The sequence below is a fragment of the Odontesthes bonariensis genome, chromosome 16 (assembly GCF_027942865.1).
Source record: "Odontesthes bonariensis isolate fOdoBon6 chromosome 16, fOdoBon6.hap1, whole genome shotgun sequence".
NCBI classification, from domain to species: Eukaryota; Metazoa; Chordata; class Actinopteri; order Atheriniformes; family Atherinopsidae; genus Odontesthes; species Odontesthes bonariensis.
The window spans coordinates 14,786,947-15,075,304 of record NC_134521.1 but is presented as its reverse complement, the minus strand read 5'-3'; the positions used below and the strand labels follow the sequence as shown (position 1 = coordinate 15,075,304).

The 288,358-nt window shown below is 40.7% G+C and overlaps 10 protein-coding genes across 13 annotated transcripts in view; 6 read left to right on the top strand and 4 right to left on the bottom strand.

Moving 5' to 3' along the window:
* Nucleotides 1–28,292, bottom strand: part of abr (ABR activator of RhoGEF and GTPase) — a 131,034-nt gene extending 102,742 nt beyond the window's left edge. The window contains exon 1 of the mRNA XM_075486355.1: nucleotides 27,241–28,292. Coding sequence (XP_075342470.1) covers nucleotides 27,241–28,057 — 817 coding nt within the window. The 5' untranslated portion in view covers nucleotides 28,058–28,292. The remainder of the gene's footprint in view (nucleotides 1–27,240) is intronic.
* Nucleotides 28,293–32,169: 3,877 nt separating this feature from the next.
* aspa (aspartoacylase) lies at nucleotides 32,170–41,660 on the bottom strand. The gene is made up of 6 exons (XM_075487196.1): nucleotides 41,309–41,660; nucleotides 38,941–39,136; nucleotides 36,010–36,103; nucleotides 34,646–34,753; nucleotides 33,476–33,585; nucleotides 32,170–33,277 (listed from the first exon to the last, which is right to left on the bottom strand). The coding sequence occupies exons 1-6, from the start codon at nucleotides 41,548–41,550 to the stop codon at nucleotides 33,086–33,088; spliced, it is 942 nt and encodes a 313-aa protein (XP_075343311.1). The 5' UTR covers nucleotides 41,551–41,660; the 3' UTR covers nucleotides 32,170–33,085.
* A 5,942-nt stretch (nucleotides 41,661–47,602) lies between these two features.
* LOC142401100 (uncharacterized) lies at nucleotides 47,603–52,380 on the bottom strand. Of its 2 annotated transcripts, XM_075486351.1 has the most exons (5): nucleotides 52,003–52,380; nucleotides 51,646–51,925; nucleotides 51,427–51,554; nucleotides 50,095–50,137; nucleotides 47,603–50,006 (listed from the first exon to the last, which is right to left on the bottom strand). In XM_075486351.1, exons 1-5 carry the CDS (start codon nucleotides 52,194–52,196, stop codon nucleotides 47,772–47,774), a joined length of 2,880 nt encoding a protein of 959 aa, XP_075342466.1. In that variant the 5' UTR covers nucleotides 52,197–52,380; the 3' UTR covers nucleotides 47,603–47,771. The 2 variants fall into 2 exon arrangements, with proteins under 2 accessions (XP_075342466.1, XP_075342467.1); XM_075486352.1 differs by lacking the exons at nucleotides 51,646–51,925; nucleotides 52,003–52,380 and adding an exon at nucleotides 50,730–50,800 and having other exon boundaries at nucleotides 51,427–51,516.
* On the top strand, nucleotides 52,208–55,280 carry c16h11orf54 (chromosome 16 C11orf54 homolog). Of its 2 annotated transcripts, XM_075486354.1 has the most exons (9): nucleotides 52,208–52,225; nucleotides 52,925–53,067; nucleotides 53,143–53,241; nucleotides 53,438–53,511; nucleotides 53,584–53,685; nucleotides 54,031–54,207; nucleotides 54,468–54,617; nucleotides 54,708–54,824; nucleotides 54,954–55,280. In XM_075486354.1, exons 2-9 carry the CDS (start codon nucleotides 53,001–53,003, stop codon nucleotides 55,125–55,127), a joined length of 960 nt encoding a protein of 319 aa, XP_075342469.1. In that variant the 5' UTR covers nucleotides 52,208–52,225; nucleotides 52,925–53,000; the 3' UTR covers nucleotides 55,128–55,280. The 2 variants fall into 2 exon arrangements, with proteins under 2 accessions (XP_075342469.1, XP_075342468.1); XM_075486353.1 differs by lacking the exon at nucleotides 52,208–52,225 and having other exon boundaries at nucleotides 52,892–53,067.
* A 2,540-nt stretch (nucleotides 55,281–57,820) lies between these two features.
* Nucleotides 57,821–76,169, top strand: akap10 (A kinase (PRKA) anchor protein 10). 2 transcript variants are annotated; one of them, XM_075486349.1, is made up of 15 exons: nucleotides 57,821–58,049; nucleotides 61,579–61,626; nucleotides 61,951–62,136; nucleotides 64,183–64,659; nucleotides 66,643–66,741; nucleotides 66,835–66,919; nucleotides 67,034–67,157; nucleotides 67,445–67,581; nucleotides 68,831–68,975; nucleotides 69,371–69,538; nucleotides 69,735–69,844; nucleotides 74,246–74,328; nucleotides 74,520–74,572; nucleotides 74,670–74,762; nucleotides 74,851–76,169. In XM_075486349.1, the coding sequence occupies exons 1-15, from the start codon at nucleotides 58,028–58,030 to the stop codon at nucleotides 74,854–74,856; spliced, it is 1,836 nt and encodes a 611-aa protein (XP_075342464.1). In that variant the 5' UTR covers nucleotides 57,821–58,027; the 3' UTR covers nucleotides 74,857–76,169. The 2 variants fall into 2 exon arrangements, with proteins under 2 accessions (XP_075342464.1, XP_075342465.1); XM_075486350.1 differs by lacking the exons at nucleotides 57,821–58,049; nucleotides 61,579–61,626; nucleotides 61,951–62,136 and adding an exon at nucleotides 62,915–63,164.
* A 2,317-nt stretch (nucleotides 76,170–78,486) lies between these two features.
* lhfpl7 (LHFPL tetraspan subfamily member 7) lies at nucleotides 78,487–185,925 on the top strand. Its single transcript, XM_075487195.1, has 3 exons — nucleotides 78,487–79,217; nucleotides 110,650–110,788; nucleotides 183,477–185,925. The coding sequence occupies exons 1-3, from the start codon at nucleotides 78,858–78,860 to the stop codon at nucleotides 183,701–183,703; spliced, it is 726 nt and encodes a 241-aa protein (XP_075343310.1). The 5' UTR covers nucleotides 78,487–78,857; the 3' UTR covers nucleotides 183,704–185,925.
* Nucleotides 185,926–186,211: 286 nt separating this feature from the next.
* Nucleotides 186,212–191,644, bottom strand: spata22 (spermatogenesis associated 22). Its single transcript, XM_075487402.1, has 7 exons — nucleotides 191,601–191,644; nucleotides 191,226–191,359; nucleotides 190,773–190,962; nucleotides 190,168–190,537; nucleotides 189,938–190,058; nucleotides 189,748–189,845; nucleotides 186,212–186,403 (listed from the first exon to the last, which is right to left on the bottom strand). Exons 1-7 carry the CDS (start codon nucleotides 191,642–191,644, stop codon nucleotides 186,212–186,214), a joined length of 1,149 nt encoding a protein of 382 aa, XP_075343517.1.
* A 1,970-nt stretch (nucleotides 191,645–193,614) lies between these two features.
* Nucleotides 193,615–204,827, top strand: stip1 (stress-induced phosphoprotein 1). The gene is made up of 14 exons (XM_075486348.1): nucleotides 193,615–193,715; nucleotides 196,451–196,660; nucleotides 196,748–196,889; nucleotides 197,192–197,333; nucleotides 198,672–198,837; nucleotides 198,927–199,053; nucleotides 199,416–199,518; nucleotides 200,715–200,835; nucleotides 200,926–201,022; nucleotides 201,111–201,235; nucleotides 201,355–201,391; nucleotides 201,477–201,580; nucleotides 202,866–203,038; nucleotides 203,135–204,827. The coding sequence occupies exons 1-14, from the start codon at nucleotides 193,707–193,709 to the stop codon at nucleotides 203,205–203,207; spliced, it is 1,629 nt and encodes a 542-aa protein (XP_075342463.1). The 5' UTR covers nucleotides 193,615–193,706; the 3' UTR covers nucleotides 203,208–204,827.
* A 378-nt stretch (nucleotides 204,828–205,205) lies between these two features.
* rps6ka4 (ribosomal protein S6 kinase, polypeptide 4) lies at nucleotides 205,206–218,650 on the top strand. The gene is made up of 18 exons (XM_075486347.1): nucleotides 205,206–206,196; nucleotides 207,358–207,429; nucleotides 208,234–208,301; nucleotides 208,605–208,755; nucleotides 208,955–209,070; nucleotides 210,681–210,788; nucleotides 210,883–210,963; nucleotides 211,785–211,888; nucleotides 212,097–212,247; nucleotides 212,345–212,506; nucleotides 212,737–212,862; nucleotides 213,102–213,235; nucleotides 213,380–213,473; nucleotides 213,632–213,802; nucleotides 215,604–215,795; nucleotides 215,878–216,037; nucleotides 216,205–216,368; nucleotides 216,473–218,650. The coding sequence occupies exons 1-18, from the start codon at nucleotides 206,109–206,111 to the stop codon at nucleotides 216,692–216,694; spliced, it is 2,364 nt and encodes a 787-aa protein (XP_075342462.1). The 5' UTR covers nucleotides 205,206–206,108; the 3' UTR covers nucleotides 216,695–218,650.
* A 25,073-nt stretch (nucleotides 218,651–243,723) lies between these two features.
* flrt1a (fibronectin leucine rich transmembrane protein 1a) lies at nucleotides 243,724–288,065 on the top strand. The gene is made up of 3 exons (XM_075487194.1): nucleotides 243,724–243,978; nucleotides 273,906–274,163; nucleotides 283,852–288,065. Exon 3 carries the CDS (start codon nucleotides 283,940–283,942, stop codon nucleotides 285,980–285,982), a length of 2,043 nt encoding a protein of 680 aa, XP_075343309.1. The 5' UTR covers nucleotides 243,724–243,978; nucleotides 273,906–274,163; nucleotides 283,852–283,939; the 3' UTR covers nucleotides 285,983–288,065.
* The last annotated feature ends 293 nt before the right edge of the window (nucleotides 288,066–288,358 follow it).

The window sequence follows — 288,358 nt, the reverse complement described above, 5'->3', positions numbered from 1 at the left end:
AGAATATTAAATAGGCTGTTTAGGAAAAATAACTAAATCTGTAGCTCTCTCTGAAGCCTGTAATCATGCTTGCAAAAACCGAGCGCTCCTGGCTGTTTTTAACCAATCAAGTTAGGGTGGAGGAATCCTACCTGTCAATCACAGCTTGTGCACACGCTGCTGAGCGTGAGCACAACCCTTTTACAGACAGCCGTACCACTTCCTATTCGCCCCATTATAAAAAATTTGGCTGCAGTTCAGTTGATCTTGTCTGGGGGCGCTGGCGAGCGAGTGCAGAATGACCATTTTCCATAGGGCTGGCGCTAATAACTCAAAAATGTCTCATAATAGAGACTCTCTGGCGTGAGTCTGCCCCAGCTTGTGTGCGCTCACACTGGTGTGAACTCACGTGCACAACCTCGTCCACAGAGGGGGAGGGGTTTGGGGGGCGATTCGGAGCTTGTTAGAGGTTGGGGGAGGGACCTGCGAGTTGTATCAGTTCGAATTTTCCGACTTTAGACTCGGAATTTTGAAAACCTGCCGACTGCAGCTTTAAAGGCCTGAACACCCACTCAGTTTCAGAGGAACTTTTAAAAACTTATAACTTCAACACGGATAAAATGCTGTGACTGCCACACTGAGTCTCTCTTTCCCTCAGACTCAGACTTTAAAAAAAAATAAGAGCCATCACTAACCAGATGGACAGTTTTCCAGATTCTTTGAGACCAAAACGAATCAATCAACTTCAAGTCCTTTTGTTTATGTTCCAGCTTCAACATCCGTCCTTGAGAAAAAAAATAACCTTCTTTAAACCTGCTAACTATTGAGCTATATCTGTTCTGTAAAATATATTGCCAAAGTACATAGAAGGCAGAGAATTTAACATCAAGTTCAGTGTGAGCGTCTTTTATAGTATCCAATTCTTGGCATTAAGTAAACCCCTAAAGACTCATCACTGTCTATCAAAATGACATTTTCTTTTCCTTCATAACAACCCTCTTCCCCTCTGAGTGCTCTGGGGGGTATTTAATCACCTCAGAACTAAGTCCTATGACTGAGTCTGCTAAGTTGCTCAACTCCACATAAGCTAATAGAGCACTAATCACACAGTGTTTTTAAAAGAGGGCTTTCTGTATTTTCAATTCTGCTCCTAGTTCCCATGCAGCTCCTTTCATCCCATGCCTTCACCGCGCTTAGTATAACACGGTTGCTCTTGCCTGGCCGCAGATGACCACCATCGACCCGACACAACTCCCCAGTTCGACCTCGTAATCAAATAGCTGCTGTTTCGCAAAAGACAGATGAAACCTCACCTTTCGCATCACCAAAAGTTCCACCTCTGAAGTTGAGGTGATTGGTTTTTAGGTCATTATGTATGAAGTCCTGGCTGTCTAAATCAAATGGGAATTTGTGCTTATTTTTCCTCACGATTTTCATTGTCGAAGTGCTTTAATTGAGTTGTACACTACACAGAGTAATCAAAATAGTTACTCAAGAATCAGTTTTCCATACAAACAAAACGTAATAAAGCAGCAATGATCATGAGAATTGTCTTTCAAAAGGTTTTGGATGCATAATTGCAGTAGCTGCTCAACACAATGAACTCAAGATCACCGTCACTTGACCGCCACACACGACAATGAGGTGCTTCGTGTAAAACAGAGCCAGTCATTCAGTTCAGTGAGTAGCAGAGAGAGCAAGTGACTGTGTGGTTGGCATGTCATGTTTTAAGCTAGTCCCATCTTCTGTTCCCGTGGCAACTCATCACGCCCCCCCTCATCTGCACAGACACACAAACTGGAAGAACATGAAAGGATGCACAAGCCAACTTGTGTGAGGAAAAGTGGCTGAACACTGAAGTTTCATTTCAGCTGATATTTTTTTTTTAAAAAATGGTACAAAATGTTTGATTTTTGTAATGTTTTCTAGAAATAAACTGAATATCATTATTTTTTCCAGACTTACATGTACACCACCAGGAATTATGGCCTAGAGTTTCATCTATAGAAAAAGGATATCAAACATAATAAAACCATATCCACAGCAATTAAATGTTTCAGTGTACAAAACAAAATTCACAATTTCTGTATCATCCTAAACAGGTACCCGAGCACCTGGTTAGGATGCCTCCTGGACGCCTCCCCGGTGAGGTGTTCCGGGCCCGTCCCACTGGGAGGAGGCCCCAGGGAAGACCCAGGACACGTTGGAGAGACTATGTCTCGCGGCTGGCCTGGGAACACCTCGGGGTCCCCCCAGAAGAGTTGGAGGAAGTGGCCGGGGACAGGGACGTCTGGCTCTCTCTGCTCAAGCTGCTGCCTGATCCCCGGAGCAGCGGAAGATAATGGATGGATGGATGGACAAACACAATAATTAGCACATTAGTTGTCCTGTTGCATCTTGTTCCTGAGGCTGAAAACCCATCTCTTCAGGAAACACTACCCAGATCCGCCCTCTTAGGACATTCTTTTGTCCTAGCTCCTTACGCACTTATTTGTTTCCTAAATGGTCTTTGTTTTCTAAATTGTCTACCCATTTGCCTAGGTACCCAACTTACCGCACTTACTCTAGCACTAGTTATGCTCTTAGCTGTTTGGTTTTGGAAGGAAATGCACTTATGATTTCTTGTGACCTGAAGTTCTTTTGCCTACCGATGTGGAACACACTTATTGTAAGTTGCTTTGGATAAAAGCGTCTGCAAAATGACCGTAATGTAATGTAATGTTCCCAGATACAGAGCTGACATCATCGCGACACAGCACCCTTCCTCTTCATCAGGCCTGACGCTCTTAAATTTTTATGAACACGTGCTACAGAGGAGGGCAATTAGAGACCAGCATTGTGCCAGTGCCAACAAAGCTTGATATCAAACCCTCCCCTAAAACCTCTGTTGGGCCCACTCCTCCCCCTTCATCCTCTTCTAACCAGCAGGGGGGAAGGAAAGACGAGAGGGTTGAGAGGCAGAAAAACTTCAATTAGGACACAAAGGCTGACAGGAGGATCCCCACCACCGGGCCTCGAGTTTTGCCCTTTGTCTGGCCACAGAGCTCCGACATGCCAGCTGAGGATACACAGGCATTCAATGCAAAGGTACCCAAAGAGTTCATATAGCTGGAAGTTATATCTGTGTCTATGTGTGCGTCAAAGCATTTAATGCAGGCTGGCTTCAGCTAATGTATGTCAGAGTTATTAATGTATGTAATGTAATGTAATAATGTATTAATGTGTTATAATGATTTAAAAAATAAATAAAATCAATCAATCACACAGGCGTTACAAGAAAAGCACCAAAGCTCAATCACAGACAAACAAGGTCAGAGAGTGGCACCTCATCAAAAATAGAGTGATGCACTGAACAGCCTTATTCCTTTGTCCTAATTCTGGGACAATAGCATGTTTCACACACACACACACATATACACACACAAAAGTAAACCTGATTTAAGCTTTTAAAATAAAAGCTACCCACCTCCTAAACAACATCATCATTCAAGGGCGACAGCCAAACAAAGAGCACACAATTACCATACCAAAACACACATCCACCCCTACGCAAACATATCAAGCTGCACATTAATGTTAGTCTTCCTGGAGCGTCGCAAACATACATCTATCAAAAATTGATAAGCAGTCAAGCTGCGTAGTAAAAAGGGCCATTATCAACCGTCTCTACTCAACTGTTTACCTCCCCGAACTCACACAGCCAACACAACTGGCTCAGATACTGTAGAGAGCAGCTGAGGCATCTGCCTGGTAGCAGATGTGAGAGGAACAGTCTGCCTTTCTGTGACACGACAACATAGTTCAGCACATCAGAGATTTTTCTAGAGTTTCACATTCAGAAACAGTGCAGAGGATTATATCTCAATTTCAGGATGTCATATTTTCTTAATGTCTCCTCGAGGATGTTGATTTTTTTTTTTTTTTTTTTTCCTCAGGAAAGAAGGTTAACAAGAAGCAACTTCAAACCAGTCCACTTGTAGTTTCGTGCACATTTGTAAAGAGTGTGTGTTAGCAATGTGGGTGCAGCACACACAAAAAGAACAATAAGTCACCACAACCTGAAGAATAGAATAAAACACAAAAAGTAGTAAAAAAAAAAAAAAAAAACATATACATACAAACGCTTCACTTTTGATACAGATTATCATACTATGAGTTAATACTGTGTGTACAGATCAATCAGAGAAGGGAAAAAATTATTTGAGGCTCCTGACTTGGATATTTTCAAAAGAAAAAAAAAAAGGAATTTTGCATCATGAGACCTGAAGGATGTTTGGGTTATGGTTGGCAGCCATGTACGTAATTAGGCACAGCAGCACTCCACTAGCCAATCAAACTTCCACCCACAAACCTCCCACCCTTCCTTCCACCCTGATCTACCCAGATACCCCTGCCCCACCTCACTACACCAACCCCACACACATTTACCCCTTTCAGTCCTCTCCAACATGTCAGCCCCAACCAAAAGGCCTGGGGGATGATTGGGTGATGGGTGGATTGGATGGGGGAGTTCATTTCTCAGGAGGTATGGCAATGTGTCAGTGTGTATTATGCCACTCTGCCCCCATCCCCACCTCCCCAACTGGCTTGTCACTGGAAAATTAACTGGTGGAGGAGAATAAAGCAAACTGGGAATAAAACAAAGGGCTGCTCTGCACCCTTTATTAACCCAAACCTGTTTAACTCCCTGTGACACCCACGCTTTAAAGTGTTTTGATGCATTAGTGGCTTTGTGTGTTTATCAGAGTGAGTGGTGCTGCACACATACAGGAAGTAGACAGCTGCGTTTCCATATGAGCGGCTTCCAAAAAGCGCAATGAAGCGCTGGAGTGGAACGCAATTTAACAAAAAAGGCAAAGGGAAAAGATGGAAATGTCATCACTCGACAGAAAATATTCACAAAATCAAACTAGACTTGCAAAAATGCGTGGCAGTTTAAATGAAGACAGTGAAACAAGGTTGTAGGAGAATAGATCATTTACATTTCCTTGTTTTTAACCCTTCCTTTATCAATATAGTTTGTTTGAGACAGTTTATTTTCAATGGCACCAGAATGTTTTGATATTGATATTTATCATTGAATGTGGTACAATGGATTCCATTTGTACTCAGCAAGGATGTGTGATACTGATGACTATGTACGTTTTTCCCACACATCCTTTTGTTTCAGAGGTTGGGGGAGATGGCAGCAGGGACCATCCATTATTAAAAAGCCTGGAGAGCACCTGTCATGAACATGTTATATACTGCCTGAAATCATCTGGTGTCATATTATTGTTTCCGATGGTCTGCTTGTTGTTTCATTCTTAAGTGACATGTTGTGATGAGGCCCTTGGGTTTTCCTTCTTATTTCTCTTGTTATAAATCACTTTATTTTTCATTTAATCACTTTTAGATATAGCTACTCACCCAGTGGCTACTTCCCTGATCCTCCACCTAAATCCTCAACAGCGTTTCTCTCCAGTTCCTTTAGTCATTGCAAAAAAAAAAACACGAGCGCCTGTGTGCATGTGTGGGTGTGCACCAAAGCATGTGTTCTGGCAGGCGAGATGCCCCCTCACCTTACATGAACTGGATCTCCCCCTTAAAACCCATCACCATCCAATTATGTGGAACAGGCATGTCTAGCAGACCACTGTGACATATCTGTGTGTGTGTGTGTGTGTGTGTGTGTGTGTGTCTGCAGCTTCTATATTAATCCAACCTCTGAGAAGATAAAGCTTCCTTCAATACAACCCTTAGCCTGTTTGTGTTAAGGAGCGAGACAGAAGATGGGACAAAGCAATTGAACAAAATATGTGTGTGTGTGTGTGTGTGTGTGTGTGTGTGTGTGTGTGTGTGTGTGTGCGTGTGTGTGTGTGAGCAAGATTGGGAGTTCCAGTGAAAGATTATTCATCCCGTGCCAGCTGAATTCACTTTGATCTATTGAGGTCAATGTGGAAATCTTCTGAATCATGCTGTGATTGGACAGACACCAGATAAGAAGCAAAGCCCCGTCTCACACACACACACACACACACACACACACCGTCTCATACGGTATTTATGCTGTTGGCTCAGTTTTATTTTTCTCTATTTCACAGTTGCACAGGCAGCATGAAATCATCCCAGAGAGGGCATAAGACCACTCCCCAACAAAAACAGCACTCATCTCTTTGTTTACATTCTGCTTGACTGAGTCTTTTCAATGACCTGAAAGGCCACCAGCAGGTTATGTGTTAGAAAGCCAAAAAAAAAAAAAAAAGAAAGCCAAAAGACAACTTCATTCTCCATTAGATCTATATCGAATGGAAATTTCATCTCAAGTAAATCACATAAACTATGCAAACAAATGCATGTGCATGAACAGGTTAATATGAGCCTGTTCATGAGTGGCGTTGATTTTTTCCAAGAATTTTGAAGTGAGCACCCATCTCTCTCGCAGCATTGAACAATGAATGTATCATAATAAATTCTACCTACAAGACTGTGCCCATGTGGCCTTTGTTAATGCAGATACGGTTAATAAAAATGTTCAAAGAATGTGCAACCTCAAGTGGTTGTGACAGCAACTGCCTGTGAGGGATAAAAATGGCATCCGGTCTGTATGGTCAAGTAAAAAGAATGTTTTTCAGCCCTGACCATGACTGTTTTCCAACTCTGCCAGAGTAATTTGGATTTTCAAAAGCCAACCAGTAGGTGACAATGTTACATGATAACATATTGTGTCTACATGTAACCAAGGCAACAAGCAGATCCATCATCATTTTCAAATCCGAACCAAGTAATGTCAAGGCCTAAATCAAGCCAGGAAGTGACAAGAGAACGTATCTTGGTCTCACGTCACACAAAGGCTGACGGTTTAAAGAACAACCTTCTTCCTCCTTAATAGGACCTGGTGGCTTCTTAAACAAAAGACTTGAGAATACATGAAAACAACAGTCAAAGAACAACAGTTCCCAGTGGTGTTAATGAAAATGAGATTATATCCACATTTCCCTGTTGAAAAAGGCTACAGCAGAAGGAACAAAGAGAAACTTTGAGCCTCATGCCAGTTGGCAACAACTGAAAAGATCAGTGAGAGACTGAAAAAGGTCTCACCGGCATGGTTAACTTGTTTGCTTGGGTCGGTTTGTTTCAGTGATTGAGAGTTTTCCCATCACAAGATGCAATGTTAAAGGTAAGAACACTTTCAGGAAATAACTAATAAAGAAGGGTCAGGGTCTGTTTACAGGCATCACAGCTTCCTCAAGACAAAGACAAGACCCTCCTTTATAGACACAGTCTGCGTGAGATGGAAAGGTGAGCCTTTTGGCTATGAATATTTCCTTCATATTCAATACAGAGTAATAAAGTGGATAGAGCAAATGTATAGATTTTAAATAAGGAACCACTGCACTCTAGTGTTTGGCTTCTGTTAATGCAAGATCAGAGGTGCAAGCAAAGATTTTCAGTGTGCAGTGGACAGAAATATTATGGAGCAGGAGCAGAAGTATCATTACTGTAAATCTACTCAAATAATTCTGAACTGTTACTAGAACTGTGTCCGAGGGTGGCACTCACATGATCATGAGTCCCATTTCAGGCTTCCAGAACGGTAAATAAATCAAATGTCAAACGTTCTAACGCACCTCAGGACCCCGTCTACAGAAAGACGTCCACAAGAACCTCCTCAAACAGAAGACCCTCAATATCAAATGGATGTGTGCTGGGTTATAATGGGATTTAAACCGAGCTACAGATTATATTACAGAAATTAACATACCATTTACAAAACAAGGACAACTGCTTTTCTTTTTCTTTTTTTTTTTTTCTTTTTAAAAAAAAAACAAAAAAAACAAAAACAAAGAAACACTACAGAAAGAAAACCAACACACCACAGCAACAGCAAAATTGCTATTTTATCTAATAACCACACGAGGAGGCTGCACCCATCTCATTGGGTGTCATTATTTTACATCATAAAGCTGCACGCAGGAGCTCATCTGCCCGCTTTACAAACCAGCAGCACCTTTAGAATGTTTCAGGAGTCATCGGTAGTGCTCATTCAGTCCCTTCATTTAACCAAAGTTATATCAAAACATGACATTGTGTTGCACAGATTTAAGTGAGCTTGGTGCCACAGAGGGACTGGCTGTGCACCGAATACAGCCCATAATTCTGGTTATGTGCATCACCAGGAGAGAATACAGCACACACGATGATACATGAGAGGGCCACTCACTGCAAAGGGCAACTGGAATGCTGCTTTGTCAAAGCATCTGCAGTAGATCCCTGTCTATTCATTCAAATCAGTCTGTTTTCAGTTTGGTGATAAATAGGCTGTTTCAGAACAAGACTGCCCTTTAAAAAAAAAAAGTTCTTAGTCATTTAGCACACAATGTTCTACCTTTAAAGATAGAAAAAATTGAATTGTATGCTGAGGGGACGCTAACAATAAGGCTTTTAATAAAGTCTTTCAAGAACTCGACATGCTCTAGTTTGTTCTTCCTCTCCACAGCTGAGAGGAAGAACAAAGCTGAGCACGTGACTGATATAAATGGCTGGTCACAACCAACACTCAATTACATGATATCTCGAAATTCATAATAAATGACAGCAAAATAAAAAAGACACCACTACAATGGATTAAATTAAACGTAGGCAGTGAAAGTTACACCATTAGTGCAGCCTCCGATTAAACCCTCCGATCCACCAGCTCTCTGTTACTCTCACTTCATTTGCCAAGACTTTGCGGCTAGAAAGCAATTATGATATCGCCCAAGCAAACAGTGTCTTAGTCTACAGTAAGACTTTAAAAGTGAGCACAAGCATGGAGAGTGAGTGGAAGGAAATTGAGATCCTCCAAATGGTACTCCTCTACTTTTTGTTGTTGACCTGTATGCTCCGAGCAGCTCGTGTTTCCGACTGGACCCGAGCACAATGACACGCGACACCCCACGGCTGATACTCCCCCGACCTAAAATGCAAACAATCTTTTTCCTTTCTCTGCCCCAGACATTAGTAAGACAATCGATAAGCTAGTCTCTCCATCACAGAGGTCTTGCACATTAAAACAATGCATCACAAGGATTTATATGATAATATAGCACAAGGATTTAGTACAAACATAGCACCAATTGTTTGGTAAAACTTGTATCTCTGTTTATTTGTCCATTTGTTTCCATTTCCTCCTAACACAAGGAGGAAGTGAAAGTGATGAGCATGGCAAAGGATGTCCTCAGAATAGAAAAGAAAAAAAAACGGCAGACGGAGAACTAAAGAAAACTGTGAATGCTTTCACGTTCTTAGTGCAGGTGTTGTAGGGCCGATGTTTAGTTATTCCCAGGTGGCTGACGACAAAATTGGCTTGAAACGGGTACTGAAAGGAGTGAGTGACAAAGGGGGGGACGTGTAATTCTGAGAAGTCCTACCTCTGGCTTCAGGAGAAAAAGAAAGTCAAGTCGTGAGAACATCTCCTGCTGTTTCAGCTATGAAGCTAAAGGTCACAGAGCCCGAGTCATTTCCATGGAGGTCCAAAACCGCAGCTTAAACTGTGGCAGAATGTAGTATTTCAGACAAGTCTTTTACCATGCGTTCACTGGCACAGTAACTACATGAACCCAGTCTTTGTTTACTCTGACACAGACTTGGAAATCCTGCTTTGATTCTGCAAATTAACCTTATTCAATCAGATTTTAATGGTAGAATCAGGTCATCAACCCGCTTAGGACGCATTTCATTCAATCCAGGTTTCTGATTCTGGTTTGTATCGGATGATCTTTACACACCTAATAAACAAGCTTCACATGAATTAAGTGGGTTTTTTTTTTTTTTTTTAATTATTATTCTTGAAGAACTTTGAAATATTTCGCCCGAAAAAGAAAAATTATGTAGAATTTTATTTAGAAATGCAATCAAATTTACATGCATTGGTAATTTGGGAATTTCATGGTTTCATTCACACATTTTACATTTAAATAAAGTATTTAATTTTTTATTGAGTGTGTTGCTCATTTGGACTTCCATACATGCAGTAATACTGACACTGACTGCAACTTCAACAGATTTGGGTGAGCAGTTGCATCACCTGCAGATGCATTTGGAAGCAGTGAACTGATACATAAAGCCATGCACAACAATTGACAGTGTTTAAGGGAAGTATGCAGTGTGGGCCCACATACAGCCTGCATGCTCCGTGTACACACACACGCACAGGTCGCTCACCACACATCCACCACACTGGGGTCTCCATGGCAGCCATAGCAGTCAGTCAGTCACAGGTGGCCTGGTGTTACCTCTGATTGCAGACTCAGGGGAAGTTTATCGTCTTAATGTCAATATATGAAAAAAAGTATGTCTGCGTATGTCTCCATGCAAGCTTTGTAGAACTTAGATCAAATAAAAGATACAAAATCATTTTTTGATGAGAGATTTTACTGCTTCACACACAAGATAATTATGCTTTTACTCATAAAGTCATGTACTCAAATACCTTTTCAGAGCTTTATAATGAGTGGAATGTGAAAAAAAAATCCAATGTAAGCATCTTAATAATCTTTAGTTGCATCACTTATATTTGGTAGAAACACAAAGTGTTCATTCACCAGGCATGTGTGAGAGGTGTATTATTCAGTTAACTGACAGGAAAACCACCACTATCTGGAGCTCCCAGAACTCGCAGCTGCTCACATTTCTTGATTCAAACTGAGAGAATGAGTTTGTACTTCCTGTCGGTACACTCCCCTGTTTAAAACTCCTAGCTGTGAATCATAAACTGAGTCTCAGTATTTCTTTAGAAAATGCAGTGATTCAGGGCCACCGGGGCCAAGACTGAGGAGTAATCCAGCTCTGCCCTGTCTCAAGGGAGATTGAACAAAACATCGATCAGCCAAGGGAGTAACTTTGATTTTGACATTGGTGGGGACATAAAAGTGCAGTTTTTTTTTTTTGTTTTTTTTTGCATTACCAATCATAAGTTAATGGCATGCAGATGCTATATGTTAACGAGCCATCCTAATTTTTAGGGAGTTGGTCTTTAAATCACAGGGTTGCAAGCTCAAATCCCACGATTAGGCTACCTCTGTTTACACCTGGAGTGACCTTGAGCAAAACAACTAACCCAACAATTCTCCAGAGACTGTAACCAATAATGTTTTCTTATAAGTCGCTTTGGATAAAAAAAAAGTCAGCTAAGTGTTATGCAATGTAACTCATATAAGGGGCTGAATATTGGTAGGGACGTGACCCTAGCGTCCCTACCCAAAATTACGCCCTTGCGATCAGCACCAGGGTCTTTAATCTGTAACTGAAGAGCACAGCTTTGTCTAGATGACCATTCCCCTCAGTAGCCTGTAGCCTCTTCCTGTTTCTTAGCATGAAAACCTTTCTAGCATGGCTGTGTCCTCATTATGAACCCATGGGAGGTCGACGCCTTTGTTGATTCTGGGAATGGACGGACGCGCGCACACACACACACACACACATATATAAAGGGCAATGTGCCAGTGTCCCATAAATAGTAAGATGGTGAGAAATCAGGTACTGTTAGCAAAGATCTGCTTTTATGAGCCTAAAGTCACACTGACAAGGGTTGGTCAACTGCACTGTAGTGATTCCATAAATCTTACAAGCCATCATTTTTAAAGCAAACTTTATTCCCAGTTCAGGGCTCTAGAGTGCGACCAATTTGGTTGCACGTGCGACCTATTTTCTCAATGGTGCAACTAAAAAAAATCTGAGGTCGCACAAGTGCAACCACACATTAGAGGGAAAAAAAAAAAAAAAAAAGACTACGCAACTCTGAAAGTCTCCCTGTGCTTCAACAACAGACACACATTAGACCCATATCGTGGTCTAAACTAATCAGAGATAGTGAAGGGCGGGACCCCCCTCTGATTGGCCCGTGTACGTTTGAACACTGCTTGCTAGTCAGACAAGAGAGGTGATGAACCTCGGCTCGTCAGTTAAACAGTGGATGTAGCCGCGGGTGTTAAGATGAAAAGAACGATTGACAACTTTTTCCTTAAGTTAAGGCCTGATTCGTCCGAAAATAACCACAACCAATGCTCTTACACGGCGTCATCAACCTCCCACGTTATGTCATGCCCAGGTCCAGAGCTAGCATCAGATAATAGCCGCTTTCGGACAGACGTTCTAAGAAAGTAGTTATCAGAACTACCCTCCTCGAATTTCGTTCTGATAACTATCCTTCCCCAGCGGAACTGTTTCAGTCTGCATTCGCACATGAGTCGGGACCTGATAGGGACTGATGCGCCGCGCGCAGCCGTCTGCTTCAGTGACGTGTTAGCCGTTAGCGCTACATTCAAACACAAAACAAAACGGTAAAAGTAAGGAGAGTAGAAAAAACACCACCAAGAAGCTAAAATGGAGAGCGGGGAGGCCACTGTGTTTATGGTCTGCATGATGGTGATATTAATCATGGACAATCACATCAGGCGTCTAATATCGAGGCTGGAAAAGCTCACAGAGAGAGTCAGGAGATGATACTTTTTCATTTCATGAAGGAAGAAAGGAGAGCAGAGCGCCGCAGACAAATGAGACCAGTTTAAGTTTAACTTATTAAACACCCGCCGGTTGTGTCTGTGTCTATGAGGAAACATTTCAGCCGTGATAGCATGACATGGGGCGTAGCTACCGACCACCACACACCTCCGTTAGATTCGTTCTATAAGAACTATGAAAAGACCCGACCTCGGAGAAGGAGCTAAATAGTTATAGGAACTGAGGGAGAAAGCCCCGAGTTCCTGTATGTCCGAACACGGGAGGAAACGGCCCCGTGGATAAAAAGGTTATTAGAACTGCCAAAGGTTCCTACAGTCCGAAAGCGGCTAATGAGCCACATATTATCGACTCCGAGCCAGAACCAACTGAAATTAATAGGGGTAAAGTGTATACATTTCTAAGAGAGTGGCTTGACCAGTTTCCCTGGCTAAGATGCAGTAAAGCCGATAATATAATGCACTGCGTTTACTGTAAAGTGTGGCAATAGTGCATTTGTGACAGGTTCTAATACATTTCGAATTGAAACGCAGAAAAAGCACAATGCATCTATGAAACACATTACCTGCTCAGTGTCCTCTCTCTCCGCTGCCTTTCAGCGGCAGGCAGCAGCAAACACATCATCGGACAAGACCCAGATGATAATCAAGTTTAACGTTGCCTACCATATTAATATATAAGCGACCTTGGGTTACTTGAAAGGCGCTATATAAAACCAAGTCATTATTATTATTATTATTATTATAATATTGCAAAAGTTCCCTTCACTAAGTTCAAGTCCGAAATAATTCTGCAGAAGAAAATTGGCTTGAACATAAACCCGACGTAAAGCAATGTCGCGTGCGCGCATTTTATAGGAGTCATCGCAGATACATTTAAAAAAAGACGTCTGTGCTAGTTGAACAGTGAGTACATGGCATTCCTGATCGTTCAGGAATGCGTCAGTGTGTACGGCCGTATCTTGAGGAGAGGAAGACCGGTGAATATACTGATATATATATATTTAACCCAACTTCAGGAGTTGGCCATCCGAGGGGCATGTGACCGCAATGGAGCATAGTCCATAAGACATGTTCAGTTTGAAGCCCTTGAAACCCTTGCAATTTTAATTTAGATTTTCTTTTTATTTAATTTATCTTGAGATGTTTTAAGTTTAAATTTCAGGCCAGTGAAGCATTTTAAGCACCAACACTTTTTCAGTGAGTTTCAGTAAGTAATTAGTAAGTTAAGTTCAGTAAGTTTGTAGAATTGTGCTTCAAATAAAGAACTTCATTTTGACCAGATTGCTAGTTAATCGTTTACAAGTCAATATTGCCTATATTAAAAATTTTAAAAAATTTTAAAAAGTGAACCTGAAAAACTGCGGTGTTAAATGCAATGCGTTTGAAAATTTGGGTGCACCCAACTTTTGTGCTGGTGCACCTAAGAAAAAAAGTTAGGTGCACCAGTGCAAAAAGTTAGTATAGAGCCCTGCAGTTAAAAATGACACAAAGAGAAACGACACTGAACAACAAAATTGTGTCCCGACACAATCTATTGAAACACAGGAGTATTAAAACTGTCATCATACATTGAGCTGCTCCTCAAACAGTTTCAGTCCTAGTCACAGTTTCAGTAGTCGATTGTGGCTACGGACGTCAGCAGGAGCGGATTGCATCACAGGACTTTCTGTGATGTGACAGCAACTACACTGAACCTGGGTTTGCATTGAGGGAAATCCTGCTATGATGAAAGAAAAAAGAAAAAAAAGGCCCGCCCCCCTTTCAAAGGAGAGCAGGTCACCAGGTTAAGTTAAGTCTGTCACTCTAGAAAGTGACAAATAAAAGAGTCACCTGGGAAAAAAAATTTCCTTCAATGACATCAGGGCACGTCTGAGCCACAGCATGACATCAACCCCAGTTATTACTAATTAACTCCAACAAGAATTACATGGAACCCAGTAACAGATCAGGTCCTCATCAAGTACAGAAACTGTACTTGAGTGTGCCTACAGACCTTTTTTTTTTTTTTTTTAAAAACACAGAGACTCCTCTATCAAACTTCAAAGAAGAGGCCTTGGTCATGTGACCACTGTGCGCCTTTGCTGATTCACAGTGGCTTAACAGAAGCAGCACAATGCAGCCTCCCCACATATAGCATCGTGGCGGTGCAGAATCTGAGATGTTGCAGCGTTGCTATAATGGTGTGTTCTACCATGTCAGCTCTCCCGACCACACATGCACACACTAGTTCGGCTCTGTGACTACCTTCGTCTCAGGCTCAGTGGGGCATCTCTTTGGACCCCCTTACAAACAGAATGCCAATAAATTATGAAAGTGCCACAATCCCACCTTAAAGGTGGTGTGAAAAGGGTCATTTTATGTGTACTGAACTTTGAAGCTAATTACTCAAAAACAGTAAGAAGACTCACTGGCATCACAGTGCAAAGCAACATGACCAGTGTCTGAACTTTTTGCCAAATGTTGTTAATGTAACCAATTTCACATGAGCATAACCTGACCTTCACTTTTGTTCCCGTATATATATATATATATATATATGCTATTTATATATGCTAATGTAATCCCCACTAAGATGTATCACACCCAGCAATATTCAACTGTCTGATCAGCTGGTCCTGGCATTACATTTCACACCTTTTGCATAGATGTACATGTATAAATATTCAGTCCTTAATCCATCCATCTCATGAGCATGTCATGATGCTGATACACCTACTCACTCTCCTCCATCTCAGAGACATCCTGCATGCTTCCATGCTCAACCATGACAACGCATTCATTACCAAGGCAACAGAGGCTCAGCTATAAAACACTCTGTCTGTAAATTTTGTGGTTTGAAAGATGTTGTTTTAAAAAAAGGTGATAAACTAAATCCATTGGATACAAAAGAAAAAGATGAAGATACATTTGTGTAAAATAATCTGTGCTTATACAAAGATGGTACGTTGAAGATCTAAAATACTTTAAAGCTATTCAGTTAGTTTTGTATGAAGCATATTTAATAATTTCCCTGGCTTTAAAGGGCAAAAACAGATTTCAGCTTTTGGAAAAAGTATCATCGCCAACATCAGTATTGTTCCAGAATTTGGTTAAGACAAACTAATTAGTTGAGTTTTTCATAAGCTGAGCGACATAGTTCCAAAACCAAAATCATATTCTAATTTCCTATGTCTTGTGTTGTTCATCCAATTACGTGCATACATTTCAGGTCAGCTCAGAGTGAGAGTGACTGCTGCCATTTAAGACTCTTAACCCTAATCCCTGATAGGGGACATTTTTGTCCACTTGGGGTGAACTTTCTCCTCTAATTTCACACTGTAGATAGTGATACTCATCATATTTGGTCCAGTTGTGTATTTTTGACTATTTTTTCGAATTTCAAACACACATCATATACAATGCAATTTTTCATTGTGTAAAAAAAAAACTCCTTAATTTCTGAAAAGGGACATTTTTGTCCCCTTTTAAAACTACCTAAAAACATCATATATTAATATTTTTTTCCACTTTTTTTTTCATAAATCTTTTATTCCACTTCAGTTCTGATCATAACTACCAAGTTTTCAATTATTTTCAAAAAAATTAACCCTTTAAATGCCAATTTGAACTTTTTAGCCCAATTTTGAAGGCTTTAGGTGCCAGTATTTTCAAAATATGGAATGCAGAGTGGAATTATTGAGTAGGGATAATTAGGGTCTGGGATATGTCAATGATTAGCAACAACTTTGATTTTTAGGGATTTTTAATTTTTTTGTTATGCCTGATTTAAACAAAAAAATCCTTAATTTCTGAAAAGGGCCATTTTCTAAAATGATCCCCAAAATACCATATGTTAATATTTTTTTCCACTTTTTTTTTCAGAAATCTTTTCTTCCACTTCAGTTCTTATCATAACCATCAAGTTTTCAATTATTTTCAAAAAATTAACCCTTTAAATACCAGTGTATATGAGGTAAACACCAATTTTCGTTAAAAAACAGACACAAAAACTGCTGTATTTTCAATATATGCAATGCAAAGTGAAATATTCTATGGGGGATTATTAGGTCTGGGATATGTCATTGATGAGCTACAACATCAGTTTTATCAGCTTTTTAGTTTTTCTGCAATGGCAGATTACAGAAACGGCTCCCATAGACATCCATTATAATGAATACAGCATTAGACTATGGCACGCACGCACGCACGCACGCACGCACGCACACACACACATACGCACGCACACGCACACACACGCACACACACGCACACACACACACACACACACACACGGACACCTGTGTGACCCCAGTGATGTTATGAGGTCGTCAGACTGAGAAATAGTTTGGGTTTCTTTGAGGTAACATAATAAAATAATTTAGGTGTCTTTGAGGTAACATGATGAAAGCACCCTCGTTTGTCAACGACAGATCCACCAGCATGAGAATACGAGAGCTGTGCACATTTCTCATTCTCCTGAAGGTTGGAAGGCATGGCACAAAAATTCAGCGTTGCCCAAGCCGTGGAGGAAGTCCTCAGACCAGGGCACAGCGACTCTCTCTATTCATCCTCCTCTGATGACTCCTCAGATGAAGAATGGGAACTCACCCTCCCTCCAGCAGCTCTGATTATAACAGCACGGAGGATGAAACTGATGAGACTGCTGGCCTGGATATTCTGTTGGTGTCAAAAAATGGCAAGATCTCCTGGTCTGACAACCACGCCAACACCCTCCGATACCTGCCTGCGCCCTGTGCTCGCCCTGGACCGACCACCTACGCATGCGCCCGCATAACCGATGTGAAGCCCACCTGGGATCTTTTTCTGACTGATGAGCTGATGGAGCTGATCATTCAATTCACCAACCTGGAAGGCAGACGCACCACAGAGGCCTGGAGGGACACCGACAAAGGAGAGCTGCAGGCCTTCCTCGGGCCGCTCACCCTCGCCGCGGTGCATCACTCACGAGGTGAGAGCACCCTCAGTCTGTGGGATGCACTGGATGGGCCATGTTCAGGCAAACCATGGCACACACAAGATTTGAATCCCTTGTTTGATGACCAGCTGACACGACCCCATCGACAGCGAGAGGGCAAACTGGCTCCGATTGCAGCTCTCTGGGAGAAGTGGGAGAGCCGACTCGCCCGCCTCTTCACCCCGGGCAGAGAAGTCTGCATCGATGAGCAGCTGAAGGCCTTTCAGGGTCGCTGCGCGTTTCAGCAGTATATCCCCAGCAAACCCCCAAAATATGGCATCAAAGTGTGGTTTGCCTGTGACGTGCGCAGCTCATAGCCTTCCAAAGACATCTAATGATATGAATATTTCAGTACGGTCGTACATCGGCCGTTTTACCGATGAAGGGTTTGGGAGTGGCGAGCTTTAGACGCTGTGTTAAAATGTATCAGCCTACGTCGTGGGCTAAAAAGCTAAATAATAATATATAAATAATAAGCTAAATTGCTATCTGCAAGTATTGGAATGAAGATCTGCTCAAATGAAAACTCGCCATGGTTGGGACCATTAGAAGGAATAAGCCTGAGTTTCCCCCAGTCCATCTGCAGGCGAGCCACAGACCTGTGCGCTCCTCAACATTGGCCTTCACTGCAACACACACTTTCTGTAATCTGCATATCGCATGTCATATGTGCCGAAGAGGTGGAAAATGTTCTCCTCCTCAGCACAGCGCACAGGGACCCAGTGGTCAGCGAGGATGAGCACCGAAAACCCCAACTAATCCTGGACTGCGCGTGCGTGTGTGCCATAGACTAATGCTGTATTCATTATAATGGATGTCTATGGGAGCCGTTTCTGTAATCTGCCACTGCAGAAAAACTAAAAAGCTGATAAAACTGATGTTGTAGCTCATCAATGACATATGCCAGACCTAATAATCCCCCATAGAATATTTCACTTTGCATTGCATATATTGAAAATACAGCAGTTTTTGTGTCTGTTTTTTAACGAAAATTGGTGTTTACCTCATATACACTGGTATTTAAAGGGTTAATTTTTTGAAAATAATTGAAAACTTGATGGTTATGATCAGAACTGAAGTGGAAGAAAAGATTTCTGAAAAAAAAAAGTGGAAAAACATATTAACATATGGTATTTTGGGGATCATTTTAGAAGGGGACAAAAATGGCCCTTTTCAGAAATTAAGGAGTTTTTTTAAAAATCAGGCATAACAAAAAAATGAAAAATCCCTAAAAATCAATGTTGTTGCTAATCATTGACATATCCCAGACCCTAATTATCCCTACTCAATAATTCCACTCTGCATTCCATATTTTGAAAATACTGGCACCAAAAGGCTTCAAAATTGGGCTAAAAAGTTCAAATTGGCATTTAAAGGGTTAATTTTTTTGAAAATAATTGAAAACTTGGTAGTTATGATCAGAACTGAAGTGGAATAAAAGATTTATGAAAAAAAAAGTGGAAAAAAATATTAATATATGATGTTTTTAGGTAGTTTTAAAAGGGGACAAAAATGTCCCTTTTCAGAAATTAAGGAGTTTTTTTTTAAATCAGGCATAACAAAAAAATTAAAAATCCCTAAAAATCAATGTTGTTGCTGATCATTGACTTATCCCAGACCATAAGTATCCCCCCTCAACAATTCCACTTTGCATTCTATACATTGAAAATATAGCAGTTTTTGTGAGTTTTTTTTACAGAAATTGGCGTTTACGTCATATAAACCAGTATTTAAAGGGTTAAATTTTTGAAAATAATTGAAAACTTGGTAGTTATGATCAGAACTGAAGTGGAATAAAAGATTTATGAAAAAAAAAGCGGAAAAAAATATTAACATATGATGTTTTTAGGTCGTTTTAAAAGGGGACAAAAATGTCCCTTTTCAGAAATTAAGTTGTGTTTTAAATCAGGTATGAGGGTTAAAGCCCTTGTATACTATAAAATAAGGAGAGATTTACTTGGCACTGATGGCAATCTGTACTGTTTGAACTAACTGGTTAAGTGCTTGAATGCAACAGTCCAGGTTTAAAAGCAGGTCTGTTTCTGTTTCTTAAATTTATAATTTGTCCATTACGTCAGACAAAAGTGAGAAATGCCGGTCAGGATATCAAAGACACCATAGTGGTGACGCATTAAAAAAATGCTTTAGCTAATCGCTGTATTTCAACACACAACTAGAGGAGCGTCAATCAACAACAGGAGCAGCTACTGTGTATCCATTTGGCCTTTGTAATAACTGATACAAAATACAAACAAGAAGTCAGGGCAAGCTTAATGACAAAAGCTCAAACAAAGCAAATGCTCTAAGCTTTCATTTACTCCTCAGAGTGCTAAACGGGAGACAATATGACATGCTCATAGTTCCCCTGCTGCACATGCTATTCAGGACGGGCCTGGACAAGTCCTGCTTATCTGAGGGAAGAAACAGCCAACCCAAAGGAAAGGGGAATGTGTGTCAGTCACTCAACATAGGAAGGACAAAAACATGTTCTTGTGTTTCCTCTGACAAAATGTCTTTATTTCCATATCTAGTTATCAACTAGTTATCAGTGACTTACAAATGAATCTGTAACTTTTTTTATCATGTCAACAGTACGCATCAAGATGAAAACTGTTCCTCTGACAGAGCGTGTGATGCCATGTCTGTCTAATGATACAGTTTGTTCATTACATCACAGCAGCAGCTCTTCATGTTAGCAGAACCCTGTCAAGTTTGGGGGTAACTAAATTCTGTTAATAATTCCCACAAATCAATTTAGACATGTCCACGACAGTAACGGAGAGAGCCAAGAGCCACAGTTAAAGTGTGACATCTGCCAATTACTGAAGATTAGGAGGCATATCAACTAAGGTATTATATCAAATTGCCTATTGAGCCACAATTTTCTTCTAGGGATGTAAAAAAAAAAAAAGGGACTTGTTGCTGTATGTTGTAAGTGAAACATACCAGCGGTGGATGGGAGCAATTGGACATCTATTTTCTACATGTCTAGGCTTGATGAACAAGTGGTGACATAAAAGACTTTCTTGATTCTACCTCTTTATGGTTTCATTGCGCTATCAGTAAAGATTAAAGTGGTGTTCATATTTGGCAAAAGATCATAAAAGGTTGGGACACTGTGTAAAAAAAATAAAAACACAATAGGACACAGAAAATATCAAATGAGACATTTTACCATTTCAAAACACTGGAAAAGTAACCAGCACTAGAAGAAACAGCTGGAGCAACATCTAACATTATTGGGTAGAAGAAGAGTACCTATGAGAGGCTGAGCCTCTGAGAAGCAACAATGGGCAAACCTGCAAAAGATCCATAAAATGTCCATAAAATTGTTAAGAACTTTCAGAATATTGTTCTCATAAAATCATGATTTAAAATCTAGACATGTCTCTGTATTCAAGGGACATGGCCAAAAAACAATTTTGGGTGCTCGTAATCTTCAGGCCTTCAGGCAGCACTGCATTAAAAACATGCATGATTCTGTCCTGGAGATCACTGCAGTGGCTCAGGATCACTTACAGAAATCATCGTCTGTGAACACAGTTCACCGTGCCATCCACAAATCCAGGTTAAAGCTCGATCATGCAAAGAAGAAGCCATATGTGAACATGTTCCAGAAACGCTCCAGTCTTCACTGAGCCAAAGCTCATTTAAAATGGACTGAGACAAAGTGGAATAGCTGCTCTGTGGTCAGACTTCTTATCAACACTCAAAAGCCTACATCTCTGATGGTTTAGGGGTGCATTAGTGCCTATAGAACAGGAAACTAGTATAACTGGAACGGCACCATCAATGCTGAAAGGTATATAAAGGTTTTAGAGGAACATCTGCTCCCATCCAGATGACAACTTCTTCATGGAAAGCCTTGCATATTTCAGCAAGACAGTTTTAAACCACATACTGCATTTATGACAGTAGCATGGCTACATAGTACAAGAGTTCGGGTGCTAGACTCCTGTCCTGTTGCTTGACAATCTGCTGCTGTGACTGCAGGTAGATCAGAGTTATCATACATCAGTGTTACTAGTCTGACATATCGCAGTAAGATTGCCCTAAGAGGAGTTTTCTACACAAAAGCAGCAGGTTGCTCAGACAAGACACCAACATGCTTAGCTGCTGTAAGATTATTAGAAGGTCATAGATGTTCTACAGAAACTTGGGACTATTCAAATATTACCTACACAGTGCAGTCCGAACATGAAAAATGTAAGATTGTTTTGACATATCTGGACAAGACAGGTTGAAAACTTGCAAAATTCTTTCAGCTGCAAAATGTTTGAGGGTTATCTCGCATGCACAGGCCGTCAAACTCCCCACCATATTCCAAAAGGATTAAAAAATGTTTAACATGTGCTTCATATTTGTGTCGTTTCTTCTATATTTGCTGAGGCAGAACGTCAAATGTGGTTTTCATTACAAAAGGAATTACTCGTTTCAAATCTTCTTTAAAACCCTGCCAGACTCAACAACTTTTACTGCTTGCACCTCCAGCTCCCAGGAAGGTTAGAAAAACTGGCACCTGGGATTCTTGTCTCATGGAGGTTTGAATTGAAATCCTTATGCAACTGATCAGTCATAATTACAATAAAATGTCAATGTTATCTGGCATGCGTTTGTGTATATAACCCTTATTAACAGGCACTCAAATATTTTTAAAGTATTGTAGAAAAGAGAAAAAAAGCCAGCAGCTTTTATGGGATGTACTTTTAAATAATACAGTTAAACACATCATTTTCTAATTGTATGTTACTGGATCTAGATATTTATAAGTACAAAGTATTGCCTATTAGCTTTAGTAGTTATGTAATGATTCATCCAACCATGTTGCCCACAAGGTTTTTAAAGTAACTGGCATGTCAGGCTTTTCTTTACAAACTGAATTCCTTATTAAGATGCTTCCCATTTGAGTACAACTGAGTTCGCCGTCTGTGTGTAGAGAGGAGCAGGAGGAGGAGGGTGGTTTTTCGGGCCTACCAGATGCCAAACAGAGAAATAGGTTATAGGTGAAAGGAACAGGAAACGGATCTCTTAGCAGAGCCATTGTATAGGTTAAGTGGTTTGAAAGCTCAAGTAAGAAGCAAGTCATTCACCTTTACTCTAAGAAATTTCTCTATGAGAATTAGAATTACCAAGGCATCCCATTTCTCCTGAGACACTACTTTGACTGTCTCAAAAAAAATATTTCAGACTAAAATAAAAAGCATAGAATATCTAGGATAGTTCAAAACTAGTAACTGGAAGGACGACTTATCTGAATTCACCCTTTTATTCATCAAGAAAAAAAAAAAATCCTACTGCAGCCAGCATGCAGCAACAGTGAATAACTTCACGTTTAGACCAACAGTGCTGTGAATCAGAGAAGAATCAGTAAGAGGCCAGAGCAACAACCTCAGACTCACATGCTGTGATGGGTGACCTCTTCCCAGCAAACACACATTTCACAAAAGGCATCAGCATGAGTAAGACCCCTGCTGTCAGCACATTGCTTGTGTGTGTGCAAACAGAAATAGGTGAAAGCTACATCTATGAACACCATGTGACAGCAAAGCCAGAGAACTGCTGTTATTCCAATCAAAGAACTTGACCTCACAGTCAATGGAAATGCCTCGAGTTCTTCTCACAGTTCCTCACACCCTCCATTGTTTGTAGACACAATTAAAGTCTTTCCACTGATTATCCCAGCTGTCAAAGACAAACATCAATATCCTGTGGGATAACAATGATGGAATAGATGAAGAGACTTACAGTAAGAGCTTTTCTGTACTAATCCACGTGTTTACAGTACAAGCACATCCCCCAGTCTGAAGAGCAAGCAGCACATCAGGCTTAGAAATCTTTGCCTTTTCCTTTCTTTTTCTTGGTTTGTTATGTTTTCCACCTGATATCCATGATATGATATCCTCTTGACAGCTCAGACGCTGCTTAATGACCTTCCATTAGATCAGCTCCTCACCCATCCATGCATCTTTGATAAGCAGCTTTTCAGACAACAAAAGTTTCCACTTTTACATGTTAACATTTTGCCACCTCATGAAAAAGCGAGCGAGTCCCTTAGTGTTTACACGCATAGCACAGGTCCCCGATTGTTCATAATACTTCTGTATTTTGGGCCCCTCTGGATCAAAATAGTAACACCCGTTAGTTCCCCCTCTTTTTCATAAGTCTGATGTTTTAATACCCACCAAATAATTTAAACTGTTATTAAATACCATCAGGAAAAACAATAAAAATGAGTTAACAACGATATCCAACCACACCCCTCCATCATTGAAATATAGAACAGCAAATGTATCAGAGGAAGTAGTTTTGTCTGCTCAAAAAGGCTTCCTCAATCTTCTCTAATGTTAATATTAGTCATTCACTCCTGACTCATGAAATGGCAGACAATCTCAGTCAATATTGCCACACAGTTTTGGGGGAAATCTCAAAATACTACTGCAGCATTTGTGCGAATCGTGCTGCCTGGATTACTCTTCACATTATTACTTTGATTCTATCCATGGCTGTGACGTTATTTGATTTTTTTTTTAAGCACCACAGTACTAGCCCTAAAGCATGATTATTGTAGAAAAGAAACTATGATGAGTAAGAAATCATTGATTTCTTCTACACATCACAGTGAGCATTTATGTTAAACTGATACTGTAATTCGGGTCATTTAAGGCTCTGTGTGAGAGCAGCAACATCCACCTGCTAACACTTCTAAGGGAGATCAACTGTGAGCACCACAGAACTGAAGATGTTCTTACTTTAGTGTCCGCTTCGAGGACCATACTTAGGTAGACTAACATCTACAGAGAGAGGCACTCAATGCATGCTGGTAAAAAGATGTGGAACAGCACTTCACAAGGATCAGTGGCATGAGGAGCTCAGAAGTTTCCAACTACTCCAAATGTCAAACTTGGCCCCAGCTCTTTCAGTATACAAAATTTATTGCACATCAATCCACCATAAAGGTACGGCCACCCTCCTGATCCTAACCTACACAACAGGTCCTCCTTATGCCGTCTTTTTCGACTGGCTTGCTTCCCACAGATGCAGAGACTGGTCTCTGGTGAGTTTAGAGTCTGGGTGTACGCCTTAAGGCCCTTAAGGCTCTAGCATGGTTGCCGCGTCTGCTCGCGCGAGCAGTGTTGATGATGTCACGAGTTCGTGCCCGCAATATATAGAGGCGCAATTCGTTGCGCCAGTAGTTGCAATTTTCTCCGTCACAGAGGTGGCGCTGCTACGTGAAGGTTACCGCTACTCTACAACCACAGAAGTGGAGAAGAAAACAATGAAGAGCAGGAATAATGTCATTAATGATACTGCTGCAGTATTCGGATAATTTTAATTTTTTAATTCAGTTAAAAGAGGTGATGGTCTGAAGCCCCGGCATCACCACTTTTTGAGTCTCTGCCCTCTTCTTTGCCTTCACGTATCTGTCCCGTAGCTTCCTCCACACATTCTTACAGAACTCTCCCTCTTTCCCCAAAGTTCTGCCAATCTCTGTGCACCAGTTTTGGGAGTTTACGTGCTCCCTGTGCTGTTTCACTGCAGTTTCGTACAGCTGCCTGTACAAACGCACCTCCTGACTGAGCCTGGTCTCACAACGGTCCATTCGGTTTTTCGTTGGTGGCGCCGCCAAGTTACCAAAAAAAAAAAATAAAAAATAAAAAAAAATAAAAAAAAAAATAAAAAAAAAATCGACTGGTGCACGACAACGCGCTGCGCTGTCTTTTCAAGGGAAGCGCCAGGCCTGATACGTCATTTTGACGTCACTGTCCGCCACCGCCGTGACAGACGTGTCAACCATGCTAGCGCCTTAACGCTACTTCTGCAGATTGTCTTTACCGTGTACGTCTGGCTTTACAGGCAGACCTTCTCGTGTTAAAGCATTTTGCTGCCACTTGCGGGCAGTCTGTGAAATTTGTAGCACAACCTGAGCTGTGGGCTCCAGTTGGATGCGTTGGTGACGTTGTTGGTGCTTTACCTTTGCTCTGCTTTGAAAAAGACAAATTAAAGTAGACAAAGGTCTGCTTAGTGATGCAGTGAAACAAGTGTTAAGATAATGAAGACTGTGCTTTTCACCTGTGCTTCTTTGCCATTGTTAGTTTTTCGCAATTTGTCTTCTTTGATATGAAATTAGCTCATTTTGGGCCTCCTGGCTCCAGCTGACTTTCAGCCAATCAGTTTTTAATTAATCATCTCCAAAGTTTATGAACTATTCGCTTTTTGTTGGTCTATGTTGAAAAATATCATGCTAGTATGTGGGAGCTGAGAGCAACCGAGACAGATACCTCTCGCAGAGTCAGTATAAATGGACCCTCACACTCTTTGCTGTGTTCTTTGGGCTACGGCAGGGACCATTGCTGTCTGCTGGGAGACTTCTCTGCAAAAATGTTTGCGTGGGTGGCAAGTGTCAAAATAATATGCAAACTACCTCCTGTGGAGGATGATGTATTATCGTCATGTGAAAGTTCAAACCAGCATCTTCAAATAACCCGTGAAAAGAATCTACACATTTCAACCATTTCTAACATCTGGCCACCAATGATCGCTGTGTTTTAAAAAAATAAATAAATAAATCTTTTCAACTGAAATAAATGCTTCGTCATATGATTAAAGTTGCAGTGGCCTGTACAACATGATAAATGGGTTCTCATTCACCTACAACAGATTACCAGACTTGGGTTGTAGCTGTGAAACGCCAAAATGTACAAACGCTAGGCTACATGTTGGCTCCAGGCTTAATGATGTAGGAACCCTTACACAGAAATCATACACACACACACACAGTGATGTTAAGATAGCAAGAAAGTGGCAACCTGTTTTTAAATAACTGATCAGTCGTGATTATTTTTTCCCATCCTGCATGTCGACATGAGTTTAATCTGTCGACTTCAATATGTTTTTTCCTTTCGGCTGGGTGAAATGTGTCCAATCGTGCTTATGAATCTTGCTTTTTTTTTACAACCGAGGAGCATCCTCCATGTCTTTTTCTGCGTTCACAGTCACACTGTCGGTGGCAGTTTGTGTGGTGCTTAACCTACCACTGAACTCACAGGACATTGCATCAAACAGCACGAGCCTGACAGCAGGGCGAAGACTTTCGATCCACGTATGATAAATGTCGAGAGTAAAGTGGCACCAAAAGCTTTTCAAACTTTATTTTGAAACGCACCAAAGTTGCTATATCCAGAATATATCAGGCTGCATCTGGGTTTGTTAGGCAACCATACCCTAGCTCCTCTAAGCCCATGTAACAGACCTCACAGCTACAGTTGAGACTTCTGGTTCCAAATTTCAGACAGTTCCTAAAGGCCAATACAAACCAAAGTTCCTAATGTAGAGTAACTCACATAAGGAAAAAAATTCTGCTCACACCAGGGGGACAGCAAGTAAGTCTAAGTCTAATCACTGCACCATGATCCTCGAGCAGGCGTTTACAGGGGAAGTTATTTTATTAATAGTACTACAGGTGCTTGCTGTTCCTGTTTACCTCAAACCATACGAATGTTAAGCTCTCAAGTTAAGTCTTTCAAGTACAACACTTTAACTGACTTTGAGTCTATTTTCTTTTCTATGATGGTGTCTTCTCCAAAAGAAGAAGCCGGATGTTCGTGCCAAAAACAAATCAAATTACCTACATTTCTTCTGTGAAAACAGTTGTGAGGAACTGTGCACTGGAGGGCAAGAAACGTGATCTTCCAATTCCAAGCCTATTGTCCCATTTGAAAAGCCTCACCCGTGGCTTTTCGGAGTTTTCCAATGAAAAGATGTAGCAGATGTTATTATGTATATGTCTCTTATCTGACCTGGTGATGTAAGCAGTGGTAGAATTACCTGCAGAAGAGGAGTCGTCGTGGTCGGAGCTCAGGTACCCGTCACTCCTCCTGTCAGGGGTGCTGCACCCGGAGCCGCGCGAGGCTCTGCGGTAAACCTGCGGAAAGGACGGGGACAGCCTCCCGTCGTCGCCCGAGTCAAAATCCCTGCTGTGACGGAAAGGCCGCAGACTGTCCCGGCAGAAACTGGGCGTCCTCTGGCCGTCCCGACACGCAGTCTTCGGTGTCAACAAGTTATTCCTGACGAAGTTCTCATTCAGCTCCGCGTCCTCGTATTCTCGGTCGCTGCTCTCATCTTTGTCATTCACTTGAGGGGCGGCGGCGGGGGCCTTGTCCTCCCTGTGGAAGCTGGGTTTCAGCGGCGGAACAGGGATGGGGACAGGCTTACCCGTCTTGCCGATGAACCTGCTCCGCTCTCGGCCGAAGGAGCTGGTGAGTCCCGCTGTGTTACCTGCGGTGTGCAGCTTCACGCCCCCGGTGTCGGACGCCCTGGTCGTCCCCCCGCCGCCTTCATCGTTCCTCAGCGGCACTTTCCTAATATTCCCCGTTTTAGAAAATGTGGACGTTTCAGCGTTAGAGTTTTCATCTTTGCCTTCAAACCTTTCCGGGTCGTTTCTCTTCTGTCGGGACATGGTGGTCTGCAGGTAAATCACCTTGAATTTCTCCTCCGTCATAGTCTTCTGGAGCCTCTTCAGGTTGGCTTTACATGCCTCCAGCTCAGACTCGATGTCCTCTACAGAGTTAAAGTCCATTTGGGGTACCTCTCCGTCGGGAAACTCATTCCTCCAGTGTTTTGCAAATTCCTCCTGTTCCCACATATTTAACGTTTACGCAGGGCAGTCCGAAAGAAATGTTGGGGCTGTTCTGCCTACACCGACAATTTGCGCCGTGTCTGTCGCATATACCCACCTTCCTCTTTCCTCCTCTGTTTTCTCAGAAAACAAAAATTACCGTCGATATTAACTTGGGCACCCTCAGACCATCCTAGTGCTCCCACACACAACCAGCAACGTGCGTGTGCACGGTGAGATGCGCGTTACAAGTTTCCTACCACGCTGAAAAGTTTCAAGACTTCCTGTATCCAGGCGCGCTGCGTTTAAGTACTGCTGGGATAACTGTCATGCCTCGGATTCACGGGCTCTTCGCTCATACTGCTGCCTGACAGCACTAAGACATAATATATACAGTATATATAATATATATATAATATATATTATGTCTATGCCTGACAGCACTAAGACAATACAGCAGCTGCCAGTGGCTGTGACAGGAGGAAAAACAGCAACAACACTGATCCAGATCCAGAAATCAACCCCAAACAAAGCCTTTTTCAAGATAAATACGGTGGTAAAATGTGTTTCAGACTAAAATTGTCACTAATATTAGAATTTAAGATAAAAAGACGTTCAAATACAAAGAAAAAAAGAAGAAAAAAGAAAGAAAACAAACCCAACCGGTGGTGGGATATTACTGAGAATATTTGTTAAAGCAGTGTATTTAGGCACACTTTTGAGGTACTTAACAACCAGAACTTTATAAAATGAAGACTTTACTTTGTAGGTAATATTTCAAGCCTTTAAAGTACATGTTGATAATTTTCCATCATAACCACTCATATGATGACATTTTAGTAAATCTTTAGATAATTCAATAACTGAGAAATCAAATCAAATGAAATATCCGAGATTAAATCAAATAACTAAAATACAATTCTTTATGAGAACTTTTTTTGTCATAGGTTAGAAATATTTTCAAATAATTTTGAATTGAGACTGAAAAGTTTAGATTTGCTGTCTTCAGTATAAAATCTGTATTTGGTTGTTGCTTTTTGGAATCTCTTTTTGATCATTTTTTGCTAAAATACAAATGAGTAATGTATGTCTCAGGTAACCCACTGGTTTCCTATTGGTTGGGTTCATTGAATAGATTTAATCATACATTCCAAACAAAGTCAACAGAGAAAAAAACAATTTGTTGCACAATGGCCATTTTCTTTCTTATCAAGACATGTCTTGATGACATACGCGATACACGAAAAGCTGGTTCTGGGTATACACAGATCTGTTTCTCCTCTGTCTCCACTGTCACCAAAAAATACAGGTCAAAATCTGCCAGCTTGCATTACTTTAGAGCAGATCCATGAAAGGAAGGTGCTGACAGGCTCTGACATCGAGTCTCCTTCCCCCCAGCTGGTGCTTTCAGTAATTTGATGTTGAGGGGGAGAAGAGTTCTGAATTTGCCTGTGCTTATTCGGCTACTTGCTGTCCTAAGAGGAAACGCATACTACTGGCATTGCACAAACATGTGGGCTTTTAACATGATGATTCCTTCCTCTTTCTTCTGTTTGTTTTGACGTCTATTTACCGCAGCAAAAGAATCCGTGCTGAGAAATGGTCAGCATGCTCCACCCTGTCAGTTCATGGCAAACCAGACAGACTCTTAAGATTAAGACTTTATTGTCATGTAGATACACAAAATACCATCCAGGTTGGCACCTGTTGAACACGCACATGCACAGGGTCACACACTCAAGGAGACAGATGCCATACTTGCCATACATCCAGTCATTCAACATTTTTAGATTCAGTAAAAATGGTTGTCATGTCTTACCTTGAAAACTTTTGATCATTGAGATTTTCATATTGATATACATTGTCTCTAGAATGCAGAAGGGGGTAAACCTAGAACATGACCAATCTAATCTATGCAGAATCCATGCACCCGTGTCCAGATTAAAACTATACGGTAAACTGTCAAGCAGCAGACTTCCAGTAAAACAGATGTAACGCTATACAACGAGGAAGACGGTTATCACAGGGAGGGGAGGGTGATGGAGGAGATGGACACTTAGAATTTTTGAGTGCCCATTTGGATTGCTGCCCAGAAATGAAAGATAATTCTGCTAAAAGCTCTCAGTAATCATTGTTTAGTATTCGCTTCAGGCCTGAGAGCCTCGATTATGTTACAGTAATGAATAGACTAGAAAGGCTATGACCAGGCCGCTGTCATGAAACCGAATCACTAATTACAAACTTGATGGCAGGAAATGGATGGACTTTTTAGTCAAATCCACAAGTGTTCAATAGAGTCAGCTTGTGGAATGTACTACAATAACTGTCCAACTAAGGCGGTCACATTCCTGATAGTTATCCGATATGGTTGTTTCATATCAGTCAAACAGAAACCTAACAAGTTTACTCGATCTGGTGTTCAGTCCACAGCTATTGGCTTGACTGAAGAATGGTACACACACACGAGTCTAGATACAGACATCTCACACCGATTTGATCAAACACCACAGATTTAATCCAAACCCGCATGTGCTTCATTAATCAAAGGTGTATAGTCAAACCACGCAATGCACAGCAAAGATGCTTCCAGATATACAACATATACCTGCGCTATTTTATTTTCTTTGTGATGTATTAAAATATTAAATAACACCTCAATGGTGGAAAACTGTATGTTATCCAACCCTTCCTGCACCACACCCCTCAGCCTCTTTCACCTCCACTCAAATCCAGATGCCCTGGATTCCTGCGACGTCAGATGATGACGCATCTCCAGCTATGCTGTAATTATTGCATGTACTGTCAGTGTAAATCTGTGTATCTATAGATAGATAGATAATAATGTTGTGCTGTAACGTAGGCTAGTCACTAACATTTGCAGTTTCTGTGGCCTCTTTACCAGAAATAACCAACATCAGAGTCAGTTTAGACAAGGCAAGAATAGAGCACAAGACTTTTATTCTTCCAAATAGATAAAGCATGAGATTTGTGCAAGGACAGTTCAGATTTTAAAACAGCTGAGCCAGAATAAAATGATTTCCATATCTTATCATGTACAGATGCTGTAGCCTCGCTGTAGCAGGTTGTAGTTTGAGTACTGGCCTGGGGCCCTTTTGCTGCATGTTTATCCCTACTCTGTCTGTCTCCTTTCCTGTCTACTTACTCTCAAATAAAGGCCACTTGTGGCAAAAAGAAAAAAGCCATTTTACAATTTTGTGAAAAATATTAGCTCGTTTTTAATTGGATGGTAGCAACACTTTTAAAAAATGTTGTGACATGGCCATGTTCACCACTGCGTAGCATCCCCTCTTCTTTAAACAATCGTCTGTAAACCTCTGGGAAGTGAGGAGTTGCCGGACCTTTGGGAAAGGAATGTCGTCCCACTCTTATCTGATGTAGGATTCTAGCCGTGAGGTCAACAAGTTTGTAGACAGTGGGTTTGCGCAGATTGCTGCTCGTCTTTACTTCTGAGAGACTCTGCCCATCTGGGTGCTCTTTTTATTTATTTATACCCAATTATGTTACTGAACAGTTGTCAATTAACCTAGATAGTTGCTGAAAATGTTCCTCCAGCTGTTTCTTTTTGGAACCAATTACTTTTCCAGCCTTTTGTTGCCTTGTACCAACTTTTTGAGACCTGTTGCCGCCATTGAATTCAATATGAGCTGATATTTGTCATTAAATAGTAACATGACTCACATTTAGCACCTGGTATGTTTTCTATAGTTTATCTTGACTAAAGTTTCAGTTTATGAGATTTATAAATCATTTCATTCGGTTTTAATTGACAGTCGACTGAGCATCCTGACTTTTTTTTGTAGAATTGGATTTGTTCATCTGAAAAATTAGAACAGCAGGATGAAATCTTTATAGGTGAGAGGATCTGATAAGCTACTGGAGTCGCTAAAAAAAAATGTACAAGAGGTTGGTTATTAGGTCTTGGCATGCGCTACACAGCCAGAATTCAGCTCTCACTCTCCTTCTGTTTAGTGTATGCTGCCACAGAGTGCAGACTTCAAGCTGTGGTTGTGTGAGGCCCTCTTGTGGCCGTCATGGCTACCTCACATGAGAAAAAGGAGCTCAAAACAACTGGAGTCAAAGCAGCAGAGTGGAATGCACCTACATAGAAAAACAAAGCCTTATACAGAAGAGTATCACATTTATTGAACGGATGATTTCCACAGTACTTAATTAAATGTAGAAATGGTGCTCACAGAAATATTGCTGATTGAAAAATTACATACTGCAAGACAACAGCATGACACTTTGAGACGAGGGATGTAAAAACATTAGAAAGTACAATAGATTTATGATATAGTAAGTCCTATATATGACATAAAATCACACATAAAGTACAAGTATATGAAACAGACACACATATAACTACAAAAAGGTCTCACACTGTAACCAATTTGTATAGAGGAGAACATATACCATTTCTTCACAAAATAATATCTTGTGTTTAAACAAATATAATTTCCAAATTTGTTGTGCAATTTTCTCCAAAAACTCCTAATAAGGCAACAATAAGACAGCACCACAGAGTTACAGGTAGGTAGTATCAAAGGCCACACAACACACCCCAATAGATGTCACATATATAGTTTCAGAAGAAGACAACAGTTTTGGGTAAAATTAAGAAGAATGCAGGTTACGATTCTCTATGGCCTTCCTGAGCAGTAGTAGGAAACTTGAAAAGAGGGTTTAGAGTGATTTATAAGCCATCAATGATTAGGCCTGACCTTTAATATTATAAAAACTCAGCTTACTTAATGTAAATACACCTTTTAAATAACAGTTTCATAAATACTTACCACAACAACATACCAGTCTTCAGTTGAAAGACTGTCACAGTGGCTCTTTGCAAAGCTTCCACAATCATTCTTTGCATAGTTAATTTTCTAAAATAAAAAAATACTAAATCAGAGTGTGAAAGATGATATCTAGTCATCATGTTCAGAGGGTCTGTCATTCGCTAACAAAGTGCAAAATACACTCAGATTTCTGCTGTGGCTAACAGATTATTCACAATAGGTGTTAGCCTTACGGAACACTTCATGCTTTTCTGATGGCACTTGCAGCCAAGGTTTCTCGCCTAGTGGTTACAAATGCCTGTTGTTTCTCATAATACGCTGCCTCATTAATAAAAGTGGGGTAGACTGTGCCGGAGCCCTGGTAGTGGATGGTCTTTCCGTCAAATGTTTGGAACATTGGGTCACCAGGGTTCAGCGGTTCCCAGTCACAGTCCTGAAAAAGACAGCAAGCAATGACTGCAGGGAAAGTAACCCGAGCCTGTTGCTCAAGCTAAAACAATATACTCTCACGTCAACCAAAGAAGGCTCGTTTCCTTTTTCAGAATAACTTATTTTTTATAGGTTCAGCAGTCCCAACAGTCTTTCATGCTAGAAAGTGAAGGCGGTCGTAATTCTTTCTTCCAGTGTTTACCTGCAGGTTGGGGTGAACCATGGCGATGATGTTTCTGTTGGAATCTCTGGGGTAGTCGATCCTCTCCAAGGCCCGGAAGACTTCAACAGTACAGGGAGGGAACTCCATGCCTAAACAGCACCCAGAAAACAACAGGGACACCATCTGTAGACTCAAGATGTTCCTGCACAGTGCAGTTCTGATTCCACGTTAAAAAAATCCAATGCATTCAAATATGAAGGAGCATATGTTTCTGATCCGCTTTCATGTTTTTGGAAATCTAAACTGTAGCCACTAATTATTAAAAAAAATAACTCTGTTATTCTGAAAATGGCTCTGGTCAAACTTCAAAACCATACAGGATGAAGGGTGGTGTTTGGCAGAGTTTAAACATTAAGTAAGTAGATTCTCAAGTTAACCATTTTAACTTGGAACACTTCCGCCCCGCCCTGACATGCAGAAGGAAACAAACAACATAAAGGACAAACGCTTAAGTCACATGATTGTTCTGTGGAGTAAGTCATTTTCAGCTGTAGCAAAAAGGTCTTTCATAGCTAAAGGAGTTGTTTGGCCATGCTGCTCAGCTTCAAAGCACAGGAACATCGATTCATCACCATGTCAGAACATTCATTAGCACCAGTGTGATCCCACGACAGAAGATTACCACACCATTGGCAGCCGGACTGTAACAACATGGAAACAGACCAACTCCCAACAAGAAGGCCATTCAACAGCAGGACAGTCAGGGGAAACCAACAGACTGCAACTCACAGTTGGCACTGACCGCTTGCTTATGTAAGAAAAGGAAGAAAGTTCATCCTTGCATTTTAAACACTGTTCTGTGCCTTCAGGAGGAGAAGGGGCAGAGCAGCAGCATAATGAAGCAGATGTAGATAAATTTAGAGATCTGAATTTAGGTACATCTGGATGAGTCAAACAGTCAGTCACCCATGGGCATTTAGTCATAAAAGGTTTCTCATCCCAGAGCAAATGATGACTCATGAGTAGTTGTCTCCATGCCCAAACTCAAGAGAATTCCAGACAGTTCCATTGCTTTTATCATTTCTTTATGAAACATGAGCATATGAAGTGATTACACATACTTCAGTTTCAGCTGTAATGGGGTTAACTTTTAAAATCTTAAAGCACAGGCAAATGCAGGGTGCTGTCGCTTAACATTTTCAGCTTTACCTTCATTAAACAGTTCAATGAAGTCCAGGGCATGTTTCAGTATTACTCTCATAGCTTCAAAAATGTTACTCCTCAAGACCCCTTGAGGCTGGGGGCCCACTTCCAGACCTGCAAGGAAAAAAACAGAATTAAAAAAAGTTTTAAAAAAACGGCAGATACATCTGAACATAATTTCTGCCAACTGAATGGATTATAGATTTTTAAGTTATACACAGGACCCTAATTGGTCCAATAGTAAGCTTGGTCATCTGTTTGACTGATAGAGATTTCTGAACAATTGTTAGAAAGCTGACAAGGCGTTGTCTAGTAAGCAAAAATTAAATAAAAATATAATTAAAAAATGTTATGTCCAAGGAAAGGGACTGATGGACTGGTCACTACTGGAACAGGTAACCCCTGAGACCCAACATAGAAAAAGTGAGTAAAAACAGTGAAAATGACTGATCACAAAGAGATGCAAAGTGACGACAACAAGACAAAGAAACAAAACACAGAGTCAATCAGTGTACTGATTGACTCTGTGTTTTGTTCTTTGATTAATTTGGGTTACATGGTGACAGAACTTCTGCAAAGAAACAAAAGAGAATTATAAGAGGACTAGAGGCATGCACAGAAAAATAAAATAAAATAACCCAAAAAAACACAAAAATAAAAACACATTTGGAAAAATAACCATAAAAAGAGCAAAAAAACAAAAAAAACAGTCATGAAGAAATACAAACTGACCACGAAGAGATAAAGAAGAATAAACACAAGAATAAACACAAATAAATAAATAAAAAGAAAATAAATAAATAAAAAGAAAATAAAGATAAAACGTAAAAAGAAAAAAAAAGGCCACAGAGTTTGGAAGAATGGACATAAACAGACTAAAAGAAAAATCACTATAATGGAAGACCGAATGACCATAAATAAAAAAAAGGAAAGTATGAAGAGATAAAATGACGACATGAAGACTATGGATAACCATTAAAATAGTGCAGAGAGGTGAAAATTTACTTAAAAATTAAATAAAAATGCAGAAATAAGAAATAATTTCAACATTTAAAACTGGAAACCTAATTTCTGGAACAAAGATTGTGGCAGCTAGTTTGACTGAGTCTCCTTGCAAATTAAAATCCAGTTTGCCTTCTTATTGCTGTATATGAGGTCATTCACAAAGACTTGCAGTTCATAAACCCTTTAATGAACAGGCGTAACATTTTTAATTCAGATGGTTTCATGGATGTTGTTCTGGCAAATACAACGTAGTTTTTTTTATTCGTTGTAGTGAGTCTCTGCCCTCTATAATACTGCACCACAAAGACTCTAAACCCACCCCCTGCGACTCTCCTCAGAGAGAGCTGCCCAGACCGGGGACTCACCAACGGGGTGCTTGGCTACAGAGCGAGAAGTGGAATACCTCAGATGAGGGTGCTCATTCAGCAGAACGAGACAACCGGCAGGAGCAGTGGCTTTCTGTAACACAAAACCAACAAGAACAAGATATCAGCTGTGGATAAAGAAGATGCAAAAAGAGACACAATACAACACATCAGCCAAGTGTTTGAAGATTCTGCTCGACAGAATTGAAAATGGCGTTGTCACTAACTCACACTGGATCACATGCGACACCAAATAAAATAAAAAAAGATGCACGGTGGCCATGTTCATGAAACAAGTTTAAATTGGCACTCGGTCTTTGATGTCAATAAAAGCAATACAGTAAATAAAGTATATTTCCACTAAATCTAGTGTGGTTTAAGGAAAAGTTTTGCATATCCCGACTTCTATACCAGAGGGACTTATTAAACAATAACAGAGGGTGAATGATTAGAAATGACTCTGTGAGTCATTTAGTAACTAAAATGTAACCAAACATTAACCTGTTTGGTGATGGTAACCCAGCCGTGTAAGCAGGTCGTTTCTTTCTGCATCTCTGTGTAGTAGCTCTTATTTCTAGAAGTTTTGGGCAATTTTCTCACGAGTTGGGTTCTCCAATCACAAGTGTGTTACATTTGGCTTCGTTTTCCCTCCCTGCTGCTGCTCCCCGTCCTTTTGTTTTGAGCTGAAGAACTAGAAAAGCAGAAGAGCCAGTAATAGACCTGGCAAAATAAACTATTCGGAGTTTCTAAGTAAGGTTTCCGTTTGCAACTAAGCAACATACATGTTTGTGGCCGCATTTAGGAACAAAAGAAATGTGCAAAAAGTACAGTTACACTGATTTACAGTTAAGTGATATGCAAACCATAGACACAAGTATACACCATCTGCTCCAACAGACAGAATCCACTGAGTGTATGAGATTGTGTTGGCCATGTCATTAATCTGTCCAGTGGATGAAGGGAAAGTTCAAACTCACTCCTTAACAGATAAGGCAAAAAAGTTATCATAAGGCCAATCTCAGTCTTGTGTGTGTTGAAATACTAGTGAGAGACTCAGATGAATACATGTGAGAATAAGCCACGTCACTCAAAGCTGCAGTTTGCTTTTAAATTACAACATCGGGAAGGAAGAAAATATAGGAATAATTTACAGTATGGCCCTGCATAATCTCCAAAAAGCCTTTAACACCAAAGACAGCTGTTAATGATTTAGGCTGCATTTAAGATAATCCGTTCTCATGGCACTAAAGCCACTTTGCATATAACTAATCAGGAAAGCAGCTGTATGTCAGAGTTTTAACATTAAAAATGATGGCTGGAACGCAACATAAATGTCACTTTACGACTACGCCGTCAACTTTTTCTCAGAATCTACCAAACTGTTGATTCAGCCACTGCCAACGTTCCTTCTGTCTCCGTCTATCTCGGCCCATCCTCGGGCGCTTTTCCACAGCGTCAGAATGGCCCGTTTCACTTGGATTGTTTTGGGTTCATATCAACAGCTTCCAAATGCAAAAGCTCACTTGGAATCAACTCCAAAGTTTTAACATGATTATTTGATTGAACGATGAAGGAATGTTTTGTAAAAAATGTAACAATATCCAAATATTTCTTCTCGACTAAAGACAGTTCTGAGTTGATTTTTTTAATAAGTCAAATCAGCTCTTGCAAAATTAAAAAAGGCATCTCTCCAGAGATAAACAAAATGAAGTAAAAGAAGGGCCTTGACAAATGTTATTCCTTTTAAAAGAGATTTAGGACTCTTTTGTCATATGGATGTTGATTTCTGGTTTGCTTATCTTTTGTCACTACATCTGACAACATGTCACTACACTACCTGGCCAAAGTTAAAATGTTTGTAAGTCGTCATGACCTTGAGAAAGCCATCCATGCCCTAATAAGTTCAAGGTTAGGCTATTGCAATGCACTTTATGTTGGCGTCTCCCAGTCTTCTCTCAGTCGCCCTTTAACTTGTGCAAAACGCTGCTGCCCGTCGTTTAACCAACACTAACAGACGTGTGCACATCACTCCTGTTCTTAACTCCCTCCATTGGCTTCCTGTCCTTTATAGAATTCATTTTAAACTTTTTTAACTTTGAAAGCTCTTAACGGCCTCGCCCCATCGTGTTTATCTGAGCTTTTAACAGTCTGCAATCCTGGTAGAGCTCTGAGGTCAACAAATCAATTTTTGCTGGAAGTGCCCAGGTCAGAATACAAACCCTGGGGTGACCGAGCCTTTTCCGTCGCTGCCCCCAGGCTCTGGAATAAGCTCCCTGTCGAGCTGCATCTTATTTCTGACCTGGTCCTCTTCAGATCCAGGCTAAAAACCTACTTATTTAGGATTGCTTTTAATACCCAGTAGTATGATGACACTTTTATCTTATTTGATTTTGTTGTATTTTATTGCTTTCACTGTTCTTTTATTGTTTTTATGTGTTTTTACTTATTCTTCTCTTTATTTATTACCTGCTGTAAAGCACTTTGATACATCGTAAGGATTGTCTGTAAAGGGCTGCATAAATAAAGTAAATTTACATTACATTTACATGTGTTTGTATCTAAATTTATCTTTTCTCTCTTGAACATCTGCCATCTTACCCCCTTTTTCTCCATCAAAACAGCACAATACAAACAAAACGTTAGCTTTACTGTGTCTTTTTGTTTTTTAGAATCCTTGGCAACTTTACTGTATGGCAATTGTCCTCTCCTTTAACACTATCAGATCAAATTGGTTTAAGAAGCCCAAAAGCATCTCTGACAGATATACAGGTCTCTTTGATGTCTCGACTTAAATTTCCAAAAGTAATTTGGACTTATTCAACGACATGACAGCCTATGCTGCCGATTCACTGCTTCCGACCACAGTACACAGGTTTTTATTGTAGTGGGATTTCTACAGTCAGACATGAAATGACACATGAAGGCTGTCACCTTTATGTAGTTCATCATCTGCAGGTTAAAGTGGTCTTTGGAGCTTTCCAAAATCAGAGTGCAGCCCATGTTGGATGTGGTGTTGTGGAGGTCAAAGATCACATCATAGGCCTCCGGGCTTCCTTTGGGTCCAAATATCCTGTTGATCTCCTGGGCTCGCCGCACCTCGTAGGGCAGCCCATCACCTCCCGAGGCACTAAAAGAGACATGGAAACATATTGTCAGCAGAAAGTCAGATGCCAAAACAGTCACATCTTATCAGGCAATTCAGCTGAAAGAACAATGAGGCATAAAGATGGTTAATTATTAACAAAAGAGTGTCCTAAAATGTTGGGAAAGTTCAAGTCAGCAAAGCTACTGAACAGTTAAATTGGATCATATGCAGCACAACACAGTTGAAAAGATGAAAACAAGTCGTTTCTGCCTCTGTGGTGAAGAGTTAGAGTTCAGAGGAAATTTTATGACTCGTAAATCCGTACTAAAAGATCCTTCAGAAGTGTTTGGTCCCCAGGCTAAACTTTTCTATTCACAACGTGCTCTGACCACAGAATGAGACCCCCCCCCCCTCACCCTTTTTCCTCTACAAGCTCTTTTGTAGCACTGTCAAAATAACCACTGGTCTAGGACTTTCTCCAAGCTACAGCGCAATAAAAAAAACAAAAAAACAAGCACCTCTGCTGTCCATATTGTTTGACCTCCCTCACTTCTGCTCTTTAGACCTTGTTCTCTGCAACTATCTGGTATTGTCTAGACTCACAGGACATTAATACACAAACGTGTGAGCAGCTGTGAGCTCTGGGACGCTGTCATCAGCTGAGACAGACGCAGGTGCTTAATTTGACGAACAGCAGAGCCGTCGGCCTATCCGAGCTGAAAAAAGGACACCACAAACTGTTTTTTTAGAAAGAGCCTGGAATTGCTTAATCTTCTTACATGTCGTCTTTAGAGAGGCCAAACAGTCTGTAAGCTGAAGAGCATCACTAAGGTCTTGCAAGGTCAACAAACATCTGCAGAATGAGGCTGGAACACTTCACTCCAACACAGTTTTCAGCGTCTCTTAATTTTTACCTCTACAGATAAAAAGGCAGCCTGCATCACAAGATATCAGGCAATTAAGAAGAACAAATCCCTCCACTGTGGGGGCAGTGATATTGGACATGTTCAATTAATCTATTTGAATAAAAGTAGGAACGCTGTAAATATCCTGTAGATTAAACAGAGTTCCTCCCGTTGGCCCTACTACTTAGACCTACACTGCTATTTTGCAGGAATAAGATGCTTGTTTTCTTTTGGGGATCAAGTAATAGTGGTCAGAGCAGTTCAAATGACTTTTAATGCCCCAGTTGAAGGGCTTGATGAATATTCCTTGATCCAAAAAGCAAAAAAAGGCACCTCCTGCAAAACAGAGGACTATGTAGTGGTGGTAGGTGCAAGGGATGGGACTGGGTGTAAAACTATGACTAAAAAATGCCCTTTTATGTTTGCACATTATAGAATATATATATATATATATATATATATATATATATATAAATTTCTTAACTGGTGCCTATTTTGTTAATTTAGTAAAGTTTGCCACTTTACTCTTTAAAAAGGTCTCCTATGTTTTTATTTTTTAAAACAACTTAAAAAATAGACAAGCACAAAGAATAAAAACATCCATTATAAGGAATAATGTTGCACAAAATTGACCGTGCACATTACAGCGTCATTTAAGTGGGATGTCAGTATGGGACTCGTGAGAAGTTGAGAGAGACGTGTATCCAACCACAAAAGCGGACCTCCCGTCTTTGTTCCTGCGCACTAACTACATGTGCCAGCATTTGAGTGAGACATCGTGTTCCGCTGTGGACCACACAAAGATGAACAAAGAAAAAAAATCGTCTTAAAGCACCCGGAGCTTTGTCACGTTCCGCTCACGTTTTTTCCTGCAGGCTGGCAGTCAGCTGACGCTGAGGAGGCGGGGAAACGCTGCTCAGCTGTTATTGGGTGCTGGAGCAGACACGGCTCGTGGTAAACACTCACAGTACCTGAGACACAATCACTCAGATGGAAATCCACGTGACCTAAGAATAGTGTAAATCTAGGGGATATAGTATGTTACGTTTACCGTATTGATCCTGTAGCACCAGGCGCTATTTTCCACATTTGCCTGACAGAGCACACGCATGCACTCTGTGATGCAAATGTTGCATAATTGCGCGCTCGGTATATCATCACACTAACTGCGATTGCAATATTCAAGGGTCTAACACTGGGCAACACTATGGAAAACGCTGGATCTGTGCCATACAAAAAAAAGTTGTCACTGCCTTTAATGCCAGCAGACAGGAACACCATCACAGCGACGCTGTACAGGTGTGTTTACCTGAGGTTTTCCGGGGTGAAGGCTCGGTTCAGATCCGTGTCCACGTATCTGCTGCACTTCTCCACTGCCTTTGGGTTGGTGATGAAAGGTTTGGTCTCAACTCCCTTCCTCTGTATCTCGGCGCTGTTCTTTATCCACAGATTTACAAGCGTCACGCCTGACATCTCGTTTCCGTGCGTCCCACCGAAAATAGCGACTTTTCTCGCCTCGTTAAAGCGCGCGCTGTTGTTGTAAGAAGACATGTCTGGACGTGGTGTGCGGCGCAGAGTGTGGATGCTCCCACGCTGCGCTCAAGCGTAGAGGTGGAGGGAAAGTTTCCAGCTGGAGCACCACAGCCTCACTGTTTGAATGCCTGCTGAGGCTGCGTCTTTACGCAACGTGCTCGTATCAGTCACCTTACGTAACCAGCGCTGAGATAAGCACGTACATCTAAACTTGTTACCACTGTTTACCTGTGACTGACAGACCTACTGACGTTATAAACTAAACGTTTTTGTCTTCCAAAGTCTTCCAACTTAGTTGAGTTTCTAGAAAAGTCCCCCATGTGAACAACAGTCATTTACATTAGCCTCTAAAGAAAGCCTTCACAGAGGGCCCCAAGAACTCTTTGTTCTGAATCCACCCATAACAAGCTATAATCTACGCTGACAATCCTTTGTTCTGAGTATGGCATTTTAACACCACCCTCCATTCTGTAATTACTTGCACATCAATATCTGCCAATATCTATATCATCAAAAGCCATTACAGTTCTCTGTTTTCCCCCTCAACACCAACGATGATGTCAACAACTGCCTCCACTCATCTGCCAATCAGTGCTTGTATAGAGAGACCCTGTAAATACAGCAAACACATTCCCATCTGGATGAGATGCATGAACGCAGATCTTTTCATGGTTTCGTCACCTACTTTTGCAAAGCAGGCTGCTTTGTAACGTCCACCTGGTTGCTGTGTGTCCAGAAGCTGGACCTGTGTATGCAGCGCACCCACTGCTTCAGCCACCATGGAGAAGGTGGCCTACGACTACATAGACCCTACCCCTGACAGTGTGGAGTACCTGGGCTACTTCATGCCTGCAGAGTTTGTTTATGGCCTCTACGGCCCAAAGAGACGCACGCAGTTGGACGAGACTGAAAAACTTGATGAATCATGTTGGCAGTGGAGGTTCTGTAAATCAAACCAATGGTGTGATTTAAATAAGTTTATATAATTTTTATTCATTTTAAATCAGGTCTATCAAGTAATAAAGATATACTATATACTTTAAACAGGCTGCAAAGGTATGGCTCCGAAGATCCGGATATAGGTGTAGCAGTGTAAATCCCAGCCAATAATTGATATAATAAGAAAAGGGTTTCAGATCATTTTTCAGTTTTGGGTGATGTTTGTGGCCCTCCTGTGTAAATGTAAACCTAAATGTAAATGTACTTCATTTATACAGCCCTTTACAGACAATCCTTACGGTGTAGTGCTTTACAGCAGGTAATAAATAAAGAGAAGAATAAGTAAAAACAATAAAAGAACAGTGAAAGCATTAAAATACAACAAAATCGAATAAGATAAAAGAAGATAAAAGAAGATAGAAAGTATCATCATACTACTGGGTATTAAAAGCAATCCTAAATAAGTAGGTTTTTAGCCTAGATCTGAAGAGGCCCAGGTCAGAAATAAGATGCAGCTCGACAGGGAGCTTATTCCAGAGTCTGGGGGCAGCGACAGAAAAGGCTCGGTCACCCCAATGTTTGTATTCTGACCTGGGCACTTCCAGCAAAAATTGATTTGTTGACCTCAGAGCTCTACCAGGACTGCGGACTGTTAAAAGCTCAGATAAATATGATGGGGTGAGGCTGTTAAGAGCTTTAAAAACAATGAATTCCATAAAGGACAGGAAGCCAATGGAGGGAGTTAAGAACAGGAGTGATGTGCACACGTCTGTTAGTGTTGGTTAAACGACGGGCAGCAGCGTTTTGCACAAGTTGAAGTGGATAGAAGAAAAGAAAACAAGTCACACAATTTCAGCATTGGACAGGTTTTCATCACTTTTAAATTTGAAATAGGGCAGACCATCTCTTTCTTTGGGTTCCTGCTCAAGCTGGTGTGGAAGAAAATGAGCAGGTGAGTAGTTTGGCAGATGTAAGACAACAGACCTACATCTGTCCTTATAAGCAAATCTGAAGCTTAAACATCATCACAACATGTTCACAGTCCAGCAGGGGAGAAACACTGGGATCTTCAAGAAAGTTTTAGTTTTTAACCTGATTTTCCCCCAAAGTAACATAGTTTGTGCTATAATACTGGCTCTGAAAAACAAAATCTGTTTTGAAGGAAGGTTAAATATAAAAGGGTTTGCACCAGTAGTGATGAAAACCTTCCAGATCGTACAAACATGGATCGAAAAATGGCCCAGATGGTCTATACAATCGTTTCATCTTTCTCTATGTTTTGCTCCTGCTCTGCACCCTAGATGTCTCCTCTTGAACTCATTTTGACTCGGGGGTCCATTTCCAGGCATTACTTGGGCTTTGGAAAGCTCAGCTAGCTGCTCCCACGGGTTAACAGCTTTACTGTTGCCATGGTTATGCATCATAACAGGTTTTAAAAATTGCCAGAGTTACCTGCAGAGAAAAATGTTTCAGAAATCCGTGTTTTCACAGAAAAAAGCTCAGTAGAAATTCTGAAGAAGATGCAAAGACAGACAGAGTATGTCGGGAGCTGCTGCCACAGGCTACCTGCCTCTAAGCCGACGCCGGTCTTAAAAGCCTTTATACCCTTATACCCTCATACTGCATGGCAGGCATTGATATTCAGTACGGAATCCTTTCTGTGTTGTGCTACAGCATTGTGCCACATCAGCTTTCCCAGCTTACAAAGATTTATCTTCTCTTCTACTTCTATTTCTTCTCTGAATATTTTAATAATCGAATGTATAATAGGTAATCAAATTTACAAAGGAATAATAATGTCATATATACCATACTTAATGGTGAGTTGAACCTTTCCTCACCTTTGCTTGTTTACCTGCCTGTCCAGGATGCACTTTTTATACCAAATCATGTTACTAAAGAAATAAAATTATTAACTAATAGTAACGAATCAATCTAATCGGTAATGAGCTCTTCTACTATTTATTTAAAGTTGAACATGTCCCAGCTTTAACATTAGATATATTGGCTTTGTAAAATTTTTCATCAAAAATATGTTTTCACTGTATTTTCTTTTTCTGTTGTCGTATTGCATTACCATCCCAACTTTTTTTTTAAGTTGCTTGTAAAAAGCGATAATTTGACCTAAAGGCCCTACTTTTCAGTAGATGGTTCCAGTGTGCAAATCATCCATCCATCCATCCATTTTCTATACTGTACCGCTGAATCCGTCGGTCGGGTCGCAGGGGGGCTGGAGCCTATCCCAGCAGTCGTGTGCAAATCAATGATATCAAAAACTTTTTTTTTTGAATGGACTGTCCAGGTGAAGTCTATCACACAACGATGTTAAGTGTAGATTAGTTCTCCTTTTAAATTCCTCTTATCATCCACTGTGCTAACTTCTCAGCCACTGAATAAGAAGAAAAGTCATTTTTCCAACTTGTAGCTTGGGATGTTTAAATTGTTTATATAGCTCGCCACTGGATGCTGTATGGTTGTGTTTTAAACCAATTCTGGAATTGTAGCCTTTTGAACTGGTTCCCACTTTGGTTACCATGGATACTTCCAACCGATGTAAGGAGGCTGTTAACTTGGATAATTGAACACACCATTCACACATAAAGGGAACGGAAAAAAGTTGAATTCACTTGTAAATGATGGTCTAAAGTTAAGTTAGTGTAACGTATAACTATGTGAAATACTCACAAACTGAAGCCAAACTAGGAGGAGTTAAAGTCCTTAAGTCCTTTTTTTCCTTTTTTTGGTGTAACTGGACATTTTATTCATGTTCTTCATAAATCCTCTTGTAACTGCTGTTATTATTGCACACTGGGGCTTTTCTCAGACTTACTGTCTGTATTTGATCATGTCAGTGGGGATTCATGGATGGAAGAGAAGAAAATTAATATAAAAAACAAAATGACATCATGCGCCGAGGGAAGTCACTTTGGCACACTGTTGAAGTAATGTGTAAAGTGAGTAAGAGGAGATACGTGGGATCATGTCCAACCAAAAGCATTAAAAAAATATGAGCTGTATTCAAAGCTGCCATATATCACACTACAGGAGAATGCTGCATGCTACATGAAACTGTGACATCAACTCGTTCACCAGTTTGCCAGAATGGGCTGAACCTGGGATGTGCAATATCTACTTACACTCTGAAAAATGTGGATTTTCATGAACATTTACCAGGCCAATGGTTAAAGCTTTCTGGAAGTAATCACATTACCCAGTTACTTACACTGGCCACTGTCTGCCATTTCCGCAATTGTCATATTGTGGCTCTAAGCATTGTGGGACACAGTACAAAAGGTAAACCTGTCAGATACTGAACATTTTTATTTTACAATACAACCACCCTGAACTACTGAATATTACTACCACATTATGCAGTGTAGCAAACAACATGTTCATCGTTTTAGAAGAAACTTTCTGACTTGTAGAGAAACATCTTAGTGATAGCTGTGTTTAAAATCTTGTGAGTTTTGAGGAAAATTTAGATTTTTACATTTTTGTTTGACTGTTTCTAATACTGTGTGCAACATTAACTGTTCATGATACTGTAGCCTAAAATATGTTATCATTTGGAATCACTGAGCTGCGGTGTTTGTTACTTACATCAGGCCTCTAGGTGTGAAACTCAGAATAAATGCAGGAAGGTCAAGTAGGGAGATCGTACTCTATAAAAAACTTCTGAACCCTGTAAGAATTATAATTTCAGGAGGAGAGGAGGTTTTTTGTTTGTTTGTTTTTTTACAAAATTGATGTGTGTTTAAAATAGAATTGTGTTTTCTAGAATAAACCGCCCTAGAGGAAGAGAAGTCTGTTGTGTTGCTTCGCATTTTCTTGAGATTTTCTACTGAGCTTTTTTTCTCTGTTCCTTTGGATGCTGTGCTGCTGGAGGAACCTCTGTTGTTAACCCTGGCAACTTTTATACACCTGTTATGATACATAACTATGGGAACAGGAAATTTGTTTTCAGGTTGGAGCAGCCAACTGAGCCTTCCCAAGCCCAAGTAAGGCCTGTGATCAAGATGATCTGAAGAGCAGACGTCAAGGATGCAGAAAAGTAACAAAATGGAGAAAAAGGTGAAAGAAGTTCAAACCATTTCTTCCCTTGATCAACATGGAAAGCATGACATCATGAAAATGCAGATTCTGTCAGATGCAGACTTGTGTTAAATGCTTTTTGTACCAAATAGAGAAAACAAGAGCAGCTTAAACCAGAAGCAAAGTCACTTACAAGTGTGTGAGAAAGTTAATTTTCTTCTTCATCTGAGTTGGAAAAGGAAAAGAAGGTTTTTATAATTGGCAACGATTTTCCATTGTAGATTTGTTTTTTTGAAGTTAAACTAAAAAGTGTTGTTTCTTCTGAACCTATAAAGTCATCAAGAACAAGCTTTATATAGACTAATCTGTTTTAGAGATCTCTTTTGAGGATGCTTGTCACTGAAAGCCAACACGTTTAGATTGTCTCTTCAGAGGCAGTAGAGAGAAGTCAGTCAGTCTTCAGGCACCAATTTTGATGTAAACTGAATGTTTGGGACTCAGTCCTTTAACTCAGTGGATCTCTTATTTCAAACATAACCAGCTCCAGTGGAGGTAAGGTTTCCGGTCTTAGGTACATCTTTGTGAGAAGTGGATCACCTTTGAATTAAACCTGCTCCCTCACAAAGCCTCATCCCAGCTGTCATTGGGCGAGAGGCGGGGTACACCCTGGGCAGTTTGCCAGTCCATCACAGCGCCACATACAGACAAACTGGGCAAACAATCACTCACACTCACTCCTAGGAACACTTTAGAGACACCAATTAACCTAACATGCATGCTTTTGGATGGTGGGAGAAAGCCGGTGTACAGAGAGACACACACACGAGGGGAGAACATAAAAACTGCACAGAAGAAGGCCTCACCGGGATTCGAACCGTAAAACCAAAAAAAAAAAAAAAAAAAAAGAAGTATTCTAAGATTTTCTTCTGCTAAAGCGAGTTAATGAATGGAAAATATTGTAACGTCTTTAATTTATGAGGTTGGGACATTTTTTTTTATCTAAATGATGTAACTTTTGTTTTCATTAACTTTTACGTGGAATCCCAACAGTTTGTTATTTAAAAGAAAAAAAAACAAAAAAAACAATCCAGAGCCATGCTAGTAAAAACTTTTTTTATACGAAACAAATCACATTAAAAAGGTAATTATTTCATCACATTTTTAGATCCACATTCGCTATCAGTATAAAAACGTTGACATTTTATAACTAATGATAAAACTCTGATCACATTATCTGTGCATCTAATCATCCAATCAGCAGCTTCATACTAACAGTCTGCAAGGAAGTCGTCACTCGGACTATGAAGCCTCCTTTTCCTTTTGGCTTTATTGTTTTTCCTGATGCTGTCGGAAGAGGACGTTTCAAGCTGTGAATCAGAAGTCTTTGATGGTGCTGATTTGAAGCTGCAATCAGCTGTTTGCTTTTTTCTTTCCTTCTTTTTGGTTTTAAGGGCCTCCATTTCAGCCATCTTCTTTTTATAGTCTCTCACATCACTGACTGGAGTTTCTCTGGTGGCTTGGTCATTAGATAAACTGCTACCATGAGATATTTCAGCGCTGCGACCCTGTTTGCCCTTTTTCTTGGTCGAAAATGAGCCACAGGTATTCAGTGTAGATTTTTCTGGTTCAGCATCTTCAGTGGCTGCTGGTGGAGTGCCTTGTGTATCCTTCTTCTTCTTCTTCTTCTTCTTCTTCTTCCCTTTTGTCAGTACCACAATTTTATCAGCTGCACTTTCTAACCTTTCTGTGGGGCTAACTGACTCACTTCCATCTCTCTTACGCTTCTTTTTTTTCCTGACCACTGCTTCAGACGTTTCCTCTGGTTCCTCAAAATCTGGCTCTCCTTCCAGAGTCTCCTGAGCAGCTGACCTCTTCTTTCTCTTTACCCCATCTGTAGAGTCCTCCAAATTGCCAGTGATTTCCGCTGGTTCTGTTGCAAAATCGCTGACTCTGGGCTTTTCTGCACACCAGTCATGAGCAGCAGTAGACCGTGAAGGAGTGCATTTTTTCCTGTGCATCTGTCCGCCATTTTCCTCTTCATCAGCAGCAAGGAAGGAAGAGGTCCTCTTCGTTTCCTTTTTCCATGCAGACACAGAATACTCACTTGGTGCCATAGTGTCCTCCGACACATCCGCGCTTGGTTTTGCACTCTTTTCCTTCTTTTTTTTCTTCTTTACTGTGATTTCAGCAGCTTGCTCTTCGAGAGCTTCTGTCGTTTTCTGTGCATTATTGACATTTTCATCTTCCTCAGGAGTGAAGGAGATACACACAGACTTTTGCATTTTCTTTTTAAGCGACAGGGCCGTACTTCCTGCCAGGGTTATACTAGAAAAGTCCACATCTTTACGAGCATCTTCTCCAACCTGAGTATCACAATGAGACCGTTTCTTCTCCTTTTTGTCCTTCTTTCTTTTAACATGACTGGATTCTAATGTTTTCTCATAGGCCTCGGCATTTTCGAAACAATCCCCCGTTTCCTCTGAGTGTTCCGATGGCATCTGAGGGAGATCTGAAGTCTTTTTCAATTCTTTTATCCTTTTCTTCTTTTTCTTTGGTATCTCGCCATCATCAGCTAGATGTTCGGCAGCTGCGTTGGTCTGAAAACACTCCACATCCACATCTGTTTTCCTCTTTTTCTTCTTCTTCTTGTCACCATTCTCTGTGCTACAGCTCACTACAGAATCCTCCACCCCCCTTCCCTCTGATTGTTCATCCGCATCTTGTCTGACATCTTTCGCAGCAGATTTCTTTTTCTTCAAATCAGTAGCATTTGGCTCATCGATGACCTGTGACCTGTGACATGTAGCCTTGCCTACTTCAGTGGTTCCCACACCTAGAGATTCTCCCTCGAGCTCTTCTTGACTTTGGTCCTCTTTTTCTTCCACAGTTTCAAGATCTTTGCCTTTTTTTTTCTTCTTCTTCTTCTTCTTCTTCTTTACTCCAGTCTCACTGCACAGCATTTCATTATTATAGTCACTCTGAAGGGGATGCTGGCTTTCTGGTTCACATTCTCTTTGGAAAACATTAGTTTGAAGCTCTGTTACAGCTGTGGACGCTTCTCTGCTCTTTTGTTTGCATTTCTCTCGTCTTGACTCACAAACTACAGCTTCGCTGTCATTAACCAGTTGGTTTTCATTTTCTGTTCCATTAAAAACAATATTTTTCTTTCCTTGTTTAAGAGTCCTCTCAACCTTTGATCTTTCACCTTGGGCCACGACATTTCCACTGCTTGTCACGTCTTTATCGCTTTTCTCTTCACCTTGCAAGAGTGTACAAGAAGAATCTTGATCATCAGAGCAGTCTGTATCTGGAGACAGTGCAACGCGAGTAGAAGGCGACGACGTTGGTACTTTGCTTATCGTCTTCCATTGTCCTCCTCGTGAGTCAGTTCCAGCATTACTTGGCCTCCTTTTCTGTTGTTCTATCTTGTTGTTTCCCTTCCGTGTAATGTACCATGATTGTGAGCTCTTTGCTTTCGACGGCACCACAAAGCGTTTCCTTTCCTGTCAGACGACATGCAGGTTGGAGGCATAATCACTCTCACAAAGTGCTCAGTCATGCATTTTTCTCTGGATTCAACAGCCTGCTTACCACCACTTTGAATTCCTCGTCCTTTGGTGGGTCTTCTTCCTCTCTACAAAAGAATAAAAGGCATTGTATTAAACAACCGAACAAACGCTACAGTTTCAGAGCACTTTGTACAGGTTAATGCAACTCAAAGTACCTCACAGGTGACAGACAAATTCATTCCAAGGCAGCCCATACAGTATCAATCAAAAATTCAGATTCAACCTTTCAATGGATCTTCTTCACGTTGATGCACTTTGAGAACAGATTATCATGTTCTTTGAGCATCACACAGACACACGATTGAATAACCCTAACCCAAATATACCAGATAATGAACATCATACCTAAATCACATTTTCCACAGGTCAAATGTCCATTCCTTGCGTTTTCTGGTAAAAGCAGAATTCTTATAATTCATCTCCATCAGTACAGGTTTGTTTGCAGCAGCTCGAGCATGAAGGCCTAATTCTCACAGTCTCCTCCCAATAGTAGGGAATCACTGGTTCCTGCTCTCATCTGAAAGGCTGCTAACTTGTATAAATGAGAAATTTGCTTTAAGGACGTCCTTTTGTGAGGCAGTCTTTGTGAGACCGGTTTCATCCTAATGATTTTTCTTTACTGCCCTTGACATAATAGTCCAAGATAGGAGGGCCTACATTTTCTGTGTTGGCCCTGCAATGGACTGGGGACCCATCCACGATGTACTCCGCCTTTCGCCCAATGGCAGCTGGGATAGAAACACGCAACAGCATTAATAGAGATGTTATTTGACAGAATAGGTGCTATTGGACCACGGGATTCTTTTCAATATTTCACGACTAAGAAGTTCCCCCTCTATTTTTGTTTATACCAAAGGAAATGTGGCCAATTGTAGTTCACAGAAATCATTTAAGAGGGTTTAGAAATACAGTAGACACTTAGTAAAAAACTTTTAAATGTCACCCACATGAACAATAGTTATTTCAATTTGCCTCGAAACACCTAAACAAAAGACAAATGAATGGACAATGAAGCCTAAATATCTAAACATAAACTGCTCCAGAACAGGTTTCTAGTTCAGCCTAAGTTACCATCTGCCAATTTAAAAGAAAGCCACCTTCATGACACTGAAAACTCTGACTTTCATGTCAAAAGAGCTCACTAAAGTACTGCTCTCACCTCATAGATCACCCTCAAAACTACAGAAAAACACATTTTCAAATACTGTTCTAGTTAAGATCACAGCTGAATTTTAATGTAGACCAGTCCCCACCCAAAAAGAATGGGCTTAAAAAAATCAATATGATATTAATCTGACGTTTCTGGGTGTTGATGGTTACGGGTTGCTTTTTATAAACACACCTTTAAACTTACTCTGATATTGGGGATATGTGGTCCCCATCCAAGTCAACTGTAGGTAAAGATGCCAACAGATCTCCTCCTCTCTTATAGCTCTCCCACAGCTCTTGAACACATTTAAAGTAGCCCGCCATCAGTGAATTCTGTTATTGTGGAACATTTGCACCGTTAGTAAAGTTAAAACAGCAAAAGAAAGAGGAAAAAATGACTGTATCACACTGTAAGTTTTCTTACATGAAGTATTTTGTTCTGCTGGGCAGGTAGCACAGTGCTTGTCTGTTTCTTCTTCCCCTCAGTGAGGAAAGGAAAGCTGAACCTTGGCAGTTTGCATGCCTTACTCTGGTTCTCTTTCCCAGTCTCTCCAGCAGAAGAAGATGCTGATGTGTCGTCTTCATTTTCAGTTTCACCTTCTTGGAACCTGATGTCTGATATCAAGGTGGAGCGCCTCCGTCTACCTGATCGCACTGCCTCTGGTACAGGCTTCTGAGTGATGAACAGGCTGTCCCCTGAATCACTGCAAACAAACACAGTGACAAGGAGGTCAGACCGGAGCAGAAGTTTCAACACATTTGAGGGATCTACGTTTCTCACCTGTTGAGATCACATGGGCCTTCAGATGCCTCATCCCGTCCGCTGTGTCCCACAGAGGACTCAAGGTACCGCGATATTTTCTCCACATAATCCGGAGGGTGTTGATCCAGCACCATATAGTAGGACTTCGCCGAGAGAGCCCCATCAAAGCCATCTGATTGAGTCAATGTCGGAGAATGACGCGCCTCTGACATCCTGTTAGCAGAAGTTTACCATCAAAGTGGTGCGTATGATAAGAAACAGGAAGACGCTGATACTTCCGACTGATTATTTATTAGATTATATACAATAAAAATATAAAATATCATTATATATGGTTGTATTATAATGTGTAGCGGTATCAAAACAACTCCAGCAGACGATACACATGTGTTAAGGATCAACCAGGAAGTATTTAAACGTCATCATCGTGACGAGTGATCATCTGACCAATCAGGAAAGAGAAGGGGCAAAAATTTAAAGAAACAAGACTGTTTCTGTTTGTACTTCCGTTTTCGACTCTAACGACAGTGAGATGAAGTCAAAAGCTTCACAATAAGCTTAAACTAAGTTTTTTTTAAATTATTATTATTGTATTATGTTATGTTATTTCTATATATATATATATATATATATATATATATATATATATATATATATTTTTTTTTTTAATGTAGCTAAATGACCTGCGACATAAATTTCACAATAAAACTGTGTATACAACCTTTAATGCTTAGTTGACGTTTTTGTATTTTTGTAACGTACAAAAGGAGAGTTGTTTGAATTGTTAAAGTCTATTCGTGTGAATGTAAAACAGTACACATGTCCGTAAACTGGACGTTAACACATAAATGATGAGGCTTTTAACGTTTTGGTTACTGAACTTTCTGTAAGAGTTATTATCTCGTCTATATTTACTCTTTGGTTGGACTTTAACCATTAGTGCACCCGCCGTGTTCAGTGAACTTTTCCTGCACAGCCAACGATCTCAAAGCACATTATCCACCTCAGACTGAGTTATGGCAGATATCAGCAAAACGGAAAAAGTGCAGCTGCACGCCCCGGATCTGGAGGAGCTGCGTGGTGGTAAGAACTTCAGCTCTGATGTGAAGACAAAGCACCATAGGCATGTTTATGAAATGAAGGCTTCCTGATTTGCAGTATTACAGAAAGGGTTGGAAAGCAACTTTGCAGAAGTTCAGGTGAGTGTCGTGGAGTGTCCAGATCTCACCAAGGAACCCTTCAAGTTCCCTGTCAAAGGTAAGACCTCATTGAGTACATTTTATTTTTTAATTATACTTTAGTGTACATGTAGCTGCAGAATTGCATATTGAACTTCCTCTGCAGAGCAAAACTCACTTAAGCACAATTTTTGAAGTGCATGATGCCTGTCAGCAAAATTACATCCTTGTCAGGTTTGTGTCATCTTAATGTCACCTCTCTTGTTGTCCTTTAGGCCTTTGTGGAAGTCCTCGCATTACTGATGTTGGAGGTGTACCGTATCTGGTCCCTTTGGCTCAAAAGCACAAGGTATTTAAAGTGAACATGTTGAGCAATGACCTGAAGGGAAATGGTTTACCACATCGTCTTAATTTCTTCCAGGAGTACAACATGAACACTATATCCAAGGAGCTGGGCTTGCCGGGAGCTTTCATCCTTGGTGCAGCAGCTGCCCCCTCCAGAATTGTCGGAATGAATGCAGAGGTGAATTAGTGTTACTTAAATGATATCAATTACACCTAATCACTGTTTAAATATATTAGATACCAGCTTTTGTGTACAACTGCTGCAGGCCTGTACAGGATAACAGTTACAGAAAGCCTACAGTAGGTGCTTTTCAGATAGATTTACAAGTTGAACAAGTGTTTACTTTTAGGCCAGTGCAGTTTCTGGTAAAATTCCAGTATGTTATAAATAAACCAAATCAAAGACATGACTCTTCCGTTTGAGGCAACAAGTTAGTGGATCATCCAAGAGTGAACCGGTGATATAAACTTGAGGACAATTTTGTAATTCAGAAGATGATGGAATAAATATTCTCGTCCATAGCTGATGCCGCTGGTTCTGACTGAGGCTGAGGGAAGGTCAGCAGTTAACAGCAGCTACTTTTCCTCCATCAATCCAGCTGATGGCAAGTGTCTGCAAGAAAAATACGGTGACAAATTCTCAGACTGCAACTTCGGACTGCTGGGGAATCTGTATGCCTGTGAAGGGAAGCCTGGAAAGGTAACAACTCCTCTGATCAAACTGGATCTCCAGCTTTATGAGTCAGAGAATGAATTACGGTGTGTGTCTTCAAATGTGCATTGTAATTCCTGCTTATATTGCTGTTAGACATAACGAACACGTAGGAACGATTCATTTGATTAGTTTGAATTTTTGCCTCATCACATGTGTGCTTCCAGCATTTGAAAGAATAAACATTGACAAAGGGTCAGCGGCTGATCAAGCTGAGTTGTCCTCTCGCCCTGTGGGCATCTGAGCAGGTCATAGAGGTACGAGCCAAGAAGAGAACAGGAAGCCACAGTCTGGTGACGGCCTTAAGGACGACTCTTGAAGCACGTTATCCTGATAAAAGCCTCGCTCTGGGCGGTAGCTTCATCATCCAGAAAGGGAAGGCTAAAATCCACATTATGGTAAATACTGGATGTGACACAAAACCCATTACTGATGGCTACTGAAAGTTCCATGCATTGATTCATCATCTTATTTTGGATCATCAATAGCCAAGAGAGTTCTCAGCCTGCCCCCTCAACACAAACGATGACGTCAACAATTGGCTCAAGCACTTTGAGGTCAGCAGTCCACTCATCTGCCAGTCAGTGCTCGTATCCAGAGACCCTGTAAGTAAAGCAAACACATTCCCATCTGCATGAGTTACATGAAAGCAATTTTTTTTTTGTTATGTTTTCATCACCTCCTTTTGCAAAGTAGGCTGCTGTGTAATGTTCACCTCGTTGCTGTGTGTTCAGGGCCTGGACCTGCGTGTGGAGCACACCCATTGCTTCAGCCACCATGGAGAAGGTGGCCACTACTACATAGACACTACCCCTGACAGTGTGGAGTACCTGGGCTACTTCATGCCTGCAGAGTTTGTTTATCGCATCGACAGGCCCAAAGAGACGCACGCAGTTGGACGAGACTGAAAAACCTAATGAATCATGTCGGCAGTATAAGATCTGTGCTAAATAAAACAGATTTATTTTGAATCAAGTCTTGTATCCAAGAGATTTCTGACAAATAAAGTCATTGCAGTTTAAATAATAGAATTAATAAATGCCACTGAATTGATTGATAAATGTGTTGTCTAGTTATTGTGTGATTTTGGAAATGAATTTTAATCTCTGATAAAAAATAGTGCATTCAGGGCTTAAACATGCACAAAATGAGGCCGAGCTGCTAACTCTGTTGTGTGAAAGTTATGCAAAATGAGGCAGAGCTGGTTGCTGCAGTTAAGTTTGTGTACTTTACCCACTGACAGACCTTTTTATGATTTCTAATACTACAAAGATGTTTACACTTAATAGTCTGATTAGGCCTCCTGAGGGTTTGCACAATGTCATCACAACATATTCCCAGTCCACAAGGGGGAAAACACGGATCCGAAAGACACTGCAACCCATCTGTACAATATTAAGACATGGTGGTGATAAGAGAGTGGGCTGGATGAAAAGGCAATATTATTACTCTTCTGAGGATAGGTCATATCAATCTTAATTAAACACTTTAACACAGGTAAACATCCTACTTAAGGAAGGAAGTCAGCTTTTTCGATCACTAAGGAAGGGAAGCCATCGTGACTTTATAACAGCAGGTTTTCTTAGGAAAACAGGAGGCCAAACATGCTTGTTATTTATTCAGTTTTGAAAAGACACAGGTAAAGGAACTTTTTTTTCTTTGCCTGCCTCATCCCTTGTTCCACGCTCCACCATTAAGCTGGTTTACCAACCACTAATAATCCTGAAAGAAGAAGAAGAAGGTACTGCTTTGTTCCACCATCCAAGTTTGATGTAAAAAATTTACTCGGTTTCTGTTTCTAAATCAACATTTGGTTGTCAGCAGTGGATACTCTGCACTTGTTATGACGCGGGTCATTGGACAGCAACATCAAATGGAGACTGAGTACAAGGGTTGAGAAAACGTTGGGTTGGTTATTAAAAGAAAAGGACAAAAAGAACAGCCAGTGTTAAAACTCTGAGGAACACGAAGCAGAAGAGGGGACCTGCCTGAATTCTTTATGCACACCTTCACAGCTGCTGCCAGTGAAGCCAACTAGAACAATGTTGAACTGGCAAAAAACAGTTGCCCTTTCGCTGCAAAGACTGTGAGGAGACACAACATTTAGAAGGACAGAACAGCACTATACTAAAGTGTTGATGTCAGTGGTGATGAAATCCTTCGAAAGACAATTGTTGATCCACCTGAAAGACATCGCAGGCCCTCTTGAACCCCTGCAGTTCGTCCCAAAGGAGAATATTTTAGTATATGATACAGTCAACACGAGATCTGCCTTGACCACCTGGAAAACCTGAAAGGATCCTGTTTGTGGGCTTCAGATAAGCATCCAGCACATCATCCCAGAAGTCCTCCACTTTTGCAACTGCTCAGAAAGCTCAGTCTGTCCATGGAGCTGTTCATCCATTCTAGACTGATGTTTACTGTCAGATATCCAGTCAAAACTGGTACGTGCTCAGAGTCAGTAACTGAGCAGCTGATCACACCCCGAAAACAACCAGTTCCACCTTCTCTCGTCTAAGAGCTGCTACAGAACACTTTACACCATAAAACAACTTGACACAAGACGGTTTCTACTGATTGAACTCATCAGTCAAACTCTGTCAGAAAATGTCCCCGAACTTCAATCAAAGAGTATTTTTCTGCTAATTATAGTTTTACAGTTAAAAAAAACAAACATTTTCTTTTCTGTAGAGATCACAGAATCTGTCAATATATAATAAACTAAAGTATATAGATGTACATACATGGAATTTCTGCACTTCTTACACATGCCTGCAATATAAATTTTCTTTTATGTTTTTTTTATGTTCTCATGTTTTTACTAACAATAACTGTGTTTGATATATTGTATTGTATCTATACACTAACTTTTTTATACACTAACTGTACTTGTGTGTCTAACAGTTCTGTTTACTCTTAACCTGTATTTAGTCAGTTTTGTTGTATATGTGGCACTTGCCAGACTCTGTAGATGTTCTTTTTTTTATTTTTTTAGTGTTGTCACTTCCTCTTTTGCCCTCATCTGTCCATTTTGGACACCATGCTGAGATATGCCAAATTTTGAGCTAATAACTTTAGGAATTACCTTATTGGTGCAAAAACACTTTTCAATGTCTGTAAAACTGTGTTATGTTAGGCATTTTTCATAGATGCAACTAAGAAATTGAAACAAATAATGCATCTTTGTGCCTCAAGATATATATATTTTTCTTTGCTAACTTGTCTGTCAAGTGTAGACACAACATTTGCTTATCCCTTAAGTTAGGTGCCATTTTTAAGCATGAATCAGTCATAAGTCGGTACTAAATGGTGATAGAAAGACAATGCGTGAAAAATGTCATAGAATATATAGACATGGAGTGGGACTAGACGATTATATAGTACTATAAATACACACACACACACACACACACACACACACACACACACACACACACACGTATATATTTAAATATTTTAAAAATAACTATATATTTTTGTAAACTGTTATGAACACGTTGTTTTAAGAAATTACTTTAATTCCTCGTGGGCAAATAGCGCCTTCTTCTGACCACAGTCTGTCACACATGATTTCCCACAATGCTGCTGCCGCACCAGTCCGGAAGTAAGTCATTTATTGACAATATGGCCGCCGAACGGGGTCTGGATTTGGAGAAATTTTCAATTTGACAGCACTGGTCGGGAGATGCGAATATAACAAATTTCCACCTCAGGAGTGAAAAGAACATATGCATTTGAATGAAGGGACCCGCGAATCCATGGGTCGGTGATAGTGAGCCGTGGAAACGTCCAGAGCGTAAAACCCGTCATGTCGTTTTTTAAGAGGAAAGGTGAGGAAGAAGCTCCCAATTCAGGCAACGTCAACTGTAGTTGGCAGTAGAGCTAGAGTCCTGCTTAGGAGGAGGAGGTCCTCGATAAGATGACACAAATGTGGTGATTATTGTGGGTGTACATCAGTCAAAGACACCGCGTGTTTGCGCTTTTTTCTGCTGCTGCAGTAACACGGCTAGCTTAGCGATGGCCTCTCTATCCTCCCTGCCTTACCTAACCGGTGTTAGCCAGGGTGGCATTAAGTCAGCAACAGTTAGCCTTCAGCATTACACCAGTCAGCGAGGTACATTACAATGTTAAGTGTGCATAAGATGGTGCTTCCACACTATTAAGTTAGCATTGTTGTCACCCAAGTGTCGAAACGTATAGCATTGTGCTGTCTTTACATTTTAACGCAGCCTTATCGAGTATGACGTGTTGAATCAGACTGTATTAGTAAAGCATAAAAAAAATGCTCGTGGTATTTTTCTACTAATGAAACGTAATATTTTACAGCTGTGAGTGAGCTGTGTTAAATATGAGTAATATTGCGGCCTGGTGCTTTAAATCCCTATATTTTAATATACATGCAGTGTGTTTGGTCATTTAGTAGACAAAAGTGATATTTGTCCTTATAACAGTTCAGCATCACCACACCCGACAGCGGGTTATCCTCAGTCCTGGTTCACGTGCCCTGCATGTTTAAAATATTTCCCTGCTCCAACACATCAAATTCAGCTTTGCAGAAGCCTGCAGGAGGAAGAAGGCTTTGTTGGAGGAGGGAAACCCGTAAAGCATGCAGAGTAGGGCGGTTAATGTCATAAACATGCATGTTTTATTACAGACCCTTCTGCATTATACAACATTATTTTTTTACACTACACCAAGAGGTAATGAGATAGTTTTTGCATTTGCCTGCTTTCTGAAAAGCAGTATGACCCATGCTTTGTTAGAAGGAAAACAAAATTAATGGGTCAGAGTGGAGGAGCAGTGATTGTGAAATAGATTAACCAAACTCTACATGTGTTTCCTCAGGAAACCGGCTCAGTAACTTCACTATTTAAGCAACTGTTCCTCTTAAAGGATGAGTTTGTTGGTTCTTGCCTATTGGCTGTGGAGCTGCTGATACAGCAGCTTTCCAAAAGGGGGGAAATATCAGTCTTCACATTAAATGGTCTGAACCTTAATGATATTCACAAGGTTTGAATGGGCAGAAAAAATTATTACTGAAGAGAAAGTTTTGCATTTGTTGAGTCAAATCCAGTTAGGCTACCACTTGTAAACATATTTTCTCTTGTGGCAGTGTCAATATCTTCAGTCAAAGGCCATTGGTATTTACTACCCCCCTTGAGAAAAAGTGGGGAATAAACATAATTTGATGATTTAAAGCAATACTATGTAACTTCTCAAAAAGCCCATTATGGAGCTCCCCCTACAGGCTTGGAGGTAATTCTTTGCAGCATGCCAGATGTCCAGAGACATCGTCGGCCTCTCTCTTTCTCTTCCTTGCTTCATCAGTCAACGTCTTCTTCTGTTTCTTCGGTGCCTCTGCCATGATGATCGTACTGACAATGTTGCGCTAGCTTAGCCTTATACCTGGGAGCGTGAGAGGGGTCTATTTGTTTTTGCGGTAGGTGTGCCAGAAAGCAAGTCGAAGTACTTCCGCTCAGCTCCCGGGCCGGTCCAGCAAAGTTACATAGCGCAGTTATTCCAACTCAGACTCCCGAAGGGCATAGGAGACAGGCCAATCGTAATATTAAAACTCATTCTAGCCGCACAATTTTTTTCAAGCTGTTATTTTAAGGTAGAAATGTTACATAGTATTGCTTTAATATGTTATTCACAACAGAACATAGAAAACATAACAAAGCAATGAGTCTTAGTAAGATGAGTCATTCCACAATTCCATAAAAATACCAGCTCATCTTGAATTTGATGTCAGCAACACACGGGACAGGACCATGTTTACCGCTGTGTGGCATCACTTCTTCTTTTAATAACAGTCCGTAGATGTCTGGGAACCGACGAGGCAGGTGGGAGGAATGTTGTCCCATTCTTGTCTGATGAAGGATTCTAGCTGCTCAACAGTCCTCAGAACAGTTTCCACTTTGTCTCAGTCCATGAGAAGGAGCTTTGGTGCAGAGAAGACGGCAGTGTTTCTGGATCATGTTCGCATGTGGCTTCTTCTTTGCATGATAGAGCTTTAACCTGCTTCTGTGGATGGCACGGTGAACAAAGGGTTCCTTAGCCCCTGCAGTGATGGAACAGTTAAAGTTTTATGTTGAGGAACATTATTCTAAAAAAGCTTCACAATCTGTCTGCACTTTATTGCAGTTTGCTGAACATCTTTTAACATTTTAACTTCAGAGAGACTTTGCCTGTCTAAGGTGCTCTTCTTATAGCCAGGCATGCTACTGATCTGTTGCAAATGAACCAACATGTTCCTCCAGCTGTTTCCTGAAGTGAAACGTACTTGTTTGACACGTGTTGCTGCCATCAAATTGAAGATGAGCTAAAATTTGTATTGAAATAATATAATTTCTCACTTTCAAGATTTTACATATTTTCTATGTTCTATTGTGAATGTAATATTTGTTTAGTAGATTTGCAAATCATTGCATTCTGTTTTCATGTACAGTCAACAGGGTTGTGGTTATGAGGATTTTCCTTCCCTCATAATTTCATCAAAAATACTCTCAGTTCTTCATAACCAGACCAAAGTCCTCTGGTGTCATTTGCAACACATTTTTTGATCAGTACCATAAAGGTTGTTGGAGGTCAGACTCTGCTTTTCTGTGGTGTACAGACAGTCATTGTCAGCCAGCTCGCAGTCCTGGCTGACACATGCATTCACAAACAGCTGGATCCCATATTCTTTACACAAAGAGCATCTCCTGCACCACTCGCTTCGCCTCTCAGTCCATTCTGTAAAGTCAGTGCTTGAAATCGATATTTGGCCCAGCTGCACTGCCAAGTTTGAGGGAACGTTGAGGCAAGTCACTCTGATGAGGGGATGCCACCGTGTCTGCCGCTCGGCGCTCAATACTTTGCAGGGTTTATGTTGAACTTTTATGACGGGTTGAAAAAGAGCTGAGGAGAGATATTTGTTCTTTTAAATATTCCTGCCGCAGGCCTTGCATTTTAGCCCAGCTACTAAGTTCTGACTGTGTAATGTTTTTAAGATGATAAGTGTGAGGGCTGCACGTGGAGCTGGCTGCAGTCAGCTGCTATCAGATGATGAAAAAACTAATGTGATCGACCAAGGTCACAAATCTAAGGACAGATTAATGCTTTGTTTGTTCTGCTTGCCTTCCAGAGAGGAAAACTGAATTGGTTTTCTCTATTCCAATACTCAACTTCTATACTTAACTGAACATTTGCCAGCAGCAGAAGCAAGTCGGCAGTAAATTTGTTTGCTTGTTGTGCCAGTGCAGCCGCACCATTCATTTTCCTTCCACCCTTTATTTGCCAGCGGGTCTCGCCCTTTATTGGGATTTAAAATGTTTTCTGCTCCTTTGGTTACACTCACTCTCATTTTTCTCTGCACAGCCAAAAGCAAGGAACCCGAGAGAGTGACGGATGCTAAAGTCAACAGAGGTGAGCTCATCTTTAATTCTATGAGGTTTTGAAAAAAAATGTCTCATACTGGAGTTGAGAAATGATACACATCTATGTTAATATTGTCACAACGTCCAAAACTATGAACTCTGCCTAGTAAAGAAACACACAGCTCACAGTCAAACACTGAGCTAGCTGAGAGGCCTCTGCACACTGTGAGCTCTTTCAAACACACTCACTAAAAAGACCTTTTCATCTAAGTCACACTGAGGTCACACACACCTAGGCCACCGAGAACTCTGATACCATTGTATGCTTTTATTATTTTTTTTAAACCAAATTCCCTCCACCCACCACTCCCAGTTCCAGTCAGCCCTCACTCTCCATCGCTTGGACTGAGGAACCACAATGCGATCCAGGAAGCTGCCGGGCCCAGCCATGTGGCCATCAACGCCATCTCTGCCAACATGGACTCTTTCGCCCGCGGCCGCACCGCGATCCTCAAGAAACAGCCGAGCCACATGGAGGCGGCACACTTTGGAGACCTTGGTACGCAGCCTGCATTCATGTGTTTTTATTTTGCTTTCGTTGACAACAGATACAGAGCCAAGAGTCAGAAACACGAGGGAGGAGCTGATTTTTATCAGATTTTTAATATTAAAAATAAGAACACTGCTCTGTTTTACCATATGGACAAAAAGATTTAGCACAAACCATAGTTTTTCCTTCACACTTGAAAGGAGAGGGTGAGGTAGCATATTACAAACTGTAATATGCTACAAAGAAGCAACAAATGATTATAATTAACAAGCTAAAAATAGAAATGCTTGATTTTTTTTTAAGGTTGAAAAAGGATCAAACAGCTCATCAATTTAAGAAAAAAAGCTTAGAAATATCATCTTGGATGCACTGAAACCAACAATTTAAAGGAAATGGCTAAAAACATGCAGTTTTGTTGCAGGTTTGCAGTGTCTACCAGTTGATATGATAGAAAACATGTAAAAGACAAAAGCACAATCCTACGCAATGTGTAAGAAATTATCGATGCTAGAAAGTCTGAATACCAGTGTCCTGTTTATTGTCATGGTGTAAGTAGGTCTTGGATGCTGTAGCTACTTTATGCCTGATTGTATCACTAAAGCATCTTAAACATCCCACTATCCTGTGCAAATGTCAACACTCATGTACGGTATAATCCTGCGTGGGGCACTCCCATCTTAAATCATGTCAAGGTGACGTTAGTCCTGTAGTTGATCTTCTCGTGCCGAAACCTCTCCCCCTCCTTTAAAAAAAAAAAAAAAAAAAAAAAAAAAAGAAAAGAAAAAAAAACAGCAGATGGGCTCTATAGTTAGGTTGATGGGTGCCGTCGTGTGGGGATGTGACAGAGCTCGATATCATGCCTAACCTGTTGAAAGACGTCAGGCAGGAGCCGTACTCGCAAGTTGGCCAGACAATAGTGGGGGAACCTGTGCTGCAGCCCGGACAACAAAATCCGAAACTCCCAGTGATGCCTGGGTCGGGGTTTTAGAGAGAGAGAAGAAACGTTGGAAGCAGAAGAGGAGGAGGGGTTTCCAGAGGTAGACGAGGTTCATTTCATTCTTCACGGACATTGGGAGCCAAAATGTCGAACAGTATTTTATGAAGCGCCCTGGTCTCTTTTCACAGTGGTTTACATGGTATAAAGCACATGTTGGAGAGCATTGTGGAAGACTTTTTCTTTGAAGGAAGAGGCTTATTCAGACAGATATGCTGCTCTGGTTGCTGTGATCTTTAACAGCTTTTGTTATCGAGGTGGAGTTGACTGCGTGTGTACCTGAAAAGGTTGAATGAAAAGCAGCTCACATTACATAAGCCCTCCTGTGGCAACATGTTTTCAAAAGGCAAAGATGGCGTCACAAAGCCTCAGCCTTACTACAGCAGGTGTGCTCTGATAGGTCGTCTGGCAAGTGTCCCGTTTCCAGTCAATGATCACAGAATGGTTTGTTTTTAGAGATGGAGGTTGTTATTCAAGCAGACCGTCTCTGTGGGAGATATCGCACAGTCAAAATAATGTGGGATGAATTCAGGAATCAGAGTTTTCTTTATTCCCATATGTAGCTGGATTTTGGTGAACGTGATTGGACTGTCAAATGTAGCCGGGAATGCTACAGTTGTTGCTGATCACTTCATGCACGCATGAGTGACCGAGCTCACATACCTCTGACGCACTGTTGAGAAAGGTTTGTCTGAGTCAAATCTTCTGTGAAATTGTGTAGTCTAAAGCTCCCTCCTGATGGACTGAGAGCTGGAAATTCACAAGACTTCAAAAGAAATATACAGGAGCTTAAACTTGACTCACAAGAGCCTTCAGCTTTGATCAGATGCTCAGCTGGACTCAGAAAATCCACTTTTTATCTACCATCAATAAACTATTTATCTTGCTGCTGCTTTGAAAGATGAAAGCTGAAAATAATGGCGTAGTATTTAGTCTGCTTAGTCTCAACTAACATCTGCCTTGATACAGTCTACATATTTTTGCCGATGTTAACATTTTAAATGCAGATTAGATGATAGTATATTCTTTACTGTTGACATTTTTGTGCTTGTTCATTCCAGGTCATTCCAGTGTGAACTATCAGCCGCAGGAGTCTTGCTCTCGCCTGTCCAAGACAGTTGACCAGGTCCTTCAAGACAGTGTGGCAATGCCCCACTATTTGCATTTCATGGAGCAACGGGGCACAGACCACCTGGTTCGGTTCTGGCAGGAGGCCGAGAGTTTCCGCTCTGCCAGCTGGTCTCGTGTACGGGCGCACAGTCTGAACTCCGTCAAACACAGCTCGTTGGCCGAGCCGGTCCCCGTCTCTCCAGATGGCTCGGAGCTCGCCCAGAACTCACCCAGCGCGCTCGCTCAGATCAGCGAAGGTCCTACGGCGCTGTCAGAGCGGCGAGGCTCCTCCAGCACAGTGGCGGGCCTGAGACCCGGCACACCCCGAGCCGAGACCCCCAGCAAGCAGGCTCCTTCCAGGACGGGAACTCCCTCCAAGGGGCAGTCAAACAGCAGTCTGAAGGAGCTGTCTGACAAACTCATGAAAAGTGAGTCGGCCTTACACAACTTTTTGTTCTTTCTTCTTGTCTAATTGTTGATATTCAGTGTACTACCATTTTCATTTCTGTTGTTTGAAGTTGACAAAGTGAAATTTGGTTTAATTTCTCTTTGTCAACTTGAAGTGAAAGACTCAACATGTCATAATTTGGAATATATTGAAAAATAATGATGGAAATTCCATCATTATGGAATGCAACTTTTCTACTTTTGACTAAACAAAGACGCTTTGGACTTTGGTCGTGTCAGCTAGAACTGTATAGTTTTAAACATTTGAAACTTTATGTATGTAAATTAAGTGGATTTTTATCCATCTGCGTCTGAGCTTTTTTTTTTCTTTTTGAAATGACACACCATGTTGAATTTAGGGTAATTGGGTTTGTTTAAATGCCAAATTGTAAGGATCCTGCTAGCACCGAGGCTAACTTTTGTATGAAGAGAACCTCCCTGCTTACCATCAGGATCATGTTTTTATGTAGACATAAACTGGATCAAAAAAGATGATGAGCATATCTGTCCATTGCAAGTTTAAAAATGTATGTTTTTAACAGGCCCTGAGATGAAAGCAAGTCTTTATTAGTAAAATAGCGTCTGTAAATCTGAACCATCTGACCATGCATACATAAAATAAACTAAAAAGCTGAATACATTTGCCATAACTGGTTGATTAAATGAGCCGACATTTGCAGGAGCTAGATGCACCGAGATGTTTAACAGTAACACACGATGTGTGTCTGCTCAGTCCGAAAGTGTAGTGTTTGTACATCAGGGTCAGTTATCCCGTTCAGTTGATGGATCTGTGTTGTTTTTCTTATTCCTTCGCAGCGCAGTTTAATTTCTACCAGGTAAAGGTCCGAACACATCGATGCCAAACGACACGCATCAAAAAAACCAGACGCTCCCGTTATTTTATGTTATAACTCCCGTTATAACTCCCACACTGGCAGCAGACGTGCCGCCATCTTATTTTCAAGCGTCTTCACTCCTGACATATTTTTCACCGGCTCCATGCAAATGAATCCTGGCTCATGTTCCCTAGCAGGTCTGTTTTTAATGGGGCTTTAGCAGTTTAAAAAAAACAAAAAAACCCCAACATTTCTTTGCTTTGGAAACAGTGCTGACATGTATCAACTGTTTTTGTAAAATAAATGAGGACGGAGGAATTATTGAAGTTAAAATATAACTAAATGAATACTTGCTCTACATGCAAGTCGCCAAGTTGAAATCGTATGTATCCGCACAGTGTGACTGAAAACCTTTTTTTGGGTGCACATTTTATTGTATTATACAAGTCATCTCTATAGTGTAAAGGTAATTATGCGTTTTATAGTTGAAATTCATGTTAAACTATGCCGCCTGCCTCACCTGTGGCCTTCCAACTGTGTAGGTTGATCTGCTGCTTTGAAGACATTATCATTCATCAAAACATACATTTTCCAACTAATTAATTCATTAATTACTGACAGCTACGATCGGGAACTCAACCACAACTCACAACACTCCCTATTGGTGCTAGCGGTGGCATTGGTGCACTTCAGCACTGCTCTGTCTGTGTGTTCTGGCCTTAAAGTCAAATTTCTGTCTTTTCCCATCAACATCTCTTCCGTTTTCCACCAAATATGTTAATTTAGATGCAGTTTAGCCAAACTAAGCCTAAGCTGCCAGGCAGCAATAATGGCAGGCACAGCTAGGACAAGAGCATTCCTCACAAGATGGTGCTCCCATCCCAACGTGCAACCTGATGTAACATACATACACGTTCTTTGTAAAGATAAAATGCCACAAAGTGTAATTGAAACAGACTTGAAGCACACAGCAGGCTTATACAAGGCATCCCCCCAGGTAGGGAAAAAATGGCGACACGCATAAGACAAACGTCCTTTAAATTTGGACCTTCACTCTGAATATAACCCTTTTTTTTCCAGTGTCTCGTAGCATCACTGGATGGTGAACTTTTGATTTCTGTTTCGCAGGTATAGAAAAAGATGCCATTACTATCTTCACCAAGTACATCTCTCCTGATGCTGTGAGGCCCATCCCCATCACAGAACCGATCAGAAATGACATAGTTGGTAAGACTCGGATGTTGTTCCATTGTCGATAAAACTGGTCAAGACTCATGAAAAGTGAGTCTAAAAATGTTTTCTCATCTTCCCTCCGTTTAGCTAAGATATGTGGAGAAGATGGCATGGTGGACCCCAACTGCTTCGTCTTTGCACAGTCTGTAGTCTTCAACATCCTGGAACAGCAGTGAGTTTTTCTGTGTCTTTGATATTCACAGTGTGGAGTTTCCGTTATCATTTTAACACCTCGACATCTTTGTTAGCAGCCGTCTTCACCTCCCACATGCTCTTTGACTTCCAGGCACTTTAGTGAATTTTTTCGGAGCCATCATTTCTGTAAATACCAGATTGAAGTGTTGACTAGTGGCTCCGTGTTCCTGGCTGACATCTTGTTCTGTGAGTCGGCTCTCTTCTACTTCTCGGAGGTGAGTTGGCCCAATTTCCACATTTTTTTTTTTTTTTTCCCTTTCACATACCAGTTTATTTTCCTTATTTTACGTTCGTCCACTGAAGCACTGAAGTCAGGACACAGTAAACATGAAACGCACACAAATAAAAACAGTTATTTAAGCTGTGTTGCAGTGAGAGTAAACATTTAGCGGTAGGTTTTGTGACATCAGTAAACTGATGCTGTAGAGCCATGATACTGCAAAAAAATGCCTTGTGATTTTCATTAGCCCCGTTCCTGGTTTCTTTGTCTCCTTATCCACAGTACATGGAGAAGGAAGAGGCAATGAATATTTTGCAGTTCTGGTTGGCGGCAGACAACTTCCAGAACCAGCTTGCAGCTAAAAAGGGCCAATATGATGGCCAAGAGGCTCAAAATGATGCCATGATCCTCTACGACAAGTAGGTGTTTTCAGGTTTTATCGTGCTCCAAGACACCAAAACATTTATTTTATTTTGTTTGTTTTCAAACCGTTTCTTTCTCCTTTTTCTTTTTTTAAAAGAAGCAACTTGTGTCAAATCATTCATTTCAGTCCAGTGTTTCAGTTAGTTTCACCAACAGGTCATTGGATAACCCAACGTGTACAAATTGAGGAGTTTTCTTTGTTTGGTCCCAAAGCTGTTTCTGTACGAAGGCTTTTAGTCATCAGTCATAATCTGCAACATCTCCATAACTGGCTGGAATGACCTCCTGTACCGGGGAGCTGAAGAAGCCTCCGTTTGTAGGCACTCTTTTGTTTAATTAGGATATCATATGGAGGGTAGTTCTTACAAAACCCTTCTTACAATCAGCTGCAGGGGCTCCACAGCTGTCCCCAGCATTGAGCCGGCTTTCTTTATTAGTTTGTTCAGATTCTTTGAGTCACTGGCTCTGATGCTGCTGCCTCGACAGGCGGCTGTAAAGCAGATTGGATTCTTTTAAGCAACGACTTTTAGAAAATATGTAACATCTTGCTGCAAACATTGAAGCTTCCTCAAGAGGTAGAGTCTCTTCTGGTAGGTAGCCCCAGTGTTGCTGAGTTTTCCCTCATTCCTTCTCCTAAAATACGCAATCATCTCTTTAGTGTCTGTATTACATTCATGATGCTTTCCTGCCACAGAGCTGTTCAACTGCTTTCTTGTACTCAGCCTCCAGCCCACCCCTGACAGAGCCCACAACTGTCAACAGAGGAGTTATAAAACTGTTCTCTGGGAGATTACTTTCTGTTCAAATCGATGCATTCATAATTCTGCTTGAAAAAGGGCCAACCAGTCACTCTTTCTGCCCTTTTTCTCGACTTGGAGACATTGCAGCCCTAAAGATAGAATCGGGTTCTTTCTTATAGTTAATTTCATGTGGTCCTTTTGCCATTTAATTTCTTGTTTAGATTCCTGAAGGCAAACTGCACTGTTTTTCCAGTTGGGTAAGATTGAGTGGGTAAAAAGGCCAGTGGATGGTAGCTTTTACAATCTTTCTTTTCTTTAATGTCAGTTACATTTTTGTGGGTCAATGGTTTTAATATTCTCGGTATTAGATGCCACCATTATTTACACACACTTACCCTCTATCTACCCCCCGGATTAAGATATAAAATGTTTTTTTTTTTTTTAAGTTTAGTCCGAGCTTATCTGTCTGGGAATTGATAAAAACTTTCCTTTATTCTCTCTCCAGGTATTTCTCACTCCAGGCTACCAACCCTCTCGGCTTTGGCGACTCTGTGCGGATGGAGATAGAGTCGAATATCTGCCGAGAGGGAGGGCCTCTCCCCGACTGTTTCACCACTCCACTCAGACAGGCCTGGACAACAATGGAGAAGGTCAGATTCTCTGATAGCTGCACACTCTGTAATGTTCAATTCGGATTTACTCCTGCATTGTGTGGATAGAGGAATGTTTGTCGACAGTATGTGAAAAATGTCCACAATAACGAAGTGTGAGGCCTTCTTTTAAATTGAATTACCCTTTAAAAGATTAATTAGAGAAGAATATATCTGTAAAAACATGTGGCTAAAGTTTTTTTTTTTTCTGGAGTTTAATTTATAGGATTTTCTCTGAAGGTTTTTCATTTGGTCACTGACAAATAGTTCAATTACACCACCTGACAAAAACTGTTATTAGCACATAAAGGTCAGAAACAAGCCTTCGTAACTGGAAATATATCAGGGAGCTCATTATTTTCTAACGCAGTTCGTCTTGTTTTGCGTTTGTTCAGGTCTACATGCCAGGCTTCCTGTCGAGCAACCTTTACTACAAATACCTGAGTGACCTCATCAATTCAGTGCGGGCTGATGAGTTTGTGAATGTCAGTACTCAAAATCAGGGCGGGCCCGTGGACAACGACCGCTCGAGTTCAAATGTCAGCGAGGGCTCGCAGACACAGGTGAGCTCCCAACTCTCACTCACATCTTCATGCCTTGTGGGGATGTTCTGTGTCTGCTGACATTTAGACCTGTCCTGCCTTATTATGTGAATAATAACGATATCAGGGTTATGGTCACTGTTTCCATTCAGTTGTACTCATAGAAAAAGGGTCTCTGTAATGCTGTTGAACATTAAGTCCATGGTGTCTTCTACAGCAAGGGGCCAAAAAAGCAGCGATCAAGATCCTGAAGAACTTTGACGAGACGATCACGGTGGATGTCGCCAGTCTGGACCCTGAGTCCTTGTACCAGCGGCCGTATGCTGGGTGAGCAATGGGGATTTTAAGGGGCTTTTATCCCATTGGCTGTGGGATGTGCAGCACTCAGTGCTGAGGTGGGCTGCAGAGCAGGGGAGAAGGTGTGCACACACACACACACACACACACACATCCACGCTCAGTTCCAGTTAAGAGAAGACCAAAGGAGCTAGTTTTTCCAGCTGTTGACATGCATGTGGGATGCATCTCTCAAGCTGTGAGAGGAAAGCCCTGGCATTAGCGTTACTGAGGAGAAGGAAGCGAGCAGTGGCCAAGAGGGTGTTGGTTCTTCATATCCTCAGGGTGAGAAGGAGCTGAGAGTTCAGGTTAATTCAGAAACTCCACCTGTAGTGTGACGACTTCCAGGTCTACATCAAGTTGAGTTTAAGGAACGACTTGACAGCCTGTTGGGGAGAGTCATGTTGGAACATTGAACAATGAGATCCAATTTCAGGGAGTTGGACCACTTTATAGAAGGCCTGGCAGTGTATCTGAAGCCCCTTTCACACTGCGACCCGCTATCTTAGTGGGTCCAAATTGCACCTTCGACCCGCGTCGAGCAATGTGAACGCTTGGCGTGTCAGGGTGACCCGTGTCGCCTGAAGCCGAGTTCAGGGGGAGTTGCCTAGTGGCAGAGCGTCACACGAAACACATAAAATGCTGGGCGTGTACAATGACGTAGGCACAAGCCATGCGTCGGAGGTAGGGTGAAATACACCTGTCTGCATCAAATTTTTCAAACAAACGATGGCGGGACACCTTGAGAACTCATTTTTGCAATGCAGTTCATGGAGATGTTACTTTACGGTGCGTCTTGCTGCGTGGGAAACCGCGCTCTCCCATCTTTCTCGCCAGCCCTTCCAGCAGAGCTCCATCTTTCACCGTCCCCGAAATGTGGCGGAAAATAACGTCCTCTGTTCGGGGGCTGAGGAGCTCGCGGACCTCCTTGTCTCCCCAGTTGGCCATATTAAAAAATGTCTCCAACTTGATGTAGGCTAAAACAGAGTAAAACTTGTCCTCACCTGTCGCTGTTGTTCTGAATCAGCTGTCCATTCTGTCTTTTAAACTCCTCACGTCACGCCCACGTCCGACCCGCGTCGATTGTGTTCACATCAAACTCGGCTCGGCAAAAAGACTAGGGTCCGACGCGGGTCGAAAGGCGAGTCGAGTTGACGCGGCACCCCGGGTCGGCAGTGTGAACACAACAGCGGACACGCTAAATTCGCGAATTAAACGCGGGTTATTCGGCAGTGTGAAAGGGGCTTGAGATTGGTGATTAGTTACACTCTGCCAGATTACCCCGATGTGCTTATGTGTCGTCAGAGAGCGCTGCACCCAAGTTGAATTTGTTTTAAACTTCTGCGCTGAGCGCTTTGGACTGCGAGCCTGACCTTTCACGGCACCAACCAGCGGAGTGGAGATCCATTCTCACATCGCACAATACAGAGACATGGCTCGGTTCGGAGCAGCCCCCACCGCATGCTATAAGAAAGCCCTTTGTGTAAATCCTGCCATAAGCCCCTTTCACACTGAGGAATAACCCGCGTTTAATCCGCGAATTTAGCGTGTCCGCTGTAGCATTCACACTGCCGACCCGGGCTGCCGCGTCAACTCGACTCGCCTTTCGACCCGCGTCGGACCCTAGTCTTTTTGCCGAGCCGAGTTTGATGTGAACGCAATCGACGCGGGTCGGACGTGGGCGTGGCGTGACGTAAGGAGTTTAAAATACAGAATGGACAGCTGATTCAGAACAACAGCGACAGGTGAGGACAAGTTTTACTGTTTTAGCCTACATTAAGTTGGAGACATTTTTTAATTTGGCCAACTGGGGAGACAAGGAGGTCCGCGAGCTCCTCAGCCTCCGAGCAGAGGACGTTATTTACCGCCACATTTCGGGGACTATGGTGCTCTTGTATTCTCCGCATATGTTCTTCGGCGGCATCCCACGTTGTAACCATCCACACCCCGTAAAATAACATCTCCATGAACTGCATTGCAAAAACGAGTCCTCAAGGTGTATTTAACCCTACCTCCGACGCATTGGCTTGTGCTACATCATTGTACACGCCCAGCATTTTCTGTGTTTCGTGTGACGCTCTGCCACTAGGCAACGCCCCCTGAACTCGGCTTCAGGCGACACGGGTCACCAACACGCAGGCGCGTCATTTCCGCCGGGGACGGTGGGGACGCGTCCCCTGCACTTTGTCTGATGAGCAGATTTTTTCCCCACCACTTTAAAAAAGTAGAGAAAGTGCAAACGCGGCTTTTGCTAAAAACTATAATTTTATATCATGGCATTCTCCTAACCAAAGACTATATGATCCACTCTGCTTTCACTGTCCTTGAATGAATGCGCTTGCGATCAGCCCCCATTGCTGAATAGCAACTATGTTGAATCCGCTCCGCTCCCACACACTGCGCTGCGGTCTGCAGTCTGTTACAGTGTAACGAGCGATGAAAGACGTCGCTGGTGTTGCAGGTGAAGATTCGTCAGTGTTTATGATGCATATCAGACGAGAGACAATGAATGAAAACTTATTTCACAGAGGGGTTGCTGCTCGTTCATTCTTGCCCGTCGTTTCATAGCCTGGCAATGTTTGAAAACTTTGTCAGGGCAAGGGCTGTTTGTAGCCAGGCTACGTCTCCTGATGCGCTCTTGCTTGGTCGAGGTTTGTCTGAGATTTGTTGGTGTGTCAAGGGCTGTGCAATAACCGAAATCGTGTCTTGTACTAAAAATGCGGATTTTGAAATAAGAATAGGGCCTACACTTAAGTTTGTCCCAACCCAGGATGTTTCACTGCGGTCACTCCATCTGCGCTTCGGAGAGGCACGGTCGCGCTAGCTACACTTGAAAATCGAGTTCCCGTTTACATCGCGTCGTACGGTAAAGCGTGTGAGCGGTTTTATGGTGCATTCAAGTGCACCCCGTAAACTCAGAAATCTATATCGAGGTTGACAGTTCAGTGTAGGCATTAGGATGGAAAATAAATTATAGTTTAAGTTGTGTAACGGTATCATATATAGTTCTGTTAAATCATTTTTAAATATGTTGAGTTTTAAATATATTAAATTTGATTGCTACATCAGATTTATCAATATTAAGTTTCTTTGGGAATCTGAGAAGACATTTTATTAAAATTCTCAACAAAATCTTCCATGCAAGTGGCCACTATGATAGGGTGTATTTTTTAAACTGCTCACTGTGAGGTGTTGTGGTGATAATTTAAGTTTGGTTCTGTCTCTTCCCTGTTTGGCTGTAGTGCACTGATGAGAGGTGCAAACAAGGTAGAGATGACAAGTTGATTTGGGCTGGTGCAGGTAGGGCTGGATGTCCAATAAGGAATATGGTCACACACACACACACACATACAAGGACATCAAGCAAGTAAAAGGCAAAAATTGTGAAATGGAACCACATTATGCAAAAGGAAAGAAGAAGAGTGATATAAAGAGATGGGGGGATGTCACCGATGATTTCAGCATCAAATAATCACAAAATGATGCAGTGAAATAACTTGAAAATCACCACAGAGGTAGCTGGGGACATGTAGAACAAGAATCTGGAGGAGTTTGCTGAAAAGAATTTAATTTTTTTTATGAATATTTTAATCTGGCCATATACATCGTGCATCGACGCGATGTAGACGCGCACTCGATTTTCAAGTGTAGATCGCGCGACCGTGCCTCTCTGAAGCGCAGATGGCGTGACCGCAATGATGTTTCCGACGGCCTAAACAAGACCGCGCAGATGGCTTTTAACTTTTAATATGGGGACAATATCGCGTCAATACGCATCATCTAATGCAATGCCTATTATTTATCATGAAACCTCAATTCGGAAGTAATGGGCCTAGCTTGTACCCAGCACTTTTCAAACCTTACTCAGGTTTATGGTAATTGTCCCCAGCACTTCTGAAATCAAACTGACGCCCATGCCAACACGCCAAGCGTTCACACTGCTCGACGCGGGTCGAAGGTGCAATTTGGACCCGCTAAGGTAGCGGGTCGCAGTGTGAAAGGGGCTAAAGATTGTGATCATGCTAACCCACCAGTAAAGTGTATCTATTGACAGATTTGCTGTCATCGAATTGATATTTTTTATAATTTCCCCTGTTGTTTATCCCCTCTATAGTCTCCTCTTTTTATGTTCCTTTGATTGCCCAACTGTTGATTTTAATACCTCTATTTAGTTTTTATCGACCCCTTCAAAGTGTTTTATGAGCATTCTTTGAAAAACCTTTTTCAAAAGCTTGAAAGCTTTCAGAAGCTTGATCCCATTGTCAGATTAGTTGTTTTTTTTTGTCCTGTTACATAAATTGCACTTGTTGAATGGATACAGACATCAGTGCTTTGATTTAGTGAAGCTTGAGGCTCAGTTTTCTCTCTGTGCTCCTTTCTTCTTCCTCTCAGAAGGATGACTTTTGGGAAGGTGAATGAGCTGGGCCAGTTTATCAGGGAGGCAGAGCCAGAGCCAGATGTGAAGAAATCCAAAGGTAAAACAGGCTCACATTTTTCTTTGTCTCCCGGCTGCTCTCTTTATCGGCACTTCTTTTTATGTTCGTCTTTCTTGCAATGACATGCATATTCTCTGTGGCCATGGGTATAAACGGCTGTCTGCAGCTCAGACTTGTGAAATATTTAAGAGTGTTCTCCTCCTTCAAGCCGTTTCCCTTTTCTTATTAAGGTTCCATGTTTTCTCAAGCCATGAAGAAATGGGTCCAAGGAAACTCGGATGAGGTGAGATGGAAATATGATACTCTACCATCAATGATTCAGTGGTGTGAGCCACGTGTGTTTTCACATTTCTTTGTTGTTTGTGTTATGCGCCATGAAGGCTCAGGAGGAGATGGCATGGCAGATTGCCAAGATGATTGTCAACGATGTTGTGCACCAGTCAAACCATGACAGCCCTGGCAAATCCACCAAGGTACAAAACCCTCCCTCAGTTGTCCCTGTAGTGGTGTGAGGGATGACCACAGAGCTTCTGTTAAGAGTCTTCTTTTGTCTGTCTGCAGTTATGACCCCACTGAGGAACCAAATGACCACCACTCCCTGCAGACTCCGGCCAAGCCAGTGATAAACTGTACACAGGGTTCACATTGCTATTACCTGCATTACTTTAAGAAAGATCAAGGCGTTGTATCACTTCTCCAGCTACTGTGTGTGTGTGTGTGTGTGTGTGTGTATGTATGTGTGTGTGTGTGTACCTGTGAGCTTGAGTGACGGATTGTTCCCGCATGGACGAATGGAAAACTTGAAGTACATGTTCCAACTCCATAACACTATGAAGGTACACGTGTTGTCACCTAAAGTAAATCAGTGCTCGCACCAAACTGGAGGAAGTCGCTCGTGTGGACAGAAACATTCAGCGTGCTTCCACAAGAAATCAGCACAGAAGAAGAAGAAGAAGAAAGAGAAACGGCGGCAGCAGCATGTCAGGACTATCACAGCTTTTCTCTGTCTTATCCCAGATCTGTGGAGGATGTCACAAAGACTGAATTAAGCTCACTCCCTCATGACACGCCTCGTCACGCTTTTTATAACCATTCCTTGTTTTTACATGAAATTCCCTCCTGAGGGTCAGCCACTCAGATTCTATCGGTTCGGACCGTTGTACAATTTTTTGCCTACTTGTCCCCCAAATCCACCTGGAGTTGGTTTTGTCAGCCCTTCACTGGTGTTAGCTGTCCTGCCTTGGCCGTTTATGAACTGTAGAGCATCTTTTAAAATGACAACGAACTGTAGAACTTCGGGTAAAATGATGGTGAAACAGATGAGCTGATTCAGTTCTTGGACCGGCTGACCTTCTTTGTGAATATAAAGGCACCTTTACAGAGCGTAGAATAAATACTCCCAAAAGAACTTAAAGTGCTCCACTTGTGTTGGAAAAACAAACTCCATGTCCTAGAGGCTGTCACCCTCTCTCCCTAGATACATATATATATATATATATATATATATATATTACACACACACACACACATATATATACATACAGTATATATAGATATTCTGGTTTATCTCATATATTAATGTTGGTCTTTTTTTAATGGTGATCTTAGGATTTTTTTTTAATATATATTGCTGAAACAAACTTCAGTGATGAATGGACTGTTAAACTGGAACGTGTGCACAGTCGAGTTACCTTTTTTCTTTTTCTTTTTTTAAAACATTTTTTTCCCCCTAAATTTCTTTTGAGCCTTACACCATGATGTGGGAAGGAACCAGAAAAGACTCTTGGTACTATGTACCACTAATGTTTTCTGACATGTATGTGTACTTAATCTATAATATATTTAAGCTGTGTTTTGATTTGAATACAAATATCATGAAATGTTTTTGTCTCTGCTTATTGTTTTTTTTTCTTTGAAAAATTGTTCTGTTTGGTATGCTATTTGCACTTTTAGTCTAATTCAGGCTGTGGTATTATTTTATATTAAAGATCTCCTACGTTTAGAGGCAGAATAGTTTAAATAATTTCCAATGTTATGTAAAAGAAAAAGTGGAGAAAATGCACAGCCCTTTGATTATTGTGGAAGCGTGGACTGTTACCACAGCTGACCGCGTGGGGGCAGTGTTGGCTCTGTTGCTACTTTGGGGTAAACCTGTAGAAAAAGCACCGATGACAAAGTATAATTATCTCAAAACAGAGTTAATGTCCCCGTTTTTTCCATTAATACTCTGGATTATGTCATAAACAATCCACAGGTAAAGAAAATCATATTGTAAACTGAAATAAAAAGGAAGCTTTCATTCCAGTATAAAAGTATTTAAAACCATCTCTGTAGTTGCCTTTCTATGCTCTGTCACAACGTCATGTTTAGTCAATAACTTAACCGCTGTTGGTTTGTTTTTAAACATTTTTCCAAGTTTTATTTGCGGTCAAATACAGTTGTTTATTTCCTTTAGCTTCTTATTAGCTTAAATGGCTAATTGCGGTGCCTTATCGTGGGAGTTGCTGTTATAACAGCCAGTTTTGACAGCCAGGTGTTTCTGAAAGCAGCGCGAGCTTGTTGAAGTCAGTAGTTTGCTGCGCGTGCAACGCTCATCTACAAATACAAAACTTCCCGTTTTGTGATAGCTGCTTTTGCAGCTGACCTGCAATTAAGAGAACAATTATCAGTTTTAATGAATATTTAGAAGAGCAGGACTGTTTTGTCACCTGAAAATATAATTGAATCTAAATGAAAGCGTTTAAAAAATCGTCCAATTAACGTTTTTATCACAATGACGTGCCATAATGTCTTCATGAAAGCCAAATCTGAATTTGCAAAGTGAAAGGTGAACGACAGGCACCTGCAGCTATGTGAAGTTAAATGGAAGCTGTGCGAAGCACCGGAAATGAGGGGCTTTGCATTCAGAATAAAAGCACATTTTAAAACCGCATTAACAGGCACAGTTCTCCAATTTACAAACTCCACTTCACCTGGCTTGTAAAACAGTTTGTTTGCTCACTCTGCTTCACTTTCCGTGCTTACCTGGATCACACTGAGTCAGATTAATGGTCCAACCAGAATAATAAAAAAAAAAACTCATAGAAACAGGCATGACTGATTTTTAATCACTTTTAATCTGATTGGGAGGATTGGTCTAAAACTTTTAATAATCTGATGAATAGAAGAACCCCCCCCCCCCCCGAATACTGTTAATCTGATTGTTTCTTTACAGTTGGAATAAATGTCCAAACGTCTAATTTCTGTGCAAGCTTGGACCATATGACGTTATTGTGGAATGATGAGCTGAGGGGCAGAAATATAGAGCCAATAAAGCAAAATTGGTCCGTTGAGGGCTTCAGAAGAGTTAAACAACTTTTCCTTTAGTCTTTGCCATGGACTTTCATCTGCAGACAGCAGTAACATTCGGTCTGTGCGGTAGAGTTGGCTGCTTTATAGGAAGAAGCAGCAGAAACTCAAAAGTCATTTGCACGGTACAATATATCTCCTTTTAATGACTCGATAGAATTTAATTCTTTTTTATATTGTATTCACTTCCTTAAAGTTTGAAAAAAAATGTTTTTCTTCATTTTTATATTTCCCTCCTTTGACGATGCTTTCATTCTGAATAACTGCTTTGCTTCATGTAAACACAAATGATCAGATCTCTTTATTTAGCACCCATGTAAACACTCGAGTTTGACTCTAATTCAAATGATTTGAATCAGACTGAAGAACTATTTTCCCATGCTAACATAGAGGCTGTACATTTCATCCCGAAAAGATGTGTGTTTAGGATCCTTTCTTTCACCTCCCCTCACCAATACTTCCAATGCTGTGTCTTTTCAATAGAGCTGCTGGTTATGTGTCAATAACAATGTCAATGAAAGGGTCCCAGTTTGGGGACACAACAAAGACTGATTGAGCAACCCCACCTTTCTCACAATACAAATACTAAAACTTAGTTAATGGCATCCACAAGGTCTTTTTTTTTTTTTTTAGATATAATTCCTTCAAATTTTCTCAATGACTGAGACTGAAAAGTCCTCAACTTTTAGGTGTCGCTTTATTTGTAGATGTTTTAAAAGACTATGAGACCCGACAGAGCCTTATCCGTGCTGATTTTATTTTGAAAATCACATCCGGATATTTCCTCCCTGGCTTGAAATTAACTTGACTTTGTTACGCGCGCAAGATACTGGCAAAGCTGAGAGTAGACACGCAAAGTGGAGTATCCCGGGGGGGGAGCAGAGGAAAGAAGCAGCTTCAGGACATGCTAGTATTTCTGCTTCTGGTTCTAAGTTCATCTGCTCATTCTCACTTTTATGACAACAATCTAGTTTTGGGTGTGAAAAACATCTTGAGCGTCACATTTGGCTTTGTACCAGCCTGAGTGCGCGGGCGCGGATGACTTGACTTTATCACCATCACTTACCACATTTTTCTCAGTGGTTTTATTTATCCAGACCAGATGTTCTGGGGACGCACACTCACACTGCTGCAGCTGCGGATGCCCTGTGACTCTTTCCTTTATTTTGCTCATGTAGTGGCTGAAGTTAAAGTCTCGCTCTTGAAGGCGTGAGCTCCAAATGCATTCGCTGCTGGGCCGGGAGAAGAAAGAAGAAGAAGCCAGGTTCGGGATCGATCTGGGTCTGTCTCCGGGCTTTCTGCCCCAAGCTGCCACCATGTTCAGCTGTGTGGGCTGCTTCTGGGTGCTCCTGTCCTCTGCTCTGGTCGCCGTCTGCAGTTTCAGCTTCATATCTCCTGCGTGGATTGTTAAGGACCAGCTGAGGACCAGCCACCAGCATCACCACCATCACGCCAACAACAAGGAATCCGTCAGCTTCGGCTTGCTGTGGCACTGCTCGGAGTCTCTGGATCACATGTACCGGTGCTACACCTTCGGGGGATTGGGCAAATTTGCAGAGATCCCCTCCAGCTCCTGGCAGGTAACGCCAACACACCCATGTCCGTCACACGTTGGTGCATGAAAGCAAGTGGGGCATCAAGTGGGTAGGGCATGGCATTCCGTGCGACACTCAGTAGGCCTACACTTAATTCAAGGAAATGCTGCTTGATGGAGACAATTCATTGAGACATTGAAGTCTTTCATCTGGCAGAAAATCATGCTTTAACTCAAAGTGACAATGGCACAAGGTGTGGTGGCTCCTGACAACACCCACAGCACGTGTCACATTGACTGTTGCCACAAACCTGCCGCGCAAAGAAAATAACAAAACAAAACACACACACTGATGATGTGGTGCCTTTCAGTCGGGAGAGATGATTCATTAAGCAGGAGGAGGGTGCATCACACAGAGCAGCATCTGCAGCGCGGCACGGCAGACACGCCGCAAAGCTGCGAAAGTGGCACCAGGTTGGGGCGCGCCTCTCCGATCAAGGCACCCCCACGCGCTAGAATTTCAATTTAATTTCCCTTGAATATAGGAGTGGGTGCAAAAGGGAAGCAAACATCTGTGCAATTATATCAAACGACAACAAGCCCCTCGCAGGTGTATTTGAGGCGGCACGTCGGTATAATTGTGCAAGTGTAGGTCTTCTTTGTGGAAATTTGGGCTTTGGCTTTTGAGAAAAGTTTGAAAAATGTTTGCTTTGTTGAATGGAGTCTGAAAGTGAGTCAGTGCAAAAACAAAGGGCCTTGCTAGTAGTCTTTTTAATGGGATGCAAGTTTTGGGATAATGTCATTACTTACTTGAGGGTGTTTATACCAGCACCCAACCCCCCTCCAGCCCACCCACTAAAAATCAGCTGTATGCCAGCCACCTCTGGAGTTATGATTTATGTATGAAGGGGAATTAGCATTTGAAAGAGTGTTATTAATAAGTGCTGTTTGTGAGATTGGAGCACAAGCATCTGCAGAGAGGCTAGGAAGAACGTAACTCCTGGCTTTATTTTTTACAGGGAAGCACACGGGCTGCAACTGCAGAGTCAAAGAGGGATCTTTGTGTGTACGTTTCAAATCATGTACACCGACTGGCCATAACATTAAAACCACCTCTATGAAGCTGTGTGTGGCAGAATAATTCTGACCTGTAGGGGAATGTCCTCTGGTATCCGCAAGGAGCAAATTCTTTGCAAAGTGGGGCCCCTCTGGATCGGGCCACTTTTCCATCACATCCCATAGATGCTTGATAAAAAGATGCTTCGCTTCCCATCAGCGAACACTTGGCATTCATGTTATTCTTCTCACTGCGCAGTGGTTTTATTATTGTGGCTGATTGTTGGTACAGTGCTGTGCAAAAGTCTTGAGCCACCCCTCCTTTTTGTGTATTGGCAAGGAGACGGGGAATAGGTGCACGCACTGATTTCTCTCAGTGCTCTGGGGAGGATTCATCCCTCCATAATACCTGTTGCCCCTGATGGTCAGTCCCATTCTTGGGTCATTTGGCACAGCTCAGCCTTTTCTCCCTGTTTCCCTTCCTTAAGAGTGGCTTCTTGCCAGCCACTCTTCCCTTGAGTCCATTTCTGATGAGGCTTCAGTGAGCAGTAGATGCATCTACTGAAGGTCCAGATGCATCTCTCAGGTCATGTGTCAGGTCTTTGCTGGATTATTTTTCACGGTCCGATACTGAACATCTGCTGTAGATTTTTTTTGGACCTGCCACTTCTTTTGTCTTCCACTTGTTCAGTTTCCTCACATTTTTAACAGCACCTATCAGCACCCACTAGCTCTTTTGGAATCACCTTGTTGATGCAAAAATGCAGTTTTTATGTCTGTCAAAGTCTTTTGGCATTGTTCATAGATTTAACCGAAGAAATGGGAACAAACAACGTGTCTTTGTGACTGCTAGAAACTAGGCTGCTCGTAACAAAGTGCCTCAAGATAGAATTTGAAATTGGTTCATTCACAACACTTGTTCATTTCTTGAGTTTGTTGAGTTTGTGCCTTTTTTATGCTTGAATGATTCTGGGTCAGCTTTAGGTGGTTTTATAAACAAATGCACTCCTTTGAAAAATGGTCAGGTACAAGGACCTGACTGAAAATGAGTGAAAAAGCTGCCAGTGTCAACTAAAGAACTTTGAAAGTCCTTCAGTAAACCTGGAGAACTGTAAGCTCAAGAACACTACAAAAGATTACAAGGAATCTTTTGCACTGTACTGTATATTCTTCAACTACTACACGTCCTCCGCTGGATTTCAGTGTGTTACACTGTTCAAGGCTCGTTTGGCTAGAATCAGGGGACAGTTAGTTAGTTGTAAATGTGTTAATTAGTGTCTTTCCTGTTATGAGCTCCTCTCTCAGTGGATTAGTGAGTACGAGGTTGATGGAGCTGCGTTCCTGCACAGAGCGATTCGTGTTATTATGGCAGTGAACCCGAGCGCACGCTCCCGATCCCTCAGCCATTAATAAAGGTGAAGGGGCCATTAAGTTTTCATCAGGGCCACTTTATCACCCCACCACTCCTTCACTGATGTGCGAAAGGTTGTTGTTGATGCCTTCCATCTCCATCCTATCAACAACCGTTGCACACAAAAACACATGTAGGGTGTGCAGTGTGTGCTTGGAGCAACAACACTGGACCCGGTGCTGTGTGTGATACAGTGCAGCTATTGTTTCCACTCAGTGTTTGTATTTGTGGAAGTAGGCGACGATCACTGCACACTGAGCTCTGGATTCTCTGTCAGAGTGGTCGGCTGTTGTCTTTGCATACTCCGAAAAGTCCCGAGTGAGCCCCGCAGATGCAGTGAACCAGAGCAGGATGAGGATAGGACTGGATGGGGGGGGGGGCTCCCCGTGACGCTGGCCTGCTTGTGCTGTAGTTTCCCGCTGTTGTCGCTCCATGTTGCCAGTGCTGCTGGCGCTCTGGAGCACAGGACCGCTGGTCCTTGCCACGCCGGCAGGGCAACAGCCTCCATTTAGGCACAGAGACACACACAGACACAGATGGACTAACCCCTGTGAGTTCTAAAAGTAGGTGGCCAACAAACGGGAGTGTCTGTAGCATTCATGTCATATGCGAGAGAGGGTGATGATGGGAAAGATTTCGGAAGACATCTTCCTCACACTGGCAGGTGAAGGGTGGTGGGATCTGGGTTATGTGTTCATGTTTGTGAATGGACTGTGTTGCAGCACAGCACAGCACACATCAAACACACGGTATTTCCTAATTTAAGGTATTAACACGGTCTCGTCCACATTGCAGTTTTCCACAAAATGAATGACTTCTGCTTGTCCTGCATCGTTGTGAGATATTCCAACAGAGCACACGTAGTGCAGGGCTTTCTTGTGAGTGCTTGATTTTATTTATATGTTGCCTGGGATAAGTCATTCGAAGTGTAAAAGCGTGTGTGGTGCAGGGGCAGGTGCCAGGTTGGATGTATCAGTTGGAGATGTGCTGTGAGCTGCTGCTTAGTAAAGTGTGAGGGGGAGTGCACCTGCCAGCGAACATTTTCACCTTAACTTGTTAACAGCTTATGTGCCTCCAGCTGCTTTACGGCACTAAACGCTAGAGCTGGATTAGCTTGGCCTCTGTCATTGCCAGCCAGCAGTCTGGCTTCTGCACACACAACTGTGTAGATGTGTGTCTATGCAGGGATGTGCCGGTGTGGGTGCTCCCAGACTGCATGGGCTCTGCTGTCTCTGTGGTGGCATGCACGCTCGGGTTTCTCTTATACCACATGCCCACTGAATGTGAGGGTTGTCTTGTAGCTTAAACGAGTGGTGGCTGAGCTCCAGGAGCGCTGACTGGAAAATGAGTTTGTCCTCATCTTTTGTCTGTCAGTGCAGGAAGTGGCAGTGTCTCAAAGCAGAGATTCTGGGCTGTGGAGGAAGACACGTGACTTGCTTCTGCTGGAATCCTTTAACACATGAGACAAAATCGTCGGCCCATGTTGGCTTCCCCACATGCCAAGAAGATAAATTGTAGACGTTACTGGAGATGTTTCACCATGCCTAATTGCCAGCTACCTATGGAGAGCACTTACTGGTGCATAAACCATGCTAGACGCCCATTTCATCACTCAGTGAGCCAGAACTACTTTTAAGTGGGTAGATAACTCATTTAATGAAATTCACTTATGAATCCTATGTTTGGCTGTGGCGCAACTTTTGTGTCTGGCCTACTTTATTCATGTCAATATGTACATGATTACACTGTTAAAAATATTTGAAAGTTGCATTTAGGTCCAATCCAGCGGGCTGGAGCCTGTACCAGCAGACACTGCGAGAGACAGGATGCACCCGGGAAAGGTTTCCAGTCAACACAGAAACAGAAAACCATGCACACTCACACCTACAGTCGGTTTACTGTTTAGTGCCATTTAACCTAACATGCACGTCTTTGGACAGTGGAAATAAAACAGAGAACCTGGGAAAAAAAACACAAAGGCATAGGATGAACATTTAAAGTAACACCAAAGAATTAAGCAATTTTTTTGCCCTTTGAACACCGTCACCTCACAGCAAGAGGGTTCCGGGTTCGAGTCCCGGCAGGGGCCTTTCTGTGTGGAGTTTGCATGTTCTCTCCGTGTACTCCGGCCTCCTCCCACTGTCCAAAAACACTCATGTCAGGTTAATTGGTGCCTCTAAATTGACCCCAGGAGTGAGTGTGAACGTGCATGGTTGTGTGTCTGTTGCTTGTTTGCTCTTCGACTCTTTACTGGTAGTTTAGCCTACCAGTAAAAATGCAATTTATTGCTCAATCGTGGATGGACAGGTTTTGTTTCACACTGCTACTTTAAACTGTGGTTAAACTTAAGTTTACCCTAAGTCCTCCAATCGAAATGATTGCAAACCTTAAATACGACCCCTAATGATGTCCTCTAAAGTTACCTCTTCTACAAGAGGCAGGAGGAAAATACGACTCAAATGAGCAGATTTGATTCTCAAGTGTTTCCTTTAAAAAGCATCAAAGTCTTTTCGAGGAGCCAGGAGGCGGGGTTGGATTGCATAGTTATGTGCAGCGCCTTCAATCATTTATTCACTTTCAACTGTGGGATGCATGTTTGAGACAACATATAGCAAGATTTTTCACTTCTGGCTATAGGTGAAAACATCACGTGCTTAGCGTTAGAAAGCAAATCTATGGGGATAGGTTGAGAAAACGATCATAGTTAGGGCTAAAAGGAATTATTCTTACAACGTGATTATCATCCTCATGGACACCATTTTGTACTTCAAATGCAGTTGCTCTCACAATAACAAGATGTTACATATTCTTTGCACACAATTATAGGTTATTTTGGCCTGAAGTGAGCAAACGACAGTCTGTGCTTTAATATTTTTGGACATTTAAAGAAGGGTTTTAGAAACCGCTAATAAGCATACGTCTGATTAACCTTTACTCTGAGTATGTTTTGCAGAAGCTACCTTGTGTTTTGAAACTTGATTACATTTTTATGACAAATTTGAAATAATTTGATATTTATCCACTACGGAGTTATTTGATTCTAGCACATTTCTATTAAAATTGACATCTGTGTGTTATACTGTTTGAACCTCCTACATGAGAGCAGGTTCAGAGACCGACTCAACTGCTTCATGTGCTGTCTCATAACAGAATGATGGACAAGGTCTGTCCTTTATTTCTCTGAACAACATGAGAGAGAGAGAGATGAAGGGTCTGTGCTGGGAGTTGGCCTCTACCAGGGGGGGCATTAGGATCTAATGGCACACACGTTACACTCTCATATACCCCAGGGAGTGAGCGTAACCCCGGCTGCTTTCTGACAAACTCATGGGCTCAACAGACTAGCAGAGGTCTTTGAAATCCCTGCTGAACAGAAAGCTGTCGTTTGGTGCCTGAGTTGCTCCTCAGAGTTACGGCAGCAGTAAAGCCTCTCTCCTCTCCACCACACATAGCCTTTCTCCTTTAATTCTTATGGGGTACCTTTGTGGTGAAATCCATTTCTGTGGAAGCGTGTCTCCCTGTTATAAATGATGTTATGGAGTCTAATGCACATGTTCCTGTTTCTCCACCCCTTGGGGAGTTCATTGCCCCGTTTGCGGGAGAAACAAAAATTGGACTTGTCTGGCTGCTTTTCCCTCACGACCTCATTCTGTTCAGAGCTCCATGTGCAGTCCTTTCCACAGAGGCATGTTCAGCGCACACTGGCATGATTAGACCACTCAAAGTGAAGTGCTGCTTGCACACACTCACATGCAGTTTTTACACATGCACGCAGTGAGATGAAATGAGGCAACTGCAAAAAAAAAAATTTAAATAAAAGGAAAAAAATGTCACGCTTTTCAGAGTGTGATCTAAAGAGACATTGATGTGACGAACAGTGGCTGTCCATGTCAGCGCTGATGCAGTAATTAGGGGTTCAGGGAGGGATGGCCGAGGGACGTTTGGGAGCTGAGTGAAACAGAAAAGCACTGGCGAGTTACAGCAAAAAACTAAAAGAAACAAAGCCTGATAAAAGCCTCAAACTTGTGCTAAAGCAAGTGAATATCCACTCAAAATCCAGCAAAATGGCCCACCACACAAAAGAGCCATAATCACAGACATCATATTTCAACAATAAACGGAGCTCCACTTCCTTTCAGGTGGCCATCATGAAAGGAATTTCACAGATAATCTTTGCAGCTCCAACCTGTTTCTCCCTCTGAGCTTTAGCTCAGCCTCCTGCTCTCTGCTCTTCTCACTGCAAACAGGAAGAGGAAGAAATAAGCAAAGAGTGTGGCGTGGACGAGAGGAGAGCAGTTGAGGTCAACGGTCATGTTTTACAACCCTCTCCTCCTCCGAGTTGTTTTTCAGAGCAGAGCTGCATATCATCTTTGTGCTGGACTGGTGGCGGCGTGCTTCCTGGAAGAGCGTACAGCTGCTGCTTTATGAGGCAAACACATCTCTGGTTGTGGGCTTGGTCCAAATATGAATTAGTGGTGTTATGCGTTTGGTTTTCGCCTCACCTTGAGTTACTCCAGGTACAAAAAATAAGCTACCAAGGAATTGGAAGTGGAAGGGTTAGATAGATGTTTGGTCCTTTGACAGCAAGTCTTGCGTGAAATGTGGTGTGTTGACTTATTATCATACAGCGCATGTTTACTTCAAGGCCACTGTTTGGCTGGTGACAAAATTAATGGGCGGTGGTGTGTATACAGAAAAACATTTTACAGTGATTGATTTGGGCATGAATGGGCCACTTGGATTGCATCCTGACTCACATTTTTACCCCGTCACAGTTCACAGTGTGCAATCTCTCTGGTGTGAACTAAAAATCACTTTAAAATCTCGCTATGCTTATAGTTACCTAATGCAATTTGATTGCAGTATCTGTTAGATGCGATAACGGGTGAGAGGTAGAGTATATAAAAATGTTCTGATGTGTCAGGCTGTTATTTATCTTTTTTATCAAACTGAACCAGACTGTGTTGGCAGCCCCTGATAAGAGCCGTTTGTATAATTTGTCAGTACTCTGCTGGTTGTCTATGGAAAGCAAAGGACCGTATTCATGGCTTTGCATTAATTGTGCCACGAAACAGAAATCATTTATATGTTATGAAAGTTGAGTTTTCATGTTGATCCTCTTATAAAGACATATAAAGATCTGAGACTTGCAGAAAAAAGCACATTTTCCGCAGCTGAAGCATACGCACCTCTCAGTACATTTACCAAAGTGCTGTTGTTCTTTAGCAGATGTCAATGATTAGAGAAAAACTGACCTGTGAATCAGAACTTTGATTGGACCTCTTACTAATCTCCTGACTCAGATTGATTTGGTGCCTCTGTTTATAAAACTTTTTATAAAGCAGCTACAAGAGTAACATGTTGCATACACACTTATGCTTCTGTAGTAATAAAATAACGGTGTAAGTAATTGTAAGACAGCGTTCAGGAACCCTTTCCAGGTGATAACCTACTAATCGGTCTTAGTAAAAGGTCAGATCTACCTGTTAAAATGCTGAAAAAGAAAAAGATAACCCAGACTGTACATCCAACTTGAGGCCTTTTGCTTCTTAAATCAAATTGTAAAGCATGAGTTTCACTTTTTGAATTTCATGACAACACACACAGACACGCTCACAGAAAGAAAACAAAGGCTTGTGGTCTATCTTCTGTTGTATGAATAGAAGATTGTCTACCAGGAACAAAACAAAGAAAAAAAATCTTCTTCAGCAAACAGATCACAGCAGTTTTTACCGTTAAGTTTATCCACTGAAGCTTGAGGTTATAAGATTTAGCTTCAGCTTTTTAGAAAGAACAACTGTCATTTGTTCTGAATAAATCTCTGTGGAGTTATGTGTCTTTTCACTATCAATTCAGAGGGCTAAACTGTCGCTGTCAAGTTTTTCAGTGGTTGTGATGCTTGGTGCACTCGTGTTACTCCATCATGTCTGCACTCTGCAGGTGGTCAGCTCTTTACATGTTTTTTGCCTTTCATTTCTCATACTCACATTAACTCTTCACATCTAATCTCCATGCAGCTGAATTCCCATGCACCCTCTCCTGTTCTTTTTTGCAGCAAAACAAACTGGAAACAGCAACCAAAATATGTCTCACTAAGACTAGATATCAATCTGCAGTCCCTGTCAAAGAATTTTCTTGTTGCTGCTCTGCTGTTGACAAAAATCTGATTTTAAAACTGCCGGTTAGTCTGACAAAAATCCCCACCCACATGTGCTAAAGACAGTGACAGTGTGGTGAATTTAGACATAATAACATACAAGATAGATACTCTGAAAGAAAGCCAGAAGCATCAAAACGTCTTTGAAAAAAGGGCACCTCAACACAAACCACAGAGACAACACTGCCTCAGAGGGAGAGGGACATCTGTCCTGCAGGTCAGCATCGCCGATAGTCCATCTCACTGAACGCTTGAATTACTGAGGAGGCCTGAATATCAGTTTCTACATGCATCTGTACCAGCTAGACTGAAAAATTCAACAGATGGGATGAGAGAGTGACAGAGGGGCGAGAAATATCACCAAACTGAGCATTTGGCAAAATGTATCTGTATTTATTTTTCTGAAAGTCTTCAGGATCCACCCAGAGAGATTAAAGATCGACAAGTAATTGAGATGAGTTGGCGACACCTGTCGTATTAGCCAGAGGGTCCAAAACAGTTTTTTTTTTTTTTTAAACACATTTTATTGTTATACAAAATACAAAAAACAAAACCCCCCCATCCCAACCCCCCAGACAGCGCATACAATGCAGTTATAGACTTATATATTCAGAAAGAAAGGTCATAGTGACTGATACAGTGATAATGACTCCTATCAACAAAAGTCCAAAAAGAGATATACATATACATACATAAAATAATAATAGTAATAATAAGAAAAAATAAAGAAAAAATCTAATAAAAAGACACCAGTCATCCACAGCCCACTATCTCCATATCTCACACTTTAAGGGTTACAGGGGGAAGCCTTCTTCCATTCAGAAAACTGTCTGCCCATCAATAACAGATTTTTCAGATCCACAGGTAAATAATCTAAGAAGGGAGTCCAAAAAACATTTTTTTTTAATGAAATACTTAAACTTCATTTTGCAGGGCTACAGTTTGAGACTTGAGGAAAAACTATACCTTTGCATTAACCTGATGATCCCTGGATTTGTCCATGTCTTATTGAACTGAATAAAAGTCGGCGGGTGATCAGGCAACAACATTTTCAAACAATGAAACTGACAAACTACATCATACCACATCCAGGTGGTTCCTCTTTGTCATTTGGATTCATACAGCAGGCTGTAGCTGATATGAGTTTTCAGTTTGTATCTTAGAGTGTCCTTGAACACTAACAAACAGCTTAGTATATACACTCCTCTCAGGAAAGTTCCAGCAAGTTCATTTTCAAGCTGGGAAAAAAATAAAGTGACGGCTGCCTTGGTGGAAGGAAATCAATTTGGAAGGCTTAAGAGAATGTTTGGCAGCGATGTTGAAATGCAGGATTTGTTGTTCATATATTATGATTTACTTTAATGAGCACGCAGCTCTGTTGTAGGAATCTGTCATTGGGGAGGTTGTAACAGCAAGGCTCCATCAAGATCAGGAGCGGCATTCACAGTCAACAAATTACAAATACAGCAAATTCCTTTAAACTCTCAGTATTATTTCAATTATTAAAGTATAAAGAGCACGCTATAAATGACCTTGGTATTCCAATTGATTTAGAAATCTCAGAAAATGTGCTACCTAATCTGCATTTATAGATTATGTCATAAACTCAATGGTGTGATGTTCTGGGGGGGGTGGGGGGTGTATGTCGACAGGCAGCGCGGGGGCAAGAGCTGAGCGCTGCATATAGGAAAGGAATTACAAGTGCTGAGGAACAGCTGTCCAGAAGATGGATAGAACAGGAGCCTTTGGAAGAGATGAGGAGGAGACAGGGGAACATGTTGATCTGCATTTTATACCCATCTCTGTGAAATGGAGAGAAAATCAGTCTGGCAATGACGACCAAGAAGGATTTATGATCTCATCAGTCTTGAAGGATGAAAGTGCCATGCAGTGTATGATCACTTTCTGCTGTTTGGTTATTTGATGTTCTCGAAGTAGTGGACACAGCAAAACACTTTGTGATGTGCACCTCCAAGGCCACCGATGGATAAAAATGGGATGTACTAAAAGCAGACCAGCGATGTTTATTCAAATACTGGCTGAATTCCCAGCGGCAGCAGATGTGTCAACACTGTGAGCGTTTATCTCTGTAATAATTTATGCTCTTTGCTTTGGTGATATTTAAGAGCCTCTGATCAGCAGTTTGCAGGTAGATGCAGCGAGCTGTCTGACTGATCGGACAAAGGGAGAGATGGGGCAGCATAACGGAGCACTGCCTCCTTTGCCGGGGATCGTGCTGAGTCAGCGGCCTCCGGAGGGGGCTGACGTCCATTTTTTAAGCAGCCTGTCACTTCCACTGCATGAGCTGTGGATCCTGCGGGAGTTTTATGTATTGATTTAAGAGGGAGCCTTTCTCCATTTTTTAACATAAATGATGGCTCACTTAGCTCGATTCATGCTGTAGAAGCCAGTTGAAGCCCCCCCCATCAGTAGTCAAAGCTCGGGTCGCTGCAAAAGAGCTCAGCGTGACACGAAAAACACTAATACAGTAAATCTACCCTCACCTTCTTCTGAAGCCGACATCCTGGCCAGAGAAGTAGTTCATAAAGAGAAAAGATTTTAGTTTGGCAGAATTGGCCCTACTTTTGTGACATTTTTCTCCTCACACTGTCTCGATAGTTTTACTCCTCACTTTTGCTCCCAGATCTGCGACATCAGAACCTAAAGCTCCTGGGACCCAGCCTCGCTCCCAGACACAACTTCTCTGTTGAATGAGGTTCGAGCTGTACAGCTTCAGAGACCAGAGTCCATGTGAGTGCAGTTTTGTAGAGCTGTATAAATGGAACTGTAATTAGCCTTCAGCTTTGAAATGGCTTACTTTTAAAAGACATGTCAGATATTGAAAATGTAACCATTGGTTCGGACATGAATTACCTTCACATGCATAGTTTTTGGTCAAAGTTTCTACCAAATAATCTGATGTTTAACAAGCTGAGGCAAATCGTTTCTTCTTGTTTCAGTGTAACCAAGTGCAAAAGCAAACTTTGAAAATGCATCACAGCTCAGTTTAATGTATTTTAATTCATTTTAAATTAAAGGAGTAGAGGCTGAACCAAACTCAAAATTTTGAAACATTTTAATCAAAATTAGTGTATTTTTTTTGTTTTTTCCTGATAAAACACCCAGAGATTTTTTTTAAGCTCTCCTCTAACTTTTTCCCAGATGTCAAACCTTATCACACTTCTTTCCACTGGTCTCAGAGCTGGGAATGACATCACACCCAAGTTAACGGCATTCCTGTTACAAGTCAGAAAACCATTTGCTCATTGTTGTCCCAACTTATCAGACAATCCTATTATTAGGAATACAAGTGGATAACCATGTATGCTGTATTTTACACATACAATCACCACAACTGTATCTATCATCACTTTTTAATGCGCAGGGCAGCCATGTTGGATTTTGTAGTTAAGGTCGGTGAGGTTTCTACAACTTTCTGAGTCGGGGGACGTTTCAGTTAATTCTTTTCCAACCACAGACTTGGAAATGAGGAGTTCTTAGTTCAAATGGAATGCACTATTAGATTGTAAGGGTATAACTTGTCACAGTCATCTTGTGATGCAAATTTCAAAGCTTTATTAATACGTTAACTCCTCACATCTTGTTCCAACAATCAGCTGCTTTGGGCTCCTCTAAGAAGCAGCTTTGAAGCCCACAGAGCAGGAGAATGCTATAAGAAGATAGAAAAGTGTTTTCAGTTAGCTTTTTCCTCAGTTTGTTCGTAGGATTGTTTGAGTGACGAATCAAAACACTAGTTTGATTTTAAAGGATGTTTTTGTTTTTTGTACACGCAAATCTTCACAAACATCACTTCAACGAAAGAGTCGTCAGAATGATCCAGCTTCAGATGTTTCCAAATGAACAATCATTGATGCATTTTGGAAATTAGTCCTGGTGGATGGAGTTAAATTAAACATTTTGACCACAGTGAGCAAAGGATTGTTTAATGCGAAAAAATGTGCAGACTTTCGTGTGATGAACACCTCAACATCAGCTAACCATGGGGATGGATGAGAATACTTGGACTTGAGGAGGGAAGACGCATGCTAATTAAATACCAAGAATTTCTGGAAACCGACGTCACACCATTCACAAAAGCTGAGGATGAAGAGAGGACAGCTTCTACAACAGCCTAATGATCCTAACGGCATCTGAACACATCAAAATCTACAAAAGACTCCCTCAAGAGGTGACCAAGAATCTCTCAAACTTAGAAGCCTTTGAGAACATTGAGAAAATCCTCCCATCATGGAAATGAAAAGATAACATGAAATAGTACAGCATCTAATAGTAAAGTGCCATCCCTAACTGATGAATCTTGTAGAAATCCGGACCATCTTTTATTCTCGTCATTTTCACACATGCTCCACAGCTCTGAAATTTTATAGACATAAAACAAATAAAAACATTCCAGACGTATTATGGAGTTTACCTTGCCAGCTTCACTTCTGTGTATTTCTAAGTGGTGAGAGCGAGTCTCACACAGAGAATTTCTTGCAATGAAGTGCATGCGTGAACTCACGCATTAAAGAACCAGCTGAAAAGGAAGGGGGAAAAAAAAAAACCTCCATCTCCTCAATAAAAAGTTAATTTCCCGCTCTGCAACACAGAAGACTTTGAGACTGCAGTGCTGATGTGCGGCTCCATGGGGGGAACAGAATGAGGGGCATGAAATGAGTGTGGCTGCATCCTGTAGCTTGTTAAACTCATAATAGAGTAACTAATGTATAATAAAGTCTGTTTGTACATCATCTCTGACACATGTCTAGAATTTTGAATTTCCTGCCTGTGGGTCAATTAGTGAGGACTTCTAGCAGCATCATTCTCTACAAACCGCTTGTGAGATCGATCTAAAACTTAAGAAACCCTGCGTTCATCTTTGAATGGATTTGTGTGAGCATAATAAATTGTTTAAATGGAACCCCAGCTCTCTCATCTTTTACAGGCGTTCACCTTTGAGTCCCAGCACTGTACAAAACTTTGATTAATTAGTGACCTGCTGTGTAACGATAAACTGTCATCATGTAAGATTAAGCAGCTCAGCGGCGTGTTGTCGGCCAGTTGCATCACTCTTTCCCCAGGCCTCTACAGACCAGACTCCGTGCTCTTTAACATGCTGCAGATGCTCTTTATACCATGAAGATGATACATTATAGAGTGATGCAACTCTGATCCAGACCTGGCAACAGACTATTTATTAGCCTCTTCATTTTTTTTTAGTTATATCAAAGCAGTGCTCCATCCTGAGATAAAACATTAGCAGTAAGATAGCAGTTCTCTGAAACTCTTAAATGAAAGATGATTTTTTGGTTGGTATTGACTGTGCATGCTCATTTTTTTGGGGGGGTCAGAGAGTTTGCTGTAATCTGAGTGAACTGGTCTGACTTGCTGATGAAATGAAGCAGAGTGGTGGATGCAGATATGGTAGCATTTCCAGTTGCTACAGTACAGTATGCATGAATTATGAAAGGTGCACTTGGGAGTAGCGGTAGTGCAGATCATGCATAAATGTAGGAGCAAGCCAGCCTTCTGTGAGTTTTTTAGGGTGTGAGAGGTTCGCTGGAGGACGGCCTCCGCTTCAGCCCACACACTCTTGTTTGCTTCTTTATTACAAGCAGAGAGGACTTGACCTTTTGGACACATTTCAGTATGGAAAGTCCTCCAAAGAAGATATTTTTCAATTTTCATATTTACAAATTTTGAAAGTAAAATCACAGAAACACATATATATATTTATATGATACACACACACAAACACACACACAAAGTTTATATAATAAACAACCTATATAACCACAAGTTATGCAACAGAAAAATAACTGGGGCACTTTTCTCTTTGTAAGATTAAATGTTTGTCGGTCCTCGACCCATCTTTTGCCTTATAGACAGTCCATTTGGTCCATTATTTTGTGCAGGTCTTTGCATCAATTCTTAAGAAATGGGTCAGTTTTTCCATGAAATGCAATTCTTCAGTAATATCCAGCCCCTGATCTATCCTCGGAGGGTCACATTTCAACCAGCATCTATGAATGGCTTGATTACATGAGATAGACAAAATTTTGAAGAGATGGATGTTTCCACGTATAAGCAATATTCTGGGGTCCTTGGGAGTCTTATAGCCTTGTATGGCCTCGAGAATGAAAAGAACATCATTCCAAAATGGTTGAAGTTTTACACAATACCAGGAAATGTGAGAGCTCACCTGCCCACACAGTTGCCTGCTGTATTGTTCTTAGATGAGGTGCAATAAAGAAAAAGGAAAGAAACATTTCAGTTCCACCTTTCAGATCACTTTTGAAATTTCTGGAGGGTCTTTACTTGTGATACCAGTAAGTGTTAAAATTACATCCAAATACTGCTAAAAAAAATCTAAGAAACCCTTCTTTTTACAGCTATGTCAAAAATGGTCATCTGATTCAATGGATTTTTAAAAGTACAGCAGCTCATTCATCTGGACACGCTGTTATTCAACAATTCATAGTGAAAAAAATCATTGCTGTGCTTTTTCAGACCAAATCCTTTTCACATATCTTTGACTTTCAAGCCACAATGTGATTATTTAATTTAATTTATCCCAACATTTCCATAATGTTCCATAAAGCAAATAGAAATCATTCGGTTAAATCATCAAAACAGATCACATGGCAGAACGTGACATAGCTACGTTGGCCCACAGCGTGAGAAGACAGAAGTTAATCATGTAATCTTGATTGAAGTTCTCTTAAATAACAGTGGGCTCCTATTTTGTAGTAAAGGTGAGACAATTACAGAGTCAGGATCATGATCAGCATTCATTTGGTTTGCTTGGTGCTGATGATGGGACAGGAGTCGGATCAGGCTGGTCTGTTAGTAACTGTGGTCAGATTGTGACTGATGCTGCATTGAAGATAAAGCAGATTTGACAGCTTTGCCTAATTTCAACAAATAATTCCACCTAAAAAATAGATTTTTTTCAAAATCCACATTATCCTTAGTGTTAAGAGGGTTGAAAATAAATGATCATAGTCGTGAACTTTGGGAGTGTATAGGACAACCAGGCACACAGAATTATTACTGAAAGATGCTGAAACAGAACAGATGCTGCTTTCAGTTTACAGTACAAACCCGATAGGTGACAGGTTTCATGTGTCATTTAAATTCTTTTTTACTAGTTTGAGTAGGTGGGTTGATAAAGAGCTGCTAGATGTGTAAAACAGACACAGATGGAGCCTTACTGTATGTGGGGTGTAGTGTTATTATGACAGCGTGAGTATTTCTTTAAAGGTTCATAACAAGTGCTCCTCCCTTCCTCTCACACTCCCCCACTGTCTTATCTCACATTCTCATGTCATCTCCATTTGTCTCTGAATCTCTTGCAGTGTTGTTGTTTTTAAAGTTAAAAGAATCAAACATAATTTCTGGATATGACTTCTTTGTGTAACACTTACGCTCTGCTGTTTATTGTAATGGCAAACAGGTTTATTCTAATGAGCCAACTTGCTGATTGTGTTTTGGTTTCTCTTTTTTCCCTAAATTTATTCAATGCTTCATTCCCAAATTTTCCTATGAGCAGTTGCTTTCAAAGACAAGAGACAAAACAAGACAAACTCCATGACTTAGATCCTTTGTGGAGACTCAGGGGAAAAGAAGGTGATGTTGAACACAAAAGTATCGATTGTGCTATAATTCAGTTTCAGCATCCTTTGAGTTGAGAAACAAAAGGAGAAATTTTGCCTGGAGTTCGACTCTTTTGACTATCCAGCCGTATTAACAAGGCCGAATGAAAACCTCTGGCCTTGTTCTGAAAATGTCATCATTAAATAGCGCTGTGAAAGATCTCATACATTTCAAACCAGCCATTTGATCCTCGAGTGGGATCAGATGCACTTTGTGATCTATTATGTACAACAAGACGAGGAAAGAGAGTTGTTAAAAAGTTCCTACATCGATGGGGAGACTTTTTTTATTCAACATCCAACCTGAGATAACCTCCCCAACAGTCCCTCCCCCTCCTCCAACAGACCAATTAACTGAGATCAGAAAGAGATCAATAGAACAGAAGCCAGAGAAAAAGGCCTTTGGAGATCTTGCTTGCTGTTGATGCTTTGCTCTCCCAGGCAGTCGATGACTCTGATCTGAGATTTTGGAGGCACATGTCAGCAAGAGTAGGTATAATTGATGAGAACGGGATCTTTCGTCAGGGAAAAGTAGATATGTGAGCGGTGCAAGAGCATGCTGCTCCTGTCTCTGTTCTGTAGGAAAACAGTTGGAAACAGCCATGTAGTGACGGGCATGTGTCTGTGGGCAGGTTGTGCTCAGCACTGCCAGATGGACACTCAATTGCTTCTCAAACAATTCTGGATTAACCTGTTAAGGGAACCCGGTCAACAAGCTTTCATAATAATTACTGTCATCATCAATGAATCATGAAAGTTTAGTTCATTTTTGGATTACTCTCTTAACTTTAATGTAGGTAATTTAGCTTTACTAATCCCTTTACTAATACTTTGTTAATCCCAATGGAAAATAACATCAGGCAGTACACATTGCTGAAGAAAATCAAGTATTCACAAAGAGAAAATATAGAATTTTAGTAGAATATAAGAACAGTCATTAAGGAGTCATTATGTAAGGCGATGGGTAGTAATAGCTTCTAGCACAGGTCTTGAAGAAGCCTCTGACTGAAGACACTTAGTTGTTTAATCCTTATGCTCTGTAGAGGGAGTGTGGTGTTGTGCATTATGTTGAGAAGCTGTGGTGGCTAAAGCCAAAACGAGAAATGGACTCAAATGTGAGATATCATTTAGTGAGAAAGGAGAACTGGGAGAACGGCCGGAAAAACGCTGGGGAAGAATAAACTTTGGCTGAATAACTGGAGAGATAATTAAGGGAAGAATGAGTTCAGGTAAGTTAAGAAAAATAAGTTACAAAATCTAAAATTGGGTGTTAAGAGGTCCAAGCAGGGAAAAACATCCACAGGAGGGGGTGAACTGAGATCGGCTGGCTGGGGAGATGAGTCCAGTGTTGTAGGAGGGCGAGCAGGCAGAAAGAACCAGGTGAGCGAGTTACTTCTGGGGGGAATGGAGACTGGAGAGGTAATGGGTCCAAGCAGGGAACAGAGAGAAGAATCCAGGAGGGTACTGATCTCATGGGTCAGAGAACTGGGCGCAGGAATCACACTCTGGGAAGTGAAAGGGTGGTAAGAACAACCACAGGACTCAAGGAAAAGTATCTAGGCCTGATTACCACTGAAAATGGTTTCACGATCTGCCGAAGACTGCTGCTCCTTAAGAAGGAGTCCTGATGACTGTAGATGAAGGACAGCTGTGGCAGCAGGCAGCAACCAGGCTCCGCCCCGATGTTCTGTGAAGCCCGCTCAGCCCAACCTACAACTCAGAACACAGAACAGCTCCACAGCCAAACCAGATCATAACAGAAGCTGATGTAATAAAAAAGAACATATTACTCATTTGTTTCTGTTTCCCACCATGCACAACATACTGCCGCCTGCTGATGACACTATGCTGCGTAATTCATTCTGTCCAAAACAGGTAAGTATTCAAAACCTGCTTCATCCAATTCAGGTTCACAGGACAACACACTAGTGTAATACTTTTATACAGGGAATGCACAGGATGCCATCAGATGTGCAATTGTACTTGAGTTACATGCACTGAGTGACAAAAAGACAGTTGGCTCATAGACCAGGGAGTGTTTGACTAGCTTGAAAACACATCTAAAATGGACAAGAGCTGTTGTGCACTTGCTTGTATCAATAGATTCAGGAGGAAGTTGTGGTTTTCTTTTTTACCAACTTACAAAAAGTAAAGAGAAGAAAGCCAAATGGATTGCTGCTATTCATAGAGACAACTTGAATTGAATTAAGATTTAAAGGTGCATTCTGAAAATGAAATGAAAGTGACGTAACATTTACAGTTTGGTCCAAATATGATCAAGTTAAAGTTATTATTGACATTTTGATGGATGGTTAAATTGACCTCCTGCAGTTTTTGTTTCAAAACTTTAAATGAAATGACTGTAACCTGTCTGTATATAACCAGAATGTTGACTGGGCTCTTTGTCACAATAAATTTGCTGACCAGTCCCAGTTCCCAGTACAGCCTTAGCCTTCAGATGATTTTAGGATTTGATTTGTGACAAAAAAGGTAAAAAAAAATAAAAATATCAAGAAAGCCAATATGTTTATTTCCACTCTAGACCAGCAGCTTTGGATTTAAGATGATGTACACTTGGTATAATCCCAATGCCATGTCTTCCCTTCCATAAGAAGACTCTGCTCCAGAAGTGCCTCATTTCTCATTTGCAGTCTAGGTTTCTCCTCCACAAGATATTCACATCCCCATATCACAATTTGCATAATGCCTCCCTAATGACTAGTTTGGTATACATAAAACTGACCAATCAGAGCAGATTGGGCCCTCTGAGAGATGCCTGTAAAGGGATTTAAACAAAGCAGATAAAAAAGAATATGACAAGAAAGATGCTGCAGTAATGTACAGCATAAGAAAATGAATGTGCTTTTTGATCATTAAAGGATGTTAACCAATTGTAATATACCACCAAAATGAAACCATGAACCCCAAAGTGAGCATAAATTGACTCTTTAATTTGTATTTTTAATGGCCAGTGTTTTTTTTTTGCAGGCAAAAGTGGGACTGCAGGTCTTTACTGCTTCATGTAGTTTGATATAGAGATGTATTTTTCATTGAACAATGCCTAAAATAGAGGCTTTTCTCTGTGTCCTATAACCTTCTAGTACAAGCCTCTTCCACACAAGACACAGTCTGACGATACTCTACCTGAGGGTTTCGTGAAGATGATTCTCCTTTGGGATCATGCCGGCATGCATCTGCTTTCTCATCTTGCACCACAGCTCATGTGAAACTACCGCTGGCGTTTATGTATTTCTCCTGCAGTTCTGGGACCGGAGCCTGTCTGAGGTTTTTTGGCAGGTTGGCAGGCACCTCAGGCAGTTTATATTTACAAGACTTTTATGCAAAGGCTGAAATAAATCGTTTTTGAACAGTCTTTTTGATGATGGAAAACCTAACGCCACATAATGGCATTTACAGAGAAAAACAGCTCTGTGATTTCTCTTTTTCTTCACCTTGTTTGTGGAAACATCGAGGTTGCAGCTTTTTTTTTTACCTTTGAGCATTGTAGATGAGAAGCCCATCACATATATTGTTTAAGTGTGTACTTCCTACCATACTGTAACTTTATTTTGGCTGTACAGTACATTGAGTTAGAAGATGAGAAGGTATTTATTAACGAAGAGTGTGATGAAATGTTAATATTATAAATAAGACCTGTTGTTCTGACCAGGCCAGTTCAACAGGTCTTTTGATGGTCTTAATCAAGATATTTACAGCCACAGAATCTACCTACAGTCCTGATTAAGGCCAGTTCTATTAGCTGTGCACATTCAAACTCACTGATGGCGCTCGGCTGGTTGTGAACACAGCTGGAGACTTGTTGATAGTGACAGGTCATAGTGCATCTTTGGCCCGTTGATGAACTACTATTTGTATTAATCATCACCCCAGAGCCCACAAGTAAATTCCCTTTGGTCTCCAGGTGGTGGAGCAGGTGGTAGTTAGTGACCTGGCAGGGAAGCAGCTACCTGCAGCTCTGGAAGATCTGGAACCAGTCCAGCTACACTGGAGTGCTGTGAGCATGGTCAGATTAAACCTCTGAAAATGCATAGAGTCTCTACAGTCTCCACAGACACGAGGCTTGTTTTTTTCTTTTCCATTTTAATGAATTATTCTGAGCAGACTGGCTGAGATGATCTTCATCAGTGCTGCAACCTGCATTTCTCCAGTCACAGAAATTGACAAATGTGCCATCAAATATATGAGGTCCATTTATCAAAACTGACACAACAAGATGCATCATAGCAGCTCACAGCGAGCAGCTTGTAGCGACTTAAGAGTCCTCTGCATTACTCATTACTTCTGTTCATGAATCACTCTTAAGGGCTGTCCGTACCAAGAACAATAGCTACAATGATAGATTTGAAAAGATGGTTGTAAATATTGTTCCAATTCAAGTGAATGATGGAGTCCACAACGTAACCACTTGCATACAGACAACAATGGGCAAGATATCATTGGGAAATTATGAAAATAATCAAAATACAGTTGTGATCGCGTCCTCCACACCACGGTCCTGAAAAATGGCAGTGTTTCACACTATTTTCTCATCATCATACATCTTCTTTTTAGTAAGCGTAAATAAAAGATAAAAGCTAAATCACATGATTTATTATTGTTGTGTTATTGACCACTGGTATGGTCGAATACACACAAAAAAAGACTCCCTATTGTCTGATATTAAATAAGTACTTTACTTTGACCTTTTAAGGTCTTTTTGGAAAACATAATGAAGGAAAGATTGTAGGAGAAATCTGTAAGGAGTAAAGAAAAGTCTGACTGTCCTGATGTGTATCTGGTCTACGCTAAGTGCACCAGGTTCTTCACCTGATTCGTTCTTCTTTTGCTCTTTCACGGAGGCTAAATTATCCGTCACATACTAGTCTTGCGGGTCCTGCACATTTTCCATTTACAAATCCATCCTTTTCCAGTTTTACTGGACATTTTTGACATTTTTAGTACAAAGGTCTAATGCAGAAATGTATTAAATAGTTTGAAATCCCACAATGAACATGGATCTTCATGTTCTGACCATGTATTCTCTATTGTCATTATGTACATATTATTATGTTTTATGTTCAAGCTGCGACGTTACAACAGTGGTTAACACAGACAAGCAACACAAATGTAAACCAATTGGTGCTCTTTCTTCTCATTTTAGCAACCCTCAATATAAAACTTCATACAATGTTATTATTTTGGTTTCCCCATAATTCTTTGTTGATTTTTGTGAACCCACACACTTCTGTTTTTCATTTTGTTTCTCTTCACTACATACAGCAGTATATTAGGTCATTAAAATCCATTTTGGAGCCTGGGTACAACTTGAGTACGCCACACAAGCTTGCCGTCACAGTATATAGATCATTATCACTCAGCAGTGCGGATGGATGTTATGAGTATTATTCTTGGTGCGAATGGCACATTAGACCGGAGAGTTGATAGAAAAATAAGGGCTGACACACCTCTTATTTTTAATAGTTTTACCCCTCACAGATAGTTAAAGCCTGCTGGATATGCATGTAAATGCAGAATCGGTAATCAAAAGCTCGTCACATATGATGTTGTAGACATACTCAAGTCCTTTAAGTTAATCAAATTCCATGCGAAGAACTCAACAATAAAAACTGGCAAATTAAGTACACTGAACAGGGGCTGGAGCAAGAACAGAAATTCCTGCTCTGAACGATGATCTAAATCCAACATCCATGCATGTATCATACAGCACATACCAAACAAAGAGCAGCATAGTACTCTGCGTGTGTCTCCATGTCTCATCAGGGGCGTTTCCTGCATGGGCCTCATATATGGCATATACATGTGTGGGTGTGTTAAAAAAGAACACTCGCCCAGTGTGAGAGATTCCCACCGTGTTATTATTTAACTTGATACCGAAGACTCAGCACCACATTAAAGCATTGCATTGCAGCAGGGAGCATCCTGTCTGGGTCCCTGCTAAAAACACTGGATGTGCGGTGACGGTCAGGTGCTTTCTTCTGTCCCTGTGCGGACAAAGATCAGAGAACTGATCCATAAAAGATTTGTTGTACCAAACTTTAGATATTCTCAGGCAAAGGAAGCTTTTACTTTTTATCCTGCAGGAGCAACAATATTTGAACTATTCCAGAACACCTCTCAGATTCTTCCCAGAGAACTACATTTTAATATCAAAGCTGGCATTTGACCAAATGTACCATTATAAAATGTAGGAAAGTCTGATGCAAAGTTTTGTAAAGCTCCAGCAGGATATTAGTTAGAGGAGCTCAGAACGATCAAGAAATCATGAACTTAATGAAGAAAATAAGATGGTAACAATTTGTTATTATTTATAATTTAAGCTGCGCAAAGCTCCCATAGAAATATAGGAACATAGAATAAGTTGAAGACTTTGTCTGGTTTGATGTATTTGGTGCGCCTTTCTGACAATGTCATGAAAAAATTTGCAGAAAAACTTGCAGATGACATGACGCTTAAACAGCTGAATTATTATGTTTAAATAACTGAGACCAAACACACTTGATGTGTTGCTTTATTCGGCCTTTATGTCCCTCTGAAGGAATCAAAGTATGCGTGAGGTGTTTTTTCCTCCAAGGTCATGCTGCTGAATATATGGAAGATGTAGAGACTGTCAATGTTCAGTGAGCCTGTGCTCCACTACGAATGCCGAATGAACAGTTTTAATCAGTTTTTAATAAAAAAATAAAAACTTTTTTTAACCAGGGGCTGCACGGTGTTGTGGTGGTTAGCACCGTCACCTCACAGCGAGAGGGTTCCAGGTTCAACTCCCGGCTGGGGCCTTTCTGTGTGGAGTTTTCATGTTCTCCCCGTATATGCGTGGGTTCTCTCTGGGCACTCCGGCTTCCTACCACCATCCAAAAACATGCATGTTAAGTTAATTGGTGTCTCTAAAAGTGTCCTTAGGAGTGTGTGTGTGTGGTTGTTTGTCTCGTTTGTCTCTGTGTGGCCCTGTGATGGACTGGCAACCCATCTAGGGTGTACCCCACCTTTTGCCCAATGAACGCTGGGATAGGCTCCAGCCCCCCTGCGACCCCACTGACGGATTCAGCGGGTATAGAAGATGGACAGATGGATGGACTTTTTTAACCATCTAGCTGAAAAAAAAAGGGAAATACTTCATCTGCTGCATGGCAAACACTGTTTTTGAATGAATGGATTAGTTGGGCAATTGTCTCTCCAAGAAACTGGTAGCTGCCACAGTGACTCAGAGGTTTGTGCATAAGTTCTAATTCATCTGCTGTTCATGTGGTGTCATGTAAGAAATGCCTGTTATGGGGATGTTATCTGATTTTGTTGTCCTGTTTTTTCTTATTCAGATAGTGCTGTCTTGTAGGAGTATGTTCTTCAGTAGCCGATGCGTCATGAATATTGTTCACACTTTGCCTGTGTTGTTACGTTAAACTCAGACGAGCAGTGCAGCTTCGCATTGCACAGCATGTTCCATTCACCAATTTTTTAAAATGGAAATTGAAAGCCAGAGAGCTTTCTTTCAAGGTAGAATATGTGTTGCTTAATAATTAACATGATTACACATTCTAATTGTTTTACAGGGATATTTCTCACGTAAGTGTATAACTTGATTTATACTTTCATTAACTTGTAGATTCGATTAAGTCTATTTTATCTATTACTTTGTGTGACTCCTAAATGTTACAGTATTTATTGTTACAACCATGATGAGACTGTCTGGTAGCAAACTTTTAATTTGATGCTGCCTGTGTAATGCAGCCTTTAATGTTCATCCAAAATAACAGATCAAGTAGCCCGTTTTTTAAACCCTTCTCAATTATGGCTTGCGGCTCAATGGCAAAAAAAAAATGTCCTAGTTAACCTGCCTCTGTTCCTCTTTTGTCATTCACACATGCCAGGCAGGGGCAGCTGAGCCCCACATCAGTGTGTGTTTGCACACACCAAGCAGGCATAAATCAGCACATTAACAACAGCGTCGTGGGTTAGAGCTGCATGTCCTGCAGTTCTGGCTTGCCCTTACACACATAGCCCCTTTGGCCTGAGTTACCATCTCTGTACTTACACACATGTCACCAGCGCACAATGAAGACGCATCAGCTTCGACATATGTGAAAAGGTAAAAAAGATACAAGTTAATGAATATATTAATGAGTCATTAAATGCGCAAATCAAAATACTTCATCATTTCTATGGACAGTTTCCGCAGTTGTAGAAAAGTGACGGAAATATGATTTATAGTGTTAATTTAATGGAGTTCATCTCGAGCTGATAAACAAGATGATACACACAAGATTAACCCTCAGAAATCCTTTGGTAATCTTCTCATATACCAATATAGCACCGTCATCAGTTAAAAATATCAAGTAGTCCCTTTGTGATTTTTGCTAACTGGAGAATGTTGGTATGATAACATGCTAAACTAAGATGTTAGACAGGGTAAATACTGCATATTACCCCTTTAAATATTTCTCTATTGACCAAAATATGTGTTTACCTGAAAAGTGAAAACCCTTAACAGCCATCACACATGAACCAACAAGTGGTTCTCTATGGCAATATTTTCTTTTAACCTCACAAAGTATAAAGTGAAATGAGTTCCTCTCTGGACGAACGTGTGTTTGTAATGCTAATGTTGAGTGACTCATTATGTATGTCCCTGTCTGCGAGGGTTTGAGAGGGAGCAGCAAGTGCTACCATGCCCTCCTAAGTGCTCCTGAATGTCTCATCCTATCTGCAGCCTGTCCCCAAGGCACACATGGACACTCCATCCACTTGTCAGGTGATTAATCTGCTCTCCACTCTCTCATTCTCCTCCTCTCCATTTCGTATTCACTCTGTACACACAGCTTTGTCAGCCATTCAAAGGACCGACCCACACACGAACACTACTGCAAATGACGCTTGTTCCTAGTCACCTTCCAGGGAAGATCAATGAGGGGACGGATGTATAATTCAGCACATTAATTTAGAGGTGTGAGCTGCTTTCCCGCGTTAGTGCTCTGACTGGCAGGATGATCAGGACTCCTCTGAAAGATGATGAAGTTGCACTGCATTCACAGAGAAAGGAAGTACAGGTGAGAGGAAACAGAACACAGAGGGAGAAGTGGGCTGATGAAATCTCAGCTGATTTCTTATGTGTGTGGTGGCTGAAGCAGAAATGTCCAGGGAAGCTGTTCTATGGCTCTAATGGGCTTCTGAAGGCAGAGTGCGTGAAGGCGGATACTTACTGAGAGCACCAGACCATCACGCTTCTGAATGCTGATTAGTGAAGTGAGGGCTGAGGCAAGCATACGAAGCAAGAGACAGCAGTTGAGGGCAGATGGCATACCTGAACATGTTAACTGCAGTTACACAGGAAACTAAAACCCCGCACATCACCTGCCCTCCCGCTCACACCCAGTCATACACACAAAAAGAACCCTGGAGCAATATGGCAAACTCGTCACGTCTGCTGATTGGCGGAGCTGCAGGGCTCTCGCTTCACCTCTTGTCCTCCATAAAGGCGATGCATTTGATTATAAAGTGGAGGAGTTATTTCTCTCAAGGGCCGTTGCTGAGCTTTAACTGTCTCTTCTCCCTGACACTTCTCGGGAACACAAACCCTTCATTTTCTACAGCCAAGTGCTGAAACATTTAGCCATTCAGTCCAGGCTCGGCGAGGCAAAGTGGGTTTAATGAGACATGCCTTGCTATCTCCATCTTGTAACTCCCAATTGAGGAAACAATGAAATTTCATTGGCCCGTTCAGTGTAATCCCTGACTTTCTTAATGTAATTGGAAATCAAAGTCCCCTTCAGAGTGTTTCTTTATTAGTCAAAACAGCTGGAGGGAGATTTTTTATTCTTTCTATGTATTGTTGCAGTTATTGGTCTCCAGCAGGTTCTGGACGTGGATCATTTATTGTGGGAAACCAATATAGTTCTTTATGATGGTGCCAGGTAGTCTTAACATGTGTATCCGTGCTTGTAGCCTTTAGTTTTATTGGGACTGTAACACTTCTATGGTTTTCCGAGGCTGCCCGAGGCCAGTTATAAGGATTGTGGGATTAAATGGTGCATAATGGTCAGAAATTTGTGGACCATTTAAAAATCTCCACATTAGATTATAGTGAAAATTTGACCTTAAACATCCAAAAGAGCCAAGTTGCATCAAGATGTTTACAGTTAAATGATTTTCATGGCAGAGAAGCCCTCATTTTATCGAAGCTTTTTTTTTTATAGACTTGCACTTTTCTACCTATCTGTCCAAAGAGATGTTTTTTTTCTTCTTTTCCAATCTTTTGGCTTTTTCATGTGAGGCTAACAACCTGAAGTCACAAAGCTTCTTTTGGAAAGCAGTAGCTTTCTTCTAGCAGCTTTGTCATACGCTCCTGGGGAGGAGTTCAGTGGTCTAGAAATGATTTATTTAAAATGTTTGACTCACTGTGGATTGTTGGAGTCCTAACTCATTGGAATATTTTACTTCCAGCCTGGTGAGCATCACAAATCTCATTAATTCATTCTATAATCCAAGTCTTATTTACTTTACTGACTTGCGTGAATGTCTGTTGAGCTTAGGGGTCATATTTCTACAGACATATAGAAATATCTAGGGGGCTGGCAAATTTTGAATGAAACTGTGTTAAGTCACAGTACTCTGAGAGGACTACTTTCCAAAACACGTTTTTGGAACAAAGAAAAGTGAAAGACGAAGAAATTAAGCAGCGTTTTAACTCTGCCCTTCTCAATTTTCCATTCGTTTCACCACCCGCTTCTTTCCAAGACTCCAGCTGTTGCAGCGGCTCGACCAGTCATTTTACAATCTCTTTTAGAAAGAATCACTGAAAAGACAAATGCTGTTTCAGCCCATTTTTCTACTAAATTAACTTGTGCTAAGAACAACAAGTACACTTTAGAAGAGAGGGGCTCCCAAATGCTTCTGTACTGTCTATTAGTAAAAGTCATTATGAATGTGAGTTTTCTTTTTTTTCCCATTAGAACACAACCACACACAGGCATAGTGTTTGGAGTCGATGTATCAGGACCACATTAATTTAAATGGTGTTGTTTTTTGTTCAAATAACTGCCGATAGCCTTCATTAGTCTCTTGGGCTGTGTTTGAATGGCACGGAAAATGTCATGTGTCATGTCAAACTTAACTCAGGTGAAAATGACTTCATCTGTCTTTTTTATTCAGCGTACCTTATATAATGAAAGACACTCCCAAGTATGAGACATGATGTACCTCTAATGTGTCACACTAAATTGAGAACAGCAGGGTGGGAGGTAGGCTGCTCACTTTGAGCCCACAAGGCGCGCCAAGATCAAGTAGCGAAGAGAAAGAAGACATTCCCCTGCATACATGAATATAGTAACAGGAGAACAAAGGCCACAGAGATTAATGGCTATTCCGGATCTTGAGATGCTTCGACTCTGTCTTTATGTTGTCGCCAGTGACAAAAACTAGAAAAAAAAGCAGTCCTCAATAGCTACATGTTTTTCTTCCTCTTATGTTTGTGTAAAAACTCTCACATTTGATATTTGCATGTTGGATCATTTGACTCTCGGGTAGCACTGATCAGCCATGGCAGCTTCACTGCTCAGTCACAGTTTCTGAAACGTTTAGCCGTCCAAAGAAACAAAAGAATATGTGAATTAGAGCAGCTTTATTGGGAATTCATCTGTATTAATATACAGGAAGATGCAAAAAGATTGAAGGTTATCTGGGTGTGTTACTCCAGTTTTGAGAAGCTCAGTTTTTAACGTTTTTACATGTATTCTGAAAGTCTGTTTTTGGTTGGACAAATACAATGCTTTGCTTTTTTTTCCTAAGCTTATTCATAATAAGGTTGCCGTGCGCTCTAGAGAAAGAGAGGTGGCGTTACCTTGTGCATTTCAATAGCTAACAATGCACAACTAACTTAAACTTTTGATTTTGTTTATGTTGGACTTGGATGATGGGCCTTTCATTTATCACTTAGTGTAAGTGTAAACAAGCCCAAGTGTTAAGATGGAGCATTGGTTACAGTTGTTCACAATGAACGGTATGCAGCACGTTAAAGCTTTTCATTTTACAGTAGAATGAAATACGCACATTTGGAACTGCAAAGAAAAAGTACAAAACAAACTTACATAACAATATCCAAACAATATATTATGTTCCTTGTCAATGATATAAAATGTGGTGGTGTTTTGGTTTTGTTTGCTGGTTATCTTGCAAAGCAGCTGGATTCTCATTAGATTAATGAGATCACAGTCACAGGAAAATCCAACTTGCCAAACTCCAAGCTGTCCATTTTTGGCCGAAACACAATGGTTCAGACCAATCAGCATCCTCTGCTGGCAGCTACACTATGAGTAGGTTTTCGATGCGATGACTGCCAGCAGAGAAACAGCAGCCCCTTTTCACCAGTTAGTTCTGTGGGCTTCTGCTTGGTTGATGTTATTGGCTGAAGTTTGTCTGGGACTTTGGTGGACAGATGCTTCATTCAGTCACTCAGATTCTCAAAGCGCCTGCTTTTTCCAAACACTTTCTATGGAGGACTTTTCAGATGGCACCTCAGGTTACTGCTGAGCGACAAAAGCATCGCAGAATTGTGCTTAAATCTCTGTTTTATAGACTCCTCCCTCAAAAAAAGCACATGACCTCAAAAAAGATGCTTTGAAGCTCATTTCTTTTTCAGTCAGAGCTCCCTGCAGGAAGCAATTTCTCTGTTTGAATTTGTAGATCTCATTTTGATGCGACAAATGTTTGGTCACATGAATGAAGATGTTTCCCTAGTTTGCTCGTGTTTTGTCTGTTTGCATGTTTTGAGCTCTCAGGGCCACCGTGCAGCAGCCGACACAAGGGAAGCCCATGTGACCAGATGCTGTACTGCTAGAGGATTAAGTAATAACCACTGCGAAGAAAAATGATGACATTTGAATTATTAATTAAGAATTAAACCCTTAATGTTTCTCAAAATGATTTGCAATATAATCTCTTACTGAATTGCTCTGTTTCCACATGTCATCTACCCTCGCCTAATTGCTTTGGTCAAGGTGCTCCTGGGCAAGGCACTTAGCTCCCACCTGTTAAGGAGCTGATGTGTAACATGTGTAGTTGCTATGTCCATGCATGCTGGGCATTTGTGAAGAAGAATACATCAAACAAACCTGGACACATGATTGTCAGAAGAATAATGATCGTCACCGGCACCAGCATTGCTTCTATATTTCCCTTTTCTGCCTTTCCAGTAGAGGCTAATTAAAATCTGTCAGGCATGGAAATTGCTCTGCTTTCATCCCTACACCATTCACGCCAGTCACATCAGGGACATGTGTAATGACACATGTTTTAGGGCTGTAGTTCCCCAGTGCATGTAAGACATTTCCTTGTGATCGCCCCCGCCTGCCTCGCTAATCACCAGTGTTTTCAGACAGCGTTTATGTGCTGCACTTGTCGTGGACAGATTCCGTTTTAAATGTGTTGAGGGGGACACGTAACGGCTGTATGACTGAATACTGACTTCTGCTTCTGTAAAATATATCAATAGATTAAAACAGTTGTGGTTTATGAGAGTTGTGAGTAAATCTGTTATGTGTGTCCAATAACTGTTCTTTCTGTCACTGCTTTGCTCATCTTTCTCTTAGCATGTGTGTGATTAAGCAAATATATAATTAATAGGGATAGTTCCCTCTTGTTTGGTCTTGCAGTGCTGTTTCCAGCTGAGAGCTGTTAACCTTTTAGTGGGGGCAGACTGTGATGTTACACAGGGGTTAAAGTGGGATTTGTGGGGAGCTCTTGTGGTTTCAGGGTTACATTGGATGTATTTTGTGTTCGGTCTAGTCTCAGTCTTACCATTTCCTCACCACCTTCCTCAGTTCCCTCCTGCCTGGTCATCAGCTCCACTCCTTTCACTTCTACTCACTTATCCTCAGCTGCACTCAGTCACCAATCACCCTCCACAGTATTTGGTCTTCAGCTTTTGCCAGATCCTCATTGTCACCCCTCATCTCTACTTGGTCTGTTCAAGTTCTTGTTCTTCGTGTCCAGTCAGGTCTGTTTATTCTTCGGTTTTTGTTTGATCAGTTTTTGTTGTTTGGTGTTCTGGCTCTGCTGCGTTTATTTAATTATTTTTTTCTTTTGGGTTACAGTTTTTGAATAAATCACGTTTTTACCTCCAATCTGGGTCTGCATTCGGGGTTCTCTCGCCACCTTCTCGCAGACACTTCGAATTGTGACATGTATTGTGAGTGTGCCCACTGCTAATATGACAAATTGTAAATTCACCAAGGTGACACATCGCTCTGGTCTGCACAGCAACGAGAGTCATTCTAGGTACAGTTGGTAGTGTGGAAAGCTGATAACATTGAAATCTTCCTGTTTGCACTCTCCTATGATTCTGTGTCCACTAAACCAATGGTGTTTGTCAGTCAAAGTGAACTTTATTCTTATTCCTTCTATACAACAAGGAGTTGCCATAAATTTTCAGTCACAACTTATATTTTTGAAACCCCTTTTTAAAAGTGAACATTTTACAAAAGTATTAGTGAACTGTGACTCCCAGATCTGGTCTCTCTAATCCTTGTTCCGTCGTGAGGAAAAAATAACGGCAAACTTTGCTACTGTTCTTTCATAGAACTGTCCAACATCAAAAGTCAACTTAAATCACTCCAGCTCTGAAATAGTAGTTGAGGTGATTGCTTGGCTGTCTAACCCTTTAGAAAATGTGTAATTACAAAAAACAAACAGATAGCTCATGCTTTGGGGAAAATGGAAATCCACTTGATCAATAATCACACAAACTCTACGTACACTCAGGTACCAAATGGTGACAATAGAGCAGGGCACAAACTACATAACAGTTGAATGCATCAAAAACAACTTAATTACATGAGTTATAATGGTAGGGAAGCACAAGCCAAGCAGCTAGTGATCACATACATATAAATGGATGACCGATATTAGATTGGAGCACAAGCTTATTAAATGCATCTGACATTCTATATTTTTAGAAAAACAGGTTTAAGCTAAACATCGGGGAATAGCCCCTGTCCAGTTTAACCCCCGATGCTGCACAGTCTGACCAAACCAAACAGACCTTTTGGCTTTGGGGAATGGTGCCAAACGTAGCAACAAATCCCAAATCTTTGACATTATGGTTAACGTATATATTTCTCCATGGGTTCACATTCAAATGGACAGCTTTCTACATTTGCTACAATTTTTCTTGTGTTTGTGTGTCCCTCAGACCAGTGCGGTGCTGTGTTCAGGAGGCTGTGCTTTGCTGGCCGTCAGCTCCCTGTTGGCCATCATCACTATTTTCCTACCCAGTGGAGGATGTGAGAGGAGGATCTGCACCCTGGCTGGATACATGCAGATGGCTGCAGGTCAGTAACAAAATGAATTGCATGCATTTTTCTGTTTCTTTCTGTTTCATGAACTGCTAATAGAAAATGACAAACTAAATTGAATCCCCACATGTATTTAAAGTGAATGTGCCTCTTAAATGTAGGACATTCTTCACTACCCCATCTTTTATTATTAGATCAATGCTGCAACTAGAACTGATAGCGCTGCTATTACCAGAGTGATAAAAATAAAAAAAAAGCTGACTTTGTTACCCATCAGTCAAAAAAACAAAAGAAACAACTCGAGGACAGCTGCTGCTAGGCAACCAGAGTCTGCATGGCAGGGGTGAGCCACAGCAAGAAAGGCAAGGACAGATTTAGAGGCTGTTGTAAAAAGACAATTATGCCTCCTTAACACAGGTCATTGGTTCAGGGCTACATGTGACTTATCAGGCCACCGCTTTCCCTCTAACAGTGAAGGTGTCCAGTAAACAATAGTGTGGTCTTGTCTGTGCTTGAGCTTTAAAAATGCTTTAAAAACCAATAACACACAGGAGCTCAGGGTTCAAGTCACTGTTTAGCACCAGCTCTCGCATTCTTGCCTGGTGCATTGGACCATTTTAATGGCAATTTGAGTATATTTGAAGTATTTCTCCTCTCGATGTGTTGCACATGTTATAATTCTTGGATACTGTGCCTGACTAGCACTTGTGATTTAGTGAGTCTCAAACCACTTCACCCCACCGCTCTGTTCGTCGGATGCACAAACCCTTAATGGTTATTTTTTTCGCTGCCCCTGTATTTATTTACGTAACCTTTATATCTAGGAATATTGAATTTTCATTTAAATCCCTTGTGGCATTTGACAAAGCATAATTAGAGACCCTAAACCATTGGGCAGGTTAAATTGTTATTGGCAAAGGGGGAATCTTCACAGGGTGTCGTTAATGGTGTGGTTAAAGTGTTTCTCATCAAAGTGACCAGACTTTCATACTTCTCTGTCGGAATCTGGAACCAGATCCAATGTGGCCTTGGGAAAGTGAAACCAAATACGTGGCAAAGCAAGAATACTGAACCTTGTGTGTGTGTGTGTGTGTGTGTGTGTGTGTGTGTGTGTGTGTGTCTATTATAGCAGCAGACTTTGCCAGATAACAATGCCGAGTGTGGATCCGGACCTTTGTTCGGTTTCCAGGTCGACTCTTGTTTAGATAGACAGAGGTTTAACAGAGAGCCAACAAAGCCCCCGAGGAGGGCAGATCAGACGAGTGTTTGTTTTCCCAGAACTGCAAGTATGTGTGTATATGTTGAGAGAGTGCAATCAAAGTGGGCTGATAAATTGTAACAAGAAGATTTAGAACAATGGCCTTCTTTGTCTGGTGTGTATCACCAGTCTGGCTTTTGACGATGTGTGTTTTCTGGCAGATTGGGAGAAACAAGCTGCTGACGAGATGCTGGCTGTCTTCTTCCCTTTTGCATCTTGTGGTGTTTTTTTTTTTTTTTTTTTTTTTACAGTATCTCTGACAGGCAAAGGAGATGTCAGCATGTGTGTGATGTTGTGTTACTCTACTACTCGGATGAGGTTGAGTTTTAGATTTGAATTAGAATAGTTAGAATGCTGTATGTCTCGTGGAAGGTAAAGATTTAAGTCTAAGTGAGGAAGTGAAGAATGTGACATAACAGGCGTTATTGTGGTTAAGGCAGGTTACACAGTGTGGTCTGTACCATCATTGCCCAGCCAGGGGAGACCACAGCCATCCACAGAACCTATCAGTCAGTCAATCAATCAATCAAAATTTTAATTAACTTGCACTTTTCAAACAAGAGTCATTCAAAGAGCTTAATCAATAAACATAAGAAAAACAAGAAAAATTAGAGCAGATATGAAAATATAAAACAGGTAAAGCATCCATCCATCCATTTTCTACACCTGCTTAATCCAATTTAGGCTCGCAGGGGGGCTGGAGCCTATCCCAGCTGTCATTAGGCGAGAGACACACACACACACACACAATAATATTAAGAAAAAAAAGAAAAGAAGATAAAAGGTGGATCATAAAATAATCAAATTAAATAAGACAAGATGAAGACAAGTACAGTTCAATGAAAAATGTATCAAAGGCGATGGTAAGATTTGATTTAAAAGATGCAAGAGTTTCAGCAGATCTGCAGTTCTTTTGGAGTTGATACCACATAAAAGGTGCAAAATAACTAAAAGCAGCTTTCTCTTGATTACTCCTACCTCTGCACACAGATATCAAAGCTTTTACAAGAGGATCTAAGCTGCAAGGAGGGTCACAGGGGACCGGAAGATCTGAAATAGTTTGGTCTTAAACCATTTAACGCTCTATAGTCCAATAGCAGCAACTTAAAATCAATTCTTTACAGGGCAGGGGGCTGGTGTAAAGATCTCGTACCTCCGTTGGACATACTATAACACCATGTATGAGTTTATATATATATATATATATATATATATATATTGTATATGTACCACTGTGTAGCCCTGGTTAAGAAGCAAAATGTTTTAATACATATAAAGTTTTGCATAATGGTTTGCATATACACTCCCACATACACATAAAAGGCTGCATGGGTTTAGCTAGAAAAGGGAAAATGGCCAAGCTCTATCCTTACTCAGACCTGTGGTCTCGTGGGTGCAGTCCAAAATTAGATGTGAACTTCATCCAGTTGTTGAACTGCTGAATGCTACCTCCATCAATGTTTTACGCTGTTAGCAAGGGAGGCAGAACCTTTCTGTGTTTTACAGCAGGGAGCTTTTTCTCCCGTCATGCATATTTCACTGTCCTGCGCTTCTTAGTGGTCAGGATCCATTGGACTGGATGGCTCTTAGGCTGGGTTGCTATGTACGCATGTCTTTCTCTTGCTATGCGGAAAGACAGACACATTTGATATTTGAGTATATTTGCATACAACAATTCTAGCTGTCCAGTCTTGAGTAACAGTGACTCTAGTCTTAATTTTTGCTGGTAGTATCAGTTAATTTACTCAGATTCAGATGTAGCTGAGCACTGTGTTTGGGGTGCGCTGTGCTACATCGCTCAGGCAGATTCTCACAGTGCAGTTATCTGTTCAGGGCTGAAGACATGTCACACCCGGCTGAGTGTACAAGGACTCAATGCACGCATTAGCCTAATCTCATCTGTTTTCCTGTAGGGCTATTTCCACATGCATATACATTGTGTTATTACATAAACACACGCTGATGATTTTATTTGTCGCATTGATCTTCTGTTATTTTCTCTTTTTATTGATTTGACCGCGAGTCGTGTTGCAGTTAAAAATATATTTTACTTGGAAATGGTTTCTTTGGGAGATTCATGGGATGAGAACTTGAAAGGAATATGCCTGAAGGCTTGTTTTCTGTTCTGAAAGAAACATGAACCACAGTGTTTTTTTCTGTTCAGATATGTTTGTGTTGCTCCAGCCTGAGTAGCAGCAGGAGCTTGTGGCTTTTTTATTGTTGCATAGAGAGACTAAAGGGAAGAGATGACACTAAGAGTTAATTGGGGACTTGGATGCAAAAATTGGCATTACTTAATAGAGTGCTTAATTTAGCAGCACTATTTGGTTTTTATTATCATTATCATTTGTGAATCCAAATTGTCCACGATTGTGTTATCTGATGAGAAGTGATCCTGCAATCTTATTAAAAAATATTTGTTGTGGCACACCAAGGATCTTTTTTTCTTTTGCGCATCCCAAAAGTACAAAGCTTCACTTTTTAAGAAATCAGCTTTCGAGTTGAATGAGTCAAGTGAGGAAACAACTTATATGAAGTTTCTGTCCTTGTGTATCTACAGACATTAATCAATTTGCTGTGCTTTTTCACAGAAATCTCCACATTTTATAATTTTACATGATATGTGGAACCCTTTGGAACCCTCTTAAAGCAGAACTAACTTGTTTAAAGGGATAGTTCGCCTCTTTTGACATGAAGCTGTATGACATCCCATACTAGCAATATTATTTATGAACATTTTCTTACCCCCTACTGCGTACTGTGATCCGAGTTCGAGCCTCGTTTTGGCGTTGACAAAAGTAGTCCGGCTAGTTGGCTACAAAAATAAACGCATATTGTTTTGCTTCTCAAAACAATATGCGTTCAAAAGAGTAATACATTTGCATCACAAAATCGTTCTCCAGGAAAAAGTCAGACCTCACAATCGCTTGGTGCTATTTTCTCTCTGCCTTCATATTAATGCGTCCAGCCACCTGCCGATTTTTTCTGCCTGACTTTTTCCTGGACAACGATTTTGTTATGCAAATGTATTACTCTTTTGAACGCATATTGTTTTGAGAAGCAAAACGCTTTATTTTTTAAACCCCAGCAAACAAGCTGGACTACCGCTACATTACACTACTACGGCTTACAGGCTTACAGGACGCAGCGGGGGGTAAGAAAATGTTCATAAATAATATTGCTAGTATGGGATGTCATACAACTTCATGTCAAAAGAGGTGAACTATCCCTTTAAGGCTAAATGTACTACCACATGAGGGATAAGAACAGAGTCAATCCCACCATAGTTGTTCAAAGAAAAAGAGCTATTTCAGCTACTCAAAGGGCTGAGGTCAAGTTTCATTTTCCATTCTTACTCTGTCTGTTACGGCCCGACAATCAGCTGCTCTCGATCAAAACTTTATTTATAAGTTATTCTTGTACTTTATGTATATCCCACCTTTAAAGACACTTTTGTGAACTGTTTGCACAAGATAAATTTCAGCCATGCTTGCTATGTGGCCCTTGGAATGTCAATATAGATCCATCACAGCCCTCTCTGCAATTAAATGTGAACATACTAATATTTTCTAGCTAACAACTTCAGATGGCGTCAGCGTTACTTTTTTGCACTTTAATTAAATTGCAACTTTTACTTTTAACTGTTGATATGTGACCCTTGGTTGGCCCTGTCCCACATAATTGTTTGAGGCTGGATAAGATCTATGCATCAGTAAAAATCAGCATTCTTCTGTTATGTACAGATATAGAGCTTTTCTGTACTTCAGCCTCAGGACTGTATTTGAATTAAGACACTTTGACTGCAGTTCCTTCTGAATCAATTAATTGTGCAGCCACAGCAAAATGAATGAAAAAGGACTGAGAAAGGAAGTTATCATTCTTTTTTTGGACTAGCTTTTGGCTGAACAAGGTTTCTCATTTGCAGCTAAACTCCACACACCGCCAGCTGTATCTGGTGAATATTTTTTCTTGTGCAGCCACCTGAGACTGTGTCCTCTTATCCTCATCACGAGTTCCTCTGTTTTTTTTTTTATTGTTGTTTTTTTTTGCCTCAAACCTGACTGCTTGGGAAAGGAAAAGAGTTTAATATTGTGTGCTTCCCTTACTCACTCACACGTCAAGTTTTATTGTGCTCATTCTGAGGAAGCCCAGCCTGCTGTCTCAGCATTCCCTTGGGCAAAGCTGCTATGCAGATGTCCTCCGAAGCATGGTGATGAAAATGGGAAGTTCCTTTGATCAAAGCCTGACTGCTGTCGCCGCCTGAGCCCATATGGTACCTGTGCTATGTGTCAATCATTTTTCCGACACAGATAAGTACATTTTCTTTATCAGCTGGATTAACCCGGCAGACTTTAGTAGCACAATGTGTTCCTCCAACAATCAAATTACCCATTGTGAGTTCATCTTTCATCACTGTGAAAAGAACGATGAGTGGAGCATCTTTAATGTCACTATTAGCATTCTGAGAGGTGAGGGGTGAACTTTTCTTTGAGAGCAAACATCGTGTTGGCATTTTTGGATGATCGGTGCCATATTTGAGCTCTTTCTGGTTGCCCTCAGGCAAAAGAAATTTAACCATTCTTGTCCAGTGTTTCACCTTTCTCTGTGATGGGAGCAACTTTAAGTCGAGCACCTTCCTCAAGGAAAGCTCATTTGGAATTTTACTCTTGTGCTCAGAAGCTTTCTCTTCACCCTTCAGGCTGCTTCCATTTCATTTGATGTTCTGTATATCTGAACGCAGGAGTGGAGTGAATCCATGCCACTTCTCCATCTTCCATCTAACTTTGTCTTTAATCTTTAAAAAAGAAAAAAACTTTATCACAACCAGAACTTTTTCAGACTCTTTTTGTTTGTCTTCTGTCAATTGCTGATATTTCATTCTGTTTCATCAGCGGGTCGGCTGGAGGCTTTTGCACAAACCTCAAAAGTACATTATTGCAGTAAAACCTTGATCGGCAGAAGAAGTCAGAGGCAAAAAGTCGATAAAGCTTTTACTCATTCTGCTTTGGTTTTTACATCTGTTGGTGTGTGGGTGCTGACCAAACGTGACCCAGTTTAGATGCAGCAGGCAGCTGACACTGTAACCTCCCCTCACCTGCGACTCACAGCGTGCTGACAACAGATATTAATCGTGCAAATGCGACTTGTCGGTGTTAGTATGTGTGTGTCACTTTTTCAAAGCTGCTTTCGCCTCTTGCTGTTGACATTAATGCAACTGGTCACCATTGCCGCCTTCTGCACTCACACCCATGTGCAGCAATCTGAATGTTTCCTTTTGGCTTTTGCTTTCAGGTCTCATTATTTACACAGGACAGGGCAGATTTGTATAATTTTTATTAATATTTACCAGAGAAATGGTACACTTCAAATGAAAAAGCCTTAAGAAAAATAAAAACACGTTTGATTCATTGAATAATACATTTTGCTGCTGTATGACACGATCTGTCATAATTGAAAATGGACCCAAATGGATAAACTAGGCCTAATGTCTACTTATGAATCAAAGTGTTTGTATATTTGTGTGTGCTACACTCTTTCATCGGTCTAATCTGATGTCTGCTTTAATTATGAATGCAGCAGCTTTTGGCTCTGTTCATTCACTGATACATTACCCACAAAAAAACCCACAGTAATTGGTCCAACAGTCAGTTAGAGCCAGACTGTAATTAAGACTGAACTTTCATCCAATCCGATTAATCAGCTTTCTTTTAATTCAGTGGAAAGGCCGCTTGTAGACTTTGTGTAAGTGCAGGATTCTGTGATCAACAGTTTTTTAATCTGTCTGTAATGTTGCCTTTTAAAGGTGTATCTGTACATTGATATGTTCCTCATATGTGAAGAAGCAAGAATGTCAGAGTTGTCTTTACTCTAATATTAATGTTTTGTACAATATCAGTTAACTTTCCTCGTATACTGTGTGCAGTATAGCCTCAAATGTTTTTTTATTATCTTTGCGCCTGCACACACACATACTGAAACTGTCCCACTGTGTGGTTACATCCTCCAAAACTGTCTCACAAAAGCAAGCAACCAATGACATGTTGACAGAGGAAGATGAATTGAGGGAGACTGTAAGGAGAGAGCAACTTGCAATTTTTTTTTCCTTTAAAGTTTAGATGCTGATGGACCGCTTCAGAACCGTTACGGGGTCCAAAACATTTTTGCCTCTTTCTTATTCCTTCCCTGTCTCCCTTTTCTTCCTGCTCCTCTGTCATTGTGCCATGAAACTTCCAGCAAATACACACACACACACACACACACACACACACACACACACACACACACACACACACAGTTACACACACTAACACGCTCAAAGAAGTAGTGGCTATACATATTACATGAGTCCTCCACCTCTGAAGGGCTCTCTGCTTTTTTCATTTGCAACTTGCAGGCAAAATGATGAGGAGGAAGCCAGCTCCCACACTTAAGGCTGTGTTTTTTTTTTTTTCTCTACATCAGAAGCTGCTGTTTATGGTTAAAGATTTTACAACATCAATATGCAGATTAATGTTTAATGAGTTTAAAGAGCTGAGACCAGGAAATCAAACAAACCCTTTGTCAATTGATGCAGGAGAGTTCCTCTGAAACAAGATCAGGTTTCTCATGAATTTTGTTGCTTAATCCTAATCTCTTTTTACAGGAGGATGTGCATGTTGTCTGTTTTGCTTTAGGAAAGATGTTAAAATGCTGGTGGAGATTTTTCAACACTGAGCTCATCCTTTCTAGGCCTTTAAGCATGTTTTTCCAAAGAGATTTACTTGGATCCCACAAGCTTTTTCATGTGAAATGTCGCAAATAGATTTAGGACAACTTGAAGTAATTCAATTAATAATGATATTGATTGGTCGAGTCGTGTACCACAGTATCACTCAGGTGCATGTTTTGGCTGTTTTATTATCAGTTTTTTTGTTTCCACTTGATACTGACAGCACATTTACATGACACTAGAATAAAACTTATTATGTTTGTCTGACCAATCTTGGACTTTTAATGTGAATTCATGTAAATATGTTAGTCCGACTGAAACTGTACAAAATCAGGCTTCTCAAAGTTCTTAAAACCAATCACACCCAGATAATGCAGTTTGGGATTTAATCATTCCTGCATGCATCTACTCAACTAGACTTGAATGGACCTAGGTGCTCTGTACAGCCTCCAAAATTATGTCTTTTTAAAAAATCTTTGGAAAAACAAAGTGTAATTGTATATTAATGCAGCTCAACTCCCAATAAAGCTGCTCTCATTCATATGTTTTTCAGTTTCAGAACACTAAATGCATTAGAATGAGACAAAAAAAAAATCAGCCCATTAGGATTACCTGTCAAAAGCATATACAGACCTTCATTCTGCTTTAATAACATCCAGATTTTGAAATTGCACTGTAAAAATGACAAAATCACCATTCAAGTAACTCAGAAGCAGCACCTGTGCTGTGAATTTGGCCACTCTTGCATGTACAATGATCACCCACAGAGAACTTTAGAAGCTGCAGAATGGTGTCAAACCTTTGTGCATGCAGTCAACTCAATCCCGCTCCTGTGCATGTATACTGAGACGATGACTTTGGTCCAAAAATGGCACAGTTCAGCTGTAAATGTAGCGCGACTCCACTCTACATGTGGATGTGCTGATCGGTTTCATTACCACTTGCAGACTGGCCCAGTAGGAAACAGAACTCAAAGAGTGGGAATCTATGTGTGGGTGTGTGTGTGTTCCAAGAATTCCCATTAGTGACTGTTTGATGAGAGCAATGAACCAGGATGACTAATTGTTGTATCTGTGGTTGTTGGATTGCAGCTGCTTTAGCCCTCAGACGTATACACACAATCTTAGATGACGGTATGTGTGTGTGCATGTTTATGCATGCTCCTCTCTCCGTTTCATTTCTCTTATGTCGTTTTATCATCTTCCCTCTCATGCACTGATTGATCCTCTGCTCGGAGGCTTCTCAGTGTGCAGTGATGAGTGAGAGCTTGTGCGTTGTTGTTGCTGTTTTTGTACCATCTGTGTTGTTCAAATTGAGTTTTTGTAGGCAACAGGAAGGGTTGAGACTGCCGGTACCTGTCATAGGCACATCATGATTTATTAGCCAGTGCTGCTCAGTTCCTATTGCTTTGCTTGAGTTTTTGTCTACATTATTTGCATGAAGTAAATTGATGCTTGTTTTTCTCTAAAAGATTTAGAAATATTTAGAAATACTGCACGTGGAGAATAAGTTTAAAATGTTTTATCCCATTACCTTAGCAGTTAACAAATTGGAAATAAATGTCTAGAATGTTTGCTATTCATAAAAATATTGGAAAGTTTGGAAAGTTTTGGACGATTTAGCCAACAAGCTGCTGGCAAAAGCTTGCTAGAGCTAAGTGCCAGCTAGTGTAGACAAAAACAGACAAGGAAAACTGCAACTCTGATTATTTCCAAAGGTCACAATTGTATACCAATTCTAAAACTCATTAATTAAGATCTTATTTATTTATCAGTTTGATCTCTACTAGAAACAAAGTTGAAAAGAACTTAAAAAATAAACTGAGGTAAGAATTTCCCTTTTAAAGCCTTACTTCTCAGAAATTGCTCACAACTCACTATATGGTGAACTAGACAGTGAGCTTGCCATTTTGTTGTGTTGTCCGAATGTATTGTGAGATTATATATACCCTTAATAGTGTACTCAAAAAAAATCCATCACTGCACTGTGAAACAAAGGCTGCTAGTCAGCAGCTTGAAAACCTTTTATACAAATTGTTTACATTTTCAGATATTTCAAGTTGGAATACACTCTTTGCAAAATGCATACCGGCATTGTGATACTGGTGCAACAACAGTTACATCATCTACAGTGTAAAGAAAATACCCAGATCCACCATATAGTCCCCTAAATACAAATATCTAAGTAGTCACAAGGGATTAGTGACACTTAGTGTACATCAAATCACCCATGCCATTACAATGTGTCATCTTATGCATTCATGACCACTTGGGAATGGATCTCATTTTGAGAAACTGAGATCCATAAAATATGTTTATTCCATATGAAAACAGTGGATTCATTTATGAGCCTCTCCAAACCCCTATATTTTAGTAGACTTCAGGAACCAACACATTTACCCTTTAACACAAATCTGGCCTAACAAACCCATTACTATACGTCCCTTGACCCAACTCGTGATTAAACACGTGAGATACACAGTCACTCTCTCTAAAATGCTTTTTACCTGCAAAGTTTGCCTAAAGCAATATGCAAAATGGATAGCTTATAACAGCTGTGTGTACTTGACACTGTGAAAATGTGTTTCTTCCTTTTTTTTTTTCTGTGATTGTGTACACATAGTTGAAAACATGATTGCCAAATGCGGCCCAGTTCTGTTACAAATGTGGTTTTAGTGATCGACAGTGAGAAAACAGAAGGTCCACAACTAACATGTAAACAGTCACAACTGAAATGCTGAAATTTCTGGTGCGTTAGTGTACAATGCTGATAGCACAAAATGTATGTGAAAAGTAATATATTTTGTTGTACGAGTCCAGAATACTTTCCCAGCTTGCATAGTTGCTGATCCAGCAGGTCTGCACAGATGAAAAGGAAAAATATGCAGTGATCCAGGACATGTTTGCACTTTTGAGTGTCCACAGCAAAGGCAGGGAGAGCAGCAGAGAGAATATTTTCTCACAAGTACTTCACTTGAAGCAGGACAGCCAGGAATTGACTGTACATTCAGATAAGAGCAGGTATCAGGTAGATTCAGGGAGGACGTCAAAGAGGGGTTAGGTCAAAAGCAAAAGCAGGCTTTTCTGTCTTTGACACAATGATGCATTCGATTAAACCAAAAACTCCTTGTACCTATGCCAAATTCAGATTTATAGTGTGTTCCTTGAGGATACCATATTAGCTTAGTTTCCTCCTTTCTCACAATTCAAAATATTTTTTTGATGTGTTGCTGTGCTTTATTTGATTCTGATGTTGCTGTGTGAACAGTTACAGTCAAACTACACCCCGTATCGTCCTGATTCATCTAATCAATGTCTGATCTGGATGCACAGGATAAATTTGCAGCAACAAAATCAATTTCAGACCCATGGGCACATTGGAATGTTTTATTTAGTCACCACCTCTGTACATGTACGATAACGCCTTGGTAAGACAAATCACTTCTTGTTTGCTCAGTCTGAAAAGAGTTTATAATGTGCCATTGATTTTTTTTGACATGCGGCACACAGCTGCTCGCTCTGCTTTCACGTTTGCTGTGTGAAAGTAAGTTACGCCTGCTTGTCTACTCAGCCTGGAGACTTCAATATATTACACCAGCGTGAGATGCCTGGCACTTATTGAGATTATAGAGGCTGATCTACAGGAGTGTGCATGTGTATTTTCATGAGGTTTTCCGGTCAGATTCGAATGCATCTCTTTGTCTTTGTCAAAAAGATGGTACCTGCAGGCGTCTGCTTACCCCCTTGACACACACACTATATACTCCTAAGCTCCTAAGCCCAACGTATACTCGGTCTCATGCTTCCTTAAATGAAGCACGCTCTCTCTCTTTCTCTGCCCTCTCTGTCTGGGTTATGTATTGCACACACATATGCACACACAGACACACCCTTGTTGTTGGGTTTAAAGATGTGTCTCTGTGGTGGAAGAAGATATGATATGAGCATTGCACTCTGAGGTTATTTGAAAGCAGCTATCATATATGAAGGCATAGCTCCAATGAGAATACTCTTAAAGAGACCACACACACACATGGGTATTGGAAAAGCAGTCAGTTGTGGATGATCTTGTCTCTTTACATGAGGACCACACTCTCATGTTATTCTAGACATGTCCACATGCACTTAGTCGCCCACACACATGGTCTATTGACTTTTATTGATTATTTTTGTAACGAAATCCGTCCACGAGTTTTCATCCCCGAGATCAAAACCTTATGCCTGATGTCTATATAATCAAAATGACTAAAGTGATGTATATTTTCATGCTTCACTTAAGTGAGGGATATTTTGTGTCTATTTGTGTTGTTTCTGTTAATTTGTCTACCGTTTCTCACTGCTGACCTCTTAAACTTTCAGTTGACCTAAGATAAAGAAAATGTATTTTTCTTCCACACACCAGCCCCTTGTGAAATTGGGTTTGGTGTATAACACACACAGACAGCCCATGCACATGATTCCCTCCTAATTGATTTGTCCTGTGTGTCTTGGGATGCTCACACCGCTCACGCTGATTGATCCCTCGATGGTATGGATGCTCCACAGTTTATGATCTAATCCGTAGTAGCAAAGACGAACACACTGATGACAGAGAGGGTAGGAAAAGGAGAGATTGGCTTTTCCTTGCAGCTTCTTTTGTCCCATCACATCCCTCACCTTGCTCACCTCTCTGTGATTACTGTTAAAAGAGGGCACCTCACAGGAAGAGACGGTCAGGGAAGGAAGATGGATGGGGTGAGCAACCAGGCTGGGATCAAACAGATTAAAGTCCAGTCTCACCAAGCAACCCCTCTTCTTCATTTCACTTCTTTTAGAGTGTGACTGTAGGGTTAAACCGAAGCTGCTGCACAGAAAGTGAAGCATGAATAAGATGGGATCATCCTGACAGCCACATTCCTCCACCAAACCCCTTTTAGTGTCTCTTTGATTGCCTTGGCTTTGTAGTAGACACTGGCTCAGCTGACACTGTACTGTACTGGCTGTACTCTCCTCTGCAGTGAGGGATTGTCCGAGATAACTTGGGAAGGCTCATTTTCTTTCCAGTAACATGTTTAAGATAATGCAGCTGAATTACTACGGTAGCTGTAAACAGTTATTTGAATTATATTCAAGTGCTTTTAGGATATAGCCACCTTAGTGTGGTGACATGACCGCTTCTTACTGTTAGTTGAAGAGAAACCAGGAAGATCTGTCAAAAGGAGGACATAACTGGACATGACAATGTCACGGCACAGAAAATTGTGAGCAGTCCTGAGGTTCTAAAAACGCTTTCATAATGATTTACAACTATTTCCTTTTAAGTACTGACTCTAAGGGCAATTTAATCAGTGTAGGAAACACCAGACATGGTTAGAGCATAGAAATTGAATGAACAACCAGCCTGCATGATGATCTGGTGGATAAGATGCACAATCTCAGCTTGCTGAGCCCTGAAAACAGGCTTCCTGTCCTTGGTGTGTTGGATCATGGTAGCCCAAGAAAAGTATGCTGTGTTTGAGAGAGGCATAAGTGTGGTAGTAGAGGGGTGGTCTATGCTCTGGTAAAATATAAAACCCACCCACCCAGTTTGTATTAAAGCCATGCTGTGCAGCCATTGTTACATTCACTGCTGCTCCATTAACTTCCTGTTATTCAAGAAGATTGACAAGAGGTTGGAATCGCAGACCGTATAAAGTTTTTTTTTTCTTTTCTGATCTCTCTTCTGGACTGAGGACAGACAGACTGAATGTTTGAAGACAGTTTTACAAATTGCATTTTTAAATCTGTGTTTTCTGAGACAATAAATGAAGAACTACAGCCACCGCGCCATTAGTTTAGAATAAAAAGAGCATGCAGAATTTTTTTTAAATCCTTTTTGTAGTGTTCTCCAGACTGAGATCTTTAGATCTCCTTTCACCTCTGGAGATGAAAGGAGCAGTTATTGTATTAATTCATTGGTAAGTCTGAAAGTGTTAGTGTGTGCAGATTTACAGATAAACTCTGGTACACTGGATATTTGTTGTAAATAACAGCATTTGGATAGTAATATATTCATAGTATCCACCGTAACCGCCTTCTGTACAGTAAGCTATCCCGACCATATTTATCCCATTTCATTGGAGCAATGTTGCCAAATTCCCTTATTTCAGCACTCGCTTTGGTGAGGACAGTGTTTATTGCCATAAGTACAGAAATTAGACTTAAGTTCTACTAAACCATATATTATTTAAGGAGAACGAGTGTCTAATGATCACAGTGTTATTTTTTTCATGATGAGATGTTGGAAGCTCTGAATGTCTGTTAATCACAGTTCTTGTTGTCAAGACTACCCGGCCTAATCTCATAATCCACCCAGCTATTTTTCCCATTATCCCTTCTCACTGGCAGGCAGATACAAACAACCGCAGCAGGGGCTAATACTATGTCAGCAGGGCTGAATCGCCTGTCCAAGGATGAGACGCTCGGCATCTGCCGTGTTTACACTTTCATACTTTGAGTCGGTATTCTTTTGACAGCCTTTGATGCATTAATGATTTCTCTTGTCTCTAGAGTCTCTTGGTTTGTTCTAGCCCTATTTACTCTGGAGTTCGCTGCACTCTTTCATCATAGCTGGAATTCCCCAGGTTCTCAACTTCTAACCAAAGCATGTCAAAGAGATGTGAAGTAAAGAGAAAAAAATGTTTTTGAGAAACACAGGCTGTCATTCTCTTCTCATCAGTCTAACGCTGTATAACAGTGCTCATCTTTTGAGCTTTTTAAACATTTTTTCTGAGGTTGAGTAAAAGCAAATCCCGAGAGTAGAAAGATTTCTGACTCAACAATTAGTTGTAATTGTCAAATCTACAGAGAAACTGGAAAATTATACACCTTAGCTCCTCCTGATATGAGATGAGTTGTTGAAACTGGTCTCAAATTGCTCCTCTTCGTCTTTCACACAGAAGCAATTTAATGTCGGGAGCAGAGCTTCTCAGGCATGACACACCTATATGATACAAGTTATTGCTTGTGTGAAAACAATGAGAAAGGCAAACAAGGGAAGCTAAACCAGACAATATGAGGGAGAACGGGGTAAGCGTTACATTTTTTAGCCGTATCCATGAGTTCAGATTACATTCCACAGGAGCAACAGGGAGCATCATCACTCCTCAGAGCCTCAATCTGTCACCACACAATGTGAACACATAACACATCTGTGCCTCGACACGTGTTCAACTCAACCTCCGCATTAACTCACACTGGAAAGTTGCAGTTTTTGCTCTCCAAAGGGAGATAAGAAAATATCTGATCTGTTCTCAACAAATTTTAGCTTCTGCTCCAACATGACATTCCGACAAGTGTCCCCTCCAGTCATCATCAAACATTAATGAATATAGTGGCAGTCTGAAAATAATACATTTGGTCTGAAAAAGAAGATGCTCTTAAAACATACTAGTGTCATTTATTGTCTCCAGAGGAAATCCTTCCAGCAACCTCTGTGTCTGAATGACATCACGATGGCAAAAATGGCTTCAGCAGCACGCTGCAGTGCTGCAAAGTACAAGGCGGAGAAAGTTAGATGAAGCTCAACAAGGAGAGATCCTAATGTAAGATGATTACTTTCAAGTCCTGATATAAAACAGAGCAACAAAAGATGTTTACATGAAACCATATATGTACAGCCTTAAAAGCAAAAATAAGGAATACAACAATGGAAATCCTGTGCCCTCCATAACATAAAACCACATTACACTAACATGCTAAACTAAGATGGTGAATGTGGTACCACATTCTTTATTGGTGCCAATGATATGATGCACATATTAGCATGCTAATATTTGCATTTATTCCAAAGTACTGCCTCACATAGCATGACTGTTGACTCCTATGCTCACATCATTTTTGCGATGTTTCTCTATATGCACATTCAAGTATAGAATGTGTGTAAAAACTGGACAAGACCACCATGATTTCACCCCTAAGTTTGTGAGCTGCTAATCGGAAGCTTTGAATTCTACATCTGGCCATTGTCATCTTGGTTTTATGGAGTCATATGTGACCATATGTGGACCAGAAAGTGAAGCTGGTGAGGGAATTGTAAGTCTTCGAAGCTGAATATGTGTTTAATTATTGAGTTATTTTTCAATAAACCACCAACATGCTGATCAGATTGTGTAAATCTAAATAATCACAGAAGGTGTCCTTTGATGAAACAACAAAGCGCTAACAACAAAAAATCCTTGCACATAGGTCTTCAGGGGTCCCCAGTGTCTCATATCCATATCCTGTCAACCATATGAGTTCAGCTCTGCATTATGTGGCCAGTCAGATCTTATTCTGGTTCTGTTCAATTAGTAAGAGTTCCAGGTCTGTTTAATATTATGTTTCGTATCTAAATGGATCCAGGATGCCTCAACCGTGACGCTTCAACTCTTCTCAGATTGCTGAGATGACAGAGAATTAGCAAAGATATCTACGAAAGTCTGACTGTTAACAGTGAGAGTTAACTTGTCTTCATTATTTAACTGTAAAGCTGATCCTGAATAAGTTTGTCATCCATCACAGTGAATTCTCAACAGAAACATCGACGGGCTTTGCAATGCTGTTTCAGTCAGCAATAGAATTTATAAGGACATGTATTCTTTATATTTTCAAAAGCTTCACAGGCGAAACGGAGGCGAGGCATTCAGATCATCTCGGGGCATTTTGTGGAGGAAGTAGATAAGTTCAATTAAAGTCGAAGATTTACTCCATCGAACTTTATTACAATTAAATTCAATTCTGTCCAGTTCATTAAAAGAGATTTATAAATGGATAGAGAGGGAAATTTCTTACTTACTTTCTCCTGCTCCTTTTCATTTCTATTTAATATTTGATCATTTTCTTTATTCATAAACCTTTAAAACAGAAAATAAAATCAAATAGAATACTCCAGTGCGAAGAATCATGCTGGCTTCTGAAGATAAAACGAGTCTTAGTGATCTCTGTAGGGAGGCATGACGAATAGCCGTATTAGTAGGTATTTTATTATTAACAGACATGAATAAAACTGTAATAAAGGAGATAATGCAAAATAAAATAGGGCACATTCTTGACATAAAATTAAGCTTAACAGTGTCTAAATATAATATGCACCTTGATGGTGTTTGACAGATTCACTGATTTGGGGTCAGTTCTTTGAACATAAGAAAGAAAACCTTTAATGGGAAACAGGATTGACGTTGAGGTCCTGATTCCTCAACCATCTCTGCTTTGCCTTTGATATTCGGGTAGTTTAACACAGTCTGTGCACGCAGAGGCCAGAGGAAGTCAATGACCCCCATGAGAGGTCACAAGGACAATCAGCACTCTGAATGACCAGGGAGAGGCCTCTGAGAGGCTGTAATCCTGAGAGAAATACAATTTGAAAAAAGAAAAAAGTTTGACTGGCACCGAGCAGGGTGCAGCACTTTGCTGTCTTTCTGTCCCGAAACAGAATTACAGCCTGTCAGACGCTCTGAAAGGAGCAAATGTCCTTAGTTGTGTGAAGGGCCTCCAGCAAGAGGAGAGGGATGTGCTCTCTGTCAAAGGAGCTGATCGTGATATCTGCCGTGCCTATTTATGACAGCAAGCCTCGGCTCAATGGCTGCACACTGTCCGCTTAAAAAAAAAAAAAAGGCTAACAGAGGATCATCAGAAAAGAACACAAGAACACCTGACAGCAAGAGCATGCATGAAATTATCACCATGTTTCTTTTTACTTGCCTTAAAGAGATGTAAAAAAAAAAAAATCCCTTTTCACTCTCTGTTTTGATTCTTTCAACTTCCTTTTGTTCCGTCTTCCTCTTCAGTCTCCTTTTCTTCCAACGCCGTCCTGACTTCCCCTCCGTCAGCGCCCATGCTGCTTTAATCGCCTTCGACCTAAAAGATGCCTCTTGCTTGTGTTCTCCCTGTTGCATCATATTAATAGTATGCATGCGCTATAAGATGAGTGCCATTAATCTCATTGTCCCACGAGGATTGTGTTGTTTGTGTGAGTAATGAGCTCTGTACATCAACACTATGTCTCCGTTGTCCTTAATTGGTAAAGCGGAATCCCGAGTAATTAACGTCTTATGTAGAATGGGAATCCAACCCCAGTGTTTCATAGGCTTGACATGCTTTAGCGGGTTTTAAGGACTTTCCTTTACTTAACATTTTCTTCAATGGGTTTCTGAAAAGTTATTAATGGCACCAAAGCATCAGAGTGAAAGATTTTTGCAAATTTGAATATTTGAACATCTTCGTAATTATGTGTCAAACTGTGTCAGGTCATTAATCGTTTCAGTCGCCGACTGCTGCAGAGACAATTATGTTAAGGGAAAAAGGAATTTCATATGCTGACACAAGTAGCCGATTGATGGAAATTATCTTAAAATTAATTTCAAAGTCACGTAAACCATTTTATAATTACATTATTTGGAATGAAATAAGACTCCAATTATCGAGTGACTTTCAGCTTTTTGAAATTTCGTTATAGAGCACAAAATTAAACAGGATTTTTCAATAGGATGTATCAATAAAGCTAATTCGAACAGGAGAAAGACACAAGGGAAAATAACTGCTTTCCAATTGTGCCAGGTTTCCTCAAATTTGACTTCCTTAAGCCTCATCGAGAGGGTAGTCCCCTTTCTTTGATATTTTTCATGATTAATATATCAATCCTCTAAATCTGAAGTATCTGGGTAAGCTCTGGCTTTGTAGTTAGTTTACCAGCAGCTACTCTTAGTATTCCAAAAGAGTGAGGTTTCACTTATGTAAAAGTTGAGTGCAGGAGCACAAAAATAACTGTTTACCAATCAAAGCTTACTCTTATACTGAGGATAGGCCATAAATCTGTAATAAATTTCAGTTGAATATACACTGTTAGGCCATGATTGAATATCGCCTTGAGTTCTACTGTTGATTTGATCTGTTTTCAGATCCCTGATCACCAACTTTAAAGAATTTTTTTCTGATCACATTTCCTCCCTCCAGGTTTTAAAAATGCATTGTACACTTAACCCAATGTCAGTATTTCCACTGAACTCTTTGATTGCTCTGTTTACTTAAGGCAAATCGATAAATCGACCCTTTTGAAACAGATTCAAATCTTTTCTATTCTTTAAGGAATAAGAAACTACTCACTGCATCAGTTGGGGGTAAATAACTAGTTGCAAGCTAAATCATATTACTCAAGTCAAAGTTTGTTTTTATAGCACACTTAAAACAACATCAATTAACCAAAGTGCAACACAAGTAAAATAGATATATACTACACTCAATCAGCAATAAAACACAAAATGAATCTAGAGTAAAATAAATTCATTTAAATTAGATTCAATAAAACTATGCTTGCACAATAAAGGTCCAGATATCCTGCTCAGACCGAATTAAAAGTGAAAAAGAAATGGGTTTCGAGCGGTGTTATGAGATTGTGAAGAGTCTGGAAAGCTCTTATGTAAATTACTGCAGATTTTTCCCTTTTGCTCTGTTAAATCCAGATGCTAATCAGAATGTGAATATACTTTTGGACAGGCCAAAAACAGATTAGCAGCAGGAGGATCCTGAATAGTGAGATGTTGATGCGGGTATGATGGATTACCCACAAAGAATCATCCAGCTGAACACTCTCCAGCAACATGTCTTTCTCTGAAGTTCACAATGCTTTGTCCACATGTCCTCTGGAATGCAACTATTAGCTTTCCTTTCTCTTGTTTAATGTAGGTGGTGCTTACTGCTTTCTGTTCCGAAGTCTAGTATACAACAGTATATAGTCTTGAAATCTTTTGGGCCGGAGTCTATCCTACAGGCTCATCTAAAATCCTAGATGTGAGGAGAAGCCTCCAAATCTCTCAAAGTGTGCATACAACAACTGTTTGCAGTTAAAGTAAGTTCAAGTAAGCCACACTTAGTGACAGTATTTTAACAATTTTCCCAGGGATTAGCTGATCCACTTAATATCTGTTTCCATTAAGATTTTAATCGGCCTTTAATCCTTTAGAGAAGCATGAATCAGATCATTTTCTTGGAAATGTTCTCAATTTCAGCCCATTTCTGTTTTCCATCATCTAAGACTTGTGCCAACAAAATAAGCGCCTGATTTGTGCTGATATGTAGTAGTCCTGTATGCAGGGCGACGCAGGTCCTTCCTTTACGTTTTGCCAAGTGAAGCTTGCTTTTCTCTCTTGCCAAATTAACTGAGAGAATAATTTCAAACACTTATTTTATTTGGAAGAATCCAGAACTTGTACAAAATCCTTGGCAAGATTTTGGTGTGGCTAAAAATTCCATCCTGCTTCCCTCTGTGCTATTTTCTTACTTAAAGGGATCAAATTTACGATATGTGGACATTTGTTCATATTTTTTTAAAGCGGCACTATGCAACTTTCAGTAATACGGGGTTTGTTTACCATGCAATACACACCCCAAAGCTGTAGGGGGAGCTCCGTAGAAAATAAGGCGACAGTCTAGCCGTCGACAGCTAATGGAGAGAGGTGTGTCTTATCAGGCTCCCTGGCTCGGCTCAGAGCCCTTTAGACCTGCCGTGAAGCAGTAGTTCTCGGCTCTCGTGTGTCGCGAGACTTCCAGAGGTGAACAAAGCACGCGGCGCCACAGGCAAAGTTGCAAGCGTTGTTTCGGGCTAGGGCCACCAGATGGAGATGGAAATGTCACCGTTTTCATCAGAACGGGTCAGCCAAGCTATCTGATGATTGCCAAGCAATTTTATGACCATGAAATAGTTGCATAGTGCCGCTTTAAGGTTTACCCCACATTACATTATTCCCAGCCTTTTGTGAGTATTATAGAACATATAATTGTACGTATTCTTGCCATGGTTAATGCACTTCTTGAGTGACCTGACCCTGTATGCCTGTAGGTGCTCCGTGAATCTTTGCTTGGGTCATGTGTTTCCTTTCTTATAAAACAATCTGTCTAGCCAGAAACCGTGTCTGCAACTTATTCCTGTCCCCTAAGTGCAACTCTTGCTTCAGCTTACGACATTCCTCAGCAGCTTGGGTGCACAGAGAGGTTATTTTCAGAGAATGTGAATTTTCTTTTAAAATTAAATCAGTTGCATGTCAAGCTAAGCACATCCTACTTCAGCATGTAGTTTGAGAACATGACCGTGATTGGTCTTGGCAGAGGTTTCAGAGTGAACTCTCTTGATATTCAGGGCTGGGAGCTCCAAGATTTCATCAGCTGTACTTCCATGGAGGTAATCACTGTTTCATTGTCTTATTGGTTGCATTGGCTGAGGGCAGTTTGAATGATAAGCATCAAATGCTACATATTTTGTTTGTGGCTCCGTCTGGTTAAAGGTTGCAGAGTGTACGGTTACTCCTGCTGACATCGTTTGTGTCATATCACAAATATCAAGGCATAACTTCGTGTTGCCTTTTTGTGCTTTGCTTCAGTTGTCATCTTACATAAATATTGGATAATAAACTCATTCAAGCTGTAGATAAGCTCAACTCTCAATAAGCTTTTTTTTTTTTTTTTTCCAAAATTGGTTTTGTGAACTGAATACATTATTCAAAGTCAGAATTTCTTCTTAACCTTTGGAGAGGGTTTTGGATCTGCATGTCTGTGTGTGTTTGTATACTCTCTGCACTTAAATAAAGCCCTGATATGTGATCTTCCCCCTGATCAAGATTACTTGGGTGGGAGGTGTGTTGAGTGAATCTGGCTGCTTGCCTTGATAAAGATGTCAGGCATCACAGGCAGGTTTGGGACTGCTGTTTCTGCTGCGATATGGCTGGCAAACAGTCTTTTGCCGAGTCATGCCTCACACTCACACCCACATTAATACTGCTGGTTCAGAAAGTTTTTTCAGTTTTTTATTTGTGTGTTTGTTATGTTATGTCTTCTGCTGATAATCCAAATCGCAGCGTTGATGTCACTGTCATGCCAGAAATCTCAACCCATTGGCCGGAGGAGGGAGATATGCAGAGATGGGTACAAACAAAATGGACTGTAACAAAGAAACAGAGACAGGGAGCTGCGGACAGAGAGAAACAATAAAGGGGGGGGGGGTACTTTTGATCTGAGTCTTAGATGCGAGTGTGTACCCATGAGCTCAAGCCTCCTTCCACTCAGTTTTTGGTTATTTCTCTATTCAGGCTAGAGGGTTCACTAAGGAGTATGAATGGCAAAGGATAATCCCCGAGCTCACGGATAATCAACTCTCCCTGCTTGTCTGCTCGCACCTCATGTCCAGCTTCACTCTGAGTTATTGATCAAAAAGCTTAACTTTCGTTTATTTTACTTTAGATGCTCCTCTTTTCTTACAATCTGTACACTGTTCTCTGTGAGTCTGCAGGAGGTTATTGGGATTCCTCTCTGAGTGTGTTTGCTGCCCATGTGCACCTCCATTAGGATTTTGTGTTAATAACACGGCCTGATGTGTGGTTTGTGTGTCTTTGAAAGTCAAAGGGTAAGTGAGGAAAAAAACTTCATAACTCGGTTCACGTTTGTCATTTTAGGTAACTGTAATGCTTACCTTGCTCTTCTCTTTGAGTCACCTTGGACTTCACACAAGCCCACGCACGCACGCCCGTCAACACACTTGCACCAACTCGCTTATGTTAGTGGGTAATTGTAAGGGCACCATCTGACATCATGTTATTCTACCTTAACCTTGGAACCAAGTCTTAATCCTCAAATACTCATCTACTAATTATGATTACACACACAATCTAAAGGAAAGCACATAAAAGTAAACCCTTTTTATTTCCTGCTCCTGCCAGCTGTAAACTTACATACACAGAATAACAAAACCTATTTGTCTGCAACAAATAGCACGGAGGCCTTAGACTGACCTTTTGAGGACTGCCTACCAAAAATGACTTATTATTACTGTTTTACTGTTACATTGAGTTTTTTCCAAAGATGAAATGATAATCTAACTAATTGGATAAAAATACACTACACGCTGTCTTGACTTATGTATATTTGTAGGCAATGGAAACTTGCGACACTGGAACAAAACAGCCCACAAGAATGATTAAAGCTTCACCTCAGAGCACGTAAAGAGGGCTGCAGCTGAGGGGCATTTTCCCGGATGTGTCAGCATCCTCTCGTATGACCCTTGCTGCACATTACGAGGAGCAACGAATCACATCCTGTGTCTTATGACAGTGCTTTTGAGATTGCCACTTTGGTGCTGTGACAAGTATTGGCTCTGAGATATCTTCAGGCTGTAATGGCAAGACATCAATTACAAACAATTACCATGGTGCCATGGTGCAAGAACAAAACAAACAGCAAAAAACACACAAAAATCTAACCTTTGATTAAAAATTGCTGACCTTCTGTTCAGTTTTGGGGGCGGGCTTTTCTCTTGGTCATGGTATGATACGTATTTGTACTGGATTTCATGCATATCAGCCAAACTGGACACTGTGGCTGCTTAACTGAAATGTTCTTGGGGATGCAAAGGATCCATTTTTCCAGAACCTGTTCTATCAACTTTTGCCATCGAAGTGTTTTGTTAAAAAAAGTACTTAGTTTCAATTATCGTCAAGGTCTGAAGCGTCAGCTGACTGAGTGTGGGATGGATCAGGTCATTCTCCTAGGAGCATGAAGTAATGTTTTATTTAAATAGGCCTCTTACGGAGAATAAAAAGCTTTTGCATTTGAGTAAATATTTGTTACAAACACACCCTGGCATCTTCACTCTGTTCAGCCTTGCTACACGTTTAACTGTGGTTACCTAACACATCCCTTTCATTTAAAATCTTCCACTCTTCATGTACGGTTCTCATAGGCAAACGTAAACTCTCACCTTATTGCAACTGCTGACAACCGTGAGGCCAATTCCCTCAGTCATGTACAGTCAAAGTCATTTACACACACCGCTTGTCACAACAGTGAGAAGGCTTCGAACCAGATCACGACTCAAACACTATTCTCTCTGTATGTAAGTGTGTTTGAATGCTTCCATTGTTTTTTCCCTGTTCAGCAGTGGAGTGTCTTTGAAGCAGAGATGGAAAAACAGTTCTATTTGGCCCCTGCCGTTTGCTGCCCACAGGCCATCCCATCGAGCAAAATAACGCACCCCTGTCAGTATAAGTGCACACCGAGGCACACAAATGCACATTTCTGGTCTACTTTTAGTTTTCAGTTATTGATGCCCCCCCCTCTCAACATGGTCGACACTTGGCTCCAAAAACAACACATTTACGACATGCCAATTACAGATCTTCATCACAAACACACTTAGACACACAAGCGCAGAGATAATACAAGTGAATGTGTCTGCACTCCAGAGACAAAGGGTGGTAGTTGCACAGAAAAAGCTTTTGTGAAGAGTGTCCGTGTTGTTCATATATTTTTGATCCAATTCATTCAGAGCATTTTCAACTGCAGATTAACTCTTAAATGCACGCATTTTGTGTTAATGGTAAAAAAAAAAAAATGGTTTAGAAATGTGAAACTGGAGGACTTGGATAGAAAAACTGGAGCTGGGGGATTGTTTTACTAAATTCTTGTTGCATAGAAACCAGTTTGAGTTTGTTTTTTTTGCTTCAGCTGCGTCTGTTGTGTTGAGGTGCGACGCTGTTGTACCAATTTCGATCATGTAAAAGCTTTCAGAAACCTCTGCAATTTGGAGATGGTTTTTGAAAAACATGCTCCACAAATTGATGCTATTTGAGTTTTGTTTTTGCTTACATTTAATCCAGCTCATGTTTTGTTTAGATGGAGTGCCTTAATGCCAGATATCCAACTTTGTCTTTAATGTTATCGACAGGTCTTCCATTACCATCACATATTCTACATTTAAAGTATATGAAGGTTCTGTAAGATAACACAGATACAGATGCTGCAGGCTTTAATGAACAATCTGAATTCTGCCTAATTTCCAGCCAAAGTGAACACCAAATGGGCCAAACAGTGTTGCCTATTAACATTTATTGATCATATCATTTTGAATAGTACTTGACACCTGAAATGAAGTACATTTGTAATTTAACTAGTCTCAAATCTTACAGAGATCTAAAAGCTTCTAAGGAACCACTCTCACAGCAGGAAAAAAGTCCCCTGTGTACTTACATTTTTTATTTTTTTTTATTTTTTTTCAATTAGGTATCAGTTACAACTGTTTTTCTACCACAAGTCATGATGTCTATTGGTGAAAACATTCGTTCATACAGCTGAGTTAATCTGGACTTAATTAGCTGTTATTTCCTGACACCTGTTCTTTGGATGATGGCTTCAAAGTAGAACCGAAGGTTTTAGCTGGCGTACTTTACACACTTAGACACCGACCAGCCACAAGATAGAAGAAATTTCACAGCTAATGTGAACAGTAATCATCTTGTTACAATGCAATCATTTGCTGGGAAACCTTGTTTCCTGAAATTCATGTGGATGCTAACTGTGAGGTTTACCGTCCAGTTCCACATTAGCAACAGATTCCCCCCGCAGGACAGTGCACCCTGCCAAACCACAAAGTACTCAGGAATTACCTGTTGGGGTTGACTAAGAGCCCTGCCTCCACACTAATCAGATACCAGTCATATCCATGAGATGCGACTAACCTCGATCCACACGACCCAAAGAATCCACTGCCAACACCCTGGCTGCAGATACCATGTGACACCCTGAGAGGTGCTGTGCCCATGCCCTGACAGCTAGGACTATCTTTCTTCTCCTGAAAGGCAACTTATCTCCCTCAGAAACTGGAGTCCTGATTCTAGCTTAGCGGGACTCTTTCAACTTGCCGTTGAAGGGATGTTCTCGGGATGTTGTAAGCATCCCTGAATGCAGGCCCGCGTTTGTGTATGTGAAAAAAATGTGTGATGTATGCGTCTTGGTGCGTCTGTGAGGTAGCACACACATAAACAAAGTCCGTATTCAGGGATGTAAATCTTGCACTGAAGATTCAGCATCATCAATATGCAAATACAAGCAGAACAATAAAGCAGCACGATGTTTCTGCCGAGGTGTCAGCTTCGTATCATTGCTCTCCAACAAACATGCTGATGAACTTTCTGTTCCTCTGCGTTGGGCTAAATAAAATACAAATAGATGGTGTTCTGGTATTTTCCTGTTTTTAAAAAAAAAATTAAAATTGCATCCAAACACACATTAACATGCAGGTTGCACACATACACAGAATGCTATGTTAATCGTGTGTGTTTTCCTCAGATGATCAGAAAACAAACGGGAGCTGCTTATTGAGATACAGAGCCACATTAACTCCATCTGGTGAGAACAGGAGCACATACTGTGTGCTCCAGAAATACTGATACCCTGAGGGTGTGTGCATTTGTGTGAGGGTAATTTTGCATCTGTTGGTTTCGGCATGTGTTGTCATATAACATACATTGGCTTGAATTAAAAGTATCTTAATTTTAGTGAAATAATTCATCTGTTTATGCTTTTCTTATTAGTTTCTACCAAAGGTTTAAAATCTTATTTTCTTCTATGGTAGCCACAATACAATATTTTGACTGTGAAATTCCAAAAAGTAATTCAACTGTAATTTACTCTGACTTCAGTAAAGAAAATCTGGCTGTTTATAGACTATTTAAGCCTATTTACCGTTGAAATAGGTCTAAAAACACAGATAAATTGCAATTTTTTAAAATTTAGTATTGTATACTGCATGAACCCAAGATATTTTGTGGGGTTTTTTTTCTTGTCAAATGAATTCAATGTAATATAATATACATCCATTTTTGAATTTCAGGTCTGCAACACATTCTAAAAAAAGTTGGGATCAGGCAAGTTGAGGCTAGTAATGAACTTGGGATGTTATTTGAAACAGATGTTGTCAACAAGTGATTATAATCCTGACAGGAACAACGTAAGTATCTGTGAAAGTATCTCAGGGGCAAAGATGGGCAGAAGACCGCCAGTTTGTCAACAAATGTGTGAAAAAAAATAATTTCACTGTTTGAAAGCAATGTTCCACAAAGAAAGGTTGGAAGGGATTTGCATATTTGTCCCTCCAGAGTCCAGAGTGTACAAAAGGCAATGTAGATTTTCTATACATTCACAAGTTCCACTTAAAACTCGTGCAAAAAAATTATGAATGTAACTCATATGTGTCTATTTCTCTTGGCTCCGAGGCATCTCGAATGGGCTATCAAATCAGTAACCAAAATCCAGGCTCTATGATGGCATGTAGTTTCAGTGCTCTTGGCAAAGCTCATTTGCACTTCTGGGATGCTTCTTCACTTGGTATCCTAAAAATTTGAAATACATGCATACTTATGAGCTTTTTTTGTACAATTCGTACTTTCAATAACGATTTAGTCTAGACCCAAACATTTAAATTGTACTATGAATCTGGTTCTAAAGAAAAGGCTGCACTGCTGCATGACTCTACGTTAGCCCTCCATTGTGTGGTTGGCGATCATCTCTGATCGGCACCTCTCATCCATCACTCCATCCCTGTCCTCTGTCTTTGTCGGCACTGCTTTCTCCTGAAATTCATCCTCTTTCTTCTGTGTTCCAGTGTCCAGACTTCTCACTGGAGCAGGGTTTAGTAAAGGATGGGAGATTGGATCAGAGGAGGCAGTTTATACTGTGATAAGAGCAGATTCAGGAGTGAAGGTGAGACATAAGATCCCTGTCAGCCCTCGCTCTGGCTGTGTTGGTTTTATTTGGCTACAGTGAGGCAGAGAGCAGGGAAATTGGATTCAAGCGTCCCCTCCTGCTCCTTGAGATGTCTTTACTTTCTCCTTGTTAGTGTTGACGCCGCACTCTGCGGTGGATAAGTGTGTGATTGGTGGTGATTACAGTGATGAAGAAAACATTTGTGCTTTAGTGTGTCTGTTTGTTGTATGTGCACAACTGTACTTTCCTTTGATAGCTTACTTTAAGTAAGCCTCTGTGAAAACGCTCTCTTTTCTTCAGATGCAGAGCAGATAGTCACAGCTTGTAGAGAGCTCTGTGAAGCAAAGGAGGAGTAATCTCAACAACAGCATGCTCCACATCCTCGACTACTGGAGGCAAGGGGAGAGTAAGAAAGCAGGTGTGTACCTTACAGTGTGTGTTGGGAGGAGGGCATACAGACGAAAAGGGCTGTGGAACACCTGGATGCCGGTGATAGCTCTGCTCACATGCGTTACCAGCCAAATTAATCAAACCGGGTAGGGAGACGGTTGAGCGTTGATGTGTTTGTGTACATGCCGTCTATTAAGAGTCAATCCACGTCCTGGACAACATAACACTGACGTATTGTCATCCAGGGATGAGGGAAAGATGCAGAGAGCACCAGAGTGAAAGTATAAATCAATTGGTTGACGTCTGCCCTCGATACCAAAACTATTCATGGAAAGAAGAGGTAGACACATAAGGTTGACATTATTATAGTGTCAAACTCTTTTAGTCCCACTCAAAAAAAAATTTCATTTAATTTTTATCAAATTTCAAAGGAGAGTTCAGAGGACAGCCACAATAGCTTATTTCAGCCTCCTCATGGAAGCAGCCCAACTTAGACTGAACTTAAGATCGGTATGTATACAGGCAGGAAGTAACATGACTTTGTATAAGTGTTCAGTCTTTGCCCGATAATCTCTCTGTAACTTTTGTTTGTAAGAATGATTTTAGTGGTCAACAGGTGACACAAGGTTTAAGAATTTTAATTCAGCTAAAAAATAATCCCTGTCTTGCTTTTTTCCCAAAGATGGCATCTCCAGGCTTGACAAAGATAACATTTCGGTCCAGAGTTGAGATTGGGTCAGAAAGTAGGACAAAGCTGATGGAAAAACCATCTGATCAATGTCAATCAAATTATAGTCATGGTCCTCACAGTAAGCATCCTGACTTCCAAAGAATTGGACTAAGATAATACAGATATACTCAAGATCTAAAATCCACTAGCACCACTGAGGGGTCTCAGTTACTGTTGGGTGGGCAGTAAAGAAATATTATGTCTGTGCTGCACTTTTGAATGTGTGCAGGGGGGTTCACAGACCCTTATGCTCCGGTACTCGTATGCTTGTTGGTTTTGATATTTTTAGATTTTGGAGGTGTATAAGTTGCCTTTCAGTCATTTCTAGGGTGCGTTCACTCTTGTAGTTCTCTTTCCTGTTCTGGACCAAAGCAGAAATTTGCTTTCACGCTGGTTTATATCAAACCAACAGATGCCTGATGAAGAATATAACGATGGGATTGGATAGCTGGTTGGATGACTTCTCCGATGAACATTTTGTTGACAGAACTTGCAAACTTTCAAAGCAGTGCTGTATGTTGGGGAAAATGAGCTCACTGGATTTGAGTCTGCTCTACAAAGAACTGTTGCACTGTATAAAGAAGCACCAGGAGTTCCTTTGTTACTCACACAAATAAGGATATAGTGCAAGGAAACTGTGGTGCTGATGCCTGCAACAAACTTTAATGAGCAACATGGGTCCTAAACTTAGAAAAACTAGGTGGCTTGAAATCGGGTACTTTATGTTTTATATGTTTTTGGTTCATGCTGCATTCAATCAAACCACACCAGACCTTGGAGTTAGATGAGAGACCCACCTCTTCTAATTGGTCTTAGAAGCTTGTTTACATTAATTCATTTCACCATTTCTTCGTGTCGGCGTCTTGCAAACTATTTACATTTACACACAAAGTTGCTGTCCTCTCAATAAAAGCCTAACTGTTTACTCTGAAACGGGGATGGGCTGATTCGCTAGTCACATGACTAATCAGCCATCACATCACATGATCGCCCTTGCTTTATTATTTATTATGCTTTATTATTTATTCTTTATTATTTATTCTTCGGCGACAACAACTTGGTCCACGAAATTGTCCCACCATGCGCTGCTTCTTCCCGGTCTAACCCAAAAGCGGCGCTCCATGTACGGCTTGCGTTGCTGCAGTGGCTGGGTTCTCATCATAAAAGCTTGTTGAATCTGGTGCCTCCTTGCCACGTACTGTTGTGCACAGCGTACTACCAGCAGTAGGACATGGAGCAGGCTCCCATGCTGATCGTGGTTGTCCATGATTTCCATATTCTTCTCGATGACACGAATAGAAAGGAAGTGTGTAACTGAAGTGAAGCACGCCTGTTTGTTTTTAGTTTCCCAGCACTCAAGTCACATGACCAACGATACCAGCCTAGCGAATCAGGGAGGAGTACGTCCGCAGTAGCTAGAGCTCAGCACTGCGGATCCTCGTTTCTCACTGTTTACAACTGCTAAAATCAGCATCGTATGCGAATGCTTTCGTGGACTCCGGCGTCTTTGAATCCTTCCACCTATGAAGTCGTATTCCAGTATTTTAATGTAAATGGACAGTGTATCCGCGATAGAAACGATATAGAAACGGATTAGTATAAATGGCACCTCAGAAGCTTGTTTAGTGTGCACCAAAGTTTGGAGGACAGTTTTGACACAACTTCAAACGCATCAGGGTTTGTTTTAATGCATCTACATCTGAGCACCCTCAGCCACATTAACGCCCTCTAATGTGAAGGTCTGCTGAGGCTTTGTATTTTTAGAAAGCATAAATCCACTGTAAGGTAACCCACTGACACCAAAGTAGCTCAGCATTTACTATAGAGACTGGTGCAAAATCATGCAAACATTCGTGCAGATGAATCCCAAAAACGAAGCTGTTCAACTGACTTTCCCTCTTTTGCTGCTATGTGGTTTGGATTGTTGGGTTTAAGTTACAAAGCTTGCAAACTGTTGGATTTCGTAAGATTTGGTGCAGACTCGTGTCACAGACTCATGTCCCACTCAGAATGAATTGTAAGCACCAAAAAAGCATTACACCCACACAAATCAAGCCAGAATTGAGTAAAATCCTATTAGCTGGTAAAATTTTTCCATAGCCATCTTGACTATGTTAGCATTGCTAATATTAGTTCAAAGCCAGCTGTACACTCAACAGCAACTCTGAGCTCAACAAAGATTTCGATGGTGTTGGTAAGGAAGAACAATGGGATCACTGTAACTTATGTTCCAACTTGACTGGAGGGAAGATAAGGTTTTGCATTCCCATCTTAGAGAAACTTTTTGGGGATTTGCGAGCGACTGTTACATTCGCCAGTCTCACTTCCAGCTATTTACAAAAAAACAAACAAACAAGAAACCTCTTAGTTGATGCATTCATTTGATAAGATAATGAATCAAGCTATTGTTCACCCAAAATTTTTTTTAAATTTCTAAAAAAATAGGAAGCTTAGGAAGTGAAATATAGGGAGAAAGCAGCTGTTTGGCCTCCGCTGTGATCCTGTTTCTTTCAAACAATGAAGGAAAATGAGTAAGTATGAAGGAAAATGACTTTTTCTGTACAGCTTGCTGCTCTTTACAGTGTTAATTTAAGTGTATTATATCAGCATAGATTTTCTTCCCAGCATTCCTGCTTTCGACATCTGAATATATCATGTTAACTGCTGTGGTGCGCAGGGCCAGGGGTTTATGCAGTGGTCAATGCAGCATCAAGAGGAATATAAAAACTTTACACACTGCATTGGGGGGAGCTCTTTGCTCTTTATCTTGTGGAAAATCCAAAACATCTTTAACAAAGTACCTGCTTAAGTTTTGGGTGAGTTGTTTGTTAAATGACTACGTGGGAAATGTCAAATTTTTACACATTTTTGAACTGCGGATTTCGTGTCGAGACAGAATCGCAAAGATTTGTGCCATCAACGTGTGTTTTTCGTGTTGGCCGCTCCCCTCAGACTGATGGTGTGTTTATTGTCATTATTTATCTCTGTGTTTCAGCCACCCCTCCCTCGCATTCTTTCTGTGTCTGTCGATTAGAGCAGGTAGCGCTGACTGCTGGGAAATTAAATTAAACGCCTCCCCCGGCCCCCCCATGCACCACTCTTCCTCCTTCTACTCAGCCTCCTGTGACATGCAAAGGTTTTAATGATCATGGCGCTGGGAAGCATTCCAAATGGTAAACGCCTAATTGAGAAAAATGAAAGGGACAGCGGTACGATTCATTCATCTAAATGGAGGAACGCAAGGTGCAGAGGGGTCGCCCCATCTTCAATTTTTCATTTTCACCCCCCCCCCCCTTCAGCCAACTCGCTAAAAGTGAATGTGGGGAAATTTCATTATGTGAGGTGTGGGATAAATCAACATGACGAATCTCTCCGCTCACTTTAATTGTGTTCGCTCAGCAGAAACTCAGACAAGGGCGCTGTTCGATGTTGTGGATTCGCTTGGGAAGTTAATGAGAGAAAGAAGTTAAAAAAAAAAAAAGATTTTACAAAAACATACTTCCCAGTAGAACAATATGATCGTGACGTTAATAGCTTATTAAGTGATGTGCAGCATCCAGTACTGCCGGCTTCCAAAAAGTCGGGACGCATTGATTTGCATATTTCAGAAAACTTTATTTTATTCACGGAATAACATGGAAAACAAGTCAAATTTCGAAAGTGAGACATGTTACTATTTCATGAAAAAATATTAGCTCATCTTGAAATTAATGTCAGCAACATGGCCCAAATAAATCTTTTCTACAATGTAGCCATGCTGTTATGATAAATGCAGCATGCTGTTTAGCATTGTCTTGCTGAAATATGTATGGTGTTCCCCTAAAAAAAGACCCAATGGTAACCAACATATGTCACTTTAAAACCTGTGTACTGTATACTTTTCAGTACTGTTTGTGCTGTGTGTCCAGGCACTAATGCAGTATAATGTCTCATTTTACACTTTTTTTTTATGCTTTCTAAGATCTGTTGAATAATGTTTTTTTGAGATTTGCATTCAGTTTCTATTTACATTTTACACCGTACCCCAAGTTTTTTTTTTTTTTTTAGAAAGTTGGGGTTGTATGTAAATACATTTTAAAGGAAGGATTAAGAAGGATCTTAGTGATTTGAGGACTTTATGAGCATGTTTGAAGTAAAGGTTATTTATAGCAGAATGCAGAGTTGACATGGCAGAGTCCAAAGGGCTGACCTGGTAATGAAGCTCTCATTAGTGACATCATTAGTTGCTGCCTCCCATCGTTAGAATCACACAAGCCTGCAGATCTGTTTAAATCAACTCCGCTTGTTTCTCCATCTCTGACTTCTGCTAAAGATGTTCCCGGCCTCCTGTGTCGGGCAGGGGTTAATGTAGGTGACCCCAACTTCCATCTCCCCACCCCTACAGCCCACCAGCTTGGCTGAAACCGTCACTCCCAGTGTCCCGACCCAGTCTAACCTGTGATTGTGTCAAGCAGGAGGCCATTTATTCCAGTTTAAATTATTCATCTTCCTAGTGTGGCTTCCACTGCGTGGGATTGATGGCACAATATATATGAGGGGAGGAGAGGGGAGAGATCATCCAGGTCTACCGTGTGTTTGGCCTGAGGTATGGATATCAGCCTGTTTTACTGCTAGTCTCTCCTCTTCTTTAGGGCAACCTCTTGTCAGGACGCCTGTGACATACAGTTAATCAGCTAATTAAAGAAAATTACTAAGGATCACTAGCTTATATCTTCATCTCAGTTTAAATTGAGCCTTGCAGATGGGTCATACCTTATTTGATAGTTAGTGTCAATATTTCTCTCGAATAGGAAATTGGAACATGTCAGAGATTCAAAATCTTAAAATTAGTGAATCCTCAACTCTTCCACCTCCCCCGCACTCATCTCTATATTAAAGACATGCCCTGAGGTTTTTGGAAAGTCATCCCTTTGATCAACTTAATGTTGAAAACGTTGGTAGCCTTTACGTTGGTAGGCCTTCAGCTTGTACTTGTTTTCTCAAGTCTTGGAGTGAAAACTAAATTAGAGCAGAGGAAACGCTGGTGAATACAGAGCATTTCTGAGCAGCCAATGAAGATACTTATTCACTCATTATAGTGTTGATGAACAGCACAAGGCCACTTGTTTTATTCTGAGAGTGCTGACTTTTTCTCTCCCGACCATATTCTGAGCTGTAAAGGCAAAGTGGATGTCCAAGACCTTGATGGCTCATTACAGAGTTCCTCCTTTCTTGTAGATGTGTCTCGACTCACAGACGCACAGGCAGTTCTCTCCCTATTCTTCCGCCTAGTTGCCAGCTGAAGTTCTGTGTGTGCCTGTTTCTCTTTAAAGTAAAATCTTGCAGGGAAGATGTCTTTTCCAGGCTGACAGGGACAACTTGCTCTCGTTTTTGAGAGCCTTCAATGAAGGTGTTAAGGCTGCAAGACAAGCAGCGGTGAAGCAAAGAGGTGGGAGGCAGGGAAGACTTTTCAGGTTGCCCCCTGGCTGCGTGTTTGATGGAGCTCCCAAGATAGCACTCGGATGGGGGGTAGAGGAAGGCCTTGTCTTGTAGCTATGCTTTTGTAGAGACGCTGACTGTGAATATGTTACGCCTATTCAATCCCATTTTAAACCTTCTCCTCTTTATTTGTAGTGTGGCTACTTTCAAGAACTTATTCTTTCCTAATTGCTCAATGAAATATTCACACAATCTTCCTTTTCCTCTGTGCTCTTGTTCTATTTCTTGCGGCAATTCAACCTGCTATAAAATTTACCCTTTGTCGAGACTGTTGGACTTCTTGTGGTGCGATTTCATGGCTTATTGCACTTCCTATAGGTTTCAGTAGGTATGTATTAAGGTTAAAAAAAAAAAAGCAGTATGCTGGTTAAGTTGCCTTTTCTTAGAGCAATACAAGTTAAAGAAGACTATATTTTATCAGGTGACTCAAGGACAAGAAGTTTTTAAAAGTGCATTACATCAGCCAGATGCTGGAATACAAGAGAGATGCATCAAGTGAGACGAATGGGAGAGGCTTATTGAAAGTCAAGTCAAACATACTTCCTATATCTCTTCCTCCTCCCCCCGTCTCTCCTGTCTGTCTACTGGAATCTCTTTCTCATCATTCCCTTTCCTCTCTGCTGTCTCCTCTCTGCTCTGTCCTTCCAGATGTGCCACATTAATTCCACAGCTGCTGTCCCCATTAATGTTCACCGTCACAGCTTGCACACCCCTCATTTCCAGCTTTTTCAGCGCCCTCACCATTGCGTGTTCCTGTAATTTGTGTGTGCGTAAGAGTGCGGCAGCTGTTAGCCCTCCACTTCCTAGAAAAGCTATAGTAGTGGTGGTGTGAGGAGGGGAAAGCAGCAGGTTTACTCATTCATGGAGGTGTCATCAGCGGTAGCACTCATGCTTGTCTGTGACTCTTGCACACACACACAGCATCAGCACCACTATTCCCTCTCTTTCCCATTTAAAACAGCCCTGCCTGAGAAGATTTCAATAATCCCTGCTCCACAGTGGGCTGTTTTTCCAATACATTGCCCAAACCAGCCGAGCCCGATGGACGATATCTGCGCTTCATTCCAGACTCCCCTTGAGCCTACAATACCCCCCACCACACAAAACATTTAAAACATTGTGGGGATGTATATGGCTGATGGCTGCCGGTCTGCTGCTGTATTGTAGCGCAAAATGTGGATACACACGTTGAAAAAAGAGATACAAAAATACAGCATCCACCACTCGTAATACATTTTTTAAAATCTAACTGCTACTTGTTTATCATAAATTTGTTTATTCAACTGCTTTGCCTCTCTTATAATCACGATCTGATGACTAATATATAAGTTGTTTTATTCTGGGCTCATTAAAGCCTGTTGTATAGTATTAAGGCACTAAAATTATTTGCATGCAATTTTGTCCTTTTCATTCATTTCTCATTGCTTATTTGCTCTACACGGCTTTGCCTCCGCTGTTTAAGGCAATTAGTATTAATGTTGAGGGGAGTAACTAAGGGTCAAGCCTTTGTGTTGAGGAAATAATCTTTTGGAGGAGAGCCGTTCAGTAAAAACACACAATTTTTGCTCTCTTTTGGGGTGATGAACTGAGAGCGGCTGTTGCAAGATGCATTCAAGGTGCACTTTGGGTACCTTGGAGTATTGCTTGTATTGTTTTGGTTTTAGGAGGCTTAAAGATGCAAGGGTAATTTAAAGAGTGTAAGTAATAAATGTGTAAAATATATAAAAAAAGCTCCCACTTGTATGTAAATAATTTTATATGCTTGACTGAGGTGGTGTTTGCTTGCTTGAAGAAGGTTTGAGGCATATTAGGAGGAATGGGAACTACTTTCTAAATTGCATCTGGTCTGGTAAAGTCTAAAATGACGTGACTTACCAGCTGTTTGCAGTCTGAGCCCGCAAACAACAAACTCACATGACTGACCGCCATTTTCCCAGATATGATCAAATATCCTAGATATTCCCAGAGATGAAAATCATTTCTGAAGCACAGCCTTCTCCCTTTTCCTCTTGTGGATGTCCCCTGCAGTTGTTGTTGTTTTTCTTTTCTCCTCCTTGAGGTAAGAGCTCTCATTCCGGATAAGGACAACTACTTCTTTGTAGTTACAACCACTAACAACATAACCTATAGCCGCTTTTAAAAAGTTCAAAAGTGATCGCCTTTATCCTATCATAAAAAAGATCCCATTGAGTGTTCTTTTCTAGGATTTTAACTACAGGCCATGATGGGTCACTGAACAGTTTGAGTATAGAAATTATGTGCACCTACAGTACACTTTGACCCGTGCGTTAGACGGTGCTCTCCACCACATCATGAAAACACCAAATAAAAACAGAAGAATGAAAGAAAGTTTTCCTGACTGCATGCCTGTTTCTGATGCTGTCAAACAAAAATTGAGATAGAATAAGATAAAATTACTGAATTGCATGCATATTTCTTTACTTGTGAAGCCCTAAAGCATGGGAACATGAACACTGACAGTGTTTCCCGCAGGAAATTGCTTAGTCAAGGTGGTGAGTTGTCGGCCGGGACCAGGGGTTTTGCGCGGATAGCGTTCCGTCGGGGGGGGTACTTGGAATGGGACGGGGGCTGTTAGAGCAATAACGAAGCTGTTTAAGAGCTGTAACACTTTTTTATTTACATTATTAACTATTTACATTAACAACCAGTAGGTGTCGCAATTCAATGTTATCAATGCTGTCTTTTAATGTCTGAGCCTGGCAAAGCATTATTACTTCGGTTTAAAAAAAAAAAAAAAAAAAATTTTTTTTTTTTTTTTTTGGGAACGTTGGCAAGGCGGCAGTGCGAGTTTGCTAAGGCGGCCGCCTTAACTATAATGCGCTGCGGGAAACACTGACTGAGAGACTATTACAGAATAGAAAGAGACTTGTGTTTATGCAGACACTTTTATCCAAAGCAACTTACAGGTAGGGTAAGGGGGCCTTGCCTAAGGATCCTACTGGAGGTAGCACTTTCATGCAGGGGATTGGAACCTAGGTCACCTACACGAAAGGTGGCAAACTTACCACTACACTACACTATCCAGACTTGTGTCCTAACAAAAATCTCCCAGATGAACTAAATCTGGTAATGATATAATGTGACAGCCAAAGCATCTGAAATTTGCTGAATTGAGTGGTGTGGAGCCTCCTCTACTCTCTCTTATCTGAATTGACATCTCATTTTTAAAGCATTGCATGGTCCTTTTGCTGCTAATGGCTGCCTATTCTCTCACACTGCCTTCTTGCTGTTGGCAGGATCTTTGCTCTGAAGGACGGCTGCGATGGCAAAGGAATCATCATACATTACACATACGCAAACTCACAGCTAGATGTGCATGGAAACAAACAACAGAGGCATAAGACTGTTGCTGAGTGTTGGACATGGGGAGTACACGACCAAGGGGACCCATTGTGACTGCAGCTGTGACTCAGCCCTGCCTGCCTCAGATAACAGAATTACTGCAAATTGAACTTCAGGGTGTTCTATCTCTCTTTGATATTTCCCCTGTCTGAATTGCTCCATTGTACCCAACACCCGTGCCACCTTCTCTAAAGCTTTATGTTGCTGCCCCTTGAAAGATAGAGAACAGGGGGCAGCAGTAGAGAGAAGGTTGAAGTGAAGGAGAAGATGTGTGTACTGATGTTTGTGGAATGGAACAAAGAGGCAGAGGATGGGGGTAAAATGATGGTGAAGTGGAGAAATCAAGTCAGAAAAAGCCCTCGCAGGAAGGCGAGGCACTCCCCAACAACGTCCTTAATTAGGAAATACAATATTGAGAGAGGATTGAAGGTGGATCAAATGGAGGAGATAATGACTTTATCTATAGTCACCACAGAATTATGGATTCAACTGTCAAAGACCTTTCCAGGTTTCCTGGAGTGAGAAGAAGTGTTCAGAAAAGAAAAGCCTCAGGCCATGATTTGCACAATGGAATTAAACAGAATTGTATGGAATACTCTTGCATTATTAACGCCACCATTATGGGCAGAAAAGGAAGAGTGTCGAATAGCATAGAAGTAGATTTAGACCCTGAAGGGACGTGCAAAAACAATGACAGAAATTCACCAAACCAAATGCTGATGTGAGGGTATTATTGTTGAATTATGGGGTTTCACAAATTAACGAGTGTGTGTGCAGTAAAACAGGTTTGCAACTCATTATCTATTCTTCTATAGCTCATAGATTGCATATTAAACCTAGTACTCTGACACTGCTGCTTCACAAAGTTCAAAGACTTACAAGAAAGTGGAACGGTTAGCATTTAAGGTTAACTTCTACCAACCGACATCAAGAGCCAGCAGAGATAGCAAGACACCCTGCTGTGTCTCCTCACAATGACAGCGTCTGGGGTAAAAAAAAAAAATGCAGTCGAACACCCCACAAAAACAAATTCCAACTGCCGACTGCGACAGACAATCTGCGAACAACAGCGGGCATAGATCTGCAGTGGAGAATAGAGAAGGAGTCTGTTCGGTATTTGATAAGGTGAAAAACATAAAGAAAATAATCGCATGAAGTCAGATCAGTAAGGATCAAACACAGTTGTAGGTTTAGGGTGTTTTAATTAGTTTAGACTCAAAAACCTGTGCTTCAGTTTAATCTGCCACATGATGTGGATTTTTTTCTACATATATGCATTGATACAGCATTATAAAGGTGTGATTCTTGGGCAATTATGTGTGCTTTCAACAGAGGACTAAACGGAGGATGGTCTAATGTTTGATTCTGCAATCCATCCCGGGAAATGTCTTTTACGACTGCTTTAAGTGTGTTCTGTGGAGCCTTGTTGGTCTGTTCAATTCACCGGCCTCCTCTCTCATTGAATCCTAAATGGATTTCTCACCCATAAAACTTCCAACATTTGCAATAACCTTGAGTGTTGCTATTGTGTGTACACCATCTTTAAATATACATACCACTTTACTTCCTTGAAGGGCGCTTTTAAATACAGCAGTTAGTATCATTATTGCCCCCTTTGAGCTGACTATTTAGATTTCTCTTTCAGACTCGAGGGGAGAGGCAAGTGGAATGCGAGTTGTGAAATTGCTCACAGATTTGTGAAATCTTTTTTTAGATAGCCAAACACTGAAACACACTCTCTGTTTTTCCCAGAATTCTTTGAGGGGAGCTGACCAGAGTAGCTTAACTCCCACGCGGGCACCCGTGGGTTCATTTTTGAGGCTTGAGCTGCTATTTTCAATCTCCTCCACTCTCACAGCTCCTTCGCTCGTTGTTTTTTAGTCTGCTTCACTTCCATCAGTCTTCTGCCAAGAGGGAAGCTGTTGTCATCGTAACCACAAGTGTCTCAAGCTTCTCTGTCCCTATTTTCCTGTTCTGTCTTTCTTTTCCTGCGATGTGATAAATATTTATTTCAGTCCCACTTGAGGAGAAGGAAGAGGTACAGGGAGGAATAGTGAGCAGGGCCTGAGTAGTTTTTAAAGAGCTCACAGAATTGGAACTGGTGACAAGTTTTAGGACAGACCATACACATATACACACACACACACACACACACACACATATGAATGGGCTGAATGGAAGGGAATTGATTGTCGTGGCAGCCTCCTGCTCTTTTACAAACCTGTCTCATTGACAGAGGGAGGCCTTGCTTTCCCAGGGGCGTCTTCAATATCTGTTATGGGTGGATGTGGAGCCCTCCACTGTGTGCCAGTCAATTTTAATCATATAAAGCTGTTTCAACCCCTCACTGAAAGAATGGTGGCTTTATATTCCATTCTCAAACACTGCTGTTGAGTCCGAAAAAGAAATTTGAATCAAGTGAAGAAGTTTTTTTTTTGGAGAACAAAGGACAGTCGGAGACACTTCTTTACATTAAAACTACTTTAAAACTTCAGAAGGTATGTTCAGAACACAGACTGACGTCTCAGCTTTTTTAATTATTGCACAGTACTGGAGCATATTCCATTCTTGGATTCTGAGCAATGGATTCAGAGCAACTCGGTGTATTTATATTCTGGGGAAACGTTTTCATGAAAACAAAGTTTGGCATATTTTACTATGAATTCTTGCTGCTTCTTTTTTTGGATGGGCTTCCTTGTTTCAAAATGAGTACGACAAAAACTCCTAAGCCCTCCCGTATTGCTCTCTCCAACGTTGCCTTTCCCACTGATTTCTCAGCGAGCCACAATTACAAATCTTAGTCCTGCCATATGGGCCAAAATCCTATAATAGTGAGAGGTGAAAGAGGTGTGTTTGCTCACAGTCTCTGTTCCTCATTGGCACAAAAATTACACGCATTAGTAGCTGTGGGACAAAGCAGGGCTATAGGCAGGGGGGGAAGACCTCTTTCAGGCTGGAGCAGGGCTGGAGTAGAAGAAGAAGAAACTGTTTTGCATGGCAATAGGCTGATAGTGTGTATGGATGAAGTCATGGGGCTGGCTGGCCATCAAACACAGCCTGAATGAGCTGGAGGCCTGGCCTGGACGCTTCGTGGCTAATTGTGTTACCAAGAGAAAGCTCGGGCCGCCCTGTTCTCAGCCTTTGAGCAGTGGTGGGTTTGAAGCCTTTCAGGACAAGGTAGAATGGTTCCCGGTCTATGAATGGACCCTTCTAGAAACTGCGAATGGCTGGAGGACAAAACGAGAGAAGGAATGTGATTATTGGATTGGACCTTTTTCCCAGGGAGTAAACTGTGTTGGCAAACAGAGTTGAAAGAGAGCGCTGGTGGTTTTGAGAAACTGATACTGAGCCAGCTGAATGAGTGGCGGTGTAACAATCACACACACACACACACACAAAAGGGAATCAGTTGGTTTGTTCAGAACTCACAAGTGTTAAAGGGACACTATGTAATAAATTAAGTCATTTATTAGCTCAAATCAACATATTCATTCATAAGTTAGTTCTCATTGGTGTAAAATGATCTCTGTCAAAAATCTCACTTATCCTCCTGAGTGAAAAATAACTTGTCTGTATCTACATAGAGCAGATAAGCTCTATGGAGGCTGCCATGTCCTTCCGCTCTATGAAAAATGACGACGTGCCGAGAGGGACATAAACCACATCGAATCGCGATTTCCCCACCAGGCCTACAAGCAGAAATGACGTCATTGTGACGTCATTTCCGCCAAATGGCTTATTACAGCCGCTAATGCTAAATAGATTTTATTCCTTGGCACATATGTCTTTGTGTTCATTAGCTTTCTTTTTGTAAGTGCATCATCTTCTTCTTTTTATTATTATTCCTATGCTCCCCCTGGATATCTTCTTTTTGGCGTTATGCTCACATTTGTAAACTGTTATTTTGTTGATTTACTAATAAAGTTAAAAAAAAAAAAATGCTAAATAGATTTTATCTCGTAAATGAGCCCACTAATAATGCATTAATTGTTACCAAACTTCTGCCGTAGTACACATAGGCTCTTAGCTCACAAAACGAGGCATTAGAAAGTTTGTAAGTTTACCGGGAGTTTATTTACCGCTGCTAATGCTCCTATTGCTAACACAGGCTAATGCTAACGCTGCGTCAACGTCACTTCCGGTAACTCCCGGAATATGACTAATTGCATTACTTGCACACCAAAGGAGATGTTATGTTATCTGACATGTTATCTGTCATCTGTATTCATAGTGTTGTTGTATGTGTGTTATATAATCCTTTGTACTGTGTGTCTTGATTTCTTTTTGTTTGTATGGACCTTGAGTCTGAAGCTAAAGCTTCTTGAATCTTGACACATTCCGCTTGCCGTAGTTCAAGAAGTTGCAGCGCACATTTGAAAACGTGAGGCGCTAGAGAGCAAATTCATTCAACTTTGCAAAATAAAATTGCACCACTAGATGGGGGAAGAAATTACATAGTGTCCCTTTAAACCTTCCCCACCATGGTCAGTATTGATCCGTTTTACTGTACCTTCATAGCTCATGTCGTCACCTAGAGCCAGACTTACAAGGAGACTGTTGATGTCCTTGTCTTTTATTCTATACAAACTGAATTGTCTCTGTTTGTGCATCTATGCTGGATACACAAACCTGGTGAAGACATACCTCTTTTGTTCTATCAATCTATTGCTCCCCCTTACAGTGACCATAAAAATACATAGAAAAAGATAGGTTTGCATCCATCATATCACAGTCGGTATCTCCCAGACAGGCCGATGGTCTCACACGAAAACACCAATAACCTGCTCGCCTTCCCCTGTCTTCTCCTCCACCTTGACTGTACTAACCTGAGCGCGGCAATATTCAACCACAGATATCCTGAAGCCTCGCAATTTTTATGTCTTTCCTAACCTTTTAAAAGATGTTCTGCTCGGCCAGAGCCTTACTTTATAATCTCCATCCATCTCTGTCGGCTGGCAATTGCAGCCCCGAAAGACATAATCGGATTTCGGTGGCATGAAACAGCAAATAGCTTCTGTTACTGGACAAGTTGCTGGTAACCAGGTTTAGAGGGGAGCTCCACATTTGTCAAGTGTCAAGGCTGAGGCGCAAACACCAGATCTGGATATGTACTGTACGCCTGCTCTCTGGTCTCAGAGGAATTTACACAAGCTGTGGGGACGAGTTGAGAACTATCTCATTTTATTTGCTGTCATGTCGAGTGCACAAGTAAGGGGGATTTCATGAGCCAAAATAAAGATTTAAGATGTAACCTTTCCGAGTGAATAAGTGTTTGTTTCATTGATTGTTTCATTGATCTTTGACTGATCAACATCATGTCAACATGGCAGCAGTATAGTACCCATTCTGTCTCAAACTGGACTTAGAGAAAGTGTGTCCACATGTAGATGTTATCTATTTCTCTCTGTCTGCAGGTGACCTGTGTGCAGCTGGTGATATTCATTTTAGATGCCTGTATTGTTTGTTCTGGAAATGAGAAAGATGTATCAGACACTAGAGATGCCTCATTCATCATTGGCTCCCTCAGCCCGAGCATCTCTCCACCAAAGGCAGATAGATATGACATAGTATTGTCTTTGGCTGACAATGTCATCAGAAGTGGTCATTGTGGACGAGAACGCGTCTCCTTTCCTCTTCCTCTGTAATTGTATTCTGTCTCCATGCGTTTGGAGATAAAAGTATCTGATATTATGAGAAATGAAAATCCTGAAATAAAGGGCTTTTCTTTCTTTTTTTTCTACAAACTTGTTTGTAGTCAGTTGAGAGAATGGATAGATTATTTTATTTGTGTGTGTGCATGTGTGTGTGTGTGTGTGTGTGTGTGTTTCTAAGGAGGGGGAAACAGTGATTGGTAATCATTTGGAAGGGGAGAATGAGGCGCCTCATCAATCACACGGTGTTCGTTAAAGGTTACGTCTCCACATCTGAGGGAATGTACTCAGCCTTAGCAAGGGGAATAAAAAAGTAATTATCCTTTATCATCAGCCAGAGGAGAGTTGACATAATTAAGTTTTTTTTTTTGTTTGAAGCTGATTTGGGCTTCCTGTCCTTGGGGATTAAATATAACAGCCAATCATTCAGCTGTTCGCCAGCCATCAGGCTGAACAGTCCCTCATCTCTCAACAAACCCTGAGACAGAAAGCTGTCGCCAGTCCAGGGTTCCATCTTCCTGCCTGTCTATCGATCAGCCATGATGATCCATGTTCAACATCCACTCTAACTATTCATCTCTTTCTTCATCCAAATTCTGTGTTGTCATCTCTGGCTCATGTTTTATGTCTTTGTGGCCAGACATGTAATGCATACATGACCACGATAATATGATGCGGGGCGTTTAAAAGACACCAAGGGAAAAGAATTTTCCCTCAGGCATCAGTTAAGTCTCAAACATTAATAAACCTATGTTATTATTGGCACGGCCCCATTGCTCTGACCTTATTTTCACTATAATTGAATATTACAAATCTACTTTAAATGGGCATCTAATGTTCCCTGATGGCTGCTGCTCCTTAAAGCTGAGCCCTGAAATCAGAAAAGATTACATACTGTAAAATTTTATTACAAGACAGAAGTAGATCAGAGCTTTAAAACCCACCTAAAACAGTTTCTTTCTCCACATATATATATATAAAAATTATTTTACATTTACTGTGAACAATTATCATTTCAATAGTGTGTCACTTTGCTCAGTGCCTTTTGAAGCTAGTGTAATACATTTTATTAGTGTTGTTTCTATTTTATCAAAAAAATGTTTTGTGTATATTGTTTTATATATATTGTTGCATTCATAATTACTTATACAACTGATACAATGCTATGAATCAAGTAGCCAGCAGGATAATTAGCAGCATTATGATTCTGGTTTGTTTTTCACCAGTTCCTGAGGGAAATATGGAGCCTGTTATGTGCTAATTGCTCCACTATGACAGTTGTTGCTAACTATTGTTGCTCAGCAGTTAGGTTTATAAGTAGTAATATTTTTGTTAAGGCAGTAGAAAGGCCATGGGGCCAAATCCAAGACACGGGTGGCAGGAGGTTCAAGAAAACCAAAAACTTAAATGAGAAACTTTCTGCACTAAAGGCACTGCATTTCAGAAGCAGGTCATCCAAAAAATATAAACAAGAAGTTAAAAAAAACAAAAAACACAGCCTGTGTAGCTGACAGGCTGAAGAGGCTAGATGAGCAGGCAGAAACAACAGAGGAACTAACCAAGCACACAGGGAGAAACATGACTATATACAGATGTGGGAAAATGGCTAACAAGACAGGTGAAGCCGGTGAGGGCAGGAGGCGCAGCTACAAACGACACACAGGGACCCGGATTTTAAAAAAATAAGACAAGAACCAACAAAAATACTTACTAAATACAAAAGAGGGATCCAACAAAAGCAGTGAACATAAATACACCAAGAAACAAAGCAACTGAAGACAAGGCAGGAGCTTCATGAAAGCAATGAATGTTATAACGAGTGCAGGCGAGCAGATCACCATGACCATGCACAAGTTGGACACTTCCTTACAAAATACATCAGGAAATAAATGAAAAACTAACTCAATGTTACTGTTGAGCCAAGAACTACACAAAACAGAATCAAACCTGTCTGAAAAGAACAAGCGAACAAACATGACAATAAGACAGATACAAACTAAACACAGATGCTCGACATAAACAAAGAACACAGGAAAGATTGAGCATAACCCAACTTAACCTGAAGTTTGAACCAAAATCTAACATCAAACCCCTGACATCAAATCATTTGGAGGTTAACTGCAGAGTGATGGAAATGACTACCTGAAGTGCAGGCAGCATTCCTCAGACATTCTGGCCTGAGAGCAAGCTGCAGAACAATTTGAATTAGCGGAGAACAAAGACAAGGTGGCTTCTCCTCCCACCATCATGACACGTCTAATTACCTGCCAGCTTCCCTACTTTTTAGAGTTCATGCTGAGTTGTGAAGACGAAGAGAAAGGGAGGAAGGAGAGGAGGAATTATAGTATAGGGGGCAGACTGAAGGAAGGGGGTTGAGAGATTGTAAGAGAAAGAGAGTGAAAGCCTAGTGAAAATCCATATACATGATTTATACCAATGTGACTGTGCGCGGTAGGCAGGAGTTATCTTTTATTTATGAGAGCATCAGCGGCAAAGCGCCCAGATGTTAAGCTGTGTGGGGATCTCATCTAGCCAGAGTCGCTCTCTGGCAATAAAGCTAGAAGGTAGGCTGCTCTGAGCTGGTGGGGCGGACAGATATGTGTGGAAGAGAGACGAGGCTTTGTCTTCTTTGACAGCTGGATAGTTGCGGCTGTAAGCGGAAGCATTAAAACTTTCCTAGATTTGTCAGAATTTGTCAAACTGGAAACTCAGGAAAGAAGGAAAAAAAAAAAACACAAGCGCTGATGGAGTCATTTACTGGACTGGCTCATTTTCCACTCCTCCATTATTTGTCTACGGAAGTCAAGACACTTGTTTTTCTTTTCCGTCAGCGGCTCATCAAAGTTGTGCTGAGGATTCATTATGGAAATGAAGTCCTCATTGTCAACCTCTGCAAATCAGATGCAAGATCTCCACTCCAAGCATCATCATCATCATCATCAATCTAACCTCACATTAACACCGCCTGGATATGAAAAACACGCCTCACACACTAATAGCATTAATAAAAGCGGGGTGCTAATGTTGTGCGGGGTGGAAGTTGCCCACGAGCCAGCAGACCATGCTTCACGGGCCTGCTTTAATGCAGACTTTTTCATAACGTGACAATATTTGTGACAAATGCCTAACAGCCCCCGGGGCCGAGTGCAAAAGGGATTTGTGAACTTTAACGGAGAGGGAAAGGTTACACGGTGACCGGGTCACCGAAACCCTCCAGCAAACACAGCCAGCAGGTGTGTTAGTTTAACCGTGGCTCCTTTCCAGCTCCAGCAGCTTTGTCTTGCTCATTGATCACATTTCAAATGCAATATGACTAGAGTGGGTTAATTTGACCAAGAACATATATGTGTGATGAGCCTTTTCATAAATGCAGTGATACTACATGTGTAGTTTGTTCTGTAGGAGCATCCATTCCCTCCCATTCTTATATTAGATTCTGGAATAATCTCCAAAGCAAAGATCTCATGAAGAAAAACTGTCAGTATTACCTTGAAGAGGCCTGCATGACTAGCTAAGAAAACGTCTTTTGTGTCTTTGCTGGGAGACCATGTGATGGTGGCTACTAGCATGCCCTTCTACCTCTGCTCCATTACCTCAATTGAAGTAGTTAGTTACAGTAAATGGACAGTATTAACTTGACATTTCTTGGCTGCTGAAGCAAGTGCTATACGTTATAAAAGGCTTTCAATTCCAGTGCTGAGCTGCAGCTTCTTAATAGCTCCTTCCCGATTAGCAATTACTGAAAATGAAAAAAGGATTGGCCGAAGTGCTCTCTGCTGATCTGTTTGGTAAATTCAAGAGATCAAAAGGGGTGTAAAGGGCGCTCCAAACATTTCCAGTTTTCCAACCGGGTAACCAGGAGCATCCGCTGTTGCATGTTTGATAACAGAAATCCATATAGCTTTCATATCAGCTTTGCTCTGCAGGAGCTGAAAGGTGTAATCTCAGACGCTGACATATAGGGACTGTCTTCTGTCTGCTAAAAGAGCATTTTAGTGTGTGCTTGTGCACGAGAGTTTTTGTGTGTGAGTGCAGGCGCACAGACAAAGGGCCACTCCCTGCTGCTTGTTGAAGGCGACCCATTTCAAAATACAGAGGAACGTCTCTGTCCCTTAAATTAAGATGATACAGCCGCAGCACAGGGGATGTAGATACAAGACATGATATATGAAATATTATTGTTTATCTTTTGTCGTGGGGATTTATTTAATAACAGGAACTGTGGTAGACAATTTTCTTGTTCGAATTACAAGACCTTACAGATCCATCCCACAGCAAGTGATATCAGGACATCAGTAGGTTCTATAACATATTAGATTTTCCGTTCCATCCATTCACACCAATAGACTCATTTTGTTTTACTGTAACATTTAAAAGAATGTAGAACCAAATCTCCACAAAGCTATCATTTTTGCCCACTTAGCACTTTTATCACTGCATTTCTGCAAGTGTTCCTCTCTGTCTTTGAACATGTATCAAAAAACCGAATGACATACTTGTGTTGATGTTGCCATCAGGACCATGGTATCATTTGTAAATATATATGTAATAGCTTGAAATTGTATGTTTTCCCTGTTTGTGTTTACTTATTCTCCCACTAAACCATTTAAAAAATGTAATTTGATTCAAGGCTCCTGATTTGGAGGGATGTTGTATTTTTCTGGATCTTAAGAAGTTTAGTCCACTTATATGCTTACATTTGTTAAAGGAATAGCTCAACCATTTGGAAGATTTACTTTCTCATACCTAACAGTGCCAATGGAGCATAGTTCCTGCCAAGAAACACATCTTTTTAATCAGAGCAAGCCACTTTTAAGGACATTGCACAAGTCATTTAAACCCATATCAAGCTTTAAATATCAGCTTTGTCCTTTTGCCTCCACTGCTGTGAGGTTAAATGTCAGCATTGTAAGCATTTGCTTCAGTTTACACCACTCAGCACTTGCTAGCTATCTGCAAAATTAGAATTCTGAAATTTGGAATTTGGAAATAAATATATTCCTGATCATCAAAGGTAAGTCTTAAAGAGATACCTTTCATTTTTATTTGTATTTTTATTGGGTCTGTGTGAAGTACATATGAACAAAGCATTTTCAGTTTAAAGAGGCAGGGAGGGATGGATTTTGGGAACAGGTGAAACTGCTAGCTTGGCTTTGTCCAAATACAACAAAAATTGTTTTATTTCAACAAACCTGAAAGCTAATACACTTTACACCAAAACATTCAACCAAAGATTGGAGAAATGTTGATGGTGAGGGGAGCCGAACCAGCGGCCAGGCTGCTGTTGTTGTATCCTCAGACAGCACATCAGGCTGTATGACAACTACTCCCTATAGAACCACTATTAACATAATGTCTCAGGGCTTAGCACCCCCATACAAAAGGCCTGTGGGGTCTCCATTTCACCGCTCTAATAATGACGAGTTCCCCAGACGCTTACTGGGCGTCTATGTTTAGCCAGCTTAATGTTAGACCATTTGGAATATTGTCATTAAATGTGAAAGATGGTTTCAACATGTGTGTTTGTGCGCATTAAAGCCAGGACAGAAGTAATGCACAGATAAGTCATCAACAGTTAATAAGACTTCAGTTGGAGCTTGTGTTGTTGACACCTTACTGTAGCTGTCTACCTTAAGGGTGAAGATTTAAACAGCTCCGAGCTCCTATTAGTGTTTGTCACAATGACACAGACCAGCAAAAGAGCTGGATTCACAAACAGCACCCACACACAAGACAGAAAAAAAACAGAGAAACAGCTCCACCTTGTTAAACTCTGTCTCATAATCACACAAAACTGGCGACACAAACTCCAGCGTTTTAGAAATGCGCCAATTAAATTATATTTCACTCGAGTTTGTATGAAAACCGAATTTAAACAGGGCTTGATCAGATTTAAAGAAAGGCATCACCTCCTAATTGCCTGGCCACCTACGCACAGCTCGTGCAGCCATGCTGTATAACCAACAAGAGAGGGGAAACGGCACTTCTCTGCATCAGAGGGAGGCTTAATTTAATTTGAAAGTGTTTGCCTCTCGATGAGACAAGGTCATTTGCATTGCCTTTTTTTGTTAGCTGCGAGTTCAGCCCACTAGCTGAGCAGAGACGCACACAGGGCAAAGAAAATGCCTTGAAAACCTTTTGCTCGCTTTGAAAAAAAAATGCATGCATTGTTTTGGTCTTGAGTGTGCTTGAGGTTGTCTGTGTCTACATCTTTGTCTGTCTCATTATGCAGATACACAAGGTTACAGTGGCTGCCTGCTGGGTGTCAGTGTGCATTAGCTGGAAAGTTTAACTGTCTCTTCTCAGCCTTCCCCACCAGCATGTGCTTTGTGGACAGAACTATTAAAAGCCAAGGTGCGCCTTCAACTGAGCTGTCTGTCAGTGTGATTGGTTGTAATCGATGGAGCCTGGCCCACAGGCCAGCCACCTAAATCCATACAGATGGTTAGGAAAGATGAGATGGCAATGGGGATATAGGCTGCAAGAAAACTGCTAAACACACACATGCAAACACACCAACACAAACCCCGGCTCCTTGTTTAAATGGCCCCCCACTGTTTAAAACCCCATCGATCAGTTAGTGAGTGTGTGGCATTTTGACTTAAACCGTGCATGGATAATGGGCTTGGGAGACGCCACACAGATAGTGGGACAGCAGCCCAAGGAGAAGGAAGAGGAGGGGTCGGCTCATTAATCCAGGGGCGTGTTGTCATGCCATGATATTAACAGGCTGCAGCTGGATTGAGGAGCATCTGCATCCCCCCCCATCATTGGCTAACCCTTCTTTCAAGCAGTGGTCTTGCCTGGTCTGGTGCAGCTGACTGCCAAGGCAGATGGCACATTGGGTTGATACAGGCTGGGCATGAGATTTTTATGACCATTGATGTGAGTGATGGAGGCGTACAGATATGCTTTGGCTTCCACTGGTCACGTTTCTCACATTTACTTAGTAAGGAAGCATAAAGCAGGACTCATGGCAGTGCATTTGGGGTGGACTCGATGTGAGGGGGATATGGGAATTGGTGGCTTTTAGAGATTTTCTACATAAACCTGAAATCAGTGGATGTAAGTCCTACAGGGAAAAACACAAGGGATGACTATGTATCATCACTTATCTGAGCTGTATCTCATGGACACCTCAGTCTGTGTTTATAACGCTACAACAAGCTGATTTACATAATCCCCTAACCTTCTTTGATCATGACACGCAAAACTGTTCTATCTGTTCTACCACAAAGCAACTTGAAAGAAGAGATTTGCAACACCTCTCTCCTTTTACTCAGAGTAAGTTTAATTGAGCAAGACAATGCTACCTCATTAAAGAATTACACTAACTATTAACTAATTCTAGTAAACCTACTGTACATTCCATGACAAATATTAAAACATACTATTGCAAAACATTACAAGATTCAATGTGACACTGTGATTCCTTTTTGCTCTCAAGAGTCCTCGGAAGTCTTTATTTTACTTTATTTTATCAGTGCATCGGTGTATGAATGTGTGTGAATATAGTAGGAAGCACTGTGTAGCTGTATAGACTAAGACTGAGACTGAGACGTGGTGTTTGAGTGGTCAGCTAGACTAGAAAAGTGCTATACAAGTACAGTCCAGTTAGTGTGCATGGCAGATGCGGCTGTTTCTCAACCGTCTGTTCTACTTAGTGACACACATCCAACCTGAGCTTGGACGCCAGAGTTTGTAGAAAAAAGAAAAAAATAATTTTATGCCCCCAAAACATAAAAAGAGATGAAGGTGACATATTTTCTTTTGGGGATCAAGGAGTAGTGGTCATCTGGCCTTCCAAATGGTTACTGTGAGGGACCGAGCCGGTCAAACATGAGGACACAGAAATAATTTAAGGAAAATGGGTTTATTCCCCAAAAATAACAAAACCACAAACAATAGTTTACCGGGCCCTTAAAAGAGGTCAAATGAGAAAACTAAATTCAAAGACAAAAATCGAGATTTTAACATGACCTTAAGCTAACAGTTAAAAAACAAACAAAACTGACCTGACACACAACAAACAAAGGGGACTAACGAAAGTAAATAAACACAGTTAGCTCAAGAATCAACTTAAATGCCTAATAACTAAACCAAGTTAACAAAATAAACAAATCACAAAAGCAAAAAGAACTAATGCAGAAATGAAAAGACTCCATAGTCTTCCCCTCCAGTTGGTATCACCCAATCAATCTGGGATTGGAGTGGAGTGCTTCGTTTCAGCCCAGTCCAAGCAACTGTGTGGCTGCAGGTGTGGCCATCACAGTTACTTATGCCCAATTAAGAGGTATCTCACATCCACTCCTTCATCCTCCAAAGAAAAGGGACATCCACCCCTCCTGGCAGAATCTAAAAAAAGAGACAAACGGCCAAGGTAGGGAATTGGCATTGGGTTTAATTGATACAACTGAGTTTGATCTCTTCATGATTCTATTCTTGCTAGCAGTTTACTCCATCATGGGACATGCTCACTGCTTGCTGCTTATCATCCTGTTCTGCTTCTGTCAAGCCAAGCTAAGCCAAGTTAAATTTGGATAACATAAATTAGATTAATGTCCCAAATAAACACTAATGTGGAAAGCATGGATGTGTCTCTGTGTCCACATAGGTGCAGACGGTTATTGTAAGGTATGACTGAGCAAACACAGAAAGTGCCAGTCAGGCAAGTTTAGGTCAGTCAGTCACAGCGTTACCCATGGTTTTCATGGTGATATATTGCTCACAGTACATTTGTCCAGGTCCCTGCTTGTCTTCATATTCGGTTTGTTTTTGCTGCTCAATCAATGATGCCACTGACAGGCTCTTTCACCCCCCGATGCATCGGCTCTGCAACACCTCTGTCTGTTCCTAGAAAATTACACCATCATTACTGACTGAACACACACTTGATGGTTTGCAAACTCAATAAACTAATCACACACTCAGTACAAGCCAAGTGGACATCATTCCACCGCGATCACAAACGTCTGCGCGAACAACGCAAATGCATTCGATGTGTGTAAACTTACACACACAAGTTGGACTGTTGGAGGGAGAAGCAGCACAGAGAGCAGAGAAGTTTGCTGTCCTTTGAACTCGCACTTTGTCCTTGCTGCTGAAGCGTCTTTGAGCACAAGAACCAACTTGTTTTCCTGCATCTGAGCGTGACCTCTGACCTTCCTGTGGAAGAATAGCTCTCTTTTTGTAGGACAGTGCAGTTTTGACTCTGAATATTTGTGTTGTTTTTTCTAATTATACAGCTTCTTTTCTGCACGCACACAGTCTCAGTGCATCACCTCTCATTAGCCAAGATGGGCACCAAACTGAGCTGCATAATTCTCCCCAAACAGAGAGAGATGAAAATTGCTAATGACAGGGAATATTATCCACATTAACGCAGAGCATGCGCTCGTAAGCTTGTCTATGATTTAATTTTTTTTTTATACTGTATGTGCTCAGTTAAAGCTCATTCTTTTGCGTACAGTGTTGATGAGCAAAATCTGGACCCCACATGGTTGTATGCTCGTAAACACCCAGCCACATTCTAATTAACCCTTGAAATCAAAGAAACAGGAGGTCGCAGTTTGTGTGGGCGTTCTTGGCCAGCGCTATGAAAGGGAAACTTTATCGAGGTCTCATAGCTGGGACCCTGATCTGTCGAGGGAGACATCTGATAGGCTGACAGTCCTCCCTGCTACGAGGATCCTTTAAACCAGCGCTGTGTTGTTTTAGAGGGATTTTTGGTGGAGAGACAGTGATGGTCTCATAGCTGCTTTTTAGCGAATGCTAATGGCTAATTAGGCACTTCATGACTGAAGCTACATGGCTGCTCTCATTACATGCTACTCAGTACTCCCAGAGTGTGTAACAATATGCTTTGATGTTCAGTCTCTCTGGTTATAAATTTATTTTTGTAAACGTAACACCAACTATATTACCTCGTCATTCTTAGCTGTTGTGTTTAATCATATAATAGTTGCAACATCCCCATCTCACACTCGATATGTGGATATTTGACTGTCCAAAATCTTTTTCCCTGACATGACAGAAGCCCCCATAGACGCTTCCGTCAGCTTAAGTCCTCACACGGGCTCTCGGTCATTAAAGCGCTGTCTGTCAAACCCTCTTTCATTTAAAGCGAGTGTTTGTGTGTAAGAGAGATATTAAGTCAGCTTTGTGCTACTGCTTAGTGATAAAACTGTTAATAGAGTAGCCACTGAAGATGATGGAACCCTTATAACTTGACACAAGGGAACACAGCACAGTGTTTTTGCTAGTTTGGTATCTTATCCTGTCTACTTGTATAGAAGATGGGGGTTAAAGGCAAAAGAGAATAGACGGTTGCACAGAGAAACCTGTAATAGTAGAATTTTTTTGTGTTGTCTTGTGTCAGACAAAAGGGGTTTTCTACAAGGTATGCTGTTGGGATGAAGGAGTGCAGGCAGGGAAGTGATAAGTGTTGATTTAAGCTCATAATAAGCAGGACTCTACCTTGTTATTGAAGCATGACTAGTCAGTTTTGCACCTGGCTTTGTCTTCTGCTTATTCATCTTCCCGCAGACAGCATGACAGCTGAGTGGCACTGTTTCTCCCTTTGATTTCTGCAGCTCACAAGAAAAGCTAAATGTTTAAAGTTTCAGCCAAACAGCGAGTGGAGTGCTATTTGTTTAAATATCTAAGAGAGTGAACACCCCAGTGAAAAGACCAGTCTGCTGTGTCTGTACTGTTCACTGGCATAAACGAGCACTGCTGATCATTCTTTGTCAGCTATACCAAAAATCTGAATTTAAGACGGCACATCTTTGGACACAGTGTCAGTAAACTCTCCCAAGTGCAGGCAGATTGATCCAACTTGTTTTTAAAGGATCCCAGTACTTAAGTACGATAATTAAGAAATTGCCTCAAAATTGTCAATGTTTGGTCATATTCTGGTGTATAAGTGACATATATACATATAAGTGACTGCAGGATCTAACATATATTATAGAATTTAAACATCAAATTCGATCTCTTTAAAAGCCTCTGAATTTGAGTATTTTTCAGTCACTGTGCTCTAAGTCACAAGAAGGTCGAGACGCTGCTTGAGTGGAGATTACGTTGTGTTTACGTGGGTTTACAGGAATTGTGAAGTCGTACATAAACTCATGCATTAGAACAAAAAAATTCATACCAGCAAATATATTTCCAAGTCGGTGCACTTTGCAGAAAATCCAGTGGAAACTCTTTGCCTTGTGCGGTATGCAAATCCAGACTGCATCACTTTTTGAGAAGTGATAACAGCTGTATTTATGTCTGCCAACCAGTCCTTAGTGATAACACTTAATAATTATATTCAACCGTACAGTCACCTTGCTATGTCAACACCGGAGGCAACTGGCCACCAACAGAAATATAACCCTACTGTGTTGACGACTGAAACTAAACCCAGACACAGAGGATATTTAGGATTCAGGTATGCCAGGTTGAGTTTGAAATGAAGGGCTAGAAATGATATTCTGTAGCCAGGCTGATGAGCGCGATCTTCAGTGTTGCTCTTTAAGCTCCCAGCCGAGCTCTTGCTCACCCTGTTTACATCTCTGAACTCACATCCCACGGCGAGGGTGGTGAGTTACGGCGCTCTTCTTGATGAATTGCTCAGTGGGCTGGTGTGGATGGGGGGAGCTGTGAACTGCAGCATCTAGATCGCTCTACACAGCAGAGATGCTTGTAACTGCATTGCAACTTAGTGTTAATGGTTAAGGAGCAGATCCACAGTCCATTCTCTTGATTTGTGTTCCCATCTGATGGAAACATTCAGGTGCCCGAATCAAAGTTAAAAGAAATAGTGCTATAGATAAATAAAATTGTTATTTGTGGGCAAAGAAACGATCACGGAGTGTGTAACAAAATGATTTATTCTGCCTTTTATTGTGCTTGTTAGGTATCTCACATCTTTCAGACTTTCAGTTTTGATGTGACGGAGGCTCAGAGGGCGAAACAATAAGTATGCGTGATTAAGTAGTGCCGTTCATTCCTGAATGAACAAAGGTCACCCACTGACCCTGACCACTGACATCATGCGTGTGTGACACAGAGAAAGATGAGGAATTAAATGAAGGAGAGTTGAGCTGACTCTGGGTACCAAAACCCTGTCCCAAGGAGGGTCAAATGTCATACAGCCACACACAACGGTGTGTCAGGGTGTGAGAGTGTGTGTGTCAGGAACTCAAACATCACTGCTCGGTAAGCAAGGAAATGCCCTCACCACATTTAGCTCCCCTCTCTTTTGTGTCTCGAGTGGTCTTCTTGATTACCTCTCTGGTCCCCGTTGTTACCAAAGCCTTCGTTTACAGATCTGAAAGCATGTGATCGATTGCAGGCGAGACAGAAGCCATTTAGTCGTATGGAGAGGGTGAAGGTAGATTTCTGATTGGCTCCTTAGATTAAAGAAAAGATGTGGATGATTAAAGAGCAGGATGCATCTTCTTACTTTGAAGAAGAAACTTCAGAAGTCCAAAGAGATAATGTGGAGGAAGGCTGAGGGGAGCTGCTAAAATCCTCTATTAATCAGCATGGATGGCATTTAAAGAGACGTCATTAAGAGATGTGTAAGTATGTGTGCATCTGAGTGTCAGTCATTTTTCAGTGAGGAAAAAACATGCTCATTAAGGATGTTTGAGATCCAGGAGAAAAACATTTTAAAATACACTAAGATATAGTGTATACAGCACCATATCTGAAGTGAATATATCAAAATTTGTGGTAGTGAGGACTGTAAATAATTATTTTTTTTAATTTAATTTGTAGCTAAGATGACTGAAATAAATGGAAGTTAAATCAGCAGTTAGAAGCAACAATAATGTCAATCCATCTTTATACACTCTGTGTGCCTAAAAAACAAACAACACGGATTAAAAACTCACATGAAACAATCACAAAAGTAAGCTTGACACTTCAAGCTCTAGAGCAAATACAACAGACCTGCTACGTTGCACAAACTGGGATTAGATAGCTGAAATGCATATTTCCACTATTTCTCTCAAAGCTATCAGCATTGTTTGTCATGAAAATACATTTCGCATACCTGCTTATTTTCTTCAAAAACCGTAAGTCTGCACCTCTGAGCTGAGGCTCTTACCCCATCAAACAGATCATTTCAGCATCAACCCTGAACAGCCACAAACACACAGGCACTGTTTTACCAATGAATAGGCATTTCTGCCCCACCATTTTTATCATGGGACTCCACTAGGGACTTTCACGTGATTCTCAGTGGAAGAGAAACCTTAAGTCAAGTGTTCCATCTGCATTTAGTCCTGTGTCATTCATTCAGTAGTGGCAGGTATTAATTGGCTCTAATGTTTATTGGCATTGATTTCTTTATTCATTCATTTATTTTGTTCTCCATTATTTAATCAGGAAGGTTCCATTGAGATACAAGATCTTCCATTTTAGATGATACAAAATTGGCTGTAAAAGTCTCCGTTGTTGGAAACAAAACACCCGGATGCACACATTTATTTTCACTGAGGGTGCTGCAGTAAGAGCTACAAAGGTGGGTACAGCTCACTTTATTTTTACACAAACACACATGTATAAATGTGATGTTTTCTGAACAGACGGCAACAACTCAGGGACAAAAACAGAGTTTTTTTTAATTTTACGTTACTGTAAGAGTTGACTCTCATTTTCAGTCACAGTGTGTTGGGTTGATGTCTGCAGGTGAATCAAAATGAATAAACAGGCCTTACTGTCTCAGACAGTAGAGCTTATCAGAAATAGTTTTCCTACTAGACCTGTAGAACAATGTAATGCCGCCCCTCATGTTGACGTGGGTACATGCTTGTCACCGGGCAGATAGCCGTAGTTTTTGGACCAGTTCTGAATGCATTGTAGCCCTCAGAGCACTGAGCATAAACACGCTACCATTAGCAATATTCACTCTTTACTCTTTATGGTCCTCCTCCCTGAAAGACTCAGATTGTCCAAATTCCAGAAGCACGCAAAGGGCCCAACATACAGTCTTTGAGTACTTGATGATGTGGAGGTTCGGAAAACTAGCTGTACACCTACTAATTAACGGGATTTATTGTTCTTGATTTGGGAATAGGAACTTCTCAAACCTTTCAATAATCAGCTTTAATTAGATCTGGAATGTGCAACTGGACAGCATGAATGTCCTCAGCATCAAATATTACAACAGGGTGTGTCTGTATGGTAAACTTTTGATACTTATTGTGAGTCGTAACAATAGGTTTTTCTTTCCGTCACATTCTGAATTGTAAATAAACAGCTTTCTATATAGGCTGCTGTTCATAAGTGCGCGTCTGGCTAAATGCATTCAGGTGTCAACTGAAGTGGAAAACATTTCTGTCAGGAACATAGTAAAGCTAATGTAGCTGTTTGTGTGCTGGAGTACATTAAATGACAATGAAGACCCTTTGAGACATGAGATATGCAATATTAATGGCTTCATCGAGCTGTTAAAGTGATGGCATCCTGTCAGTCTGACATTGGTCACTTTTACATGATGGTTGCATACGGCTTTGCTCAGACAAACCCTCAGCAGGCACAAAGAGAGCAACGGCACACATCTGATTAATTTAATTTATGCTAGATTGGACTGTACATCAAGATAGGTCATGTGTAGTCAAAGTCCTAATTTGTATCTGGGGTATAAAACGCATATGGTCAGAGTTTTCCTTCCACGTGTTGTGTTGCTATGATAAAGCAATTCATATAAGCTAACAAGCAGAGTTCTATAAGAGTGCTTTCATATTTCACACATTTGACTTTCTGACTTTTCAGATTGATTACGAAAAATTACAGGTTTGAAACATCCCCCGCTCCACAGTCTGAACTAAACAGCCAAACCTTGGTCCGACAAAAACAGCCGTTCTCAATCCAGATCGAACTGATTAGTTTCTAATTCAGACTTTTGAACCATTCACAGGAAGTTTCAGCACATACCAGAAAGTGGGAGTGGGAACGAGTATTTGAGTATATAGGAAGAGACTAGGTTTATCTTCTCTTCTGAAATAGACTCCCATTCTTCTTTGCTGTGTCTGGGTTTTCAGAAGCTTTTGGGACTGCTCGCTGTCTGTGCCTGTCTATCAGCAAAAATATAGTTTTCAAATGATGAGGACTTTTATTTGATGTATTTAAGTCTATCCTGAATATTGGATTTTTAGGTTGGTGCTGCAAGTAGTTATGTAATAATAACAATGTTATCACAGTGGGAAGGAAACTAAACTTTTCATTCTTTTTTTCCATTCGTTCAAACAATAACAGGCAACCCACCAGCATGCTGACATAGATTTATACCTGATTGAAAAGCAATCAATGTCAAATTCATAGCGTCTCAGATCATGATGAAAACAGGATGTACAGTACCAAGCTTATAGAACAAGTGGTGTCATAAAGACCTGTGATTTGCCTCTTAGTCAAGAAGGTTTTATTGTACAAACGGTAACAAGCATAGTTGTTGTCAGCTATAGGAAAATGTTATTCATCATCTCACCCGGGTTCATTGTCACCATTCCTCCAGGTGAGTGTCAGATGGATTAAAGGATATAACAGGTAATATAGCTGCACACCTTTCAGACTTGTGCTGAAAGTGATACATAAAAGTTATTAGCTTGGACCTATTAAGAGTGGCCTTGCAATTTATACAGAATGAAAGGAAGAGGAAGCTGTCTGAAGCCTTGATTTTAAGGCTAACATCATTATGTTGCGTACTTTCAAGTCATTTATTTGAAATGTTGGCATGTTTCATCTGAACATAAAACACCAAAACAATACATATAAGACAGGAAAAAAAGAAAAAGCGCAGTATCTCTCATTTAACATTTAGTCCTCTGTTAATATCAATGAATACATCTGTTGGTGCTAACACATTTTTACACATTGTTTGGTTTATGATTCATTCTAAACATTGTGTAAATGTGTTAAAGAGTGCACCCATGTTAGTCCAAACTCCAACTGTTGATGCTTTGGATATTGCTTGTCATTTGTCAACCAAGTCATTCCATTTCTTTTCCCTTTGTTTAACCCTTAAAACAGTAACAGAAAAGGAAAGGAAGTGTAATCAAAGGATAGAGAAAGGAAAAGCGGAGCCACAGGAGAGAACCCATCTAATCTAAAGGATCTATCTGAGGCATAATGCTTTAGTGCTCCATCTATTGGACTGAACTTGATCTCAGAGATCCGCAGATCAGATGATCTCCAGCCACTAGCACTCCGATTTGAGAGACCAGCCAACAGTGGAGGACGTAATCGCTGCAACTGATGCACCCCCTTTTTTTCATGAAGGCAGCCCAAAAATTAGAAGTAGAATTAAGATAAGAACTCCCCTTTTGTTCTCATGTCCTTGGGGTGCTGTGGAGTTTTACACCTCTCTTCTAAACAATGACTTCTAGATGTCACTGAGCAGTCTGGTAAAATAAACACACGCATTTTGCTGAAAAGCATAGACAGTCAGTTTACTCGGTTGGAAATTGACAACAAACAAAGGCATGCTACTCCTAATAAGATGCTTTCAAGCACGGATGAGCTTAGTGGGGGAGTACTGAGAAACAAACATACACACACTGGCATAGACATAGAAAGCTTCTAAGTTCTCTGGGCAGTTTTAGAGGCTTTCTGCTGGAATGTGCCTGAAAGAAAACATCCAATCTTCTTTAAAACTACGCCTCTTTCACTGCTGCACGTGTCTGAAATGTTGTATGTCTATATGTTAAAACTTCCTCACACGCAAACCTGTGCTGCTCTGCAGCTTGTTAATATTTTGCCAAACATTTTACTCGCTTACAGTAGGAATCCGGTCCAGTGTGGCTCCTCTGCTGTACCCTCATTTTTTCCCCCATTCCTTACCAAACAAACGTGCACACACACACACACACACACACACCTGTCTCTGCTCCAGGTTGTCCTGCTTGGTATGCTGTGGTGATGGCTGAGGGTAATGGTTTCTATTTTTCTTTAATGCCAGTGGGTCAGGGAGCGATTGGAGGGCACAGCTTCATTATAGAAGCCCAGCAGGGCCCCATGTCTCATGTAGGGATTCAATATGTTTCCGCCTCCCATCACAAGCACCCGACTGCATTCTGCACTCTTTATAAAGCATTCTATATATCGTCAGATAATGATCCTGCAGGTTGCTTGCCTAGCACAAGACATAGGAATCCTCTGTTCTGTGAGGAAGCAACATCCCCTCGTGTCACTCTTTTGAAGCAAAGGAGTAAGTTGCACAAGCGACTACAAAAGGTTACATCTTACTTTAATTTTACAGAGGAAAATACAGCTGTTACAGTGTAGCATATACTTTAGAGCAGTGGGTCGTGTCCAAAGATTTTCCTCAGCAAGGCTCTGCACGCTGCTGAGTCCAGAGCCAGTAATGCATTGCCCTTTTCACTGTGCTGCCACAATTTATTTCCACAGCTGGCGGACCACCTGCTAAAGAGACAAAGCAAAATGAAATGTTTCGTTCACTGTTCTACAGATCAAATGTTCATCACTGCAAAAGCCCACTGCCATGCATTTATAAACCTCTTTTAAACACACCAGTTCTGTTTTTTACGTTAATTTTATTTCATTATGTTGTGAAAACCACAGAAGATCTTTTTTTCCCCCTGCATGTGCACACCCCTCTGTGATATGCACAGAAATAGAGATCAGGAGTCACACACGGGGGCATTTTATGGCTCATTTCAGATTCAGGTCCCTTCACCACACACTCACACTAACTGATTAATGGCAGCTCATTTATGGTTGCTATACAGCGTCCAGGTGCAGAGCTCCTGATTTACTTATGTCTACAGCATCCACGTGGACATCGCATTCATACTTATCCAATTTCTTTATTCCTCAGCTTTCGAAACACCCTGCTGCCAAGGCAACACATTTTAAAAACTGTGTGGATGCAAAATGCATTTACACAACAAAGGTGAATAGTTGTAGCAGAGCTATTCACACTTTCTCTCTTGAGTTACGGGGACGTCTGTGTGCTGAGTGAGCACCAGCATCTAGGAAAGCCATTTAAGATACAGTCTATAATTTGAAGAATGTGTGGCAGTCAGATGGAAAATAAGTGCCCTGTTCCGAACCCACCTCATGAATTCATAAATACCTGAGGTGTTCTGTTGGGGGGGTTGTGATTTCTACAGTATAGTCCATCAAAGTGCTGGCATGGTTAGAGTGTGTATGTATAAATGTGTTTATTCAACGGAACTCCCCTATATCTTGTTTTTATGCATGTGCTTAACAGGGGGAATGTGCAGCGTTTTCGAAGCTGGAGGGTGTTGGAAATTGGTTGAACATCCTAAAAGTCAAGTTTAAAGCGCAAGAGTACACTGCACACTGTTAACAACAGCAGTCTGAGACCCCTGCACCAAGGCTGAGTGAAAATCTTGATTCACATCAAACTGAATCTCTTCAAAGTCGGATCATTCCCCTCTCTGTTAAATGTCAGACCAATAATTTACTTCCATATGAATTAAAACAAATAAGCACACAGCTGCTTCTGCAGTTCTTTTGCTATTTTCCTTTATTTTGATGTCATGTTATCTCTCTGTTTTTTTGTATCTTGGTTGGTTAATTTTTGTGATCATTGCGTGTTACTTTGTAGTAATTTTGATTTGATTTGATTGTACGTTTTTTTGGTCACCCAGTGTAGCTTTTCATCTCTGCGTTTTTTTCGTTATTTGTTTTGGTGTTTGTTTTTTTTGCATTGATATCGTGTTGTGTTTTTGTTTGCATTAAAAATCTGTTTTGCATCTTCATTTATTTTGCTTGGCAGTTGTTGACGTTTCTGTGGTCATTTTGTGTTACTATAAAGTAATTTTGCTTCTTCTCGTAGTTGCTTTGTTGTTTGATTGATCCAAAGCAACATTTTTTTTTTGTTTGTTCTTGTTTGTCTTCCTACGAAGTTGTTTTATGTCTCTTTGTGGCCGTGTTGCATCTCTTTTACAGGTGCTCTGTATTTCTTTGTGGCCGTTATGCATCTCAAGGTGTCTGTTTTCTCTTTGTGTGGCCTTCAGGAGTCAAATTAATTGAACCAGTTTCACTTTTAACCTCACACAATTGTATTGAAATCAAAGCAAATGCCATATCCGTTATGGAATGCTTCTCTGCACCTTTGCTTTTCTAATACTGAGGCTCATGGATGTGAGTTGATGGATACACGATCCATCCACCAGATGTTATTCTGGCTTACACTGTTGACATTTGCCTTCGGACCTGAGGCAGCTGCTGAACCCGGGAGATGGTTGAGGGCTTTGACTCAAGGCCAGAGGCTGTCAACACAGTAATGGGGTTAATCTCAGGCACATGGCTGTAAACACACAAACACCCATAGAAATCACCTTCATCACAAGTGCACATTGATCACAGGGACACATCCACAGGTTTCACCTAATAACCCACTGATTTATTAAAAAAGTCTTTTTCCTTACACATCACTGTCACTCCATGGCTGATTACTGTCTTTAATCCAATCCCCACTTTCTCTTTTGTAGCATTAATGCTAATTTTCCCATCATTAAACCTGGGGTACTTTGTCTCCTGTCCTAATTCAATTTGAGAGGTGGGATTTGGTGTGGTACGCTGACACAACCTCGAGTGCTCTGAGGGTTGCATCATAACAGATAAGAAAGTCATAGACAAGCAATTTGTCTGAAGTGTAAATTGATTTGCAACATAAAAAAAATAATAAATGGTGATATGGAGGTGGAAGTAATTAAGATGACAGATTGGATGCAGTGTGTTATGTGTCATTGCTGCGGTGCTCCAAGGATGGAGATTCGCAGTCCTAAGCAGGAGTTCGGCTGGCTCAGCATGCACTGGGAGCTCAGAGACGCATTAAAGTGCTCTTTGTTTGGTGGCTGTGAAACTGTGTTGGGCTTTTTTCTTCTTTTTTCTCTCATCGCTTTCATTCTTTGTTCCCTTTTCCTCTCATTCCCCACAATTGGAAATTTATTTCTTATTCCGCCCTCATGTTTGATAGATAGGAAAATAAAATTCAAACACCATCTAGATGTCTATTGGTTGTGAGCACAATATTCACGACATGTGCTCAGACTGTAAGTCTGTGCTGCCTTATCTTTCACACTGAGTCTGTTCTTTTATCTGTAGCTTTCTCTTGCAGTGCCACGCAGAATCATTATATTTCACTCAGTCACATAAGATGATCTAAAAGATGAAAAACAAGCTGAAAACATTACGATTTAGTGAGACTGAATAGAACATTTACATTCCTAAATGCACTCTTGTTTTCAGGGCTTGAACCATCTCTGCAGCCCTCTGAATGAGCGGAACAAATAGTTTGGTGATAAAGGGACCTATTACTGAGCCCTGATTGACAAGTACACAGGCAGGTCTGTTCACTCTAAAGATAGCAGAAGCTATTTTATTGCCCCGCTAATCTCTCCCGACTCTCTGCACTTTATTTCCTAATCGTCTTTCTCTCTCCTTTATCTCTTTATGTGCATCTCTCAAGGTCACCGGGCTTTTGCCTCCACTGACAGTAAAGGATCATTTCCACAGAAAATGCTTTGATCTCCACTCTCACGTGACTCTCACAGTTTATTCCATTGTTGTTTCAAACGGGCTTTGTAGACTTTCAGAGCATGCACCCTTTCTTTGTTTCGCCTATTTGTGGTTGTTCCTATTAAACTGGTTTCCTCCCTTCCTCCAGCTTTATCCATGTATCCTCAACTCTGTCATTTTCAATGGTAAGTGCCACAGAGGTTTCTCTATTTTTGGTCTGAGTCACTGTGGGTAAAGGTGAGCTCCTGTTGAAAATTTAAGTAAGAGTAGCACCTTCTCAACTTATTCTTCTTTCCGCTCAGTTACCTTTGAAGAAAATAAAGCACTAAATGTGTTAATTACAAATCTAGCCACCCAAGTCCCTCCCTCTTTTTTTTTTACCCCACTAGCATCTTTTTTTCGCTCTTTCTGAACCTTTTTTTCAGATACATTTATTCTTCAGTTGTGTTTTACTTGCCGCTCTATAGATGTTCACCTTAAGCCAAACGTTTGAAAATATGTAGGTAGTCGGAGGAACATTATTAGCATGATTTCCCAGAGGCGCGCTGAGCTTAATTATCAGCATGGCTGTGTGCAGACTAGAGCAAGGCTCATCACATTAGGATGGAGTCCCTGCTGTTTATGCCCATGCTCCGCCAGGTCCCTGCTGACTACCTGGAGATTCATTGCTGGCAAAGTTCAACTTCCACCAACTCGGAAACTTTAATCTTCCACGCTACCATTCCTCACTGTGAGCACACAGAGGAGTCAAAATAATGAAAAAAAAAAAAAAAAACTCATTGCATATTTATTTATTTAAGACTGGAGACTGTTGTGCACCATCTGTTGTGCCGTGCATGTAGTGTTGTATGGGAGTTTCAACTGATTGTTTTTTTTTGGTCATCTTCACTGAGATACACATACTCTACTATCTGTAGTTTCTCCTTAATGCACCGTCTCATTCGTGTATTAGACTACCCTCCGCTTCCATCTCTGTACTTCCTAACTGGAAGCATTGGCTATCTGTGAGAGAGAACAGACATTATCCATCCCCATCTCCATTCCATGTATATAGAGAGGGAAAATGGAAATACTCCTTGTGTGTGGCCACGGAAAAGGCAATTTCCTAGAGACACGTTACGGTTATGCACTGCCCTTTGTTATGCTTTTATCGTGGTAGACACGGACACATTTACAGCAAATACACAGTGACTAATCTATCTTGTTTAGACCCATAATTTTGTATATGTAAACGCTTTTACATAGTTTTATGTGACTATGTTGATACTTAATCTGGGGGTGTGAGTATGTGGGTCACAGTCTGGGTTTATAGCCCCAGGCGGTTGCAGTAATCAGCACCCGGTTTACGTCACCTCGCTTGATCACATCTGGGTTATCCACATGGAACTCCCCACCTGTTCAGTTCTTCAAAACTACCTGCTTGTGTAAATAAAAAAAGAGGAGACAATATGATAAAGAAGATGGCAGAGGAAGCAACTGCAGAAGAACAATTCTGACCTGAAGCTTTGGACCTGCATCTGTAATCAAGAAATGTTTCTCAGGTTTTTTTTTATCCCAACGTCCTGCCAAATGAACGTGTCCCACAACACAAACAAATAAGCCACACGTTAGCATATCAAGATTTATTAGTATCATTTAGTTGTTCTGATTTTGCCCACAACTTTATGAAGAAGAAGGCTCAAGACAGAATAAAAATGTCTTTTTGTCCCTCCCTCAGGCTGGTATGTTGATGCCTTTGCTTTGCAAGGTAATGTGACATCAAACAGGTTTGCGGTTATGTAAGGCCACAGTCTAATGCATGTGCTCTTTCATGTGTCTTTGAAGTGAACAGTAGCAGCAGATAATGTTTCTGTTTGGACAGCGGCCAGATAAGAAGTTTTTCTCGGTAGTGAGAGCCAGCAGTGGGTGTTGGTGACACTGAGGATACGAGCAACAGCAGAAGGGAACCTGCGGGTCTTCTTTTTTATACTTACACGTCTGACTGCTCTCGTCCCAGAGGAGCTGATGGTCTCTGCATGTCTGGCTTATAAGACAGCCAAGATAAGGAGGCATTAGTTTATTCTAATGTATTGTAGTTCTTTTTTTGATGGCTGGAAGGTTTGAATTTATCTTCTTTGACTTGGCCAGAGTTTCCTTCTCGTTATTCAAGTGCACGCTTATTAAAGAAAGGGAACATGATAGAAAACTAAGATATTGTTAGTCTGTAAATACTTTAAATCTTTAGAAAATTCTACCATTTCTGGTTCAGTAGAACCAGGCAGTTGTCAAATCTGGACGAGCGTCCCTTTGTTTTGTGCCTGGGTGACAATAAAACACTGGACATGCATTTTCTGTGACTTTTCACCAAAGGGAGCAAACAGACAAATGAGTAAGGCTTGAATTAGAGCACAGCATCCACAATAGAGAGCCACCCATTTCCTATTGAATTGAATTCAGCCTGGCCCATTGCTAACAGGGTTATAACAGTCAGCACAGAGTGGCAACAGAGTTTGATCCAGAGCGGCGGTCCATGCATTGTACTGGAAGGGGCAGTTGAATTTCTATTTGCAGTGTCTTGGGGAGAATAAAATTGAATAATACCGTGTTAGATTCCAAAGTGTGGGACTACAGCATATTGTATATTGTACTGACTATAGTAGATTTCAGATTTCTACAGCTGAATGCAGGCCTGCACGTGTAAATATGGCACATGAGCACTTTTTTGCGATGAGTGTTTTGCAATGAAATACACCAGTGATTTCTGTGTGTCTGGGATGAAAGTGATTCAGTGTCACGCTTGGATGCCAGGTTATCACACACCTTCCTGCTTGACAATCACATTCAATCTCTTTCTCTCATTGGCACTGCTGTGAACCTGTTTCACCATATTTCGGAGCAGCTTTCCATTTCTTGCTGCACCACTGGGGGAGAAAAAAAAATCCAGGATTAATTTAGGTAATTTAGTTGGTAAAAGCTGTGTTGAGTCTTTGTAAGGTAGCTCAACGATCTCTGGTCAGTTTTATTTTGTTTTGCCTCCCTCCCATGAAATCTTTGCCATGGATGCACCAACACAAACCCTTTGTACTAAATAAAAGAAGTAAACACGTAGAAGGTATTTGCTATTCATTCGTCTACACAAAGCCGTCTGCAGCCTTGCAGCTACCTGTGAAACCAGGCCACAGCTGATGAACAGTGAAATCTAGAGCTCTTGGATGCCTCTGGCTGCTTTGGCTTCCCTAATCGATATTTTACTCTCTCTGTCTGAAGTCTGCGCGCCCTTCAAAGCTAATGAGGTTTGCAGTCAAACAAGTTGGCAGTCGTGAGAGTTACAATGAGTAATACAAGGATTCTTGATTTAAAGACTGTAAATGTTAAAGAAAATATGGTCTGGCTTACAGTGGCCACAACAAAAGGGACAAAATTTACAAAACCAAATTACAGCACCCAATGTACCAATTCTGTGATGGGGTGTTGAAATCGGACAAATTAGTAGCGCTAACGTGTGCATGAGTGAAAAATATAAGTTTACCTGTGAAATTAAATGCCTCTAATAAAAAACACAAATGTGGCATAGTACCTGGGGAGTGAAACAGAGGAGAGGTGATTACTCTGTGATCAGTCTAATCGACACGTTAACAGACAGGGGTTGTTACCCCAGTCCAGTGTTTCCAAACCCTGGTCCTCAAGCCATACAGCCCTGCATGTTTTCCATGATTCCCTGCTCACCTGATTAAAATTAATTGGTCTTTATCAGCCTTCTGTAGAGCTTAAAGAGCTAAAAAGCTGACCCATTTATTTGAATAAGGTGTGTTGGAGCAAGGGCACATGGAAAATATGCAGGGCTGTGAGCCTTGAGGACCAGGGTTGGGAAACACTGCCCCAGTCGACCACCAGAGCACCCCCTGGGGTCATCCCAGAATGGACAGGCAATGTAAGAAACTCCTAAATTTGCAGAATAAACCTTGGTCACATCTGAAAGTTTGTCAACTGATAAGCACAGCAGATTTTATGTGGGGCTTTTTAGGACACAAGAGTAACAATGAGTAACGTATGAGAAGCTTCAGGTTTACCATTATTTCTATGAATAACATGCACCTAAAAGATGGTGTCCAGCCTCTGGCTCTGTGCAAGCTTTGCAGTGAAACTGGGACACATTAATGCCCAGCTAACTTGACGCCTCTCTCTATTATTCAATGTCTCATCATCTATGAGCCATTATGATAGCCTACTCAGCGTTACTCATGCGATTGGAGCTGGCACACTCTTTCCACCCTTCCTGACTTTTATTCCTCTCTGTTGAGAAAGCTCTGACCAAGCTAGACTTTTCCGCCCTGTCGTCCACTCTTAAATATATAGGGTTGATTGGGAGTTGGAAGGTTAGTAAGCTGTCAGCAACTCGGGTAAATGAGGAGATGAGTGATGGAAGTACTCACAGCTTTCTTTTTTCTTTTTTCTTTTTTTTTAACCCCTTGTCCTGTCCAGCATTATGGCAGCAGAATTGTAATCTGAATACCGTTTATGCCAAACACACTATGCCAAGGGAAGCTTTATGAATGTAAAGCTCCCCTTGATGCCCATCAACTCCTCATTTTTATCTATTTATTTTTTTTACAATACTTAACATGATGTGATAGTGTGATAGTGCCGAACCGGACCGGGGGACAGAGAGAGAGGGAGAACGAAGAAGGGAAAAAAAGGAACAGAAACATGAAGAGACAAACATAAAAAACAATGAAAAAATAGACAACCAGCTGCTACACCTGTAAAAACAGAACTGAAGACAATTCACGGCTTTTGTGGGGAATCCAGCCTTAGAGGCACCAGGAGCACCTGTAGGCAGACAAGCAGAGAACAAACACACAAACAAACAAACAAAAAAGCACAAGCAGCAGCAATCTCATATAATACACAGGCGACCTTAAACCACAGGACAGCACAACAACTGCTTAGTGAGCATGCTACTGGGCTAATGAATGTGTTTGTGAGAGTGTGTGTGTGTGTGTGTGCATGAACATGCAATATACATAGATGGTCCCACATAATAACCATGCTTAAATATCAGTGTATACAGCCACAATCCCCACCCCCCCAGCAATCAGAAGCAGGCCGAGAGGCCCCCCTGACCCAGGCCACCAACAGCCCCCAAGGAGCACAGAACCCAGGAAGCCCATCATAGGGACGACCACACATCCCCCCAGAAGACAGCAGAGGAAGCCCCCGGACAGAGCCCCCACAAGCATCGGGCCGAGACCCCCCGGTAACCACAGGTGGCAGCCTACAAGCCCCGCCAGGCCCCCGCCACCCAGACATGGGCCACGCGCCGTAACCGGCCCCCGCGAGCCCGAGCGCCACCAAACCCCCCGGCAGAGGCCCCACCCAACACCCGAGAGGGCCAGGCGCCCCAGACAGCCAACCGCAGTGGGCCAGCGCCTGCCCCAGTGCCCCTGGGCTAGCGCCCAGCACAAGCAGGTCAGAGGACAGCAGGACCCAGACCACGACACCCCATAAATCATATAAGACAGAAAAGAAAAAAAAAAAAACACATCCACACACTCGCACAGCACATGCATCCATCCCCCAACTCCGCTGGAGTGTGGCGCAGTGGGCACATTCGGGCGCCAGCAGCCCCCCAGCCACCACAGACCCCGAACCAGCAGGACAACTCCTCCTCCTGGTCCCCCCCGCCCCAGGCAACAACCAGGCAACAGGGGTGCGGGTAGACCCCTCCCCTCCCCCCTCTGGCTCTTTGATATTTCCTAATAGTGAGCATTTAAAATTGAGGGGCAAGCAACCTTGTGGAACTGGGAGCGTGGCCCTCCGGGCAGCCTACATACCCAAAGAGCCCCGCCCACCAGATACCACTCAGTGCTATCACCACTCAGTGCTATCTAAGGTGTAATTAAAACAAGGGCGGGGGGCTGCAGAGTGCAGCAAAGGGGACCACCTACGTGGACCCATCCGCTGCCCCCCACAGAACACACCCGCCCTCAAAACCCTACGTGTGTGAATGTGTGCTGTGTACAGGAGCCAGAAGGGAGAGGGGTATGGGGGTCCAGAAGACCGGGGGAGAGAGGCTCCCCCCGGAGAGGGCAGCCAAGGAATGGCTGCAATAGGCACCCCTGTCTCCCGGGATCTGCCACATAGCAGGAGGGCCCGATGTCCACCAGATCCGGGGCCCGCAGCGTATTCGGGAAGCCACTTGGCAACCCGAAGGCACTCACCCGCCCCACCCCAGACGGCCCCTACAAATAAAGAAAAGAACAAAACAAAACAAACAAAAACAAATAAACAAACAAACGACAAACAAACCACACAATCACTCCAGTCATAGCAGCCCGGGCCTGAGACCCACCATCACCCAGGCCCACCCAAGCCGCCCCCAACAGGGGAAAAGCACCGCAACACCCGAACCTAACAAAGAACAGCCTGTAGGCACTTCAGAGATACTGGCTACAGTAGAAAGCCCCTTTAAGCTGAGGAAATTTTTGTTGTGTCTCTCTGATCATAAATTGTGAATTCCTTTTGTGGATCATACCTGTTTGAATATGTTGCTCTCAGCTTGATTTAGTAATCCTCTCCTGGTGACTAACTCCAGCTTTGTCATTCCTTTATTATCCCAGCCAATGACTTTAGCAAACTGAAGGATTCATTATTCATTTTGCCATTATTCATGGCAAAATGAAGGGTGTCCTGGTGGTGCAAACAATGAGTCTGTTCAGGCTTCAGCCTCCCTGCATGGCATCTTGGTGTCATGTCGGCCTCTTTCATCACACTGTCCATTCCTCATAAGATTAAGCCACTGAGCCGTGTAAGACCTTGTTGAAATTAAGCTTGTACACCCTGCGGTGGAGACTACACCGCTGTTTCAGTTTTACAAAAATAAATGGAAGGTTTGTCACAAAACACACACCTCACTGCTGTGCCTTATCCATCCTGTGCAGGACACAGTTGGGGACTCTGTTAGAGTAACAACTGAAATGAAGGCTTGAACAAAGATGCCGCCAAACCAGTCTCATCATTTTCATCCAAACTCAACAGTCAGCAGACTCTGTGGTGTGTGATCTCGGTAAATGTCACCTTGATCCTAGAAAGATGTCGTAGTTCTTGTTCTTTTAGACCACTAAAAGATATGAGCAACAGGCTTTGATGTACAAAATCTGCAGAATGTTCCTTTTTAAGATGCATGCATACACTTTGGCTTTATTTCACCCCTTTTTAGATTGGAAAAACTGAATTGATCCATTTGGAGTTAGTCTCTGATTTGAGGTGGATTGATGGTTTTTCTAGTCTTTCCCTCTCATTAAAGGTTTGCAGGGATGCAGTCAGGCCCTGCTGCAGCTTATCTGATCAAGACAACCGCCCTGCAAACTACCCTGGTCAGACTGATAAAGTCTGCTTAGCTAATCACACTTGTAAGAGACTGCTGTCTTGATTTCATTCCTGCATTGATTATTCTGGGATAACACTGTGCTGTTGTTCGTGAACCCACTCTAGGTTTGTGTATCGGCTTGAATTTGAATGCTTCTGAATCGGAGGGAAGTGGCCTTGGGTTGCAAGCGCACGCATGTCTTTGTGGTTTTTTTTCCTTCCACCCACAGGAAGGATAGTTTAATAAAGAAGATCATTAAAGTGTCGTTAGGCTGTGAGCTTCACGGAGTTGTGCCCTTGTAGATAAAACATGGGCCCTCATGAAGAGCTGGGTAGGCTGTGTTTCGGAGACAGACTGCTTGTAATATGCTTACGGGAAGCCTTTTAAATAACTCCACAAAGAGAAACTACAGCGGACTAGACAAAACACACTCATCAGATGACTCTCCTTTTCCATTTCATACATTTCCACCATTTCTGCACACTTGTGCTCTTCTTTTAGCCCCCAGTGTCCAACTAGAGCATCACAGAAAGCTTCCTACCTCCACTTTTCAGTCGACTGTAACTGTTCACCACCCTCACAAACCATCGACTCGATCCTCATACAGCTAAAGCATCGTAGCTGCCACAGGAGCATCTTTTCACCCTGAACTGCCATCTCCTAAAATCAATTCCGCGTCTTGAAAGATGTTTTTGTTGTGTTTTTCGGCGTTACTCACTACAAAAGTTCAAGCTTTTCTAACAACCAAGGCTAAAACTGTGATGACACTTAGAAAGGTATTGGAAATCCAACCCGCTCTCAGCGTGACTAAGAGCAGCAATGATAGCCCATAGCACATTCAATAAATGTTTGGCTGCACCGAGCGCGAGACTTGGCACAATCTGTAAAAGTGAGCTGCATCTGGCAGCTTGCGTGCAGAGGAAAGTGTCTGAGAAAGCTGTTTACTGCAGGAGCGCAATGCAGGCAGGGGGCATTTGTTTTTAGACTCAAATAATTTTAGATCATCTGCATTCATTACATTACAATACATGAAAGACACGTCAATGCATTTAAAGCTCTGTTCTTCCACTACTGGGATTCTAAAACTATCCCGCTTGTAATTTGATTTGATATATATAACACCAGGCAACATCAAGCATTTAAATGGCCCTTCAGTTATGATGAAGGATCTACAGTAAATGACATGCTTTACTTTCACCGTTTTAGCAAAGCCTCTACTGCCACCTAGTGGCTCTGAGATGATCCACCAGCAAGTACACATATAGCATGCAGCCATGAATAGTGGATTGGCTGCGTTTGTGTAGCTCTTTTCTAATCTTCACTCATTTATACAGCACTTCTTAGTCTATGCAGTTCTATAGGTCACGCAGTGCTTTTTCTCTGTCGCACACATACAGAATGATGAAAGCATTAGAGGCAAAGTGTGGTTCAGCGTCCTGACACCTCAACACGGGACTTGGGATAGATTTGGGAAGCCAGATATCGAACCACCAACCTTAAGATTGGCAGACAACTGCTCTACCTCCTGAGCTGTAATCCAGTTTTGGTTCAATGAAATAAAATTTTTAAAAAACCTGTTCGTAAGAAGCAGTATTTTTTTTAATTTTCTATAAGAGTTTAACTTGATAAAGCGGTGAGAATGTTATGTCTGACAGAAAAAGCTTTAACATAAACATCTTTTTCATCTTGTGTTTGAGTTAGCTCTTCCTTCCAGTCGCTTATATGAAAGTGTTCCACACTAACGCACTCATTTTTCATTTCCTCTGCAGTGTTCATCATGGCAACCGGACTGCTGGTCTACCCTTTCGGCCTTAACTCTTCACTGGTCCGGTCTTTCTGCGGAGACGCTGACATCTACTACGCCGGCGAGTGCCAGATTGGCTGGGGCTACATGCTGGCTATTGTTGGAGTCATGCTCACTGTCTTCTTGCCCTTTTTTGCCAAATATGCACCAAAGGAGCAGCTGTCCCCCACCCCTTTGCCCACTCTGTTATAGTTATGTTTTTGTCCCCCCCTGACTGCTCTCTCTGGCCAGGGCTTGATCGCGTGGAAAGATACCTGCATCGGGAAGCCCCGCTCAGCGATGACTAAAGCTGACACGAACAGAAACAAACTCTGTCTTCCTGCATCTGTAATTAATTCAGAATCAGTTAATTTAAATGGAATGTTTTATATTACAATGACACTCTGTGGCTCTAATTTTTGGGCTCAAATCCATCATGAGTTCGTCAGTTGTTTTGGAGACGATGCAGAAAGATGCGATAAACTCAAGAAAAAATACCACGAACGTAAGAACCTGCTAAAATATTCAATGTTTGCCTGTTTTTTCTCTTTTCTTTTTCTTTTAATAAAAGGAAGTCGACATATGTAACATTCCAAAACAGACTTGACTTTGTCAGCATACGCAGTAGAGAGTCGAAGCATGATGTTATGTGGTGTTATGGCTCCAGCCACCCAGTAATGTTTCAGCGAAAGGCTTATAAAAGAAAACTAGACAAGAGAGGCACTCTTGGATCTTGACAGCCGTGTCTCAGCCCGAAAGGAGCTGCATCGACACTACAGTCTGCTGAGAGGTTTGTACAGTCAATAAGGCCTTGATTAAACACAGTGGACCTTTTAAGTGTCAAATTAACACACTTATATGAGAGCTTGGACGCTTTGAAGGATTGTTCTCCTCAGACTTTTTCTGCCGTTCAGTCTTGTGACCTGAGGCGTACCAGTGGGAGTCCAGAAAAAAACTCTTTTCAAAGACATCGAGTAACAAAGAGATGGACGACAAACGCAGCATCGGACCAGTTAAGATCTGCCTCCTCTCAGACAAAAAGGCAAATCGCTACATGTAGTTTAATCAAAAAAGAAGAAAAATTAGTTGGGATGCTGCATCTTTTTGTTAACCTTTTCCCCAGACTTTTGTGAAATGTACTTTGCTTGTTTTTTCTGTCTACAACACACGATACTAAACACTAATTCAGGAAAGAAAAGAAAAGAAGATCGCAAAAGGCAGGGAGACGTGGGCTTTTTAATTTTCTTTTTTGTTGAAAAATGCATGAAAAGACGGGCTTTGTTAGTGTTAAAACGACTGATTTAGATTTTAAATGTGATCCGACCAACTTGTGCCTTCCAACACATCTGAGACAAGTCTTTAATGCAGTTATCAGGTAATCATCCTTCTCCGCTGAAGACCGTGGCTCCCGTTGTGTGATGTGATGTTTTTTCTCTTCCATTTTCCCTCTCGGTGGTAAAGTGTTTCTTCTCTACTTGATGCAGTGTGATCTCATTAACTTGAGAAAACATTCTGGTGGAAAAAAAGAACAGATGTCTTCGAATCCCTGCTGATAATAGCTGAGAGGAAAGCAATGTACTCGTGCTCAATTATGCCCTGAGACGTTTTTGCCAATTATCCAGAAGAGGTGAATCACTTGAATTGCTGTATTAAAAGGTTACGACACGCAGCTAACAGATTAATCCCTGGCATCCTAGTCTTATGTGATTTAGAATTTGAGTGGCAGCGGAAAGAAGGAGCTGTACAAACGTAACCTCGCACCTGGTTTTCACTGCGGAGCCGACGCATTATTCATTTTACGTTAAAAAAATGTGACTTAAGATAATTTGCTCCTCAACCAAGCTGGCACCATTCCTGTCATGTTCGAAGAACAAAAATGTCTACTTCTCAGTTTAATGTTCCTGTACACTGCCAATGTCATCAAGCCTGACTTCCTTTTCTAGTGGGTGTTAATGTGCGTGATCGTGTTGAATTATGGGTTGGATTTTACTAACGGAGTAAAGTTTTAATTATTCCTATATTTGGGTTCCCATGATGACATGTCCTGATAAATGACTGTGATTATGTTGCCATGTTTGAAAGATGAGCACGGAGAAGAAACATTGGTATTGTGCTGAACCTCATACTGTGCTTGACTGTGTGGGAACGACTGGCGTGACTGCACCGGACTTATTCCGCTATTTGTTGAACGTTGTGTGTAAAGTCGAAGCACTGGTGAAACTGTTTTGGTAGAGTAGAATTATTGTTTTTTCCCATTGTGATGTTTGACTGTAAATAAACTAACTGTCCTTGATATCACCTTATTCCGAACTGCCCCTCTGTTTTTCAAAAATATTTTTTTTCCGATATTACGTCTTCGTGTTTGCGTTCCCTGGATTTACTTGTTGTTCTGTGATATTTTCTTTGTAATAAAAACATTTCATAACAGACAAAAAGAGTCTTTGCTTTCCATGAAGGTTTTACTTAAATAATCTCTCATTTTGTTCACAAAAAAAACAATTCCAAACCATCGAAGAACATGCAACTGAAGTGAACTGTTGCTAAGTACAGGAATATAGGAGCAGCGCCCGACACAGGTTAAAAGTCACAAGTTGAATCATGTGTTTTAAAACCTTCCAACAATAAATATTAGAAAAAATACATCAAAACTCCGTTTCACATACTCCCACAGAACTGGTATACTTTTTCTTTATGGCTCCGATGTTGCCTAAAGATACCTGTTCAGACTTCACTGAGTGCCTTGACCAGCGCTCTCATTTCTGCATCGCATGCTCTGACAGCTTCCTGAGCATTCCTCAGCTCTGACGGCAGGCCGGGTCTGACAGACACGCACATCAGAAGATTTCTGCTCCGGTCGTAGTTGCCAACACAGCGATGGACCTGACCACGGATGAGTCGGGGCAGTACTTGCTCCTGTTGGACGAGAAACACAAGTGATGTCAAACTGCTGTGCTTTTTTTCTTACTGCTGACAGCACTGTTAACTCTAAAGTGCCCGTTATCATAGTTTTTGGGTTTTATGGGATATAGAGCCTCAAAATTTAAAAAAACAACTTAATAATGATGGTTATACACAGTACTGGGCAAAAGTCTTCAGCCACTCTTTCTTTATATTTTGCTTCCAAGCAGCCAGACTTTCACGTAATCTTTTAACGTGGTCTTGAGAAATAGTTCTCCAGGCTTTCTAAAGGTTTTTAAACTTTTTCTTTGGACAATGGCCACTTTTTCTCTCATTTTCAGTCCAGTCCTTGTACCTGACCATTTTAAGGAGGAATGTGTTCTTTTTCTATGGATCATTCAAGCATAAAAAAGACATATAACTCAAAGGATTAACCAGTGCTGCGGCTACACATTACAAACAACTTAGCAAAGAACCAATTCGAAACATTATATTTAGCTACTTTGTTAAGCAGCCTTTGCATCTATGCAAAAACATCAAAGAAAACACACTTTGACAGACATTAAAATGTACTTTTACAATTCAGTTCAGTTTTATCTATTAAGCACCCAACCACAACAAATATTTTCTCAATGCTCTTCTAGGATACAGTCCAACTTAAGCCAGTTTTCATCCAATTTATTGTAAACCAAACATAATCCAATAAATTGAATTCATTTAAATCCAAATTAGAAAAAAATACAATGCCAATTAAAAAACTAGAAAATTTCTGAAGAAATTTAGAAAGGGGCCTGCCAAAGTTTGCGTATCGCTCAACCAATCACGGCTGCTCAGGAATAATTAAAGAGGCGAACTGTCCCTTTAAAGCGGCGAATTGTCCCTTTAAAGAGGCGAACTATCCCTTTAAAGCGGCGAACTGTCCCTTAAAGAGGTGAACTGTCCCATACTTTTCTGTATTCATTTTAAACCACCAAACTCATTCTATATGCAACAGAGTTAATGTGCTGTGTCTGTGTTGTGGGGTCAAAGGTCAACTGTTCATGAATGATTGTTTAATGTGCTTCATTGTTCATTATGAAAAGCAGAGCAATGAGACCTCCAGAAGCTCTTCGTCATCATCAGCTCGTCTTCATCACATTCACAAGCAGCTCTGTGTCTCTGTAGGGTTACATTGAGCTGTCTGCTTCAGCCATTTTGATTGTAGGAAATTTTCTCTTCACAACCTGTAGTTTCAAACAGCCCAAAAACAGCTGGCCCACTGATTAATTGTGCTGTTGAAACTTCAAAGGACTGGCTGGGCCACTAATAGCTAATAACCAATTAACTGACAGTTAAAGGGGAACTCCGGGGCATTTGAAGCGCATTTCCATTGCTAGAGGTTGTCAAATACTAATAGTAGGACACAGAGAGGTGCAAATCTGCGCTCCCTGTGTGGAGATAGCGCTGTTCGCTCAGCGTGTCATGCGAGGCTAATACGTGGTGGCTAAGGGGCAAGAGCTAAACCTTCCACGTAAAACAACAACTTGCACACTGCAGAAACGTCACACCACTTTATAAACCATCCGACAATAAAGTCACAAGCCTTACCATCAAAACCATATGCATGGTTCTCACATTACTGGCATGGGGACGTTACAAAACAACTTTATAAACAGCATGTAACTCACCGGTTGGTTGTACGCTCGCGCATGTGAAAGCCCAAAAGAGTCGATGGACGATAATCCCATATACAAAACAATTATCTTCTCTAGAAAAACTGTGTTCAAGTATTTAAAACATTACAACAATATTACTGGGCATGTATTGTTGGGGCTCTGAGAGCAAACGGTCAGCCCTAGATGAAATATGAAAACATTTAATCAATCCCAACATGCGTGCCTATATTATGACAGTACATAATGGCATTGGAGCGATATTTGTAGGCGTGAGGGCGATTCGAAAATGAATCTGAGGTCAGAACTCTTGCTCTTCCCACACTCTAATGAAATGGCAGTTGTGCTCTAAAAATCCAAATTTTGCAGATTTTGGCCAAAACTTTGGGTCGCTTGGAGGCATGCTGTGGGAAATCCGTAGCAGGTATCGACATGGCGTCTTCACTTCTGAACACAGCACGGACGTATCTACAAACTGACATTTGAATGGCGTTTCTAGGTTAATGCATGATGACACAGTAACTGCTCAAAATTTGGTTTTTTTTATGATTTTTCCAGGTGATCCCCCTGTTTATTGCTATGGGGGCTTTGGGGGGCTGTTTTTTGCTTATTACGTCGCCATGGTAACTCCAATCTTCAATAAAAGTAATAGCCCGCGAAAACTCATCGAGACGGTCGTTTTGATATATATATTGTTGGGATGTGCGGGCCCTATTAATGTAGACAGAAGAATAAATATTGCCTTTAAAGAGACACGTTTTCAATGTTAAATCCCATAGACTTTAGCCAACGGAATAGTAATAGGTGCCTTGCCATGCATTTGCATTGCTCTCCTATGCAATGCTATGGCAGGCCCCAATAAGTTTAATTGGCACTGCATCGAAACATCTCTCAGATTCAGTTCCCTGTCCTGAATGTGCATGAGGCACTGGTGGGAATAAACCCTCCCTTTTAACAGGAAGAAACCTCTGGGAGAACCAAACACGAAGGTCAGCCATCTGCCTCGACCGGCTCAAGGCAGCACCAACAAGCTGATTCCCAAAGAGCTAATAGCTGACAACTTGGCATATCTAAGAATGCTGCGGAGTGTGTCCTTAAAAACGAGTGAGTGGGGCGGTCGGTGGCGTAGTGGGTTAAGCAGCCGCCCCATGTACAGAGGCTACAGTCCTCGATGCAGCGGGCCCTGGTTCGACTCCCGCACGGGGCGGCCCTTTGCTGTGTGTCTTCCCCATCACTCTGCTTCCTGTCTCTCTCACACTGTCCTATCATTAAAGGCATAAAAAGCCCCAAAAAAATACTTAAAAAAAACAACAAATGAGGTTCCTTTTTAAAGATGAGATTTTTTTCAGGCCCCAAGAAAATGTATCTAAAGCAGATGAACAGTATCTGAAAGCGATGTCCTTGAGAAACAGGAGTAAATCCAGCAAAGATTTGACACCTGAGAGATGTATCTGGACCTGAAGCCTCGTCAGAAATGCTCTCAAAGAAGCAGGGAGAAAAGGCTGAGCTATGCCAAATGACACAAGAAGTGGACTGAAAATCAGTGGCAGCAGGTCAGAGATGTACTGTTCCTATTAATATTTGCATGTTTCAATAAGTCCCTGCACCTGTCTCCTGTTTTCCTGAGTGGCTCAAGACTTTTGCACATAACAGGTTTAATTTGACAACATCTCTGTTTTAAACAAACTCCATCGCAATTTTACTCACGTTTTCATAAAAGATACACTGCACAACATCCTTTCCATCTCTCATGAGGAAGTTCTTGGCTCCATAGCTCCCCAGTGTGACGGCAGAATCCAGAGTTGCTGTGAGAGATGCACAGTCTGTCATATTAATGGGCTTAAAAAAAAACACTTAGCGCTCCATAGAAAGGAAAAGCAACTGCAAATAAACTGACCAAATATCTCAAATAAGTAAGGCACTTTGTCTTTGAACTGGCTCCAATGTTTCATTCCATCAATAACTGCAGTCAGGATCCTCAGTGAGTTTTCAATGGCTGGCTTCTCTGAAAATGTTTCCTGCTGAACACGGCAATAATGATGATAATAAATGATAATAATATGAATGATACACTGGTCACTAACAATAACATTTCAATACTTTAAAAGCAGCTTTTGAAATTTCTACCTGAGCTTTAGCTGGTTTAGCAGTTTGAGGTTGAGTTGAGCTCTTTTTTCCCACAAAGGGGGATCTCTGGAGCTCAAAGCTGTTAGTAAATTTCCAGGCCTTGTTAGGTGGTTGTGCAGCAGGAGCAGATGGCATCTTGGGTTGTGCCTCGGGAGAAGGAAGAGGTCTGGACTGCTGTGAATACTGATGTGTGGAGATGGGTGGTTTGCGAGAGGGCTGCTGAGCTATTTGAGAGAAGCCCGAATGGGGGGTTGGCTTGCTTTGTTCCCTCTCACTGCCACAAGGGCCTCGATATTCGATCTGTCTGGAATCAACTCTGGAGCTGAAATCCAGATGTCTGACTGAGTGGCCGGACTGTCCCATCATGGGTCTGAAATGAAAATAAACCTAACTAGATAAACCTTCTTTTATTCTGATTCAGGGAACTCCAGGCACATAGCTGCTAGATACAAAGCAATAAAAAATTACCTTTTCCTCAGGCATCTGAGTTCTTTATGACAATTTTATATTATCTATACACAAAAAAGCTATTTAACTGTTTTATTTGAGTTGTTAATGTATCATAACATCTGGGGCCTGCCATTGAAGGACACATGCATGGTTACCTTGTGGCTCCTGGTTTGTATGGATGTGGCTTGGGTGTAATGGATCTCATTGTAGGGGAAGGTCCAGGATCGGATCTGTTGCTGCCATACTGCTGTGGTGGACCAGACTGTTGGATGCCTTGTCTGTTCCACTGGTTGCTTTTAGGTGGACCAGAAGAGTGACCTGAGACCTGGTAAGATCCATATGTACCTAAGGAGATGTACAATACAATCTTGGTAGTGAATTATCATATAGCCTTGTCTGTTTGTGGGTGTGATGGTTGTTTTACTTCTGAGGGAAACAGTTTATCACAAAACTCTTTCACAGAAAATGTCCTCAAAGGTATGAAGCACCAGGGGATTGCAATTTGAAGTGGATCAGGCATACATCTTAAACATATAATTATATTGTTTAAGATTAGTTGAAATGTTTCCGTGGGCGTTCTGCCACCTCTTGACCAGTGAATATTTTACCTGAGGCGCTGTGAGGTGCAGCTGAGCTGGTGCTTGCCATAAATTCACTGTGGGAAAAGAATTCATTCTTACAGGGAGTAGATGTCAGAGGAATCCTATTTCTTTTCCTCTGGTTAAAGAGCGATACAGGGGGGAAGACTGGTGGAGGAAGCAGAGAAATACAGAAACATAACACACCACTTATGACATGCAACAGATTTAGTGATAATACATACTTTCCATTACATTAAATGTCGTAAAAACAGGAAGAAAGAAACTGTGATAAAAATCCACTGAATTTCATACTAACAAGACTATTTCACTTGGTTGGAATCAAGATTACCTATAACTGTAGTATTATTACACTGGTGTGCACACTGAGATGTAAATCTCCACCAACCTGTTGCTGGCTTATCTGGCTGGTGCTCTTGTCTCTTCATTGTGATTACCGAAAACACAGTTCATTCAGCTAGCGGCTGGTGTTAGCATGAAAAAGAAAGGCACAGAGAGAAGAATCCCTTATTCAAAATTAATGTTTTAGTTTCAGACACTGTTTAGTGTTGTAAATACAGCTTTACAGTAGTTGGTCTAAAAATTTAGGAGGTCGAATTGAGGCTGCTTTTATTGCCTTGTCTTCTAAGTTTAAGCTACAAAAGTTAGCCTAGCTTTACATTTTTTGCTCGTCTAGCTAAGAGGCAACACGGTTATAAAATAAAAGTAACACTTGCAACTGTTTAGTTTTTCAACCACTTGTTCTTTTCTATGAACAATGTGCATTATTTACTTTTTTAAGCAAAAGTTAGGTCAATAGGAAGGAAATAAATGAACGACGCAATATATTTTACAGTTTGGCACCTCGGTAAAAGGGACGCGCCAAAATTCAATGGTGACGATGTTGCCTTCGTGCTCCATAAGAAAGTTCGGAATTTACCTTCACATCGCCATAGTTCAAACACGCTTCTTCTTTAAATAGAGAAAAATATATATGAGTCTTTGTTAAATTATGTTGTATGGCCAATATCAACAAAGAAATTAATGCATGAATAAATATGCAAATAAACAAATAGATTAAAAAAAATAACCCATGCCAAAGATAACACTGATATCTGAACAGTGTCGGAGATAAAAAATACTGAGCATCTATTCTTCTTTCTAATGAGGCACAATCAATCATTCAACAGATAAATGATCATGAAATATCTGGACATTTAGAAATCAGAATAAACACTGCTATGTTTGTTGAAAAATTCTGTAAATACGGTGATAGCAGGTGATGCAGTGAAGCTTGGCAAATCTTTGACTTTTGTAAAGATATTACATTTTTAAGCTATAAAAAATATGACAAACCAGGAATTTAAATGTTTCTAAGAATGCAAAACATGATAATAAATGTGAACGTTGGTGCTTCGACTCAAGGCTTCCTCGAACCACATAATCGAAGAGTAGCGGAGGAAAGACACTGAACCACACGTTGCCACTACCGATGCGTCCCTCGGTGTGTGAATGAGTGTGATAGAGAATAGCACTGTGTAGTCTGTAACTTGGTATACATGAAGATGTGCTGTCTCTGTGAACCGTTTTGAGAGGTCGCCTTGACTAGAAAAGCCAGATATGCCTTAAGTCCATTTACCATTATAAAGTAATGCTGGATTGAGAAAGTTGGAAAGAAGATAACAAACATGTCTGTGCATGTCTGATCTCTGGAGAGCAAACAAATCAGCCTGCAGGTTGACACCATTACATCCCGGTTATTGATACTAATGTCATGGTCCCTCTCTTGTCCCACTTAGGATCCAGCTAACCTTATAGTTAATACAGTTAATTTAGGAGGACAAAGATCTGCAAAGAAGACAGTTAAATGCTGCACGCTTGAATTTGAAACAGTCTAATAATTCCAGGATCATGTGTAGACTTCAGGTGTGTGTTAGTCTTTCAAAAAGATAGAAATTAAAAAGGGACAAAGATTACAGGAGAACCAGCTCTGAGACTGAATTTTTGACATCCTAGATATGCAAAAGCCCCACTTTTATGTCTTATGTTTCATGTATTTGTGAATATTATTGGATGTGTATTTTCATTTTCTTTAAAAAAAAAAAAGCTTTTGTGTGGTATTCCAAAGTCTGTAATAAACAATCTTGTCCCATTTTTGAAAACTTGATTTAATCTTCCGTAAATCAATCCTTTCAATAGAACTCATTTTGTAAAAATGACATTGAATGGTAACGGAGATGGAATGTAATTTGATGTAATACAGAAATAGAAATATCATTGTGTAATATCTTCTATCTTGTGTAACACAAACTTGGGTCTGGTTCAACCTCGTCATTCTGGAAGTTTCAGTTCGAGGGGTATATATTGTTCGTTGTAAACCCGGCATGAGTAAGACGTTCAGCCACACGCTGATTGCGTATTTTCCTCATACCAAACTGGCAACTTGCAGACGTTGTTCAGGGGGAGGCGCTAGTTCGCAGTAGTTTCTGGAAGGAGCCTCATGCTTGAACCATGGAGAAAGTGAGTGTCCTGTGACTACCTTGATGTTTAGTTGTTTTCTAAACTAATGTGTCTTAGAAATATTGGTTATTTGTTGTAGTAGGATTTATTTTGTATTTCTTATTATGATTAAAATGGAGATAAGTGTCGTTGGCAGCATTTTACAATGAAAGATTCTACTGTTTGCTAACATCAGCAAGCTAACTTGTTAGCTTAACGTCATTCACTCTAGGCTGAGATTGTACTGTTGGGTTCGATTATATTACTCAACATAAAATACCTCGATAAAACTAGTCAATGAAGTAAAGATTTGAAATCCTACAAAAAAAGCTGGTCAACTGTTCATTTGTGCACGATTGTAGCTAATTAGCGGATGCAAACGACAACGTTGGCTGTTAAGCTAGCGTATTTATTACATATATGTCACGGCTTCCAACAATGAAGTTGTCATTGTAAGATGTGCATGCCAGTTTTGCCAATGCGTCTGGTTCTACTAGGCAAATCTGGATTCCAGCTCCTACTAATTATTCTTAGGGGAAAAAACTTGGAAGGGTAACCCGAGTTAGCTAAATTTCCGTGTCACAGCTATGAGTTTGTCATTTGACCGCCGTATTTGATTTGTGACGTAGGCGTTCAAGCCACAGTCACATTATTTTTTTCTAATGTTGTGCCTGAGAACTGATAGTATTAACTGCGGCAGTCCTTGTGTGGCACATGCTGCAGGAGTATTTTTGGATCGGCATCAGCGTTGTCTTCACCAGCCTGCACGCAGACCGGAGGATCATTCTAGATGCACACGCTGCCGTTATGGCGACCGCCGCATTTCGACGGCAACTGTTGCGACCACTTGAATTTCCCAATTTCCAAATAAAATTAATTTTGACATAAAGCAGTGGGCCGATTTGGGGTAGCTTGTATGGTTTTAAACTGAGACATACATGTAGTATGAGCTCTTTATAAAATCAAGAGAGGCCTGGATGTGTATAAATGAGGAAATACTTTGAGGAATTATTGCTAAAGCAGGACTATTCTTATTATTAGAAATTCCTAGAGGAATTATTCGGCTGCCATTCCTGCCCCTAACTTTTACACCCTCTTTATCACTACAGTTATTTTAATGCTACTACTAATAATTACTGGTTACATTATTTAATTGTATCAGGGTACAGTTCACTGTCTTTACCGATGCTTATGTGACCAGCTTTTCCTCATTGAGTTAGTTGTGCATTAAATTTACTTGTTTTGTTGTCTTGTTGAATAGTAGAAATTTTGATTTATGATAACATATTATTTGCACTCTAATGACTGCTCACATGAATGCCTTTTGTCTGTAGCTTACTTACTAATGGAAGCAGGCTGGGATATAACTTATCCCAAAATTAAATTATAAATTATAATTATGTGCTGCATAAAGTTTAAAGTTATCAGCTTGTAATAATTCATGAGGAGCACCTCATCTGTTAAATTTTTTCACTGAAGGAAAATTATGTTTAAAAAAAAGTGTTAAAATACATGTTTTATATTGAAAGTAAAACAACTGCACAAAATTTACAGAACAAATGTATTTTTCCCATTGTCCACGAAAACCCTATAACTACAGTGTGATCCTCTAACAAAGCTAGTTGCTAGTTATTTTGTCATTTTATTATAATCAACATCAGCCATGGATTATTTAAAAATCCGAGTATACAATGAAATAGTTGCAGAGTTATATCTGCAGTGTGTGCAGCCATGATAGGTTTGACCCTGTGGAATGGAGTTTTTGATTCTTTTTTTCTTTTTTTTTTGTATGAAAGAGCTCACGGTGAGTAGGCTTAGGGGATGACACTGCGTTGATTGAATACTGATTGGCAGAAAGTTAACATGCATGACACCAGCTACATTGGACAATTGATCCACATATTTTTCATCCAACCATTCTTTTTATATATATATATATATATATATATATATATATATATATATATATATATATATATATATACACACACACACACACCCATTTAGTCCATCTCAGGATTGCAAGGGTTCTGGAGCCTATCTCAGCTACTACCAACTAAGGGGCAGCACAATTCTATAATATGTAGATGTGTCTTTGTACAGCTGTACACTGAGAGCCCACAGAGGTACATTCAGACCACAGAAGCACAGCGTGCTGCAGATTAAATCTCTTTAATGAAATACTGACTATGGAGAGGATAATGTCTCCATTGAGCCATTTAGGTTCAGTAAAAGTGCCTCATTTGATATAAAAATATTATATAATCTATTTTATCACATGATCCCCCAAAAGTACAGCATTTTTACTTCTAGACATGACTCCAAGCTCTTTAAATAATTGACGCCAGCCACTGATTCAGCGTGTGTGGCGATCTTAGCCATAAATGCATAAGAGCCAGTGATGTTTCAGCTTAGATCAGGAGAAGTAGTAAAAGTGTGGGCAGAGCTGTTGCATTTTAAATGACCTGGTCTGTCATCATGTGACAAATTGGTCTTAATTGTTCACTCACATTTGATCTTGATATAATCTGTTTTATGTTTTCACTTGCAAATCAAAAATTCTGAGTAATTCCTCTTTGCATCCCTTTAGCACCTGTCTGATACGAACAGCTGAACGGTTGTCACTTTCTTTTTTCAGTTCTGCCAACAACAGCTGCAAATGATGTTCTCCCATCAGTCAGATCTATATTGGGAATTCTGTGCATGTGAATTCTGAGCTGTGGTATTGTAAATGTGATTGTTTGTGTGCTTTGTAGGTTTCAGGATTGAAGGACCAGGGCAACAAGGCTCTGAGTGCAGGAAATATCGATGAAGCTGTGCGTTGCTACACTGAAGCCTTGACTCTTGACCCGTCAAACCACGTTCTGTTCAGTAACCGCTCGGCTGCCTACGCTAAAAAAGGCAGTTATGAGAGTGCTCTCCAGGATGCGTGTCAGACCATCAAGATCAAGCCTGACTGGGGCAAGGTAAGCCTTTGTTCTGATAATATTCACTCAGATTTTTGGGACTAAAAATGAGTGTAATCTAAAAATAGTGCAACTTTGATCGACCAGGGTTATTCCCGCAAAGCTGCTGCATTGGAATTCCTTGGCCGGTTGGAGGATGCTAGGGGAACATACCAGGAGGGACTCCGCCAAGAGCCAAGTAATCAGCAGCTAAAGGAGGGTTTACAGAACATTGAGGCCCGACTTGCAGGTATGAACAAGAGTGTTTGCTTCTGTTCTTTATACAAATAAAGAGGCATAATGATGTGAAAATAGTGAGTCACTTTTCATCACTACGAGAATATTTGGCAATGGCTGCTTGTAGGATCTTTATGTAATTACACCTGCCCAAGTTTTAAAAATCAGGAGGTCTTGATTCATTCAGACAGTAGGCAAATAAAGGTTAAGGGATTAGAGAAAGCTGATGATTTTAAATCATATCAGTGGTGGATGTGTGTGTATTCTGAATCCATGTGTATGACCGCTGATGAAAATGAACTTCTGCTTCTCCAGAAAAATCGATGATGAACCCTTTCGCTATGCCCAACCTGTATCAGAAGCTGGAGACTGATCATCGGACCCGTGAGCTGTTGTCAGACCCTAGCTACAGAGAACTGCTGGAGCAGCTGAGGAACAAACCATCGGATCTTGGCACGTAAGTACATTTTCTAAACTTCGATTTCTTTCTTGACAGCTGATATGAGGCCTTTGTGCTGATATGCGATGTTTGCTTTTCATCAAACATACTGCTGTGCTGCATGACCAAACATCTCCACTTTGGTCTCTTGTGTCCAAAGGACATTAGCAGCATTCGGACTGTAGGAACCTTTGGCATTTCCTATAACCTTTAAAATCCACGGGGCCGTTTTCTCCCGCATTCAGACATACAGGAACTGTGGCACTAAAGTAACACGTCACTGTCGCAGACGGTTGCGCCGCATCACTCCCGACCTGGTCCCGACTCATGTGCGAATGCAGACTGAAACAGTTCCGCTGGGGAAGGACAGTTATCAGAACGAAATTCGAGGAGGACCGTTCTTAGAACGGCGTTCTTAGAACGGCGTTCTTAGAACGGCTCTGTCCGAATGTGGCTATTGTTCCAAAAACCTTGTGGTTTGTACAAATATCTTTTTCATCAACCGTATAATCTCAGAGTCTGAGATGTAGCTCTTGTTTTTTTGTTTTTTTTTGCAGTTTCTCTCAGCATTGCACAGTCTGACCTTGAGGTGAACTTGCAGGATAGTCCTCTCGCATGAAGATTTTTAACTTCCTTGAATGCTTTCCACTTGTGAATAATAATGGACTCCAAATAGTTTGGAAATGGCCCTTCTAACCCTTCTCAGATTGATGAGCAGCAACGAGTGCTTCTCTAAGATCACTGCTGATGTCTTTCTTCCTTTATATTGTGTTAACGCACCGGAATGATCCCCATCAGTAAACATGTTTAACACCTGCTAAAGATGATTTAAGTGCAATCGATTAGCAGCACCCGGCTGCTACTAGCCATCTTTATTTCTACGTAAGCAGTAGGAGTACAGTGTACACTTATTCTGCATTTCGGCCTAATTTTTATTCACTACATAATTACATTTAAGCCATTTTAAGGTATTAATGTCACATATGAGGCATAAGATTAATAGCCTCACTCTTTTGAAGCGATGGAGTTCAGTCATTCACACATTGCTCACTTTTCTGTTAACCTTCATCAATCTTCATTCATACATGCCTGTAAAAGAAATTGAAAGAGCTGTGGGGTGTGTGTGATATTTGCCATTCGAACAAGACTGGAAATTATTTAATATTAAAGTCTCATATCACCATGATAATTCATATTAGTGTTCAAATGTGAAAAGCACATGACATGAGACCAACAAGTCACGGTATATGAAGCAAATATGAATAAGATTAAAATTGGTGAGAATTTAAAAAAAAAAAAAAAAAAAAGGAAAACTGTGACGTTTTAATTGCAGTTGTGTGCGTTATTGTCGTGTAGGAAGCTGCAGGATCCAAGAGTGATGACTACACTCTCTGTGCTGCTGGGACTGAACCTCTCTGAGATGGAGGAAGAAGAGGAGCCCACTCCTCCTCCTCCTCCCAAACCCAAAGAAACTCAGCCACCTCCTCCCAAAGCGGAGGACCTCCCTGAAAACAAGAGAATGGTAAATTGGTTCATTATAAATTTTCGTGTCCTCTGATAATTCCCAGCTCTGAATTTAGTTAATCCCTTTTTGTCTTCCTTCTGTAACAGGCCTTGAAGGAAAAAGAACTGGGGAATGCTGCTTATAAGAATAAGGACTTTGGAAAAGCACTGAAACATTATGAAGAAGCAGTTAAGCATGATCCAACCAACATGGCTTATTTATCTAACCAAGCAGGTCGGTACCCTCTCACATTTGAAAACAAATACAAGCCTCACACATCCAAATAGGATGCATGCATTAAAATAAATGATGTCTTGTTATAGAATTGGTCCAGACGGTTATGATACATTGTGATTGACTGATTGAACTGCTGTGAATATCTAAATGTTGTGATGTATAAGTTTTCTGCCACTGCAAAACAGGTATAGTGTAACATTTTTAAAATCGAAATTAATGGTGGCTTGTTTGAAATCTTAAAAAATATGAAATTAAGTGAAATTATGGCCAAGCTGTTTAGCTCAGCTGACCTAACTTTTTAATTCCTTTTTAATTAAAAATGTTTTTTTTTTTGTTTGTTTTCTTCTTAATCATTTTAGCTGTGTATTTCGAGAAGGGAGACTTTGCGAAATGCAGAGAGCTGTGTGAGAAAGCCATTGATGTTGGCAGAGAGAACCGAGAAGATTACAGACAAATTGCAAAGTGAGTTTTTTCCCTCCTGCCCTTCTCCGTTGTTCCTAATGGGAACGAATCTCTTACGGGATTTTGCACAAGGCTGCAGAATATATAAACTACACCACCCACTATGTTTACTTAGGCATGTGATGTATTACCTCATGAATGATGAAATGATTTCTACTTATTCTGAGCCGCCATCCTGGTAAAGGCGACAGTAAGCCTGGAAGTTTGGGGTGATGGGTCAAAGAGAGATTTAGTTACCGTAATATAGATTTTGGACAAAAAAAGCAGTATTTTTAGACGGTGGGATGTAAAAGGTAAATGGCTTCACATGTACATTTATCCACCATAAGATTAGCAAACCTTCCTGATACATTGTTCAGTTCTCTGTGCCACCAAATTTGTACCCATGAAAATATTAACAGGATGAACTTGTATTCTGTTAACCGTACGTTTACACAGCACTAGAGAAATAAAAGTTAGTCTTACCAAAACCAGACCACTTTACTCGGCTATTAATAATGAATTAGATAGAGAATCATTCATAGCCAAAGAATGTTGCATTGCAATGAGGCAAATTGGACGGTGTGGCAGATGGATGTTTAGCACGTTTGCTTCTGATGAACTCGTCCATTCTCACACAGACCTGATCAGAAGGAGTCAGTTAGGTTCAGCATCATGTTGAGGTGACAAAAAAATAACAAATGTCTCGTATCAGAGACGATGGGCCTCTATGTGGTCAGCTTTCGGTTCCTGCATTAGAAAGGGGAACCATTATCGATCACTTCCCAGGTGTGTATGAAAAAATAAAAATCCAACAGCTGAATGGTTTGAACTTTTTAAAGAAATGTGGTGTTTAGTTTCTCAAATTTGCATTCTTATTTTAACCCAATGTGACCAAATAGTGACTTGATGCGGTGTTGTGTGGATACCACTCACTGATTAATGATCACAATAAATGTTTTCCGAATGAATTTGTGATTTTTTTTTTTTTTTATCTTCAGTGTGGCATCTTATTAAGCAGAACATCGCTCACAACCTTCTTCAAAGGTCTAAACGCTTAACTCAAAGCTCCAGAGCACGAGTACATTACTTTATACAGCCTGTGGTCGGGAAATGTTTTTTATTCAAAAAATGTGACCATTAGAATATCTGATTATTGCTCACTGATTTAAGATAAGCAATTGATCACAATCCGTCTCCTCCCCTTCTCTTTATAGGGCCCTGGCTCGAATTGGTAACTCATACTTTAAGCAGGAAAAATACAAGGAAGCAGTTCAGTATTTCAACAAGAGTTTGACGGAGCACCGCACTCCTGATGTCTTGAAGAAATGTCAACAGGTGAAGTGGCTTGAAAAAAGTTCAAAAGAGGTTCAAAATCCACCGCATCACAAGGTCACTTAAATCTTAATACTGTGTTTGTTTCTGCAGGCGGAGAAGATAGTGAAAGAGCAGGAAAAACTAGCCTACATCAACCCTGAGATGGCACTCGAAGAGAAGAACAAGGGAAACGACGCATTCCAGAAAGGTTTGTAGAGTAGTTTAATTGTGTTGATTACCACTTCGTTCTTAGTTGAGGAACTTTGTCAAAGGTAAGCCCTTCCTCCCTCTCGCAGGAGACTACCCAGTAGCCATGAAACATTACAGTGAGGCTATCAAGAGAAACCCCCATGATGCCAAACTCTACAGCAACAGAGCTGCCTGCTACACAAAGCTGTTGGAGTTCCAGCTCGCCCTGAAGGTAGAAAAGCTCATTTGAGCACGTTCATGTGATACTAACTTTAATTTAAGTGTATATTAGAAATTCATTGTAATATGACTTTTTTTGTTTGTTTGTTTTTCTCCCCTCCCCCCGGTCAGGATTGTGAAGAGTGCATCAAGCTTGAGCCCTCATTCAGTGAGTATTTTGCCAAATTTTTACAAAACATTTTTATTTGGTCAAATTATTGCTTGGCCAACTAATGTAAAACATCTGCCCCCAGTTAAGGGTTACACACGCAAAGGAGCGGCTTTGGAGGCCATGAAAGATTATTCCAAAGCAATGGATGCCTACCAGAAGGCCCTAGAACTGGACTCTTCTTCAAAGGTATTTTACAAGGCACCACTGAGTGAAAGATGTGTGAGGAAATGTATAGTTGTTGGCATGTATTTGAAGAAGATGGAGTAACCTAACAGTCTAGGAAAAAATTTTAGCCAATACCATTCTCATACATGGATTGTATCTGTGAAAACATTTCTAGAATTCTTCTGGACGGGCCCATCGCAAGAGGGCTGCGAGGCCCACGCTCAGACATGTGCATGTACATGAACCCAATGTCCCAGACAGATGAGTTGTAATGGACAAGTAGAATAACTTTGTCATTATTGTAAATAGCTCAGCTGGGATTTAGCCATTTTAGTCTTTCAATTGAAAACAATCAGCTTAACACGAAGTCAGATCAGCTGATGAACGAAGATTCTCGATGTGATATTATCTAAAAACAGTTGACATCATTTTAAAACTGCATACCTCAGACACATTCACGCTCTACAGTGATGCCAACAAGCAGATGCAGGGTCCTGAATCAAACATTGTGCAGTGCAACCTGGCTTTTTAACAATTTGCCTACCGATATTCAGCAATATGAGCAGGTTTTTGGGAGGAAATGAAGTTTCATATTACAGACGTTGATGCTATGTACTCATGAAGGGAATCGTGCAATGAATCTCTGTTTCCAGAGCCGAGAACAGTGAATGCTTTGGCTCTTGAGCACAACTTCATAGTTGAAAGATTCCCTTCAGTTCTTTTGTCTGGAGTTTATTAGCTTTTCAATTAGGAAAAATCCCTTAAATATCCTCAAATAGTGATAGACTTGTAATGCATTTATTACCTATTTCTATATAGCTTTAGCCATCCGTGCAGGAGCACATTTCACACGCCCCACGCAACTTTTCTGGCTCTGGATAGTCTGCATTAAAGAACACAATATTTTCTCTGGGGGTTTGTGGAGATCTTTCAGCTCCCTGAAAAAAAGAACTCTCGAATTCACTGAGTGATGCCATGATGTGTGCATACAACAGGTAATATAGTGAGAAAGCATATAGTGTGCGCGTGATGCTTCAAACTGTATGTTGCTTTTTACTTGTAATGTCGGGAATATGTCCACAAATAAATGATATTAATATATCAACATAAAAACAATAATTATTGCAGATTGGTGGGGAGCCTGATCTGCCTTTCGAGATTAACTAAAGAAAAGACATTTGCATTTGTACACAACACCCAGCACAGTGTGTCCTGCTGTGACGTGCATGTGTGAATAAGGACGAAGTCCCAACATCAATCTGAGTGCATTCTCATGTGTGAAACTGTCTCATTTGTCCACCTGCAGGAAGCTTCAGAAGGCATGCAGCGCTGTATGGTGAGTCAAGCCATGAGAAATGACAGCCCTGAGGATGTTAAGAAAAGAGCCATGGCTGATCCCGAGGTGCAGCAGATTATGAGCGACCCAGCCATGCGAATGATCCTTGAGCAAATGCAGAAGGACCCTCAGGCACTTAGCGAGTAAGTTGGCGACTTCAGCGTTAAACATTTCCGGCCCTGTGTTCAAACTGCATGGTCCAGATGGCTAGATTAAAATGTTTCCTGTTTTATCCACAGCCACTTAAAGAACCCAGTTATTGCTCAGAAGATACAGAAGCTCATTGATGTTGGACTGATAGCCATCCGCTGATGTGAGACAAGAGCCACATATGTGAGGAAAATTTCAAGACAAGAGTGGAACAACATGCAGATCCCTCAGAAATAATACATCCTCTTTTCTTGCCTTTAAAATTCTAAATTGCATTGTCCTTGGTCTCACTAGGACTTTGTGTGTATGTTATTTTTTTTGTTTTGTTTTTTCTTTTTTAAATGAGGTTCACAAAATTTAAATTGTGTTGGGGAGCATCTTGTATGTCTACTGGAAAACATCAAGACTTTGGGCAACTTGATAGGAAAAAAAAACAACTGAATTCACTCGGACAGATGCTGTTATACATCTTAAAATAAACATCACAATGCAGTGCATTGTCGTGCTCTGTGTTTAAAGGGGAAATCCACCCTAAAGCTGTTCTCATATTTGTACTGGTTCGCAATTTTAATAAATGAATCAAAAATGGAATATCTTGTGTTCAAGATCACAAGTTAAAGTTTTAAACATCTGTCCCAGTTCTGGACACATTTCTCCAAAGTTCAAGTAGGAATGGTGCTTTAAAGCCGAGGTGTCGGATTTTGTGTTACTAGGTGTGTCCTTTTTTTGGTCATGTCCTACATCTCAGTGGCAAAGCTCAATCTATCCCATCTATCTGCTGCTTTCATTCAGGTTTGGAAATTTCTCAGGCACCTGAGGTATGATGTCATGATTCTGATCAGCTATTGTCAGCTTGACAGTCACAGGTTTGTTAACTTGACAGGAGGTGTATTGACAAAGTCTGAGTAGATGCCATCTGACTGGCTTCAGCCTTTGCTTTGCCTCGAAACAGCTGCTCTACAAAACTGCCCGACTTTGATCATTCAGCACCATGGGAAATATAGTTGAAGGGTGGATTTACCTTTGTAAACAAGCCACTATTGGTTGAGTAACTATTTTCTCACTATAGGATAAATCTTAGATATTGACTAAATTGTCGGGAGCATTTAAGCCCTTATGCTACCTGCTATTAATCCCTGTGGTATATTACACCCAATCAGAGCAGTTCTTGAGGTTTATTTATGCCAGCCTTTTCTGATTTAGAGTGTCTGCTTTGCACGTGCTGGTGGTATCAATTCTCCCCTTTAGACTGTTTGCTCATCATTGGTCTTCAGGGAGAAAAATGTATACATATTTATATTTTTATCGCTCATTTTGCCACCACCTTTTGATACCTCAAGATCTGCATATTGTCAGTGTCTTTGTTCTCTCGTTTCAAAGGGAGGAGGGGGGGAATTACATGTTAAGAGTGGATATGTCTTCACTTTGTTTTTACATTCTATCTCTACATTTCTATATTACTTGTGATGCATAGCAGAAATGGAGGGTATGGGCATTTTTTTTTTCCAGCTCTAAATCCAATGTAATCATAAGCCACATGCAGCCAATAACTCCCACATAATGTAAAGGACGCTCCCACAGGAGGTATGATGTACTAATGGAAATTAGTTGTACACTGAAATATACAATATCTGAATGTAAATTAAATGTCGGGGGTGGTTTTGTCCTGTAAGAACATCAAAGTTCAGTACAGTTTTAGACTTTATTATCAAATTTGGGTCTAACGTGGTTTATGCCTTACATGACACAGATCAAGTATAATAAAGAGGTTCCCCATCCAAACTTTTGTGTAAATTGTAGTTGTCGACGTTTGTAAGCTAACTTACCCTGAACATTACATACATACTGTGAATAGATTTTGTACTTGTCTTGGTACGTAGAGCGCAGTTAAATGTATATAAACCAAAGCAGTTGGCGTAGAGGTCCCCCTAAAACGGAACTACCCAGACATGACCGAGTGGTAAAAATTTTGTTGCTGACCCACACGTCACATATTTGGTGCTACATGTTGAAACTGCTTACATTGATACGGTCAATAATTATATATTGGTTTCCCATTTCTCCTATGCATGAAAACTGACTTAACTCCGCAGCTCGTACTGATAAAAAGTTGACTGGTCTCGAGTAATATCGCTCCGCCTACTGATATTGCTCACGTGACTGGCCGTCGCCCAGGTTGTGTCGAAAGCATCCTGGTGTTAGCAGTTTACAGGCTGCTGATACGAAATTTAAAGTGAGCTGTAAATATATAGACTTTTTTTTTTTTGTCATGGGCAAGTCACTTGTTTGATACTAGTGGAGACTTAAAGGGCAAGGGACTATTCTAACTGTCGTTTTCCATCATGTCTTATTACTCGTATCTGAAGAGGCCAGTTAACATGGCTAACAGACCATTAGCGGTTAGCTAATCGTTCAAACTTTGACGGGCAACTGCAGCTATTCGCTAGCTAGCTGCTAATGCTTCTTTACCAATTTACTACTACTACGCAATCTAGCTTGATAGTATTTGTTGTTGCTATAGCTGTTTTGCTAATTAAGTAACGAAGGTGTTTAAAGACAGACCATTACCGCGTTGGTCAATCGTCTCCTTAAAAGTAGAATTAACGTCACTCAGTAACGTCTATCTTATGAATAATTACTACTCTTTAATAGCTAATGCTAGCAATAGCCACTTAAACTGCAACAAACACACATCTATTGAGAAACATCGAAGCTGTATTTATCTTCCTCCCCCGGTTATCGTGAAACGACTACAGCCTTTGAAGCAGCAGGAGTTTGAATTGGAGCACATCTGTGTTTTCTGATTGATTTCGGCCAATCACACGAGAAAACAAAACAATGCTAAACAGCAGGATGTCAAACGAATGGGGATTAACGTTAGGGCAACAGCGTTGTCTCGAAAACACAGCTGTCAAATCAAGTCGGTAATCCGTGTGTTTTCTTCCAATACAGCCACAATAGATTATTTTATATACATTTATACATAATAACGCGTAAGAGAGGTGGCACCCAGGTATATTATAATCGGTCTGGACAGCCTTTATTCTTCTTTTCCTTGAAGTTATGTCTGGGGACGCATCAAATAGCAGTGATGACTCTGATGGGAAAACTAATGAGAGGGCTTGTACTGTCAAGCACCAAATCACCAATGGTAAGTCAAATTTAAACTGTTTATCAGGTTATAAACGTGGGATGCTTAAGATCATTCGGTCATATAACGATGCTGTGTTGCTCTTTATCTTTTTCTTAAAAACAAACAAACAAGCAAGCAAAAGACAAGTAGACATTTTGGAGTAGAAAGCACCAAGGAGTATGAAGCAGCTGTGATTTGAATCACTTTAATCACTGTTGATATGTAGGTTGACAGGTACATCCCGTAAATACAAATGATCTGCCGGGCATATTGGACACGTTTTGTAACCAAAAATAAGAAACATGACCCCCAAATTAATGAATTAATTCCATGACCCCTGAATTAGCACCGTGTCAATAAAGAAGATTTAAAGTCAGGTTTTACAACTTCATCCTTGATGCGCATCAAATGCTTTTCTTAGATTTCTAGTCTTGTTATCATAAAGGAAAATCTAAGTAAATTGTTAGATGATGCTCATACCAGAGCTATGTCACAAGCTTTTCCAGTGGATGTCAAACCAAAGATCTGCGATTATGTGATTATTCTTCATACAGGTAGAAATGTTGTTCTTCAGTCTGAATACCAACTGGTTTTTATTTCCTCATCCCTCTTTATTTGACACTTTGAATAAACTATCTGACCTAGCTATAATGTTAAGTCAATGATTTTATGGTAGTGTAATTATTTTCTATTATTGTTTCTTTTGTGTAATCGTATTTCTGCTATTTAATTAGTGGGGATAATATAATTAGTAAGGACAGCTTGGTGTACACTCGACACAAAGACCAAAAAAAAAAAAAACATATTTAAATGTCTTAACAGAAACCTTATTATATATATATATATATATATATATATCTCCCAGAAATGGAAGTTTAGTCTAAATTCAAAAAGAAAATGAGACTGGGAAATCCAAACTCCCTCCATTACATTCAAAATAAAAAGCTGAATCAAAGAGTTACTGGTTGTTTTTCGTAGCAGTCATAAGCAAATTAAATACTACATTAATTAATATCTTTATACAGAACAGTGCGGAAGGCTAAATTGTTCTAAGTTGTTCTAAGTTGTTATACCAAAGCTTAAAAATATTGTTTTCTGACTGATGCATTGACTGTATCTCTTTCAATTTTAATACACTTGTAAAAGGGCTCTAAAAGTCTATTTTCTTTCCTCTACTAGCTAACCTCACAGGTCACACTGAAAGGGTTGGCATGGAGAACTTTGAGCTGCTCAAGGTCTTGGGCACTGGAGGTAAGCGTCAACATGAAGCCTGACATTCTGTATATGAAACACAGATAGAGCTGTTGTAAAGCCTGAAGAAAAACTTTACTAAGACATCAGTACGAGGTATTCTCAAAGCTAACACGATTTAATCGTCTTAATAAGTAGTTTAAGGGCAGAGAATTTATAATTAATATTCATAGGCTGCAAGTGGAAGTACCCTCGAGGATGCGGAGGCAAAATATTTGTCATTCATATCATGACTGAGGGATTGCACGGTATCAAGACGGGAATCAGAAGTATCTAAATGTTAGAAGATAGACCATCTGTTGTGGGTATCTCTCATCCCAGAGTTTAATACCTTTTTTTTTTTTTTTACAGCCTATTTCTATCAACAAAACAGCTCTTGATTCAATTTATTCTGCAGGAAGGCTTTTGCATATGTTTTGAAGTGGTCCCATATCTAATTAATGTGTGATCCGATGGTGATTCTTCATTGCGATGGTGAAAGAATTGGTTGTTCAGTAATCACAGTAATGGTGGTTGGATCCCCAGCCCCTCCATAGATCAAAGAATCCCTGAACAAAGCACAGAAGGGTATGGGTTAGGGTTAGGCCTTCGGTCGTGATGATAAGGGTTAGACTAAGGGGCGAGAATCACCACAGAGAAAAAAAACAAGTTTATATGTGCGTGGAAAACACTCTGTAAATGATGTTTTAGAGCACAGCTAAGGTTAAAAGGTACTTAGTGCAGACTGCTTGTCATTTTGCTGGTTCAATCTCTACTAGCTGTAATTTGAATAACTCCAGAAAATGTTTGTTTGTCTTTTTCTAGCTTACGGAAAAGTGTTTTTGGTCAGGAAGAACAGCGGTCATGATGCGGGCCAGCTCTATGCAATGAAGGTAACATTTAGATTCTCAATATTCAATTAATGTGATTAGAATGCAGCACTGAGATAAAAATATCAGTTACTGCTCCGCGCTGTTCATTGTATACGTGGCAGTAGTTTAAATTTTGCTTTCGTTCGCTATTTACTGTAATTGTACACCACGTACTTCAAATGTTTCTCTAAATGACAGACCGCTAAGTGAAGTTTGATTGAGCTGCCATTCACTGATAAATATATTTATCCTGTTTTTAAAAAGTTCAGATTCTGATTATGAATGTCCAGATGAATGTCCATATATTTTTCTTACTACCCCCAGGTCTTAAAAAAAGCAGCTATTGTTCAGAAAGCAAAGACAACGGAGCATACACGCACAGAGAGGCAGGTGCTGGAGCACATTCGCCAATCTCCCTTCCTGGTCACGCTTCACTACGCCTTTCAGACTCAGAGCAAACTGCATCTCATCCTGGGTGCGTCCTAAAGCACCAGAACTTATTATGGAGAATCCTTTTAACTCCTGAAACACTGAATATATGTTTGCTTTACGTTTCTGTCTTACACTGAATGTCTGTTTGTTTGCATTTTGTGCATATTGTGTGTTATTTCTGTAATTTCTCCGTCGATGGTATCTACTCAGACTTTGTTATTTGTCTGTGTGTGTGACTCCAGACTACGTGAGTGGCGGGGAGATGTTCACTCATTTGTACCAGCGGGATCACTTTTCTGAAGAAGCGGTGCGGATTTATATCGGGGAAATAATCCTTGCTCTGGAGCACCTGCACAAGGTGAGTGTTTCTCATTTCAGCTTTAAAACATGAAACTTGATTTATCAAATATTCACCATTAATAGGCTTGTAGACACCACACCGACATATCAACGAAACAGCTTATTTTATAGCTTTGGTGTGGCCAAAACTTATCCATGGTTAAACAAATAAGGATTTCATCTTTTGACTATTTGACTTCATCATTACATCGATTGTTTGGTCAGGAAGTACCTTCTTGCACTCTCTATTATGTGAAATACTCACTAACTGAAGGAAATGGTTACCTAATAATGTTACAAAAGTATTTCAGCAGTAAATTTTGCCCAAATCTTGGAAAACTGCCGTGCCATGAAATTATTATGCCTCCATCTTGCATGTGCAAGCTGTCCCAAAGTTCCAGCTATCAGTAGGTGTACTAAATTCAGATGTAGCATTCAGATGAATTATTATGAGGTGGTACATTCTCCTCATGCTGCCTTTTATGCGTTGCTTCATCACATTTTGTGACTCTTATTTATTTAAGTACTTTAACAGTTTAACTGATCACCAAAATAAGACTTTAACTGTTTGATCTGAATCCCTTTTCATTAAAAAGAAATATGTAATGGGTTATAATTGGCTGAACATAACCTCAAAATGGCTTAAATTGAACCATTACCTTTTCTCAGTAGGTACTGTATGTAGAGATCTATGAATCTACAGATTAGCACTGCTTTTACCCCTTATTACTCTCTAGCTCTCCCACTACATGCATTAAAACAAAGCATTGGTCAGCATCACTGAACTGTGGATTTATCAATTAGAGAAACAAACAAAAAACGCTGAATGACCAGTATGTAAGTCAGAACATCCTGGAAAACAGAAGAGAAAAAGTCTGGAGCACATTCTGCAAAACTTGGAAGCTCTTGGTTAAACAGAACTAAAGGAAATTGTCATCACAAGCAAAGAATTTTTGACGCGTTCTGAATCTTTTGTAGTATCAGGAGCTGCCGTTTCCTTTCAGTAATCTTCCTCTCAGCTGCATCAGATTTTCTCAGCTCCATCCATGTTTCTGCCATACTCGACTCCGTGTCGTTTTACCTGCGACTCTCAGAGAGTCTGTCCAGGTCATAGTGGAGAAAAAGAGCAGTAGAGGTGAGAGGATGGGTTGAGATGAGATAAAAAAGAGTGCACATGGACGGTATGAGCTTGACTTAGCTACGTTATTGTCAAATAATGTGCTGGTAAATGTATTTACCAACACAGTTAAACCTTAGTTAAACCTCTTACCCTGCTCTGCCATGTAAGCCTTGACTGTACGTTGACAGAATTGGTTCATGTTATGCTTCTTTTTTTTGGGGTATGACACCCTGGCTGTTTGAATCCACCCTGTTAAGCCTTTTATTAGTACACTGCAGGGTTTAAGGCTTTTGCTCCAGTTTGTGCTTTTCGTGCTGTTTTGACGAGTGTTTTTGGATGACAAAATTGACACGATTGAAACTGGAAAATGTTGTGATGTCTGAAAGTAAAAATTCAAGTTTTGGTTAGTTTTGTCATCTTTGCTTTGAAAAAACTTTGTTTTCCTTTGTGTGCACTCTTCACAAATAACTGTATTTCATATAAATTTTTTTCACTGTGGTTTCATGCAGCTTGGGATTGTGTATCGAGACATAAAATTGGAAAACATTCTTCTAGACAGCGAAGGCCATGTGGTATTGACAGATTTCGGGCTCAGCAAAGAGTTTCTGGAAGAAGAGGTATGTAATACAATACTACAATGCCTACATAGGAGTGTGTGGACGCATGTGCAGCACAATGATGTGTGGAATCTTTCAATTCTCCTCATTACAGAAGGAACGAACCTACTCTTTCTGTGGCACCATTGAATATATGGCTCCTGAAATCATCAGGGGGAAGTCTGGGCATGGCAAGGTAAGTATTGGACAGTCTGGCCACAAACACTGTTTTGTGGTTTTGAAGTGTCAGGTGTAATGTGAAAATTATAATTAACCCATTCAAACCATGAAGTATTCTTAAAAACAAGCATCGTCTGAAAGCAGCCTCCTGAAACCTGAGGAATAATTTGATAAACTGTCCATTAAAACCTTTATTTCCAAGCTACCGACATATAAAATAAAAACCATTTGACTGAACATACCTTCAGCTTTTATGGTAAATGATCGACTTCACCGTTGCATTTATCAATTAAATGGCTGAGAAGATAAAAACACAAACATCCCTACAGGTCTGAAAGGAAGGTACATGCATATGTTGCATCTATTCTGGCTAGGTGGATATTCAAATGTTTCTGGAAGATGGGGAGATTAATTTGGATTAACCTGTTAAGACACAATGCAACATATCAACGTTTGCATGCCTCGTCTTTTCAAGCCTGGTATAATGCGAGTTTGTTTTAGATGATTTGTTGATTTCAACACAAAGACCAGCTTTTCTTTGTTGAAGCTGATGGACCACCTGCTGCGTACCTATTAGAATGTGAAGTGCAGATGCACGGGCTCAGCTCCAATCAGGTCTCGTTCACATTAAGTTATTCTCCTTGCTTTCTCCCTCTTTCCTGTTGCTATCGAAAACGAAAATAAATTTGATGAACATTGTGGTGTAGGCAATTAAAGTTGATTGTTTAAAATGAAAGTGGTTTTAGAAGGCAATCAGTATCATATAACACAACCCAGATCTCCCATAGTAAATACCCAGTGGGTGCTTTAACTTTTCTTTTGTTGTTTGTTTCCCAGTCAGTAGATTGGTGGAGCCTCGGGATCCTGATGTTTGAGCTGCTGACGGGAGCATCTCCTTTCACCTTGGAGGGGGAGAGGAACTCCCAAAGCGAGGTGTCAAAGTAAGTGCTCTTTTCTCTATCTCTGTAAATCTGATTCAGATCCTACAACAACCTGCTACATTGTAAAATCAGCAGCAATGTTCTACTTTGAACTAATTGATCAATATTCAACAGGTTGCAAATGTATTCCTGTTTTAGATTTAATCGGATATTTCATTTTGTGTAGATATTTGATTTATTATGTTTTTTTTCCACCCCTGCTTCTCAGGCGAATTTTGCGCTGCGATCCACCATTCCCATCTATGATTGGACCCATTGCTCAGGACCTGCTGAAGAAGGTATTGGTGAAAGATCCCCACAAGAGGCTGGGCTCTGGGCCACGAGGGGCGGAAGACATCAAAGCTCATCCTTTCTTCAAGGTCCTTAACACTTACACAGTCACTCAGATATTTCTCTTCCTCTGTAACTTCCATTTATGCGTCTCTAAATTCCCGTCTGCTTTTTGGTTCCGCACAGGGACTGAACTGGGCGGACTTGGCAGAGAAAAAGGTGTCGAGCCCATTCAAGCCAGAACTGAAGAGCGAACTTGATGTGGGCAACTTTGCTGAGGAATTCACTGGGATGGATCCCGTCTACTCTCCTGCGAGCACACCCCCAAGCACTGACCGCCTTTTCCAGGTCAGCCCTCAGTGTCTCAGCCTTGATATTATGCTATGCCCATGTTATGTTTCCACAAAAAATTCCATGCAACCACCATTGGAAATATTACTACTTTCGGATTTAGTAGGTGCAAGCTTGATAAGAAAATGAATTCACTCTGTTAGCTGCATTTTTATACATCTTCCCCCTTCTGTTTCTTGCTCAGATCAGTACTATCTCTAACAGCAAACGCCTCTCCTCTCTTTTAGGGTTACTCCTTTATCGCCCCTTCCATCTTGTTCAATAAAAACGCCGTCATGGGAAGCTTGGTAGAATCACAAGTGGGAGCTGACCGACCTGCATCGTCTTCTGTTCAGCGCAGTGCAATGTTAGAGGTATGGATGTGGGCTTAGACATCAAGTTTTGCTCTGGGTTTAAAATAATTTGAGCAGCAAGTTGTTGCTTTATGTTAAAGTCACTCTTGTAATGATTCAAGTCTTGTTTATTAACAGACAGGAAGGAAGACAACAAGAAACATTAGTTTATTAGGCAAAGGTGGCTTTGCCTTATCTGAAAGGATCGTTTCTAAGACCTCAGCAAAGCTCAAAGCTCATTCTGCTTGTTGTTTGTTTAGGAATCTCAGTTTTTCCAGCACTATGAGCTTAATCTTCATGGGCCACCGCTAGGTGAAGGTAGTTTCTCTGTGTGCAGGAAATGCAGGCACCAGCAAAGTGGCCACGAGTATGCCGTCAAAATTGTCAGCCGCAGGTGAGTGGACATGTGATGCTGCTAAACTGTGCGGTTTTAATGACTCTGTGCTTGACTCTGCTTTACTGTCATCAATGTTCCACCAGAGCTACTAGCCACACATGAGCCTTTTTAACATTAGATGTGTGCTTTTATTTTTGTTAGAATGGAGGCAAATACTCAGAGGGAAATTGCTGCCTTGAGGCAGTGTGAAACTCACACCAACATTGTCAGACTGTATGATGTTTACACTGATCAGGTACGAAGACTAACCACATGTACAACTACTGATAATAACTTTAAAAGTGAAAAATGCATTTTTGCTACTGGTTTTAAAGATACAAACAATGTAAGGTTTAGCCATGCATCAAAATGAATACATGAAGTCTTTTCTTTGCTTACCTCCTTCTCTTTCAGTACCACACATATTTGGTGATGGAGCTTCTGCGAGGTGGGGAGTTACTGGAGAGGATCAAGAAGAAGAAACTCTTTGGTGAGGCAGAGGCCAGTCAGCTGCTACAGAGCCTGGTTTCAGCCGTCAGCTTCATGCACGAGGCCGGAGTTGTGCACAGAGATCTCAAACCTGAGGTGGGTGGTGATTTCAAGATAATAAACCGATATAAAAAGACGGATATGACCAAAAAACAAACCTGTTTTATTAAATATCTGAACATCCTGGCTTTGTAAAACATGCCTAAAAAAATGGAATTAAACTAACTTTCTGCCTTTTTTTTTTGGAGGAAACAAATTGTGGAACCACCTTGTAATTTGCATTTTTTAAACAAATACCCACACAAGTCTAAATATGCAAATGAGTCTGCAGTGAAAGGAGTGCGTTTGCATTAACTAAACGAGCCGGTACATCTGGCTGATTGACAGGCTGCAACAAGAGAGCTGTCAGTTACAACAAAGCAGAGTATTATGAAACTCTTTCAAGAAGATAATTCAACTCGGTGTGAAAAAAGATGCCGGTTGTTCCCAGAAGGAAGAAGTCAAAGCATCAGGAATGAAACCTTCAAACAATTTGACTGAAAATAGAAAACGCTCAACAAAAGATGTGAAAAGATAACGGGCACTGTGTTTGCGTCACTTTGACAAGAGTCAATGTTTAAGAAACTGGCTGAAGGATATGGGATTTGCAAACCATCACTAACACCTAAAGAGATGAAAACAAGGTTACAGAAGCAGTGATGGACTGTGGATGATTGGATGAAAGTGATATTCAGTGATGACTGCCTGGAGAAAACCAGCAAATTTCCACAATCATTGATGATACGGGGTCGCTGTCATGTGAAGGACCAGGGGAGAAACAGTCATTATCTCTGCAGTTAATGCAAAGGTGGAGAGACTTTTTTTCATTCCATCGATCAAAAGGAGGTTTGATGATAATGTAATTTTTCAAGATGAAAATACATGTTTGCACAGAACAAAGAGAAAATTTCTTCAGGTGAGCCAACTCAATGCCACGGCCAGCAAACGGTTTGGGTCTCAGTCCAATTGAAAATTGAGAGTGGAAAACGTACAGTAAAGCTGATCTGCCAGCTGCTATACTCTCACTGGAGCACTCTTCTGATTCTCATGAGAAAACATCAGTCCAGTATGAGTGCAACAATGATTCTGATAGATTACATTGGGCCTGATAGCTCTCTGTGTGTCCTGTGCCTCTCCCAGCCAGGCAGAAAAACAACTGTAGCCAAACAGGTTTTTTGTGGTGTGGTTATTTTGCAACATGTGATGTAACCAAGGCAAACACGGTGAACTTTAATGTCTGTGTTGCATCATTTTAAAAAGTAAATGCTGCAGATTTTTCACACATGCTGTCGATCCTGCGTCTTTAGATGTGTGTGAGATTCAATTAACTGAGGGCAAAGGCTTTCACTTGGTATGTATCAGCTTCAGATGACAGATGGTAAGAATCAGTCGGAAACATTTCGATGCCTGTAGTAACGGCATAAACCTTAATTTCTTTTAAGCTGATATAAATGCATGAACTTTTTTCTGTCGTGACTTTTTTTCTACATCTTTATAAAACAGTTCCTTTTCACTGTTGAGTTTGCATTTGTATACAGTATCAGCAAATGTTGAATCATTGTCAGATGAGTGTCCTGGAAATATCCCCTGACCTCAGCATATGATCTCATTTTTCCAAACGCATTTTTGGGGCCTAATTTGAATAAAACTACCATCTGTTGGCCATCTGCTCCGACTTTGCACCACTAACTACATTGTCTTACAAAGAATTGAACCACTCGTAGTTCGTAGTTGCAGATGTTGTTGTTCTTTGCAAAAAGTGTGGAGAGGTCTTTGCTCTGTTTGGGAAAATTGAGATGCGCATGCTAAAGAATAACGAGAGGATCATGGTGTTTTTTTTTGTTTGTTTGCCTTCCAGAACGTGCTGTTTACAGATGAGGGCGAGGACTCTGTGCTGAAAGTAATAGACTTTGGATTCGCGCGCCTGTGCCCAGCGGGCAGCGCTCCCCTGCAGACTCCATGCTTCACCCTGCAGTACGCTGCACCGGAGCTGTTTGAGAGTGCAGGATATGACAAATCCTGCGATCTCTGGAGTCTTGGGGTCATATTGGTAATTTAGCCTGTGAAAGTTGATCCTCTCACATCCGTCTGGCTAACTGAAATGCTAATGACTCTGTATGTGTCTTGAATAGTACACCATGCTGTCAGGCCAGGTGCCGTTTCAGAGCAAGCAGCGTGGAATGACCTCGTCGTTTGCTGCAGACATCATGCAAAAGATAAAAGAGGGCGATTTCTCTTTGGAAGGGGAAGCCTGGAAGGGCGTATCGGAGGCTGCCAAAGAGCTAGTCAAAGGTATGAAGTTTAGTCATATTTGTAGCTCTTCTGTGGATGGTCAGTGAAACCTGATTGTTTTTGCTGTTTCTGTGTCGCTACTGGAGAAATTTCTGCTTGGCTGTCTCTTCCTGTTTTGCTTGTTTATGTCTCTGTGCCTGCTTTGATGTGTCACCCTATGATTTAAGGCCTACTGACCGTGGACCCAGAGAAACGTCTCAAACTCTCAGATCTGAAAGAGAACAGCTGGCTGCAGGGTGAAGCATCCATGTCCACAACTCCTTTGTGCACTCCAGATGTGTTAGAGTCCAGTGGGCCTACTGTCCGCACCTATGTCAATGCAACGTACAAAGTAATGGCTTAGGGTACTGAATATCTCAAAGCTCTATGAATAAATGTTGAACAGATGAATATAAGGCATTTCCTTTCTTTTTTGTTGTCACCCTTTCAAACCAGGCTTTCAACCGCGGCAAAAGGGAGGGTTTTTTCCTGAAAAGTGTCGACAACGCTCCCCTCGCAAAACGACGAAAGCTCAAGATGACGAGCACAGGTGTGGAGACCCGATGGAGTTCATCCTCGTCCTCCTCCTCCTCTTCCACTTCCTCCTCAGCCTCTGCAACGGCATCCAAAGAACAGCCAAAGCAAACTGTGTCCCCAAAGCAGAGCAAGCCGAAATGACACGGAGAACCGCGCGGAAATTAAGTGGTATGTGCCGGTACCGGCAACACAATGTCCTCCAGTGGTCGGTTAGAAAAAATAAATGCTGACAAATCCCAACACTGGTTTAGTTTTCAATGCAAAGCTAATTTTCTCTTGTTTAACAGTAGAATGTCTTCATTCCTTCTGCCATATTCTCCTCAAACCAAACGTGTATTTTTCTTCATTTTGAGAAGATGTGGCCTTGAAGATTTTAATTCCTATTCAGTATATGCTCAGCATCATTTGTTTCTCCTCACTGTGGCTACAAAACAGTGCCTGGCTATATAGGGGAAAAAGGGAAAAAGGAGCCATTCATGAGCAGAAGCCATAGACGTGGCAAAATCGGTGAATAGCCGTTTTGGAGGCACACATATTTGCACGTAGCAGATGAACAGTCCTTCCAGTTATTTGTGGGCTTAATGCTTTGATTGTTCGAACTAATCATTTTGTAACTCCGTCACGGATGTGGAAAATTAGCAAAAAGTTGCAAAAGTCAAGCCACAAGTACTGTTCGACATATTGGCACTCCTCTGTGCAGGAAGCGGTTTCATGGGAACTTAGATTTATTCTCAGTTTAATTTGAGTACAAATCTAGCTGTTTGCACTATTGGTCGATAATGTAAGATTGTATAGGACGAATAACGCTGTATTGGGATTTTAGTTTTGGATCTAGTTTTGAAAGAGTGCTGATCATCAGTCCTAAGGGAGTCACTACAAGCTCTGGATCCAGTGGAACTCTTTTCGGAGCTCTAGTCTCGGATTTGCGACTGGAGGGGTGTTCTGATAAAACGATCGAAATTTTCACTTGAAGTGTTTTCAGTTGTAACCGTGTCCAACAGTAGCGACTGTGTAAAAGACATGAAGACGAACAGTTATGACACATTCTTGTCATACTCGCTGTATATAGCTCTTAACTTTGTGCCGGTCTGAAAATTTCCAGCATGCAAATCTATTGTAAGAATATTTTCTATATTTTGGTATCTCTGAAAGATGAAAGAATTGTCACTTGGGTTTTTTTTTTTTTTTTTTTTTATGCTGGAAAGTGCAGTTTGAGTGTTTGCACGTAGATGGGAGCAAAAATATGGGTTTTGGTTTATTCAGAGCAGACGATGCCTCGAGTTTGTACATTATTAAATGAAAAACAGTTTTCTGTTGGCCTCAGACCAGCAGCCACGTGGGGCTGATCCAGTGAAACGTTTTTCCCTTTCTTTGTTGAGATCCTGTTGTTTCACCGGGGCTGGCTTTAGTCTTTTTTCCTGAGGTGATTTTAAAAAAATTCATAGCTTTGAAATTCAAATTATGTTCCACAATGAGATGTTTAATTGTGACTTTTAGGAGACCATCCTGTGAAAGAAATGCATTCACACATCATGATTTTGAGCAAAAAATAATGTATGTAATGATTGATGAATGACAGCTGTTTTAATGGTATTTCAACCTCTTAATGTAATACTGATTTTTATTTAACCTTTTTTTTTGTTTTTGTTATTGTTGCCGTCGATTGATCAGTTAAACACAGCTTTAAAGGTGCTTTCACTGATATTTATTACGTCATTGATTTTGATGCCGTGGTGTTGGGATTAGCATCATTTGGCTCTTGTTGTGCATCTGCCACATGGGCGTGCACGTGTATATGTGTGTGAGAGTGATGTTTCTGTACCAGATGAAGCATTATTGCAGGTTACTGTATTATTTTCCTTTTTGCCAATGATGCCCTTTAACAGGTGGTCGTTTGTATTTGAACTTTGATATTTTTACTTTTTGGAGAAAAAAAAAAAGCTTTTATTGGTGTTGATTTTGTTGTCATAGGTGACTTTTTTTTTTTTTTTTGAGCATTACACTTTTACTGATATGCACTGTCTCTGATGTCGTAACTTGGAATTTATGTTTTGCGCCAAGATCTTTGGTGCAAAATAAACATTACTTTTAAATAGACGTTTAATTGCTTGTTTTGTTGTTTAATTGGTTTGTAATTTACCTGAAAACGTCTGTGATCAGAAGGTCACTGAGCCTGATGTGTCTTTCTGTAAAAAGATGTCACCCTGAACCTCCTTTTGATTGATATTTTGGATACGTTTCTTCTCATTCCATCATTTGTTCACCTGAACATTTACCCCCGGCCCTTTACTTGACGTCGACCCCGTATCATCAATGATTGTGGAAATTTGCTTGTTTTCTTCAGGCAGTCATTTTTATGTTTCATTGGACCTGCACCAAACTAAAGTTTCAGCATCATATCCTTGTCCAACACAGATATATAATTCATCACTGAATATCACTTTAATCCAATCATCCACAGTCCATCGCTGCTTCTGTAACCTTGTTTTCTTCTCTTTAGGTGTTCGTGATGGTTTATTTTTGGCTCTTCTGCATGCAAATCTCATATTCCTCAGCCTGTTGCTTAAACATTGACTCTTGTTGCTGCCCGTTATCTTTTCATATCTTTTGTTTTCTATTTTCAGTCAAATTGTTTCGAAGTTTCATTCCTGATGCTTTGACTTCTCCCTTTGTGGACCTGAATGTTTCCCTTTTTAAAACCTTCCCATTTTGTTTGTACTTTATCTGAGTTTTAGACACGGCACGACACCCAGCATCTTTAGCTACTCTCCGAGTTGAATTACTTTAGTTTAAAATCCTTTCCATTGTTTCCAATGACAGTTTTCTTGTTTCCTGTCAATCAGCCAGATGTTACAGCTTGTTAAGATATGGAAGCACTCTTTTCACTGACTTGTGCATGTATTTGTTTCAGAAATGCAAATTATTATTATTATATGGTTCCATGATTATTTTCCCACGATGACAAAAAAGACAAATTACATTTCTTGATTATTATTTTTTCAAAATATGTTTTACCCAAACAAAGCTGTTAAATAAAGTTTTTGACATATCTGTTATTATTTTAATTTTAATTTTTTTTATTTTTATCTACAAATGAATGCAGCTGAATAGAAATCCTCCAAGAGTGATGATTCCATATATCTTAACAACTCAACTTTTTAAAACTGAGTGTCTTGTATGTTAAAGAGACTTTTCTTACAATCTTTAGCTAAAGAGTGAAGGCGTATTTTACAGTTTGACAGTATAAAAAAAGTTCCTTTAAATGTATCACGTAAAACACTGAAGCGGCTGTGTGTAAAAGGAGTTCGGTGGCACAGTGTGAGAGTATGTTCGATGGACAACTGTCTCACCACAGAATCGCCGATGATGACTGTCAAACAGTTAAGGTTTAATAAAAATGAAGACCGTCATCTATCGAACACTGTGCTGATATCTCGTACATCTTGTGCTCTTCTGTCACCGTCTTGCCTGCTTGTTCAACAAGGCCATTGTCCAAAGTCATCACATATTCCATTAGTTTATTAAAAGAAAAATAAATCCGATATACGAGGTGCAATAGAATAACACATGCAGCAGACAGGGCGTTTGGCGTGAAGTTATTACTCAGCTGAGCTTGATGTTTCTGGAACATTTGACTTCACATGAAGCTACAGCGCTGTCTGATTTAGTTTCAGAAAGGGGAAAACGTTCAAATAAAATTCTTTATTTGAATTGAACTTCATTCCTAATTATTACAGGCATGATGGGTGATGACATGCTGTTTGGCTTTCTGTTTCTGCTCTTCAACTTGATCTGGATGCCTTTAACAGAAGGTGGAAGGTGAGAAGAAGTCAGTCGTGGGATTCAGCCTCATTAAAATCCGGCTGTTTCCTTTCAATCAAACTATCCCTCAAAGGCTGTTTTTCTGCTCCTGTTGAGCCTCCCCTACAGCTTAGAGGCTTAACAGTAATGGTCCTGCCATTAATGGTTCTTCCGACCGCCGTATTCTGCGCTGCTGCAGATATTACTGCATTTTTGTTTAGTTCTCTGCCAATCATTGTGTAACACACTTCTATTCGACCTCTCTTTCTGTATAGATGCATCATACACGGGTACACACATGGCTTTATTACCCTTCAACTCCATTTTCTCTGTACATCAAACATGGTGCTGCAGGATCTATTTCTATGTAATGACTTTATTGCGCCTTTAGGTGGCTGCTGTGTACTGTTGTGTGTCCCATCTTATCTCGCCTTCAGGTGGTCTTGCTCACTTTTACATCATAAATATATCGATAACTCACTGTGGCCACTTGATTTTTGTCCTCATCACTTTTCTCTCGTGCTTGATGTTCAGCGACACTGGCTTTGGAGTGCTGCCAAATTAATGCCAGAAACATTGGTCAGGAAAAGACGGCAATCAAGATCACAGGATACAATCATGGAGACACAGCTGACAGGGAGCAGGGCAGGGAAAGTAAGTGCTGGCCTCACAACGCAAGACCTTCATTAAAAGTGGTACTAAATCCCTCTATCAAACTAAATGGCACAATGTGTCTCTCAGAGGCAGCTGGTGGTTTAAACCGAGTGTAATGCTGGAGCAGACGGGGGTCATAATCCTCCTGAACCGAGCCCTTAACCTGAGTTCTGGTGACTTTTTGGGAAACAAATGGACAGATTGCAGTAATATAGTGTAACGTCTTACTTTTAAGTACACCACTGAGATGTAAAAACAGCGAAAGTTTGTGCTTTATCAAAATTCCTTCCTCTCCCATTTATTTTAGAGGAAACTAATGCACCTTCAGTTATCTGACTGCTATTGTTACAAAAATAAGATTTTTACACAAAGGATGTATGGAGGCCATTAAATCTTGTTAGATTTGTTAACAAATTCTGTCTCACAGAAGTAGGTTTTATTTGACATAGGAATTTGTTAGATTTTCTTTCTTGTATTAAAAAGTCAAGAAACCATTTTTTGATGATTATTTCACAGATAATCACAGAATCGCACTTAAAATTGAGTGAACTTGCTGCCGTTTCTTTCCTTTCCCTTGTTTAATTAGAGGGTTGGGTGAACATTGTGATGAGGTCTGTCTGGGCTCAGATTATACTCTGAGATTCTGAATCATTCAGATGAGAAATGAATCACCAAATTGATAATCAGAAATGATGGTCTGGTTTCTTAGTATGTGTGCAGTGTTGTTTTAGTTCTTTTTGTTCTGTAAAGCCTCTGAATGTTTCTTACATTCCTCTAAATGGAGACTTAAAGCCACGAGTCTGACCTGACAGACTCTGTTCATTTTGAACATCAAGCCCCAAACCCCGGCCCAACAGTGGGCAACCATGCACACAACACAAAGACCCACACTCACACGGACTTCCAGCCACACCCTCACTAGCTCAGGGCCATGCAGCAGCCGACCCGATAGACTGGCCAGAGGCCAACCCCTCCCCCCGCCCAGGGCTCAGCCCAGCGGACACAACCCGGGCGGCGCAGCGAGCCCAGACCCAAAGCTCGACGATCAGTTCCAGTTTGTAAAACTTATTGTCTGTTTATCTGAGCAGCAACCAGAAATGCAATGGAGACGCATGGCAGATAGAATGGGATTTTAGGTTTTTGGTCTTAACATTAAGTAACCTCATAAAGAATTGATCAAGAACTTAGTGGTGGCAAAAGATGAATATTCAGGGGATCAGTGCAACAAAGCACAACAAATCATATGAATGTCTACAAATTTCATGACGGATTTTGATAGAAATTTGTTGTCACCTCTCCACCTCATGGTGGCTCTACACAAAAGAAATCATGGGGTTATTGTAGTTTTTAGGATTATGTTTGATAATAATTACTGTCTATATGGTTCTGTATATGAAATGTAGTGATAAGCTAAAGCTTTAACATGCTTGTGACAGATCAGTAATTAATGTTATCATGGTTCGTTCTATAGACACCATATACATTCGATTTGCAGTGACTAAGCCTTTTCTCTAAATAGACTAAAACTGGAGTGAAAATGTTGAATGGTTATTCTTACAGCAGGTTGTTAGTATTTTTTTTTGTTTTGTTTTTTTTGTCTGAATCCTGGTGGCAGAACAGACTTATCCTAAAGCTCCAAAAGTGACTATTATATCAGTGCCAGTGATCCACATGGTAACACAAAAGCCTGGAGAAACCAATAAAGCTGATTGGCATGCTTTGCAGCCTGCTTATTGATTGCTGGCTGCAGATGAATCCCCTGCTGAGCCTCTGGGCTAATCAAACTCTCCGCTTCACATACTCTACAGACTATGTGCTGCAGCAAACGCCGTTGTTATTGACACCACGTCTCCTTCAAACAGCTGGATTCTCTGAAGGGCAAGACTTTTGTCTATGCAGGAGTTAAAAATCACACTTTCGTGCAAAGAAAATGAATTGATTTTAACACCATCCTCAGCACATAAAAAAGTCCACATGACACCATGAAAATGTCATTAAAATTATTAGCAGGGCTGTGACAATGATTCGTCATTCTGAATGTGATGTGTGGACAATGTTGTTTCCTGTTGTGTGAAATTGTGCAGCTCTAATAAATGAAACATATTGTAGCATTAAAAAAAGCTCTTTTAAGTCTTGCATTGTATTGCATTTTTCTCAACTGGTTAATGTATTTCATAAAATCTTGCCTATCAAGGTCAAACAATGCTGCACTGAGTTACTGATTCAGTTAAATAATAATTTTGGTTTGTTTATCTCAAGCCAGTTTACAGCATGTGTCCTGTCAAGGATTTATAAACAAAGAAAGGGAAATTAAATATAGTCACAGTCCGGTTTACTGTCAGCCATTTACATTCCAATTAAATCCAAATTAGACAAATTCGTAATAGTTTTATTTATCATAATGCCAGTTGATGATTTAAAAAAAAAAAAAAAGCCCAGCTAAGGAAACCAACAAATTGCATTGAGCATGCGCTGGTCAGTGGGTGACAGAGAAGAGCAGAAGTCCTTTTTTATAGTAAGAAACCTCCAGCAAAACCAGACTCGGCAAGGGAGGCCATCTGCCTCGACCGGCTGGGGGTTAGGAGGACAGGAAAGAGGCACTGATATAAAATCCCAAGGGGAGGAATAGCTGCTATGAGGTAAAAAAAGATAAAAACAAAGTTAATGACAAAAAAAATGGCAAATTGGTAGATACATTGAGAGTAAAGCTGTAAAAAGCTGCGTGAGAAGAAGTGCATCACAGGAGGTCCCTCAGCAGTGTAGGTCTATAGCAGCATGACTAAAGGGGTGGTTCGAGGTCAGCTGAGCCTAAACGCTAATCCTACTTTTAGGAGGGGGTTCTGCCTCCCGTTTTACTTTTGGAGACTCGAGGAACCACAAGTAAACCTGAGTGAGAGCTTGGTCATTGAAACCTTTTTTTTGTAAGAAGTGAAGGTAGCTAATGGTGACAAGCTTGACTTGGAGAACATGGTGTCTCCTGCAAATACTGAATCAGAGCCCTGATGTACTTCATAAACTCTGTCCATGGTCCTGAGCACTGCACCAAAAAGTCCTCACCACCAGGGGCCAGAAGGGTGCCTGGCACTGACAGCAGACGATGAACAATGAGCAATTGAGAAGAAATGGAAAACGTGAATATAATTTGCCATTGAGCCATTCATCAAATCAATTCTCCCGTACATCATTTGCATGGATTAAATGTAATTTATTGAGCATGACAAAGACGGATCTGCATGGAACACTTGTTCAGAATCATCAATTACAGTCTGTACAGCTTGGAAGTGACCCAAGAGCAGAATGCACCTCCACCAGTCAGTGGCTTGCATTCACAAAAGGGGGAAACATTTACCAACAGTGCTGTCATGCTGCCAGAATTCGCATATAGATGACTTCTGAAAGCAAATCACACAATGTAGAGTAGATGCAAAATGTGTGGAGGCTGCATGAAGTAAGATGAAGAAACGATTTGATTAGAATGCAAGATTTATGTGAAGTGACCTGACAAGTAGATTTAGAGGGGGCTCTCAGCCACTTTAACATGTAAATGTCTGTTTATTCAGCCTAAGCAGGTTTCTTCAGCTCATCGAACTGTTGTGTTATGTCTTCTGTGAGACAGGAGGAGCTTTCTAAACCCTTATGAAAGTAAGCACAGTGACACATAATGACACAAGTCATTACTTTGACATTTTGTTAAGTTGCTTTTTAAAGAGGAAAACTTCCAACACATCCCAATATGCTGAAGGCTTTTTATTATGGATGCTGTCAGTTGAGCTGCAAAATGTAAAGTTTTGAACTGCACGGCTTTGCAGTTTGTTTGAATTCTTTGATATTGAAGAGGCTTCATCAACCTGAGGGGCAGCATATTCTAAAAGCTTACACCTCTTTTTGACTGAGGTTTCAAATTGAAAACACCCAGTTAAGTGGTCAATGAATACTCGCAGCACTGACCAGTGACCACACATCGAGAATGAAAACGATCCTTCCTCTTGTACCTCCACATCATTTCTTCCCTTTTCTTTTCTGGTATTTACATGAGCAGTTTCAGATGAAGAAATGGGGAAAAAAGCTTCTGTCTTTAGCACTGTCCGTTGTTGCTAAATTGACTTGGAAAGTAACAATGTCCACTTTAATTTTTCTCGAAACAGCAGGAAGTGAGCCAGATATGCGGCATGAATGTGTCGACACCATGTTGTTTCTGCTACAATTGTATTAGAACAGGCACACAGTCGATAGAAAAGACTTTAATTTGTGTTTTTATCTTCTTTAACCTCTGTTGTAAAAGAGATTGACCGGCATGTTCTCAGAACAGAGAAACTGTGTATCAATTCAGCTGCTAAAAAGGCGTTTTTATTTTGCATACCATTCAAACAGCCCTCCATTTTTTTCTCCACCAATTCCATTAATCTCACCCTCCCCGCTGACACCCCTCACCCCATCGCTCTTTGTTAACCCTGTCGCCTTGCTCTCATCTCACCGTTTCTGCTTCAGCTCAGACACTATCATTACCTTTCTGCACACGTCCATCTTTAGCCATGAATGTGTAGCAACACAGATAGCACCTTGATGGCTTTGCGCCGTGTGGTGTAAAATGTACTCTGGCTGTCAGAGATTCAACTGGGAGCAGCCATGCATGTACAAAAAAAAATCATCCGAGCCTATTAAATGAAAGGTAAACATCATTGTAGGGTATTACAAAGAAAGAGAATCACACCGGGGCTTCAGTGGGGGCCAACCTGAAAAGATGTCGAAGCATTTGAAACATTTGTATACTTCCAGCTGATGGTGTGTGAAGTGAAAAGAGCTTTCACAAAGAGGAGGAAGGAGTGGGACAAAGCCAAAGGGGAAGAATCATTGAGGGTGCACTGGTATGATTTCTTCAGCTTTTGTATGATGTAAATTATGAGGCATATCTATCTCTCCACCATTGTTAACTGCACCTCCTTGCCATTTGATCTGCAGGGCTGTGAGCAGTTTATTAAAAATGGAAGTCATTCTAAATTAGTCTGTAATGCTCAACCCTTTCAGAAAATCTTAATGGATTCATGCCTATCTCTGACAAGGTTAAATGCTCCAGGAGACAGCCAGAAACGTTAACAGACTAGATTATGGAGAGATATGAATACTAACCAGCACATACAGTAGATTCGACTGGAAATATCAGAGAACGCCATGGAGTCATTCACTGAGTATAGTTAACATACACCAGACATGTAGAGCTGGAAAATCTGTTGACTGCAGACAGTCTTCTGCATGTTATTGATTTTTCACAATGTTGTATCTATTACACTGTTATAACCTAATTACTAGACACAGAAACAGCAGAAAGTCCCTGAAGGCTTAAAGATGTGGAACCAAACATAGAAACATTTTGGTACAGATACAGAAAACACAACTAAATATCATATCAAACACATGTTACAAAGTAATAGTAATCATGAATGGGACTCATGTGGCATACATGTTTAAGTAATGGAATTTAACATCTCTTTTTGAATGACTAAGCTGCGATCTCAGGGCCACAGTCCCTCTTGGCCCCTACATTTGATTGATCCTGCACCTTGAATAACTTTCAAGCAAACGCTTTCTTCTGTTTTCAGAGAGCTCTGTGTTGCTTCTGAGAAGTTGAGGAGTAAAATTGTGTAAAGCGACAATGTTCCACCAGGAGCATCCGCCGCTCCACATGGACTGTGCGTCCTTCAGGTGTCACCACTCAGAGAATGAATTCAGCCTTATTAAGTCTGAAGACGTCAAAGCAGGGTAATTTGTGGTACTACAGTTTCACGACATGAGATTGTCTGAATAATATATAATCTGTGTTTGTTTGGCGAGGGGTGCCTTTAAAGTCTGGGATAAGCTGTCCTCATGCATCTTTAATGTCACGCTCACACGTCTCCATGTATAATGAATAAATATAATCTGAATATGCTTGCAGATGCTATGGAAACTGTGCTCAAGTTTGACATCCTGGTGCGTGAGCACATCCTCAGAGTATTTTTAGAGCTCCTTGTGGCTGGAGGAAGATCTTGGCTGTTGGACCTAATGGAGTTGACACGACCAGAGTCAGAGCTCCATGACCTGCTTGTGTGACTGTTTATTATTTCCCTTCATGACCTCTTGTACTACGGCCATGAAAAAAACATAATAATGTTGGCCAACCTTTGTTCAAGCATCTCAAACCTCAGTATCTTTGCTTTAGATTATAGCATTAGGCGACATTTTCCACAGGTATGAAATTGCATGATTAGCTGGATAACGCATGTATAAATAATTTAGATTAGACACATGTAAGTTAAAGTAGCTCATAATTAATGAGGTGGCATTTTAAACATTCAGCAGCTTATAGCAGACTGCTCCTTCAGTTGTCAGTGTATCAGACAAAGAGGCTGGAAATGGCTAGTATGCCTTTTAGGACACACGGCTTTCAAAAGGACAACCTGTCATGCATTATTATGTCTATCTGTGATCTGGGTCAAGCCCTTGTAATGCATGAGCGCTTTTATGGGCACACACAAGACCAACATTCGGTACACGGGACTTCCGTTTCAGATGAAACACAATCAAGGCTATTGTGGAGTCTGCTGTGCTCTTATTAACAGTCGCTAAATCGCTCTTAGCTGATGCGTTTATGTACAGCAGCTCTCGCTGCGCCTACGGCCATCACTCAAAGCCTCCCAGCGGCAACACATTCATGGGCCGCGTAGTCGCTGAAACTGGCACGGGCTGCCGAAGGAGACATAGAATGCACTCTTGCGCTTGAGCACAAACAGCAAAGCAAAATGATCGCCCCCCAGATACCTCCTCCACTGGACGAAGGAGCAGTCATTGTGGAAGTGTGTGTGTGTGTGCGTGCGCACATGAGAGTGTGTGGGAGATGAAGCTAAGTACAGGCTGCAGGGAGGTTAGAGGAGGTGATAATGCAAAGTGAATGAAGAAATCTGTGTCGTAGTATCGTCATTACTGATTTAGTACCTCCTTATGTGTTGCCTCCCATTTTAAAGTGTATTTTTCCTGGGCTTACTTGCACAGATGGCACAGATACACACTTCAAACTTTCATAAATCAAGGTTGATACAGTATGGTTAAATATTCAGGAACTTCTTTGCTCGTCAAAGGATATTTTTAAACACCTTTACATTATGATAAGAAAGATGGTTTATTCATAACCGGGAAACACATGATTTCTTCACATGAAATCATAAACCCGAGTAACATGTCTCTACATTGCGATGAACTTGTGCACAGCAGTTTATTTGAGATAATCCACCCTGCTGCTAGAAGTACCCAAATCCTTTTGGTCACAAAATATATAGTAATCTGCTGCTGAAAATAGTCCCCAAGAAATGCACCAGTTAATCCTGCTTGAGTGATGCTTGATTAAAACTAAGTGCACAACTGTTTTAGAAAATCACTGAGCTTTTTAAGAGCATGGGGCTATATGTACTGTATATGTGACTGGTTTTTAAAGACAAATCAGCAAAATTGCCAAAGTTTTGATTCAGAAAATAACTAATATGAACTAAAGGGGTTTTTCAAAGCTGTGGCTTGAGTCTTTTGATGCAAGTCAGAAATTTTACCCACTGTTTGCATTTCAGTTCTGATCAAATAAAGTGTAGCCACACTGACGAAAAGGTAACTTATTCACTGTAAGAAAACAAATCTACAATAGCACTGCGCTGTAGTCTTAAACTAAGTCATGGGGTATAAATGTGGCAGCTTTCCCATAAGGTCCCTTTGACCCTGTTAGAGGTCTGACAGATGTTGCAGTGGGCAGGACAGATGAGAAAGGTGCGACAGAAATCAACAACAGCTACATCCAGAGCTGCTCTAGGCTTGGCTTGAAGCCATTTACTGCACCAGGGAGCTGGACACGGCTCTCACTCCCTTGCAAACTCCGAGGCTTCTCTGCCTCCCTCTGCCATAAAACCATTTCATGCAGGTTAGTGGAAATAAAGGACTGCATTGCACTTGTAACTCCCTGCCCACATGGAGAGGAGATCACTGGATCGATAGCTGCCCTCGGTTTCTCTCCCCCATGGCTCATGTTGGAGCACTGGAACTGTTTCCACAAATAACACAGTTTTAAAAGATGCCCTGATGTTTCTGTCACCCACAACCCAAGACCAGAACTTGCATTCATTGAAACTTTCATTTCACCTTCAGATTAGCTGGCAAAGCTACAGGCTCACATAGTTTAATACTGGATCAGTTTCATAAATCAGCAAATAATCAACCCTACCTCTTGCCAAATGGTAGCCGAGATAGGCTACAGCCCCCGTGACACTGAAGTGAATACGGAAAATGAAGGAATGAAAAAATAACCAAGTTACATTTTTTTTGTCCCATTTTTTGGATCAGTTTCTGATTTACCTTCTTCATGGATGTACAAAACTTCAATTTTCAGTTTTAGGTTTAATTTAGGCAGAAATTTAGTCAGCAAAAAAATCTGATTATTCTCCTGCTGTCAAGCACCACCGTACAGCTTACGGCATCTTCGTTTATGTGCACACCCTAATTTCTTTCAGGTTATCTAATTAAACACTCATTTATTGCATGGTGCTCAGTCATCAATTACATTGCTTAAGGCTGAGGCTGTTTTATGATTTATTTGGCAAAACTTCACTTGTTTTTATTCATATACAAACAAGTCTGGGATGTCAACAAGGGGTCGAATATCCCAGTATTGATATAAATGATGAACAAAGTACTGGTAGAACATTACGAGCACATTTCTTTCTTAGGTTAAGTAAACTTGATAACTTTTAATGAGGCTTTGCTGGGCTGCACAGTGGTGGGGTCATTAGAAATGCCGCCTCCCTGCGAGATTCCCAGTTTATATCTCAGCTCGGTCCTTTCTTTGTGGGGGTTGCATGCTGCTGATTCTCTCTGGGTACACCGGCCTCTTCCCACAGAGCAGAAATATGCATGTTAGCTCAATAAATGATTTTAAATTGGAGGAGCGAGTGTTAGTGTACATGGTTGTTTGTTTCTGTGCTGGCCCGTGATGAACCTTGCCACTGTGTACCCTGCCTCCCGCCTGATGGCAATAGGGATAGACTCTAGTTTCAAGACTGTCCTCTTCCCAAAAATTGACTTCACAGGACCTTTGGTCATGCAGGCAACAGCAACCTATGATCGTTTTCAAAGAATATGCGATCTCGAGTGGTTGTAAGAGCAAATATATGTGAAGTGACCCTAAAATGGACCCTGAGTGTATTTCAGTCCTAACCATGATGCTTTTTATTCCTCACCAGGTAGACTTGATTTCTAATCCCTAGTAAGTGAAGTTATTGCCTGAACCCAACCATGAAATGAGAAATTGTTGTCGTAATGCTGAGGAGCCACCTAAGCGACCAGTAAGATAGCGTCCAATAACCCTTTGGATTCACATGTTTTATTGATTTTTCAGCAACTGAATCATGCACAGAAACAATTTTCTACATCGTTATTTCGTGTTAAAGACGTCTGTCGTGTATGTGGGGGTTTTTGAGATTTACCGAGTTTATTATCGGTCCACAAAGGCAGCATGCACCACCTTCTCTCAGGGTTAAGTGGATGGTGACGTTGTAGAAAGAATATATTTTAACCCCTTCCATGAATTTTTTTCTAACACTAACCAAGTAGTTTTGTTTTATGACTCACCTAATCCCAAACGGGAATTGATTCAATTGTTTTAATGAATTGTTAATCAAGTGAAAGCATGAAGAGAAAACACAGTCGTCATGTCTGAGGTCAAACTCACATCCCATGGTCGAAAGCACTGGATGAAAGCTGAACTTGAGTGGCTCATTCTACCCCATAAAACTGGCCGCTAAGAACAGAGCTGTAGAAATAGGAGTGAGAAGAGAACCGTAGTACAGTAACTCTGTGTTATTTTGACCCCAGCATGTCACAGACATTTTCATAAATGTGAAAACTGACCTGTTTCTTTTAATAAACGAGCTTTATAACAATCAAGATGTGTGTAAACTAGCACTATGCATACAACGAAGTTTATTTCTGAACAAATGTTTCTCTAAAATAAATTGTTAATTAAAAATGAACAAAACTTCACTCACAGTAATGAGCAGCCGAGAGCCTCAGCAATGCTTCATTTGCTTCCATACAAATTAGAAAAGTAGTGATTGCATAAATAAAGCTGTTGACATTAGTCTTAATTGTACCACAAATTACTTAAATTCATCAGCATCAGTATGACATCCTTTCGATTCACTGATCAAATAATTGATTTTTGATCTTGGCACACCTCAGTTTGGACATAAACTTACATTAGCATAGATTTGATAGATTTAGCTGGCTTTGCTTCTCACCTGGAAGCCTAAAGAGGATCAGACAGTAAAAAAGACAGTCTTTGTCTTTGTCTTATATGTGTCAATTCTTCTCTCTTATACACAATGTTAACCCTTCTTTTCTGTTCAATTGTTTGTGTGGTTGTATATCTGCGCGGCCCTCCTTCAGAGGTGACCTGCCATGATAAAAACTGTGTGTTCCATACTGTGTGAGGTTTACGCTCACCCACACCACAACAATATGCCCCTGAGCTAAATGTTGTCTCCCTCCCCTGCCTTCAATATTTCTGTCCCGTATGCTGCAGGACAGAATAAGTCAGCCCAGTGGTGTGGAAAATTAGATCATTAATTGAGAATCATCAGCAAGGAATCTTTGATAAGTAATTTAGCCTCAGTGGCTGTGGGGGTTGAACTTTGTGCTGAAAATAACTCACCCTTTGATGTCCAGGATAAGACTCGGGATATTTTCACTGATGTCCACAAATCTTATTTAAAAAAAAACAAAAAAATCCAGCAACAATGTGTTTTTGATAATCTTATGACCGTATACTTTTTAAACAGTTACCGTTAACCAGGGCAATGGTGTGGCTAAAAGCTGTGGGTTTTTAACAGTTTTGACACAGACTTTTGACTTTTTCATGGGATTTGTAAGAAAATACAGATTATGAGCAGACTTATTACATCTTCTGACCTTTCAACATATGTTGCCGCTGTGCCCAAACACCTGGCCACCTTGAGTTTCTCTCTTCTTGTCCAGCTCGCTCAGCCCTGCTGCGCCCACCGTCTGAGCCAAGAATGTTTCACAACTCTGCAGGGTCCCACTGATGGCCACAGTGTGCCTCTGTATATATTTGGTTATGCCTGAATAAGTCTTGGAGAAGGCTCCCACCCTGCATGGCAAAATGTAAGAGGAGGACTGCAACTCGAGAGTAACCCCCCCCCCCCCCCACACTCCACCACTGCAATCTAAAGGAGTCATGCGTGACTATAATTCCTCTCTCCCGGCAACACTGGCAGGAAGAAGGTCTCGGGAGTATTTGGTGGAGTGGGGGAAACAAGGACAGACTTAAAGGATGAGGCCAGAATGACTTTTATAAATATAATTAAAATGCCCACAAGGACAAACAAAGTATGCACAGCTATTTGGATTTAGTAGCTGGCAGCTCGTTTTACTTAAGCTGAATCTGACAGCTGCGCTGTGTTTAGTTGAGTAGTCGGACTCATCTGGTTAAAATGACTGTTATCATGTTGTAACTGATAACTACACTGCACTGTAGTTATGTGGCCACTATTATTCTTTCCCTTCTTTCCTTCTTATGACTCTTTTCATCTTCAAATTAGTAATTTTTTCTCCTCTGTTTGAGGACTAAAGACATAGTTTACACGTCTATTGCGTATTTGACATATTTCTTAAGAGAAACACGCAGCAACAACGGATGATTTGAATGGAAAATGAACGCTGAAATGCAAATGATTTTAAATTTTAAGGCTCTACTGAGAAGCAATGGGGTTGGACAGCTGAGACGGTTATGGCTCTTGCAAAACCCATCTACTTTCACCTGAATGAGAAATTTTTTTGAGGTTACAGGATTGCTTTAAAGGTCTGAATATAGCAGCCTCAGTTTGAATTGGATGATGTCACAGGGAGGCAAATTACAGCTCCAGTGCTTCAATCTTAACACAGCAGCAACTCTAAATATGTAAATGTGTTAAAGATGAAAAAGGCTTTGAGCCATTAACAGCAAATCTGGCTGTGAAATGACCCACTGTTGCAAGCATCACAGGCTGTACACTAAATTCATTATCCACAAATTATTCTGTAATTGTGTTTTATGAGGCACTTCTGTTGGGTCTTGAGGATTTTTGTGGAGATTTATGGTGATGATTTATATCTGTTTTTAAATGGACTGAGTTTTCCCAAAAGGGTGTAAATGAAGAAAGAACAGCAAAAGAAGGAAAGAAGCAAATAAACAAACAAACAGGGCACATGACATTTGAAAACTTCTCACATTCAGTGTTTTTCGTCTCAGCAGCCCGGCTATTACATCTCTATCTCTTTAGTGTTTTGGATCTCCTCAAAAATGAATTTGCAATTGCTCCCATTCCCATTCACAAAGAAACCGACTAATTCCTCACAAGATGAGGTAGATTGTCGTATTCATTCAAAGTGACACAAATAGTTTGTCACATTGTATGAAATTTTAGAGCTTAAGGAGAGGTTTTGTCATGGTATGAGTGTCTGTGCTTGAGGCAGCATGTGGAAGTTATTAGAGGGGGACAAGGAGACTGAGTAAAGAGAGAGTGCTGGATTGTTTTTCTTTTAGCTGTGGGGGTGAAGTCTCGATATAAACAGAGAGCAGGGCATCTTATATTTTTCTTTTACATATCAAGACATAACACGAAAATAATTTGGTTTTACGCGGTCTTAAGATTTGGTAAATACAGCCTCAGGTATATGAAAACACTTGACATATAACACTATGTCATTATTTATCCAAAAAAAAAGGGGTTTGGGGACTTCAGAAAGCAGAAGTCTGAGAAAAAATAAGAATTGCTTTTAGAAGCTATAGCTTGAGGTAAATATTTCTGTATGATGTTATTAGTCATTCACATCATTGTGGAGTAATTTCGGCTCCCTCCTCTTTACAACGTTGCTTCAGCTCATGGAGGTTTGCAGCATTGGTTTATGCACAACTCTCTTAAGTTCCCACCTCAGCATTTCAGTCAGGCTGAGGTCTGGACTCTGACTGGACCATTGCAACACCTCGAGTCTTTTCTTCTTTAGACATTCTGTTGTTTATTTGCTGCTGTGTTTGGGATCATCGTCCTGTTGATGACCCAGTTTCAGCCAAGCTTTAGCTGTCAGACAGACGGCCTCACATTTGGCTCTAGAACACTTTGGTATCCAGAGGAGTTCATGGTGGACTCAATGCCTGTGCTGATATGCTGTGTTTGGTTTTCTCCAAACATGCTGCTGTGCATTATGACCAAACATGTCCACTTTGGTCTGGTCTGTCCAAAGGACATTGTTCCAGAAGTCTTGTGGTTTGTTCAGAACAGGGACACAGTTTATGGAAATGATTAAGTTTGAGAACACTCCGTGTTCTAATGTTGATGATCTGTTGAACTCTTACACATCAAGTCTCTTAAATGTTTTGGATACCATTGCTCCTGTCCAGGTTAGAATGGTTAAAAGTAGGCAAAGGGCGCCATGGAGGAAAGAAGAGTCGGTCAGGGCACAGAAAAGGGAGTGCCGGAGAGCCGAATGGAAATGGCGCAAGTCAAAGCTCCAGGTTCATTATGAGACTTACAAAAAAAAGCTATGTGTGTTCAACCAGACTTTGCGTAGAACAAGGGAGAGTTATTTTTCTGAAATCATCAAAAACTGCAGTAAAAGCTCTCATGTCCTGTTTGCTACAGTAAACAGATTAACAAACCCTCCAGTTTCACTGCCTTTAGAACTCATTTCTACATCCAAGTGTAATGAGTTTGCAACATTTTTTAATGACAAAGTTCAAGGCATTAAGAATGCAATAATTTCCACAACACAAATAACTACTCTGCAGCCAGCTAGATACCTAGAGCTGACACATTTCACACCTGTTACTGACAAAACAGTCAAAGAGACCATCTGCAGTCTGAGTTCATCAACGTACTGCCTTGATGAGTTGCCCACTAGATTCCTAAAGTCTGTGCTGAGCAGTTTGTTACCACAACTCGCTCATCTAGTCAACACCTCACTCCAGACTGGAACATTTCCAAAGGCCTTAAAAAACGCTGTCATTAAGCCTCTTCTAAAGAAGAGCAATCTTGATGCCACAGTCCTGAACAACTACCGGCCCATAACAAACCTGCCATTCTTAGGCAAAGTCCTAGAAAAAGTTGTATACCAACAGCTTAGTGACTTTCTCCTGTCTAACAATGCTTTTGATACTTTCCAATCAGGCTTTAGCCCCCACCACAGCACTGAGACAGCTCTGATCAAGGTGACAAACGACATCCGCCTGAACACAGATGCAAGTAGAGTCACAGTCTTAGTTCTGCTGGACCTGAGTGCTGCCTTTGACACAGTTGACCATGCGATCTTATTACAGAGGTTAGAAGACTGGGTGGGAATCTCTGGTCGTGCTTTAAACTGGTTCAAGTCCTATCTGGAGGACAGGAAATATTTTGTTGAAATTGGTAACTGTGTCTCAGACCAAATGGCTATGACCTGTGGGGTTCCCCAGGGGTCAATCCTGGGACCCGTGCTGTTCAATCTGTACATGCTTCCATTAGGCCAGCTAATACGCAGCTATAATGTGTCCTACCACAACTATGCAGATGACACTCAGATCTACGTGTCACTGACGGCAGGAGAACACGGGCCTGTAGATACATTGTGTCACTGCATCGAACAGATCAGTGTGTGGATGCAAAACAATTTCCTCCAGCTAAACTCAGACAAAACTGAAATTATTGTCTGTGGCCCACAGAAACAAAGAGAAAGTGTTATCAGTCACCTTGAGACTCTCTCTCTTAAACCTAATAATCAAGTTAGAAATCTCGGGGTAATATTGGACTCAGACCTGAACTTTAACAGCCACATTAAATCTGTAACATCAGCAGCTTTTTACCATCTAATAAACATTGCCAGAATCAAAGGAATAGTGTCTAAACCAGACTTAGAGAGACTGATCCATGCGTTTGTCTCCAGCAGGTTAGACTACTGTAACGGCCTGCTCACTGGGCTCTAAACGGGCTGTAAGACAGCTGCAGTACATCCAGAACGCTGCTGCTCGAGTCCTGACCAGAACCAGGAAATACGACCATATTAGTCCAGTGCTCAGGTCTCTGCACTGGCTTCCTGTCGCTCAGAGAATAGACTTTAAAACAGCTCTGCTTGTGTACAAGTCTCTTCATGGTCAAGTGCCAAAGTACATCTCTGACATGTTAGAGCCATGAGAACCAACTCGGGCTCTGAGAACCTCAGGGAGGGGTCTCCTGCTTGTGCCCAGAGTCAGGACTAAACAAGTTGAGGCTGCGTTTCAGTTTTATTCTCCTAAAGTCTGGAACAGTCTTCCAGAAGATGTGAGACAGGCCTCAACTCTGACAATGTTGAAATCCAGGCTGAAAACAGTTCTATTTAGCTGTGCATATGACACCTGAAAGTATTTTATCTGCACTCTTCACTTTTAAATTAATTAATTAATGATTATATTTTATATTTTTATTTTTTCCCCTCTTCTTTGATTGCTTTTAACTGTGTTTTAAATTTTTATCTTTTAAATGCCTTGTCTTTTTGTAAAGCACATTGAGTTGCCTGTAGTATGCGCTATATAAATAAAGATGCCTTGCCTTGCCTTGCCTTCAGATGTAACTTTGCAAACCTAAGCTGTGCTGGCATGTTCTTTTTAGAGAGAAGAGGCTTTCTCCTGCAACCCTTCCAAACAAGCCATACTTGTTCAGTCTTTTTCTAATTGTACTGACGTGAACTTTAACATTTAACCTGCTAACTGAGGCCTATAGAGACTGAGATATAGATCTTGGGTTTGACCTTGTTTTCCACTTGTGAATAATCTTTCTCTCTGTTGAATGATGGACTCCAAATCTTTGGAAATGTCCTTGTAACCCTTCCCAGATTGAGGGGCAGCAACAATTGTTCCTCTAAGATCATTGCTAATGTCTTCCTTCCTTGGCATCGTGTTAAAGCTGCAGTCTGCAACTCTTTTTCAAGCATAATGCCTGGAACTGTCCGGGGATTCTGAAAGTAGTACATTAAATACCCCAATACAAAAAAAAATGAGTTCTCTAGGTCCCCTATATGTCCCGCTAGGTCCCTCCAAAGCCAGCAGGTTTGTTTACAAAATTGCAGACCGGACCGGTAAAAGGTAACCAATCAGGTTACGAGCTGGGCTCTGCTGCCTGTCAATCACCGATTGTGCACGCGCGATACAAGGTAGGCTCGTCCCCACGCTTATTTATCTAGACTATTGAACTTCATTACGGGCTAGTCTACTTACTGTGTCTTCCATGATCACAAATGACAGGTGAGTTGATGAATGAGGAGTCGTGTACGCGCATCTGGCGTGCACGAGTTCTCATGTGTTTTGATGGGGCGGGACAGGAAGTTGAATAACTTTTTATTTTTCGGTTAAAAAATAAGCATTTCTTGCATTTTGCGACTGCGGAGGTCACCGTTTTCAACTTCAAGCGTTCTGATAGATCATGTAAACTCTTAAAATGCCAAAAAATTAGGACTTTACGTATGACATCAACAAATCCTGCAGACTGCAGCTTTAATTAATCAAGTGTTTGATTAGTCGCACCTGGCTACTTACCATCCAGATTTTTATGGAAGCAGTAAGAGTGTTGACATCTTTTTTGTTTGATGAATAATGACACAGTGTAATGCTACTTTTGTTTTTCATCTGAGGTTGTATTTACTCAATCTAAAGACCTGGTAGGAGCAAAATGATATGTAAAAACTTTCTTTTTCATGTGGCTGTATACTATATATATTATATGTATGTGTTCTGTTCTGCTTGTACCCAACTCAAGTGCCCAGATTTCACTCCTAATGTGCACATCAGTTGCCTCAATATCCTTCTGTTAAAAGGGAACTTCACCGATTTACACATCAAAGTCTGTTTACAGGTGTTGAGGAGTACTACTGTGAGAAAAATTGTATAAAGCCCCTTTGTGCAGCTGCTTCTGGAGTTACACGCTATATTTAGAATAGTTTAGGCGCTTTGCCTTACCTTTAAACAGCCCTTTATAAGGAAGAACTGAGGCTCTAAAATCCATGTATATTTTCTTCAAAGCCACTGTACTCCTTTGACAAAAAGAGAGATTTTACCTCACAGAGCAAAGGAGCTGCTTGTCTACAGCTCCCTGGATTGCTTCATTTGTTTGTGCTACTGTGTTACTTTTGCATTTTAAGTTATTGATTTGATCCTGAACCAACTAAATGAAGCAAAGGTAGCCCAGAAATCCTGTTATATATGAAGTATAGTTGGTTTTGTCATTTTTCCGGGTTGAAAATATTCTAAATATAGCATTGGTTTAAACTGACATTGTTGTTTTTAGGTGGTTGAAATTAGTTTTGCTGACCTTATTTACAGCAGTACATTGCTTAGTTTCCACAAAGACATTGTAACCTGCTTCTCTTAACCGAGGACATGCCGAGTGCCATCTTCTGTAGGTAATACACTGACTACAGATGGAGGCACCTCAGACAACCCCAAATTGAAAAATTCAGACCTATCCTTTAAGGGACCTTACTTTAGCTGTGCTTCATGTACACTATACTATGAAATTGCTCTGCCTGGTCTCTTTAAAACAAAAACAATGTTTGACAAGTTGCCTTCCAGACTAAAACCAGGTCACAGTTAAGGGGTCTGTGTTGATGTCTGATTCATCGTGTCATCTCAGTGATATCAGTAAGTCTGCCATTTATTGTTTGCCTGGCTTGCCACATGATCCAATGCTTTGCAAGTCTTGTGTGTTTTTAACGTGCAGCCATTTGACAGAGGCAGCTTATTTGCTGGAGTGCACATGATCAATTTCTGATGCAGAATTTAGCATATCTGTAGTTGGCTCTTTTTTCCCTGTGGCAAAGAGCTGTGGCCCCACCCATCACCATGTCAGTTCCTCATATGTGGTTCATCTTAGGTGAAGTCAGCCACATCCTCCCAGTCAACGCAGAATCAGTGTCTATTTTGACCTAAAACCCTAAGTCTTTTTGCTCTCTTCATCTAATTCTTGACCCCTGCTGCCCTTCATGTAATATATCTTTTTTCTTCCTCCAGCATTCAGAATTCATTGTTTCTCTAATTAGTTTTACTCTACTAGAAATTATCATAACCACACAGAAAAAATTTGTTACATTCATTGTCAGGCCCCAGTAGCTTTGATTCTTGCACTACAAGTAATAGTCTCATTACTTCTTAGTTATAACGTTGGCTATGCAGGGATTTAAGATTATTCTACCATTACATTAAATGCAAATTGCCTTGCAAATATCAACTAAAGCTCAATGAATAAATGTAAATGGATTTGTCCAGTTTAGTGGAGCCTTTAGGTTTATCACTGTGTGTTTTCAGCAAGATGATGGAAAAAGCCCACAGTCCAGAAAGACAACACAGCATCGAGATGCTGTGTAAAATAAAAACAGAATGCAAACATGTACAAATCTGAAACATTTTATTTAAAACAGACCGCAGAAAAAACGACAAATGCTGAAAGTGAGACATTTAGCTGTTTCATGTTAAATATCAGCTCATATTGCAGCTGGATAGGTTAATTGGCAACACGTCAGTAACATGATTGGGTATAAAAAGAGAGGCAGAGTCTTTTAGATGTAAAAATAGCCAAAGCTGAATCAAAATGTGTAATTATTTGGAAATCATGAATGTCACATCTTCGAGACTAAAGAAAAGATGAACCATCCACCTTGTTATCAGTTCAAAAGCCTGCATCTCTGATGGTGTGGGGGTGCATTAGTGCCTATGGAACTGGACACTTGCACATCTGGACAGGCACCATCAATGCTGAAAGGTATATACTGATTTTAGAAAAACATATGCACCATTAAAGATGTCAGCTTATTCAGGGAAGGCCTTGCATATTTCAGCAAGACACTTCTAAACCACATACTGCATTTATTACAACAGCGTGGTTTCATTGTAGAAAAGACCAAGTGCTGCACTGGCCTGCCTGCTGTCGAGACCTTTCACTAAATGAAGATTTTGCGTACCACGAAACACAAAATAGGACAAAAATCAGACTAGAATGGGACATTCCTTTCCCAAAGGCCCGGCTGGTCTCCTCAGTTTCCCGGTGTTCCCAGGCTGTTGTTGAAATAAGAGGGGATGCTACACAGTGGCAAACATGGACTTGTCCAAACTTCTTTGAGAAGTGTCGCTGCCATAATATTCAAAGTGAGCTAATATTATTTCAAGAAATAATAAAAATGACTTTTTACATTTTACACAGCAACTCACTTTTTTTTGGAAGAGGGGTGTTTTTTTAAGATTTGCATGACAGATTGGAGAGACAGATTTGTTTCCTGATGCCTTGTCCTTTCCAACATGCTCTTGTTTGTCCCTTCTTGCTATAATTGCACTAAACTGCTATATCAATACAATACTTTCATGCTGTGGATGGAGAGGCACATTTCCGTACCAGCTGCTACGGTTCAGCAGAAAAACAGCCGTTTTTCTTGGCTTTCGTGGTGCAGTCATTAAGGTTTTGTACCTTGCCTAACATGATTCCCAAAAAGTCAATAAGAGCCACTATAGCTGTTGTGAAACGGCAGTATGAGTCTAATCAATGGCAGTTTTCTAACCAGTGTTTACAGCTTATGAGGGCTCACATTAAGAAAGCAAAGGAGTAAATGCACTTTCTAGTGTGAAAAGACTTCCTGTTCACTGTAAATCACAGCCAAAATGAGCGGAAAATCTGTTAACAAGAAGACCGTAACACTTTGTTAAAACTGCACTGTTACTTAGTCACAATGTTGATTAAAACTAAACCAGCCTTCGCTCCTTTTTTTTTTTTTTAACACGGTTTGCAGTCTGAACTGACATGATTATTACTCCACTGTCTGCTTGAGCATATTGCAAAAGAACATGATGACACAAGCAACCATGATGAGCGTTCCTGGTCTGCATTTCTTCCACTGTAGAAGTAACATGAACTGATCAGAAATTTAAGGAAAAAAAGCCACTTAAATGTGCTATCAAACCAGTGATTATGCTTTTTCAGTGTGAAAACGCCTTGTAGAAGTTGTACTCGACTGTATTGTGTAATATACGGTCTATATGCTCCTTCTCTCTCCCTCTCGTTCTCACTATCTGCTACTCTCGTTTTTCCCACCGGGTGGAGGAGCTATAAATTAAACTGGGGAATTACTGCTAACTGTTGGAATAAATTAAGGCGCTTTTGCGTCTGTAAACACCGTCTGACTGCGTAATTACACTCCCACTCCTGCTGAGATGCCATGGAGAGGGAGGGTAAGGAAAGGCACGCGGCAGAGATGGAGAGAAGTGGCAACAGGGGAGAAAGAAAAGATGAACTAAATATCACAAGGGGGTCAAATGCTAAAGTCACTCCTTAGGTGATGTGGGCTGGGCACTCCCACAGATTAAGGGGGAAAGGTGACTTTGAACATCAGGATTTTAATCACCACATTGCTCAATGCATCTTAATGATATGAAGCCAAATACTGCAAATGACCTCTGGTGTGTTCCTCTCAGCTGCTGCAAACTGCTACAGTGTTCTGTGGAGACACAGGTTTCTTTTTTAATGCTGCTTAGGTACAGCTTTTTAGATTCAACCAACTTTTCCTCTTAAAGAAAAGCGTTAGGAGATCCGCTGTTTAATTGCAATGCAAACATGCTAATGGAAAATCACATTTAGAATTACAATAGTTCTTAAGACAGCCTGGAGATCACTGAAGAATCCGAGGAGCTGGCAATAACCAGCTACTAAAAGCCAGATACAAACAGTCCTGGAGGAAAGCAAGACCGTCAGCCTGAGCGTACAGCAAGCAGGGTTAGCCTGTATTATATCACCAGGCAGGCACATTTAATTAACACATCTGAAAATGTGCGAGCTGATGTAAACCAACATCAACTGCTGACAGTGAGTCATGCACTCAAACAAGGTTGTTGACATTAGCCAGTACAACACAACTGCTGTAGCTTTCAGTAGCACAGACATCCACATAGAAAGGCATTAGTCAATAAAGCTTCCTTCATCATATTTTTCCATTTTACATGAGAAAAAAGAAACAATGAAACCGACTAGACATCTTATCAAATGGGATGAATTTACATGTATATGAGAACCAGTGTGTGGAAAGCAAAGGTGCACAGACTCTTGCAAAATCCTTCGCTTTTGTGGCTTTTTCTTTACTTTTTAAAATGACCAAACCTGATGATAAACGATCATTTAAATCATATCTTATTATGATATATATGATAAATCCTCCATGAAATTGTAGATCATATCTTAGTTTGAGTTTGGTCAGATTCTTGTTGCTGCTTGGTCGTTTTGCAGTAAGGTCATGGAAAAATACTTAAAAAAAACACTTTAAGAGGTCATTATTATTATTGTTTTGTCTCTTTGACTGCACCCACACTGCTTTTCAGGGGGGCGTGCACCATTCATATCTTGGCAACAACAAACAAGCCCTCACACCTGTCACCATTTAGCTGCACAAGGTTTTTCTGATTTGATTTTATTGTGACTATGATTACAATGTCACATTTTTCCATTCAAAACAAACTGAAGAACAAGATGAGACGAGGGATGTTCCTTAGCTGAGAAACAACTGGACTTTAGGAGGTTTTGTTTAGGGCTCTTTGCTTTTCTGCTCGGCTGTGATTGCCATTCTTGGATGTAACAGCAATGTTTTCCCTGAGAATCATTGTCATTGATGCATGAAGGCGTGGAAAGCTACGAGGACCTGCATTTTTCATTTTCAAGGCCCTCCTGAATCATTAATATAATATGCTGATGCTCTGAATTGTAATTACAGGACCCGCTGATTTTTGCTTACAGTTTTGCCTTAAATTCAGCCTCACCGCACAAATCCCAAGCCTGCGCTCCCATGGATGATTGAGGGTCGTGAAACAATACAAACTGTGGAAACAGCACATTTTGTTCTCTGACACATTCGCAGGTTGAAATAGGGGAAAGAGAAGCTGAGTGTGCCACACCTAAGCACACCAGCTGATACAATGAAATGGAAAATAATATATATAGATGTATTGGTTATGGCTGATTTGTAAGCAGCTATGGTCTGAGCTCAGCCTCGCAGGAATTGAGCTGTGCTCCACATTTCTCAGGGGGCTGTAACAGATGTGAGGTCCACTCTGAAAACATTCTGTTAAGGGTCTAACTAACAGTGTCGTGATTGGGCAGAGGCTGCCAAATATGCTTCCACGATTAAAGAGGAGCTCTAATCGAGATCCTCTAATTAGAGAAAAATCTAAACAAGAAAAACAGCCATCACAGAAAGACAGGATAGGCCTATATACAGTCTATATAGATAGATAGATAGATAGATAGATATATGCACTGCATTATTCTCTGTTCTTCAAAGGGCATTGGAGAAGGCTTTCAGAAATGTGTTATAGTTTCTTCCTCCATTTCCTTTAATCTTCATCCTTCTCCAGTCTCATTCGGCACATTGGAGAGGTTTCTCTCTGCTTTCATGATATAAAAACACGTTTCAGCGCCTCTGGAGCAGTTTATTCAGCCCTAACAGCATATGTGAGCCAGTGTATACTGCAAATATGCACGGGTGAGGAAACGCGGAGCGGTCCGGTGACTAATTACCACAATAAGCCGCACAAGTTCACCAGGCAGTGAGTCGGGCACGTTTTATTTCTCCGTATGACCATGTAGCCAGTGCCGCAGCGGGGAGATAATCGGGCGGAGGGAGCAGTTTCACAGAGTAGACAGAGGGAGAGAAAGGAGCTGGCAGCACATGATCACACAGGCTATCCAGTCACTCATCAACTGGAGCGTTCATAATTGCGGTGGCGACAACATATGGGAATACAACAAGGCGAGATTGTGATCACACCTGGCTGTGGAGGACACCAGAGAACCCGTGCGGGAAAAGGGCGGCCAAATCTAAGGGACTTTGCATCAAACAGCCGAGAAAAAGCGTGGCAACCAAAACACCATCCGGTAAGTGAGCGTTGATTGATATGCGCGTACTGCCAATACGCTTTTCATCATCCGATCTGGCAAAATACACAAACATTAAAAAAAAAAAAAAAACGTTTCAGCCAAACAAGTATTTGAGACATAAATGTGTCTGTTTGTGTCACGGCTCAAGAAACAATTAGGTCTGTCTGTGACACAATACAGTCGACTCTTTGCAAATGCCAAGGCACTTGATTAAGGATGCGGGTTTCAGTGAATAGCTGGCAGTCAGATATAAACGGGGGATTCTGGTTGGAAGGCCCAGCGTGGATATACATTCAAACAAAAGGGAAGACAATATAAAAGCTGCGGGGATTAGGCAGTGATTGGCGCATATCTACATGCAAAAAAAAAAAAAAAAAAAAAAGAAAGAAAGAAAAAAGCAATCGCCTATGAAAGGAGCGAAAAAGATTAAGTTTCCTAATTGATTATTTCCCATTTGTACGTGTAATATGTATTTATTTAAAGGTTTAATGACTGATTTTTAAATTGCAACTGGGTCTAGCTGCCAAACAATACCGTCAAAAAGCAGCCTTACTGTACTCAAACAGTGCAGCCTGCCCTACCCGCCATTCCGCCCAGTGGATGAATCAAGACCATAAAGTTGACGAGGTGAGTTTGAAAGCCCCACCCCGCAAAATTCTCATTTACTTATCTGGTAAAGACTTGTGGACACAATTATTTGCTGCACATATTGAGCTTGCAGCAGCACCCCGCCACCACCCACTAAATTCTCGTTAAGGTGATAAAACAGCTGAAATCAAAAGAACATGCAGCATACCTGAGAATAGAAAACTGTGCCATGAAAACAAAACCAGGCGACGAGGACTCGCATGAATAAAGAACTGCAGAGGCTTGAGAATTGCCTGCTGTAATAACTTGATCTAACCTGTGCACATGGCACTCGGGTGATAGACAAACAGATGGTATCTCCAAAGGAATTCATCTTGTGAACGTTGGAAGAGGTATTCTTGGACGGGCTGCCCTCTGACTTTCTGGCAGCGAGGCCTGCGTCTGGCAGCAATCATGGCAGCTGCGTTCAATGGCTTTGCTGATTACATAGCACAGTCTTATAATTTCCTCTCACCTTAAAAACAAAAAAAAGAGACCCTCAAAAATCCCTTCAGTGGCTTTTGTAGCTGTGATGCTGACGCTGCTGACTGTTGCTGAAATGATTTGCATTTCTTCCTCAGACATCAATAGATGCATGCAATCAAGATCTGCAGTTGCACGAGCAGCTCGGGCGCAACGCTGCCTCTCCCGATGCACAGACAATCAGCCTACATGGTTATTGAATGGAGAGATACTCTCTTATTCATTTGTTGACTGAAAGAAGAACACAAAGCAGGACAAGGTGTTTTGGAAGGGTTTTTTTGTGCATTTTCTGTTTGTTTATTTGAAGTTGTCCTTAGTTCCTGCAAAACCCCTTTTAGAGCCACAGGATGCTGATTTATTTGGACATCCTCTTGTTGTTTCCTCTCTTTCATATTTTAGCCATGTTTGCTTGCTACAAATGCTTCTATGGCTGCAATACTCAGTTGCCTTGTTAAATACTTAATAACAATGAAGAAACATAGTTAAGAATAGTATTTACTGGCAAGATTAAGATAAGATAAACCTTTATTGCCCCAAAGGGAATTTGTCTTGTACTTGGAAGCAACATACAGTATAGCACAAACAGCACATACAGAAAACACACAAGACGTACATATACAGACAAGACAGAATAACAGACTAATAAATAAATATACAAAGAGCAAGAATTGGGCATTTCAGGTGCCTAGTATATTGTATTTGGTGAGCAGCTTGCAATAGGCAGGATAATGTGTTCATAATTGCATTTGGCCTTCAGGCTTACTTTCAATAATGACCAGCTCACTGTAAGAGTGCCTTACTTGGCAACCTGTAGCAGATTCAGAGACTCATGTTTTTGCTGCCTGTAATAAGCTTGCCTTAGATCATAAGTGCTCATTTCAACTGGCTGTGAATGCAAGGCAGCATCACTCCCTGACGTTTTGACTTATTGATGTTATTGATGATGGGCTGATCATTTGTTCCAGATCTCTGCCTGATTAGTTTCAACGCATCAGATAACGTTCATGTCAAAATCCTTCAAAACAGGCTAGAAAAGCAGGATCAGGACAGAGCTGTCATTTATGTAAGATCACGGCTTCAAGCCTAATTTTGAGTTGCTTTGTTTTTCACTCGGTGCTCAGAGTTGCCGCAGAGCAACCTCACAAAATCTGACAGATGGGATGTTGTGTCAGCCCGGACACTCTAACGGCTGTGAGCTTCGGCGCTTTTCTGTTCAAACTGGGAAAACGTGAACTTTCTGCCTATAAAACAGAACAGCATCGCCATTATATTCATGACAGCAAAGTCATTTGAGGAGTGACAGTCTTCCTGGCACCCATTGTTGCCAATACAGCTGAAAAATTATAGGTTTGCAGTATCTGTGGTGGGCAGTAGGTGGAAACCTGTCAGAGCAGACTGGAGGTGGACCAAAAACCAAGATTACAGCAGCTCATAAAAAAATATATTGAGACTGATTTTGCCATAAAGCACCTATACTCACTATTGACTTATATTGTTAATTGCAAGATTAGTCATGCCAAGAATCCTATAGTGTATTTGCAATGTCCGAGTGGTAAAAAAGGACAGATATATGAGTGCTAATTCATTTTCCCTTGGGAAAATGTGTGAGTATTTATTCAAATGACAGATATGGGACTACATTTCAAGAGATATAGCACAGGTTAATTTATCTGATGGAACACATTAGCCTTAAAATTGGATAACAGGAAAAAATGACCAAATTTAAAAGTGTTAGTGATCATATTCACATTGTATGCATTGTTTTAGAAGAATTCTTGATTATAAAAATGCATCTTTTGCATCCTTTGTTTTAGCAGTTTTAATGAAAGCCATTCTTGAGCCATGTGCAATTTGCAGCAGCGGGAGCAGAAACACAGTCCCTCTCTTCTCCAGTGAAAGCGTTTAGGGTGGAGGAAGGGAAGGGAAGGAGGTGAAGGGAGGGCTTCTTTGGTGCTGGTAACCATGCCACACGCCTGCGCTGAGCTGGACAGCTTCGGTCAATGTGCATGACCACAAATTAATTAGTTGTACGTTTGCAGGGCAAACAGCACGTTGAACTTCTGCTGACAGAACCGAGGTTCATCAGATCAGTGTGTTATTCAGTTGGCTGGGAGACAGGAGTAAAGGCGGTTTGTGACAGGATGTGCATCTACCTCAAAGTCAGCGAGCAACTGCATCTCCAGATTCTAGTTTTTGTCCAGTCTCCACTCACAACATTAATTTTCTTTGTATTCATGTTGTAAATGCTTCCATTCTAGTGATGAATACCCATTAACTTAATTTACATGTAAATTAAGGCATTGCCTCATCTTCTTTGTGTGACTTTTTGAGCAGCCATTAGTGCATTTCATTGGAAAGGAGCTGGCAACACTGGCTTTTGTGGATTTATCCAGACATTTATTGTAAGCTTCCTGCCGTCATGTGCAGCAGACGCCCGAGTTTTATGAGTAGTATTTATTTGGCAGAGTGGGAAAGACGGTATCAGCAAATGTTCTCCAAAGCGAAATGCCTCCGAGTCAAATAAAATATCAGAGGACATGAAAACATTTCCGATTGTCCTCTAATTGCTGTTGATTGTTGTAATGTTGACTGCAAAATAGATAAAAATATTGAAAGTAATAGCAACAATACAAAAAAACCTAATTTTTCTTCAACAGTGGTTAAAAAAACAGTTGTACCCAGCAGTGCAACCCATGCTTGTTCTTAACCGACTGTTTCAGCAAACTACCAGGTAATTTAACTGCCAGCCAAGGAGAAAAGCGGGTGCTGTGTTGCATAGAATAGTCAAATAAACATTTTATGTTGTTACCAAGAATTTAAATGTACTGAAGTCAAGCAGTGTGAGCATGCAAATATAAAGACCCAAAATGATTATGTCAGGGCAGAATTTATGCTGTTGTGGTTAACATGAAAGGAACGTTATTCCTACAGACTGAAAAGGGCAAAATGGATGTTCATTAACAGAAAATCAGTTTACAGAGATGTCCAAAAGACAACATGGCTGCAATGTCTCCCAGGTAGGCAATGAAAGGGAGATATGTTACTCTGTTTCATACCTCTGCTAACCCTATATGTGGACAAAACCATTGAGACAGAACCAAATAACTATTCTTTCTTTGTGTCTTACATTGTTGGCAGAAACAATTCTCTCTTTTTTAAATAGTCAAGGCAGCTATTTGTGAAGATTGACTGTGCCATTGGAGTGAGGTGGCACATCATTCGCACTAGGCCTCTATTTCCAGCTAGGGTTACTCATGCACCAAGGGTTACCTTGGGTGAATCTTGCTGGGGCTTCTGAGGAAAGATTGTGGAATAGCATCATTACGAGAAGGGTGTTACGACTCGATTTAACACTGAAAGAATCTGTGACACCTGAAACCGAGCGTGTTCCTAGAGTCCTATTTTTCCCAGTCCAGCATTATACTTTTCAAACTCTGGCTCTGGAGCAGGCCTGCAGTTTGCACCCTTAGAGATCACTTCATCCTACAAACTGGACATTTAACATAAAACATTTAAGTAACACTAATGGATGATTGTTTAAACAAATGGCTGTATGGTTAGAAGAGAGTCCTAAAATGAAACATCAAGGAATCCACAACAACATCAGATGTTTCTCTGGGAAAGTTTCCAGTTTGAAAAAGTGAGAAGTCCAAATAAAGAAGAAGGAGGGGAGTTGGCGAAACAAATTTAAAGACTTTGTTTTAAGTTTAATTTTCTCATTCTCTTTAGTTTTGTTGTCACTGGCTGTTCAGTAAAGTTTAGGCACCAAAGACACTTGGCTAGGGTTAGAAAAGATCAGAGATTATTAAGGTAACGTTGATGTTATAAAGCGATTATTCATACAATTATAAACTGTAAGAGTATTTTTTTTTAAACAAATAGGAGAGTACTGTAGCCACTCTAGCTCTTTTTATCTTTACTTCAAAGGAGCCAGACTTTCTTGCAGCCTTTTAAAGTGGTCTTGAGCAATAGTCCTCCAGGCTTACCGAAAGTCGTTTAAAGTTTTCACTCATTTTTATTCCATTTTTATATCCCTGAACCATTTAGTGTGTGATGCCACTTAAACCTATTACTCAAGGGATGAACGAGTGTTCTGTCTTCATGTTACGGACAACTTAAAGACATGAAGATAAAAGGGCTGGCTCAAGACTTTTGCTCAGTTCTGAATATTTTGAAGAATCATACAAAGTTGAAATGGTTACCTAAAATAAATGGATAACCATTCAAATGAAATGAAATTATATGAAATTCAGTTCAATTTAAGGAAAGAAACTTTATTGATTAATCCCAAATGGAAATTAAAATGTAATTATCATTCATTAGAAGCTGTCGTTGTGTATGGCTAATACTGGTACAGATTACCTCCTGTACTGAAGCACACATTTTAAACTGAATCAAAGCAAGTGCAGGTGCAAAGATGAGAAACTGACAAATTTAATGATATCTCTGAAAAGTTAAGGGAAAAACTGCGATGCTTCAGCATAGACTTGCTGCGTGTGCAGTGCATATCACTTTTTGATTACATCAGCTCTTGTGCTGATGTATTAACTGTAGTTTGAGGCTAAAGAAACTTAGCCTCCTGCATTCATTTGGTGTATTTGGGTATTTTGCATGTCCCCAACCCAGAGCTGGTTTAATGCTGTGAATATCAGGATAGTGACACTTCTGCCACACCTGCAGAGTGACCCGTTCATCCACAGATGAAAGCTTTGTGCAGATGAAAGCTACATGAGGACGCGGGGTCACCATTGCACGGACACTGACCAAAATATACTCTGCGGCTTTCCTTTTTGTATCAGTTCCTGAATTGAACCGAATGTTGAAAAACGAATAGTTGACGGAACAGACATCTGTAGCTTCCAGTGTACTGAACTGGAATAAAATCCCAGTTTGTCTGTTTGTCGTTGTTCGCCCCAGGCAATATTATTTCCTCCTTTTCTTACATTACATGACTATGTTTAGAGACTGAAACTCTTTCCATATTCAACTATAACAGGTTCAGGATACACATGTTAAGGAGATGTAATGTAGATCACAGTGAATGCAGTAATGAAAGATTACTTTTACAAAAGAATGAAGACAAACTAGCATCTTATGTAGATAATAACCTCACACTACACACAGCGCAACTCTTAAAAAATAGTAATGTTAGTATAATTTTCATGCACTCTGTTGCAGCCTTGACAAACCTTTCTAGTTCTAACCTCTTCATGTATGAAGCTGTGTGGCTTTGTGGAGTGTTATTCATTTTCATAGCACTCCAATAAATCTTTTTGTGTCACAAAAGAGAAACCGCTTGAGTCTAAGGTCTAAGGTGACGCTCTTGCTGATTATTATTTGCACAAATGTTTTCCACAGTCTCACTTTGCGTGAAAAACTGTTTTTTTTTTCTTATTGTGGCCCAAATCCACTGGCATTTTGTTGACATTAAAGCACTGAAGTCCAACAGAAGTCACTGGACGTGTCTTTAATTTATTTATTGATCTGTTAAACCCTCTTATATCCTGTCTCTCAATAACATTATGCTCTTATGAAAAGCCCAAGATTGCATCCTCAATTTTGTTTGTAAGTAAATGAGCTGACAAGATAAACATATTTATTACAAAAATTGCAGTAGCCACTGCTCACTCGTAAACTATAGGATGGGCAAAATGTATTAATTATTTATGTTTCCCATGAGATGGAAGATGAGCAAGTTCTGCATGTGTCGTGGCCAGACTTCTACCATGAAAGGCTTTCAGAATTCCAATGATCAATAAATCTGCCGCAGCAGACCAACAAAGTATCAAGTAACCTTACGTCAAATCCAATGTACAGTATGTCCTGGTACGGTACTATCAGAAAAACTGTGCACGTGTTGCTGATGCTTAGTGTAACTAAGCTGAAATTCTCTCTGTGCAACTCTGTGACTTCAGGTTGATTGATGGTCTCAAATTCACAGAGAGAAGTCGTGACATCAGATTTTGTACAGTGTTTTGTTAATGCAGCAGACTCCATAAGTGGTTTACAACAGTCCTCATTCATCATAAAAGAGCAGAAAACAAGCTTTTTTGAAACATGTTTGATATTGGTGCGACTTACTAGTTGGCTTGCTGTGTTATGATGGACACAGTACACTCTGTTTATTTACTTAGCTACTTAACCGTACATGCTGCCTGAGTACGGCACCAAACATGGGATCAAGAAGAGACCTTTTCACTCATGTCGCTGAATTTGTATTTTTATTAGATTTTGGAACCTGCTCATCATTGCTGGCATGAGAAACAGGGGCCTATGCCAGCTTAATGAGAAGGAAGAAAAAAGAATCTGAAGCTAAAAGGGTGACTACAATGAGCCTTTTTTTTGTTCCTCATGAGGAGCTTCTCTTTCTGCAGAGGAGCTTTATTTTTCCCCAGCCTGTCCTAATTAGCCAGAGGAGCGCTGTAATGAATACTGCAACAGGCTGTGAGTAAACGTGCGGTCCTCTGCAAACAAAGCAATTCAAAGTATGTACAAAATGCCACATTTTTGTTTATAGTTTGTGTTGGGGAAGACCACGAGGTGCACTCATTTGGGCTAATGCATTAGGAATCGCTACTGTACGTTTTGTCTTGCATATTAAGTAACCTGTCATCAACATGAAAAATGGTTAGTAATATTTCTTTTCCACATCACGCTCATGCTCTCTTTCTCTTCCTTCACTATTTTCTCCTTTTTCTTTCTGATGTCGGCCTCGCTCCTTTCAAGCTGCCATGTTTTTTGTTATCAACAGAGAGACAAATGAGAAACAAGAGAGGAAGAAAGCCTCGGGGCTTGTGTCCTCACATCATCACCACCCCCTTTATCTCTCTCTCGCTCTTCCTCTCTATCCTCCATCTTTCTGTCTTCCTGAGTGACAGCTGGCAGCCAGTAGGGTACAGCGAGCATGCCAACCCAATGCATATATTTGCCAACCGACTTGAGAAAATACACATTTAACCGTGATGCATACTAAAGCTTTCTTTCTTTCTTTCTTTCTTTCTTTCTTTCTTTCTTTCTTTCTTTCTTTCTTTCTTTCTTTCTTTCTTTCTTTCTTTCTTTTTAATAGTTCAGACACATGCAGCACATATTACACTACCCACAGAGCTTTGTGGTCACTAAAACATCGGAACTGTACGTCTACGAAAGACTTGTAAATGAATCCAATGGGACATCCTCGAGGCCAAGGCAGGCAGCTGCCATAGAATTAAACATTAAAAGTAACGGCATGTGCGGAACAATTGATCACAGAGAAAAAAAAGAAAATAAGTAGACAGATTTATTTAGAGATATGTTTGTTATTATAGGGGTGAAGCTAGACTGACATCCTGAAATCTGCTATCTATGAATATCCATGTCTATATCCATGACAACTATCTACTAAGTTTAATTTTTAATTTTTATTGATTTATTTTGTTTCAGTTGGAACAATAAAGAAACTCTATATGAAGCTTTGTGAAACAAAGTAACTCAGACTCAGCTTCCTGCAACATACAATACAGCAGATGCTGCACTCAGTGATAACTAGTATCACTTTATTTGAGGGGGACGTGGATAAGACCAACATAACACTGGCAGAAACATGAGATGGCACCCTTCATGAACATTAATGAATTTTTATGGGAGTGTACAAGTTAAGTGGCACTCTGTATCATACATCATGTCACTTCTATTTCAAAGCTGACTTTGTATCAAATGTCTTATGACAACATGGAACAACATGACCAAGACAACACATAAACATGACAGAGTAGACATCATTTTGAGACTTAAACTATTTAGCTACAGTATGTGTTAATAAATCATGTAACTAATTAAGTGTGTCATGAATATTTTCCTTTGAAGTGGAGAGGGGCAGTTTTGATTGGAGGTTAAAATGTCATTAAGTGTTAGTGCACAATGGTTTTTAATCCTTCGCAAGGCAAATGTTTCATGGAATATCGTGTTTTTTCTCCAATAGAGTCCAAGCTCTTTATTTCCTTTAACTACCCAGGGTACTGAGCCTTTATTAGAGACGGGCCTTTATATCTAACTATCAGTGTTATCAGTACAGTTATCAATGGTCAAACAGCACTATTGTACGATGATATGTTAACATTAATGTTTTTCACAAGCTGATAGCTATGTTCATTAAACTGTAGGTTCGATTAAAAATGCAATCAAGAAACCAATCTGAGGTCCTTTACACCTGCTTTTCAATAAGCTGACACACATAGAAAAGTAATATTTCTAACTGATTCCATCTGCCACCATAATTTTTTACATAACCACAGCAAGCTTAACATGCTAACAAGAGTTTTCATGGTAATATGTAAGAGAATTTGAGTCTATAGACTTTAAATCTGTTTTCCATTTGATTTATGATACAGTCTTACATGTAAGGCAAATATCCCTCATAAAGCTTCGATGTCTATGTCATTGTGACATGTGTGAATGAAGCCTTGAGAAACATTAATGGAAATGTGACCAATGTCTGAATGACTGAATGCTGCTGCTTTAGCAGATTGAGGAATCCATCAATATAACATGACATGGGTGAGAAGGGCTTTTGTTACCCCCCATGAGGGTTCTGTAAAACTGAAATACACAAGCACAAGACCCACATAAATCACATTTTCACATCATGTTTTCACATTTTTAAGTTGCAATGGGAAATGTTCTCAATTAAAACATCTCATGCAATGCCAAATTTTTTACTTAAAAACTGACTGATGTTTCATGACAGAAGTCATAAACATCCCTAAAGACTCATTTATGTTCATGACAGGGATGACGTTTATGATAGTGTCACGCCAGGCTTATCAAGCATGCCATATGTTTTGAAAACGGGGGCCATGAAAAAGAAGTAGTTTTTTAATAAGAGATTTCCTCATTTTTAATTTTCCAAAGGCTTGACTTTCATTCTTTGACACTAAATGAGAAGACAGATGCAGAGTGAGTAACCAAGATCTGATTAGGGTTTCTTGGAAAACTGATTACTGAATTCTTAGAGCAATTTATGGAGGCGTGTGGATCAGTCACTGCGAACAGGAAATTACACGACACAGGATTATACACAGATATACGAAAAAACAAGACCATAAATGCTTATACATTGACACACAAATATGAATACACAGTGAATATCTAAACATAATCCGGGATTTGATTCCAGAGGGAGACGCAACGCAGAAATACACAAAAATGCATGAAAAGAAAATTAAAACAGTAAAACACAAAGCTGAAACCCGAACCTTGAGGGATAAAGCAAGACAGACATTAATGAAAACCAATGAATGCAGAGATTTGTTCTTATGCTCTGATGGGAGAGACAGACGGGGAGAGAATCAGAGCAGCAACAATAATCTGTTGGAATCAATTCAAAAATACTTCTACAGACAAACCCTATATCTTGGTTAATCTTGTTCCTGCTATTAGCACCAGGTCAACATCAAACAGTTGAGACATTTGTGTAATTTCCCTAAAAAACAAGGCAGCAATCTAAAAGCCCTCGTATTACAGATGACATTATGTCTCTTTTTTTGTTGTCCTAAGGAAGCTGATGAAAAAGGCAGCAAGTTGTGGTCCAATCCCAAGGAAAAACATAAAATAGCCGATTTAATCTGCTGATTTGTGTCCACAGACATGATTCTACTTCAAATGCCTTTATGAAAATTTACTTTGAATTGTCATTTTCATTCAGTCACTGTTTCCTTGGTTTCTGTTTTACTCATTACTTGGTCAAGGTTAGGTATTTAAAGCAAGATGGTTAAGGTTAGAAAAAGATGGCTTTCATTAAAACTGACTCCGTATAATTGTTTATCATCAAAATCCTTTTCCTGGATTACTGGCTGCTGGGTCGTTCCTCTTGTCGAAACATGAGCAGGAAAACAGATATCCCATTGCATTAAATGCATTACTTCTTTGCTGGATGGCATGAAAAACAAATATATAGTTTTCTTTTATGTGAGTATTTCGCGTTTATCCATGAGACTGGGCTGGCTTGACAGTGCAAAACTGGAAAAGAAGGTTTCTCTTTTGGCAGTCACATTTTACAGCTTCAGGGAAATGTTAAATAATTTATTAATAATGCATAATAGAGATACAGCGTGGGTCAAGGAAAAATGACAAAAATCTCTGAAATGTAATCATTTTCTTGGTTTAAATGGTAGAACAAAATAAAAAATGACGTAAATTAAATCTAATTGAAAAATCACGTTAATTCATACTGAAAAATAAAGGTATTGACTAAACAAATGTTTTCTGAGTCTGGTCCTAACCTTTATCCTCTTGTTTAAAATAATATTGTTATTTTGCTGCTATTTTTATTTCTGGGGCTGCATGGTGGTGTGGTGGTTAGCACCAACACCTCACAGCAACAGGGTTCCAGGTTCAACTCCCTGCTGGGGCTTTTTTTTGTGGAGTTTACATGTTCTCCCCGTGTATGCGTGTGTTCTCCCACCGTCGAAAAACATGCATGTTAGGTTAATTGGTGTCTCTAAAATTGTCCTTTGGAGTGAGTGTGAGCGTGTGTGTGGTTGTTTGTCTCGTTTGTCTCTGTGTGGCCCTGTGATGGACTGGTGACCTGTCTAGAGTGTACCCCGCCTCTCCCCCGATGACCGCTGGGATAGGCTCCAGCCCCCCGTGACCCGACTGACGGATTCAGAGGGTATAGAAAATGGATGAATTGATTTTTACTTCTTATGAGATGACACCTTGTTAGAAAGTCATCAGAACTAAGATGACCTACCTAAACCAGACAGCTTGCTGATGCTGCTCTACTCCCAAGTCATTTAAGTCACACTTGAGTTTCACTGGGCGTTGGGATTCCTTTTTACGAGCCCAATGATCAATCAGTCCTGTAATTCAATTCCTCAGTCAATCATGTTTAGATGAATAATTCACAAACCGTTGCAGAAAGCTCGGAGAATTGGCTCACAAGCAGGGTGCTGCCCTTTAACTGCAAGGAGAGCTGAATGGAATCAGCTCAAAAGAGAAAAGTAGATTAGATAGAAATGCATGAAAGTATTGTGAGCATTTGCCCAGCTTTGTGCTGTGCTCAGGTTCTGTGGGTAACACGATCAACAGAAACCTGTTTATTTGGCCACATGAATAGTCACATATCAATACATCACTACAAAAATAACATTTCCAAGCTTTATTGTCCTGCATGTGTGTAGGGAGCTGGTTAGTTGTTTTGATTTCCCATAAGTACCCATAAACCAATTCTTTTAATTACTGTCTGAAAAAGCAGCGTGAGTTAGTATTGTATACTTAGATATACACTACATGACATTGGTAGTGATTATTCAAACATGACACACAATAAGCAGTATTATAAATATTGCTATGTGATAAGCCACCAGTTTTAAGCTTTTTAAAGTGAAAATGTACTCCCATAGCCTTGTTTTTCTTCACACTTGACTGTTTTTGATTTATGCATCCCAGCCAGTGCCTTCATCCACTCAGCTATGGAAAATGCTATTGTAAAGAAGCACAAACATGCATATTTTACCTGCTCTAAAATTATTACCTGCACAAAACCAGGACACAGACACATTCAGAGCTTGTTTAATCACCCTCACTGGGTCAGATTACAGTGACATATCAGCCACTTGCAGTGTGGTCGCCCTGTTAGGGGGCAATAAACACCAGCCCACACAGATAGGGCCAAGATGGACAGGTTTACTGTTTGTGATATCCTTCCATCCTCCTGCCATTGAGTGGTCTTTCTTTGTGCTTCAGGCTTCGCGCTTTGTGAAATGAAGTGCGATGATCAATTGCGCTGAAAATTTCTCAGAGGGTTTGAGATGTAGTTCAATTGCCCAGGTCTGCCTCTTGAATTTTTTAACTTTGTGCAGAAAGACAAATGGCTGCCCTTTATAGACCTGCCTCAAGCAGTTTGATTGTTAATACTGTAGGTGTTTAATATTGCAGAAGATAGTTGTTTAACACACAAAAACATGACAGTAGATTTTATAACGTATGAGCTTTTTAGAATATTGTATTCTACCTTTTATTTTAAAGAAGGTATCAAGTTTTCTTTCTAATAAAACAGGGACTTCTGGGAGTCCTTCGTCTGCATTTTCTTTTGCCACAGTTTCGGTGTCAGAGTCACAATTTGTCATATAGCCATGGATCCCATCCAGTAAACACACTCTCTGAGCATAAAGGAATGAACTGCAAATAAATAAATAAAAATGCCAGGAAAACATAAAATTTCTTGACATTGAAGTCATTGGCTTTGTGACTAGAGAGGAGGTTTATGGCGGGGGAGATTTTCAGAGGCCAAAAGGAGACAAAGGAAGCTAATCTCACTTAGAACGGTAAAATCTGCTCTATAGCTAATGAAGTATTATACTGTGGTCAATGAGGTGGAAGCACTGCAGAGAGCCTACGCACTATGTCATATACTGTATGCAAGTGTGTGTGTGCAGAGTCTGTGTTAGTGTCTTTCGTTGTATGAGTGGGGGTTTGTTCATCAGGAGGTTGCAGTGATGATGCTGCCGTCAAGAAGTGATGTCTTTCAAGGTAGAATGAGTAATGTTAGGAAGTGAGGGGGAGAGAGACGGAACAGAGCGAAAATTTAGACAAGGAAGGGTTGTGAGTAAAAGTTGTGCATATGAATACATTTGATGAATTAAAGGAAAACCCTGAGGTGTTGAATGCAGAAAGCCTACGCTTGTGTAATGATGTTACACCAGGAACTAGGGCTGGGCGATATGGACCAAAAGTCATATCTCGATATATTTAGGTTAAATATCGATATAGGATATATATCCCGATATTTTTTTCCGCAAAGTGAGAGCTGTGATATGAAATGCTCAGTCAAAGTCAAAGCCAAATACGAGTAGTTTTATTGAAAACTCACTATAAAATGTAAACATAAACACTGTATAACAAAGCTCCGTAAGGTGCACATTTAAATAAAAAAAATATCTTAAATAAAATTAGCCTATAAAATAAAATAGGTCAATCTTTTTCTGAGGGCAGCATTTATATATAAAGAGATAACAAAATAAAGTGTTCAGTTTAAGAAAAACGTTTTTAAACATCAGCTTGATTACCTGTTTCTTTTTGTAAACTTAATAGCTTCTCTGAACAGTCTCAACCAGTTGCCAAGCTGTTTTCATCTCCCAGTCTTGCATGAAGTGAACTGTCACGCTCATATAAGGTTCGCACAGGTTCTGCTTGACCACATATCGCTGGTCAACGCAAAATGGATGACGTTAGCGAGCCGGCCCGCAACGTTCTTTCTGACTTCACTATACATTTGCGGCAATACTTCTCGTGCAAAATAGTTGCGACTGGGAAGCTCGTATCTCGGGTCCAGCTTTTTAATTAGCTCTTTGAACCCGACCTGTTCCACTGTTACAACAGGGACCATGTCTTTGGCAATGTGAAAGGACAGTTGTCGCTTTTCTTCTCATACGGCACACAAAGGGAAAATGAAGCTTGCAGTGAGCTTTGTCAGGTTGGGGACGGCTTGTGCCTGTGGCTGCTGCAGCGCGCAGTTTCACACACTCTTCATATTGCACTTTGTGCTACGTTTTTAAGTGATAAAAAAAGATTCGTAGTGCTTCCACCACTGGCTGCAATGTGCTTATGGCACTCCCTACATATAGCTTGGTTTTGTTGCTCGTCTGACAATTTGTATCCGAACCATCTCCAAATGATTGAGCCACTGCTTTTTCTTTTACCAACCAAGGGGCTCTCCTCCGTACGCTCCGCAGGTGTTGTTGCCTTCTCCATGTTTGTTTAAGAGTGCCGGAGTGTTCCTCCCCCTCCCCCCTTCTGTGCATGAGAGAGGAGGGGCGGAGCCGGAGCGAGGGAAGCAGTGCAGAGAGCTCCGATCAACGGCTTGCCTGAAGCAAGTATTACAGCGCAAATATGAACAATATCGATATATGCGATATGGTCTAATTCCATATCTTATTTAAAAATCTATCGATATATCTTAAATATCGATATATTGCCCAGCCCTACCAGGAACACCAGGAAAAGATCTGAGTGACTTGTTTTAATATCACAATTTTGTACACTTTGCAAATACAACTCAACAGTGAGGGCATCCAAGTTAAAGAGTAGGAAACAAGTAAAAGTAAGAAATATGATCCACACAGGAGTTGACACAAGACGAGATCAAAAAAGGGAAATAAACTTGCACATGACAGACCACAGACTTTAAAATGTCACCTGTCAGATAGAAAGAAGTGGAGAACTGAGCTGGACTGCTGGTGAGTTAGCAATGTTAGCTAATCATTGCTAACATTGTGTGTAGGTTAAAGTTAGCCATCACATACTAGAGTATAACGAAAACACAAGTGGTTATTTACTACCAGTAATAAAGAGGACCAAAAGCAGAAGCTAATGGCAAAGCTTCGGCAGGTTGGTTATTAACAATATTACACACTGTACAACAAAGTGAAGATACATTTTATTTTTATGATGTCAGAGACCTCAGAGCAAAACAGGGATGGTAAATCGAGACAGATGTGAAAGACAAACTATTAATCACAAAAACGAGACTTTACAGTGCACTGTACCAGTCTGTACCTCAGTGTTCTGTTACTGTCAATCCCTCGGTCTAATGGGGACATACGCTAAGTGCAGCTGCACAGAGTTAACCCTATCAGCTATAAATCTAAAATGACTCCGGCTTCCACATCCCATCTGAAACACCATAAAATCTCTGGGTACATAATCACAAAAATGACTGCAACTTTGAACCACATTTAATGCTACAGAGGTGTAAAAAAAATCACACATTTTTAAGATAGAAAGAGATAGAAAGCATTTTTATGAGTTCTGCTCAGAATGACTATTTCTCAATTTCTGCACTTATGTCTTAAAAAATACTTTAAGCCGAAAAAACACACATTTTCAGCGTATACAATACCTGGTGAATAACATAACCTGAAAGGTTGTTTTCACCTGGCTTGTGTTTTAATAGAAACAGTGACCTATGCATTTAGGTCCTTCTGGTCAACACAGCACATTTCTGAACATGATATGCATGCATTTGTGCTAAATGGGAGGAAAACAGAGGAGCAACATGTCCAGAGGTGATTGAAGGTAAATGCTGGTTGAGCTCAGACTGTGTTCGCAACAACAGATTGTTGAGAATTACATCCTGCGTGATATTATAGTTTCAGTGTATAAACAGCTTATTACAAAGACGAACGAACATTTGAAGGCTCACTGGTGCAGAAACCATATGGATTCTTGTCTAAAGAGATGTAGAATAAAGTGATATGACCTAGGGGTGGGTATTGGCAAAGAAGTCACGATTCGATTCGAATCACGATTCACATGCCACGATGCGATTCTGTCACGATGCATCACGATACTTGAATTATTGCGATGCATCGCGATGCATTGCGATATTTTCACTGAACATACTTAAAAAAAAATAATACAGCCATTACCAGTGGCTGACTGGCTGTGTATGATCTGGATAGTGTCTTCAATTGATACATAACTCAAAGCAAATCAATTCATAACTGTATTTATTGAAACAACTTTTGGAGGTATTGCCATTAAAACAAATATTACTGGACACAAATATTACTATTACTGGACACACTCATCACAAAAAGTGCATAGGATTTATAAAACTTAAAATAACAAAATAGGGATGATCAGTACAGACAAAAAAAGTGCATAGGCTTTATAAAACTATAAAAAATATATACATGTATTGCAAACATCCCTTGAAGCGAAATGCATCAATTGCATGTGTCCTATCATTAAAGGCATAAAAAAAAAAAAAATTTTTTTTTTTTTTTTTTTTAAAATAATCGATACTTGGCGTCCAGAATCGATGCAGTAGAAAATTAGAATCGCGATGCATCGTCATGACGATTATTTTGCACACCCCTAATATGACCAGATGCGTCATATTTTACATTACACGTGTGGCCGAAAGACAAGTACAGGCCTGAATGCTCGACCCCTACAGTGAGGGGATCTGATGGCTCCTGTTATGCAGTGGGGGTTATTTTGCTATCATAGCGTAGGCTCGAGAGGGGAGGATAACTACAAATCAGTACAAAGTTATTCTGAGTCATCACCTTTATCCTTTTGATGAAACATTTCTATTGTAGTGGGAAGGATCTTTATGATGACAGTGCCCCCATCTACAGAGGGCCCTAAATTGTTTGAGTATGAAAATGATGTGATTCATATGTTATGGTCTTTGCAGCGAACATATCTCAACCCAGTTAAACACCTATGACAGGTTCTGGACCAAGCTGCCATTGGTGACTGTCATCACGTCCTAATCTCCCCTTTAGTTGCCCGAGAATGACACTAATTGATCCAATTTAAAAAATAAAAATGTCCAGTAATGGATAGATAGGTTGGAGCCTTGCAAGACTGAGTGCAGTACATTTGATACCCAAAAGAAAAAAAAGATACAAACCAATTTGTGCACGGTAGGAAAAAATAATGTAAATTCATTCTTACCACGCCCGACAAGGGTGTTTCTATTTTTAAACTCATGGATCAAATTTCATTCTGTTCTGCTTCACATTTCATCAACCATACAATCATATATTGATTCATCGTGTGAAATGTTTTAGCAGTCTATTGAGACTGTGGTTAAAAAAAAAATCATGGATATACAGAGGAGTGTGCAGCACATTTACTCTTAGAGGTACACTATCACATCATGTGGGTGTGGATAACATATAACCTTAAAAATGATTGCCTCTTACTCAATCAAGAATTTTGTTTTTTTAAATGGCAACTTTATTTACTTCAGCTAAAGAAATGGACCGAGGCACTCTGTACAGGCTTTAAAGTTCCATCTTTTTGCATCTTTTTGTAAACACTAAGGCTTGGGTGTATATCAATGCTGCCGACCTGCCGATAAAGGAGCAATGTGACTGAAGACTGTTGCTTTGTTCTAATAAAATCCTGATTTTATAACCACATTGCCACCAGACAAAATCACCATTCAAGTAAATTCAAACATTATTTAAGATAACTCGATTCTGGGACGAGGGGGTGGTTTAGTTTAATGGCCGGGTCGACCTGTAACTGTAGCTTGTCTCAATCGTGCATGTAACTGTGCTGACCAACAGATACAGAAGCCAACAAACTTGATAAGATGATAGAGATGAAAACCTGGCTGACATGCCAGACGGGAAACATTGGAAGATGTGGAATTCCTGGTGTCAGTTGATGATACTCTTGAAAATTAAATATCTCCTTTGTTCTTGAGTTCTGCTTTGTCCTGATTTCCAAATCCTATTGCATCATTTTATGCTTGATCATGTTTTTATATTACCTCATATGGACATTATGATGACCCATGGGATATGTCAAAATGCAGACCCATTAAATTATTAGACTTAATTTATTATTAACTGTGTAGCATACACAACTAGCAGCAACCTTTCAATATTCAGAGTGCATGACTGTTTCCGACTGCTGCTAACAGGTCCAAGTGGGATCAGATTAACGCAGCTGTACACATGTGGAATTAGTTCAGCAAGTTCTTATTTTGACATGTAGCTTTTTTGATAATTAGAGCAGTTGTGGGAGTGTATTTACAGTGTGGAACAGCACACATAAAGGATCTTAACACACTTTTCACATGGGGAAGCAATACCAACTCATATTTGATTAATTCAATTAGTATTCAATTAGAAATGGGCAGGCAGCGGGGATAAGGAGAAGGGTTGGGTGGCATTACAACGAGCAGACTTACCGTTTATACACATTAACTGGAACACGTTTGTCGGAAAAAGATGAAAGAGATTTAGGTGGCAACGCTTGTTTTTTCTTTTTAATGAATGATATCTTGTTTATCCAAGAAGAAAAGGTGTGGAAATGGATCTGGGCAGTATTTTTAAGAATTGATAGAACAAAAAAGGAAAGTGTTTGGGAGGCAATTTGAACAATTATTGGGGTAACCTTGAAAACATCCAGCTAGATGTTTGTCTAAATTGAACAAAATACCCAATGCTTGACTTTTTACCTCATTTATTTCCTCTGGTCACAATTGTGGCAGACCTTTAATGGTCCACAGCAACGTCATCTCAGAAAGTCCTTGCTTGGATTAAAAGTATATTTTCAGCCAAATTATTTTTCAGACTGCTGCTGAAAACTGAGTGGAAAATATGTTGTTGATTCCCCAGGGCAAATGTTAGGTCATGGTTTGATTGCTGTGCTTTTCCCATGACTACGTCACCATGCAACATTGCATCTGGGATAGTTTTTGTTCTCCACATAAGAGGCAATGTAGGAGTGAAGATGCAGATTGGAGATTACTTCCCATCTGAAAGCACCATTTGTTCTGTCAAAAGTCTGTTCTGTGCTGCAGCCTCGTCAGATTGACGTTGCCAGATGGATGAGCTTGGGCTATTTCTGTCCTGTTGGTCCACTGTAGGCTGGAGACGTTTAAACCATTGGTGTTCGAGTCAGGGCAACCAATTACGCAAACAAGGAAGACTTTTGAAGCAAACATTTTGGAAGGTGAAAGCGCTCTGTGAACTGCATCTTCTGCAAGCTGCAGGACCCCAACAATAAGAATAAACAAGTGCTGTAGTCCACGCTGCGAAGGCTGAAAATAGTTTAAACGTAGTTTAGTTGGTGAAAATGGGGCTCTTTTTCTCTCTGTTGAATCTGTATTATCATTAAACAGGCCATCCAGATGTGAGTCATCTGCAAGATTAGTCTTTGTTTTCTTTGTGCCCTCTGTCCCTCGCTATTCTTATCCTGCCTAATTTCCTCTTCATCTCACACGTTCTTTCCCCCCCAGCATGTTGACCTTGTCCCTTATTCCACCTTGTTCGATGGTGAGATAGACGACAATGTAACTGTGACTGAAAGGACAGGGAGGAAACACAGGAGTGGGAGAGGGAGCAGTGTAGGGAGAAGGAGAGAGGAGGAGCAGTGAGGTGTCCAGCACCTAAATTGCCTGTTTATTTCCAGTCATCGCATCAATTACACTGATAGAGCTCACAAATGAGTGTGTTGAGTGTGTTTGTGTTTATGTGGAAGATGGGAGTGAAACAAAAAAACAATTAGGAATTATTGATATAAAAGTTTTATGCTCTAGTCTACAATTTCTGGCTTCAGGCGAGTGACAAAAATGTTTTTTTTATTTTTTATTATTATTGTTCTGTTGTTGAGCAGAAAAGCAGGGGCAACCCAAACTACTTTCTCTGTGAGCCACATCAGAGCGTGTATAGAAGGGTCAACATGGGCGTCTCCTTTAGCGTGCATTACATGGGGTCGACCAGTGGCTGCCTTGAGTTTAGGAGTGTGATCCTCAGCTCTCTGGGGGAGAGGGGAGTGTCTGTGACAGGCTGCAATGATTAGTGGAGCTCAGCGGGCAGAATATATCAGACTCAGCCGAAGCCATGAACCATTTCGGCCTGCAACTCTGCAATTTGTTTCCCACTTCCCATCATATAACAGCCTCAGTTTGACTGGCATGTGCAAGCTAGCAACACACATTGTCTTGGCTTGTGCATTTCCTGTTTTGCCTCCCATAGTGCGGTATATTTGAATTCATGATTGCTGAGAAGCTTGCAAAATCACATCTGCATGACTTGGCCTCTTGCAGGAGTGAGGTATAATGCTGTGAATATAATATGATTATACCTTATTTTCATTATCCTGAGACAAAATGCATCATGAAAGCTTGTTAGCAGAAATAGGACTCCAATAGGGAATCCATCTCCCCCTGTGAAAGCACATAGATGAATAGTCATTTGATATTCAATTAGGCTTTTAGACTATTGAAAAAGGAGTGTTTTTACGAGATTTTTGTTTTCTCATTTCTTGGATTTCCCCTTTGAGAAAAAAATACAGGTCAACATGAAGAAATAGCTTTTTTGTAGTTCAATTTTATGAATTTTAAGAGTTCTGTCACTTCTCGATCTGTGTAGATAAAGTCTGTCTTGCTTTTTTTAACATGACTGTTGATCAAAGGCCAGTGATTGCATGGACGGATACTCTCTGCAATAAGAGTCACAGAGTCCAAACAACAGCCTATTTTAGCTTTGGTGTTAAAGTTTCCCTCCTTATCTAACTTGCCATACGTGAGCACATGTTGTGTTCCACACCTTATCTTGATAGCGATCAAACATACAGTACATGAAACAGTATGTAGATGAATCTGCAAATGTCATTTCAGATGCTGGAGTTCCAGAAGTTGGCTGAAAAGCGTTTGAAATGCCCTTGCTCTAAAGTTATTACATTACTTTACTATACTAGAAGCATCATTGTTACTGACTGCAGCTCATGTCCACACCTGCAAATACTATTTTCAACATGTGTTGAAAAAAAACCCATCTGTAATATATTTATCTTTCAGGGAAACATATAATAGTGGTCATTTGTTCAAATACTGGTAGGAAAATGGGAAATAGGTGCAGCAAATCATTGATCATTCACAGATGGAATTAAAATATATAAGCTGAGGCAAAAACAAAGTTTGTACAATTTTAACAGATTTAAATGTCAATATTTGGTCTGAGCTCTTTTATTCTCCAACAGTCTGAACCCTTTTAGAAAAGCTTTCTATCATTTATTTAAGCAGTCTTCAGGAACAGTTCTCCAGGCTTCTTGAAGGACATTTCAAAGCTCTTCTGTGGATGTCGGCTGCCTTTTGTTCCGTTCTCTGCCAAGATGATCCCACACTGCTTCAATAATGTTGAGGTCCGGGCTCTGGGGAGGATTCATCCCTCCATCAGACCTGTTGCCACTGATTTTCAGGCCACTTCTTGTGTATTTTTGGCATACCTCAACCTTTTCGCCCTGTTTCCCTTCCTTAAAAATGGCTTCATTCTTCTGATGAGGCTTGGACCAACAATAGATCAACTGAAGGTCCAGATGCATCTCTCAGGCCTTGTGTCAGGTCTTTGATGTTTTTAAGTATGTTTGGATATGTTTTTTTGGGGGGGCCTTTTTATGCCTTTTAATGATAGGACAGTTGGAGAGAGACAGGAAGCAGGGGGCAGAGAGATGGGGAAGACATGCAGCACAGGGCTGCTTGGTGTGGGAGTCGAACCAGGGCCAGCTGCAGCGAGGACTGTAGCATCTGTACATGGGGCGGCTGCTTAAACCACTACGCCACCGACCACCCCCGTGGATAGTTTTTTAGTTCCGCCACTTTGTCCTCCATTTGTTCAGTTTCCTCATATTTTGAAATAACAACAATTTTTTTGTATTTGTAACTGGCTGCAAGTACCTAAAGATACTATTCAAAAACAGTTCTTTGCTCAGTTGTCTAATGCTGTATTTGCAGACAACTCTGGTTCATTCTTTGAGATTGGTGCCTTTTTTATTTTCAGGTGTCAGTGTTAAGGGACTTAATGAAGAAAAAAATGTAGTTAATATTGTCATTCTTCTGAAGATTGTCAGGCAATGTCAAAATAAAAACTTTGAAAGACCTTTAAAAGGCTCCATGGAAGCAAAATATTTTAAGAAATGAGGGGTGGCTCAAGACTTTTGCTCAGTACTGTAAAGATGTTTGTGTGTGTGCACATCCAGCCATCACTGAGCAACATTATCATTTATCTAAACTGAAGTCGTCTTTCTTGCCAAATTGCAGCTGTACTGATTTATTTTGTTTTAGCCTGTTTTTCGTCTTTACCCTCTCTGACAAGAATATCTCATATCTTTAGTATCAAATACTCTATTACTTTGGTCAAGAAGCAGTCCCTGATCGTGCATCCTTTTTGGGGCTAAGCATGGAGGGTTTTAAGTAATGCATGTCTACATCACTGAGGCTGAGGCAATACGCGTCTTGATGCTCTGCCAGCCATCCAATACTTACTTACCTAACTTACTTTAAAGATATAAAAGAATTGCAAAAAATATGAATATTTGATTCATCATTTTTAAAATGCTGGGTATTTTGACATGATTTGATTCAACACAATTTGATTTAGAGTCAATACAGCATGATGCAATGCAGCAGAATATGATGCTTTGCGGTTCAGTTTGGTGAAGATAGTTGATATCTCTGATTCTTCAGCAGGCAGCAAATTATATATCAATCAAAAAATGTCATATTTACATCAAATAAGCATCTCATTAAGTTGTTTCTATTTAGCTTCTAAAGAATTGTGTTGAAAAACAGATATTTACACAAGTCAAAGTGTAAGGCAAAAACCAGTCAAAAGGTACTGCAGAATTAAACCAGACTCTGACTTTGCCCTTCTTTCTATTCTGTCTCCAGTGACACAGTTTCCTGTTTAAAGCCAAAAAATGGTGGCATTTTACTCTCCAATCTCCTTGCTTGAAGTGCTTTTGTGGTTAGCCAGAGGTGAATCCAAAGGGAATGGATAGACAGACATTTCTACAGCCAGGCTGAGTTGCTGCTTCAGGTGAAATTTATTAACTTAACAGGCAACAAATTGCCTGTGTTCCAATAGCTGCACAGCATATTTTGCAGAATTCATGTCCATCCATATGTCCATTTTCTACCAGTTATCAGGTCCCCTACGGGTCACAAATGTCATGTATCTTGTCAAACTCTGCCTTTGGAAAATTACTGTTGCCTATCATTTGACTTGAAGCAGCTCGATGAATAATGTTTAGAATCCATTTTGAAGGTTTATCACTGTGCACTGTTGAATCCCTCTAAGCTTTTACAACTTTTTCTCTATTTTTTCATAGTTATGAGAGTGAACCCAAACTGTGAAAATGTGGTCTGAAACAATATGTCTAAAGCGGCTTTAACATGCTGAAAGGCCGCGAAGAGCGGTAGATTCAGATCATTCTCTATTGATTTATCACTGCTAGCAGTCCATTTCACACTGTTAACGTTGTTTTCACATTATCACTTGATACATTCAAACAAAGATTTTTGCTTATAGTTGCTTTAACATATTTCCTTGGCCTCTGGAGCATGCGAAGAAACATCACAAATAAAGAGATTAAATAACATTTGAGTGATGAATTGCCACTGAAAATAAAATGATATTTTATGCTGTTATTAAGCCTTTTGGTTTGCATGAGAAATGTCAAAGTAAATCCATGTATTAGAGGAAAACACTTTTAATCAGCTGCTGAGCAGCCAATCATACTGGTCTGGCTCATTACTGTCAAAGGCAGAGAGCATGAAAAACACGGTCGGCAGATTTAGTGACCTGGCTCCATCCCTGTGGGATGCATACACAGTTTTTATGGTAAGGGAAACAATTCATCATGGCGTAATTCATCAGTGGATAACTTTTAATTAATGTTCAAATGGGTGGACCTGTAAAACGCCAGCCTCAGTTCGCTAACCTCCCTTGAGTGTCCGCTCTGTTTGTTTCCTTCTCCTCACGTACTCACCTCTTCTTCTTTCTCTTTGCCCTTAAAGCGTGATTGGTCTATTTAGTCATCCGCTTTCACTCCAACACTACCCCACTCTATTTTCACAGCTTCTCCTCTCCTATCCACTCTATATTCTCTCCATGTTTACATTAGTTTTCACTGGCAGGTCCTTGTGGCTCAGGCCCTGCCAATATTTGTGTTTTGGTGAATGCTGCCCTCTATTTCCAGCATTTTATCATCTTAATATCTCTCCCTACCAGCTCATTTTTTCTGTCCCTTTGCTCTCCTCTGCCCTGCCTTGAATTAGGAATTCAAATTAAAGAAATTAGTGGAAAAGGACTCTTTTGGAAAGATTCAAAATGGAGCCATCACAAGCAAATTGGACATAGTGGGCCTTGATGTAGAAAAGTCTACTTAATAGCGTTGGGGGGGGGGGGGGGTCCAACAGATTGATTCTGAATGAAATTAAAGAGGACGAGGGGTAGAATGATATAGAGTTAATTGAGCATTACATACTGCATTACAGTGTCTCTTAATTAACCGTGTAAAAGCTTTCTTATTAGGACTGATACACTCCGCAGTTAACGAGGAAAGAGAGAATTCTCTTTCAGTTGTCATTGAGATGGTCCTCTGGGGAAAAAGTGAAACAGCAAAGCCCTGATTGGGAAAGAGCGAGGACAACTTTAGGACAATGATGAAGAAATATCCAACATAACTGTTGGTGTGGAATGATCTCTCTTGTGTGCTTTGTCTCAACTTTGTCAACACTATCGACACTGCTCTCCACCACCTCTCTGTCAGTGAATACGCGTTATGTGCAGCTGCGTTGAAAGTCTGATCACATCGCAGGGTATCGGTCTGTGTGAGAGCAGTGTGTGTGTCACATCACTTCAGCCTCAGGTCCTGCACCTATGCTGTCTATCACTAATGAACCACTGTGAGGTAGAAGCTATTTAAAATACGCAGACATATTCATTTGAATGTTTTAGTTGTACCCGCATGAATAAGGTAATTTAAGCATGCACAGAAGCAATGGAACTAAAAACCTGAATGTTGACAGGCGCACTGATTTGTTGGCAATCCAATTGCTACTTGACTGAATATCAAGTTTCAAAACATAGCATGAGATTTGGATGTATCATCTTTCTGTCTTAGGGAATGCTGAGGACCACGTTAGTCTCACATGTGCTCAAGAGCTCCTTGCATCTAAAATTTCTAGCTTAATTCATGGTTTGTAATTATTTTTCAATAGTATGCTGGTTTGAGTCATCTTGATTTAAAAGTTAAACCATAAAAGAGCAGCAAACGACTGCTTTTCATTTGAAGATATAGTAGTGTAGTGATTGTCATATCAAAGAGCGCAGTCACTCTCGCTCTGTCTTTTGTAATCAACAAGTCCTCTGATCAAAACAAGCGTGTAGGTCGTTGGTTTGTCCCCTTCAGCATGACTCATGTGAGCGTCTTCACACCAGAGCAGATGTCATTCTCAAGTCTTTCATTTAAGATGCCACAAAGTCCTCAAAAGGAGGGGTGGGGGTGTAATTATATACAAAAAATTCAAACATGAAATCGAGACCAACGTACGAAAACCTGTGACAAAACTTGATCTGGTTTGACTCTCAGAAACAGATCGTTCAAGAATTTTCCCCAATAAAGCGAACACTGTTTTTTTTTCTTTTCTTTTTTGAGTAAAAGAAATACAGATAAGATAATTATTAACAAATTTATGAATGTGACTTTTAGTACATTTTTACCTTGTTTTACATTTTTATCACTGCATTGAAGAATGTGTACAGCGTGTATATGATTAAGTATAGCTCGACATCTGTGTTGCAGTTATTTGAGGCTGCTCAGCCAGATCAGAGCTGCAGTGATCCAGATGGGAGACAAAAAGGTATTTGTGGGCCTGAGTCAGCAGATTTTACACCGCAAATCTGAAATAGCAGCTGCAGCACTTGGTTGTCTAAGATCAAACTAAATGTGGCTCTGGGTAGGAGAAACTGCACGGGTGTCACTATGATTGACGGCTCTTGTTAAGGGCAGGATTTCTGAGGGGAGAACAGCAGCTAAGTCTTGTCAAGGTCAGTCGGGAGGTGTTTGGCAGGAATCCAATTGGAGATTTCAGCTTGAAAATTGGAGATATGCAGCCCAACCTGTGTGTCAGGGCTGGAAATCAAAAGGTCAGTTAAGTGTCATAGCAATGATAGGAGGAATTATGGGATGTGGCGACAGAGCCAAGAGGTTTAGTGCAGAGAAAGAAGACCTATGTCTGACTATGTCGGACCTCTTTGGAGAGGAGGATAGAGGCTCTCTTGGGGATACCTGTAACACCTTTACAGTACAGGGGCTTGGTAGATGGTGAGTGCCTTCCAAAGCACCTCTCAACTGGTCTTGGATATCTACTCACCAACCAAGCCTGACTCCAGTTTTAAGTCAGCAACTTCTAATTTTATCACAATACTCTGCAGAAAGCAGTGAAATAACTGCATCATAGTTCCCTGTGATAAATTAGGACACTTCCCTGTTGTTGTTGTTATCCTCATATGTTATTGTTTGTAGCTGTTTTCTGAGGTGAGTTGAACATTAAGTACCTCACTAAGATAGCCTTTTTATTTCCCTTGTATGTCTGTTTGACTTGGCTCAGTATGCTGCTCTGCCACCTGGCTCTGAAAATTGTTTAATCACAACCCATCACTGATGATACTCCAGAATTTAATCATAGCAGAGGTTGCACTGTCTGCCCAATATGCAGATATCTGGCAACCATTGCATTTGTTAGTGTTCCAGTTCAGTGGTAAGGTTATATTTTCAACTCCAAATGCGGGTTTTCATTTGCACCTAACATCTGTGTTGAGTGTTTATGTGCGTCAGAGGTTTTCAGGCTGTGCAGCCCAGTTCCCTGGGCGGGTGTGACAGAGCTGTGACGGGGAAGCAGAAAGCCAGAGACATGAAAAAAAACACATAAAACCCTTCAGAAATGTGTAACGGAGCGAACAAGCACTTCCTTATGTTTCTATGACGGAGTGAAAGACAGTTGAGAAGGAGCTGCAGTGGACGAGTAGGTCCAGGATGTAAAATCAGAACGGTAAAATGTTCATTTCTGTTATGCTTCAAGACACAAACAAAAACACCCATAACTCCACAGTAATGTGTAACGTGGACAAATTTTAAGTTAATACAGCTCAGATCTGTGTGGCACCGCCCTCTTTCTGGTGGTAATGACAACGAAGATGTGATTTAGAGCAATTAAGCATTAACTTCCAATTTATTTACAGTGGTTTTGTTTCAAGACACACAAAAACACTCCCAAAACAGTTCCTTTTTTTTTTTCTGCCGACAGTCTGGCAAGCACTGTTGGGCCAGAGCTACACACTTCAGTGGACTAAATTTTGCAAATCTTCTATTGAATCTTAGACCTCAGTGGAAACGCAACAGACCCAGGGCTGGAAAAACAGCCCCGGGGCGTTTAAGTTCCAGGTGCTGTTGGTCGAATTGCACCCCAAGCCATTGGAAGGACTGCAGACCCTAAAACCCAAACCAAATAATAACTTATACACCTTTTTCTAACTCATGAATGATTTAAATCCAGACTCAAACAGTACGTGATATTTTTATTTTTACATTCAGTGGGGCTTATACTTCTCAAGGGTAATCCTCAACAAAGATACTTCACATAAAGAGAATTAAAGTCCAGCTGATAATGGATTTGTCAGGATAATAATGATTATGGAAACAAAATCAGAAATTGATATATTAGCTGAAAACTTTTTTTTTAACATATGTTATACATATATCTATGCGATCATTGTTGATCATTTACAACTTTCCAACAGCGCATTTAACAAACTAGATATAATAATTTTTTTAATTTAGGTGCAGTCATCAGCAACATCTCATAGAAGTAAGTGAAGGGATAAAATGTGTGAAAATGACAAATTAACAAGCTTCTCCTTTATTGCCTTGGTTGAAAGCCCCGCCCCAGTAGGAGGTAACAGCACTGCTGCTTTTATGAAAAGAGCGGAGATTTTTTCATGCCTTAATTAATTTAGCCTTAACAATCAAGTACTGGGGTCATTATTCTGGTCAGTTCATGCAACAAAGTCGCCACCTGAGGCTTCTGCACCACCTTCTCAGCTGTGATTTGAACTCTGCTACAAGTGGAGACTGCGGAGATTAATGTAAACAACACAGTCAGAGCTGCTCAGCTGGACAAGCATCTTTTCCTGCATTATGTTCTGTAAAAAAATACATCTATGTAGATAAGAACATATCAAAAAACATGTTCACTGTAAATATCAGGTGGCTGGAGTATTAGTCAGGCTCTGGATTTTTAAGTTTCTTTGTTATCAAAGCGACCAGTGAAACTAATTTAGTGTATATTTAATGGTGCCAGTTTGGTAATATAATTTCCACTGTACCACTGTTTCCATTACGGTATTTTGTTAGACAATGTAAACCCTACACATATATCTTGTGGAGCTTGCTTCTTCTTTGTTAAAGAATATGTACTCATTAATAGTTATTTCCATATTAAGCAGAGCCACATTAGAGGGTTTAAAAACACAAAAAACAGGTCTAGCATAGATACTAACATTTGATTAAATAGTTTTTAAATCATGAACAAGACATCCAGAGTTTTACCATTTTATTGAAATGCAACTCAACATATGAATCAGTTTATTGGGAAGAATCAGTTTTTTTTATCAGTTTTAGAAGTCTGATCAAATGAGGCTTGGTTTCACGGCGAGCAGAGTTATTTAGGCTGATCTTAAAGCCTAAAAGATCCTAAAGAAGGATGGTGTGCTGTCTTGTGTCACAACATCTTTCGTTTTGAGAGGAGACACGATCAGCATCAGTGTGCAAACGCGACGGGCAAAGGTGGCAGGAACTGCTGTGCAAAGTTTCACAGCCTCCCCTGGGAAATCAAGAGATGCATTGGATATTTGAGAGCTTCAGGAGTCATTGAATATTTTCTTTTCCAAAATAGCAGGTGTGATGGAGGTTGTGGAGGGAGAAGTCAGACAGAAGTGTGTTTTTTTCAGTTTAGGAGCAAAGATGGTGTGAAGTGGCTTTGCTGGAATATTTTCACATCATTGTTTCGCAGTTCAGTTTGATGCCGTTCTTGGAGCAGTTTCTTTGAAATTACTTTGGTGTAACAGCTTTTAGGTGTCATGGTGAAGTGATTATCAATTTAGCAGAAAGGAGCATAGTGTTAAGTGGTTTTATTTGCTCACTTTGTATTCTTTTCAATCGCAATCAAAATGCACATTAACATCAAGCTGTGTTTTTTATTCTTAGAGCAGAATAGAGTCACAGTCGTTGCATGTGCACATAGGATTTAGTTGGAGAAAAGATAATCTTAGTTTAATAAATTAAAAACAAATGACTTTAGCTTCCAACAAAAAAGTAAAAAAGGAAGAAACTTAAAGACTGTACATGGCATTCAGTATCAACACATGACTGTGACTCTAATGCAGTCACAGTTTCACACTTGACTGACACTGATGGTCACATACGATCTCTTGTGATTTTACGATCACTCTCTTTCTCCACAGGGAACAGATCTGGAGTCAGAAGTGACAACTAATCTACACTGGAGCTGAAAAGCTGAAAATGCAGTAGAAAGAGTCGGTCCTACAAAGAGTGAGAACACACTCCTACACGTCGCCAGCCTCAGCTTCCAAGAGTTTATGGACTGTATGTTGACAAGAGCTCAAGAAGATCCTGTTTGTAGACTTTAAAGGAATCGTGTCGAGTAGAATAGTGCAGATGGTGTGGCAGCACCGTCTATCCTGTCAGCCCCACTTCAAAAAGTAAGCTTTTTCTCTCTTATTTTTGATTCCTAAGCATTAGAAATACATGAGGTCTTACGCATTTAATATTTTACAGTGTAAGCAAACCATATAAGTATCAAAGTATTTTCCTGATTCGGATGCTCTTCTTGTGCTATTTTAACCCCAAAGGCACCATGTATAACTGTCATGAGTCACAGTGATGAGTATGTGTTTCGCTTAAGTAATTAATATCCTGAGAGAAACGGTTATAACAAAACGATTATCTAATTATTTCTACCGTCCAAGTGGATGCAGAACTATGTTGTCCACTACAGTTTCTCCTCAGGAAAAACAAGGCTTGGATCCAGTGATATATTGAGACGTCCTTTTACTAAAGATGTGCAACATGCACCAGAATTCAGAAAGTATCAGATTTTATTCGCCCAGAAAATGAAAACTTAAAAACTCACCATGTCTCAAATTCTATGTCACCTTATTGAGATTTTTATTAAAGAAAAACAACTAAAATATGTGAGAATTTAAAACTAGCGCAAGTACAGACAAACTAAAGGACCACTTTGACTTTAGTTCTTTCTCAAATGGCGGTAGTAATTAAATAAAACATAAACGCTTATTTACAGACACATAGAGAGCAATAAAAGCTTGATAAGCCCTCTATTTTTTTCCCTTTTGGGCAGGATGCCAAACAATGCAATCAGTAAAGATTTAAAAGCCAACGCCCATTAACTAAATGCAGTAACTAACAATTATCGTTCAATGCTTTGAGGTTTGTTTTCTGCTCCCGAACCAAAATATGTTCACTGACAAAGAATTATGCACCATCCTCCCTGCAGAAAAGAAACTGTTCTACTTAATATGTGATATTCCATGGGAAACACATCTTCTAATTCATCTATATGATTACATTTCTTATCTACATGAAGAGAAATCCAATATGGTCTGTGTTTTAAACCCAATCTTACAAGGCAGTGTAGAGTTATTGTGAGGTCGTATGTATTGTATTTTTTATTAAAAGTCAGGGTGAAGCAACTCAGGGTTCAAAGCAACTTTTTTTAAGACCAGAACACTCCCACATATCTGATATCTGATATCTCATGCAGTAGAAACCCACACATCCTGAGAAGTCATATTCAAGTGTACACGGCTTGGGGATCTTTTCTGGGCGTCGGGGGCGGCTCATATCTATTTCTCTTGTTACATCCGAAACAGAGATAGACTCATAAAGCATAAATCGTGACAGCGAAAGATCATTTCTACTGAGAAAAGCCTGCTCACACAGCTAGAAAGCAGTCAATTTGATAATGTTTTCTAACCTTGCAATTAATTAAAGATGTAATTTCCTTTGGAAAAAGTATTTTTTCACTAAACTGGATTTCAAATGGAGGGTCGTTGCCAACATTTATTACATGAGTCATTCAAATAACAGGATGTATGTTTTGAATAGCCAACAAACTTAACAAAAGCTGCACAAAGACAAAGAGGCAGGAAGACAAACAGAGAAGAAGCTGCAAAGTATAAGCAAAACAATGGAATGCAAAAACAAAGCCACAGAAAGAAAGATGAAAACATTATGAAATGCAGGTTGACAATTTAGGCATTTGCTATTATTATGAATGACACTGACTGCTGATGAGCCAGTTAAACATGAAAGGATGACAGAATTGTAAGGCACAACGAGGCAGACAAAAATGGGTCTAAGTCAGCTCAGCTGCTTTATACGTAAGTGGAGAAACTGCGACAGGGAATTCAAGGACAAAATGTGTGCCTTGGAAGTGAAACTCAAAACTGCCTTTGTTAAACCCCTGCAGACTGAAATTTAGTCCTCAGGCATCCAGGCAGAGCATGTAAATATGTGCACAGAGTATTTGATTTTGGAAAGTAAAGTATGGAGTTTGATGTGTAAATTTTGATAAGAAAGTACAGATGAGAATATGGAGATTCAAGTCTCTGAGAGACGGATGAGGAACATGGTGACCTGAAAAATGAGATGATAAGATAATGATACCAACGTGATGGAGACTGGGGAAAGATTGGTCCAATTGAGCACTGACATGAGTTTTTCAGCAGGTTTTATCAGTTAAACAGAAACTTCTCTTGAATTCACCCCCACATCATGAGACGGATGTCTTGTGCATGTTTGAGTCATGTTGTCCTTTATATGTGTTCATCCCAGTCATGTTCTGCTTCACTCTGTAACATAGAATAACCGAGATGAACACAGTTAATTATTTAACTTGAATTGCGTGTTTCCCCTATTTCAGTGAATTATTCAATTAACATTAATGCTGTGCTGCCATCATGTTTACATCCACTGAGGGAGAAGAAGCTGTAAGCAGAGGATTTTCCAGGATTGTCCCAACTCGTAGGAGAGAAAACAAGCTGGAAATTTAGGGCAACTTAACCAATCTTGATATGGATCCCAAAAGTGAAAAAAGATTAATAATCATCAGTTCTGTCAGAACCACTCTCGTCAAAACGAGACGAGAACAGAGATGAATTTCAGAAGCTTATTCTGAATGCATACAATTTATGTTTGGCGGTATGGCTCTGTTCGGAGGAAGTTCCCGACTTTCCCATGAGCTCCATGGAAGCCAAGACAGGGAACAGCAGCATCCTCAGGTGGAGTGCCTTCCATTTGCTGTAAAGGCAACAAACCCCCTAGAACAGAGCAAGCAACAATGAACAACAGTATGACATTGTTTGGCAATGAGAGTCGGTGGAGCAGGGGAGGTGGTGGGTGCAAGCAGAGAGCAAAAAAAAGCAGTGACAGCAAACCAAGTTTAAATGAAGTGCCCCAAATGCCAGCATCCAATTGCGAGCATCAGCTGATTACCCATTGAGCGCAGCTGGCCATAAGGGTTGGGTCGGCGTCAGCCAGTAGGCAAAGGGCGCGTTGACTACGTGGTCTGCCAGAACTAACGCGATGCTCCATTTGAATAAAATAAAGACAACGGCAACATATGATTATAGAATAAAACACAGAATAAGAACAGATCACTTAAAACTATAAAATATGTAAATGTTAAATATTTAGACTTTTAATCTTAGATAGTTGTTGTATAACTGTAATTGTTACACAAGTTGCTTATGAGGACTGGTTGTAAAGCTGAAACAATCAATTTATATTCATGCGTTTTATTATATCGTAGCTTTTACTTTGTTTTGAGATCATTTTCAGTTGTTCATACATGACCGGCCTCCAAAATGGCTGTCGAGCATAAAATAACAGTAAAGGTGTCGGGAATACATAGAGGTTTTCTATCTTTTCTTTTTTCCTCCGTGATTTCTAAGATTCATTTGAACCCTCGATGCACAGCTTTGTTTTGTGACTGGATAGTACGGCTCCCACAGCCCTGTGTTTATATCACAACTTGTCAGGGTTGGCTTCAAATTGAACCAATTAAGCTAACCAACCTCCCTCTCGCTGTCTCTCACAATTGAAAAAAATCCAATCAGAGCTGTTGCTGAAGCGTGACAACCTCAGGCTGACTGCTTCACTTAAAGGAGGAAGACAAATTTGCACTTATATCTCCCATTTAAAATGACCAAGTGCATTTCCTCAAAAGTTAGCTCTTCCTGAGATTAAACTGTTTCCTCTGTTTTATGTTGCAGTAGCATTAAAAGCAGACTAGATCAATTCTGAAGCCACTGAGACCTTGATCAAAGTCCGCATTCATGACCACAGACAGTTTTACACATCTAAAGTTTATTTGCCAGCTACTCTGCCAAGCTCACTCTGTCTCAGAGCATCGTGCACCCATGTGGCACATCAGTACATCTCCCAGTAAAAGCCCTGTTTGTAAAGTATTTGGTTCTAAAAGTTCAGCTGCTTCAAAGCAGCTTGCCCTGGCCTTCCTTATCTCATGTTTTCCTTCCTGTGATTTGCCCGGGTTGCTGTCGTGGTGGTCCACCCTAGAAAGCAACAGCCTCTGCATTCCAACAACAAACAAACGTAGAAAATGTTTGTTTGAGTAGTCATTTCATATCAGAAAGGCAGCTGAGGTGGAAATCTGATTTTAAACTAGAGTAATGCTGTGTCCAAAATCACTAGCTCATTCGCTGATACCCACTGATGACTGTATGTGTGGTTGTATGTAGAGGACTTTACATTATAGTGAATTTTGAATTGTGACATGACAGGTGCGAAAAGAATTCATGGATCTACTATCACGGTGCTTTGTTGGATTGGAGTAAATGTTTTTAACATGGGACATTTATTGTTGAACTTAGGGTCAGATCCCGTTAAGGTGACTTACTCCTCTGTAATACCCTTAAAGAACCTGCTGAATTACATTATTGATCAAGGCTTTGTGGAATATCTCAAACAAACCCTCCCAAAAAGCCTGTCAACATGTGTAAGAGTTGATCCTCGCTTTGCACAGAAAGCAGGAGTCTGCTGCTGCAAGGAGCTGCTTGTTAATGCTGAAAGGTTTTACTTGCAATATGGCTCTCCTGAAGATGGAACATTGAGCAAAATGAATTCAGGCACAGCAGCAGCTGCAGTAGAGTGGACAGGGAATCATACTGGTAGCATGACAGAACGCATTCTGGTGCTGTACAGTTAAAACACAATATAGTGCTGTGGAGCTATATATTGAGTCACCTTAGGGCCCTAAGAACTGAATCGGCACCAGTAAACAAAATTTCCCTCGAGCTGAACCCCCAACCATGAATCATGAGGGGAACGATGAAGCGGCTGTACAATTTTACTCCTTATTTTGCAGAAACATATTTAAAATCTTTATATAATAAATAGACAAAGTGAATTTCAAATTAATATATATATATATACACATGTATATATATTTATATCCCCGACATCTATACGGCAGAAACATCTAACTGCCTGTGAAAGTGTTTCCACTGTTATAAGCGCAGAGCTGAATAATGCACAGGTCTCCCTTTAGCTAAATGTTCTGGTTCCAGTCTAATTTTGCATGCATGTTGTCTATTTAATTTCAACAGAACTGATTTTCCTTCATGCTCTGTTCATACAGAACAATAGACGATGTTGACAGAGTGTAATATGTCTAAGCCCAACTCAAAATGCAGATCTTTTTTTTCATTCTAGGAAAAAGAAAGACTATTTAACTAAAGTAAGAGATAAATATTTCTTTATGACATAAACAGCTAAGTTAAAAAAACAGCTGAGTTCAAGTCAAATCAATCCTCCATTGCAGGAAATCGGGGCATAAACCAAGAATAAAAGGAGTTAGATGATATGAGAGCAAATCCATTACTTCCTGTTATTCAATCTGCCTCAGCAGTATATTCATGTTGCATGTTTTCAGAGAGGAGATGATGATAGAGATTTAATAGGATTGCAATGCACTGGTAGATCAAATAATTCATTATTGATGAATAATCACATGCAAAGGAACTCATTCTGAAAAGGTGTAAGGCCGTGAATACAGACAGCATTATTCATAACACTTAAGCAGTATTAATGTTGTCACAAATGTGTTTATTTTACATATAGGGGGCAATATAGACTTTTGTAAGTAGTATTCCATATAGTTCAGTACAGTTTGAAGATTAGAGTGCAATCATTCAAAGATTCAGAGTATTACAGGAAACCCCACAGCTTCTATGATTGACCAAACTGACTAAGCCGTACTATCCTGTTCTAATTTTTTTCCATCTCCAATCTCTTGATTTATCTCTATCATCACTCTAACCGAGTTGTTTTGTATCATCTTGCTCACATGTTGAATTCATAAATCTAAAATGTGATCCATGGACGTGCCGTTTAAGATAAGCTGTGGGCCACAATTATATTTTCCTGGCCATGAGTGAAGTAGATTTCCTGATACATCAGCAGCGTTTTCGGCCATTTGAAATCCAGTTTTCCAGATTTCTTAGCTTCATCCCTCCGTGGGGGTTTTAGTGGGGTGATGGGATCCAAAGGTCTTGCTAAAAGCTGCTTTCTGTCACTCTCTCTGCCTTCATGTCTGTTCTTTATGCAAATTGACCAATCTTTGGGTTACAGTATTAGATTGGGAGTTGTTGTGTGTACTGTACTCTGCCCGAGGCGGATGGCTGTCTGGCTCACACATAACCCCACATCCCTGCTCTACTTCCCCGCCACTGTTAACTGAAACGTAGTTTGCAGCCATAGATTGTCCACATGTGGGCTAATGCTTTCAATTTGGTCATGCATGGACAGACAAACAAAGAGCACAGCACAAAGAGCTGTAAGGAGCTCTTTATGTTTTTGCATCATTCTCGGATTGAAAAAGAAAAATGAGCAACCACGAGGCGGAAAAAATAAATATATAAAATGTGTGTCTGCCACTCTTTGTGGTGCCTGCCTAATCCAGAGAATCACAGCTCAATATGTTCTATTAATCCCTCTTCCTCTCTGCACCACTTCAATCTCACACCACATCTATCATGTTGGGTGTGGGCTGACCCAAATACTCCAGTGTTCAAGAGACTCGCTGCCAAAGCTCTTGGGATTCAAAAGTCATCCATTCTTTAGCACTACTCAGACTCTATCTCTCACACACGCAAAAAAAAACACACAAACCTGCTCACATTGAAACCATTTATAGCAAAACACAGCGTATATACTCCTTCCTTGTAATAAAATGAATCAATATCAAACTGCATAAAGTAACGATCTATAGCTTTTAAATTTTGTATTTTATACTTCAGGTTCCACTTAAAGTGCACTGACTCCACTTTGCTGTGTCAAGGAGACTGAAGTGGAACTAGACACAAAAGGGATTAGTGGGCAGCAGTTGAATTGAATTGTGGCTGTGAATATTTTGTGGAGCTGGGGACACTGCACAGATGTGTCTCTTATTCCATGTCTGACAAAGTTCCATTATCAGTGACTTGCATGAAACTGAAACTTGAGCTAGAACGAAAGAAAGACAAGAACCTGTCAAATATTGCATGGAAACTTGTGACAGCAGAGCTTTTATATGTAGGTACCTGCAGTTATCTGCCTCGTCGGACTTTGCAGAAACATGTAAAACAGTATTTACAGAGAATGGGAGAGTGAGCATATTGTGAATAAGTTATTACCGCAAACTGATGACAATTGTGGTGTAGTTTCATGACTAAAACTGTGTATGCAGAAAGGCAGAAATGTGCATATGCATTATTTTCTCCAGACTTGTAAAGCTGTACGTACATTTTGTTCTCTTTTATAAATCTTAATTATTGTGAAACTATTAGGGTGCGTGCACAAACCTGATTTCCATTCTCATTTTTAGCTATGAATGGATGTGGACACGTCCCTAATTAGCATTTGCATTTGAAAATATTGTTTGCATCACGACGTGATAAGAATAGACATGATTTTGAAAGCAAACAGTAGGAAGAAGTGTCTCAGTTTCACTCTCATCGGGGAAGCAGAGAAAATTATACCTGCTTTATCTGTTGATCTCATCACAAACTAGACAAAAACTGCTGAATGGTAAAAAGTAACAGAAGCGATCAGCACTGAAGCCGAGCAAAGGACCCCACGGAGGTAAAAAAGATTGTGGACGAGAGGAACTGTGGTTTTAAATCAGAACTATGAGAGGAGAAGCAGCAACTTCAGCTTTATCTGCAACATTTGAACAGTCTGTTTCTTATTTGTTCCTCAACTTTGGTCTGTGGGGGGCCACTGCCCTGCTTGTTTTAGATGTTTCCCTGATTCAGCACACCTGACTCAAATAAATGGATCATTAGCAGTTTTGTGCAGACTTTGAGGAGAAGAACCATTTCATATGAATCAGGGTGTAAGCAGGGCAGTGGCACTGTTGTACAGTCCAGTCTTGTGTAGAGATGATCAGAAGCGAGACACAAATGTACGGATAGATATTGGTATGTTGGCTGTCTTTTTACACAGCCTTAGCTTAAAGCAATGCATGAGCAATCTTGTTCCAGGATATCAGAACAATCTCTAAATATTGGTCTCTGTTTAAAGCCTCATTAATAGGGTCCTCCACTGCCATCACACACAACCGTCATGCACAAATGCAGTTATTTGAATAGCTCAATTTGAATAAGGAGCACACATTCTTCCAGTTTGTTTGGAGGAAAAGGTGTTTTTGTATGTACGCATAGTTTATGCACATTGTGTCCTGAAAACGATTTTCTTGTCTTATTATATCACTTTTCAATTGTAGACATTCAGTTGTTTTTGTTTGTTTGACACAAAATTGCTTTCTTTCAACTCAACATCTGTCCAGGGTCCAAGCCACACGTTTTTTTTTTTTTAGATTAGAAGTAATCAAATGTTATGATCAATAGACATAAATATCTAGATATGTTTGATAGTTAAACTCTGAAATATAATAACAAATCCTTAAAATGCCAACTAATGAACAACCATAATTCCAAGACAAAATTTTCATTTTTGAGAAGAATTTACTAAATATTTGGACTGATAAATGACAGACTAAACAAATTTTTTCACTAAATGATCCCTGTCCTGCCATGGCGCAACAATTGCTGGTGTGTTTGAGGCCGTTTGCTTTTAAGCTTAAATTTCTTCTTTTTTTTTCTCAAATGAGCAAAATGTCAGCCAAGTCTGTTCTGATAGATTTTGAATAAGACCATTCCGGCTAATATTTGCAAATCCACATCGAACAGATTCAACTCTCAGCAGAGTTGTCATTTATCTGGTTGGTTAACACTCTTGAGAATCTTGTAATCTCCATGAGAACCGACGGACTCTGGCAGATCGGATTTGTGAGGAAATCAATACTGCGGCCTGTATGTGTTTGCTGCTGTGTGAGCCTGAACAGTTTGACTAATGACACTGGTTATTGAAGACTGGGATGGGCTCAAGTTGTCACAGACAGTTTTGCAATTTACCGGTTTCCAAATCTCTGTTGTCAATTCTGTGCTCACTGTTAGTGGTGTCTCTCACCTAATCAGTAACAACAACAAATCATGATGCCAATCAAGGTCTGAGTACAGCTTATGTCGATTTCCATGACACAATTATGGTGGCTGCACCCAGTTAATTAGCTGACAAATCATCTGCATTCAGGTGCAGATTAAATCTTTGTATTACTATTTTATTGCACTTACGTGCCATCTTGACTGCCTCATGACTATTGACTTGCACTAAGACATGTTCTTCTTCCTTGATAATGAAAAGTATCCTCAGCTCTGCCTGGCTGTAGCAGCCATCTGCAGGCAGCTCCTAATGTAGTTATGGAGCCTCTCAAGATCTCTTAAATAATTTAGAAGTAGAGAGTATTCTCAAGACTTCATATTTACCCACAAGGCTTAACTCTAAATGCGAGATTGGATTTGTCAATTCCAGAGTCGCTTTTCTTGAGACAAAGTATTTGCTTGATGTAAACGTTCAGAAAAGCACACAGCAAAGTTTACTTTTAAACCTGTGTGTAATTTTGGATTACTGCTGTTCATTTTTGGCTGTGCAGTTGTTCTTTTGGCTTTCAGTCAATTGCTTGTTTTGGGAGACCAAATCCATCCATGTGTGCACATGTCCCTGATTATATGAATATTAATTGTGGACAAAAAACTTAATTTTATTTCTGAGTGCAAGATATCTCTCTTTAGACACAATAACTATAGCATATTCCTTGATTATCATATGAAAAACACCATTAAAATATGCAATTAAGTATTTCTGAGCTCATTAAACTTAATTGGACTAATCCCAGTTTTCATCTGCAACTGTTATCTAACTCATTTATGCATCAGTGCTAAGTGTTATTTTCTCTTTCTCTCTCAGGGTGGAGGTCACAGGATTCCAGCTCAGCGCAGCAATTTGAGGATTAACACCACACTTGGAAAGAGAGACAGTGCTTTTGTTCACCATAATGGCACCTGTATGCAAAGCCAAACTAGGGACCTGGCTCCTAATGCTGTTTGTTTTTTGGACAATACATATTGGCATGCTTCAGTTTGCTGCAGCTACAATACAAGGGTATATTGGAGACATAGATATGACATGCCCATCTGTGTGCAGGTGTGATGAGGACTTCATCTACTGTAACGATCGCGGGCTGAGCTCCATCCCATCACTGCCTCCTTCTGCATCTGTACTTTACCTTCAAAACAACCACATAAACAACCCAGGCCTTCCCACCTCATTAGAGCATAGTCTTTCTGTCCGTGTGGTCTACCTCTACGATAATGAACTGGATGAATTTCCCATGCACCTGCCACCATCTGTGCGTGAACTGCATTTGCAAGACAACAACATTCGCACTATTCCTCGCAGTGCCCTGGCTCGGATGCCCTTGCTAGAAAAGCTCCACTTGGACGACAACTCCATTTCCACTGTCTCTATTGAGGATCAGGCCTTTGCTGACAACCCACGGTTGCGATTACTTTTTCTTTCACGCAACCACCTGTCCAGTATCCCCTCAGGATTACCTGCCTCTCTTGAAGAACTTCGTCTAGATGATAACCGGATCTCTACTATTCCGACCCATGCCTTCCGAGGTCTCGCCTCACTTAGATGTCTTGTCTTAGATGGTAACCTTTTGGCAAACCAGCGCATTGCTGATGACACATTCTCCCGGCTTTCTAACTTGACCGAGTTGTCCCTAGTCCGCAACTCCCTCCAGACCCCACCTGTCAACCTGCCTAGTGCCCATCTACAGCGACTATCTCTGCAGGACAATGCTCTGACTCATATGCCTCGTGGTTCCTTGGATGGCATGCACAGGCTGCAGAGGCTGGACTTGTCAGGAAATAACCTGACTACACTTCCAAAGGGACTATTCAAAGACCTTGAGAATCTTGGTCAACTGCTAGTGCGCGGAAATCCCTGGCACTGTGGCTGCAATCTGCGTTGGCTGTACGACTGGTTGCATGCCCGAGGTAACTCTATCACTGTCAGGGGTCTAACTTGCCAAGGGCCTGACAGGGTGCGAGACATGGCTTTGATTGATCTGACCAGTGAAATGGAGGAATGTGAGGTAGTGAGGATAACAGGGACTAAAGACAAAGTGGCTGTCGGTGGTGCTGAGAGTTCTACCACGAACACCCCTCCACAGGGCTCTCTTTTCACCTTGCGCTCAAAGCGACCTGGCCTAGGTTTTCCTGACTCTGGCTTAGACTACACTCTTAGCAGCAGTGGTGTGGGAAAGAGCTTGGCCCTAAATGTGAAACCTCTGTCTCACAACAGCATCCGTGTTACATGGAGTGTGGCTCAGCCAAGCTCGTCATTCAGGCTGAGCTGGCTTCGACTTGGTACTGGGAACGCCATGGGATCCATTACAGAGACACTCGTCCACGGTGATCGTCGGGAGTATCTGCTTACCTCCCTGCAACCGCACTCCAGCTACATCATCTGTATGGTGCCACTGCCTGCCAGTTCAGAAAGCAAAGGCACAATGTCTGGCGAGGCTGACTCTGATGCTTTAGTTTGTGCAAAAGCTGATACATCAGACCATAGCCCATTAGAGGAGGAGGAGGATGAAGACACACAGCAGATTACCATGCTGCCCCTTGCAGGTATTATTGGTGGGGCTACTGCCACGGTATCTTTGGCTCTTATTTTTGGTGTCTTTTGTTGGTATGGACATAGGACTGGCCATTTGTGTACCCGTGACCACTATACTCGCAACAGTTCAAGAAAAAGCAAAAGTTATGATGATTATATTGAATCTGGCACCAAGAAGGACAATACCATCCTGGAGATTCATGGCCCAGGGTTACAGATGACACCTATGGCAGCTTGCCAGCCAATGCAGCCGAAACCCCTACGAGAGGATTACATCATTCATACCATATTCCCCTCCAATGGCACTGGCTTATACAAAGGTTCCAACCATGTTTCTAATGCAGGACATGGCACCAACCGTGGCTATAGAGAAGGAGGAATCCCAGATATAGACTACTGTTACACATGATGTATTGCACCAGATGCTGTTCATAGTGTAATTGGAAAACTGTATAGGTGCACAATTTCCCTTGGCATCGACACTTCTGAAGCACCCCTCTGTGCCTTCTTCTTCTGGTCTCCCATTCCAAATGACCTGCTGTTCACTACACTGGAAAAACTGGATGTGAATAACTGGAACTAAAATTGTGTGGGAACAGTTCACTGCAGGGGCCGGCAGACAATGCCCCAGATGTAAATGCACAGCTGAGTGTTTCTCACCATCTATGTATTGGTCTGTGTATGGCTATGAGTCCTTTTTTTCTCTTTCCCTGTGATATGAAGGCAAAGAATGTATCCTCAGTGGAAAGGTCAAACTTAGTGTGGGTGAAGGGAGAGTTCCTCATTCACACATGGGAACCAGGACAGTTCCAAATGCTTTCAGTAATGAAGAGAAACAGACATTTTTGGTACTCATTTCCTGCTCACAAGTCACACAGTATGTAGTCTTATTAACTCATTGTTCCAAATGCCTCAACTATATTGATATGCCCTACCAGCTATCCAAGGAAAGGGCTTTGTAAAGCTGTGAATTGTTCTATTTCAAACAACCCAGTAACCACTTGTCTTAAAGTAGGTTTGTTATTACCTTACTCAGTAGATGGCAGGGTTAAGATCACATAAGGGCTGGTCAGCCTTGTTTATACCTCTTGAGATTGTTCACCTGAGATCAGTATTGCAGTGTTGCATCACATGAATTGCAACTCAAGCGTGTAGATAATTTACTTCGATACCGACTGGGCTGTGTTTGAAAAAAATGCTTTGCTATTTTTATCAGTGGTTTGTTTAGTAATGAAAATCTGCACAGCTCCTATTATTTATTTATTTTTCCCTTTATGAGATGGGTTTTATCTCTGCTTAAACAGCTTAATATTATTTTCACCCTCATGTTTGCCATTATTGATGAAACCTAGCTCTTGATGGAGACAATGGCTTTGTCTTTTCTGAACTACAAGTGAAAAAACATATTGATGGCTGTTTCCAGGTTATGTTAAAAGAATCAAAGTCAATTTCTGATTGAGACTGCTTGTATTATTATGTCATTTTAAAATTAGACATCACCCAGACTAGCATGTCAGCCCACTGAGACAAAAGAGATCAACCTCAATCGCTCTTTTCCAATGTTGTGCCTGTGTGCTTCACCTGTGATTTCAGTTGCCATAATTTGTTTTCGAAATGTTTCCCCAATGTTCTGACAGACTGGACAAAATACCAATGTGGATCCTTCTGCTGGAGGCAGACTTCTATGAGTGAGCTTTGAGATGAGGCCGAGAACTGTGAGTGCAACTGAGGAGACACAGACCGCAACACTGTTGACCTACACTGTGGGGCGACGGCCGAGCTGTGTGGGTGGGTGGATGGACAGTTGGGGGAGGAAAGCTGGGAGGTGGGGTGACTCATCAGTGACTGGAGTTCATTGATGTTTGTTTTAGCAACGCAAAAGGCCTCCACTCATTCCACCTCTTTTATTACTGAGCAGCACTAAAAATTTAAATGTATTAGCACTTAGCAGGGAAGAGGAATAAATATAATGACAGGAATGGGGAGATGGAGGGTACATCCCCATGCACTGACAAAGATAGAGGATTGATGGTTCCTGCACAGTCAGGTTCACCCATGCATAAATCTGTATGTCATACCTAGCTCTTACCCTTGGGTTTAATATTGTCCATCAGTTGTTTACCACTGTGTTGCTTCCAAAAGGGAAACCAATTGTGCTTCCTTGACTGTTCTGTCTGGCAGAGTTTTACACAATGCCAGAGAATAAGTCAGTGGAATGTATATTTTAACTTGCACCCAAAATTACTGGCTTAAAAAAGTCTTACTGGCCTGGCTAATTCTGTTTTGGGAATGTTAATATAGTGTTATTCTTCTTTTATAGTGAGTCTATTAAAGATGCATACTTCCTCTTCATTTGTATAAATAAAATCATGGCCACAGCCACATGAATATTTTTTCTGGTGAAATTATAGAAAGTAATGGTGCCATAACGTTGCGTTAAAAAAGAATATGTGAACCTGAGTATGTGTGGAATTTGCTTTATGAATTCATCTTCCGAGGGGATCAATAAAAGTTTTATAATCTTGTTATTACTGCAACTTGTCATTTCACCTCATGCCCAGGGAGATTGTCTATTTACAGCTCTAGAAGAATTGGTGGGGACAAATTTCTATTCTAATAAGCTGACTTTCATACAGAAACTAGAGCCACACATTGTTTTTGTTTGATGAGGTTAGTAGTGCTATAATAAAACCAATTACAGCCTGAAGCCAGATGCTTAGAAGCAGCTGAGACAATGAGAAAGAAATGAGAGGACCTAATGGCTTTGGTCACGCCTGACATTAGT

Coding starts and splice junctions, on each gene's coding strand:
- LOC142401100 (XM_075486351.1), bottom strand. CDS start 52,196: ATGTCAGAGGCGCGTCATTCTCCGACATTGACTCAATCAGATGGCTTT. Junction 51,555..51,645: donor AGCAGAACAAAATACTTCAT/GTAAGAAAACTT, acceptor CCACAATAACAG/AATTCACTGATGGCGGGCTA. Junction 50,007..50,094: donor ACGAGGAATTCAAAGTGGTG/GTAAGCAGGCTG, acceptor GTCGTCTGACAG/GAAAGGAAACGCTTTGTGGT.
- lhfpl7 (XM_075487195.1), top strand. CDS start 78,858: ATGCATTCGCTGCTGGGCCGGGAGAAGAAAGAAGAAGAAGCCAGGTTC. Junction 79,218..110,649: donor TCCCCTCCAGCTCCTGGCAG/GTAACGCCAACA, acceptor TGTGTCCCTCAG/ACCAGTGCGGTGCTGTGTTC. Junction 110,789..183,476: donor ATACATGCAGATGGCTGCAG/GTCAGTAACAAA, acceptor TTTCCTCTGCAG/TGTTCATCATGGCAACCGGA.
- akap10 (XM_075486349.1), top strand. CDS start 58,028: ATGTCGTTTTTTAAGAGGAAAG. Junction 58,050..61,578: donor GTCGTTTTTTAAGAGGAAAG/GTGAGGAAGAAG, acceptor TTCTCTGCACAG/CCAAAAGCAAGGAACCCGAG. Junction 66,742..66,834: donor GATCAGAAATGACATAGTTG/GTAAGACTCGGA, acceptor CCCTCCGTTTAG/CTAAGATATGTGGAGAAGAT.
- stip1 (XM_075486348.1), top strand. Junction 196,661..196,747: donor TCAAGCCTGACTGGGGCAAG/GTAAGCCTTTGT, acceptor TTGATCGACCAG/GGTTATTCCCGCAAAGCTGC. Junction 200,836..200,925: donor TCTTGAAGAAATGTCAACAG/GTGAAGTGGCTT, acceptor TTGTTTCTGCAG/GCGGAGAAGATAGTGAAAGA.
- flrt1a (XM_075487194.1), top strand. CDS start 283,940: ATGGCACCTGTATGCAAAGCCAAACTAGGGACCTGGCTCCTAATGCTG.
- c16h11orf54 (XM_075486354.1), top strand. CDS start 53,001: ATGGCAGATATCAGCAAAACGGAAAAAGTGCAGCTGCACGCCCCGGAT. Junction 53,242..53,437: donor CTTCAAGTTCCCTGTCAAAG/GTAAGACCTCAT, acceptor GTTGTCCTTTAG/GCCTTTGTGGAAGTCCTCGC. Junction 53,512..53,583: donor CTTTGGCTCAAAAGCACAAG/GTATTTAAAGTG, acceptor AATTTCTTCCAG/GAGTACAACATGAACACTAT.
- rps6ka4 (XM_075486347.1), top strand. CDS start 206,109: ATGTCTGGGGACGCATCAAATAGCAGTGATGACTCTGATGGGAAAACT. Junction 210,964..211,784: donor GGAAGTCTGGGCATGGCAAG/GTAAGTATTGGA, acceptor TTTGTTTCCCAG/TCAGTAGATTGGTGGAGCCT. Junction 212,863..213,101: donor AGCGCAGTGCAATGTTAGAG/GTATGGATGTGG, acceptor TTGTTTGTTTAG/GAATCTCAGTTTTTCCAGCA.
- aspa (XM_075487196.1), bottom strand. CDS start 41,550: ATGTCTTCTTACAACAACAGCGCGCGCTTTAACGAGGCGAGAAAAGTC. Junction 36,104..38,940: donor AGATGATGAACTACATAAAG/GTGACAGCCTTC, acceptor TTTGTGTTACAG/AAAGCCACTGCTCCTGCCGG. Junction 33,278..33,475: donor TGGTTCACCCCAACCTGCAG/GTAAACACTGGA, acceptor TGTCTTTTTCAG/GACTGTGACTGGGAACCGCT.
- spata22 (XM_075487402.1), bottom strand. CDS start 191,644: ATGAAGAGACAAGAGCACCAGCCAGATAAGCCAGCAACAGGTTG. Junction 191,360..191,600: donor GATAAGCCAGCAACAGGTTG/GTGGAGATTTAC, acceptor TCCACCAGTCTT/CCCCCCTGTATCGCTCTTTA. Junction 189,846..189,937: donor TTACTTATTTGAGATATTTG/GTCAGTTTATTT, acceptor CATCTCTCACAG/CAACTCTGGATTCTGCCGTC.